This window comes from Tauraco erythrolophus, chromosome 25 (assembly GCF_009769465.1).
Source record: "Tauraco erythrolophus isolate bTauEry1 chromosome 25, bTauEry1.pri, whole genome shotgun sequence".
In the NCBI taxonomy this organism is placed as follows: Eukaryota; Metazoa; Chordata; class Aves; order Musophagiformes; family Musophagidae; genus Tauraco; species Tauraco erythrolophus.
This window is the reverse complement of record NC_141489.1, coordinates 7,255,816-7,543,535: the sequence shown is the minus strand read 5'-3', so window position 1 is coordinate 7,543,535 and position 287,720 is coordinate 7,255,816. Positions and strand designations below refer to the sequence as shown.

Sequence of the window (287,720 nt, the reverse complement as noted above, 5' to 3'; positions counted from 1 at the left end):
GCACCAGCAAACCTATTTCAAAAATCACAGCATAACTCTCAGATACAAGTACAGTTTATTCACTGTTGGGGAAGAAGCAGGAGGAGGGATAACCAAGAAGGAAGTGAATAAGATTCTGCTGCTTTACTGCCTTTCTGTGCCACTGGAAAGATTCTTCAGTTCTGGGCAGATGCATGGGGAGGAACAGGAGCATAGCAAGCAGTGAGAGGGATGGAGAAGTGGAAAGGAGTAGAAGAAGGGGTAGAAAGAGGTTGGGGGAAGTCCCATGTTGAAAATCATGGGGTGCCATCATGGAGATGGAGGATCCCATGTTGCCCTTAAGATCTTTAGAGCTTTATGACCATCCTTCCTTTCCCACAGGGACACACTGGTACACAGGCACATTGACACATGACTCACAAACTCCCCCCTCACCCCTCTGCTTCCATTCTTTGTTGCCTCTGGTATCCATTTGGCAATGTCTGAGGTGTTTCAGAATACAGTGGATGAAAGATTGATTAGTAGGTGACTGAAAATTTTAAATCATGAAGAAGAACTAGAATGACATAGAGCACCATTCACCCATCATGCCAAAGATGAAAGTTTAATTTTTCCTCTAGAACTGTACACATACTCTCTTTTTTTCTCACATGCTTTGGAAAATTGGTGAATAATGGTATGTAATGAATGTAAAGACATGTTGCCCGTAAGCTTTCTTACTTTGCAAAGAATGTAACTGCATCTAAAATTCCTATTACGAATGTTATCTTTCTTATTCCCAAAATGTGATGTGGAAAAAGCAGATATGAGTTTAATTGTATAAATATCCATTTAATTGTATTCACATGCCCAGTGTTATTCCTAGACACAATTTATTTAGTAAGTACAGAGAAAGCTGGAGTGAATCCTCTCCAAAACTACAAACGAGTTTCATCTAAAAGGAAGAGGTTGGATCATTTCAAAAGAGAGCCTATGAGTGAGCTACACTACATTACAAAAGTACCAAGTGCTTTTTTCAAGCATACCTGCATCTGTGAGTCAACAGCTGAACATTTTGAATGATGAGAGACTTTGGCATCAAGAACCAGTTTATCTATGTACAAGGAACTGTGGTTTTTCTGAACATGCACTTTACAAAGCTCCATACAAAAGAATCAAATGGTCAGTCACCCCAAATGCTGAAGGAGACTGCAATACTTAGTGATTTCACTGGGTTTATCCCAAGTCTTTTTCACAGAATCATAGAATCATAAAATGGTTTGGGTTGGAAGGAACTTCATGAGGTTCACATGGGCCCACCTCTCAAGGCTGTCAAGGTCCCTCTGGATGGCATCCCTTCCCTCCAGGGTGTCGACCGCATCACACAGCTTGGTGTCACCAGCAAACTTGCTGAGGGTGCACTCGATCCCACTGTCTATGTCACCGACAAAGATGTTCAACAGCACCACTCCCAATACTGACCCCTGAGGAACACCACTTGTCACCGGTATCCAGTTGGACATCGAGCTATTGACCACAACTCTTTGAGTGTGGCCATCCAGGCAATTCCTTATCCTCTGAGTAGTCCATCCGTCCAATTCATGTCTCTCCTGTTTAGAGACATGGATGTGGTGCAGGACAGCATCAAATACTTTGTACAAGACCAGGTAGAGGCACAGATACCGCACAGCAGAAGGTTAGCAGGAAGAATGAATTGGGCTGCCTACTATCCACTAGTATTTTAGATTCTCGAGATGAGACTAATATCCTCCACTTTAGATGTCTATACAGTAAACAGCTAAGACAGTAGCTGCGAGAACAATGGAGAGAGAGCGATATTAATCACAGGACAGGTGTCAAAGATAAATGAGATTATCTAGCCTCTTTATTATGTCTAATGACAGTACACAGAATTTGTAATTAAGAAGTTACTAGTTTTAAATGCTTACACTTATAACAGAAATAGCCAGTCTCTTTCTTCTGTTCAGGTCTCCAGTAGATCTGTGATATGATATGTTTTAGAACAACAGTAGCCAGAATCTTTGATTTATGCCCATGACATTGTATGATTTGGGGCCTATTCTTTCCCTTTTTTGTATCTTTGAGGACAAGAAGACTCAATCGTTGTCTGAAGTAGCTGAGGAGTTTTGAAGACAATACAAGTGGTTTGAATTCTAAACATCATGCTAAGGGGATGTAAGCTGCAGAGTCTGAAATGATGACCTTGTGCAGGAATGAAGATGTCAGCTATACCTCTCTGGTCAGTCCAGGTTCTGTGATCTGGTGCTGTTTTGCTAACAAGCTCCCATCCTGCCATCAAAATGCATCTACATTTCCCTGGGCTCTAGTTTTCTGCTCCTCCCAACTCAGGAGTGGAAAAGATATATCAAGGAGAGCCTGGGTATTCAGAAGACAGTTCTTGTAGAGTTTTACTTCATTCCAGATAGAGTGTTTCCCTTGCCTTGCCTTGCCTTGCCTTGCCTTCCCTTCTCTTCCATGTGTTTATACTGTAAACATTTAGCACCAGAGATGGCAAACGTTCAGTATTTTTTTTCAGGGAGAAAATATTTTCCATGATGCTTCTAAGCCTGTATGATGGAAGTATCATCATGGTTCCCAGCTTATTTGCAAGGAGTGAGGAATAGTTCTCAGGAAAGGATGGTCAGCCATTGATGAGAAGAATACTGCGTGTTTTTTGAAGTCAATAGCAGTGTACAAAGACGACTCTTGAGACTTGTAGAAAAACGGAATATAAGATTAGAAATAATCTCCAGGGATGAGAATCAGACTCAAAATAAGGCACTTTCTTTTTTCGTATTAATAGTATTGATGCCTCCATGTGGCCTAGCTAAGATAACTTTGACAGAGATTGAGTCAATAAGTCAGTAAGTCTTAATAGCTCTTCCACAAACCAAATCTCACCATCTGTAGATAAGCTGAATATTTCTCCAGACTCCACTGATGAGAAAAAGAGTATGACTTAAAGGAATAAATTAATCCATATTAATATATATTAAAAATAAATTACTTGTTATAAAATTGAATTACTTTAAAAATATATAATCCACAATAAATCATTTGATTTGGCTTTGTAAGAATGTTCAGCATAGTAAAGGATTCACCCCTTTTAATTCAGAAATTCCTATCCAAATTGCAAATCAGATAAAATTAATCAAGATGCCTAATTTCTTACTTGCATGTCTATTCTCAGTTCTGCCTGAAAACTGGTGTTACATACAAGCTTGGAGAACATGCAATTTAATCTTCACAATAGTGGTAAGGGAAACCCAACTACATATTTGGAGAAAAATAGTCAATCAATTAAAGTAAGGCTGAACAATCCTTCAGAAGGACTACAACATCAAATTGAATATGAAGAGTATGAAATTTATTTCTGTAATTGCAAGAGTGGGATTCAGCTTGAGTTTTTACACATAGGTATCTCAACGTAGACTTGAGCTCTGTTCAGTTCAGTTGTCTACTCATTTAATTCCACTTGAACTGCTGTAGGGTAACCAAGGCTTTGTATTGGGTGGGTAGACAAGAATCAAGTCCAGAAAAGACCTGTCATTTTCTTCAGCAATGACCAGAAACCAGCCAGGATACATTAAGAAAGTTCAAGTGATGCTAGTGATTTTGCATCCAGTTCTGGAGTCCCCAACATAAGAAGGACATGGATCAGTTGGAGAGGGTCCAGAGGAGGGCCACGAAGATGATAAGAGGGCTGGAGCACATTTCCTATGAGGGCAGGCTGAAAGAGTTGGGGCTGTTCAGCCTGGAGAAGAGGAGGCTCCGGGGTGACCTTATAGCGGTCTTCCAGTACCTCAAGAGGGCCTACAGGAAAGATGGGGAGAGGCTGTTCAGGAGGGCCAGTTGTGATAGGACAAGGGGTAATGATTTTAAAATAGAGGGAGGTAGATTCAGATTGGATAGTAGGAAAAAATTTTTTACCATGAGAGTTGTAGAACACTGGAACAGGTTGCCCAGAGAGGTGGTGGATGCTCCATCCCTGGAGACGTTCAAGGCCAGGTTGGATGAGGCCCTGAGCAACCTGATCTAGTTGGAGATGTCCCTGTTCCTTGCAGGGGGGTTGGACTAGATGACCTTTGAAGGTCCCTTCCAGCCCTAACCATTCTATGATTCCTTTGTGAGTGCAAATGAGTCAGGTATTTAGTTTAAACTAATTGGTTTCAGTCACTTTATTGTCATTATTGCAAAATAAATAATTGTAAAGAGTCATTCTTCTCCTCCAAAGAGAAGTGTCTAAATTATCTGGTTAACCCATATTTCCATTTTCATTGATTTTGCCTGTCACATATATAAATACATTAGAATCAGAAAGTCAGTTTAAAGGATTTTAAATTAAGATGTATAAATTCTTAACCTGAATTATTTGTCTGAATACAAGATTAAATAATTGATCCATTAATCTATGGATATATTAAGTATATCATGCATGTTGTTATCTTATTTACTGTAACAAGGATTGAAATAGGAGTTTGGGGTTGTGGTGGTGCAGACCCCTCCCTGGGCTGCATTAGGATGTCAGCACCAGCCAACATTGTTCTTGTTTTAATTGCAAGTGCAGTGAGCTGGGACAATCTGGCACTTTCTGATCTCCTCTACTAGAGCAGTGTGTTGAAATAATCCAGTACCTTCTTGTCCTGGGTACAAGTACAGTGAGTTGGGTGGCTTAGGTTCTCCCTAACTGCACCTGGAACTCCTGTTGCCTGCAAAATGCTCCCAAGACCCCTCCTGCCTCGATTGCAGCCCACTCTGAATGTTGCTGAGATTACCTGACAAGAATTATGGCCACAATGAAAAAAGTACTGACCAAAGTCAATCATCTTGTGACCCTATAAATACTGATCCTAAGAGAGGTCTTTAGAGCTCTCCAGAATCACAACAGGCTGTTACCCTGTATCCCTTCCCCCTGTTTTCTCCGTTTCAGGATGCCTCTCAGGGCAAATTTTGCATCAGACCATCCACTAACAGAAGCTGACAAAGGGAAGGTATCATCTGCTAATAAAAGCTCACAAAGGTAAAAGAACTGTCCACTAATAAAAGCTAACAAAGAGAAAATATTGTCTGCTAACAGAAGCCAATGAAGGGAAAGAGTGAGTAATTCATCATATTTTAATTTTGCAACATTTTACAGATCATTAGGTACCAAAATTTATTATAAGTTGCAGAGAAAGAAACCTCTTGATCATAGATTAACCTTTATATCTATGTATGTGTCGTGGGTTAGGCCGATCCGGCAACTAAACCCACGCAGCTCTCCCACCCCAGTAAAATGGAGAGGAGAGAAAAATGTAATAAAAGAGCTGAGGATCGAGACAGGAACAGAGGAGCCCCCACCAACCACGGTCCCGGGCAAAAGAGGCTGTTTTCTTAAAGCAAAACTATTTATTAACAGCTACCTACAAAGAGAAAAGCACACAAAAACGGTTACTTGAGAGGATAACAAGAAAACAAGGCCAGGTCTTAAAATCAACACCACTCCCCTCCTTTGCCTCTTCTTCCCGGCTCTACCTCCTCCCCCCAGCGGCGCAGGGGGCAGGGAATGGGGGGGTGCAGGTCAGTTCATTCCAAGTTGTTACTGCCGCTTCTCTTAAAGGAGAAGGAGTCCTTACACCATTGTCCCTTGCTCCAGTGGATCCCCTACTCACGGCGAAAGCGTGAATCCTGCCCGCTGGGAGGCAAATCCTTACCCCATCGGATTTGCCCAAGTGCGGGCTTTACCAGTCCTGGACTTTTAAGGAGCCGTAGCCACTCGCCCTGGCGTGGGTCATCAACAAACTTTAAATGCGCTCCGGCGTGGGGTGTCATGTCGACCTGAAATGCAGCTCCGCACAGACTGAGATGTGTAAATGCAAAATGTGTAAATGCGCCTCGCCCTGTGCCCGTGATTCACAACAGGCTCAGGCTCAGGCATCTCCTTTAACAAAACCCCTCCCCATCGGCGGGGGCATCCCACGGACTCGAGATGCACCGTACTCAGGCTCTGGCATCTCTTCTTGACGTGGGTCCTCCACGGGCTGCGAGTGGGTCTCTGCTTGCTCCACCGAGGACTGTTTGCAAAGGGGCTGCTGGCAAGGGGGACTCAGCCGTGGCACACGTTGTTCCGTCCCATCTTCACTGACCTCTTATCCGTGTGGCCGTTTCTCTCAGATCTCAGTCCTTTCTGGGTGAACTCGGCCCAGTGGGTGCCCCGGCAGCGGGGTTCTCCCCGAGTTCCCCAAGCGGCTCCACCGCCGCCAGGGCACCGGCACAGAGGGGGTGGGCACCGGCACGGAGCGGGCATCGGCCCGGCCCGGCCCGGCCCGGCCCAGGACGCCGGCCCAGCCGGGAGCCGGGAGCGGGGGCCATGCCCCCCTCCCTTCTCCTTGCTCCCGGGCACAGGCACACCTTTCCGGTTCCTTTGTCCGATGTAAATAGGGCAATTCGCAGAGGCACCGATTGGCTCAAGCCCCGAGGGGGATGGGAGTCTGGTGTGATGGGCAGCTTCTGCCACCCGGACCTCCCCCCCAACTTCAAACCATAACAGTATGTGTGTATGTTTAAAACTTTGTTGAATCTTTAACTAAGTCTCTGTATTAATCATAACAGATGTTTGCTTGTTGACTGATTGTTATTAGAAAATCATACGTTCTAATCTTGTGATTTATCATAACAGTGTTAATGAATCTTAAATTGCAGCTACCTCAAAGTCACATAGGACCCACAACAATGTGTTACAGCACTACCACTGAAATGCCTGTACCTAATTCCTTTAGACATAAACTGTTGACAAAGTCTGGGACTAGGGGATGGATTCAACTGCATCTATACTCGTCTCTGAGAAGGAACTTAGAAAGCAATTATGAATTCATTCTGCAACTCGTGACTCAACAGGAGGTTTTCCTCACCCCTTTATTAGACATAAAACATTGACCAAATGTGGGACTAAGTCTGGATCTAGTTGCACCTAGATTCCAGTCTGACAAGGAGTTTAGAAAGCAGGGAGGTCATTCTGAACCGTGTGACTCAACGGGAGGACCTCCCTCATTTTTTAATCCTGATCTCTGTGCTAATCATTCCAGCCCGATTCTGTCTTGATTTTCTCAAAACTTTGTATAAATAATTTCCCCCGATCTCTTTGTAAATCGTTTTTATCCTAATTCCGATTCAATTTCCCTTTTGTATACTCCTTCTATATAGTGTAGTGGTTTAACATGGCAGAAACCAGAACAGTAATAGAGTGAACCTTTAATGTCCATTGCTTACTCCCACAACAAAGGTGACAGGAGGGAAAAACCTGGCTTGCTCTAACTAGCCCTTTGCCATCTAGTGAATGCACATTCCTTAGTCACCTAAAGCACCCTTCCCTTTCTCATTCGCACAAAAGCCTGGCTACGAATTCTTAAGCGTCCAGTGATTCCTTTCACACCAAAGGTGCCAGGACGAATACATCTAGGCTTGTTCTCACTAGCCATTTGCCATCTAGTAAACGCACCAAGAGAACTGGGGCTCTGGCCTCTGCCCTTTCCTTAGGCACCAAAAGGAAACTTGTCCCTTTCTCATTCCCGCAAAAGCCCAGCTCTGAAATCTTAAACATCCAGTGATTCCTCCCAAAACCAAATATGCCAGAAAGGAAAACCTCGGCTGGTTCTCACTAACCATTTGCCCTCTAGAGAATGCACCAAGAAAACTGGGGCTGTGGCCTCTGCCCTTTCCTTAGTCACTGAAAGCACCCTTCACTTTCACATTCGTTCAAAAGCCCAGATCCTAATTCCTAAACGTCCAGTGATTCCTCCCAAATCAAAGGTGCCAGGAGGGAAAATCTTGGCTTGTTCCCATTAATTATTTGCCCTCTAGTGAATGCACCAAGAGAACTGGGGCTCTGGCCTCTGGACTTTCCTTAGTCACCTAAAGCACCCTTCAAATCCTCATATGCAAAAAAGCCCGCCTCCTATTTCCTAAACTTCCAGTGATTCCTCCCAAACCAAAGGTGTGTATGGATCATCTGGCTCGCAGATCCAAATGGACATAGATATATTCTAGTTGGAGCAGAGGTAGTGTCTGAGTTGACTCAAGCCACTGCAACCACAGCAGCGTCTGGAGAACGGACTGCTCAAGTGCCAAAGGAATGGTTTAGTACCTTACCTATGCCTTCTAACATTCAAAGTGATAATGGCTCACACTTCACAGCAGCCGTTGTCCAGGAATGGGCAAAGGGGGAAGGTATTAACTGGATTTTCCATACTCCTTATTACCCTCATGCAAATGGGATAGTGGAATGGATTAATGGATTAAACAAAAGATTTGCAAAGGTGCATGCATCAAATTGAGACTTGAGATTGTCTGAGGCAGTATATACTGTCAATAACAGATGAGGTGAAAATGGAAATGCAAAAATAAAGGCATTTTGTCCTGCTGGAGATCTCATCTCCAAGGAACCACATAAAAGCAGCAAAGTTGCATTCTGGTCAGCCTGTAATGGTCAAGTTACCTCAAATTGGAATTGTACCACTGATACTGACCAATCCAAAGGGGCCGTATGCACCGGAAGCAAAAGACGGTTCCGATCGTATACATCAGATCAGTAACAGATGGGTTATACCGGTTTTCTAACCAATTAATTGTCGACCGTATACACGTTCGAGCAAAACTCTTCTTAAATTACAGGACTGCTCCAGTAGAAGAAAGACAGGAACAACTGGGAAGACACAGGGTGGAGATGTCAGAGGCGTTCTTCTGGAGTATGAACTGGACCCGGAAGGAACAGATGAGCTACCAGATCTGAACTGTGGACTAGAAGTCTTGTTCTTTTTTTTTATTTTTGTATTTGTTTTAATAGAGATAATTATTTGTAAATATAAATTTTAACAGTAAGTGCTATATCATGGCTGCAATTGTAAGATTTTTTATAGCAATAGCTGTTAGTCCTACAATAACCATAGGCATAAGTAGACAGCCTTGGGCTTTTGAACAACATGTTGATGGTTCTCCGATTGTGAATCATACTGAACCAGACAATGTGACCTATAAGATTACACAAGGTTTTGCTTGCATGCTTAACTTTTGTCCTGTGACTACTTGTCTGCCTTTACCACATACCCCCACTCAGGGGATCCCCATAACAGGTCTCCCTGTGGATATAGGTAAAAATTTGGATTGATTCTGGAATCAGAACAAGTCTATCATTTGGCATGAATTTCAGTGGAAGTGGCCATTTAACAATACATTCAATCGAACTTACATGATATTATTCAAAGAACAAGGAGTGTGTGGATACTTGAAGGCAAACCATGAACAAGAAGAATGCTGTGTTACAATTCCTAATGTGTCACTACCTCTTCAGGAAAACCTCCAGAAGATGAAGAAGATAGCTGAAGTTATGCATGAACTGCAGAAACAAAGGACACTTGGTTGGGAAATATTTTTGGTAGAATAGGATGGGTATTTTCTGGATGGATTACTAACTTGTTGCAAACACTGATTGTTATTATCATTTGTATTATTGTAGTATGCATTGCCATTAGTTGTGTTAAAAGAATTATTGTAAAATCTATCTCTCAGGTAAGGGTTCACCTAGAAACTGAGGAATACCTGGCTCTACTAAAATACACAGATGAAACCTATAGAGGTACATTGGCCAATGATGACACACAAGTGATTGAATTGTGACTCAGGTCATGGGGTGGAATGTATGGATCATCGGGCTCACAGATCCAGATCAAGTTTCTCGGCAATGCCCAGCACACAGGCGACTCAATGTCTAGCACACAGGTGACACAGGGTGGGTTGTAGAAGCAACCCAGCTTTGTATTTCATTGAGGCAGAAATGACCCACGGGGAGCTGTGTAGATAGCTCAGCCCTGAGTTGTCTGATGAGTCAGTGCTGCATTATGCAAAGAACTAAAACTTGATTTGAGCCTTGAAATCCCTCAACAAAGAATATGTCCTGAGTTTCAATCCAACCATTGTCCAGTTGCTTGAGATAAGGTAAAGGGAAGCTGAAAAGTTTCTGCTTCAGCGACAACTTTATGTACTCAGACAACTTTGTGTATTCAGACCATCGATAAGGGGGAAACTCCCTTTCACACCCCCAAAGACCCCCTCAGGCATAGAACCTACACAATCACGTAAATCAGGGGATAAAGCCCTATGATTTGGCTTGGGAATCGGGAGCTGCTTCTTCAACTCTACAGCTGGTCTGTGAGAAGATTCTTCCCCCCTTGATCGGGAAGAAGGCCAAGGTAACTTCCCTGGAATTGAAAGCCCTTACCTGGAGGGGTAAGTGATTATTTAGCAGCTTTAAGTCTGTGCGCTTGTGCATTTTAAGTCTAATGCGTTTGCATGTTGTCTCTTTTGTGTGCTGCAATACTGTATTCCGTGACCCTCTTGTGTGTTGTGATAGCATATTGTAATAGTGTATATCTTGCTTTTAAAATTGTGATACTGCATTCCTCCATTGTACTCATAAAAACCTGCGATAGTGGCGTATTGAATCTGAAAGTGCAGTTCAAGTAAATTGTTCAAATAAACCATTTGCTTGAACCTTGTAGTCGAGTCTCTTTTCGTCACAAGGTGCCAGGAGGGAAAAGCTTGACTGGTTCTCACTAACCATTTGCCCTCTAGTGAATGCATCAAGAGAACTGGGGCTCTGGCCTCTGCACTTTCCTTGGTCACCAAAAGACTCTTCACTTTCTCATTCGCACAGAAGTCCAGCTCTGAATTCCTAAACGTCCAGTGACTCCTCCCAAACCAAAGGTGCGAGGAGGGAAAACCTTGGCTGGTTCTCACTAGCTCTTTGCCCTCTAGTGAATGCACCAAGAGAATTGGGGCTCAGGCCTCTGGACTTCATTAGTCACCTAGAGCACACTCCAGGTCCTCATTCCCGAAAACGCCCAGCTCCGAATTCCTAAACGTCTAGTGATTCCTCCCAAACCAAAGGCGCCAGGAGGGAAAACTTTGGCCGTTTCTCACTAGCCCTTTGCCATCTAGTGAATGGACCAAGAGAACTGGGGCTCTGGATTCTGCACTTTACTTATTATCCTAAAGCGCCCTTCATTTTCTCATTTGCGCAAAAGCCAGGCTCTGAATGCTTAAATGTCCAGTGATTCCTCCCACACCACAGGTGACAAAGGAAAAATATTGGCTAGTTCTCACTAGCCCTTTTCCATCAAGGGAATGCGCCAAGAGAACTGGGGCTCTGGCCTCTGCAATTTCCATGGTCCCCTATAACACCCTTCACTTTCTAATTTGTGCAAAACTCAGGCACCAAATTCTTAAACGTTCAGTGATTCCTCCCAAACCAAAGATGTCAGGAGGGAAAACTTTGTCTAGTTCTCACTAACCATTTGCCCTCTATTGAATGCACCAAGAGAACTGGTGTCTGGCGTCTGCCTTTTTTTTAGTCTCCTAAAGCACCCTTCACTTTCTCATTTGCGCAAAACCCAGGCTCAAAATTCTTAAACATCTCGTGATTCCTCCCACACCAAAGGTGCCTGGAGGGAAAATCTTGGCTGGTTCTCACTAGCCCATTGCCCTCTACTGAATGCACGAACAGAACTGGGGCACTGGCCTCTGCCCTTTCCTTGGTCACCTAAAGCACCTTTAACTTTCTCATTCGCACAAAAGCCCGACTCCAAATACTTTAATGTCCAGTGATTCCTCCCACACCAAAGGTGCCAGCAGGAAAAATATTGGCTGGTTCTCACTAGTCCTTTGCTATCTAGGGAATGCACCAAGAGAATTGGGGCTCTGGCCTCTGCCCTGTCCTTAGTCACTCACTTCCCTCATCCAGATCATTGATAAAGATAAACAAGACTGGTCCTAGAACTGAGCCCCAGGGAACATCACTTGTGACCGTCCACCAACTGGATTTAATTCTATTCACCACAACTCTCTGGGCTCAGCCATCCAGCTAGTTTTTTACCCAGTGAAGGCTATACCTGTCTAAGCCATGAGCTATGAGCTTCTCGAGGAGAATTCTACGGGAGACAGTGTCAAAGGCCTTACTGAAGTCCAGGTACACAACGTCCAAAGCCTTTTCCTCATCCACTAGGCGGGTGATCTGTTCATAGAAGGAGATCAGGTTGGTCAAGTAGGACCTGTCTTTCATGAACCCATGCTGGCAAGGCCTGATCCCCTGATCGTCCTGCACATTTCCTGTGAGTACATCAAAGATGAACCGCTCCGTGATCTTCCCCAGTACCAAGGTCAGGCTGACAGTCCTGTAGTTCCCCGAATCTTCCCTCCAGCCCTTTTTGTAGATAGGTGTCACATTGGCAAGCCTCAAGTTGTCTGGGACCTCTCCTGCTAGAATGGAAAGGGTTTTGTTCTCTCTGCTCTACACAGTCATCCAACACTACCTAGGCAAACTCTACAGTGTCAAACATCTGCAATGGTTCTCAGGTAATAGCCCTGGTACTACGATGCAGAACTTCAAAATAATCACTACAAAATAAGGACCCCTATGCAATGATATTCCCTCTGGAATGCCAAATCTAGGAATTATTTATCTTAACATCATTTTATTACTTCTGTAGTTTTGTTGGTTCAACATGAGAAAGCTTCAGGACATCCTGAAAAGGTATCTACTATTACCAAAAGGTACTTACATCCATTACTTCTAGGTAATTTAGAAAAATCAGTCTGCCAGTATTCCCCGTGGAGATATCCCTGGTTTACCTCTCCAGCTGGAGGGGTTTTTGTATTGTTTGGTTATTTTTACAACAAATTTGACATTGTCTAGCAATTCCTTCTGCGTGCTGCTGCATTCTGGGGCCAATTGCATATCTCAACAGTCAGTATCTTTGAGTTTGATGCAACAATTCCCTTATAATTGGAGCTGTAATGATACATTGTCCATTGGGTGTGACCCACCATTCGTTTTTCTTAGCACAATTCAAAAGTTTTGCTAATTCATTTTCTTTTTATTGTATCTCAGAGCTTTTGCTTCTATTTTTACCTCCAGAATTAGAGCACCAACTATTTTACTAAAAGATACTCTTTTGTTACTTCATCGGCTCTAAGGTTTCCTTTAATCACTTCGGTCTGTTACAGCCACTTCCTTGGGTAAAGAACCTGCTGTGAATAGTTTCATAATTTCCACTCCATGTTTTACAGGAGTTCCTTGTGAGTATAGCAGTCCTCGTTCCTTTCATACGGCTCCTTGAACATGTGTAACTCCAAAGGCACACTTAGAATCAGCGTAGATATTTACCCGTTTTCCAGAGCTCTTGTGAGAGCAATCAATTCTGCTTTCTGTGCAGATTTATTGGAAGAGGGAGTGCCTCCACCTCTTCTCCCAGAGTTACTACTGCATATCCAGATTTTTGTTCTCCCCCAGAAACAAAGCTACTACTGTCCGTATCCTTCAGGGGAACATCTTTCAAATCTGGCAGGTAACAAGGTTGCTAGATTAAAAGCAGAAGATGTTTTTAGTGTTACATCATCTTGTTCAACTAACACAGTGTGATACTGAACTGTTCTACTTGGGGATAGTCATAGAATCATAGAATCATAGAATCATAGAATCGTTAGGGCTGGAAGGGACCTTCAAAGGTCATCTAGTCCAACCCCCCTGCAAGGAACAGGGATATCTCCAACTAGATCAGGTTGCTCAGGGCCTCATCCAACCTGGCCTTGAACGTCTCCAGGGATGGAGCATCCACCACCTCTCTGGGCAACCTGTTCCAGTGTTCTACAACTCTCATGGTAAAAAATTTTTTCCTAATATCCAACCTGAATCTACCTCCCTCTATTTTAAAACCATTACCCCTTGTCCTGTCACAACTGGCCCTCCTGAACAGCCTCTCCCCATCTTTCTTGTAGGCCCCCTCGAGGTACTGGAAGACCGCTATAAGGTCACCCCAGAGCCTCCTCTTCTCCAGGCTGAACAGCCCCAACTCTTTCAGCCTGTCCTCATAGGAAAGGTGCTCCAGCCCTCTTATCATCTTCGTGGCCCTCCTCTGGACCCTCTCCAACTGGTCCATGTCCTTCTTATGTTGGGGACTCCAGAACTGGACGCAATACTCCAGGTGAGGTCTCATGAGGGCAGAGTAGAGTCAATGATGTCCTTTTTATTTCAGTACTGCATGTGGAATGAATACAGTGATCTTCTGTCCCATAGTTAATTTTTGAGTTTTAAAGTTTGGTCAAATTTGGCAGTCTTAAGGCAGGAGTTTTCATTAAAGTCTTTTGATATCATCAGAGCCTTTCCGGCACTCTGGTGTCCACATCAGGGCTTTTCCTGACCCTTTTATGGCCTCTTACAAAGATTTGATCATCAGTCCAAAATCGGTATCCACAGTCTTCACCACCCTGCCATTCCCAAAAATCTCATTAATTCTCTCTTTGACTCGGGAGGGGAGCAGAAGTATGACATGTCACCTCTTTTCATGCAGTTTCCAGCTTTTCTCCTTGGGAAACAGTCTTTTGTATCACCTGTGCCTTTTTGTTAGATACCCAGTACCCTGCAAGTGCCAGAAAATTAGTAAACTGGTAGTTGCTTCTTTACACTGTGGTTCTGTATCTGTTCCCAGAAGTATATCATCCGCATATTGTAAAAGAGTAGTAGCAGAATTCTTACCTTGCCAATGTTCCAGTACTTTAGCCAATACATTACCAAACAAGGTAGGACTATTCTGGAATCCTTGCGATAGCACCATCCAACAAGGCTGTGTTTTTCGCCTGGTGGATGGGCTTTCCCATTCAAAAGCAAACAACTGTTGACTTTCTGTCTCCACAAGTAGGCAAAAGAAAGTGTCCTTTAGCTCTTAACACAATAAAATAGATGTTACTTTCAGAAAGACAATAACATGTACAGATTTGGTTCCACAGGGTGTACAGCAAGTACATTAATCATCAATTTGATGAATGGCTCTTAAATCCTGCACCAACTGGTAATCTTGAGACCAGGGCTTCTTTGCTGGCAGTATTGGAGCACTATATTCAGACTGACATTCTCACAGGAGTTCGTAATTCATAGATTCATAGATTTCTAGGTTGGAAAAGACCTTAGAGATCATCGAGTCCAACCAATTGAAATAATTAATTTCATAGAGTCTTTCTTACTGGTCTGGCATCAGATTTCAGTTCCACTTTCATAGGCCCTGCAGCCTTTGTCTTTCCAGGTGACTTCAGAGCCCAGACTGTAGGAATAACAGCATTCAGAATTTCTTCGGGTACCTCAAGATTCTCAACTTTTTTTCCTGTAACAGATACAGCAGGGCATTCCAAACATTATTTTGTGGGATATGAAATTCAATCAAATTATTAAAAAAAGTTATTTGTGCTCCCAATTTGTTTAATCAAGGTCGACCCAAGAGAGGTATTGGACATTCAGGAATATATAAAACCTTATTGCAAATTTTGCATTCCATTGGTCATAAAAAAAAATTTTACCTCAGGCTTTCCCGTGACCCCAACAACTGGCATAGAGAATTTTACTTAAAGGTCCCTTACAACTAGTCACTGCTGAGTAGGTTTCTCCAGTATCAATCAAGTTGTTAATAACTTCATTCCTCAGCTGTATTAGAACCCGGGGATCTGCTGGAGAGGCTTTTAAATTCACCCCGGTTCCCCTCATTGAGTCATAATTTTTGCCAGGGAAAGCAGCAGATTAAACAGTGATGGATTATCAACTGATCTGATAAATGCGGTGTCAATTCGTTGAATGATACCTACAACACAAACTGAATCTGCTATGATATTCAATGGCTCATTAGCAAACAGTTTAAATGCATGGACTGCTGCTGCTAATTCAACAATTTGAGTTGAGCTACATACTGTAATAACAGAAGAATTCCAATCAGCATCAGACTTATGTTTCCATACGACTGCTGCTTTCCCAGTTTTTCCTGGACTATTAAGAAACAGCTCTTGCACCACTTATAGGAACAGATTGTGATAATGACCGTGGCTGAATTGCAAAATCTTTTAATGTCTGTAGCAACTTATGTCACGGTAAACTATAAGATATGTCATTACTAAAGTCAGCCATCGCAATCTGAAAAGAAAGACTATCACACTGTAAAACAGTAAATTCCTCTTTAGAAAATGGTACATGAATAATTTGAGGGTCACATCCTGTTAATCGTTGACATCTCAGTTGTCCTTATGCTACAAGGCAAACAAGCATGTCTAGCACAGTAGTGACTGCTTTAGAAAACAAATGAAGGAGAAAAAGCCACTCAAGTATTCTAAGGCATATCGAATCCTCAGCATCGCCTGTATTCCGTTGTCCCAGTAATGCATAAGGCTGAAAGGTGTTGTAAATCAGAAACAAACGAACAGGAAGTTTTATATTAATTTGATAAGCAAAAGTAGTGTTAATTTCGTCTGTAGCCAATTAAAGAGCTTGTTTAGCAGGTTCTGTTAGTCTGCATACAGAGGTCAAGTCAGAGTCTCCCTTGAGCAAACTAAATGAGGGAGAACGCTCTTCAGTGGCTATGCCAAGTAAAGGCCTGACCCAATTAATGCTTCCAAAGCAATTTTTGGAGGTCATACAAAGTATTAACATTTGCTACTAATCAAATACTTTGAGGAAAAATCTGTGATTCATAAATCCAGGGAGCCTCCAATTGTACCTTCTCCTTGGAAATCCGTAGGCCTTATTTATGTAAAGTGAGCTTGGTGGTTTCAAATGTCTGCAGCAAAGCTCTTTTGTTTCTGCAGCCAACAAAATATCATCCATATAATTAGACAATATCATGTTCTTGTGTACCTGTCTGATCTGACGGAGAGCATCATCTACCACCAATTGACAAATTGTGGGACTATTCATTGTTCCCTGAGGCACTACAATCCTATGATATCGCTGCATGGATCGTTCATTGTTAAGCACGGGAACTGAAAAGGCAAATTTAGGACAATCATCAGGGTGTAAAAAGAAATAGTAAAAAATCAATCTTTTAAATCAGTCACCATCAAATACCAAGTTTCTGGAATCATACCAGGATTTGGTACAACTGATTGTAATGCACCCATTAGTGACATAGTTGCATTAATAACTCTTAAATCTTTTAATAATCTCCATTTTCCTGATTCTTTTGGGATAACAAATATTGGAGTATTCCATGGGCTAGTGGAGGGGACTATATGTCCTAATTTGAGCTGTTCATTGACCATTTTTGAACTCACTTCAGCTGCTCACTTTTTAATGGCCACTGATCGACTCAGACCGGCTTGTCAGTCAACCAGGCCAGCTTGAGTTGGGGCTGGACAGCAGTGACCTGCGCTAAAAATTTGTGGTTAGCCTCACATTCCACTGATTCAACAACTCCCGACCCCATAATGTACATGGGACATCAAGAACATACAGTTTCAAAATAGCTTGTCTATTCTCTGGGCCTACTACTAACAAGGACTGTGCACTCTGCTGTGGGATCTGTGTTCCACCTACTCTGGTTACAGTTGCCAGGGCTTGTATCAGAGGCCAAGAGGGTGGCCAGTCAGATTTTCTCACTGTAGATACATCAGCCCCTGTGTCAACTAAGCCAGAAAAAGCCTTCCCATTAATGATTACTGTTAAAAGAGGTTGTGCAGCTCTGACACAGCTTTTGACACAGCTTTCTGTGTTCAAAAAATTTTTGGTTAGCCTGTACTACCAAATGCTCCTATACCTCGATCTATGTTACATAATGGAGGTGATGTGGTGCTTCGAGACATCAAAAGCAATTGTGCTATTCTTTCTCCAGTCGGAATAATGCATGGTGGTGAAGGAGTCCATGCCATAATTTTTATTTCTCCTTTATTCTCAGAATCAATTACCCCTGGGAGTACAAACAATCCTGATTTCGTGGTGGATGATCGTCCCAGCATTAGTGCACATAATCCTTGTGGTATAGGACCAAAGACACCAGTAGGAATTAGATGCACTGACGTGTCAGTGATTACTGTTGATTCTGCTGTGGCCAAATCCAGCCCTGCACTCCCTGAGGTGAAGGGCTGGAGGGCACTGACAGTGACGGATTGTTCAACTCGCCTGGACCCTGTGTCCAAATAGGGTTGATTGACCCTGTTGTAAATTTTCAGGGCACCGGGTCACACACCCCTCTTTCCTTTTCCTGAAATAGGATTGCCTTTTTTATCAAACTTAGATTGGCATTGTTTTACCCAGTGATATCCCTCAAAACGATGTGGGCAGAGTTGAGTCGGAACTCACATTTTGCTTTGATTTCTATTTTTAGGACAATCTTTTTTGATATGCCCTTCTTGTCCGCAGGAGAAACATTTAACAGCTGCTTGGGCCATAGCCATCTGTTGTGTTAATGCAGCTGCAAATATTTCTGCCGTATAGTGTTCCGAGCCCACATTCTGACACGCCTTTATTAAATCTGCAATTGTTTCTGCCCAATTTCCAATAGGATCAAGAGCTCACCGGCAGTCTGCATTAGCATTTTCGGTCGCTAACTGGAATAGCAAGACATCTGCAGCAGCCAGATTTTCTACTTGTCTCTGAACTGCCGTTTGCAGATGATCAAGGAAATGTTCATAAGGTTCCTGTGCTCCCTGCCAAATGGAAGTAAAGGAAACCTCCCCTGTCCCAAAAATCAGGGACACGTCTTAATGCTCTCATAGCCAATTAATTTAGTTGTTGGAAGACCACCTGCTGTAACCTGTCTGTGCCTGTCCCGTGGCATAAGGACCTTCCCCCAAAAGCTCGTTCTGACCCATATTAATTCCATTGGTCATATTATCCAGAGCCTGTACAGACACAAGCTCCCTCAATTCAGTTAACTATACGGGATACTGGGTAGCAGATAACACCAATCGTAATAGGGATTTCCGATCAGCAGGGGTTATAGTATATGAATCCCCAATGGTCTGAAATAAATTCATAGTGAATGATGCGTGAAGTCCATAGTCCGTGACAGATTTGTGCACCTCTTCAATGAGATCATATGGCAAATGCTCAAATTGTGGAGGTGCATTAGGCCTGTAGATCCCGGGCATTGCTTGCAGAAGCTCCACATCTCCTTTCTTTAGCGCTTCCGCACAACATTTGTCTAATATTCCCATAGATGTCAGCAGAGACAGACACTGAACCTTCTCCATTATCTGCCAGTCTGACCCATAGGGAGAAGGGGTGAATGGGGGTGCAGTCGGTGTCAGTGGAGGTGCAGTTGGTGTCAGCGGGCATGTTCGTTGTCCCAGTGTTCTGGAAGGGGGTATTCTACGCTGATGCTGCAGAATTTCTGTAACAGCCAGTGCTGCATTGGGTATGACATTCACAGGAGTTAAAGGTGTATCTAAATAAAACTCCTGTTCCGGATTCGCGGACTCTGTTTCAAAAGGATCGTTAAGCAATGGATCATGCCCAGGTGGGGCCCCTTGAGGATTGAGCACCTCATCATGTTCTGTTTCCTCCTGTGATAGTTCAAGAGAGGAATCATCTTGAGATATGACCAATTTATCAGTTGTAGGACATGGCGGGGGGGGGCGCAGCAGTTTGCGAAATGTCCCCTGCTGAGCATAAGGATGTTGCTGTTACATAAACTAGGCTCCATGTCACTACTAGTTTAATTTAATGAGAAATTTAACTGCGAGTCTTTTTTTGTCTGCATTTTGCATCCAACTCTTTGCCATAAGCGGCTATCATAGGATCCCGTAGCAGGGAACCAGGGGCAATTATTCCAGACCCATAAAAGCAGTGCGACTAACTGCAAGATCTAGACTCTGAACCCCTGGTTATTAAGAAGTACCTACAGAGTCTTAGTGTGTAATTTTTGCTATGTTGTAGCAGTCTGCCCCATCATAGCGGCAGACAGATCTCCCCACATCTGCTCACCTTAGTCAACCAGTGACAGCAAATCTCATTGCTAGTCACCATGTACGGTTTGGCAGTCATTCTCCGTCCAGCTGGGGTACGCCACTGGTGTGCCTCCTTCAGTTGTTCTTCTCTCCAAACCCAAATCGGGTGCCATTTGTAGCGTAGTAAGCACATGGACTCTGCAGGATGCTAGGGATCGAATCTAAATTTATTTTTTCTTTACCAAATTTATAGCATACGAAGCCCCTTTCCAGGCTTCTAATCAATGGTAGAATTGTGTATTCCTGTATTTTTGAGTCTTACACAGCAGTCCAAGTATGTACACAGCCCCCTCTTTATGCCAGATATTCTTCTCACGGGATGTGCAAGGCCTTGATGCCGACCTTGCTGCTTGTTTCTTAGTCTCTGGAATATCTTGATATTATTGCAGGGCTCAGAGATGAACAACAGCCTTGAGAACCCTGTCTTTTCACAGAGATCAGAATCCTTTATCCACAGCCATACCTCCTGATTAATAACCCCTGTTATGTTCTTATATTCCGGGCATCCCCATAGTAGCATATAGAACTTCCACTTTCCACAACTCCAGAGCTCCAAATAGAACCCTTCTCCTGTGGGACTCACATTGCGACTTTTGGAGGGGTTCTTACCCTGAAAGTAATGCCTTATAGTATATTAATATACCCAGAGACTGTGCACCCAGACTTACCAGACCAGGGGACTGGAGGATCCCCCCGAAAATCTTTCGGTGTGCACTGGAGACCTCTCGATCTGCAGATCTGTCAAGTCTCATGAGCAGAGTCCCATCTGGGTCACAAAAAATTATCACTGAAAATCCGGACAGAAACTTTCTAACACAGTTTGCAGTGTTAGAAAGCAGCATTGCTTTATTGCAGCGCGGCGGGGGGGGCGGGGCGTGATATCTCCTCCTGGCACACACACATGGCCTCGGGGCAGAAACTTAGTTATACACTTGGACCATGCATATTCACAACGTTTACATTTTCATTGTTATTCTCTTAAACAATTGGTTAATTCTCCCTCGCTTTACATGTAAGTTACATCTCATGGTCAGTTCTCTTCCTCTGCCCCTTTCTTTTGGGTCTGGGGTATGTTTAGGGCAGGTGGTCCATGAGTCAGTGGTCGTGATCTCCCCCGGTCGGAATTACCTTGCCCTCGAGTCACTGCTGCACATGTTCACAGTTCAGAAAGACATGAGAACAAAGTTTATCCGTTCTCTGGGATGTTCCCTCCAAGGGCAGACAGTTCTTGATAAAAAGTCTCCGTTCTAATCACTCCCGGCAGCTTCAAGGATGAACATCTTGTTATGTTCCTTAGGTGTGTGCAAACCACCTACTAAACCCTCATTAAATTCTTACAAAAGTTTTAACCCCTTCATTGTTGTGTAACACAACGAGCTAAAAATTTTTCACCCTTGTGTTGCCTGTCCAGATTCACCTAAGCAACTTCAAACTGAGCAGCCTGATCCACCTGCTGTTTTTTCTGGTGTTCTTCAGTGGCCCAACTCTTGGGTATGCGAGCATCTACGTGACATACCTTCACAACTAGCTTCTCTACTGTCCTGGTTTTAGCTGGGACAGAGTTAGCTCTTCTTTTTAGCAGCTAGAAGAGCTCTGTGTTTTGATTTTACCCAGAGGCTCGCTCTGAGAAGAATGTTGATAGCGCACTGATGTTTATAGTTGGCACTGAGGTCTCAAGGACTTTTCAGCTTGCCATGTTCTTGCCAGTGTGCAGGAGCACAACAGGATAAGGGGGGAGCATAGCCGGGACAAGGGGGACACAACTCTCCTTACGACTTGTACTTGAACTTAAGATTGAGGCCAAACTGGCCAATCAGCATTCCATATCATGCAGCGTCACGCCCAGTATAAAGTGAGGGGCAGCCGGACAGAAGGGCTTTTGCGCTTTGGCTCTTTCGCCACTTCTGCTCTTTTGCGCTTGCTGCGCTTTTGCTCTATTGCCTTTTTCCCTCTCTCTCCCAGCACTCCCACTCTCGGAGTACTCTCTCTCTCTCTCTGCCCCTCTCTATTTCGGGGCCTCACGTTCGTCCAGGATTGCAGCTTCGGGACGAGATGGGCTGTGGATAAGAGGGGGTGGTGATCACCTACACTGTGTATTACTCATCTGTATTAAATTGTTCTTATCTCAACTCATGGGTTTCCCGTTTCTCCTTTAATTCTCTCCCTCATTCCTGGGGGTGGGGGAGGGTGAGTGACCGGCTGTGTGTGGGGTTCGGTTGCTGGAGTGGCCTAACCCACAACATCTACCCAGGCAGCAATCATAGAATCATAGAATGGTTAGAATTGGAAGGGACCTCAAAGATCATATAGTTCCAACCCCCCTGCCATAGGCACAGAAACCCTCCACTACACCAGGTTGCCCAAAGCCTCATCCAACCTGGCCTTGAACACTTCCAGGGATGGGGTACCTACAACTTCTCTGGGCAATCTGTTCCAGTGCCTCATCACCCTCAGAGTCAAAAATTTCTTCCTTATATGTAATGTAAATCTGCCCTCTTTCAGTTTAAAGCCATTGCCCCTTTTCCTATCACTACATGCCCTTGTAAAAAGCCCCTCTCCAGCTTTCCTGTAGGCCGCCTTTAAGTACTGGAAGGCTGCTATAAGATCACTCCGGAGACTTCTCTTCTCCAGGCTGAACAGTCCCAACTCTCTCAGCCTGTCTTCATAGCAGAGGTGTTCCAGCCATTGGATCATCTTCATGGCCCTCCTCTGGACCCACTCCAGCAGCTCCATGTCCTTCTTGTGTTGGGGACTCCAGAGCTGAACTCAGTATTCCAGGTGGGGTCTCACAAGAGCAGAGGGGCAGAATCACATCCCTCGACCTGCTGGCCACGCTCCTTTTGATGCAGCCCAGGATACGGCTGGGCAATATTTTGCCACAATGGGACAGCCCAGATGGGTTTGCCTTTGTGTGGCCAGTCACTCTGCTTCCATTGCTATAGCCAGGCATTTGCCACCATCCATGAGTCAGTATAAAGATAGAGCACTGGCCACTTTTTTCGCTCAGCAATGTCTAAAGCCAGTTGGATGGCTTTCACCTCTGCCAATGGGGTCAATTCACCTTCTCCTTTAGCAGCTTCTGCAACTCTTTCCAGAAGTCTCCACACAGCTGCTTTCCACCTTCGATGTTTTCCTATAATGTGGCAGGACCCATCAGTGAATAGCGTGTGTCAATTTCACTCTCTAATAGCTCATTATACAGTGGGGTCTCTTCAGCACGTGGCATCTCCTCCCCTGGTGGCATTCCAAAATCTTTGCCTTCTGGCCAGTTCGTGATCAATTCCAAAATTCCTGGGCGATTGGGGTTTCCTATTCGGGCCCTTTGTACGGTCAGCTCAGCCCACTTACTCCACGTGGCATTGACATGCTGGAAGGGAGGGATGCCATCCAGAGGGACCTTGACAGGCTGGAGAGGTGGGCCCATGCCAACCTCATGAAGTTCAATCAGGCCAAATGCAAGGTCCTACATCTGGGTCGTGGCAATCCCAGGCACAAGTACAGACTGGGTGGTGAATGGATCGAGAGCAGCCCTGAGGAGAAGGACTTGGGAGTACTGGTGGACAAGAAGCTCAATATGAGCCGGCAATGTGCTCTTGTGGCCCAGAAGGCCAACCGCGTCCTGGGCTGCATCAAGAGGAGCGTGGCCAGCAGGTCGAGGGAGGTGATTCTCCCCCTCTACTCTGCCCTCGTGAGACCTCACCTGGAGTATCGCGTCCAGTTCTGGAGCCCCCAACATAAGAAGGAGATGGACCAGTTGGAGAGGGTCCAGAGGAGGGCCACGAAGATGATAAGAGGGCTGGAGCACATTTCCTATGAGGGCAGGCTGAAAGAGTTGGGGCTGTTCAGCCTGGAGAAGAGGAGGCTCTGGGGTGACCTTATAGCGGTCTTCCAGTACCTCAAGGGGGCCTACAAGAAAGATGGGGAGAGGCTGTTCAGGAGGGCCTGTTGTGATAGGACAAGGGGTAATGGTTTTAAAATAGAGGGAGGTAGATTCAGGTTGGATATTAGCAAAAAAATTTTTTACCATGAGAGTTGTAGAACACTGGAACAGGTTGCCCAGAGAGGTGGTGGATGCTCCATCCCTGGAGACGTTCAAGGCCAGGTTGGACGAGGCCCTGAGCAACCTGATCTAGTTGGAGATGTCCCTGTTCCTTGCAGGGGGGTTGGACTAGATGACCTTTGAAGGTCCCTTCCAGCCCTAACCATTCTATGATTCTATGATTCTAAAAAAAGCACGAAACAATGAACTTCAAAAGGAAATACTACTTCACTCCCTCAAAAGATTTTTTTACAATCTATGCATTTTTAACTGTAAGAAATGTTGCTATTTATCTCTTTCCCACCTGGCTATTGTTTTACTCATGATTGCATTTTTGTTTTGTTTTGCTGACCATGATTCTTAGCATTTTTTTGGCTATAAATATTATATGAATTTTAAATGAATAGTTCCAGGAATTAGATTGGCATTTCCAAAAAAATTCATCCCTCTCTATTAGCTGAATCCACTGCTCACTTTTGAAATTTGTTTGTTAGAACTTCCCATGTTCCCATCACAGGAATTTTGAAAAATAGTTTTATCTTTAAAGAAAAAAATCCATCCCAAGCGAATGTTCCTATCTGTAGTTCTACCTCATCAACTCTGTAATTCCTGAACCAGTCAAACAAGTCAACACCCAGTTGTCCTGTCCATCTGCTAAACCATCTGGTAAGCTAATTACATTTTCTTCTGCAGGTGCATTCATTTTTTCTTAATTTATTTCTATCCATTCCATTTTTTTAACATTTCTTAGTCTAATTGTCTGTGAAAATTTCTATCACCTGTCCATCTCTCCATTGAGCCAGCTCTTTTCAGGCTTCCTGTCCTGAGGAAGCTGGAGTTCAGTGGAATCAGAGTAAAAGATATTACTTTTCTAATTGAGATTTTTTCTTCTTCTCATTAAAAAAGGTCTTGAAATTCTTTTGCGATGGTGATGAATATTCCTCCTGTTTCTGTGTATAGTTAGTACAACAGGTAAAGACAGTGCTAATTAGCTCAGGCAAAGGCTTTGTAAATAACTGTGACACTGCTGTGGGCTGCAGCGACAAGAGAATAGACTGGAATAAGAACTGTCTTACTCCCAGCACATGAATCAAAGTTCGTCTCTGGTCGCTTGTGTCCTGATTCCCACCAGGACATGAGCCAGACTAATTTCCTTTCAAACTGTCTTCATTTCCATTCTTCTTGTAATACAGAACATTTGTAAAACAAATGGCAAATGAGATTTCTGCTGCACGTATTCATTGAAACACATCTGAGAGCTCCCTAATCAGCTACACAATGCCTACAGCTCTGCAGGGAGTGGCAGAAACCCAAACGCAGAGCTCATTATGGCTGCCAGCACTTTAATGAGCCCCTTGAGGAATGTGGTGCTACCTCCCTGTTACTTCTTCACTGTGGCAAAATCTGGCAAACTGCCTTGGAGAAATAACAGGCAGAAGCAGAAAGAAAAGTCACTTGGAGTTTTAATGAAGCCCAGTGTGAGATGCGAGACCAGAAACGTGGCTGGACAATGTGTTCCCACCAGGGCTCATTAGAGCAGAAACTCACAGACTTTGATTACAGGCAGCACAGAAAGCCACCGACTTCTCCTGTACCAAACTTCCCTTACAGTAGTCAAAGAGCAATTCCCAGGACCAGGAAGGTGGTCCTTTCAGACCGTAATCCCCACACTCAGCCTGTGGAAAGGAAATGTCATGGACCCACCACTCCAAACATACTCTTACAAAACACTGGCAGATGCACAGGTCCTGCTCTCCAGGCTTGTTATAATGATCAGCCATAACACTGTGACTGCAACACACACTGCTGACGTTCATGAACCACAAGCCTGCTGACAGACTCCATCCTAACTCACAGCTCCCTCCTTCCACCCCAGTCTGGGTCACCTCTGGATTCAAACACAGGCTTAAATGTTGCACTTCAGCCCCCATCCTCTGTTACATTAGACTTTGAACACCTCCTTCTCTGCTCCATGAGGTCAAACCCATGAGCTTAATGGCTTCTCTTGATGTCCATGTATCCTACTATCTCTTGCCAGAGCTCTGATAATGCTTCAAGTAAGGACCTACAATCGTCTACCTTATGACTAATGTAAAAGCAAATTCCAGCAATGTTCATTGTCTCCTTGTTACAAAGGAGATAAAACAGACTGAACAAATGGCCCCTTGGCACTGCCCCTCTGCTTCCCAAGTTCTGCTCCCTGCCACTCATAGAGTGTGCTCACACACGATCCTCTGACACCATTGCTGAATGAGCATTTGTTCACTCTTTTGGAGTGAAACCTCAAGTCTACCTCTTAACAAAAGCAGAATATGGGCTTGCGAATAGTTTGAGATGCCCTGGAGTACCCCACCTGGCATCCAACTGCCTATTCAGAGTGTATGGCTTTCTTACAGTTTCTACATCATATTTAGTGGCCTGATGAGAGTGTCCAAGTACCCTAGGGCACCTCAAATATTTGGACAAGTAAACTGAGTTCTGTACAGCTCTATCAGGCAACTCAAAGACAGTCAGAATCATAGAATGGTTAGAGTTGGAAGGGACCTTAAAGATCATCTAGTTCCAACACCCCTGCCATGGGCACGGAAACCCTCCACTACACCAGGTTATCCAAAGCCTCATCCAACCTGGCCTTGAACACTTCCAGGGATGGGGCAGACACAACTTCTCTGGGCAACCTGTTCCACTACCTCACCATCCTCTGACTGAAAAATTTCTTCCTTATATCTAATCTAAATCACCCCTCTTTCAGTTTAAATCCATTGCCCCTTGTCCTCTCAGTAGATGCCCTTGTAAAAAGTCCCTTGTCGCAACAGGAAGGCTTCAGGCAGCTCCAAGCAGACCAATGTTCCAATGCAATGGGAAAGCTTCAGGCTCTACTCTAAAGCAAGCCCACACTCCTCCAAAGCTCAGGAGGAAATGCCTCACTCTTAGGAATTAACGCCCCGCCTTAAATAGTCAGAAGTCACATGGTTTACTAGATGGGTCAAGGCTATTGGTCACTTGATCATCCATCTCCCAGAGTGATTGGCTGAATGCTACAGCACCTGTTTCAAGGCAACTTTCCCAGTGTAACAAGCCACAGGTCTTTCTTAGCCAGCCTGCACAGGGAAAGAACTTTCACAGGATGCTGCAGCTGCCAGAAGATTTCTCCACAATTCCCCCTTTTTGTTTAAGATTAATTTAAATCGGGCAGGGAGATTTTCCAGCAATGCCATGGGAGATACATCTAGCAAACCAGTTATACATTCAGTTATTAATTCTAACATTCTGACTCCGACAGAGACTTAAAATTTAGTCTCTGCTCGTAGAAGGAACAGGTTGATGGCCGATGTAATTAGAAGGATCATTCTATTGATGATCTGTGTTCTGGCCATCGTTCGAACGTCGCCTGTTCTGTTTCTGATGTTGCAGGTCAGGGCGGACGCATCTTGCGGGTAGCCATCGTATCCCAGTATCTGTGGAAACGCCAACATACCCACGACCCCAAGCAATAAGCTCATATGGGCCTTCCCACTTCTTAGTGAGTAGGTCCCGTACACAGACTTTCACTCGGGGCAGGTGCATCTCGCCTGAAGACTGCAACGAAAGAAAGTGATTCAAAATAACGGGATTATTTGAATTTAGTGGCACCGTAAGATGGTTAATTGTGTATAATGTTTTTTCTAGACGACCCTGTGGGTTTTCTCCATGCATTCCCCCTTTTTGTTTTTCTAGAACACACTTCAAAGTGTCATGAGTGCGTTCAACAATGGCTTGGCCAGTAGGAGAATGCGGAATACCCAAGTTATGATTTACACCCCATAGGTGTAAAAACTGCCACGTCTTCTGTGAGACGTAGGCTGTGCCATTATTGGTTTTTATACAAAAAGGCACGCCCAAGACCGCGAAGGCAAGTTTCCAATGGGCAATGACATCGCGACCTTTCTCCCCAGTAAGTGCAGACGCCCACATAGCTGAGGAGAAAGTGTCAATAGACACGTGCACATACTTAAACCTGCCAAATTCAGGAACATGCGTTACATCCGTCTGCCAAAGCTGCAGGGCCTTTAGGCCCCTGGGGTTTACCCCCGATGGCAGAGGTGCCGCAAGTCCGTGGCAGTCAGCGCAAGCGCTGACAATGTCCCGAGCCTCAGTGGGCATTAAGTGGAACTGTTTCTGCAGGGTATGTGCACTTTGATGGAAGAAACTATGTGATGCCTTGGCTTGTGCAATTTTGTCAGGCTGAGGCACTACCCAAGCAGGGTTAGCTGGCATGTCAGCCCTGGCATTGCCTTCTGTTATAAAGCCTGGCAAATTGGTGTGACTATGAATATGCAGAATATAATATGGGTGAACTCGAGCTTGAATTGCACACCACAAAGTTTTTAATAGAGAAAACAGAGCCACATTATTCACTTCTTTCAGAAGCGAACAATCTAAGCGTTGGGTTATATCTGCCACATAAGCGGAATCGGTGACCAAATTCAAAGGTACCTGAGAGAACCGCTGAAAAGCCATGGCAATGGCCCTCAGTTCAACCAACTCGGCTGAGCCTGACTCATGGCCTTCCAGCATCTGCCACTCAGATTCCTCCTTCCAGGTAACAATAGCTTTCCCGGTTTTCCCGGACCCATCGGTGAAGACAGTGGGTTCTTGCACTGGCACTCGGCTATTTTTTGACCGCAAGGTAAAGCTTGTCGATCTTGCCAATTGCAACAATTTATGGCTGGGCAGATAATATGCAATTTGTCCTGAGAAATTTTCCAGCATGCTTGGCAGAGGAGCACTGTTAGTAAGGCTCCACTCAAAGTACTCCTGCTGTTCTGGCAGAACAATTGTTGCAGGATCTGCTGCCATCAATTGTAAACACCACTGATGGCATTTGATTATCAGACAAGCAATTAATTCAAATAATGTAGATGCTGTCTTTTTTGGTTGATGTAGCAAAAAGACACATTCCAGAATATGCAAGGGGTCAGACCACTGTTTGTTCCATTGACCAATGATACCTGTAGGATGAGAATCTGGAGTGGTAATAAAAACGGTAATATCAATGGAGGGATCTACTCGGTAAACCTGATGGGCAGAAATGGCCTGTTGAACGTCCTCCAGCACTCGCTGCGCTTCAGGAGTCAGTTTCTGAGGTGAATTCAACTCAGGATCCCCCTTTAAAATATTAAAGAGCAGCTCAAGTTGCGCCATGGTTAACCCTAGATAAGGGCATAACCGATTGATGATGCCCAACAATTTCTGAGCATCATTCAAGGTCTTAATAGAACCCGAGAATTGCACCTCTTGGTGTTGTATAGTCTGGTCCAAAATTTTGACTCCTAAATATTTCCAAGAAGGATGCTGTTGAACTTTCTCCGGAGCCACTTGCAATCCATAAGAATGCAGAGCAGCGAGCAGCCGAGGCTGTATCCTCAGCAGCTCGTCCTGGGTGGATGCTGCCACCAGGATATCATCCATGTAATGGTAGCAGTATGCCTCAGGAAACTGCTCATGGACTCCGGACAAAGCTTGAGCGACATACCATTGACAGATAGTCGGGCTGTTCTTCATGCCCTGAGGTAGGACCTTCCATTGATATCTCTTTCAAGGTTCAGTGTTGTTAACCGCAGGTACAATAAAGGCAAACTTTGGTTTGTCATCGGGATGTAAGGGGATTCTGAAAAAACAGTCCTTCAAATCAATGATCAAGATTTCCCACCCTGCTGGAATCATGGTGGGTGAGGGCATACCAGGCTGCAATGCCCCCATGCTTTCCATAACTGCATTGATTTTTCAGAGATCTTGAAGCAGTCTCCATTTTCCTGATTTCTTCTTAATTACAAAGACAGGAGTATTCCAAGGACTAGTAGAAGGCTCAAGGTGTCCCTGTTGTAATTGTTCCTTAACTAGGTGGTGAAGGGCGACTAATTTTTCTTTTGGTAGGGGCCACTGGGGTTGCCAGATGGGTTTGTTTGCTATCCACCGTAAAGGCAACGTAGGATACTGTGCGCCCTTCAGTACAGTGGCCCCCATCAAAAATTTGTCCCAATTCGTACTCCCCAGGCCGCCAAGACATCCCGCCCCCAGAGGTTAAGCAGAGCTGCAGTGACATAGGGCCGAATTGTAGCTGTTTGACCCTCTGCATTCTTCACCACCATAGGTCGTTCGCTTAAATAGCTCTGTGTGGTTCCTCCCAGTCCTGCAATGGCTGACCCCGCGGGGGCTAAAGGCCACGTAGGAGGCCATGCAGAGAAGGAGATGATTGTCACATCAGCACCCGCGTCAATCAAATCTCGGAGCCGAATCCTGGACGGCTGGGCATTTGGCAATATTAAGGTACAGGTCATCTGTGGCTTTTGGCTAGAGATATCTGCGGTTCAGTAAACCAAGTCCTGTAGAACCAAAGCCACCACCTTCACGACTTCGTCGTTTTGCCTTAGGAACACATGATTTGAAAGGCACAAGTTGAGTGATCCGAGTTTTTTCTGGCATAGTAACGGGAGGGAGTGGGTGTGGAAACCATGCCACAAATTTGTCCTGTGAAGTTGGCGTCAATAATTCCTGGGTGCACAAAGATCCCTTGAATGGTGGCACTAGATCTTCCCACTGACAATGCACTCAGCCCGTGTCCTAGAGGCCCAAATGCATCCAAGGGAACTTTATAGACACAACAGGATTCTAAGACGACTGTTGTTGCGGTGCATACATCCACCCCGGCTGATCCCTGGATGCTGGCTGTAAGATGGCTGAGTAAGCCTGGGTTGGTACCATGCCCTGGGGAAATATTTCTGTCTGAGCGCACATCCCCATTGCGCTCCTGGGGAAGTTTCCCAAATGTGTCAGGGGTCGGCCATTGGCGTGGTACAAGGACTCACAGTATCTTGCAGAATGGCCTGGCTTATCACATCTTAGACAGCAAGCAGGTCTTCTGTTGTCCTTGTTTCTCCTTTTTTGTCTGGTCTGTCTTTGTCTATTGCCCCTCTTAGGTTGTCTTTTTGGTTCCGGATCAGAGTTTTTGAATTGAATAGGCCGCAGAATTGTAGCCAGAGCAGATTTATAGCTTTCGGATTCCAACTTAGAACAAGCTTCAATCATTTCTGTAAGTGTGGGTTCCCCTGGCATAGAATTTATGATTTTTCTACATTCTTCATTGGCATTATCTCTTGCCAGCTGCTTGCATAATAGCTGCCTCAAGGTTTCATCTTCAACCTCTTTTTCGAGGGCTGCAGCAATTTTCTCCACGAAGGATAAAAAGTGTTCTTTCTGCCCCTGATATATCTTCACATATTGTTTTTTCGTAGCAGCCATATCCATGCCTTTTAATACGGCTCCCATGCCGATCTTCTGAGCTTGCTCAAGGACTTGGGGATGCCATGTAGCTTGAAAATCGGGGTCGGCAAAAGCACTGGCTCCCAGTAGAGCATCTGCTGGAGCTCCGTATCTAGGGTCAGTTGGAAGTAACTGCATATTCCCGGCTGCAGCTCTCTCAGCCATTCTTCTCCAATTGGCCTCAAATACAGTATATTGCACTGGTTGAAATAATACCTGACCTAGATGCTTAATATCGAATGGGGAGAGTAGGTCAGTATTCAATATCCTGATAATCTGCATGACCTGAGGAGAGTCTAGTCCATATTGCACTACTTTGGTTTGCAGATCTTGGACTACCTTGCAGGCAATAGTTTCATGTTTATCAATCTAGCCTGAGTTGGGAAGCGCTTTTTGTACAGGAAAGGCTTGGATAATATCCTCTGTTGGTTCATTACTTCCCTGAACAACCTGCTCAGGTCCCTTTTCGGGCAACCCGACTTTTTCTATTAAGTCCCAATCCCCAGCCTCCAGAGCCCACCTCTTGACTTCTTCCCAGAACCGTTTTGGATTTTTTGGACATACAGTCACCTTACATTCAGGAAGCATCCAGGGACGGTTGTGGGCCAGCCATGTTACTGGTTGCTGTCGTCTGACCGTCGCCACGGCTTCCTGCAGTGTGTTCATCAAAACATTGTCAGGCAGGGGTGTGTCCAATGGTTTCTGACAGGGTGCAGATGCTGGGCCAGTGGGCGGTGTGGAGGCGGAGGCTGTGGTCGGTTGTGGAGCAGTCCATGGAGATGCAGTTCGGGTTGTTGAAGCTTGTGGCGGCACCGCTATCTGTGAAGGTGCCGCTGCCAGAGCGGTCAGTGGCATGCTCGGTGCCACTTCCGGGGCCGTTGCTGGGCCGGTTGGCATGGCCAGCCCAGGTTGTCCCAGTACAGATCCAGCAGCAGTAACCTGCCGTAACATCTCCATCAATGCTGTTAGTTGTTGTGACATTCCTTGCAATACCACCATAACCTGGTGTATTACAAAATGCGTTGTTGTGGTTGCTCCATCTGTGCCCATGGTAGATAGCCGAGGGCTATGGGCAACGGCGCAGGACATCAAGTTGCAAAAAACCAGGGTGCCATGGCCGGGAACAGTCCTTGGGGTGCCTGGCCTGGTTGAGGGGTAAATGGCAGAGCAGTAGGAAGGACGGGTTCTGCTGTATTGGCCGAAGCAACCAGCTGTGATGTAGAAGAGGAAGGGGGGGCTGTTGGGGCAAAGGGTGGGGGACATTCCAATGCTTTGTCTTGTCCGGAGGAGTATTCCAGCATCATAAAATCACGTGGAGGAGGATACTTGGTTGGGACATAATCTCGCAAGGAGGGGTAAATCCTCCGTGCAGTCCCCACAACTTTCTCAGTATCTGAGGATGGCAGGGGCACAACTGGTGCACTGCCCCTGCTGTCCAGGGTCAGTCCCCCTTCGGATAACTTATCGTCCCCCTCAGAAACTTCACTTGCAGATTCATCAGAATCTGGCAATTCTTTTTCCTTTCTTTCTACTGTCCATCTCTGCATTACATCATATACAGTCCCCCAAATACATAATAGGCCGGTCAGGTTCTTTCATCCAAGCACTGTTTCATAAATTAACTTATCCCCTAGCTGCTTCTATGCTTCTGAGCTAAAGGGGGTGTTAAGGTCGGCCAGGCATTCATGCTCTGCCACCCAATTTAGCAGCTCACAGAGAGCTTCATTACTTATTTTAGCACCTGCGACTGTCATTGCAGATTTAAGGATGGAAAACATCATGCTCTCTTTTGCAGAGTTTTGTCGGGGAAGTTTCCTGGCTGCTACAATAGAAAGCACCTGTGCCTCATCAGGACAGGTGCTGTGAGTCACGCTGGTCAGCCGGAGACCACGTGACCCATGGGAGGCATAAAGGTGGGGCACTCCCAGGAGGAAGTGGGGCATTTCCCTCCTGGGTACTGGAGCAGTAGGAGCTCCTGGAGAGCGGTGTATTGGAGCTCTCGGTTGAATAGCCTTCTGATTGAGAGAGCAGTGAGTTGAGGCTCTCTGTTGGATAGCCTTCAATTGGGTCCATTGGGATTGAGACCCTTAAGAGTTGAGATAAAGCCTTCTGATATACAAGGGGAATCATCAACGGCCTTTTGGGTTGTGATTCCCACAGACAAGATACCAGCGGTCTGCGACAGAGTTTTGTCCCATCTTTCCAATCTAGAGTTCATCCCTTGGAGCCCCATATACAGACGCATGTACCTTCTGATCTTAGTTGCAGCTGGATCACGTTGGGGTCACCAGTTGTCGCAACGGGAAGGCTTCAGGTGGCTCCAAGCAGACCAATGTTCCAATGCAATGGGAAAGCTTCAGGCTCTACTCTAAAGCAAGCCCACACTCCTCCAAAGCTCAGGAGGAAATGCCTCACTCTTAGGAATTAACGCCCCGCCTTAAATAGTCAGAAGTCACATGGTTTACTAGATGAGTCAAGGCTATTGGTCACTCGACCATCCATCTCCCAGAGCAATTGGATGAATGCTACAGCACCTGTTTCAAGGCAACTTTCTCAGTGTAACGAGCCACAGGTGTTTCTTAGCCAGCCTGCACAGGGAAAGAACTTTCACAGGATGCTGCAGCTGCCAGAAGATTTCTCCACAGTCCCTCTCCAGCTTTCCTGTAGACCCCCTTTAAGTACTGGAAGGCTGCTATAAGATCACCCCGGAGCCTTCTAATCATCAGTTATAATGATTTGCATGAATTCCAGAAGCTAAACAAAGTTCATTCCATCCTGGCTGCTGTAATGGTCACAACTAGAGCCTAAGAATTATCTTTTCAGTCTATAGCACAACAAAGATGATACAGAAGTCTACAGTCCTCTTGGCTCTAGCTTTAGTCCTGGAGACAGAGGAACCTCTCCAGAAGACAGGTCTTCCCACATGTCCTTGAGACATCTCCTGCCACTGTAGTCATCAAGCACTCTTTTCTCTGCTACATGTCTAGATCTGCAGCATTGTTATTATTTTAAGTTGTACCATGGCTGACATTTACTTGTCACATTCCAGGATCCCTCTAGACGCACAAGGTGCAACCAGGGTGTGAATGATGCAAGTTTTCATTCTGTTTCTGAATTCCAAGTTCCAATTGTCCAAAACAGGACAAACTTCATTCGCTCCTGGACTTCAATAAATTCACAGATTCCCTGCGTTGTGATGAGACTCAACTTTTTCGTTCCAGGGACTATAACCGCAGACAATAGGAACAAAACCGCATCATTTGGCTCCCTCTAAAGTTCTCCATCAGCACCACAGAAAGTCTTGCAAATTTGCACACGGCCTTTACACATATCACAACAGTTGAAACAGTTTCCCACATTTTCCTTGTTCATCTTTTCATAACTAATGTGGCAATAGAAGTTCTTCTTGTGCCTTTGACATCCCTTGTGAAGCTGAACTTGAGGTGAGCACTGGCCTCCCTAAAACCTTTCCTACATTCCCTGGCAATGTTTATAAATCTTATTTTGTAGCCTGTGTGCCACCTTTCTACCAATTTCCTGATAGGTCTTCTTGTTTTCCAGACTACCAGGATGAGTTGTTCTTGTGCTGGGGAGGATGTTGTTTCTAAAGACGTGCCAAGTTTCCTGAGCTCCACCAATGCCACCTACCTATTATGTACCAGAATGTATGTGTGGATCAGCTGACTGGAAAGACACTAGAGGTTCATATTTCTCCAGTTTAGATGGTGAGTTCAGATGAGACATTCAGGGATCATAAGTATAGACTTAGATAGCCTACAGTGTCTCAAGCATGCATATAGGGCTTTCAGTTATGGTGCAAGGCCTCCAGAAGTCACTTTCTGGAAAAGTGACTGGGGATCACATAGAGACGATGAACTTGATTTATGCTGGACTTCTGTTTAGGAATGTGAATTGCTTCTCCAACTTAGGTGAGATTGTTTCAGCACCAAGGACGTACTTTCAGTCATCACCATTCTAAATGGCTTAAGCTATATGTTTTTTAAAGTAAATTCTGTGCTAAAGCCTGTTTTCTGGCCCAGAGGCCAACTGACATAGTCTGGCCACATCCATTTTACCAAACTCTCCTGGTAAAATGAATTGCCATGAAAATTGAGATGCCCCACCCAAATTGCCTTCTGGGAGTAGACTTTGGCTCATGCTAAATTCTGACTTGTTCCTAGGAGTTTCCTCGGACTGCTTATCAGTCCCAGGAACATGCCGACAGTTTAGGAGTAGAGACCCATGTTTTCCAGTGCCTGGGAGTGTGGAATTACCACCGCAGCAGCAACTTCTGAGCAGAATTCTTTTTCATCAAGTCCTAGGGCTATCATTGAGACATTTCCTGAAGTATGCCTATTTACAGAAGTGAAAAGCTGGATCTCAAAAATGCAGTGGGAAGACAGGAAAGCAGGAGAAAAAGCAAAGGATTCTGGCAGTACCAGGGAAACGCTTTTGAATCTCATTGGCCTTCAGATGGCAGCAAAGGATTAAAGATAAGGGTTAAAAAAAAAAACAATGGGACGTTGTCTTACGGGGCTGGAGAAGGAAGCAGCTTGGAAATAGGCAGACAACAAAATAAGGATACCTGGTGGGAATAAAAAAAGACATTGATTCACTTATTTGCCTTATCTTTATAAATGAGAGTAAGAGCACCGTATGGTTGTCTCCGTTGTTGTTTTTTTCCAGCACTTCTTCAAGAGTTTCTTGCCTGTGTCCTAGGATTCTGAAGAGTGGCCAGCTCTTGCTTTGACATCATTTGGTGTCCCCTAACTCTACATGTATTTTTCTCCAGGATGGATTAGCTGGTTTCCACTCAGTTTTTTCAAAGTCAATATTCTTTTTCAGATGAAGAAAATTCTGAAAGCAGAACTAAGCAGCTTGTTAGTAGTTAAGCTGCTCAACCATCAGGCTGGGAGCAATGTAAGTATCTGAATAGAGTCAAATGGTGACATTTTAATGCCTATGGCTGTCCCATTTGGCCTACAGTTACCACTTCAGCAGGGCACATTTCCTCTAGATTGTATGTCCTAGCTGCCAGCCCCATGCAGATGTCTTCAATACCCTAAAATATTGTTTAAGACCGATGTTTAGGGAATCAAATGGCACTCTAGGTATGTACATTGTGACTGAGCCAAAGCTCTGTAAAATAGAAAAGCTTTAGTAACAATAAACTAACTAACAGATAACTATGAAAGAAAGAAATGATCATACAAACATTGCTAAACACTGTAGGCTTTGATTGAATGCTGATGATTATGTAAAGGAGAACCTTACGGACAGATGTTCGGGATGAAATCAGCCAACCTTGCAAAAGCAAAGAGATAAGGACATTTGGAAGAAGCATCAAAGCTGTAGTCTGAACTTTAAGCAACTACTAACTACGATACGAAATGAACATTTACAGGTGATGATAAGTTCCAGAAAATCTTATGTTTAGGTAAATTAGTTTTCAGAAATCAGTTGAATATGTATGATTTTAGAACATATATACTCTGTGATTTTGCCTGTTCAGGGGAGCACTTGTGGTGGAGTGATCCCCTGTGCCTCACCTCTGAGAGTGGTGAGGCAGTGGAACAGTGTCGTGGGTTAGGCCGATCCGGCAACTAAACCCACGCAGCTCTCCCAGTCCAGTAAAATGGAGAGGAGAGAAAAATGTAATAAAAGAGCTGAGGATCGAGACAGGAACAGAGGAGCACCCACCAACCACGGTCCCGGGCAAAAGAGGCTGTTTTCTTAATGCAAAACTATTTATTAACAGCTACCTACAAAAGAGAAAAGCACACAAAAACGGTTACTTGAGAGAATAACAAGAAAACAAGGCCAGGTCTTAAAAACAACACCACTCCCCCGCCTTTGCCTCATCTTCCCGGCTCTGCCTCCTCCTCCCAGCGGCGCAGGGGGGCACAGAATGGGGGGGTGCAGGTCAGTTCATTCCATGCTGTTACTGCCGCTTCTCTTAAAGGAAAAGGAGTCCTTACACCATTGTCCCTTGCTCCAGTGGATCCCCTACTCACGGCGAAAGCGTGAATCCTACCCACTGGGGGGCAAATCCTTACCCCATCGGATTTGCCCAGGTGCGGGCTTTACCAGTCCTGGACTTTTAAGGAGCTGTAGCCACTCACTCTGGTGTGGGTCATCAACAGACTTTAAATGCGCTCCGGCGTGGGGCGTCATGTCGACCTTAAATGCGTCTCCGTACAGACTGAGATGCGTAAATGCAAAATGTGTAAATGCGCCTCGCCCTGTGCCCGGGAGTCACAACAGTCTCAGGCTCAGGCATCTCCTTTAACGAAACCCCTCCCCATCGGCGGGGGCATCCCACGGACTCGAGATGCACCGTGCTCAGGCTCTGGCATCTCTTCTCGACGTGGGTCCTCCACGGGCTGCGAGTGGGTCTCTGCTTGCTCCACCAAGGACTGTTTGCAAAGGGGCTGCTGGCAAGGGGGACTCAGCCGCGGCACACGTTGTTCCGTTCCATCTTCACTGACCTCTTATCTGTGTGGCCGTTTCTTAGATTTCAGTCCTTTCTGGGTGAACTCGGCCCGGTGGGCGCCCCAGGAGCGGGGCTCTCCCCGAGTTCCCCAAGCGGCTCCGCCGCCGCCATCCTCGACGGGGCGGGCACCGGCACGGAGTGGGCACCGGCCCGGCCCGGCCAAGGCCGGGAGCCGGGAGCAGGGGCCGTGCCCCCCTCTCCCTTCTCCTTGCTCCTGGGCAAAAGGCACACTTTTCCGGTTCCTTTGTCCGACGTAAATAGGGCAATTCGCAGAGGCACTGATTGGCTCAAGCGCCGAGGGGGATGGGAGTCCGGTGTGATGGGCAGCTTCTGCCACCCGGACCTCCCCCCCACTTCAAACCATAACATACAGGTTGCCCAGAGAAGTTGTGGATGCCCCATCCCTGGCAGTGGCAGTGTTCAAGGCCAGGTTGGATGTGGCTTTGGGCAACCTGGTGTAGTGGAGGGTTTCCCTGCCCATGGCAGGGGGGTTGGAACTACATGATCTTTAAGGTCCCTTCCAACCCAAACCATTCTATGATTCTAATACCTGCTTTCTAAAACTACAAAATGAGTCTTGGAAAGTTCAATTGCATCGACTTCTTCAGGTATCAAGATGGTCCTGATTCCTGATGCAGCATTGTAGGGTTCCTTCCCTCAGTCTTTCTGGAGTTTGTGTATCTCTCAATGTTTTTAAATATCCCTAGTTATAGGATTGGGTAGGAAATATCTGGTCGATTTCCAGATATTCCAACTGCACTGCCATTTTCTGATTTGCTGTCACCATTTTTGGCACTTCCAGTGACCTTGATATGGACAGGGAACATTGAATTATGGAGCTTCTTGTGGCATTTTAGACACAGGGAGCGTCCTGCCTCATCTTCAGCTGTTTCTCTGTATGGATACAATTCTACTTTGAATCCATGCTGTTAACCATGGCAATCTCAAATGGCTCCAGCTGTCTGTGTTTTAGCAAGTGACCTTTACCTGGCCATACTACTGCAGAAGGGTTCAGAGACTGTAGAAACATGCCACCCAGTACCCAAGGGCTAGCCAGACATTGCTCTCTGAAACTGATGCTTTTGTCTGTGTACATAGAGGTTACAGTGTAGACGTCAGCACTGGTGAGGCCACACTTGGCGTACTGCATCCAGTTCTGGGCTCCTCAGTAGAAGAGAGATATAAACATATGAAACAGAGAGAATCCACTGAAGGGCAATGGAGATCATGAAGGACTGGAGCAGCCTTCATTGTCTCTGAGGAAAGGCCAAGAGAGCTGGGTTCATTGGACTTGGAGAAGAGAAGTCTCAGGGGGGATCTTACGAATGTGTATAAATATCTGACGGAAGAGAATGAAAAAGACAGAGTAAGACTCTTGTCAGTGGTGCCCAGTAACAAGACAAGAGGCAACGGACACAACCTAAAACACAGAAGGTTCCCTCTGGTCATCAGGAACACATTCCTCAGCATGAAATTCCCTCGGTATGGCCAGCACAAGGCCTATGTCACATGTCTTTCTCATCTCAGTGTGATCTTCTTGCTCATCTCCACTAGGATCATCGTCTGTCATACCTACTTCCATCCTGACCCCCATCAGTTTTGGAGCTCACTGTGAATGTTCTCTATTCGATGCTATCTCCAGTGATGAATCCAGTTATTTACAGCATGAAAAACAGAGATGCAAGGTGCAGCAAGGAAATTGTTTAGAAACTTTTTCCCCAAAACAAGTGTTCAGCTTTTTGTTATGACTAGGATTTAGTGAAGATTTTCTGCGTAAGAGTAGAAGTCCAATTGCATTTTGTCTTTGAAAACAATTTATAGAAATTTCTCCCACCAGTATGAATTTACACCAGTTAAAAATGATTATTTTTATATTTAGAAGTCAATAGTGGTCCTCTCAGTCAGCACCATTAACAGTAAAATATCTCTCTTTAAATATCATGCTTTTATCCAATCTCTCATTTTCAAACTAGTTCTTAACTAATTAACTAAGGTTAATTTCATATAAAACTTCTACAGCACCACAAGATAACGAGTATTGGAAAAGACCTCCAGGAGTTCTAGTCCAACTGCCTGCTCAAAGTGGGGTCAACTATGAGATCCGGTCACTCAGGATTTTATCCAGTTGGAACTTAAAACTCTCAAAGGATGGAGATTTGCACAGCCTTTCTGGGAAACCTGCTCCAATGATTGAGTCTCCACAAGCTGAAAATATTTCCTTGTAATTTAACCTCTTTTATTTTAACTTGTACTCATTGTCTTTCATTCTCTCACCATGTACCACTGTAAAGAAACTGACTGTATTTTCTTCAGGGCAGCTCTCTGGGTATTGCAAAGAGGCATCTCCTCTCCAGGCTGAACAATCCCAGTTCCTTCAATTTCTTCTCATAGCACATGTGCTCAAGTTCCCTGATCTGCTTGGTGGCACTCTGCTCAGCTCAGTCTAGTTTCTTGATGTCTCTTTACTGACTTTGGGACCCAAAACTGGATGGAGTAGTCTAGAAGTGGTCTAATGAGTGCCAACTAGAAAGGGAAAAAAAATCTCTTCCTTTCATGTACTGACTGTGTCCTGTTAACATAACCCAGAATGCTGTTGACTTTCTTTGCTACCAGTGCATACTACTGATTCATATTCAGCTTGCTGTCTGAAAGATCTCTGGGCACTTTTCTGCAGAGCTTCTCCCAAGACAATCAGTACTCAGTCTGTATTTTTGCCAAGGGTTATTCCTTGTTACATTTTGTGCAGATCCTGTTGTCTCCATTCCTTCTGCCCGCCAAAACTCTACTGAATGGCAGCCTGATCTTCAAGGTTATCAACTGATTTCCTCAGTTTTGTTTCATCTGCAAACTTTACAGAAAAGTATTCTGCAACATCCTCTAAGTCAAGATGTTAGGACTGGTCCTAGTGTAGATTCATGCAGTACTTCACTTGTTAACAGTCTTCAGATAGAGTATAGCCAGATAATTATTATCCTCCAAGCCCAACCATGCAGCCAGACTTTTAGCAAACTGATTGTCTACCCACTCAGATCATAACTTTCTAATGCATATAAGCATGCTTTGAGAGACAATGTTGAAAGCCTTACTAAAGTTGAGGTAAATTACATCCATGTCCCTTGAAGAGATTAAAGAAATTCTGACTCTTATGATGCTTCAAGTCCATTTATTTTTACTTTTCTGTAAACAAATTACAAATCAGAGATTTATGGGCCTTGTTGTCTCTAGCAATGGGTTATTTTATTTCATATTTTTACTCAGGCCTTGTTTTGATGGGGATCAAGGCTGGTAAGTGTTTTTTAGAGGAATAGTGTTTATAGGCATGGCAAGTGACTTTTCAACTGATGAACTTTTTTTTCTCAGCTGGCCTTTTGATGACATATGCACTACTATATTTTGAACTACTTAAGAGAGTCTCACCCTCTGGAAGAACATCTTTCTCCACTGATCGTAGACAGATCTTTAGACAAGCTGTTGAAAAACAACTTAGGTCATCCATACCAGGCTACATTTTATGATATCTAAGATGGTTGCCATCTGAGTAAATGGAGACAGTCATAATATAGACATCTCCACGTCTTCAATTCTCTCCTTGCTTCTTAGGAACTAAGGGAAAGGAACATGGAGTGATGCATCTCACTCTAAACTAGATCTTGATATTTAGTCAGGTGCCCTTGCAGTCTGTTTCTCTCCGCTTAGCATAATGGGAGCAAGCAGATGCTGACATGGACTGTCTATAGTGTAGAAACTTGGACTTATCAGAGGAATTCCACCTCTAAAGTTTCCATTAGGTTATTGCAATGAAAAGTTTGGCAGTCCCCTAAAATACTAGAAAGACAAGAATCAGTTGTTCTATTCCACATCCATCTGACATATATGACATAGAACCTAACGAATGCTGTTAGGGCATCTGAAAGCAAGGTGAGATTCCCCAGAGTAGCCAATATTTAGCACTAGATATTTATGTGTTTGCAGCTGTACCTCACATACATAGCCAACAAACCCGTTGAGGTTGAGGTGACTGTGATAGTTTGATGTGTGGGGGGGTGTTCTGGTGGCAGGGGAGGGGATTTGCTCCCTGTGCCACCAGACCTGAGTCCCATCCCCCCCGGGGGAGGCTGAGCCAAATTGGTGCCTCTGCGAATTGCCCTATTTAAGTTGAGACAAAGGGGCGGGAAAGGGGCTTTTTGCTCAGGAGCGAGGAGAGAGCAGGAGGGCGCTGCCCTCGCTCCCGGCTCCCGGCCGAGCGGCCGCTCGGGCCTGGGCTGGCGCCATGTGCTCAAGATGGCGCCGGGGGAGCCGCATGGGGGACTCGGTAAGCGCCCCACTCCCGGGGTGCCCACCGGGCCGAGCTTCCCCAGAGAGGATTAATATCTAAGAGAAGACGACCACAACGACCGGGTCAGCAAAGATGGAGCAGGAGGAGATGTGCTGGAGCTGAGGCTTCCCTTGCAAATCGGTGTGAGATGGCAGGCGGCCCCCTGCAGCCAGGGTGTACTCGGCGGATCAGCAACCCACTCGTGGCCCGTGGAGGAACCCACGTCGAGAAGGAGATGCCTGAGCCCAGGAGAGGTCGTGGAGCAGGGGATGCGCGACCAGGTACTGTTGATAATGGGGCATGGAATGCACGACGAGGTCGTGGAGGCATCTGGAGACCGTGGGATGACCCACGCCGACGCGAGTGGCAGCAGCTCCCTAAGAGGCCGAGACTGGTAAAGCCCGAACTGGTGCGATCCATGGGGAAGGATTGCAATCCTGCGGGCAGGACTTACTTTGGAAAAGTTTGGGGACTTTTTCTTTCTGAGTAGGGGATCCACCGAAGCAAGGGAAAAATGGTGTAAAGACTCCTCCTCCTTTAAGAAAGGAGCGGCAGTGAACAACATGGATGAACTGACCTGTACTCCCCCATTCCCTGTCTCCCTGCGCCGCTGGGGGGGAAGGCAGAGCCAGGAACGAAAGGAAAATAGGGGGTGGGGAGGTGTTGTTTTAAGATCGGGCCTTGTTTTCTCTTTTCTCCTCTCAAGTAACCGGTTTCGTTCCCTTGTCTCCTGTTAAGTAACTGTTAATAAATTGTTTTGTTTTTATGAAGAAAGCCTGAGTCATGTTTTGCCCAAGACCATGTTTGGTGGGTGCTCCCTTTCCGTTCTTGTCTCGACCCTCAGTCCAAAAAAAACCACGACAGTGACACAAACATACCTCTCCACATCTCAAGGAGCGTAACAGTTTCTTATGTTAATCTTCTTGCCCTGTGTGATTGTCACTGACATCCCCAGGCATCTTAAGTGGCATTAGATGCCTATATTTGTGTAACTTTCTACACAGTGGAGGGCGAAGAGTTTTCAGAGTTGCCCTGGAGTAGAAATCTCTATTTCATCAGGTGCGTCAGTCTATAGAGTGCTTGGATTGGATTGAATTCAGCTCCTTTGGCTAAAGAAAGAAAAAAAAAAAGTTTAATTTGCCAGCACATAGAGAAATAGCTGACGTGGAAAAAATCTTCGTTATAGACACCTACATTCATGCACTTATGTGTTTGTTTGAATTTAAATCTGGGTTCAGGCCTGATCAAATGAATCACAGCCTGTAAGTGATCATTTCTTTCCTCTGACTATAAGGGAAGCTTCACAATCTCACATTATGAATTCTTAAAATAAGCTGAATCACACCCAAACAGACCACAGGGAAGTGAAGAAAGCAAGTGAAAAAGATCTCACTGACATAGTTCCGAGAACATTCTCAATATCATGGAGAACACAGGGACATTGCTCCAGAAACAAACTCGGATAAGATTCAACATTGACCATATATCAGCAAAAGTATCCAGTCTCTTTAAGACATATTTTGGGACAAGGGACCTTTATAGCTATGGAAAGATGAATATCCATGTTTCCTCTTTGAAGTCTTATACAATTGTATGATGCTACACTGAGAAGTGCAGGGCATCACACAACCACTAGAAGTAAACAAGTGATGCTGATCACCTCACCTATTTTCATATGTCTACAGCAAGAGTGTGGGATTCAGTTGCCCAAACACAGGCAACCATGCCATTTGAGATGTACCAGAGTATACATCTACTTAATGTGGTTAGATATGGTACATGACTGTCATGGGTTAGGCTGCTCCGGCAACCAAACCCTACACAGTTGCTCACTCACCCTCCCTCAGCCCCAGGGATGAGAGAGAGAATTAAAGGAGAAATGGGAAACCCGTGGGTTGAGAAGAACAATTTAATACTCATAAGTAATACATAGTGTAGATGCTCACCACCCCCTCTTATCCGAAGCCCGTCTTGTCCCGAAGCTGCAATCCCAGATGAACGCAAGGCCCCGAAATAGTGAGGGGGGGAGAGAGAGAGAGATAGTACTCCAAGAGTGAGAGTACTGGAAGAGAAAAAGGGCAAAAGAGAAAAAGCACAGAAGCGCAAAAGAGCAAAAGCAGCAAAAGGGCAAAAGCACAAAAAGCCCTTCTTTCCGGCTCCCCCACACCTTTATCTTGGGCATGACCCTGCACGCTGTGGAATACCTCATTGGCCAGTCCGGCCCTCAATTCCAAGTTCCACCACAAATCACCAGGGGAATCGTGGCGCCCTTGTCCCGGCTATGCTCCCCGCCTTATCCCGCCGTGCTTCTGCACTCCGGCACACTGAAAAGCCCTTGGAGTCTCACGTCCAACCACAAACATCAACTTGCTATCAGCATTCTTCTCAGAGTGAGCCTCTGAGTAAAACCAAAACACGGAGCTCTTCTAGCTGTTAAATTAAGAGCTGACTCTGTCCCAGCTAAAAACAGGACAGTATCCACCCCTTATTCCATAACATGCATGTCATGCCCAGATCTTCTAAATATACATAGTTACCATTTCCTTAGTCTATGAGTCATCTCCCCAAAATGTTCGCTGGGTTCCGTCAGTCTGCAAGTCTGTCTTCATCCGCCACAGCAGACTCCCAGGTCAGGAGAGACGATGTGAAAACCTGCTCAGTTGGTCTCATGGAAGTTGCTGGGTGTCTGGAACCAGCCCCGGCTCCGCTGAAGCCCACCCCCCACCAACCTGGACGATTCCCAATACAATGTCACCAGTACAATATAACAACCACATGATGGTATGCAATGACAGGGCCACTCAGCAATCAATACCATACAATTCAATTCATCTTATCACTTGTTTTCACCCAACATCAAATCCCCTTGAGGTACACATCGGACTTCTCCATCCTTCTGCATCACTCACCAAGTGCACCCAGGTCCTTGAGCAAAAGCAATCCCACGAGTGGGTTTACCTTTACCCGAGGCAGGAATAATCCAGACTGTCTTCCCCAGCATATTCCTCATGTGCACTACAGGGACTTTATCCCCTTCTACAGTACGTAAAAGGTCTGACTGGGCAGGACCAGCTCGACTGGCAGAACCTCTGGTGTTAACTAGCCAAGTGGCCTTTGATAAATGAGTATCCCAGTTTTTCAAAGTTTCATTGCCGATTGCTTTCAGGGTTGTTTTGAGCAGTGCGTTGTACCACTCAACTTTCCCAGAGGCCGATGCGTGATAGGGGATGTGATACACCCACTCGATGCCATGTTCTTTGGTCCAAGTGTCTATGAGATTATTGTGGAAATGAGTCCCATCGTCTGATTCAATTCTTTCTGAAGTACCATGTCTCCACAGGATATGTTTCTCGAGGCCCAGGATAGTATTCCAGGCAGTGGCATGGGGCACAGCATAGGTTTCCAACCATCCAGTTGTTGCTTCTACCATTGTGAGCACATAACGCTTGCCACTACGAGTTTGTGAGAGTGTGACATAATCAATTTGTCAAGCCTCCCCATACTTATATTTTAACCAACGTCCTCCATACCAAAGAGGTTTTAACTGCTTGGCTTGCTTGATCGCAGCACATGTTTCACATTCATGAATAACCTCTCCAGTAATGTCCATAGTTAAGTCCACCCCTCGATCACGAGCTCATCTGTATGTTGCGTCTCTTCCCTGATAGCCTGAAGCATCATGGGCCCAATGAGCTAAGAATCTTTCACCTTTATGTTGCCAGTCCAGATCCACCTGAGCCACTTTAATCTTAGCGGCCTGATCCACCTGTTGATTGTTTTGATGTTCTTCTGTGGCCCGACTCTTGAGTACATGAGAACCTACATGACATACCTTCACAACCAGTTTTTCTACACGTGCAGAAATATCTTGCCACAACAGGGCAGCCCAGATGGGTTTACTTCTGCGTTGCCAGTCACTCTGCTTCCATTGCCGTAGCCGTCCCCACAGGGCATTTGCCACCATCCATGAGTCAGTATAAACATAGAGCACTGGCCACTTTTCTCACTCAGCAATATCTAAGGCCAATTGGGCGGCTTTCACCTCTGCAAACTGACTCGATTCACCTTCTTCAGCAGCTTTTGCAACTCATCTCATAGGACTCCACACAGTAGCTTTCGACCTTCGATGTTTTCCTACAAGATGACAGGATCTGTCAGTAAACAGAGCGTATTTCTTCTCATTGTCTGGTAGTTGATTATACGGTGGAGCCTCTTCAGCACGTGTCACCCTCTCTTCCTCTGGTGACATTCCAAAGTCTTTACCTTCAGTCCAGTTAGTAATCACTTCCAAAATTCCTGGGCGATTGGGGTTTCCCATCCGAGCTCTTTGTGTGATCAGTGCGATCCACTTGCTCCATGTAGCATCAGTTGCGTGATGTGAAGATAGGACACTCCCTTTGAACATCCAGCCCATCATTGTCAGCCGAGGTGCCAGGAGCAACTGTGCTTCCATACCAATCACTTCAGAAACAGCTTGGACTCCTTTGTAAGCTGCTAATATCTTTTTCAGCTGGAGTATAGTTGGCTTCAGATCCTTTGTACCCCTGACTCCAAAACCCAAGAGGTCGACTTCGTGTCTCCTCTGGTGCTCTTTGCCAGAGACCGCAGGTAGGACCATTCTCCCCGGCTGCAGTGTAGAGCACGTTTTTAACATCTTGTCCTGTCCGGACTGGTCCCAGGGCTACCGCATGGACTATTTCTTGTTTAATTTGTTCAAAGGCTTGTTTTTGCTCTGGGCCCCATTCAAAATTGTTCTTCTTCCGCGTTATTTGATAGAGGGGTTTTACAATCTGGCTGTAGTCAGGAATATGCATTCGCCAGAAACCCACAATGCCTAAGAAAGCTTGTGCTTCCTTTTTGTTGGTTGGTGGGGACATAGCTGTTATTTTATTAATCACATCCATTGGAATTTGACAACGTCCATCTCGCCATTTTACTTCCCAAAACTGGATCACCTGTGCGGGTCCCTTGACCTTACTCTGTTTTGTGGCAAAACCAGCTTTCAGAAGGATTTGGATTATTTTTTCACCTTTCTCAAAAACTTCTGCTGTGTTGCCCCATACAATGATGTCATCAATGTATTGCAAATGTTCTGGGGCATCACCCTGTTCCAGTGTGGTCTGGATCAGTCCATGGCAAATAGTGGGGCTGTGTTTCCACCCCTGGGGCAGTCGATTCCAGGTGTACTGGATGCCCCTCCAAGTGAAAGCAAACTGTGGCCTGCATTCCGGTGCCAAAGGAATTGAGAAAAACGCATTAGCGATATCAATTGTAGCGTACCACCTGGCTGCCTTTGACTCCAGTTCATACTGAAGTTCCAGCATATCTGGCACGGCAGCACTCAATGGTGGTGTAACTTCATTCAAGCCACGATAGTCTACTGTCAGCCTCCACTCACCATTGGACTTACACACAGGCCATATAGGGCTGTTAAAAGGTGAGCGGATCTTTGTGATGACTCCTTGACTCTCCAGATGACGAATCAACTTACGGATAGGAATTAGAGAGTCTCGGTTGGTACGATATTGCCGTCAGTGCACTGTTGTATTAGCAATCGGCACCTTTTGTTCTTCGACCCTCAGTAATCCCACAGCAGAAGGGTCCGTTGAGAGACCAGGCAAAGTAGACAGCTGTCTGCCTTCTTCTGTCTCTATCGCAGCTATGCCAAAAGCCCACCAATACCCTTTTGGGTCCTTGAAATACCCTCTCTTAAGATAATCTATGCCAAGGATGCACGGGGCTTCTGGGCCAGTTACAATAGGGTATTTTTGCCACTGCTGACCAGTTAGGCTCACTTCAGCCTCTAACACAGTCAGTTGTTGAGACCTCCTCTGTCACTCCAGAAATGTAGACGGATTCTGCCCCTCTAAAGTTCGATGGTATCAGGGTGCATTGGGCACCAGTGTCCACTAGAGCCTTATACTTTTGGGGGTCTGATGTGCCAGGCCACTGAATCCACACAGTCCAGTAAACTCGATTGTCCCTTTCCTCCACCTGGCTGGAGGCAGGGCCCCTCTAGTACTTGTTATCATATTCATAATTCATTCCTTGTGTAGAGGAATCAGCAGGATTAGAATCAGGATTGCTAGGAGGATCAGCCCTCCCATTTTGTCTAGCGAACTGCTCACTGTAGACTAGAGGAACAGCTGTCTGGAAGGAATTGGAAAAATTTCTATTTCTTTTGGTTCTTCCTTCCAACTGGCGTACTCTTGCCTCTAAGGCTGAGGTGGGTTTTCCATCCCACCTTCTCATGTCTTCTCCATGATCACACAGGTAGAACCACAGCTCGCCCCGTGATCTCTACTGTCTCTATCGAGGAGGGTAACACCCGGTTCTAACAGCTGAAATTCTGAAAGATTCTGGAAGATGCTGCTGGCGCACTCCGTAGAATCTTCTGCCACATTGGTCGTGTGCACCAGACATCATCTGGATCCTCGTATCTCAGTCTGCCTCTCAGGTCATGATAAATCACCTCTCGCACGGTTAGTTTCCTCAGATACTAAATAGCTCTCTCTCTGTTAGTCCACTTGCCAAAATTACATGGCATCTCTTCTTTGTAGGGATACCTTGCCTTTACAGATGCCAGGAGCCATCTCCAGAGGCTGCAAACTTGTATCTCCTTTCCAATGGCTTTATCAATGCTCATTTATTAACTTTGAGCATCACCTGGCTGATGTCATTGCCAATTATACCAGTGACTTCTCATTTACAAAAGCTTATGTCGATTTTGATAATGCTGAACATCATTGGAATAATTTAACGGGTTTGATTTTGCTGCAAGGTCTCCTGAATATATGTTTAATCATATGTATTTTCAAAGTCAATTGACCACTTAGGGGTGTATACCAATTTATTTCTCGTGTTACTGTGCTTGCTATCTTGACCCCCATGACAAGCACTACAGCTACTCAGATTACAACGGTATCAGTTGCCCCCGTAAGAAAGAGGAGATGTGTACAAAAGTTAGAAGATGGAGGAGACGATGATGAAGGAGAGCCAGGGCCATCACAACAACAAGACAAAGAAGAGCAATCAGAGCCAACACAACAATTGGAGGAAGAGCAACCAAGGAAATGTGTATGAAAGTCAGAACGTAGAGGAGAGGAGGATGATGAAGAGCATCCAGGGCCATCACGACAACGAGAGATGAAGCGACAACGTTCCATTTCACCCCAGAGAAGATCTCAATGGAGGAGAAGTGACAATGTCATAGATGAGACAATATCCACCCAATCTCTAAAAGTGAGTGAGCTGCCAGATATTTGAAAGGATTACAGCCATCTTAGAGGTGAGCCCATTGTCACTTGGTTGCTCAGATGCTGGGACATGGGAGCCAATAGTCTGGAGTTAGATGGTAACGAAGCCAGGCAGCTAGGAGCCCTTGCCATGGATGGAGGCATTGATAAAGCAATTGGAAGACAGACACAAGTTCACAGCCTCTGGAGACGGCTCCTGGCAGCTATAAAGGAAAGGTATCCCTACAAGGACGAGGTGCCATGTAATGTAAGCAAGTGGACCAACATAGAAAAAGCTATTCAGCATCTGAGAGAACTGGCTGTGCGAGAGTTGATTTATCTTGACTCGAGAAGCGGACCAAGATGTGAAGATCCAGATGACGTCCGGTGCACACGACCAATGTGGCAAAAGACTCTACGGAGTGCGCCACCAGCATACTCCACCTCATTGGCAATAATGGACTTCGGAGACGATGATACACCACCACTCGTAGGTAATCTGGTCACCTACCTCCGACGATATGATGATAATACTTCTATACGAGCCTGTGTTGCGGCTGTGGAAAAGCCGTCTGAGGAGGTCTGAGAATTAAGAGAAAAAGTAGACTGCTCACCACCTGAACATTCTAGAATTTCAGCTGTTAGAACCAGGCGTAATGCTCCTCAAGAGAGACGAGAGAGACAGTAGAGATCACGGGGCGAGCTGTGGTTCTACCTGTGTGATCATGGAGAAGACATGAGAAGGTGGGATGGAAAACCCACCTCAGCCTTAGAGGTAAGAGTACGCCAGTTGGAAGGAAGAACCGAAAGAAATAGAAATTTTTTCAATTCCTTCCAGACAGCTGTTCCTCTAGTCTACAGTGAGCAGTTCGCTAGACAAAATGGGAGGGCTGATCCTCCTAGCAATCCTGATTCTAATCCTGCTGATTCCTCTACACAAGGAACGAATTATGAATATGATAAAAAGTACTAGAGGGGCCCTGCCTCCAGCCAGGTGGAGGAAAGGGACAATCGAGTTTACTGGACTGTGTGGATTCAGTGGCCTGGCACATCAGACCTCCAAAAGTATAAGGCTCTAGTGGACACTGGTGCCCAATGCACCCTGATACCATCGAACTTTAGAGGAGCAAGTGGATTGCACTGATCACACAAAGAGCTCGGATGGAAAACCCCAATTTCCCAGGAATTTTGGAAGTGATCACTAACTGGGCTGAAGGTAAAGACTTTGGAATGTCACCAGAGGAGGAGGAGGTGACACGTGCTGAGGAGGCCCCACCATATAATGAACTATCATTATATGAATGCTACAGAACTAGCTGGGATCATCAATAGGGCTTTAAACTAGATGTGAAGGGGGTGGGGGGTATTGTCAGACTTGGAGGAATAACAGCCGAGGACGGCCCTGCAGTGTCTGACGAGAGGAGTGTAGGCAGGTACCTTCGGCCTGCCACCTCAGTGGTAGTAGGGGGTCATATGTGTAGTCAGGGGCAACACGCAAGTTGCCCAGAGGTAAAAGAAAATCCCAAAAATAACGGCTCAGGAAATAAAACTTCCCACCCTAGGGGTGCATTGGGGTCGAGAGCCCAACTTACGTGCTTCTATAAGAACACACGCAGTATGGGCAATAAACAAGAGGAACTGGAAGCTCTCGTTATCCAGGTAAACTATGACATAGTTGCCATCACTGAAACATGGTGGGATGACTCGTATAACTGGAGTGCTACCATGGATTGGTACAAGCTCTTCAGGAGGGATAGGAGAGGTAGGAGAGGTGGCGGGGTTGCCCTTTATGTAAGGGAAGGTCTAGAATGCTTAGAGTTTAATGTTGGGGATGACTTGGTGGAGTGTCTGTGGGTGAAAATCAAAGGGGAGCCTATGAAGGGGGATATTGTAGTGGGAATCTGCTACAGGCCGCCCTATCAGGACAGTGAGACTGATGAACTATTCTTTAAACAACTGGGGGAAGTCTCGCGCTCACCAGCCCGTGTCCTTATGGGTGACTTTAACCTACCTGATGTCTGTTGGAAGTATAACACGGCAGTCAGGAAACAGTCTAGGCAGTTCCTGCAGGGTGTGGAGGACAACTTCCTATCACAACTGGTCAGTGAACCGACTAGAGAAGGTGCTCCCCTAGACCTGCTGTTTGTGAACAGAGAAGGTCTCGTGGGAGATGTGAAGGTTGGAGGACGCCTGGGGCATAGTGACCACGAGATAATAGAATTCTCAATTCCAGGGGAAGTTAGGAGGGGGAACACTAAAACGGCCAAGCTGGACTTTGGGAGAGCTGACTTTGGGCTGTTTAGAAGTCTGGTTAATAAAGTCCAATGGGAGACAGCTCTCAAGGGTAAGGGGGTGCAGGAGGGATGGTTACTACTCAAAAAGGAAATTCTGGAGGCACAGGAGCGAGCTGTCCCTGTGTGCCAGAAATCGAGCCGCCGGGGTAGAAAACCAGCTTGGATGACAAAGGAGATTTGGGAACATCTCAAAAGAAAAAGGGATGTCTATAAGTCTTGGAAGAATGGGCAGGCATCCAGGAATCAATACAGAGGAAGTTAGGGCATGTAGGGAGATAATCAGGGGGGCAAAAGCCCAATTGGAACTTAGACTAGCCAGCTCTGTAAGGGACAACAAAAAGTCTTTCTATAAATACATTAATAACAAAAGGAGGGCTAAAGATCACCTCCAGCCCCTACTGGACTCAGGGGGTACGTTAGTCACTAGGGATGAGGACAAGGCTGAGATCCTTAATGCCTTCTTTGCCTCAGTCTTTAATAATAAGGTCAGTAGTTCCCAGGTGAGCTGGCCTTCGGTGTCTGAGTGCAGGGAGGGAGAGCAAATCGAAGCTCCTGTGATCCAAGAGGAACGGGTCAAGGATCTGCTCCTTCGGCTGGATGCCCACAAGTCTATGGGGCCTGATGGTATCCACCCGAGAGCCCTGAGAGAGCTGGCGGATGTCATTGCCAAACCCCTGTCCGTTACCTTTGGGCAGTCTTGGCTCACTGGGGAAGTTCCGCTGGACTGGAGGCTGGCGGATGTTACCCCCCTTTACAAAAAAGGGTGGAAGGAGGATCCGGGGAACTACAGGCCTGTCAGTCTGACCTCGGTGACGGGCAAAGTCATGGAACAGGTTATCTTGAGTGCTATTAATGAGCACATACAGGTTAACCGGGTGACCAGGCCCAGTCAACATGGGTTTATGAAAGGCAGGTCTTGCCAATCAAACCTGATCACCTTCTATGACAGGGTGACCCGCCTGGCTGACGAGGGAAGGGCTGTGGATGTAGTTTTCCTTGACCTCAGTAAAGCCTTTGATACAGTTTCTCATAGTGTTCTGGTTGAGAAACTGATAACTGCTGGCCTGGATAGGCACACCCTCCTTTGGGTTAAAAACTGGCTGGATGGCCGGGCCCAAAGAGTGGTGGTAAATGGGGCTAAATCCGGCTGGAGGCCGGTCACCAGTGGGGTTCCCCAGGGCTCAGTGCTGGGTCCGGTTCTGTTTAACATCTTTATCAACGACCTGGATGAGGGGATGGAATGTACCCTCAGTAAATTTGCGGACGACACCAAGCTGGGAGGCTGTGTCGATCTGCTCGAGGGTAGGGAGGCCCTTCAGAGGGATTGGAACAGACTGGATCGTTGGGCTGAGGCCAATGGCATGAGCTTTAATAAGGCCAAGTGCAGAGTCCTGCACTTGGGGTATAAAAACCCCAAGCATCGCTATAGGCTCGAGGAAGAGTGGCTGGAGAGCTGCCTGGCGGAGAAGGACCTGGGGGTGTTGGTTGACTACCAGCTTGATATGAGCCAGCAGTGTGTCCAGGTGGCCAAAAAGGCCAATGGGATACTGGCGTGTATCAAGAACAGTGTAACCAGCAGGAATAGGGAAGTGATCCTGCCCCTGTACTCGGCACTGGTGAGGCCGCACCTGGAATATTGTGTCCAGTTTTGGGCCCCTCGCTTTAAGAGAGATATTGAGCTCCTGGAGCGAGTCCAAAGAAGGGCGACTAAACTGGTCAAGGGGCTGGGAAATAAAACTTATGAGGAGCGGCTGAGGGAGTTGGGGCTGTTTAGCCTGGAGAAGAGGAGGCTGAGGGGAGACCTGATTACGGCCTACAAGTACTTGAGAAGGGATGGTGGGGAGGTGGGGGAAGGGCTCTTTACATTAGTGATGGGTGATAGAACAAGAGGAAATGGGTATAAGCTTAGTCAGGGGAGATTCAGGTTGGATGTTAGAAAGTATTTCTTCTCTGAAAGGGTTGTCAGCCACTGGAATAGGCTGCCCAGGGAGGTGGTTGAGTCCCCATCCCTGGATGTGTTTAAGAATAGTGTGGATGATCTACTTAGGGATATGGTTTAATGGGGATTAGGGACGGTTGGACTCGATGATCTCTAAGGTCTTTTCCAACCTAGAAATCTATGAATCTATGAATCTATGAATCAGACAATGAGAAGAAATACGCTCTGTTTACTGATGGATCCTGTCATCTTGTAGGAAAACATCGAAAATGGAAAGCTGCTGTATGGAGTCCTATGCGACGAGTTGCAGAAACTACTGAAGGAGAAGGTGAATCAAGTCAGTTTGCAGAGGTGAAAGCCGCCCAATTGGCTTTAGACATTGCTGAGCGAGAAAAGTGGCCAATGCTCTATTTCTATACCGACTCTTGGATGGTAGCAAATGCCCTGTGGGGATGGCTACGGCAATGGAAGCAGAGTGACTGGCAACGCAGAGGTAAATCCATCTGGGCTGCCCCATTGTGGAAAGATATTGCTGCTCGAGTGGAGATGCTGGCTGTAAAAGTACATCATGTAGATGCTCATGTACCCAAGAGTCGGGCCACAGAAGAACATCAAAACAATCAACAGGTGGATCAGGCCGCTAAGATTAAAGTGGCTCAGGTGGATCTGGACTGGCAACATAAAGGTGAAAAATTTCTAGCTCGTTGGGCCCATGATGCTTCAGGCCATCAAAGAAGAGATGCAACATACAGATGAGCTCGTGATCGAGGGGTGGACTTAACTGTGGGCACTATTGCAGAGGTTATCCATGAATGTGAAACGTGCTGCAATCAAGCAAGCCAAGCAGTCAAAACTTCTTTGGTATGGAGGACGTTGGTTAAAATATAAGTATGGGGAGGCTTGACAAATTGACTATATCACACTTCCACGAACTCATAGTGGCAAGCGTTACGTGCTCACAATGGTGGAAGCAACCACTGGATGGCTGGAAACCTATGCTGTGCCCCATGCCACCACCCGGAACACTATCTTGGGCCTTGAAAAGCAAGTCTTGTGGTGGCATGGCACCCCTGAGAGAATTGAGTTAGACAACGGGACCACTTGGGCCAAAGAGCATGGCATCGAGTGGGTATATCACATCTCCTGTCATGCACCAGCTTCTGGGAAGATCGAACGATACAACGGACTGCTAAAAACCACACTGAAAGCCATGGGCAGTGGAACTTCCAAACATTGGGATGCACATTTAGCAAAAGCCACCTGGTTAGTCAACACTAGAGGGTCTGCCAGTTGAGCTGGTCCTGCCCAATCAGAACTTTTATGTACTGTAGAAGGGGATAAAGTCCCTGTAGTGCACAGGAGGAATATACTCGGGAAGACAGTCTGGGTTATTCCTGCCTCGGGTAAAGGTAAACCCATTTGTGGGATTGCTTTTGCTCATGGACCTGGGTGCACTTGGTGGGTGATGCAGAAGGACGGGGAAATCCGATGAGTACCTCAAGGGGATTTGATGTTGGGTGAAAACAGACAATAAATGAATTGAATTGTGTGATATTAATTGCTGAATAACCCTGTCCCTGCATACCATCATCGCTACGGTTGTCACATTGTACTAATGCCATTATATTAAGAATCATCCAGGTTAATGAAGAATGAACTTCGACAGAACCAGAACTGATTCCAGACACCCAGCAATTTCCTCAAGATCAACATCTTCAACCTGCAGACAGCGGCCGGATACACCAACTACGAGCTCCAGACATCACACGCAACAAAGACTACATGTCATCTGTTCCACCAACTGAGCGAATTCCGCATCATCTTTCCTGCCCTGAGAGACTGTTATAACAGATGAAGACACATTTTGGAGGGATGACCCATGGACTAAGGGAATAGTATGTATATATAAGGTTTGAATATGACATGCGTGGTATGGAATAAGGGGTAGATACTGTCCTGGTTTTAGCTGGGACAGAGTCAGCTCTTCTTTTTAGCAGCTAGAAGAGCTCCGTGTTTTGGTTTTACTTAGAGGCTCGCTCTGAGAAGAATGCTGATAGCAAGCTGATGTTTGTGGTTGGAAGTGAGACTCCAAGGACTTTTCAGTGTGCCCTGTTCTGGCTGGAGTGCAGAGGCATGGCGGGATAAGGGGGGAGCATAGCCAGGACAAGGGGGACATGATTCCCCTTGTGATTTGTGGTGGAATTTAAGATTGAGGGCCAAACTGGCCAATTAGTATTCCGTATCATGCAGCGTCATGCTCAGTATAAAAGTGAGGGGCAGCCGGAAAGAAGGGCTTTTGCTCTTTTGCCACTTTTGCTCCTTTGTGCTTCTGCTCCTTTGTGCTTCTGCGCTATTGCCTTTTTTCCCTCCCCCCGGCCCTTCCCCCCCCCCTCAGTACTCCCACTCTCAGACTACTCTCTCTCTCTCCCCCCCTCTCTGCCCCTGTCTATTTCGGGGCCTCGCGTTCATCTGGGATTGCAGCTTCGGGATGAGACGGGCTTCACATAAGAGGGGGTGGTGAGCACCTACCCTGTGTATTAAATCATCTGTATTAAATTGTTCTTATCTCAACCCATGGGTATCCCATTTATCCTTTAATTCTCTCCCTCATCCCTGGGGCTGGGGGAGGGTGAGAGAGCGACTGTGTAGGGTTTGGTTGCCGGGGCGGCATCTAAAACAATTTACGCATAGAAGGAATTTTTAAAGGAACTTTAAAAAAGAACTTTTTTTACACAGGACTTTTTGGAGAACTAAATACTTCTGGAGCATCATCTGGAAAGCAGGTAGAATATCTTAGAGCACAGCAAATACTACTAGACACGTTTGTGTTGACAACTGATTTCTGGCTCCTCATTTCGTCCAGTGTCAAATTTGTCTGTGCTATATTAACCTAAATTCTATCAAAAAGTCAGGTTTGTCATCAAGGATGGGCCTTGGAAATGCCTGGTTATATCCCTTAACTATAAATGGGTTATAGGATAAGGAGCTTCACCTGACAAATGCAAATTTGTTGTGTTCAAAGGGAGGTGAAATAATTTCCTTCATTAGATTCGATCCTAAGCTCCAGATTTAGGATGTGAATCCGATTTTACATGCCATGACATGTAAGAGACCTAATTTCATAGATTTCATAGATTTCTAGGTAGGAAAAGACCTTAGAGATCATCGAGTCCAACCATCCCTAATCCCCATTAAACCATATTCTCAAGTAGATCATCCACACTATTCTTAAACACATCCAGGGATGGGGACTCAACCACCTCCCTGGGCAGCCTATTCCAGTGGCTGACAACCCTTTCAGAGAAGAAATACTTCCTAACATCCAACCTGAATCTCCCCTGACTAAGCTTATACCCATTTCCTCTTGTTCTATCACCCATCACTAATGTAAAGAGCCCTTCCCCCACCTCCCCACCATCCCTTCTCAAGTATTTGTAGGCTGTAATCAGGTCTCCCCTCAGCCTCTTCTTCTCCAGGCTAAACAGCCCCAACTCCCTCAGCCGCTCCTCATAAGTTTTATTTCCCAGCCCCTTGACCAGTTTAGTCGCCCTTCTCTGGACCCGCTCCAGGAGCTCAATATCTCTCTTAAAGCGAGGGGCCCAAGACTGGACACAATATTCCAGGTGCGGCCTCACCAGTGCCGAGTACAGGGGCAGGATCACTTCCCTGCTCCTGCTGGTCACACTATTCTTGATACACGCCAGTATCCCATTGGCCTTTTTGGCCACCTGGGCACACTGCTGGCTCATATCAAGCCGGTAGTCAACCAACACCCCCAGGTCCTTCTCTGCCAGGCAGCTCTCCAGCCGCTCTTCCCCGAGCCTGTAGCGATGCTTGGGGTTTTTACACCCCAAGTGAAGGACTCTGCACTTGGCCTTATTAAAGCTCATGCCATTGGCCTCAGCCCAACGATCCAGTCTGTTCAAATCCCTCTGAAGGGCCTCCCTACCCTCGAGCAGATCGACACAGCCTCCCAGCTTGGTGTCGTCCGCAAATTTACTGAGGGTACATTCAATCCCCTCATCCAGGTCGTTGATAAAGATGTTAAACAGAACCGGACCCAGCACTGAGCCCTGGGGAACCCCACTGGTGACCGGCCTCCAGCCGGATTTAGCCCCATTTACCACCACTCTTTGGGCCCGGCCATCCAGCCAGTTTTTAACCCAAGGAGGGTGTGCCTATCCAGGCCAGCAGTTATCAGCTTCTCAACCAGAACACTATGAGAAACTGTATCAAAGGCTTTACTGAGGTCAAGGAAAACTACATCCACAGCCCTTCCCTCGTCAACCAGGCGGGTCACCCTGTCATAGAAGGTGATCAGGTTTGATTGGCAAGACCTGCCTTTCATAAACCCATGTTGACTGGGCCTGGTCACCCGGTTAACCTGTATGTGCTCATTAATAGCACTCAAGATAACCTGTTCCATGACTTTGCCCGTCACCGAGGTCAGACTGACAGGCCTGTAGTTCCCCGGATCCTCCTTCCGCCCTTTTTTGTAAAGGGGGGTAACATCCGCCAGCCTCCAGTCCAGCGGAACTTCCCCAGTGAGCCAAGACTGCCCAAAGATAATGGACAGGGGTTTGGCAATGACATCCGCCAGCTCTCTCAGGACTCTCGGGTGGATACCATCAGGCCCCATAGACTTGTGGGCATCCAGCCGAAGGAGCAGATCCTTGACCCGTTCCTCTTGGATCACAGGAGCTTCGATTTGCTCTCCCTCCCTGCACTCAGACACCGAAGGCCAGCTCACCTGGGAACTACTGACCTTATTATTAAAGACTGAGGCAAAGAAGGCATTAAGGATCTCAGCCTTGTCCTCATCCCTAGTGACTAACGTACCCCCTGAGTCCAGTAGGGGCTGGAGGTGATCTTTAGCCCTCCTTTTGTTATTAATGTATTTATAGAAAGACTTTTTGTTGTCCCTTACAGAGCTGGCTAGTCTAAGTTCCAATTGGGCTTTTGCCCCCCTGATTATCTCCCTACATGCCCTAACTTCCTCTGTATTGATTCCTGGATGCCTGCCCATTCTTCCAAGACTTATAGACATCCCTTTTTCTTTTGAGATGTTCCCAAATCTCCTTTGTCATCCAAGCTGGTTTTCTACCCCGGCGGCTCGATTTCTGGCACACAGGGACAGCTCGCTCCTGTGCCTCCAGAATTTCCTTTTTGAGTAGTAACCATCCCTCCTGCACCCCCTTACCCTTGAGAGCTGTCTCCCATTGGACTTTATTAACCAGACTTCTAAACAGCCCAAAGTCAGCTCTCCCAAAGTCCAGCTTGGCCGTTTTAGTGTTCCCCCTCCTAACTTCCCCTGGAATTGAGAATTCTATTATCTCGTGGTCACTATGCCCCAGGCGTCCTCCAACCTTCACATCTCCCACAAGACCTTCTCTGTTCACAAACAGCAGGTCTAGGGGAGCACCTTCTCTAGTCGGTTCACTGACCAGTTGTGATAGGAAGTTGTCCTCCACACCCTGCAGGAACTGCCTAGACTGTTTCCTGACTGCCGTGTTATACTTCCAACAGACATCAGGTAGGTTAAAGTCACCCATAAGGACACGGGCTGGTGAGCGCGAGACTTCCCCCAGTTGTTTAAAGAATAGTTCATCAGTCTCACTGTCCTGATAGGGCGGCCTGTAGCAGATTCCCACTACAATATCCCCCTTCATAGGCTCCCCTTTGATTTTCACCCACAGACACTCCACCAAGTCATCCCCAACATTAAACTCTAAGCATTCTAGACCTTCCCTTACATAAAGGGCAACCCCGCCACCTCTCCTACCTCTCCTATCCCTCCTGAAGAGCTTGTACCCATCCATGGTAGCACTCCAGTTATACGAGTCATCCCACCATGTTTCAGTGATGGCAACTATGTCATAGTTTCCCCGGATAACAAGAGCTTCCAGTTCCTCTTGTTTATTGCCCATACTGTGTGCGTTTGTATAGAAGCACGTAAGTTTGGCTTTCGACCCCACTGCACCCCTAGGGTGGGAAGTTTTATTTCCTGAGCCGTTATTTTTGGGATTCTCTTTTACCTCTGGGCAACTTGTGTGTTGCTCCTGACTACACATATCACCCCCTACAGTCACTGAGGCAGCAGGCCGAAGGCACCTGCCTACACTCCTCTCATCAGACAATGGAGGGCCGTCCTCGGCTGTTAATCCTCTAAGTCTGACAATACCCCCCACCCCCTTCACATCTAGTTTAAAGCCCTGTTGATGATCCCAGCTAGTTCTGTAGCGAGCAGCCTTTTCCCCCGTGGAGACAAACCCACCCTATCCGTAGATAGAAGGTCTGGCATTAAGGTCAGCCCGTGGTTAAAGAAGCCTAGGTTTTGTTCCTCACACTACTTACGTAGCCAATTATTTAAATCCTCGATCTTTGTTTTCCATCCTGTGTCATGTCCCAGAGTCGGTATGATTGAAGAGAATATTACTTGGGCCCCCGATCTCTTCAACATTCTTCCCAAAACCCTGAGATCCTTCTTAATAGTCCGGATGTTTCTTTTCCTAATGTCATCCATACCAACTTGGAAAATAAGAAGAGGGTAGTAATCTGTGGGCCTGACGATAGACGGGAGTTTTTTTATCACATCCCTAATTGTTGCCCCAGGAAGGGAGCAGACCTCCCTATGTAAAGGGTCAGGTCTACAAATCTGTCCCTCCACACCCCTCAAAAGGGAGTCTCCTAAAACAATCACCCGCCTTTTCTTCATAACTGAGGATGTCTTGATGATATGTGTGGTCCTAGGGAAGGATACTAGCGTGTGTGTATCGTCATCCTCCCTGGGGGTCGGTTCCACTTGCAGAGCTTCACATCTGTTGTGTAATGGAACCTGGGAGGTAGTTGCAGGAGCAGAGGGGGCAGGCTTGCCGCGCCAGGCAGGGACCTGCTGCCATTGCTCATTCCCACCTGGATTCCTCTTCCCGGCCAGGTGGGGAGAGGGTGGGGGCTCCTCAGTCTGAGAAGCTGTGGTAGCCTGTTGGGTCTGCGGGAGGGAGCACAGGGTGCTGGTCCATTGGTCAATCTCCCTCTCGCGCTCCCTGATGGCCCTCAGCCTGCTTACCTCCTCTCTGAGCTCTGTCACCAGGCAGAGGAGTTCCTCCACCCTGGCACAGCTCCCACAAGTGAGTTCCCCGGTGGCGACCTGCGCCGATACGCTTGGGGGACAGGTCCTGCAGCTCACCTGGGTGGCAGCGCGCACCCAGCGGGGGTCCGTCTGGGAGGCTGCGTCGGTCGTGGCTGGCCCCGGGCTGGGGGCAGCCTTCACTTTATGCCTAGTGACCACCATGTTAGTCAAGGACTTCCGACCGGGCTCGACGCTCTGCCTGCTTGCTCTGCCTGCTCGCCCTGCCTGCGCGAACTGCCGCGCAAACTGCCGCGCAAACTGCCGCGCAAACTGCCGCGCAAACTGCCGCGCAAACTGCCGCGCAAACTGCCGCGCAAACTGCCGCGCCCCTCACCCTGCCGCGCCCCTCACCCTGCCGCGCCCCTCACCCTGCCGCGCCCCTCACCCTGCCGCGCCCCTCACCCTGCCGCGCCCCTCACCCTGCCGCGCCCCTCACCCTGCCGCGCCCCTCACCCTGCCGCGCCCCGCCCCTGTTCGCAGCGCTCCCCAGGGCCGTTTAAATCTCCCGCGTCAGTTCCCGGGTCCGCCCCCCTGCGTCAGCAGTCACGTCGGCACTGCCGGAACCGGGACACAGGAGATCCTGGCTCCCGCCGGGCCATGCCTGGCTTGTAGCTCACACGACACTCGCTTTTTCCACCTCAATCTACCCCCTGGCCGCAGAACTTACCGTCCGTGCTACCGAGGCGTGCAGAAAAAAAATTATTCCATTTCATGTATTATAATTAATAAGGATCCAGGCAATGTTGTAGATGGTAAACTGTTGTGCAGAGCTCTACAGAATGACAATTTTCCTGTAGAATCCATCTGCACTGATGTGCCATTAAGGCACACACAATAAAGGTGCTGAGCACTTAAGTCCTGTTTACCTTGCAAGTGAGATTCCTCATAAATAAACTCAGTGTGATGGATTTGGACTGTTCCTGTACTCAGAGCACCTGATCATGCAACAAGTACGAGTAACTTATTTATGGAATTAATTAATTTTTTATGTTAAACATGCCACTCATTCCTCATACAGATGTGAAATATGTTCCTTTGATTCGTGTCAATATGGTGGTAAGGAGCGGGGTGTGCCTTATTTAAGAGAAGTGATTATCTTAGTTTAAGATCTCTGTGAAATGCAAAAACATAAACTTGCGAAATTCCTCATGATGCTGCTGACCGCCAGAGTGATACACAGGATGCTCTGGCACTGCAGAACAAAGAGCTCTGGTGACAGTTCATCGTGATGCAAAACGAGATAAAAGGAAATGGTGAAAAGGTAGAAAAGGATGGAGAGCATAGATGCTGGGAAACTCTCTTCAGGTGGTCACCTTCAGCTCCAGGATTTTTCAGCCATTTAAAATATCCTGTGACAATACTGTTAATAGCTGCAGCTGCTTTAATATTGCTACTGACACTGTTGTACATATGGGTTTGGCGTGTATATTTTCAGTGCACAAAGTGTTATATCAATCGGGAAACTTATGCAAGTAAAAGGATTTACTTGATCTAATAAAAAGGGGGGGGGCTGACAGAGGGAATATAGAAATACTAACAAAATCACATAAGAAGGTATATATTAGTTATTGTTTAAATATTAAATACTAACAAGTTAATTGTTTAAACACTCAATACTAACTGCTACACTAACTGCTGTATGAATTATTGCTTGCCTTAATTAAAGTGTGAAGTCTCAGTCCCTGCTGGCTGCCCAGGGAGGAGGTTGGTGAGAGAGATAAGAGAGATGCCAGCAAAGTCGTAACTCAGGACCCACACATCTGTAGGGAGGAAGGGAGACAAAAACTAGCCTATGAGGGCAAGATAAGGACTAACAAGAACTACAACCAGATGTCCACTCAAGGACGGACCAGGCTGGAACCGGTTTGGTTCTGCAAACGCAGCCAAATCGGGAATTTTAGAGAAGAGGTGAAAAGTGCACAGTGAGGAAGACCTACGGCCTTCATCCTGAAGACCCCTGCCCACGTGAGGAAGACCTCCGGCCTTCATCCTGAAGACCCAGGCCCACGACCATCAGGAGGCGTGTCGAGGAGGAGCCTGAGGCGGATCCTGAGGCGGGGACTATAGAAATGATCTCATGGGAAAAAACTGACCTTTTTGGGGGGGCTATGAATATGTTTGTATAAATACAAGAAAAACTGCCACGGCGGGTGTGCGTCTTGGTGGAGCGGAGACTCCCGGCGCACCCAGCGCTGTTTGCTTGCCTTTATTCGCTTAATAAATTGTAAACTTTGATTGGAGTTCTGTTTGGGACTCACTCATTTATCACAATTGGGGGCTCGTCCGGGATGGTCTTAGTTCCTGAAGTCTGACCTGATCTAGGAGGGGCGCCTCACCATTTACTTTTTTTGGTGACTCCTGGTCGGGTTGGGTCGGGACTGACACCATCCTGAACCTGAATAGAAGCAAGCAAAGAATTTTATTTTTATACGAGCTCAGCTCCCTTGCCGGCTTCAGTAGTTTTGTTTTGCCCGTAATTCTCTGCGCGCAGACCCGAGCGACCGTTTGGTATAATCCCAAACGAAGACAGCGGAGCTGTGAGTAACGCCGCGTGTGATTGTGGTGTGCGTATACTGTTTGGTCCGATCCCGAACCGACCGTGCGTACACCGTTCGGTTATATCCCGAACGACAATCCGAATGACGGAGTCGTAAGAAGACGACGGAGGTGTAAGTATTTAAGGCGTTGATCGTTCGGTTGGGTGGGATACGGTTGCCTGTGTGTGTATGTGTGTGTGTAAGAGTGTGACTGAGACGGAACGTAGTTCTGAAGCGAGTGCGGAGGTCTTCTAACCGCGGTTCCAATCTCCCGCGAGGGACTTGGCCGGTGAAGGACCGAAGCGATTCCTATAGGACTCGTGGGTGGGTGATAGATCATTAACCCCCTGCCAGACACTCATACCAGCAACCAAGGGCTGTAGGAATTGTCACACACTCATATCAGCCACCAAGGGCTGTAGGAATTGCCACACATTCATACCAGCAATCAAGGGCTGTAGGAATTGCCACAGTAAAATTCCTAGATGGGTCAAAACAAGTCAAAGACCCAGGATCAGGAAAAAGGGAGCAAATTACCAGATATACCGGTAGAAAGTCCATTAGGACTAATGATCAGAAATTGGGATGAAAGGGGCCCCAGAAAAGAAAAAGATAAATTAAAATTGATTCACTATTGTATGATTACATGGCCAAAAAAACCTTTAAAGCCACATGTTTTCTGGCCCGTTTTTGGATCCTTTGATGATTGGATTTGCGAAGCTTTAAATATATATGTTAATTCAAAAGAACCTTTCAGTCAGGAGGAAAGCGAATATGCAAAATTATGGATCAGGACTCCAGGTCCTTTTTCAGCCCCAATACTTACATTAAAAACGGATAAAAAGTTCGAGGAAAAAAAAAAAGGAGATAAAAGCAAAGAAAAAAAAAGGAGACGATAAATGGGAGCCGCTGGATAATTTACCGCCACCATATCTTAACAATCCGCCTCCTGTGGTGGTTTCCCCCCCGGTGGCCATAATATCCCCATCAGAACTGTCTATACCTCTGCCACCTCCACCGACAGCACCGGAGCTGGAAAAACCCCGGCTGCTTGTACAAGAAGTAAGATTGCCGTACCCAAGGGAGCCTCTTTATATCCTTTACGAGAGGTTCCTCTCGGAGGTCCTCAGGGGGGTATAGGGTTCGTAGCAGTCCCATTAAATACCACAGACATAAGAAATTTTAAGAAAGAAATGGGAACCCTATTGGATAATCCCCTCGAAGTAGCAGAAAAATTGGATCAATTCCTAGGTCCTAATACTTATACCTGGGAAGAAATACAATCCATTTTAGGGATTTTATTTACTGCTGAAGAAAAAGGAATGATTAGACAAGCTGGAATGAGAATTTGGGAAAGACAAAATCAAGCAGGACCCCCGGGAGACCAGAAATGGCCTAATGTGGATCCCCACTGGGATCATCAACAACCCCAGGGGAGACAAAACATGAGGGATCTGAGAACGTTGATCATACAAGGAATAAGGGAAGCGGTTCTCCGAGGGCAAAATATTAATAAAGCATTTAATGAACAACAAGGGAAAGATGGATCTCCAACAGAATGGTTGGAGAGGCTAAGAAAAAAGCCTACAAATGTATTCAGGAATTGATCCCAATACAGTAGCTGGGACCGCATTACTTAGAACGCAACCTGTAGCTAAATCCTGGAAAGATATAAGAAAGAAATTAGAAAAATTAGAAGATTGGCAGGAAAGAGGATTAGAGGAATTACTTAGGGAAGCCCAAAAAGTCTACGTTAGAAGAGATGAAGAAAGACAAGCGGCAAAAGCAAAAATCGTTGTAGCAGTGAGAGAAAGTCAGAGGAATAAAGCCCTGTCTGGGGAAGTAAAAATTAGAAAACATACCCCGGGGGCAGCCGGTTAAAAAAAAAAAAAAAAAAAAAAAAAAAAAAAAAAAAAAAAATCACGGTTCCCATTTGTTACTACTGTAACAAGAAGGGACATGTTCAAAAGACTGCCGTAAGCGAGAACAAGATAAAAAAAAAAAAAAAATGTTTAAGGAAGAATAGGGGTGTCAGGGGCTATATATTCTGGGGACTTCAACATCAACAGAGCCCTTGATAAAATTAACAATAGGTCTCCATAAGGAAGAGGTTCTATTTTAATAGATACAGGGGCCAAAATATAAAGAAAAAGGAATTAGAAGAGTAGAAATAGACCCCGTAAGCGTTTACATAATAAATCTACATCGCCCGATTAGAATCAAGCAATACCCTATACCCATGGAGGGTCGAAAGGGGTTAAAACCCGTAGTTGACGGACTTTTAGAAAAATGAACTTTGGAACTATGTATGTCACCTCATAATAAACCCATCCTCCCCGTAAAGAAACCGGATGGGTCATATAGAATGGTGCAAGACCTGAGAGCTGTAGATCAGCGAACAATCATTAAATTCCCTGTGGTAACAAATTCTTATGCTTTACCGAGTCATACACCCCCCCCCCCCAAAACATACTAGGTATAGCGTAATAAATTTGAAAGATGCCTTTTGGGTCTGTTCTCTGGGTGAAAGATCCAGAAATTATTTTCCCTTGGAGCGGGAGCCCGGCTGCCCGCGGCTGCTCGCGGAGGTGGCGGCGGGGCCCGGCGCGGCGCACGGCCCCCCCGGGCCGGCCTGACGGCGGCCGCGGCCCGGCGGGGATTTTCCTTCCCGGCGCGCCGGCCGCGCTCGGCCCGCCCCGGGGCCCCTATTGCCGCCGGCGGCGTGACCGGGGGGGGGGCGGCTTTGTGGCGGCCGCGCCTCCCCGTGCGCGGGCGGAGCGGGTCCGGGCCCGTTCGGCTCGGCCCGGCCGGCGCCGGGGGCCGCCGAGCCTGAAGCTATTAAAACACATTGGGGGACAAAGGCATTAAGCGATCGTTTCCTTAAACAATTCGGCTGTAGTGGGATTTACGAAATAACAAAGCAAATTGCACAAAACTGCGTAACTTGCAAAAAGATAAATAAGAAAGTGTTTCGGCAAGTGGCTTCGGGAAAAAGAAAAATAGCTTACAGACCTTTCGAGAGAATGCAGATTAATTTCACTGACCTGCCTAAGGCGGGAAGAACAAAATATTTATTAGTACTAGTAGATCATTTAACACGATGGGTAGAAGCTCACCCTGTAGCACGAGCTACAGCACAGATGGTGGTAAAAATTTTGTTAAAACACTTGATACCTCGATATGGGATAATTGAGTACATCGATTCTGATCAAGGCACACACTTCACTTTTGAAATAATAAAACTGTTAGGTCAATCGTTAGGTATTCAATGGGAGTACCACACTCCATGGCATCCACAAAGTTCGGGAAAAGTGGGAAGGATGAACAAAACAATAAAAAACAACAATTGGCTAAATTAATGAGTGAAACTCAAATGCCTTGGACAAAGTGCTTAGCTTTGGCACTTTTAAATATAAGAACAAAACCACAGAGTGAAACTGGATTATCACCATATGAAATGTTATATGGTATGCCTTATTCCCAAGGAATGCCCTTGGGAAATAATGTAATTGAGGATCATAATATCCAAAAATTTATAATCATTATTGGAAAAAGATTAAAAGAGTTAAGAGAAATTGGAACGATAGCTCAAACACCGCCTTTAAAGTTTGCAATTCACACAATAAAACCGGGAGATAATGTTTTGATGAAAACGTGGAAAGAAGAAACCTTATCTTCCCTTTAGGAGGGACCTTTTCTTGTTTTATTAACCACAGAAACAGCTGTAAGAACTGCTGAAAAGGATGGACACGCGTAGTGAGTAAAGAGTCCAGTAAAGAAGTGGAAAATAACATCTGAACTGGGAGGAACTAAGCTAACCATCTGATGAACTTAAAGAGACCTCCACTGGAGAAATATAAGCTAAGTTACTGTGGGAATTTCATAGCGGTAACTCCAATAAAGTTTAGCAGGAGGTAATATTCCTATAAGCCTCTGGAGAGGAGTTGGCACTTGTGCCTGATCATTGTTTAAATGCTGTTGTTTGTTTGTAAGTGTTAAGTGTTCTGCGCGTTTAATATTTACATAATAGTTCAAATTTTTCGGAACATTCACTGTGGAGCTGCCACTCCCTTAATATAAATAGGGAGTAGGACAACAAAACTAAGTATAATATACCAATTAAAAGAGCTAACCTTGTAACCCCTGCAGGTGCTCAGAAAAAGACCACCCCTTCAAGATTAAGGAAGAGGGCAAGACCGGACAGGGAATCAGTGGTGCGGCTTAGAAGGTCTGCCAAGGGCTGCAACCCCTTCGGGCTGTGACCGCCGACCACTATGGCCCTTACCGGACCTCTTCTGAGCCTATATGGGGTGAGTTTCCTGACTCAGGCTGCAGCAAACAATTACAGCCAATGTGTGGTCACTACCAGAAGGGGACGGGTAAACTCCCAAATCTTGGTATATCATACTGTTTATGAATGCAAAGCTCAGAAAATAGGAAGCTGCAAAGAAGAAAACAGAACTGTATGCTATGATCCAAAGGAACTCCCTTATCAATATTGGATGGGAGTAACGACAAATTCGAAAGAAGGCAGACTAATTGGAACAAGTAAGGTAATAACTGATTTGAATACTCCAGTATTGATAACTTTTGACACCTGTGATGCTATTGATGACGACTTGTATAGTAATTGTGGTAACATGGGATGGAGAAAATATTGCAATCAAAGTGAAAAATATATATGTCCCAGACCTAAGACATCCCAACCATCTAATTGTTATATCAACAATTGGGATTATCTTGCCAGGAGCTATTACTATTGTGGGGGCGCAGGTTAAACTTGTGCCTGTTGGAGTACAGCTCCTCCATGGGGATGGCCCCAACAATGTAAGGGGACTTAATTAAAAGCAGAAATTAAAAAAGGAACGGTTGTCTCCAATTGTACAGCCCATTCTTGTAATCCAGTTAACCTAACTATTAGAAATCCAAAACAACGGAAAGACCAGGACATAAGAATTGGACTGTTAATTTATGAACCTGGGGAAGATCTGGGAGCTATTTTTACACATAATAATTAAAGAAAAGACAAGGGAATCAATACAGCACAGATTATTATTCAACGCCTTCTATCATGAAATGAAAAAAGGAGTAAAATATGAAATTCCCACAATAACTAAAAATTTATTTGTAAATCTTGCTGAGAATATTGCTAAATCATTAAATGTAACTAATTGCTATGTTTGTAGAGGAACAAATCAAAGTGAACAATGGCCATGGGAGGCCATGGAAAGCAATATAAGTAGTTCCCAAATATGGAAAAAATAGAAAAGGGAAATAGGAAACAACAATGGGTACTCCACACAAGTATAATTGGAAGGAGTTGCTGGCAAAATCTAAAAGATAACGGAAAACAAGTAGGTAACCTGGAGTGTGAAAGAGGTTACCTATGAAATAAAACTTGAAATAATTGGAGTAAGTGGGGAAACCCACTGGAAATTAATAATCAATTTAAAAATTGGACCAATGGAACCAATATACCAAATGGTTAGCCAGCTCCTGAAGGTCATTATTGGATTTGTGACAAATTAGCTTATGCATTTTTGCTGAAAAATTGGACAGGGTCCTGAGTATTAAAAACCGTAAGACCCAGTTTTTTCCTGTTACCCATAAATCGGGGAGAGTGACTGGGAATTCAAGTGTATACAGAAACCGATGAGTTAAAAAGAAAGCGCTATAAGCGGAATTTGCAAATTGGAAAGATAATGAATAACCACCTGAGAAAATCATTGCCTGTTATGCTCCAACTACACGAGCAGAAAATGGATCTTGGGGTTACAGAACTCCAATATATATGCTGAATAGGATAATAAGATTACAAGCAGTGCTGGAGATAATAGTAAACAAAACTGGGGATGCACTTGGATTAATTGCTAAACAACAAACCAAAATGAGAACGGCTTTGTATCAGAATCGCCTCGCCTTGGACTATTTGTTGGCACAAGAAGGAGGTGTATGCGGAAAATTTAATCTTAGTAATTGTTGTTTGGCAATTGATGATGACGGAAAAGTTATAGATGAACTTGTAAAGGAAATGAAAAAAGTAGCTCACGTCCCAGTTCAAACTTGGAATGGAATCAATCTAGGAGAATTAGGGGGATTTTTTGGAAATTTCGTGAATGGTGATTGGCTAACCAAAATTGGAATAGTTATACTAGGAATATTCGGAGGATTGTTAATAATTCCATGTTTGATACCTTGTGTCATTAGGCTAGTACATTCGGCTATACAGGGAATGCAGATATCTGCAGTACCTGTTAATTCGGAAACACAAAAAGGAAAAACTCATTCCCTGTTAGTAATAAAAACAAAAGAAGCCAAGGGACCGACACCTATTCAGCAAGTGTTGACACGATTGGAAACAAAAACACGAATCAATACCATCAAAAAAGAAAATGAGGGATTGTGAAATATGTTCCTTTGATTCGTGTCAATATGGTGGTAAGGAGCGGGGTGTGCCTTATTTAAGAGAAGTGATTATCTTAGTTTAAGATCTCTGTGAAATGCAAAAACATAAACTTGCGAAATTCCTCATGATGCTGCTGACCGCCAGAGTGATACACAGGATGCTCTGGCACTGCAGAACAAAGAGCTCTGGTGACAGTTCATCGTGATGCAAAACGAGATAAAAGGAAATGGTGAAAAGGTAGAAAAGGATGGAGAGCATAGATGCTGGGAAACTCTCTTCAGGTGGTCACCTTCAGCTCCAGGATTTTTCAGCCATTTAAAATATCCTGTGACAATACTGTTAATAGCTGCAGCTGCTTTAATATTGCTACTGACACTGCTGTACATATGGGTTTGGCGTGTATATTTTCAGTGCACAAAGTGTTATATCAATCGGGAAACTTATGCAAGTAAAAGGATTTACTTGATCTAATAAAAAGGGGGGGGGCTGACAGAGGGAATATAGAAATACTAACAAAATCACATAAGAAGGTATATATTAGTTATTGTTTAAATATTAAATACTAACAAGTTAATTGTTTAAACACTCAATACTAACTGCTACACTAACTGCTGTATGAATTATTGCTTGCCTTAATTAAAGTGTGAAGTCTCAGTCCCTGCTGGCTGCCCAGGGAGGAGGTTGGTGAGAGAGATAAGAGAGATGCCAGCAAAGTCGTAACTCAGGACCCACACATCTGTAGGGAGGAAGGGAGACAAAAACTAGCCTATGAGGGCAAGATAAGGACTAACAAGAACTACAACCAGATGTCCACTCAAGGACGGACCAGGCTGGAACCGGTTTGGTTCTGCAAACGCAGCCAAATCGGGAATTTTAGAGAAGAGGTGAAAAGTGCACAGTGAGGAAGACCTACGGCCTTCATCCTGAAGACCCCTGCCCACGTGAGGAAGACCTCCGGCCTTCATCCTGAAGACCCAGGCCCACGACCATCAGGAGGCGTGTCGAGGAGGAGCCTGAGGCGGATCCTGAGGCGGGGACTATAGAAATGATCTCATGGGAAAAAACTGACCTTTTTGGGGGGGCTATGAATATGTTTGTATAAATACAAGAAAAACTGCCACGGCGGGTGTGCGTCTTGGTGGAGCGGAGACTCCCGGCGCACCCAGCGCTGTTTGCTTGCCTTTATTCGCTTAATAAATTGTAAACTTTGATTGGAGTTCTGTTTGGGACTCACTCATTTATCACACAGATAACCAACGGCAATGATAAACTTGGCTTTGTTTTTCATTCTGTGAGATGATTAATGAACACTCACATCTTATGTTCTCTGATTAGTGCTTCCAGGAGTCTAACGAGCTGTTCCGGTCACTGTATTCAATTCAAGGGTACACAGGCAGGCATCTAGTATGATTTTGATCTTCTAGAGGATGTGAGACATACACAAAGGTATGTCTAAAGCCAGGCAGCCTTTCAGATATGCGGTTGGAAGCCACACAGAATGATGCAAACCATCTGAAAAGGTGCTAAGGAGAGACTCAGTTTCCTAAACACAAATGCCTAGTGACATTAGGTGCTGAGTGGTATCTTACCTGGCCTTCAGCTGTCAATTCATAAGCATGCAGGTTTCCCTTATGTTCTGCGTTATACACGTGACCCTAAAGCATTTAACTTGGACACCCTAGCATATCTGCAAATGCAGTAGTTTTTTATGTTCAGGCAGTTAATTCACACAGTAGCTGATTTTGCTTATGCTTGTGGATTGCTCCTTCAATGTCAGAAAGAGGTCAGCTGAGCCATGTGAACCATGCTTTTCCCCTCATCAATTCAAAGGAGAATCTCAGGGTGACCAGCTTCAGTGCAGGCTATATTGGAGGCACTTGGTCTGCTTAGATGACTCCTAGCCTCCAGGTAAAAAACACTTCAAAAAGACTACCCTAAGAATTATGGGGTTTAAATATCAATCCCAAGCACGTATTGTGGCAAAATGGAAATTTTGACATCTTTAGAAATGTTAGCTTTGAAGAATAAGTAAAGGTCCTGTTACATGCAACGAGTGACTTCCCTACAGAACTTTGTAGAATCTTATAGTCATATTTTTCAATGCATCATGAAATATATGAGAGGAGTTATCCTAGCAATTCATCCTCTTTAAACATCTAAAGAAAATTGCTGCAGATTTCTCTAAATAATGATCTCAGAAAGGGTGAGTCAGCCCATCCTGCAATGAACTTCCAACAAAAGTCAAAGAAATCACTGGTTTGTGTAAATTTCTCTCCACTGATTCTTGGAGACTTCTAGGGCGACAAGCTGCAGCTTAGGCATCTAAACCATAGACATAAAATGGTACAGGAATGTTAAAATCTCAGGCTAAGTGCTGAAAAGCACTTGTAGTTACCGACATGAAAAGGTATGTGTGTCTTTCTGGGGAAAAAGTTCAAGACAGTTCTCTTTCTTCAGCCTTCTTTGCATCCCAAGGTATTAACGAAGAACTGACTCCATGGTTGTGGTTCACCTGATCAAATATTGTTATTGACAAAGTAGGTGCTCTCTCCTGAGTTGTTTGTGTTAATTCAGATGGCTACAATGTTGCACAATGCCACAAACCATGCAACAGCCTAATCTAGTCAATTATGAATTCAACCTAGACAATTGTCTCAGAGGTTGATAATTGTAGTGTCCATGCCTAGATGAGGTGAATTCCAGCCAAGATTTACGTTTCACCTTCCAAGGTATTTTTGTTTGTCTCTCCTTGATGGCAGCAATAAATCTTTTATTTGCTTCCTTACAAAATCACCTTAGAAGCGGATGTTGGGTAGGGCATCTCTGTAGAACTCATGTTTACATTGCCATCAGTGCTGAGTCTAGAAGAGTAAACTTATGAAGTTCACATAACTGGCTGAAAGCAGCTGAGACAACAATTATAAATGAATATAAATAAGAAATGTCTAAAAGTGCATAACCAATTAAGAGGCACTAGCATGTCACTTAATATGTTTTAAAAATATGCAAACTTACAGCTATGCAATAAACTGTGTAGCATTCACATTTGCTGAGACAATTATAGCCATGCTGGCATTGTTACTCCAAAACAAAGATTAAATTGCTCCCTCTGAATTAGATCTCTTCCTCTGATCTACCTTCAGCTGCCTAAAAAAATTACTCTTTAAGTCTAAATTGTTCATCTAAGAATCAGCTGTTCTCAACAACTCAAAGTGAAACAGGCCACTCTTCAGAGGAGTGGGACTGCAATTAGCTGATTTGGAAAATCTCTAGTTAAACATTGAAATCTAAACTAGTCTCTCAGGCAACTGGTGCAGTCTGGAAAAAAAAAAAAAGATTACCTTTTCTAGAGAAAAATGTCTCATCCTTATTTGGGCAGTTAAGGTAGGTGAGATTAGCTAATTTGATAGTGAAAAGTCTAGGATAAGTAACACACACTCTGAGGGCTGAAAATTCCACAAGGAGACTCTTCCTTCAAATATTGTAAGTCATTTTCTTTCATTGTCTACTAAGGGAAGAAAATGGTTAAAACTTTTCAATATTTAGGAAACATTCACATTTTTTGACCACTTTACTCAGAACATCCTTCAGCTCTTTGTTTCTCAGACTGTAGATGAGAGGGTTGAGAAGAAGACTTTATTCAGTGCTCTTAGAGTCCTAGTTTTTGGCAGGACATAAACAGTTATTAAGCTTCTGTAAAAAACTGTAACAACAATGAGGTGGGAAAAGCAGGTGGAAAAAGGCTTTTGCATCCCAGTGCGGAAGACACTCTGAGGACAGTGGCGATGATACACATGCAGGACACCAGGGTTAGTAGGAAAGGAGGCAGTGCACATACTGATGAGAGGAGGAGCACCAGCATTTCAGTCAGGCTGGTATCACAGCAGGAGAGTTTTATCATTGGAGTGAAACCACAAAAGAAATGATCGATAAACTTGGGACCACAGAAGGAATGTTGTGAAATCAGGAAGCAGCTTATGGCCATCACAAGGAAACCATTCATCTAAGACCAAGCTACAAGCTGCAGACAGTATCTGCTGTTCATGGCAGCTCTGCAGTGAAAGGGTTTGCATACTGCTACATACCAATCGTAGGACATTACCGATAAGAGAAAGCTTTCAGTGACTGCCAGGGAACCAAAGAAATAACATTGTGCGATGCAGCTGCCAATAGAAATGCTCTTGTCCCCAGTCAGGAAGCTGGACAACATCCTGGGCAGGATGGTAGAGCTGTAGTAGGTCTCCAAGCAGGACTGCACAGGAAGAAGTACGTGGGTTTGTGGAGGTGTCAATCAGCCACCACCAAAACAAAAATGAGGATATTGCCAATCATAGTCACAACGAAGATCACCAAGAAAAGAAGGAAGAGAAAAGACTGCATTTCTGGGATATTCCCAAATTCCAGGAGCAGAAATGTTGTGATGCCTGTTTTATTTCTACATCCCGATTTGCCATGTATGACGCCGTGAGGAAGCGCATCACAGCCTGGAATCAAGCATCAAGAGCTACTAATACATCATCACTGAGTAACTACAGAAGAAAGATGTTATTGTTACCATTGCATGGTATTGTTCATTTTCTTTTTAAGGAGTTCCTGAACATTCTCCAGATAATTATGAGAGAGATTATTTTATATTTTTAATTTTGTCCTATGCAAATTTTTAACACAATTGTTTGCTTGGGTTTGGAAAGTATCACACAGAACTGCAGCAGGATTTTTTTATGACATAGACTATACCAGACCAATACAACCAGTGGAAAAGTGCAATATTCATTTTCTAAGAACTGGTCAGATTCATGAGTGGTTTTGGATACTGAACTTAATAAAAACCTAAAATATCCGGAAAAATTTTGAGGAAAATATTGAATGGTATGGTTTATCTCACTTGGCAATTTTTTTTGAAATCTGCATGGTCAGAAAGCGATATTCCAGCCAACAGAAACAAATTATGATTTAGAAATCTTCAGTCAAAAGAAGACAGAAAGAGAGGAATTCTTGAGTGGGTGACTATTTCATCACCCAAGATGGCAAATACTATACTTAGGAAATAAAAAAATACACTGAAGAAAATAATGAGGAGAAATTAATTTTTTATTTTAATGCACTGATAGCTATTAAAACTATCAATTTATCTTCTTTCTCTCTGTCGTAGTTTAGGCCAATCCGGCAACCAAACTCCACACAGCCGCTCTCTCACTCCTTCCCCAGTGAAGTGGAGAGGAGAAAAATATAACAAAAGGACTGAGGGTCTGTTACCCAACAATAAAGGGGTTGAAGTTTTTGTGTGAGAGTTTCATGAAAGGTTTAGTCGGCAGTAGGTGTTTTACACATACCTAAAGAAACTAAAAAGATGACCATCCTTGAAGCTGTCAGGAGTGATTAAAATGGAGACTCTTTATCCAGAACTGTCTGCCCTTGGAGGGAACATCCCAGAAACTGCATGAACTTTGTTATCATGTTTTTCTGAACTGTGAACATGCAGTGACTTGGGGGAAAAGGTAATTCTGGCAGGGGGAGATCGCGACAACCAACTCACGGATGACCTGCCCTAATTACACCCCAGACCCAAAAGAAAGGGGCGGAGGAGGAAAACTGAGCATGCGAAGTAATTTACATGTAAAGCAAGAGAAAATTAACCAATTGTTTCAGAATATGCAAATATGTTATGAATTATGCATGATTGTAGTGTATAACTAATTTTCTGTCCAGAAGCCGGTGTGCACGCGAGGAGGAGAAATCCCCCGTGCACCCAGCGCTGCAATAAAGAATACCTGCTTTCTAAAACTTTAAAACAAGTCTTGGAAAGTTCAGTTTCCTTTTCAGGTATCAGGTCAAGACAAAGACAAGAACAGAGGGAGCACCCACCAACCATGGTCCCGGGCAAAACAGACTCAGCTTTCTTAAAGCAAAGCAACTTATTAAGTTACTTAAAAGGACAAAGGGAAACAAAACCAGTTACTTGAGAGGATAAAAAGTAACAAAGCCAGATCTTAAAAACAACACCTTCTCCCCTCCTCCCCCCGCCTTTCCTTTTCTTCCCGGCTCTACCTCCTCCCCCAGCGGTGCAGGGGGACAGGGAATGGGGGAGTGCAGGTCAGTTCATCCCATGTTGTTCCTGCTGCTCCTTTTCTTAAAGGAGGAGGAGTCCTTACACCCTTTTTCCTTGTTCCAGTGGATCCTGTACTCACGAGGAAAAATCCACAGACTTCTCCAGCGTGAGTGCTACCCGCATGATGCAATCCTTCCTCATCGGATTGCTCCAGCATGGGCTTTACCACAGTCTCGGATTCTTAGGGAGTTGTTGCCACTCACTCGGGTGTGCATCGTCACACATACTCTAGATGCATCTCTACCTTGTCATGCGTCCCATGCTGCATTGTTGGAGTGCAGATCTTTGAAGAGACTGCACGAAGAAAACCCTGTGTAAATAAAGACTGGAGCTCTAAAGTTAGGCCTCAAGGGCAGAATGCCCTTGAAGTTAAGGATAAGAAAACTATGCAGTATGATAAGGGAGTAGTGTTTGCTTAGAGCAGAGCTTCGCTAGGCGGGTGTCTGTTTGAAATAGGCTGTTAAATATGACAAGCATGTGTATCATCCAATAATGGTGTAGAAAAGGTGTGGTCTCAGGATTATTGGCAAAAACTGTCTATATAAGCAATAAGAACTGCGCAATAAACGAGACTTCCTGCAGCTAACTCATATTGAGTCGTCTCAGTACTTCTCCAAATCCCTTCTCCGCACTGCATGACCATCCTCAGGCTCAGGCGTTTCTTCTCCAACGTGAGCTTCTCCACGGGCTGCAAGTGGGTCTCTGCTCCACCGAGTCTGTCCTGGCTGCAGGGAGGTCGCCTGCCATCTCGCCACCGGTTGCAGGGGAAACTCAGCTCCGGCACACCTCGTCCTGTTCCATCTTCACTGACCCGGTGTCGGTGTGCCCGTTTCTCTCAGATCTCAGTTCCCTCTGGGTGAACTCAGCCCAGCAGGCACCCCAGGAGCAGGGCTCTCCCCAGGTTCCCCAGGCGGCTCCGCTGCGGCCATCCTCAGCGGGTGGCGCCGGCCCGGCACAGGCAGCCCTGGCCGGGAGCCTGGGAGCGGGGACAGTGCCCTCCTCCTTTCTCTTCACTCCTGGGCAAAGCACCTTTTCCCGCTCCTTTGTCCCAACATAAATAGGGCAATTCACAGAGGTGCCAATTGGCTCAACCCCAAGGGGGATGGGAGTCCGATCTGGTGGCCAGAACCGGGTCTGACCCAGTTCCAAAACCAGGAAAGTCACAGGGAGCAAATCCCCTCTCCTGCCACCAGAACTCCTTTACATCAAACCATCACACTGTCCCTCTCTCCTCTCTCCTTGTTTTCCTGGATTTTCAGGAGTTGGCATTTTCTTGTTCACTTTTTGGTTTGGGCATGCTTTTGTGTGTGCATTTTTTTTTCTGTAAAAGAGCTCTTGCACAAGCTAAACAAACACAAGGCTGAGGAACAAGAAAGTGATCTGCCAGGGACCTGGTGTTACTCGTTAAACTTAATATTGTTGCTCACACAATCAACCTCAGTGTAGACACACATATCTGTATGACTGCCACAGTCAGTGCTCAAAGCAATTGAGATGAACTATACTGTAGGAGGATTTCTCTCTCTCAACCACAGCCTACTGGTTTAGTTCTGGACAATCATATTGAAGTGTCTTTATTTCATTCAGACAGAATATCCAAAAAAGTAACACTTCAAAATGGAATAAAAATTATTCCTGATTCACAAACCATATTTCAATAGAAAAGATCATGGGAAATTTTCCCACTTACCTTGCTGCGGGACAGTTTGCATTTGTAATTCTCACAGGCAGACTGCTGAGGCTATCGGTAGAATTTCTGCCCTCTTATCCCAAAAATACTGTACGAATGGAAAGTAAAAAAATACCTTAGAAAATCTGGTATTTAGTTACGCTATGGTGAATATCTAAAAGACCAACAGCATGCTGTTTTGTTGACCTGTTCATCCTTCCTGCTGTAATTTTCTTCATACGCTTTATGCATCAATGTCCATCCTAATATTTTCATCCTGGATCAACCTCAGAGGACAGAAGAGAGTTATAAAATAATATTTTCTGATTTAACCAAAATTAATATGATTTAGCTCTTAGAAATGTGATTTCAGCCTACTCTAATATGACGCACCCCCACTCGAAGTGCTTTCACTCTGTAGTTGAATCAGGTCTTCCAGTGTAAAAATCTTCTCCAGTAGGCTGTGGCTCTGCTCTGCCTGCCTATGTACTGCTGAAAGAAGAAATTCCATCTGGAACTGATATAAGATGCATCAGTTGTCCCGCTGCTTATTTTTCCTGCTGGAATAGCAAGTGTCCCTTGGCATTACTGCATTTGGGAATTTGCCATTAACAACCCACAATGACTCATATGTTTTGCAGATTTTTCAGACTATGACACAACTAGAAGAGGATGAAAACAAAATTTTCAGTCTGAAATAAGGTCTTTACAAAGTAGTTTTCCTATCTGTGTTTATCATTTATTCTGTTACTTTGTTTCCCATTATCAGTCAAAATTGCAAGAAACTGCTTATTTTTGTATGTCCTGGTTTTAGCTAGGACAGAGTTAGCTCTTCTTTGTAGCAGCTAGAAGAGCTCCATGTTCTGGTTTTACTCAGAGGCTCGCTCTGAGAAGAATGTTGATAGCAAGCTGATGTTTGTGGTTGGCACTGAGGTCTCAAGGACTTTTCAGCTTGTCGTGTTCTTGGCAGTGTGCAGGAGCACAACAGGATAAGGGGGGAGCACGGCCGGGACAAGGGGGTCCACGACTCTCCTTAAGATTTGTAATTGAACTTAAGATTGAGGACCAAACTGGCCAATTAGTATTCCATATCATGCAGCGTCATGCCCAGTATAAAAGTGAGGGTCAGCCAGAAAGAAGGGCTTTTGCCCTTCCGGGACTCTCACTTTCGGACTCTCAGAGCGCTCTCTCTCTCTCGTTCTCTGTCTTGGGGCCTCCCATTCATCCGGGATTGCGGTATCGGGATTTATCTTTTTCGGGATTGCAGCTTCAGGACAAGACAGGCCTCGGTCAAGGGGTGGTGAGCAATCACACTGTACATCACTTGTTTGTATATATTTATCCTTGTCCATATCCATACATATATATATTGGTAGCGGTAGTAGTAAATTGTTCTTATCTCAACCCACAGGTCTCTTTTCTTTTTCTTCTTTGATTCTCTCCCTCATCCCTGGGAGTGGGGGAGTGAGCAACTGTGTAGGGTTCGGTTGCCGGAGCAGCCTAACCCACGACAGATTACTATTTACATTTAAATGATTTAATTTTCCTAAACTGTGTTCTATAGATGTTGTAATGGGTCTGGCCAGGACAGAATTGACTTTCCCCTCAGCAGCCCTCACAGTGCTCTGCTTTGTAGCTAGAATTGTGTTGAGAACACGCCAATGTTTTGGCCACTGCTGAGCAGTGCTCGCACAGCATCAAGGCTGGATCTCCAACACCCTACACCCACCCCCACCAAAGGCCAGTAGGCTGGGGATGGGGAAGAGGCTGGGAGATGACACAGCCAGGACAGCTCTCTCAGTCTGACTGAAGAGATATTCCATGCTATATGACATCAAGCTCAGCAATTAAAGCTAGGAGAAAGGAGGATAAAAGGGGAGCATTCATTATTAAGGCGTTTGTTTTCCGAAGCAACCATTATGTGTACTGAGGCCCTGCTTCCCAGGAAGGGGCTGGATGCTGCCTGCTGATGGAAAGTATAGAATAGCTTTTCTATTGCTTTTTTTCCTTTGCTTCTGCACACAACCTTTCCTTTTTCTTTATTAAACTTCCTTTATCCCAACTCACAAGCTTTACATCTTATTTTCTCCCTCTGTCTTGCTGAGGAGTGATAGAGTGGCTTGGTGTGCACCTGGCAACCAGCCAAGGTCAATCCACCACAGATGTCTATGTTTTGACTGTATATATACATGTATTTTACATGTTGCCAGCTGAATTTTACCTCTTAAAACAGACCGGAACAGACCAGAGCCTTAAAACTCACATTAACCACGTTTAAACCTTAGTTAATTACTGAAACTCCATGCATGCCCTACTTTATGAGCATTTCTGTGCATTTTTATTGAAAGGAGAAAAAAACAAGAATGGTCATGGACAGAATAGAATTACACGAATCTTTTAGAAGGAAACTATGTAGAAAGTGGGATTTCTTAAAGAAAATGAGCCTGCTCCATTTCAGCTGGCTAAATTATGCAGTATAAATGGCTGAGTCCAAGGTCCTCTCCTTTGCTGATAAGACCTGTCTTGCTGGGTGACCACTGACCGTGCCTGATGCTGACCACTGTCCTTGGATGCAGTCCTGACCCTGAGTTGCCTCTCTGCATCCTGGCTTCTTGTTGGTCACATCACTGCCCCCCTCACCCCCCACCCCCACCTTACTGTTGCATTTGGCTCCCAACTCACCTTCCCTCATGGAGCAGCTGGCCTTCGCTGCTCCCTGACAGGACTCTCCATGTTCAAATCTGCTGGACCCATGCAGGCTTCAGAAGCCACTGGTAATGTAGCACCTCAAATGCTTCCATGAATTTGTACCCAGGGCCACAATCCAGAGCTCAGTCCCTCTCCTTTCTGAGCAGTGCTGTCTATCAGGGATCAATTCACAAATAAAAGCATAGGGTGAATGCTGGAGAACTTCAGACCATGGGTAGCTACAATTAAAGCCCTCAGCAGCAGCACATGGCTGCGCTCCAGCCCTGTGGCAACTCCTTGTACCACTATCATCAGTCAGGTTGTACATCTGGCTGCTTCCTATTCTGGATGCAACACACTCTGCTGTCATAGAATCATAGAATCACAGAATGGTTAGGGCTGGAAGGGACCTTCAAAGGTCATCTAGTCCAACCCCCCTCTCTGGACAGAGAATATGTGAGCAGCTGAGCAGACTGCCTTTATGCCACACTAAGATCAAGTATTATTTCTTTGCACTTCAAAAGAGGCCCAGACTTGAGGGGGCTGACATCCTCCAGAAATGCTCAGAAGAGATACTAGAGGTCCAGCACCCCAAAATCCTTCACAGCCACCAAGTGATCTCCATCAAGAGTCAGTGAGAACCTTCAAGTATGCATCCAAACTGGACAGTAGTTTTGGAAAGGTGAAGCCAGGTTAAGGGCTTAGCAGTTTTGTATTTGTGGCACTTTGTGACCAAGCGTGCTGCTTACTCATCACCTGTGGTGAGGAAAGGAAGATCCGAGAGGCAGGAAAGTGTTCTCTAGCTGCTCAGATGCAGCATGTAGTATCTACACCTGCGACTCATCTGCCTACTCATAAGCATTAAGACTATTGGAGACAACATGAGGTGTTCCACCAATTCTTGAAGGTAGTCACAGGCCACATCTACCAGGAGCATGTGAAGGTCAGTTCACACACTTCCTCTAAGAACTTGATTTCCATGGGTGTAATGAGACTGGACACACTGTGGCCGAATTTGAACAAAGGCAGCTAGAACTGTCTGTGCTGATTGAGGCTGCCACTCTGTCAGAAGAGCCCTTGGACTGGTCTTCTCAGAGAATGACACCAATACCGAGAGGCAGATTGAAGGAAGCTGCCCAGGTTTGCTGGAGAAGAAGAGTTCAGTGCTATGCACATTCTCAGTGAGAGATAGCCAGGGTGTGCTCTGGGAGCAACACATCTGAAGTCAAATGCAATTTGGCCCCTTGAGCATCTAGAGACAACCAACAAGGTGGGTTGTCTCAACCAGGGGCTGGCTGCCAGGGAGGCATGAGCATGGGGCCGGCTCGTGCGAGGAAGGTGGAGATGGAGCACCAAATCCAGCAGATGAGAGGAAACACCCATGTCAAAAGTGGATACGTAAGTCTGAGCTTGTCTGCCAGCTCTCCCCATTCCTCACTTGGCCAGGATATCGGTCTTGCTTCTTTGCAAGCCACTGCCTAATTAACAGCCTGGCAATAACCGAGCCCAGCCTCCGAATCCGCAGCCAGTGCGCATGATGTCCCAGTGCACATGAACAGGTGTTTCTGTATCCCTGGGTTTGCTCTGGCTGTACATGGTGGGTTGGGGCTTCCAGCTATGTGTGTAGGCCAGGGGAAATGGCAAGGAGTCTTCACCAAATAGGGGGCTGCCTGGTGTTTTCTGTGGATCTCTCCTCTTACAGGAGACTCTTCTTGTCTACAGGTCTCCAGAAATGTGGCGTCAGAGCTTTGGACTTCTAGGAGAATCCTACAGCCATGACAGTGAGCTGGGGATAGGACAGTTGAGGGACATTTGGTGGATGGTGGATGCTCCCAAAGGGGGACAAAGAAAGGAGGAGAATAGGCAGCCATAGAGGGAAATAGCTAGACTGGACCTTCCCAGAATGAAACAAGGATGGGAATGGTCAAGAGCTCTACAGAAAACGGGTGTGGAACAAAGTATGGGGAAAAAGGGAAGCGGGGGTGGTGGGGGACAGGCACTGTTCTATGTCAGGCTCACACTAGACCCTCAGTAATGTTGGTCGCCTAGTCTTGGTCTCCAGGGTGGGAACATCCACATGCTTGAAGCAGCCCCAACCACCTCCTTGTGTCGTTCATGCGTGCGGATGGACAGGTTGCATCTCTCCCAACAGCAACAGGATCCTTTTTGCTGGGGAAGTGGCTTCGCGTGCCCCTGTACACAGTGCCTCTGTGTAGTGCTGTGGTGGACGTCGCTATCCAGGATTATGTGGCTGACGTGGCCTCCGAACTCATCTACCAGAACAAGCGTCAGATCCCCACAGAAGTCCTCTTTGTCTTCCCGCTGGGCCACCACATGGCCATCTACTCCTTCCAGGCCCGCAGTGAGGATGCCAAGGTCCAGGCCACGCGGCGGGACGAGGTACCAGCATCCAGGGACGAATGGGCGAACCACCACTAGGGCATGGGATGGGCAGCCCATGGCCTGCCTGGTGATCAGCTTTCTGTCCCTCCTCTTCCCACCCAGGCCCAGCAGCTGCCCGAGGCTACAGAGGGCTGGGAGAACCTGCAATAACTTCAGGAACACTTCAAGTGTGCGGGCGAGGCGTTTGCCTGCTTCCTGGGCACTCTGTCCCCTGGCAGGGAGGTGGTCGTGACCTTGCGCTATGTCTAAGAGCTGCCACGGCAGCCAGATGGAGCAGCCCGTTTTGTGCTGCCACCCACACTGCATCCCTACACGGAACTCCATGGTGAGCGACCCCACAAGAACCTGCCCTCCCAGTCACGCACCCCACAGCAGGGTCACAGACTGCCCACGTACTTTATGAACAGACTCGATGCAACTTCCCTCCGCGCTCACAGCGGGACCCACGTTTTCCCCCCATGCAGCCCCTGGACAGATCCACATATTCTTACTCGTGCCCCACATGGAGTTCCACACCTTCCACACCCATTTCCTGTAAACAGACTTGTGGACCCCTCCATATGCCTTATTGAAAACCCCCAATTTTCTCCATGTGTCCCAAATCTGGATGCCAAATCCTGCTCCCCACACCCCTGCAGGGAGAGTCTTTGCCCTCCCAGTGCCACGTTTCTCCCTGCAGCCTGTAATTGTCTCACTAGCAAGCTGCCCTACAGCCTGCTGCTCACCGCCAGCCTGCAGTCACCCCACAGAGTGGCCGATGTCCAGGCCAACTTCACCCTCACCCCTTTGATCTACACTGCCCAGGACCACAACACTGCGCAGAATGTCCTCCCGGGTGCCAGTATCCCGGGGAAAGCTGGGGAGGGATGTCCTCACTGAGAAAAAGGGGATGCACTGCGATCAGTGTCCGTGCTCCTGGTTGAATGTTGGGTCTGGTTCCCACCTCCTGTGTACAATCAGGCATCCCTTCTCCAGGTCTCACTGTCTGGCAGCCCCACCAGTCAGCAAGACTTGGAGCTGCTGGTGTATTTTGGAGTCAGTGCTGTGGTGGAGAAGGGAGACCCTGGGGCCCTTCCAGGTGAGCACAGCTGGGGAGGGCACCTGGGGGCACCTCTGGGTTGCAGGAGGCATTGGGGCATGGGGAGACACTGGAGTTTCTGGGGGGTGAGATATCGTTGGACACTGGGATGGGAACAGCAGGCATTCAGATGGGATAATTTGGGTCCTGGGGTTCCAGGGTGGGATGTTGAGGGACTTTTGACAAGGGCATGTAGTGATAGAACAAGGGGAAATGGCTTTAAATTGAAAAAGGGCAGATTTAGATTAGATATAAGGAAGACATTTTTCACTCAGAGGGTGGTAAGGCACTGGAACAGGTTGCCCAGAGTAGTTGTAGATGCCCCATCCCTGGAAGTGTTCAAGGCCAAGTTGGATGAGACTTTGGGCAACCTGGTGTAGTGGAGGGTTTCCCTGCCTATGGCAGGGGGGTTGGAACCAGATGATCTTTGAGGTCCCTTCCAACCCAAACCTTTCTATGATTCTATGATTCTAATTCTATAACAATCATTGGTATGTGAGACAGAGAGCTTCATTTGTGATGATAAAAGCCTGAAGTTTGTTGAATTAATTCAGGAGCAAAGCGACCGTTGTGGCATGGCAGTGTGCTTCAGGAAGAGTTCTCAGAACAGACAGTTTTGGGTATTCTGTTCCCGCAAGGCTGCTGCACTCACTCTGCTGTCTTATCAGCAGTTGCTACCAAAGCCGTCTTACCCAGAGGAGGAGGCCGTGTAGACTTGCTCACAGATTTTAACCATTGTTACCACCCAAAATGAAAAGAAACACAGGAAAACAAAATATAGATCCTTATGTTCATTGAATCCATAAAGCTGACACACACTGCGACAGCTGATTCATCAGGCCTGTCTGAGAATTTGGGGCTCTTTTCATGACTCTTGACAACATTCTAGTTTTTGTTGCTAGTTAAGATACTCTGTGGTTTTCCGTTCTGGTTTATCAGTTAGGCTGCTTTTCAAAGTTCTGCAGACCCTTTATGCCTTTGAAGTGATCAGTTTTTCCCCTAAAGATTTCCTGGTTTAGCATGCTTCCTGCTTCACAGGCAGGAATAATGCTTCACAAGCATTTTAGGACAAGAAAAAGAAAATATTCATGAAAAAGAAAATATTCATAAAAATCTGTTGTCCAAGAAGTTTACACTGTTTGCTGGAACATGTAATTAGATTGCATGATAGAAATAAGGGTGGGCAGAGACACAATGTGTTGATATAATGTTTTAGTAAGTTACTCCTATCCTAAAGCAGGAAGGGGCAGAAACTGGAATGATTTTTAAAATGTACTTAGCAAGGAAGGATCATCATTTCTACTCCCAAGTCAACTTAACACATATTTTGGTAAGTAGGAATGAAAGAACAGCCCCAACATTTGTACTTTTTGGGGGGGAAGTAAAACTAAATGCATAAGCAATTAATAGATCTAAGATGTGACTCATATACTCTTTTTTTTCCATTTAGAACTGCTTGAAAAACAATCTGTAAGGATGAAAAAGACCAAGGTAACAAAAAACAAGTGATATAAAGTTTACAAAAGGAGAGATTTAAAATATTGTCTGCATACTCTACTTTTAGCATGAAAAAGTTCCTTGGAAAGAGTGAATTCTGACATGAAGCTACGGCCAGGAAAGGCTTATGAAGACTTTGTATACACGAATGGTGACATACATTTGACCTCTGCTTAAACAATAACATTTTTGGGTAACTATTGCCATCGAGCTATTGCAATCTTCTGCTATGGACAACAGGTAGAGAAACACCTATGTGAAAGGATAGTTCATGTTGCCTAGATGCAGATGGGGTTAATCACTTTTTGACAGTACTCTGGGCTTCAAAGTAGTAACCTAGATTAATTTTGATGGACATCCATCTTTTAGAGGACATAAATCAGGGTAATGGCTCCCATCTTTAGAAATGCAACTGGTAGAGGGAACATTACCACTATACATCACTGTCGATCATAAATTCTTCAGTCTTCCATACAGTCTTCAAAGTATAAGAGAGATCACTTTTTCAAGTGAAAAAGTAACTGAGAAATTAAACAGGAAAACTATTAAAAGGATCTCAAACCTCCTGGTTTTGTAAGATTTAGTAAGGATTTCATAGGTTTTAGTAAGGAGACAGGACAGACTGTGGTGATTAGGCACAGGACTCAGACAGACCAGTACTGACTGGCCCCAGTTTACACCCCTAACTGTCCACCCCATTTTGTTCCTCCCCAGTCCTCTTCCCCCAAATATTCATTTGTAAGTTCACCCCCTTGAATGTCCCAGATCCTCAGTTCCTCTTGTCCTCCTTCTCAGCAGTCACAAAGTTACAGGAGGGCCTCTCCAAAGGTGTCTGGAGTTTCTTAATGGCCCACCAATTAGTGATTGAAGACTTTTGGTCTTTGCCATTGTCTCCATTATCCCTTGTCTACCAGGTTTGAGTCCCTCTGTGCTCTTGTATATGCTTCCTCCTTTACTTATTATCAACTTTGCCTTGAAAAGGTCCCTGATCAGATAACCTGATGAAGCAGACCCTCTTCCACATACCTTTACAGTCAGCACCTCCAGACACCCACACACTTCCCTTCTCAGCTGCCATCTTTCAGCAACATCTCCACATCTGTCATCTCCCCAGAGATGCTGTGCAACTTCAGACTGAAGTGGCTGTTTATCTCACCTTTCAGGTGGTCCTCTCAACAGGCCAGGCACTCGTACGGATCCTCTCAGTTGGACCTGGGACAGGGAATTCTTTCTGGTGGCCTTTTCACTTTGAGAGATGCAAATCTTCACCCTGCTGCTGCTGCTTCACCCCTGCTTCACCCTCCACTGACACATAAGGTAAGTAAGAAGGCAGAAGATGCCAACAAATGGGAAGTTGTACGGCGCAGCAGGCGCAGCAGGAAGAAGCAGCAGCTTCCCCAGAACCCCACGATACCCCTGCAGAACCGCTTTGCCACTCTGCAGACCGAAGAAGTAAAACCTAGCACCTCGGGGGAGGCACTGGAGAAAGACGAGGCAGCTCAACCAACAAGGGTGGTAACTAGCGCCACCAAGAAAAAGAGGCGCGTGGTGGTAGTGGGTGACTCCCTCCTAAAAGGTACGGAGGCACCCATCTGCCGACCCGATGCGCTGTCTCGGGAGGTATGCTGTCTCCCGGGTGCTCGTATCAGGGATGTTACCAAGAGATTACCTAGCCTCATACGGCCCACAGACTATTACCCACTACTGGTGTTTCATGTGGGTCCCAGTGATACAGCTGTCAGCAATCTGAAAAACATCAAAAGGGACTTCAGGGCCCTGGGTGCAGCAGTCAAGGACTCTGGGGCACAGATAGTGTTCTCATCAGTGCTTCCAGTCGAGGGGCAGGGACCTGCAAGGGCCAAACGTATCTGGCAGGTTAACTCATGGCTCAGGGACTGGTGCTACAGCCAGGGCTTTGGGTATTTTGACCATGGGGTAAATTTTGAGAAGCCTGGGTTGCTAGGGGCAGATGGCGTGCACCTAAGCGAGAAAGGGAAGAAGGTGCTTGGACAAAGGCTTGCCAGACTTGTGCATAGAGCTTTAAACTAGTATTGCTGGGGGAGGGGGAGCACAGTTCAGCCCACCGCTGTCAGCATGGCGCCAGTGCCAGCACCGAGGGTCCAGAGGCTGAGGAAGGATCACAGGTATGTTCAAATGAACTTATGCTGCCACCCAAGAGAACCCCTGTCACTCCAGCCAGCAAGTCGGCTTTGTCGGAGGCCCAGCTGAAGTGTATGTACACCAACGCACGCAGCATGGGAAATAAACAGGATGAACTAGAGATGCGTGTACATGAGCAGGGCTACGACCTTATTGGCATCACGGAGACGTGGTGGGACGACTCCTATGACTGGAGTGTCAACATGGAGGGGTATAAGCTTTTTAGAAAGGACAGGAAGGGGAGACGAGGAGGGGGTGTTGCTCTCTACGTCAGCAACCGGCTGGAGTGCGTGGAGCTACACCTGGGGTCGGAGGAGGAGCTGACAGAGAGCTTGTGGGTCAAGATTAGAGGACGGGGACGGATAGGGGACGTTACGGTAGGAGTCTGTTACAGGCCACCTGGCCAGGAGGACAGAGCAGATGAGGCGCTTTATAGCCAGATAGGAGCAGCCTCGCGGTCACAAGCCCTGGTCCTCATGGGGGACTTCAACCACCCTGACATCTGTTGGAGAGACAATACGGCAGGGCACGGGCAGTCCAGGAGGTTCCTGGAATGCGTGGATGACAACTTCCTCCTGCAGATGATAGAGGAGCCGACAAGGAGGGGTGCCATGCTTGACCTTGTGCTCACCAACAGGGAGGGACTGGTGGGCGATGTGAAACTTAAGGACAGCCTTGGCTGCAGTGACCATGACACAGTGGAGTTCAAGATCCATGGGGCAGCAAGGAAACCATTCAGCAAGCTCTGTACCCTAGACTTCAAGAAGGCGGACTTCGGCCTCTTGAAGCACCTGATGGGCAAAGTGCCGTGGGAGGTGGCCCTGGAGGGACAAGGGGTCCAGGAAAGTTGGTCCACATTCAAGGAGCACCTTCTCCAAGCTCAGCAGAGGTGCATCCCGACGAAGAACAAGTCGGGCAAAAAGACCAGGAGGCCGGCGTGGATGAGCAAGGAGCTCCTGGACCAACTGAAAATGAAGAGGTTAGCCTACAGAGGGTGGAAGCGGAGACAGATAGCCTGGGAGGAATACAGAGAAGCTGTAAGAGTGACCAGGGATCAAGTGAGGAAGGCTAAAGCCCTGAAGGAATTGAATTTGGCAAGGGATATAAAAAGCAACAAGAAATGCTTCTATAGGTATGTAGGGGACAAAAGGAAGTCCAAAGAGAATGTAGGCCCCCTCCGGAAGGATACTGGTGCTCTGGTTACCCGGGACATAGAGAAGGCTGAGGTATTCAATGAATTTTTTGCCTCAGTCTTCAATGGTAAAGCCTCTTGTCTTACCACCCAAGCTGTGGAAAGAACTAGCAGGGACTGTGAGGATGAACCACCGCCCACTGTACTTGAAGACCAGGTTCGAGAACATCTGAGGAACTTGAGGGTGCACAAGTCCATGGGACCTGATGAGATCCATCCGCGGGTCCTGAAGGAACTGGCGGATGAAGTTGCCAAGCCACTGGCTATTGTATTCGAGAAGTCGTGGCGGTCTGGCGAGGTCCCCGATGACTGGAAGAGAGGGAACATAACCCCCATTTTTAAAAAGGGGAACAAGGAGGACCCGGGCAACTACAGACCGGTCAGCCTCACCTCTGTGCCTGGCAAGGTCATGGAGCAGATTCTCCTGGGAACCATGCTAAGGCACATGGAGAGCAAGGAGGTGGGGGGTGACAGCCAACATGGCTTCACCAAAGGCAGATCGTGCCTGACCAACTTGGTGGCCTTTTATGATGGGGTGACAACATCGGTGGACAAGGGTCGACCAACGGATGTCATCTACCTGGACTTGTGCAAAGCTTTTGACACTGTCCCGCATGACATTCTTCTCTCTAAATTAGAGAGTCATGGGTTTGATGGATGGACCACTGGGTGGATAAGGAATTGGCTCAATGGCCGCACTCAGAGAGTAGTGGTCAACGGCTCAATGTCCAAGTGGAGACCGGTCACAAGTGGCGTCCCTCAGGGGTCCGTGTTGGGCCCGGCCCTCTTCAACATCTTTGTTGGTGACGTGGACAGTGGCATGGAGTGCACCCTCAGCAAGTTCGCCGATGACACCAAGCTGTGTGGTGCCGTCGACACGCTGGAAGGGAGGGATGCCATCCAGAGGGACCTTGACAGGCTGGAGAGGTGGGCCCGTACCAACCTCATGAAGTTTAACCAGGCCAAATGCAAGGTCCTACATCTGGGTCGTGGCAATCCCAGGCATAAATACAGACTGGGTGGTGATTGGATCGAGAGCAGCCCTGAGGAGAAGGACTTTGGAGTACTGGTGGACGAGAAGCTCGATATGAGCCGGCAATGTGCTCTTGCGGCCCAGAAGGCCAACCGCGTCCTGGGCTGCATCAAGAGGAGCGTGGCCAGCAGGTCAAGGGAGGTGATTCTCCCCCTCTACTCTGCCCTCGTGAGACCTCACTTGGAGTACTGCGTCCAGTTCTGGAGTCCCCAACATAAGAAGGACATGGACCAGTTGGAGAGGGTCCAGAGGAGGGCCACGAAGATGATAAGAGGGCTGGAGCACCTTTCCTATGAGGACAGGCTGAAAGAGTTGGGGCTGTTCAGCCTGGAGAAGAGGAGGCTCCGGGGTGACCTTATAGCGGTCTTCCAGTACCTCAAGGGGGCCTACAGGAAAGATGGGGAGAGGCTGTTCAGGAGGGCCAGTTATGATAGGACAAGGGGTAATGGTTTTAAAATAGAGGGAGGTAGGTTCAGGTTGGATATTAGGAAAAAATTTTTTACTATGAGAGTGGTAGAACACTGGAACAGGTTGCCCAGAGAGGTGGTGGATGCTCCATTCCTGGAGACGTTCAAGGCCAGGTTGGACAAGGCCCTGAGCAACCTGATCTAGTTGGAGATATCCCTGTTCCTTGCAGGGGGGTTGGACTAGATGACCTTTGAAGGTCCCTTCCAGCCCTAACCATTCTATGATTCTATGATTCTATGATTCTATGATTCTATGATGATTTATCTGCTCACTCTCCTGGGGAACACAGTCATAATTTCCACCATTGAGTCTGACCACCAGTTTCACACTTCGAAGCACTTCCTCAGCTACTCGCCCTTCTCAGATATTCTGTTCACCTTGGTGATGTTCCCCAAAATCTTTGTCAGCTCTATAATGGAAATAAAGATTTTTTTTAGTAGCTACTTGTGAATCCCCACCTTCTCCATCTTCCTGGACGTCCTTAAGTTGCCTTTATCCAACCTGAATTGATGTTCTTGGTCACTTGCAACCTGTTGCACTATACTGTAACTTTAAATGGTTGACCATGCTCATCCTTAGCATCTCTACTCACACTCAATCCCACCATCATATAAACCAACCTATCCTGTGCCCAAGAAATTCGATATTTCTTCGGCAACATTACTTATTTTTGGCAGACATCAGCTTGTACATGCATCGGTTCCCTTGTGTTGCAACTAAATATATGTATATACACATCAAAGAATTACACATCTGTGTGTATATATATACACATATATAAAAAGTAAGACTCCCATTCCGATGGCTAGACTCACAGTAGCAATGTGTTCAGACAAACAGTTAATGCCTTTTCTAGATTTCAAGCCTTTCTGTGACCAGGGAACACATCTGTGACGGGCAAAACTTGTTCAGAGGCATTGTCAATGTGTGATACTCATCAAGATGCAACATCCCAAGCTGGGTTCTGGGGTTGGCAAGCAGCATAAACGGGTTCAGGATTGTGCTTGATCCATGAGACAAAATTACACAGAAAAGCAGCTGGGTTCAGTAACTCAGGACTTTCCTTCTGAACCTATTACTTTGTACAGGGACAGCCTGATTTACCTCCTCCCCTACCCACTGCCCTGCTTGTGTAACCTCTTTGCACGTTTCACAACCATGAAACCTCCATGCCTCCCTCAGGAAGACTGGGTCTCTTCTAGAGCAGTAAGAATGGGAAGACTGGTGAATTTTTAAATCTACATTATAAGGTGTCTATTAAGCAAGTCCAGTCTTACTGAAAATCCCTTTTATTGCATTCACTAATACTGTCAGCTAAAATCCTCCAAAGAACATCTTTGATCTCACTCTCCTGCGGGTTCAGGAGCTCATATCCTGGAATGTTTTACAAAGCTCTATCTGAAGTAGCAATCATTTAAAGGAAATCCCATTGCAGGTGTTGTGCTGAAGTCTAGAACAGAGACACTTTGCAGATCTACTGATATTTTTACTTTCTCTCTAGGAAAAAAAAAAAAAATAAATGAACGACAGAATAAATAAACAGATAAATGCATAAATCTTTCTGACCACACCCAAGCTTTATCTAGCAAGAGTTAAAGAGGAAAAGAGAATGTTTGGTTTTGTGGTTTTCTTATCCGTACTGATGTGGAGCTGTGAACTGCTCACTATAGAGTGTAACAACAGCATTTTAATGCTTAGTTTGCACTATAAGATAAAATTAGATTAATTTGCAGTTTACTCTATGACCTGAAAGTGTGTTCACTGAGATGCTAACTAATGACTAATGACTGAGCTCATGTTTTCAAGTGCTTGCTACAATCCTGGCCTGCTTCTGTCATCGGAACACCTTCAAGCAATTTTATTTTTTTTTCTTCTTCTTTCACTAGACACGCTCAATGCTTTAGTTCTGTGCAAGAAAAATAGTTTGGAAGAATAACTGGAGAAACTTGTCAGGCTTTACTAGTTCCAGACCATTCAGTTAACACACTTCCCTAAGTTTTCCTAAGCCTGGCAGCTCTAAAGACAAATGATCCCACAGTAGCTAAAACTTTTGTAGTTCTCATAATTAGCATCAGGGAAGAAACAGGTGACATGCTGAAATGATCCACTTTTATTTTGCTTTTGGATTTACATGATTGTGACAGGCCTAAAATAACAAATGTATCTTTATGTAGCCATTTTGAGAAACTAGAAAAGGGAGCTGTCTTTTGGGCAAAGGGTTATTTTTCCAAGTAGAAATAAATCAATAACAAAATACCTGATTTTATTATAAAATAACGTTTTCTTTCTATTCTTAAAATAAAATAGTCTTTTCAATTCAGACCCAAAAATGAAGGTGCAATAAACAATACTTGCAATTAATGGGGTCCACCACAGAGGTCAGGCAAAACAATGAGGCTAGGAAAACCCATCTGGAAAGAGCTGGTTGTAAGAAAGTCAGCATGACCTTCATGCCCAGAATCTTCTTAGACAAGCCCAACCAGGCATGGCCTCAGCTGCAGATGACAATGGTAAAGAACGCACAGGAACTTGAAAGCATGAGGTTTTCTTCCTCTGAGCTCTCGTTTCAGATTCTAAAAGTCGCCACCTTGAAAATCTTCCTAACACTTCCAGAATTGGAAGGTGTTCCAAAACAAGCTTGGAGTTTTTCATTTTCTTGTATGTGTAAAGTTCAAGGGTTTCCCCCCTAGATTAAGTTGAATATATCTCCACCCAAGGTCCCCAAGAGTACAAATACCATCTCAATCTCTAGACAATGCTTTTCCAGCAGGTGGATCTTAATATGCACTGACAGATTTTTACAGACTCTTCATTCATTAGTATTCAAAGTCCGTACTTCACACAGAAGGTACAACTATAACTCAACACAACCATTACAAGGCAAGGGTTCAGGCAGTAAGCAAATACACATGCCTTAAACTATCCCACCACCCATCAGGGTCCCTGACAGAAGGACAACGGTTCTCTTTCTCCTCAACTGAAAGAAAAATTACACTAGCATAGAAACAAATAAACAGAGCTTGTAAACTAATGTTTGCAAATCCACAGCATTGACCACTCTCTAGATCAAATAAAAACTTCCTCCTTCTGTAACCTCACCCACTGTACATTCCTACGGCATGTTCAATTTGCTGCAGCCCATCTTCATACCAATGAGATCTGGTCTTTCTCCTTTCATTCTTGCCCTCCTAAATCACTCTTGTATATCCTGTACGTTGTACATCGGATGCCTAGTTCTCCTTTCGGCACCAGCTGCTACATTTCTAAAGTGTACTGGAGATTCTCATCTTTCACCAGTTTTGTCATGTAGGCAAAAAGTGAGTGAGGGACAACAGATCAGAGAGAGTAACAAAGTTTCTGACATTCACTGCACAAATGCATACTTGGAATATTGATATGCCTTCAGCCTTTAAGGTGGTTCAGGGTGTTCTGTAAGAACTGTGCATGGAGAAATACCTTTTGCAAGGCTTCTTGAACCTGTCTGTTCCTCAGACTGAAGACGAACGGGCTGAGCAGAGGAAATACCACCGTGTTGAGAATTGCTACCCCTTTGCTGATGTCAAGCCCACCCATCTGTACCGGTTTAACATACATGAAAATGCAACTCCCATAAGTGATGGAGACAAGAATAAGGTGAGATGCACAAGTGGAAAAGGCTTTCTGCCTCCCTGAAGCAGATGAAATGTGCAATATAGTGGAAATTATATTGGCATAAGACATGACTGTGATAACGAGAGTGCTCAGGAGAGAAAAAGCAGCTAGTGAGAAGCTAACCCAATTTAGAACAGGTGTTTCCGTGCAGGAAAGTTTTAGCAAAGGTGCACTGTCACAGAAGAAATGATTAATGTTTTGGTTACAAAAGGGTAACTGGAAGATAATAATTGATGGGCCAATTAGAAGTGCAAAACTCAGCCCCCAAGAACCAAGCACTAATGAGCTACAAAGCCCATTGCTCATTGTAGTGGAGTAAGACAAGGGGCAGCAGATGGCTACATACCTGTCAAATGACATTGCTGCCAAGAGAAGAAACTCCGTCGTTCCAAAGGTGAAATACAAAAAACATTGAACAAAGCAACCAATCATAGAAATTGTCTTTTCTCCTGATGCTAGGTTGAACAAAACCTTAGGAATGACAGAGGAAGTGAAACCAATTTCCAAGAGTGAAAAGTTCCAAATAAAGTAATACATGGGCACATGGAGCCCTCGGTCAGTGTTGCTGATGATGACAATCACTAAGTTTCCAATTATAATTGAGATGTAGATGATGAGGAGAACCACAAACATAAAGATCTGCAACTTCCTGCCAGCAGTAAAACCCACAAGGATGAAATTCTTGACCATGGTTTGGTTTTCCATTGCAACATTTACTTCTGTGCCTTGTGCTGTGAATAACTGGGGGGAGAGGAGAGGGAGGATTCAGTGCTATATTTTAAATTGAAATGGATATGAAACATGAATCAGCAGAGAACTGAAAGAGAAATGACTCTAACATGAAGGCAAGCGTTCAATACTTTCGTTTTCTTTCCCATCAGTACTAGCTTTTCATTTTTTCCTGATTTCAAAATACTGAAAATTATACAGCTGCTGTAGTTCATAATAGCACTGTACAGCCAAATTCAATCTTCAAAAAGAAAGCTGAGAGAACTAAAAAAAATATTTCAAAATAAAAAACATGTCACCAAAGTCAGTTTCTACTAATCTCTTCCTATTTCTTTCCAATCTAAGACAAAGTTTAAGGGACAAGAAGAGATTTTCTTTTTGTTCAGGCTTCTAAACTCCGTAATATATTCGAAAATAGAGGTGTTGCAAGAAAATAAAGCCACTTTCCTAGAAGTCTGTTTTCAAAAATTTTCACATTAACAGTAAGATGGTTACCTTTGTAACAAGATGAATGTCGGAGTTTAAGTCTAGGACGTTTCACGCTCCTGAGCCGTTCTAAGGCTGAGCTCTGTCTCTCTTCTCCACACATCTTCTCCAACACCAAATAATGAAGGCTTTTAAGTAACTGACAAAGAACAAGTGGGAAGGAAGATATCTACCCTGGGACAGCACAGAGTCGTGCAAATGTAAACACCACCACTGGATTAGAACATTAAATTCTCTAATTACCGTTCTGCCTAGACTGTGATCACTTTCAATGCATCATGCATGAAGACGAACAGTAGGTCTCTCCCAAAGCATGGTTTCATTCTCTGGTGATGAGAACATAAAAAATTTGAGTTAGCAGACTGGCTCCCATTCTTCAGAAACCAACACATGTGGGACCTTGGTACTTAGTACTGGTTCACAGGTGTTAGCTAGCAAAATTCTGACTAGTTCTAGTAACACCAATCTGAATTTCTTGATAGTAGCTAATTAAGTATGTTATATGCAACATTTTATTATTGCAATATAGCTCCTCATTAATTATTTAAAAGATAAAGAAAAATAGGTGGTTTTGAGTTTGCCCATAGAGAATGAAAACACACAAAAAAAACTATTATAGGGAAAGGAGGGAGGAGAAGCCTTCTTGCAACAAACTTGAAGGATAATCATTACTCACTTTATTACATTGATTGAGTGAACAATAAAAAACGTGGAGCTTGCTCCCCAGATCAATCTTTTGTCAAACTCAGTCACACTGTAAAACTTAAACCTTTTCAGGCAACTGTAACTCTTTCAAATAGCCAAGAACTATTTCCTCCTCTGTCCTGTCCTCTGTAAAATATCTTTACAATCTTCATCATCTGTGTTTTAATTGTTCTTCTCCCTGTTACACCAATTGCAAAGACCGTCATAAAAGGCACAGCCATACAAGGTAATAACTCAGCCCAGTTGGTTTAGACAGGTGCAATAGGCAGCTGCACCATTCTCAGGAGGTGCTGACTGACTGTAGATATTGACTGTAAAGTAGCAAACATATAATTTACATATTTCTGCAAACAAGCCAGATTGCTTTCCTGGGTTACACAGGCAGTTCTGTGGAGGCCGATTAGGCATAAGTGACAATGCAATTTGTTCTTCAGTGTAGCTGACACGCACAGAACTGAAGGCCTCTGGGTTCCTTTGGATACCAAGGAACAGCAACATCGGAGTGGCTGCTGTATTCGTACATGCCTCACCTCCTCCCCTTGGTGCACGTCGACTGTGGAGCTGTGGCATTAGGCCCAGATGTACTTCTGTCACGAGGCCTGCTCTGAAAGAAAGGCTAGGCACTGCTTCCCCAGAAGCTCCAAGTGAGATGGTGGCTACATGATGCTAATTCAAATGACTCGCACGCTGATCTGGCTAGTACTCTGAGCCTGGGTCTATAATGTCAAAGCCACATTGTTTTCAGATGGAATGCAGGCAAGATAAGAACTTTTGTGCAAAGCTTTTTAGGGTGGAAACAACAGTTTCTTCTTGAAAGAATTCATAAAGGAGTTAGGTCCCTATGGTCCGGATCTACAAAAGCATGTAACAAGTCTGCAACCCTCTGATTTCAAATGCCTTCGTTAGTCTGGATCACTAAGCTGTGAGCGTATTGAGATGAAACACAACTGTTTGTACTTCCTTGGATTTTGTCTGCAGTTTGTCTGCTGTCATATATTTAGGCTGTGAACATTTTGTGGCAATCAATTAAAAATGAGTTTGTTCTATCTATATGCAGTGCCAAGCCCAGTGGGATCCAAAGTTATTATTGATTTCCAGTAGCATACTAGTACAGTATACTATTGTTGTAAGAGATTGACAGTTTACCATGAATAATTTACTTTTAAGAGAGCAAACTCCCAGATGTACAAGTGGACAGGTTTTGCATCCAATTGCAGTTACACTGGAGTATGTGTCCAACTGATTTAAACTTTTATTTGTCTACATCTGTATCTCATTGTAGATAAACAGTAACAATAATGAGCTGATGGATTTTTTCCCTGTCTTACAAGAAGCAAACCAAAGCAAATATTGGGGTTCCACAAATACATTTGAAATTTCAAGAGTTCCCCTTATCTGGAATAATATTAAGACCTCTAGAGCTAGCAGGCTTACCTCCAGAGAGCTAGGTGCTCAGTGTTTCCTGAACTCCTGTAAAGAGGTGCAAATCTGTTCCCGCCTAGTTCAAAACAACATCTTAGAGCTGACAGCCATTCCATTCAAGTAAACATTTGGACTTTCCTATTGTTGTTCTCAAACTTTCCTGCAAGAACTTTCCTACTTTGTGTAACTTGGTAAACATTCAGAGAGATGGGAGGAGTGGGGAGATCACTGTCATGTAGTGATTTTTTTTTTTTTTTTCCGGACATTTCGGACATTTTCCGGACATGCAGAAGAGCAAGGTTCATGCCACTATCCATCATATTTCAGAAGTCATGGCAGTCCAGTGAAGTTCCCATCGACTGGAAAAGGGGAAACACAGCCCCCATCTTTAAAAAGGGAAAAAAAGAAGACCCAGGGAACTACAGGTCAGTCAGTCTCACCTCTGTGCCTGGCAAGACCATGGAGCAGATCCTCCTGGCAACTACGCTGAGGCACATGGAAAATAAGGAGGTGATTGATGACAGCCAACATGGCTTCACTAAGGGCAAATTGTGTCTGACAAATTTGGTGGCCTTCTACAAAGGGGTTACAGCCTTGGTGGATAAGGGAAGAGCAACTGACATCATCCTGGACTTGACCGAAGCATTTGACACTGTCCTGCATGACATCTTTGTCACCAAATTGGAGAGACATGGATTTGATGGATGGACCACTCGGTGGATAAGGAATTGGCTGGATGGTCGCACTCAAAGTGTTGTGGTCAATGGTTCAATGTCCAAGTGGAGGCCAGTGACGAGTGGTGTTCCGCAGGGGTCAGTACTGGGACCAGTGCTATTTAACATCTTTGTTGGAGACATGGACAGTGGGATCGAGTGCACCCTCAGCAAGTCTGCAGATGACACCAAGCTTTGTGGTGTTGTGGACACGCTGGAGGGAAGGGATGCCATCCAGAGGGACCTTGACAGGCTGGAGAGGTGGGCATGTGAGAACCTCATGAAGTTCAACAAGGCCAAGTGCAAGGTCCTGCACGTGGGTCGGGGCAATTCCAAGCATAAGTACAGGCTGGGCAGAGAATGGGTTGAGAGCAGCCTTGAGGAAAAGGACTTGGGAGTGCTGGTGGATGAGAAGCTCAACATGAGCCGGCAATGTGCACTGGCAGCCCAGAAAGCCAACTGTATTCTGGGTGGCATTCCAAAGAAGAGTGGCCAGCAGGGAGGGGATTCTGACCCTGTTCTCTTGTGAGACCCCACCTGCAGTACTGCATTCAGCTCTGGAGTCTCCAACACAAAAAGACATGGTACTGTTGGAGCAGGTCCAGAGGAGGCCACAAAGATGATGCAAGGGCTGGAGCACTTCTGCTATGAAGACAGGCTGAGAGAGCTGGGGCTGTTCAGCCTAGAGAAGAGAAGGCTCTGGGGGTACCTTTTAGCAGCCATCAAGTACATAAAGAGAAAGGCCTACAAGAAAGCTGGAGAGGAACTTTTGACAAGGGCATGTAGTGACAGGACAAGGTGTAATGCCTTTAATCGAAAGAGGACAAATCTGGATTAGATTAGATCCAAGGAAGAACTTCTTTGCTCTGAAGGTGGTGAGGCACTGGAACAGGTTGCTCACAGAAGCTGTGGATGCGTCATTCCTGGAAGTGTTCAAGGTCAGGCTGGATGAGGCTTTGAGCAACCTGGTGTAGTGGCAGGTGTCCTTACCTGTGGCAGATGGTTAGGAACTAGATGATCTTGAAGGTCCCTTCCAACCAAAAACATTCTATGATACTACGTTCTAATATTAAAGTTAGCCCTAATCAGAGCAAAGGGTGGGACAAAAGTTGCTTCCAAACTAAGTTATGACAGTTTTTAGATTCCAGGTACAAGCTTCTACTTTATATTAATGGGATAGTGGAAATCATCTTGTCAATAAAATCTATACTGAGAAGGAAAGAGGCATTCTGTGTTAGTAGTGTCCCCTCCCAGATTTCAACTAATGACATCTACCAGGACTAAAAAATACATTTTTCTGTTTCATTATTAAAACCCTCTTGCCAAGCTGATGTCACAAATGTCTGCCAAGCTGATGTTTAACCAGTGCGCTGCGGTTTCTATTTCATACCTCAGGGGTTTACCATAATCCTGGAACCAGACATCCTCTTCTTCCTTCTGTTTTTCATAATCTATGTACTGACAGTCTCTGGGAACGTGACCATCATCTCAGTCACACTGGCTGATCATCAACTCCACAGCCCCATGTATGACTTCCTTTGCAACCTCTCTTTCCTGGATATTATGGTGGCAACAGCCACTGTTCCAAAAACAATGAAAGATTTCATTTCTTTGGAAAAGACTGTGTCTGTGCCCGGATGCATTTCACAATGCTATTTCCTACTTCTTTTTTAGCATTAACAAAGTCATTTTCTTGGCTGTCAGGTCATCTGATCGCTATGTGGCCATCTGCATCCCACTCATACTCCACCATCATGAGCACCCTGATGTTCTTCCAACTAGGGTTGGCTTCTTGGGCAGGGGGCTTCTTCTCTGTCCTCTCTCCCATGATCATTATCTCCTGGCTCCCTTTCTATGGGCCAAAAATTATTGATCACTTTTTTGGTGACATTGAGCTACTGATCAAGCTCTTTTGTGCAGATACCCTTTTCCTAGAGCTGGCAAAGTTTGTATTGTCCGCTGTGGTGCTCCTATGCTCTCTGCTGTTACCAGTTCTCTCATATCTGTGTAATACCATCACTATTCTCCATATCCACTCATCTTCTGGCTGCAAAAAGGCATTCTCCACTTGTGCCTCCCACATCACTGCAGCTTCCCTATTTTATGGCAGTGCTATCTTCATGTACACAGTGCCAGATCAAGAGGTTTCTTTCAGCCTCAAGAAGGCAGTCACCCTGCAGATGGCTGTTTTCACTCACTTGCTTAGTCCTTTCATCTACACTTTGAGGAACTAGCAGGTCAGGGATGCTCTGAGGAACACTGCCTCCCACATCCTAAATGGTACAAAGGCTTCCAGAGTGAGCTGTAAATTGGGTGGACAACAAGGGCATTCTCAAGATCTCCACATTTCTGACTTTCTACATAAACTGCAGCTCATCTCAGACAGGCTCTGTAAGGAAGTTTGCAAGAAGCAGCGTTTCTATGTGTATGATTTTTCTCCCATTTTCCATTCTTATAGGAAATTCCTTCCAGCAAATAAAAAATGTCTAAACTTGGATCTTGTGTGTGTTCCACATTGGAGACTTTGTACATGTCAAAGATGCAGTAAAATATTAGCTCTGTTCAATTAAAACAGAACTGTTTAGTAGTATAAATGGTTCTGCTATTAAAAAATGTATTCACGTAAGAGTTCTAGAAGACTTCTCTTACCTGGAAACATTTAAGTAGCAAAGAATCCACAATTCCCAATCCAGTTTTCAGTAACTCTTCTTTCAGGGAGAAGCTCATTATACCAGCTGATTTCCATGTCCATGGATAAACAATGGTATGTTCTTTTAAAAGACAATAGACACAAAAGACTGAGTATTTGCACATAGAGTGCTAGATGATGTTTGAAGTGGTATAAAAATAGCACAGAACTGAAAATACTGTTCAAATGCAATCCAAGAAGAGAAGGATGGACACAAATATGCAAAAGGTGACCCAACACCACTTTGTCTCCACACTGAGACTTCTAGAAGCAATACTCCTTCCTCCCCCTTTTCAAATGTCAAAAAGAGCAGGCAATAAAGCTGATTTTCATACGCTATACACCATTGCTGGGATGAAGAGATCTCCTTACCAGGGCCTAGCTGGCTACACAGCTCAGCAGTTTAGAAATCAGGTGATTTCCACTGTCTATAAACTGTTCTCAAGACACGTGACAATTATTCTGGGTTATAGAAAGGCTGGCCTTATCTGTTTAAAACTCCCAGAGAGCAGATGAGTGCTCACAAGGAATAGAGAGAAGCAGGAGAAGTGATGACAAGAAAAGATAAATAACTATATATAAAGAAGTATTCAAAAGAGATAGAAACGAGTCATAAAGACACAAAGAATGGCTTTATTCACTCACTATATGGGAGTCATCATAACCTGCAGAATTGAAAGATTCTGTTTCAGTTAAAACTCTGCATATTGTAGGTCCAAATTAAAAAGACATATAGATAGATAGATAGATATAAATGAAATGTCAGTTTTACTGACTGCCTCTAGACTGATCACGTTCCTACTCTGATATAAATTTTATGACAATTAATATACAAAATAAGAAACATAGGGGTTAATATTTTACTTTTGCCTAATGACCACTAAGGAGCGCACCTCAAATATTGCTGCAATAACGAGAGGACTGGAAAGAAATCAGGACAAATAACTGATTGAATTGCTCATTGAGAGCTAGACTGTCTCATACCTGGAGAGCTAAGTGGAAAGCAGACCCATATTGCTTGAGGGAATTCAACAGCAACCAATGCCAGCTATCAAAAATAATACATATTTCTTGAGAACAACAGATACGTGACCATCTGTAGACCACTACACTATGTAAGCACAACAAACAGGGAAGTATGTGCTCTGCTTATCTTGTCTTGGCCAGGGCACTTCCTCCTTATTTTTGGCCTAGAGACTGTACTTCTCCAGATGTTCTTCTGCAGCCCAGATACCATTAACTTTTTCTAGCCATTAACCAATGGTGATAACTAGCAATTACTCAAACTTCCCTGCAAAGACACAGAGCTCCTGAAATACCTGAGTTTCTCTACAGATGTGTTTTTTCTCCTGGATACACTCACCATCACTTTTGTGTCTTATATTAACATAATTACTGTAACATATTTGGCTTCAGGAAAGGCAAAATGCCTTCTGCACCTGCACCTCTCAGCTCACTGCGATCTCCAAATCCTGTGATAGCTGCCTCTTCATGTGTCCTAAACCCATCCACAGCAGAAGAGCACCTCAGCAAAGCAGTCTCTGTTTACAACACTGGTTTTGGTCTCTCATTCAACTATTTCAAGCATTACAAACAGGCTCAGGATACCCAGATGTTGCTGGACGGAACACAGGGAAAATGGCTGCTTAAGGAAGCATTTGACCTTGAGTAGAACCTTATACAGGAAAGTGACGTCTCTTATTCAGAGACAAAAATTTTTTTTATATGTTCAGCCTTAAATTACCACATTAAAGCTTTTTCATCTCCCTTTCTCCCAAGACTCCTCCTTCTTCTCATGAATTGCTCTGAGAAGAAGACTGCCTATTTCTTTATTTCAAGTGCTCCAACACCAACCCCATTGAAGGACTGGAGACATGATAGAAGTGAACAGGAACACCAGCAGGAGGTACCTCCACCATCTGTGTAGTCTGTGCTGCCATCACAAGCACAGACACCAGCCATGTACCTCCTCCTGCCCCATCAGCTACTCATGCTCCATTGACTTCACAAGCACTGACTCAAGTCATGTGTTTTAGTTTAGTTATTGCTTTGGATTATCTTCTTTGGTGTTCTGTAGCATGATCTGCAAATTGTAGTTTTTAAAGAAAGTATTTACTAGCAGTCTGGCTCCTGTTCATCATCTCTGGTTATGACAGGATTGTAACAATAAAATTTGTTGAAAATAAATTTACTGGTGATCCAAATGCATAAAGTCCATAAGTGCTGGTGATCCAAATACAAATAGTTATTGTAACTGAAAACTAGACACAAGTGTTGACACTTATCTTCTGCAGTAAGAAGCTTTATTCAAAGAAAAACAGGATATACTAGAGTGACTAAGCATGACCAAGTCCATTGATTAGGAAATGCAAAGACAATAAACAGGCTTTAAAGCAGGAAGTTGTATATTACCAGTCCAAAGAGATTGGTCTCTTGTTGGGGAAAATATTAATCTACCTTTTAACCTAACTGTACTTAAAGAACCAGATCGGTAGAAAATCATAAAAACCATTAAAACCCCATACAAACCACACACTATGCCCAATTTGTACATATGTTACAGCACAGTGATTACACACTGCTGTGATCATCCCTGAAACTCCTTCCTAGTGGTTGGGTTAGCAGTAGACATTCGACCTCACACTTGCACGGCCCAAGTGCTGTTCCCTGTTTTCTGTTACTCCCAAAACAAAGCTCTTGTCCAAAATTCAGTTTCCTTTCTTAATCTATTAACCAATCCTGCTTGGGGAAAAAACAGAAGTAAAGGATCATCAGGCAATTTGCATGAAACATATAGCGCTGGTTGGCTGCAGCTGTTGGTAGATAGAAAAATATGTTAAGAAGAACCCAATAAAACAAACTGGCCACATGTAGTTAGTTTCTTCATTAGACCCTAGACAAGGAACAAGTAATGAAATTAGTCATTAACAAAACAGAGGTCCTTTGCAGGGTCTCTTGCCAGGGATGAAACTGAGCAAGCTTAACACAGCAGTTTTGATCATGTTGTTTATTTGATCTTTTAATGCTTGAGGTTATGCTCTTTTTCTAAAAGTATGAGGATCTCAACACTTCATGACCTTGCAAGTTTTCTTGAAGAGCTCTGGGAACAGACAAAACAGATTGAACAAGGCCAAGTGTCAGGTCCTGCACTTGGGTCACAACGACCCCATGCAATACTACAGGCTTGGGGAAGAGTGGCTGGAAAGCTGCCTGGCGGAAAAGGACCTGGGGCTGTTAGCTGACAGCCGGCTGAATATGAGCCAGCAGTGTGCCCAGGTGGCCAAGAAGGCCAAGAGCATTCTAGCTTGTATCAGAACTAGTGTGGCCAGCAGGACCAGGGAAGTGACTGTCCCTCTGTACTCAGCACTGGAGAGACTGCACCTTGAACACTGTGTTCAGTTTTGGGCTTCTCACTCCAAGACATTGAGGTGCTGGACCATGCCCAAAGAAGAGCAACAAAGCTGGTGAAGGGTCTAGAGAACACGTCTTATGAGGAGTGGCTGAGGGAACTGGGCTTGTTTAGCCTGGAGAAAAGGAGGCTGAGGGGAGACCTTATCGTTCTCTACAACTATCTGAAAGGAGGTTGTAACGACGTGGGTGTTGGTCTCTTTTCTCAAATAATAAGTGATAGGACAAGAGGAAATGGCCTCAAGTTGCGCCAGGGGAGATTTAGATTGGATATTGGGAAAAACTTTTTCACTGAAAGGGTTGTCAAGATTAGAACAGGCTTCCCAGGGAAGTGATGGAGTCACCATCCCTGGAGATATTTAAAAGACATGTAGATGCAGAGCTTAGGGACATGGTTTAGTGGTGGACTTGGCAGTATTAGGTTTACAGTTGGACTCGATGATCTTAAGGGGCTTTTCCAGCCTAAATTATTCTATGGTTCTGTGCCTCTGCGTTATCTTCAACCCTATTAGTCAGGTGACTGCCTTCAACAAGTATCAGTCCAATGTTTTCTTTAGACCTCCTTTTGCTATTCATGTACTTAAAAAAGCCCTTCTTGTTGTCCAGTACAACATTGGCCAGTTTCAACTCTAATTGACCTTGGCCTTTCATGTCTTCTCCCTGCATATGTGAATTATAGCTCTGTAATCTTCCTGCAAAGCCTGACCTTGCTTCCAGAGACTGTACAATTCTTTTTCCTCTTGAGCTCCATGTAGAGTTTCCTGTTCAGTCATTGCCTGTGGTGGTAACTGGTAAGCTGTCTCCTTGTCCTTATCTCAATCCACGAGCTTTTTCATCTTATTTTCTGCCCCTGTCCTGTTGAGGAGGGGCAGTAAGAGAGCTGCTTGGTGGACATCTGGCAGCCAGACAAGGTTAACCCACCACAGGTGTACATGGTAAGATTTTGGTAAGAAGGGGTCTGCAGATGTGGCCTCTGTGAGAAGAGACAAGGGGCTGCTTCATGCCACACACAGACACTTCCAGCCAGCTCCAACATGGACCCACCACAGGCCAAAGCTGAGCACATGAGTGAAGCTGGTGGCACCTCTGGGAGAACATCTTTAAGAAAGGGCAGAAATTGCCAGCTAGAGAGAGAAGGAGGGAACAAAGAGAGTAAGAAACAACAGAGGGAATTGCAAGATCAGAGAAGGAGGAGGAAATGATTCATGGTGGAGCAGGTATCCACTGCAGCCTGTGGAGAAACCCACGTTGGAGCAGAAGAAAAACGCAAGAGGAAAAGAGCAACAGAGTTAAACTACTATGTATTGACCAAAACCCTCCCTACCCACCCTGTGCTGCTTGGGGCAGTGGTAGAGGAGTCTGAAATGAATTAATAAAATTGCACATGGGAAAGGACGGAGTAAAGGTGTTCACTTAATACTGGACTCTGTTTCTCATAAATTAAAACTATTTTAATTGGCAATAAATTAATTTTCCCCAAATCAAATCTATTTTGCTCCCAGCAGCAGTTGGTAAGCCATTTCTGTTTTTATCTCATCTCACAAGATTTCTTGTTTCTGTTTTTCTCGTTTTCTGCCTCTGCTCTGTCCCACTATGAGGTGGAAGGGGTGAGTGAGCAGCTGGGTAAGAATTTGTTTGTTAGCCAAGGCTAACCCAGCACAGCAAGGGGGAAAAAATACACAGGCAAAGCTGAGTCTAGGTACTGGAGGATTAGAAGATCCCTTCTGTTGGCATATTTTGGTTGCTAACAGAAGAAGGAACTACGTAACATGTAGAAAGCATAAACCATTTGAAATCAGTATCTTTAATTTGCAGTTACACAATGTTGATGTTGCATCTGGGAAACAATTCAGTCACTTGGATGGGCTACTCCAGCATTCATGACTGCCTTAGGGAGCTAGAAAATGCCTTCAATACGCTCTCCTTTAAGGCTTGCTTGACTCGCGTGTTCCTGAGTGAGTAGATGTATGGGTTAAGCATCTGAGTCACCACAGAGAAGAAGAAAGACAGAACTTTGTCAGAGTCCTGCCCACCTCGCTGTGTTGGGCGGATATACCTGTAAATACATGTACTGTAAAATATGATCACCACCATGAGGTGGGCTGAGCAAGTGGAAAATGCCTTCTTCCTCCCTGTGGAAGATGGTATATGCAAGACGGTGATAATAACGCATCCATAAGAAACGGCAGTTACTATTAAGGTACCCAGAATGATGATAATTACTATGATAAGCATTAGTCCTTCGATGAACTCTGTGTCTGCACAGGACAGTTGCAACAACAGGGAAGTATCACAGTAAAAGTGGTTCATGACATTGGGACCACAGAACGGCAACTGGACAATCATAATGGTGGGAGGAAACATCAAGAGAAAACTCACTGCCCAGCAAGCCATAACCAGCTGGAGGCAAAATCTGTTGTTCATAATTGTTGTGTAATGCAAAGGGCAGCAAATGGCAACATACCGATCAACGGACATTGTCGCCACGTGGAAAAATGTGCAGGTACCCAAGTAAAAGAAAAGCAGCATCTGAAGGAAACAACCAGGCAAGGAAATCATCCTCCTCTCTGTCAGAAGGCTGTAGAGAGTCCTGGGGATGAACGTGGAGGTGAAAGTGATTTCCAAAAGGGCAAAATTTCTCAGGAAGTAGTACATTGGGGTTCGAAGGAAATGATCCACAAGAGTGATGCTGATGACAGCAATGTTTCCAAGCAGGATCAAGAAGTAGGCAAACAAAAGAAACAGAAAGAGGATGATCTCCAAATGGCGGCTGTTGGACAGCCCCAAGAGGACAAATTCCACTACTGTTGTGTAGTTCATTGAGGCATCATTGCTAGCAGAAAAAGAAAAAAAAGGTCCATTTTGAGAACAAGTGGAAAACAACAGACCACAAGGCAGTTTGGCTTTGCTAAAATTAAAGGGCAATACCAGCAATGAACCCCCTATGAAAGACTGCAACAGCCACAGTGACCACATATTAAATCTTGTTCTGGTAAATGGAGTCCCAAGGAACATTTCTAACATAGAGCCCTCACCCCAGCTAAAATCATAGATACATACAATGGTTTGGATTGGAAGAGACCTTCAAGATCATCTAGTTCCAACCCCCATGCCATGGTCAGGGACATCTGCCACCAGACCAGGTTGCTCAAAGCCTCATCCAGCCTGGCCTTGAACACTTCCAGGGATGGCACATCCACAACTTCTGTGGGCAAACTGTTCCAGTGCCTCACCACGCTCAGAGGAAAGAAGTTCTTCCTTAGATCTAATCTAATCTAAACGTACCCCCTTTCAGTTTAAAGCCATTGCCCCTTCTCCTACATGCTCTTGCAAAAAGCCCCTCCCCAGCTTTCTTGTAGGCCCCTGGAAGGCTGCTGAAAGGTCTCCCCAGAGGCTTCTCGTCTCCAGGCTGAACAGCCCCAACTCTTTCAGCCTGTCTTCATAGGAGAAGTTCTCCAGCCCTTGGGCCATCTTCATGGCCCTCCTCTGGACCAGCTCCAGCAGCTCCATGTCCTTCTTGTGTTGGGGACTCCAGAGCTGAACACAGTATTCTAGGTGGGGTCTCACAAGAGCAGAGGGGCAGAATCACCTCCCTCAACCTGCTGGCCACTCTGCTTTGGATGCAGCCCAGGATACGGTTGGCTTTCTGGGCTGCCAGCGCACATTGCCAGCTCATGTTGAGCTTCTCATCCACCAGCACTCCCAAGTCCTTTTCCTCAGGGCTGCTCTCCATCCATTCTCCACCCAGCCTGTACTTGTGCTTGAGATTGCCCCAACCCATGTGCAGGACCTTGCACTTGGCCATGTTGAACTTCACGAGATTTGCATAGGCCCAGCTTTCAAGCCTGTCAAGGTCCCTCTGGATGGCATCCATTCCCTCCAGCATGTCAACCACAACACATAGCTTGGTGTTGTCAGCAAACTTGCTGAGAGTGCACTCAATCTCGCTGTCTGTGTCACCGACAAAGATGCGAAACAGCTCCAGCCTCAATACTGACCCCTGAGGAATGCACTCGTCCCTCTCTCCACTTGGACATCAAGCCATTGACCGCAACTCTTTGAGTGTGACCTTCCAGGCAATTCTTTATCCACCAAATAAAGCACCTCTCCTTGTTGGTTCCTCTATCATTTGCAGAAGGAAGTTACCATCAATGCATTCCAGGAACCTCCTGGATTGCTTCTGTCCTGCTGACCAGAGTACATTCGCAGCAGGCGACTGCAGTGAGCCAACAGGTGCCGCTTTTGACTCCTCGCTCACACATACACTCCCTCTTGGGCACTTCCTCTTCCTCCAGACTCGACCCTAGGTTTCCCATAGCAGAGTCTCAGGCATCAAATCTTAAATAAAGATAATTTATTCAGGTGGTACAGCAGAAAAAACCAAAACAAAACAAAACAGCTCAAGCTGGGTGCCTCTGGAGAGGGACCCTGGGCAAAGAAATCCCTGAACAATTATACTCTTACACTCTCTGTACCCACCCGTCACGTGCTCTTCATGTGCCTTTTGGTCCAATGGTGATTTCTGGTCTGGGGTCTTCTAACACTTTATTGGATTCTTCCTCTGTCTCCAGACAGGCCATCAACTGTTCTTACCTTGCTGAGTTGCAGCTTCTGCTGACGGTTGAAGCCTCTTTATCTTCTCATGGGAAACTGAAAAGTCCTAGACTTGGGATAAACACGGCTTAGCAACAACTAAAACATCAGTGTGTTATCAACATTATTCTCATACTAAATCCAAAACACAGCACTGTACCAGCGACTAAGAAGAAAATTAACTCTAACCCAGCTAAAAGCATATCTAGGTGAAAGTTCACAGCTTGTGACCTAAGGCTTCAGCAAATCTAGCTATGCATGCTAAGTAATGCTAAACAAACTACACCAAATTGCACATTATGCTCATTATGCTGTAACCCCTGCATCCTAATGCTAAACAACTAACTCTGAAAGGTTGGATTGATTATATCTCAGACTAAAACAATTCATATTCTTTAACAGAAGTCCCTCAGGAGGACCAGGGCTCATGAACATAAGGCTGCTCCTATCTGTCTGTAGAGGGCCTCATCCACTTGGTCTTCCTGGTCAGCTGGCCTGTAGCAAACCTCCACTACAATGTCCCCTGTCCCTGCCCTCCCTTTAATCCTGACCCATAAACCCGCCGTTGGCTCCTCATCCATCCCCAGGCAGAGCTCCGTGCACTCCAGCTGGTCCTTGACATAGAGGGTGACACCTCTTCCTTGTCTCCCCTGTCTGTCCTCCCTAAAGAGCCTGTATCCTTCCATTCCAACACTCCAGTCATAGGATTCATTTGACCACATCTCTGTGATGCCAATACGATCATAGTTCTGCAGGTGTACACACATCTCTAACTCCTCCTGTTTATTCCCCATGCTACGTGCGTTTGCATAGAGGTGTTTGGCCCCAATGACGCTGACTTACTGCGTGATTCATACAGTTCCCTCTTAGTATAGTTGAGAGAGGTGCACACGCAGAAACTGTTATAGACCCTCGGACAAACGAATCTCTGAACAGTCTGACAGCCCTTCATCAAATATAGCAAAAAGCCAAATGCACACAGTGAGTACTTTGACAAAGTGCCCAAGACCTACCAGTTGAAATGAATTTAAAAGTACTACTGAAAAGGAATGCAATCACACTGTAGATTGACACTGAAGCAGATTAGACTAGTTGATGGATACATTAGTATTGCAAAACAGAAACTTACTGCAGTTAAAAGGAGGTAAAAAGACAGCGAGAGGGCGACTTTAGAGAGAAAAGGCCAGACAGAAGGATAGCCATGCTACAAAGAGAAGGATGGTTGGTTACCACTGAGGGAGGGCACAATGCACGGAGCAGCGGATGGATGCTACACTGAACAAGAGTAAAACGGGGGAAGGTGAAAAAAGTACGGGAAAATTTTCTGTATACTTTCCATTTATCCTCAGCTCTACAGCTCCAGTGGATTAACTCTGATGCTGATGATCATTCTTTCTTCTTCAGAGCACCTGTCTCCAAGTAACCCTTCACCTTACACCATCCTACCGATCTCAGACATGTACATTGTCCAGTGCACTGTGTCTACTATGCTACCGTACTATACTACTGCAACAGTCACCACTGTGGTTGCCACTATCTTGTGCAAGTGAAGTGGAACCTGAAAACCCTGGTTGATGCCCTTCAAACACATTCTTCTCTTGCAGGCTTGCAAGGTCCCATCTCTGGGTTTCAACTGCATTCTCCCTCCTTTTTCTTCCAGACACTAGCCCTCCTTGCCCTAAAAAGAGACATACAGCTCATTTTGCTCTCAGATCTCCAAGGTTTTACCTATTGAGTCTGGATCTTTGAATCTGGTTTTAGACTTCTTTCAGATATTTCTGAATGACTGAAATAAACACTAACACAATGAGTTTCCAGGGAAAGCAAGCACATCTTAGCTCACAGCCCATATCAAACATGCCATCCAATTTTCCTTCTTCAAATGCTCCTTACAAAATGCTCTACAAAAGGGTAGATACAAGCTAGGATGCTACAACCCTCCTTATCGCACCTTTAGTGTCCTTCTTCCAGCAAAACATAGGGGTTTATTAACATCATCTCATGATTTTCTTAAAAAGCCCAAACCAAAACAACTCCCTTCTCACAAAATGTGTAAAATATAGAACATATTTTTTAATACCAAAGACAGATATTATCTGGAAGCTGAGAGTGCTCCCTTTAAACAAGAAACTCTCTCAGTAACAACTGAAAGCTTTTACTTTAGTTTGAAGACTAGAAGTTCAGGTTTTCAAGCTATTGACCCTTTAATCTTTCCCCACTCCAAAAAAAAATCACACTCAAACTCTAAGAAATGGTCCAAATAGTTACCAGTATATGCACAACAATCCAGAATGCTTCAAAAAAAGATTCAGAGTCTGATGTTTCTCCTACATTTAGTTTGACATTTCATTTTTGGCAAATAAATTTCCTCTCTTTTCAGGTCCTTTTTATAACAGTGGTAGCATATTACATTCTTGTACTTCCTTACTGAGTCAAACCTCAGAGACCAATTAGGTATTGAAATCTACCAAACATCTTCTGGGAAAACATTTGTGGAAGTTTGAAGAACAGCAAGAATATAATCAAACCATGAAGAAAACGAGACTGAGAAGGACCTCTGGAGGTTAAATCCCTTGCTAAACCAAGGCTAACTTCAAAGCTGGACAAACAAGATTGACCTTCTCGAGGTAAGTGTGGATATCTCAAGCATGGGGATCCCACAACCTCCCTGGGTACCGCCTTGTGCCTCACCATTTTCGTTGTGAAGAGTTATTTCCTTGTGTCCAGTGGATATTTACTTGTTTAAGCTGTGACCCACACCTCTTGTCCTTTCACTGCACACCTCTGAGATGTCTGGCTCTGACTTGTCTATAAATACCCTTCAGACAGTGGACAGTACAGGTAGGTCACTCTTCTCAACTTTGTCTTCTCCCTCGGCTTCTCTTCATGTGTCATGTGCGCCAGTTCTTGATCAACTTGCTCGTCCTCCATTGGACTCACACCATTCTGACAGCATCTTTTTTTTGTTTTACTGGGCTGAAGGGAGCTATACTGCACATAGTTCTCCAGATGCAGCCTCACAAGTGCCAAGCAACAAGAAATTAGCGTCTATCCTGAACTGCTGGCTGCACTCTTGTGAATGTAGCCCGGTATGCAGTGAACCTTCACCATCACAGAGGCACACTGCTGACGTGTCATCCACCAGGAGCCCACAGGTTTGTCTGCAGAGTTGCCCCACAGCCAGTCAGCTTCCAGCCTACACCTATGGATGGGGTTATCCCATCCCACATACAGGACATCTGAAGGAGCCCAGTCCACCTCATTCAGTACATGAACTAAGTAGTAGGTAGCTCCCGAGCTACTACTATCAGAAGCTAAGTTCGAAGCACCAACATCAGATAGGAACTAGAGTATTAAACCACCCTTTGGCACCATCTGTCTTTCTCTAATCGCTATTAGGAGTAAGGTGACTAACATGGATTCCTAAAGCAGAGATCTAAAGCTAGTGGAGGAAACACACTTCTGTAGGAACGTGTAAGACAAGTCAGTTTCTAAGTCGGTGAGAAGGAGTATCCCAGATGCTTACTTAAACGAGGACTCACTCATCTCAATCAGCCTATTTTGTAGTTGTGGAGAGGAGGAAAGGACAAACAGACACTACTGCAAATCTCAGTTCTGCAAGAATCAAAATTCTACTTTGACTGTTAATGCTTCCCCTCTTCTTGAGGGAAGCAATTCACCGGCTGGGTTGTGTGCTGCTTTTGGCTGGGATAGAGTTAATTTTCTTCATAGTAGCTGGTACAAATCCTATCTTTAGGATTTGTGCTGAAAACAGTGTTGATAATACAGAGATGTTTTTGTTACTGTTGAGCAGTGCTTACACAGTCAAGGCCTTTTCTGCCTCTCGCCCTACCCCACCTCATCAGTGAGTAGGCTGCAGGTGCAAAGAAGCTGGGAGGGGACACAGCTGGGACAGCTGACCCCAACTAACCAATGGGATATTCCACACCATATGACGTCGTGCTCAGCATATAAAGCTGGAGGAAGAAGAAGGAAGAGGGGGACATGCAGAGTGATGGTATTTGACTTCCCAGGTCACTGTTACATGTGAGGGAACCCTGCTTTGCTGGGGATGGCTGAACACCTGCTTGCCAATGAGAAGCAGTGAATGAATTCCTTGTTTTGCTTTGCTTGCATGTGTGAGTTTTGCTTTACTTATTAACCTGTCTTTATCTCAACCTACGAGTTTTCTCACTTTTACTCTTCCGATTCCTCCCACATCCTAACGTGGGGGGAGCGAGTGAGCAGCTGCGTGCTTAGCTGTTGTGCTTAGTTGTCAGCTGCGTTAAAACACAAAAGGTTGAAATCCTTCACCACACACCAAGAAGAAATAAACAAAATGATCATTAACCATTTAGTACACGAGGAAAGAGAGGGGCTCCGAGCCATAGCCATTTGTTTATTCATAACATGTTTTTCTCTACTTTGATGATGTTCCTGGAGGTAGCAATAAATCAACAGCATAGGATGTTTGGTAATGAGAAACTTCTGACATAAGAGCGGGAAGAATCCAAGATGATATTGCAATTTGTCTTTCCAGCAGGTTCAGATATTATTCTGCCACTTGTTAATCCACGGTCTGTACCAGGGCTCATCACACTCAGCTGGTTTGCACAGTCCTGTCTGTCATGGCTCATGTCGTAGGTTAGGTTGAACCGCCCCCCACACACAGCCGGTCACTCCCCCTCCCCCACCCCCAGGAATGAGGGAGAGAATTAAAGAAGAAACAGGAAACCCGTGGGTTGAGATAAGAACAATTTAATACAGATGATTTAATACACAGAGTAGGTTCTCACCACCCCCTCGTATGCGAAGCCCGTCTCGTCCCGAAGCTGCAATCCCGGACGAACGCGAGGCCCCGAAATAGAGAGGGGCAGAGAGAGAGAGAGAGAGAGAGAGAGAGCACTCCGAGAGTGGGAGTGCTGGGAGAGAGAGAAAAAAGAAAGAAAAACAATAGAGCAAAAGCGCAGCAAGCGCAAAAGACCAAAAGCGGCGAAAGAGCCAAAGCACAAAAGCCCGTCTGTCCGGCTGCCCCTCACCTTTATACTGGGCATGACGCTGCATGATATGGAATACTAACTGGCCAGTTTGGCCCTCAGTCTTAAGTTCCACACAAATCACAAGGGGAATCGTGTCCCCCTTGTCCCAGCTATGCTCCCCCCTTATCCCGCCGTGCTTCTGCACTCTGGCACACTGAAAAGTCCTTGGCAGCTTGTTATCAGCGTTCTTCTCAGAGTGAGCCTCTGAGTAAAACCAAAACACGGGGCTCTTCTGGCTGTTAAAAAAAAAAAACCCTCTGTCCCAGCTAAAACTAGGACAGCTCATTATATTCTGTTACTCAACTCTTGAGAACCTCATGAAGTTCAACAAGGCCAAGTACAAGGTCCTGCACATGGGTCGAGGCAATCCCAAGCACAAGTACAAGCTGGGCAGAGAATGGAACAAGAACAGCCCTCAGGAAAAGGACTTGGGAGTGCTGGTGGATGAGAAGCTCAACATGAGCCGGCAATGTGCTCTGGCAGCCCAGAAAGCCAACCGTGTCCTGGGCTGTATCAAAAGCAGTGTGGCCAGCAGGTCGAGGGAGGTGATTCTGCCCCTCTGCTCTGCTCTCATGAGATCCCACCTAGAATACTGTGTTCAGCTCTGGAGTCCCCAGCACAACAAGGACATGGAGCTGCTGGAGCGGGTCCAGAGGAGGCCACGGAGATGATCCAAGGGCTGGAACACCCCTGCTATGAAGACAGGCTGAGAGAGTTGGGGCTGTTCGGCCTGGAAAAGGCTCCAGAGTGATCTTATTGCAGCCTTCCAGTACCTAAAGGGAGCCTACAGGAAAGCTGGAGAGGGACTATGAACTCTGGAAGCACCATGCTATTGTGACAACTGCTCTTACCTCTTGCTTTTGCAGGGCAGGTAACAGCTTGAGACCAAGAGGGAACCTTTCCACCTCACATCCTCTGTGTCTAAAGAATCTGCATACCAGTGTTTCCCCCATATCTCTATTACCAGGGGGTTTATAGACAAATGTCAGCTCAAGCTGTCAATCCAGTCAGTCCTCAGACATATCACAGAATCATACAATGGTTTGGGTTGGAAGGGACCTCAAAGATCATCTAGTTCCAACACCCCTGCCACAGGCAGGGACACCTTCCAATACACCAGGTTGCTCAAAGCCTCATCCAACCTGGCCTTAAATACCTTAAGGGATGGGACATCTACAACTTCTGTGGGCAACTTCTTCCAGTTTGACCACCCTAATTGTAAAAAATTTATTCCTTATACCTAATTGAAATCTCCCCTCTTTCAGTTTAAAGCCATTACACCTTGTCCTGTCAGTACACGCCCTTGTAAAAAGCCCCTCTTCAGCTTTCTTGTAGCCCCTTTAGGTACTGGAAAGCTGCAATAAGATCACCCTGGAGCCTTCTCTTCTCCAGGCTGAACAGCCCCAACTCTCTCAGCCTGTCTTCACAGGAGAGGTTCTCCAGCCCTTGGGCCATCTTCATGGCCCTCCTCTGGACTTGCTCCAACAGTTCCATGTCTTTCTGATGTTGGGGAATCCAGAGCTGAATGCAATATTCCAGGTGGGGTCTCATGAGAGCTGAGTAGAGGGGCAGAATCACCTCCCTCGACCTGCTGGCCACGCTTCTTTTGATACAGCCCAGGACACGGCTGGCTTTCTGGGCTGCCAGTGCACATTGCTGGATCATGTTGAGTTTCTCATCCACCAGCACCCCAAGTCCTTCTCCTCAGGGCTGCTCCCAATCCATTTTCCACCGAGCCTGCATTTGTGCTTGAGATTGCCCCAACCCATTGGCGGGACCTTGCACTTGGCCATGTTGAACTTCATGAGGTTCTCACAGGCCCACCTCTCCAGCCTATCAAGGTCCCTCTGGATGGCATTCCTTCTCTCCAGCGTGTCCACAACACCACACAACTTGGTGTCATCTGCAAACTTGCTGCGGGTGCACTCGATCCCACTGTCCATGTCTCCAGCAAAGATGTGAAACAGCCCCAGCTCCAGCCCCAATGCTGACCGCTGAGGAACAGCACTCGTCACTGGTCTCGACATCGAGCCGTTGACCGCAAGTCTTTGAGTGCAACTATCCAGCCAATTCCTTATCCACCGACTGTCCATTCATCTAATCTGTGTCTCTCCAATTTAGAGACAAGGATGTCATGCGGGAGAGTGTCAAATGCTTTGGACAAGCCAGGTAGATGATGTCAGTTTCTCTTCCCTTATCCACTAACACTGTAGCTCCATTGTAGAAGGCCACTAAATTTGTCAGGCAGGATTTGCCCCTAGTGAAACCATGTTGGCTGTCACAAATCACTTCCTTATTTTCCATGTGCCTTAGCATAGTTTCCAGGACGATCTGCTTCATGATCTTGCCAGGCACAGAGGTGAGACTGGCTGCTCTGCAGTTCCTCAGTTGTCTTCATTTTTCCCTTTCTAAAATGGGGGCTATGTTTCCCCTTTTCCAGTCGGTGGGAACTTCACTGGACTGCCACAACTTTTCAAATATGATGGATAGTGGCTTAGCAGCTTCATGTGCCAGTTCCCTGAGGACCTGCAGATGCATCTCATCAGGCCTCATCAGCTCATGAGGTGTCAGCTGTTTTATTTCTACAATGGCAAAAGGATCAGCACAAGTAAAAAGCTTCAGATGTTTTCAAGTTAGCATGGCTGGAGCGGAAGAGATGGATTTTGGATAGCATTGGTTTAGGAAAAAACTAAGAACTCTCACTCATCAGTCCAAAAAGAAATACCATGCAACAAATAATCCTTGAGCATTCATTCCAGGTCTTTAGGTGGAGTAATGGCCATTGCTTTCTTCTCAAAGGCTTTGTGAACAACAGAATCAGTTGTGTGGTGGTTGTGTTTTTTCAGCTATTAAATTGGTTGACTCAGTCATGATGAATCCAAAGTGTATTAGATACTAAATCTCAAGTGTGCAGGATAAATACTGGTTCTAGGCAGAAAAGAAAAATGCAGGACAAAGGCAAAGAGCAAGAAGAGGCTTAAGGGGTCCAAAAGGAAGTGGTGCTACAGAAAAATGGGAAGAGAATCTCAGTGGGAGTTGCAAGCGTACTAGAAGTGTAGAAAATGAGAGTACCTTACTACAGGGTCCTTGTAGGGTGTTTTTAAAATCATAATTTGTAGAATCATTAGATTATCACAAAACACACAGTAGTATCATTTGGAAGAAACCTCTGAAGATCTCTGGTTCAACTTCTACTCAAAGTAGGCCCAAACTGGAGCAGCTGTTCAAGTTCAGTTCTGAAAATCTACAAGATACTCAAGAATTTTTCAGGGTCCCTGTTTCGCTGTTTAACTACATTGTGAAAAATCTTTTCTGAATATCTAACTGAAATTTCTCATGTCGTGTCCATTGGTTCTCATCCTATGTCTGCGCACCTGCAAGAAGAATCTAGCTCTGCCTTTTATATACACTCCCACAGTAAGATCCCACCTGAGCCTTCTCTTCTTGAGATAGAACAAACCCAGTTGTCTCAGCATCATATGCTTTGTGCTCCAGCCCCCACCTCTCCTGGACTTGCTCCAGGAGACCAAAGTCTACCATGTTCTGGGGAGTCCCAAACTAGACCCTGTATTGCAGAAGGGGTTTTGCAAGTGCTGAACAGAGAGGAAGAGTCATCTTCCTTGATCTGCTACCTATGCTGTTTTTCCATCCAATCAGCCCCAAGGCTGTTTTGTTCCATAAGATTATAGTACATCAGGATCAGGACTTTGCTCGAAACTTCATTGAACTTGGTGGCGTTTCTTTCGTTACATTTCTTGGCCTGTCGAGATCAGTCTCAATAGTAGCCTTGCCCTCCAGTATATCGACTGCTCCTTCCAACTTGGTATTGTCCACAAACTGAGAGTGAACTCCATCCCGTCATCCAGGCTGCTAAAAAAAACAGTATTGATCCCCAAATGATTCCACTAATAACCGTCTGCCTGTTGGACTTTGCATTATTGATCATCACCTTTTGAACTTGGAGGTCCACCACGTTATAACTCACCTCTCCATTCCATAGCTCACCTGTATTTCATGTGCAGCCTAGCTCTGGGGTAGCAATTGTTATCTCCCATCAAAAGCTTGTTCTTCGACGCCATGGAGAGAACATCAAGTGCAGGCATTCACTGATGAAAGGAGATGACTTGCAGCCTGTCTTTCTTTGCACATGAGCATGGCAAGTTCCCACAGGTCCCAGCAATCCCGAGCACCACCAAAATTGTTAGGAGTGCCCCAAGACTGCAGCCACCATCTTCACCCAGGACATGGCATCACAGAGCTGTCTGGGTTTGATAAGGTGAAGAGAAAACACTACAGTTTCTGATGCTTCTCTGTAGATGTGAATACGCAGAGGACTTTCACAGAGCAGTTGCTGCTATCTAGGGGAAGAAGCAAGGGACATGGCTGTGGAACCCATCCCCACACAGGCCTTTGCTCCTGTGCTGGACCAGAGAAGGGACACAGGCAAACGATTATTCCCAGAGATGTCACAAAAATGGGCAACTGACCAAGGCAAAAAGGTCCTAGGCCCTTTACGGGCACTGCAGAGAAACCTTGGGGGAAGATGCATGTTCAGGTCCAAATTTCCTCCATGACCAGTTAGACTTTAACAAATCAGGAAACCAGAGGCTGTAGAAGATGGTAAGTAACCCCCCAGACGGCGTCCTAGCAAAATCATGCTGCTAATCCCATCTCCCAGCCACAGAAACTGAACTCAGAAATGGAAAAGGTCTCTCGTACAGGATGAGGCTCCTTCAGGAGGCATTGCCAGCATGATCAGAGGATGGAGCACCCGCAAACATCCCAGCTCAGTTCTGCCACTTACAAACATGGACCTCAAAGGGGAAACAGTCTGCGTAAGTTGAAAAGAAGGGAACGTGTGCACACTTCCCCTGCCCAGCCCCAAGAGGGGTGCGTTCCCTATCACGTAACCACGTGTTCCTTGGGGGTATTTCTATCCCTATCTCAAGGACGGATAAGGAGAAGACATTCATGAGGAGCAAGCACACGAGTTAGAAGGGATGTCTCCAAAGATTCAGGCTACAGGATCGATGCCATGACGTAGTTCCAGTGACACACAGATGTCACTTCCGTCAGAGGGCAGGGGACAGAAAAACGCCCCACCTGCATTGCAGAGCCCGTCAGGACTATCAGCTGCCGCACGGAGAGCATCCCTGGGTTGGGAGTGACAGGAAGGCTGGAATGGTTTAAACAGAAGGAAGATGTGGATCCAAAAGCTCTGCTTCTGGTCTCCTCAAAAGTTTGTGTTGTGTTTTTTTTCCCCAAAAGCCTAAAGCAGCAGAGCCACTCTGCACACGTTTGAGACTCGCCACCACGGGAACTTTTAGCCAAACGCAAGGAATAAACTGGTTTGCCCCTGCTCAGCCCTGAGAAAGCAGCCACGGCAGCCGGGCTCCCACCGCCTCCCGCTGGGATCGGGACAGCCCCTCGGTAAAGCGGCCGGCGAACACGCGGGGCGAGCGCTGCCCCCGGCAGCCGGACCCGCCGCTGCGGCCGCGGCCGCTCCAGACCCGCGGGGGCGGCGCGCGCGGAGCAGCTGCTGACGGCCCCGCGCGCGCGGGGAGCCGCTCCGGGATCTGCCCAGCAACAGCCGCCGCGTGGCTCCCATTGGCTGTCGGGACGCCTCGGGGGCGGGCACTCAGGAACGCCTTCCGCACCGGCGCGCGCGCCCGCTCCTCCCTCTCCGCGACACGTCAGCGCATGCGTGCAGCGGCCGGCGGCGCCGCCAGCTCCGCCCTGTGGCGGGCGAGACAATTGCGCCTGCGCAGCAGCCACCGGCCCGGCGGCGCGTTGCGCGTGCGCCTGCGCTGACTGCGGCGCCCCGGAAGCGCTTGCGCCGCTTCCGGCCACCTCACCGGGCGGCGGGGCCATGTCGGGCGCGGCGGGCAGCGGCGCGGCGGCCGCGGGCTCGGTGTGCGCGGTGGCGCGGCGGTTCCTGGCGGAGTACGGCAGCGGCACGCCGAGCCGCCTGCGGGCGCTGGACGCCTACCTGCTCTACGTGCTGCTCAGCGGCGCGCTGCAGTTCGGCTACTGCCTCGGCGTCGGCACCTTCCCCTTCAACTCCTTCCTCAGCGGCTTCATCTCCGCCGTCGGCAGCTTCATCCTCGGCGGTCAGTGCCGCGCCGCGCCCGCCCCGGCCGCGCGGTTCGCCCCGGAACCCCCTGCGCAGCCCGAGCCTCGCCGGGGCCCGCGGAGCCCCCGCACGGCCGCGGCCTGCAGCCTCCGGAGAGCCGCCCGAGGAACGCCCGCGTTCGCTGCGCAGTCGGAGCGTTCCCTCGGCGGCCGCAGGCGTTGCCAAAGCCCACGGAAGCCGCCCCCGTTAGCTCTTAAACCGGCCCGGCAGCCAGGCAGTGCTCATGCCAACCTCCAGCACCCCCCGCTCCCCCCGTAACACCGGGTCCTGCTCCCGGAACCCCCCGGGCCCCTGCCCAGCCCGCGCTGCAGCAGGATCCGCACTGTGGCTGTGAAGCTGTGGGTGTGCTGTCCCTGCGCAGCGCAGCCTGGCTCCGTACCAGCCCCAGGGTATCCCGGAGTCATAGAACGGTCAGGGTTGGAAGGGACCTCAAAGATCATCCAGTTCCAACCCCACCCTCCACTACACCAGGTTGCCCAAAGCCCCGTCCAGCCTGGCCTTGAACACTTCCAGGGAACACTTCCATCTACAACTTCTCTGGGCAACCTGTTCCAGTGCCTCGCCACCCTCTGAGTGAAAAATTTCTTCCTTATATCCATCTAAATCTACCCTCCTTCAGTTTAAAGCCATTGCTGGTATCCTTGCTTCTCCCTGATAGTCAAGGAACCCTGCCTTTATCATCTTGTACTGGTGTCCTCTGTTCACAGCCATCCCATGGTGAAACCCAGACTCTAGCAGTGACTGCTTTAGGGTGTTGCTCTCCCATAATACCCCCAAAACTGCTTTGTTCCTGTGCAGCCTCCCCCAACACACCTAGCGGGGGACACAGAAATATCCTCACTTCTGTCCAAGTCCTATCTTATTGTGAGCCTCTTCCCCTCAGGATTCACTTGGCCACCCTGACAGTGTAGTGCCGTGGGAGAGCTGATTGCATGAAAGCCCTGTGCAGATCACCTGCCTCTGTCTTGCTTGCCTTGTAACAAAGATGGCGTTACCTTTTTTTGTGGTGCCCTGGTGGAACCGTGGCCAGGGCTGGCGTGAGCTGTCCCAGGAAGACTGTGCTTCCTGCCGTGACTTCCTTTTGTGATCTTTAATCTCTCATTCTTTCTCTGCCTTGCAGTTTGCCTCCGGATCCAGATCAACCCCCAAAACAAAGGCGAGTTCCAAGGCATTTCGCCGGAGCGGGCTTTTGCAGATTTCCTCTTTGCCAACACCATTCTCCATCTTGTGGTCATCAATTTTGTTGGCTGAGCTCTAGAAGAGCCTGTGAGGTACTGATCCGTGGGATCACGAGGGGCAACCACAGCTCACATGACTTCAGTGCCTTTGTAGAGTTGGGAGGGAACTAGAAAGACAATGAATCCCGGAGTCGTAGCTCCCAGCTGTGTCTTGGCCAAGTACAGTTAAGCCGTTGTCCTCTAGGTTGATACAGGATTAGGATTTACAGCTTTCTGGTTTCGTGCATGTATTTTTTTGCTTTGATCATTAAAAAGGCAGTTTAACTCGGAGTGTTACGGAAACCTCCCCAAGTTTCTCTCTCATAAGAGAAATACCCTATTCTTCTTTACAAGAGGGGCTTTGGGAGCTGGAACTCCCGGGCTTTGTGTGTGAGGGTTGACCTATTTGGAGGCCATGGGATGGCTGATGTCCAAGTCTGGAGTTTCTCAGCAGGTGAGAGGAGGGAGTCTGGGACAGGGAGTTTGGTGCTGGAAAGTGGAGGCCATGTTCTGTTGTTACTGTTGCAAGGGGCCACAAGATCTCGTGGGGTATTTCCTCTCCCATTGGAGAAACATCGCTCATGTCGCCTTTCTCTCTTTCCAGATCTTGAATTGCTCTTGAGCTCTGATGGCAAAGCCTGGCATTGGGAAGAGCTGTTCCCCAGCAGACTCTTACCTACTTCCTTGGTGGAGGAAGGGGATGTAGGGCTCAAGACTTTCCGACAGACTGTCCTATGGAGGAATCTACTGTCTTTTGGAGGGGTCTGCTGCCTCGTTACAGTTACTGTAATCCTTTCCATCAATAAAACTCTATAATACTGCAGTCTTTCCCCTGTTGGTGACAAATACAGAGGTTCTTTGGACACCCGAGTTCCCTCTCAGGCATGACTCCCTGCTTTTACTCCCCCTCCCTCCCCTTCTACCCAGCAGGCTTTTTTTTCTATGCCCCAGTTTCACAGGGAAGCAGGAAACAAGTTGTCATGGAGACTCAATTGTCATGCACCCTTTTCATCTCCCTGTTTCCTGCCCCTTTATCTTATGGAAAGTATATTGCCAATGTGCCATCAGGCTTCAAAGCTCTGGAAAATTTAGGTTAGGCTGTGGTTAGCGGTCATGAATGGAAGGAAGAGGAGGGTGTCCTCCAGCGCATCGCCAGGTGTACCCATCTTCCCACAGGCCCTGCCGTATCTCGCGAAGGCATGTGGGGCAGGGCTGGGTGTCCCATCTGGACTTAAAGGCTCACTAAGGCCTGGCAGCGATCCGGCCACCCTCCCACAGTGTTCGCTTTTCCGTAGTCTGATGTGCTGATAAACCGAAGGGTGTGGGAAAGGGCTGCCAGGCTGTGTCAGTGCCTCAGACAGAGCTGCACTTGAGCTGTTCTGGGTCCATGGAGAAGGTCACCCCTCAGACAACCTCACTGAAAATCCTTTCTCTTCTAAAGCTTTGTGAAATGCTTAAACTCAATGAGTTTGGCCCCTGGCCATTGCCTCTTCAAGTCCAAGCTAGCTCCTGCATTGAGGCCAAATGCTTCTTTGTCCTGACGGAAAATTAGGGCCCTGTGATACCAGATGATGGGCACCAGACGAGATATTAACCCCAGCTAGCCCCTCCACAGCTTTGGCTGTGGAATCTACCTGGGTTACCTTCAGGCACGAGGCTCCATCCTTGTGCTGATGATCCTGCTTCACGCTGGTCTAGTTTGTTCTGCAGCTGGAACACTGGGTAGATAAAATGTGTGTTGAGGCCATGTGAGAAAGAAATGCTTGTCTGCTGGCACTCAGGAGATAAAACATGGGGTCTGATAGCTTCAGCCTCAGCATTGGATTGTGGCTCCTGTTTATGACCTTTTCCCTTTCAACATTTCCAGCTGCGCTGCAGCTATTAAACCCATAAAAGTGTGAAACCTGGGGCTTCTCAGCCTCTTGCCTAACAAGCTCTGAAGAGTGAGGTGTGAGGGAGCAGAGTCCTTACTGTCTCAGAGGATGCTGTCTGGGTCTGTGGCAGGAACAGGATTCGTGCCAGCCCTGACCCCACCACCCGCCTCCAGGCCCAGGCATTAAACTGGGTTTGTTTGCAGTGGAACCAGCTTTGCACTGATGGGGAGCCGGCAGGGGACGCGACAGCGTGCGGAGATTGCGAAGGAGCCCCCGAGCCCTTCTCTCCCGTAAGAAGGGCCCTCTCGGAGCCCGGCCTGCGGCAGCAGAGCCAGCACGTTCTCAGGAGGAGAAACAGCTCCGGGTGCCCCCGGTGCCCCGCGGCTGCTGCTGTTGGCACGCTGCGAGTGCCTCCCCGTGGGCCTGGGACGGTCTCCCCGCGCTTTGGCTTTAGCGAGCGCTGCGGGCTGGGACCCTCCCGTGGCCACTTCTGAGAACTGCGGCAGCCTCTGGGCGAGGGGAAACCGTGGGGTTTCCGTGGGGTTTCTTCTTTTCCCGAGTTTTTACCAGCTTGCAATGCCTTAGTTGCCGTAAACTCAGCACGAGGATTCAGGTCCTATCAGAGTTACTCCCGCATCTGAATAAGCTTCAACAAGTCTGTAGATGTCTTCAAGCTCTGCTCCTTATAAAGACCATGCTCAGGTCCCTGTTCACACTGTAGAAGAGGTCAAGAGAGAGGCTGTTTCGTGTACAGGGCCATGTTTAATGAGAGATGACAAATGTCAGACAGGGTGTTTTCTCCAACAAAACCCTAGAAAATATGCAAATTCATCTCCTAGCCATAGGTAGGTATTAGGGGGCAGGAGGAGGCATAGGGGAGAGGGTGCTAGAGATGGACCATGGCAATATCTCCTTCCCTGCCAAGGTGGGAGCACTCTCTGCCCTGCCCCATCTTCCTTCCTTCTCTTTTGGGTCGGGAAAAGTGAAAGGCTTTTTCTGCCTGGATTCACTGCCTGTATAACAGTGTGCAGAGGCCTATCAGCAAATTCAAAGATCTTACACACTTCTAAGATCTCTCCCTGCCACCCATCACACTTTATAATGTATCTTCTCCCCTCCTTTCCCCTGCCTGCGCTATACATAGCTCAATCTTTCCTGCTATACCCAAAACAACTCCCCAGACCCAAGGGCAGGCTGCGGTGAGGGGGCAGGAAGGGAGGATGCCTTAACCTCATTCGACTTTGGCCTGTGGTCTAACGTCTGCTGTTCTTTTCCACACACTTTTCACCCTCCCTGCCACGTGCCACACCAGCCCTGCTTCCCCCACCCCCTGTTTTGCACTCCACTTTCCAGAGGAAGCGGTTTCTGCGGTAGGGCATAGGGGAGCATCAAAAGGTGACCCAGATCTCAATTGTGGCGTCATGGAACTGGTGGTGCATCCTCTTCCTGCCCCACCTGGGCCATGAGACCACTTCCACGTCCTGTCCTGCTGTGTTATTTCCTGCCTTTGCTTTACACTGTGTTTTTTCTCCCTCAAAATAAACAAGAAAGCACAAAGTGGTGATATGGGGGGCACATTGTTGTGATGGGAGATTGGAAGCCCAATATCTGAAAGTATCTTTGAACTAGACCTACAAATTCAGTGCTTTGGAGATCACATGCTAAGAGTCACTTTAGTCAAACCATTTTGCTTTATCTGTGCACTTATCCCCTCACTCAGCAAATCTCATCACTGGGGTCATTTAAGGTGGAACAGAAAAGACTGAGATGTGGAAGCAGAGGCACCGCACTGTCCTTCTTGACTATGCAGCTAAGAGCGTGTTTGAAGTGCAATACAAAAAATTTAAGATGTGTATTAATTTTTTAAAAGTGATGCTAAAGGTAAATGAGCATGGAAACTTTTCTTCCAAATCCCTGAAGGTTTCTGGAATGAGGTTAATCAGTTGGAAATCTGTGAAATGCAATGACTGGTCTCACTTTGTGATTCAAATACGATGTAGGCAGCTTCAGCTGTTTCCCTGTGAAGTGGCAGACCTCATCATGAGCGAAATGCACGCTTCCAGAGCTGTCTGGAATCTAGCGCTTAAAGATCCGTGGGCTCCTACAGCTAGAGAGAAATTAGAGTGACTGTTGTGTCAAGGGAGAGATGAGAATGAGTGCCTGAGCATCTGTACTATAAAGTAGTCAGGGTAATAGACCTGGAAAGTTTGAAGTTGTTCCTTAGTAGGAGGGATCAGCAGGTCTCTGTTACCCTGTGTCAGGGCACCTGGTAAATGGTCAGGCGGCGGCACCATGGCAGGAGACCGGGGGAATTTGTTGTGTGGCTGCTCAGCACTGTGGACTCGGACCCTGTGGCAGGGATGCTGGCATGGGCTTCTCACACAGACCCTCTTCCACAAGAATCACCAGGGCTTTTGGCTAAAAGCATTTGATGCATGAGGCTTTCCAAGACCAGGGTTCCTTGCAATGGCTGTGAATCCAGCAGGGTGAGAAACATCCCATGAGAGGGAATGACCCCACCAGTCTGGCAAGGCTTTCCCTGCCACTTCGTTTGGGCACAGGTGTGAGGTACAGGCAGGTTCAAGTTCTGCAGGGAGGGTGTGATTCCTTCAGAGCACCCTTCTCCTTTCTGCTTCCAGAGAAATCTTTGGTGCTTCAGAAGAAAATGGAGAAACTGATGTCGCAAAAGGAGAAAATTTCCAGTCTTGCCAGTGACAGACTGAACCTGGAGACACAGGCCTGTCGCTTGGTGTCATTAATGCAAAACAGGCATCTTGTTCTCCAGTGATGCTTGGGAGTGGGGGACGTTTAGGGGCAGGACAGTGCAGTCTGCTACATTCTATGTAGCAGTAGACATCACCTTCAAGAACCTGGACCATTTCCTAGTCCTCTCACTGTGGGCAAGCCAAATTTCACCTCTGTTTTCATATAGCAGAGTCTACTCTTGGAGGAGATGTGATCTCCTCCATTTCCCTCCCTCCGAGGCAGCCACACTGTCCTCACCCAGACAAGCAAGGATGTCCTGGAAAGGGAGTTTGTAGCTCATCCCACCGCTTCTGTGGTGGATCCAGCCAGTTATTGCAAACAGCACCTGATGGCCAAGTCAGCCTGAAGAGGAGAGTCCAGAGACCCCTTCCCCCCCTCGCCCCAAAGGCCAAACTCATTCCTAAAGCTCATCTGAAGGGTAAAACAAGTTCCTCAAACTACACATACAAAAGACAAACAAGTTTCTTATTTTTTATAGGAATTGTTTAATAGTGGCCAAAGGCCTAAAGAACTGCCAAGACATCAGGGTGGTTGCCAATACAGTTCAAGAATTAGCAGCGTTCAAATTTCACATGCATCACTGTTTCCAAGGAGTGCACACATGGACAGTTAATATTTCAGTATAGTTTTATGCAAAGATTATTAAAAATAAAATTGGGAAAACTAATGTTGTTAGAACTAAAGAAAAAGAGCAAAAGTAGTTTGTATTTTTACTAAATGCAAAGCCAAATCTCAAGCTGGTTTCAATTCAGAAAATGTTAAGGCCAGATAGACTTTAAAAACATAGTAAAAATAATTATTGTCTTCTGTGATAAAGAAGTGAGAATTTCACTGAAATTAGAACTGGAAGACCTAGCGGCCTATCTTTTAGGGAAAAGAAGAAATACCTTGCTCTGATCTAGCAAAAGATGGCAGGACATGGTGCTTAGCACCGTGACTAAGACTCCCTTTGATTTTCAGTGTTTCATTTGCAACTGAAATGGTGTCTGTAGGGGTGCACTCTAAGACGTGTGTACCTGAAAGCTACCAAAATATGAAAAATTCACATTCAAGTGATATTTAGCTTGCAGTTTTCAGCAACACTGTCCCAAGCAGAAGTTGTGTGTCAATTTAAGGCAAGTAATAGTGATGTTGGGCAATTTATAGCTATAGCAAACTATACTTCATGCAAAAATAGCATTGTCATACCAAACGAATCGGGCATATGGAGGAGCAGAATGCTGAGAATTTTAAGCTTATTTTTTCAGTAGCTTTGTAACAATGCAAATAAAGCAATTTAGACTATAATGGCTGACATGATATATACACACAGCAAGTGGTATCCCTTGCAGCAGGAATGCCTGTGTTCCCTCTTGCACACAATGCTCTCGTAAAGATTGCTCAGCAGATTTTTCTGGTACTTCAGGACTGCACCATCTGATCACTTTCATTCCTGTAACAAAAACAAAGGTATGTTAAGCATTATTTGGGATAGAGTTGCAGCTACAGAACTGTAGACCTGAAGCATCTAAGCAGTAGAAAGAGGAGAAAGAGACACTGGGCCAAAACGACCACTGGGTCTGTGGTCTTAAAGTCAGTAAGCACCAAACTTTCCCAGCTGGAGACAGGTCAGGGGATGAATCTAATGGAGGAATGCAGACAAGGGAAGGGATGGATGCAGAAAAAGAAGGGAGAGATGTGTAGAAAGAAGAAAAAAGTGAAATTTGCATGTGGATAAGGAAAGTAAATAGACTTGAGGGATGGGACAAAACCATGACATAGCCAAAGGAATGGAGGGACTTTATTGTTTCTACAAACAAAAGGTGCATGGACAGACCGCATAAAGAGTTATTACAAAGAGAAGGAACATTCATAGCTAATGAACTGACACAGACATCTTTTGTCAGAGGCCTTACCACCCTCCATGCATACTCACTTTTTTTTCCATATAAGCATCGTCATCAGCACATTAAAAATTATTCCTTTCATTAAAATTATTTTCAGGCCCAGCTGTGATAAAGACAGCATGTTCAGATTTTCATCTGTAAAAGTAACAGAGGATGAAAGTCACAAGAGCACTGAGACATCCTCACTTCCAGACAGACTTAAAAGCACTTCTTAATGAAGCTGTTTCCCTTCGTGTGCTTGAGTCAGCTAGCAGGAGAGCTAACAAGAGAGTGAGCAGGACTGCCTCATCGGGAGACTTTCATTTTTTCCAGTCGGTGTTCCAAGGGCCAGGTTTTCATTCAATAACCACTGAATTATCCAACATGTAAGTGTGCCAGCCATCTAGCTGTTTTAAACACAGTGTATTTCGAACTCTGGATGCTGGTGGCATCGCTCCTTCCTCTCCCTACATTTTTTTAAGATGGGCAGGGGAAAAACAAGTTAAATTTTCTTCAAAGAACACAAAATCTATTTGGATTTTCTATTCATCTTTTAAATGACAAAGCCATTTTCATTTGAAAATACATTGATCTCTATCAGAGAAGCAGGGACCTGTCAAGAAAAAGTCATTTTATGTTTATCTTTGAAAACCTCTCTCTGAAATGACTGATAAAATCAGCCAAGTTTACCGGTGAGTATTCTGAAGTGATGTTTTGGAAACATTCGGCTAACTGGTTTCTTTTCAGCAAGGCTGCATGTTTGCAGAAGTACAGCTATGCTGCAAGCAGAGCAAGCACGGAGGCAGGCTCAGCTCCTTTGAACCATCAGGAGCAGCAGTTGCTTGGGCTCCCGCACTGGCTAGTATACTCCACAGCCATGAGCTGAAGCAAAGCTTGCTCAGATGCACCACACCTTTAGTGCAACCCTGCTTCTGAGCACACGCTGCAGAACCTGCTTATCTTCTGGTTCATTAAGTGTTTGTGCGCCCAAAAATACAAACAACTCTTCTGAAGTCTGAAGTGCAGACAGACATGCAGTAAGGCTGACTCATACCAGTGCCTTCAATCGTTATGTGGTGAGGAGTAGTTGTTTGGCTAGTCCTAGCAAGATCATGTAGGCACTGGCTACACTGGTCACATAAAATTACCAGCTCAGATCTGGAAGGATACATTAACCCAATGACTTCCAGCCTTGATGTTTAAAGTCTGTGGGATTCTTTTGGAAATGTCTGATCTGAGCTTTTTGCTCCAACAGGAATTTTGCAAACAGGCAACCGTAGCAAAACCTTGGGAAGCCAAGCTTTACTGCTGTGTACATACCTGTCCTGAAGTGCAGAGACACCCCTGTAACACAGACAGTGCTGGCACCTGCAGATAGTAACAATAAATCTAATTAATAAGAGAAATGTACTTCTTCAGAAGTTCATAATGATATCTCTACTTAGAAGGGCCGGATTAGATGTTCTGGCCAGTAAAGCCTCCCGTAAACACTCATTTCTGCTGTTTTCAGGGCAAGCGTAAAACATGATCTAATTAAACTTTAGTGTCCCATCAGACAAAGGAATTTCAAGCTTTATATCCCTTCCAGTGTGATTTTAAGATCTCTCTGCTGTGACCTCAGTCTACTGACCCTTAACCTTGCTTCCACCAAGGAGGAAGGCAGAAGAAAACGGAGGCAATGAGGCAACATTCCTCTGGAATGTAGGAGCATAATTTGGCATTGCTTGCAGGGTTGGGAGTTGTGAACAAGTCCTGCTCATACTAATAGCACAGATATCAGAGTACCTCTAGCCCTGTACACACATCCAACAACGCCATTACCACTTTCAGGATCCTGGCCCTCCAGCTCTCCAAAGCCCCCGTGATTTGCACCACACTGCATTTCATCTTTCTTGGCCCAGTATGTTGACAGGTAGCTCGCTTCCTCTTTGTTCTCGGATGTTGTCACCTCCACAACAGCATTTGTCTGCATATTATCCGAGTTAAGAGTAAGATTTTCAGGGGAGTAATCTGTGATAAGGCACATTTCCAAATTCTCATCATCTTTAGAGATCAGCCTGTAGGCTGAAGGAGATGGAGTGACATCTGAAAATGGAGAAGTGAAGAGACATTAGATGGGAGTATACATTCATAGTTCCTTCAGTCTTAGCATACAGACACTTAGGTGTAAAGGTTTTTCCATGATTTCACTGGGAAGTTACCTGATCATAGGAATCTTGTGCTAGGACTCCTTTAGAGAACCAGGGCATCCAGAGCAGACGATGCAGGAGCTACATAAGACTTATGTTGACTTATGTTGTGTGGGAGATGCAGAGAGTGGTCAGGCAGGCTCTCTAGAGCATCTCAAATGATACTCATGTGGGCATCCACACCTTAGATGTCCATATCTAACCTAGTCATTCCTCCCTGAAACAACTCATTCAACTCTACTCTGGAGCCTGGGCTTCCTTCTGGATCTTGGGCTGGGTGCATTCAGGAATGTGTATGAAAGGTGGAGAGAGCACTTTCTTCTTTCTTTACTGCTACAATATGTCATGGGTCTGGAGAGAACTGAGAAGCCCAGGGGCACTCTGCCTTTTCTGCAGAAATTTGCGTAGCCAAATCCACCACTGACATTCACAATCCCACTTCCTCCTCCTGTTCTGAGGGACAGTGGATAAACTACCAAGTCTTAAGGGTGTCCACATTTACCACCAGTTTAGCTAATTGTGTTCCTATAGGAAAAAGCCAGGAATGCCATTGCAAAGTAGGAACACATAGTTGCTTCTAGGGAAAGAAAGATGAAACAAACAAACATTTCATTATATTCCACCACTTGACAGTGCAGTGCAAGATTTTTTAATACATTTTCCCCTACAGAAGAAGGGTTTGGGGAACTGAAGGCTGCAGATATAAGACACCTGGGGTTTATTTCTATTGTCTGGCTTGAAATTCTGCTAACTAGTCAGTTAGACTAGGATTTTCCACACATATCAAAACACTACCTGTGGTTAAACTCTTTTTTGCATGTTTAGCTTTGTGAACTTGTACTCTTAAGCATACATTTCATCTTGTCCAACTCTTGAAGTCTGATTCTTTGAGAAGGTACTTTCCTAAATCTTTGTTCATGCGTAATAGTAAAATGTTATGGGCATTGCAGTAACATGATGAACAGATGAAATATCATTAAAGACATACTGTAGCCAAGATGCAGATGTGGGGCTCTCAACAACCCTCTGGCTGCATTTTACATTGGACTTCACAATGATAACTGGAGCTTCAATTCACATTTATAAACTGTCAAATTGTTATCATGTAGGATTGAGAGTTTAGATTAATATTTACTTTGTCCCTGTTCACACATCACATTGATAAACATTGTAAAAAATACTGAAGACAGGTTACCTCCCAGGTGAAGAAGTTTAAATTTGTTCCCATGGGGGAAGTTTGGACTAAATCTTGACTTTTAGAAAGTGTCTCAAAATCTTATGCTAGTGCAGACCCTAGTTCTATCACTGAGATAAATGCTTTTTCATCTGTTCAGTTGCCAGTTGTCAGCACCTTAGAGAAACAGGTGTACTTCTATATTGGTGTGATCTCAGAAAAAAAACTAATCCACAAAGCCTAATGATTAATTCTCTGGTCCTTCTCCTGAAGTGCAGTTTGTCTATCCCAGCTTTGCCCTGGCTTTGAAAAACCTGATGAGATGGACTCTTTCCCAACTATGTAGAATATGGTCTGATATATGTTCTGACTCCCTCAGCACCACTCCCCACCTCCCGTACTCCCGGTTATTGTTTTGGAAATAGATTTCAGTGATCATTTGTTGGGGAGAGTAAGACAGGAGCAGATAAAAAGCTTGTTGGTAGATCCCTGTATGAAATACAGATGAACCAGGGTATATCATTGTCATGGAGTACATGGATATGAAAGAGAAGAGGAGGAATTGATTGAGCTGTTCTGCTTCTCTCTCATAATGAGTACTGTGCTTTATGAAGACCTACACATCCATCTCCAAATTAACGTGTTTTTCTCCCTTTCAATCTGTCCTTTTATCATAAACAGATAAAAAACCAAGGTCTGTTTTTTGCAGACAGCTTCAGCAGCACTTGTTTTGCAAAATACTCATTTCTCATTCTTGCTCAGAGTGGCTACTGGTTCTGGTACTAGGGTATTTTTCTCTAGTTCAAACTTCCTTTGCATATTTGCATACTGTTATGAAAGTTTGCAGATAGTCTGGTAAATATCAGCTTTTATAACCACAGCACTGTGACTGATGTTTCCTGTTATTCTGTCTTAACAAGTTGGTGGATGTGTTGGAGATGCTGTATTGATATTTATGACCTGTATTTGCAAGAAAGATTGAGAATTAAATTGTGTTAGCCTGAGCTGTCGACCCTGCCTAATTTCATCTTTCCTGAAGGATGATGAAAGATCCAGGTGGAAGAACAGGAGCTGCTGGAATGTTATTCCTGACCAGTCTGCAGAGAAAGCCGACTCCAGAGGCTGATTTCAGGGAGAGAGCCTGTTCCAACATCAGACTGAGACCTACGCCTTTTTTTTCCAAACAAGCTGCAGTGGAAATCCTAAACTAGTTTAACACACAGCTTGTATTGTAGAGAGATTTATCTCATTCTCCATTGCCTTCAAAAGAAACCCTCTGAATCTCTGATCAGTCTGGAATTGGTGTGGTAGAGGTCTCTGATCCTCCTCTGAAAGGCTGGAGCACCTTTCCTATGAGGACAGGCTGAAAGAGTTGGGGCTGTTCAGCCTGGACAAGAGGAGGCTCCGGGGTGACCTTTTAGTGGTCTTGCAGTACCTCAAGGGGGCCTACAAGAAAGATGGGGAGAGGCTGTTCAGGAGGGCCTGTTGTGATAGGACAAGGGGTAATGGTTTTAAAATAGAGGGAGGTAGATTCAGATTGGATATTAGGAAAAAATTTTTTAGCATGAGAGTTGTAGAACACTGGAACAGGTTGCCCAGAGAGGTGGTGGATGCTCCATCCCTGGAGACGTTCAAGGCCAGGTTGGACGAGGCCCTGAGCAACCTGATCTAGTTGGAGATATCCCTGTTCCTTGCAGGGGGGTTGGACTAGATGACCTTTGAAGGTCCCTTCCAGCCCTAACCATTCTATGATTCTTACCATTCCTCAGCCCGAGTCATATATTCCACAGCTAGAGTCAACCTGGAGCTATTGCCCAGGAGTAGCTAGAGAGCAAATATATACCCTCTCACACACTCATACAGGCTAATCTTGACCCCAGAGGAGCAACTCCAGTGACTTAACAAAAGCACTTAAGTGATGTTCGCTGGCTGTCCTCCAAAGGAGGTTCCAAAAAGTCTACCAGAGATCCTTTGTGAAACTCCCCAGCCCTGCATGAATGACAGGATCTCTACAGCAAGACTAGATGTCCACATTTTGTACCTGAACCCTTGTCTAGACTTCCAGTGCTCGTGCCTGGAGGCCCTCAGATAAAAAAAGCCAGGTCCTAATCCAGAATCAACCAAGTCATCCCAAGTACAAAGACTCTGTGCAGAGATTCAGTATTTGCAAATCTGAATATGCTGCTTCACGTATAGGGATCAGGCATAATTCTGGTCTCCATCCCAAAAATGTGTTTGTCCTTGTCTGTGTAATTACACTGGGGAAATTCAAACTACCAAAACCATCCAAGATCTTTCTCACAAACCTTTAAATGGGAAGATTCGTAGCTGAACCAAAACTAAAGCTGAATTAATAGAGGAAGATACCCGGTATGTGAGAAATCAACTGTCCAATGGACTAAATAGTTTTCTAGTACCAAAACAGGATAAATCCTGGACTTATAGCATGTGTTCACATTAAGGAAAAGTTGACATGAAGTTTTCTTTGATTTCATATTGGGAAGCAATATCCTATTTGTGTTCATGCATCACCTAAACTGCAGGAGAGATTCACTATGATCTCCTCTGCTATTCCTTTCAACGATGTTAAGGAAAGATTTTTGGGGATCAGAAGAAGCAGTTCTCATCTAATCCCCTCTTTAAAGCTCACAGATGAATGAGATGGCTTAACCCATCTGTGTAACAATTGTGTAGAAATAAAAAGACTTAAGTGGCTTCTCATGAACCTCCTGAGAACCTCTGTCATTTTCACAAAATACTTTTGCATGCTTTTTCTTCCAAAATCAGAGTTGGATTTTAATTGTCAGAACAAGTTTTCAATTTTGTATGCCAGAGATTTAGTTTCTAGAAAAAAATTCATAGTATCGTAGAATGGTTTGTGTTGGAAGGGACCTTTAAAGATCATCTAGTCCAACTCTCAATTCAAATAATTTCAACTCAAAAAAAAAAAGAAGCTTTCTGAATTAGATATTAACTATTCACATAGTGCCAGCCAAAAAAGCCCACATTTGTTTAATAAGTAAAAAAAACCCCAACCAATAAAAAAACATTCAAAAGAATCAACTTAAAATTCTTTTCTCAAAGTCTAAAAGTAGGCGGAAGACCATTTTTACATTGATATCAAAAAGTCAGAAGAACTTTTGATGTTATACTTGTGGAATTGCCTCAGATGTAGATGTCTCTTTCACACCAAAACTATATCCTTTCCTGATCAGTCTATTTAATGGGTACATTTAATTAGATAACTTGTTTGGGATCATAGCCTTGTACCATTTCCAGAAATTACTCTTCCAGCTCCAGTATCCTGCGTACCACAGTTTGAATAATTGCAAATACTGTCGTCTGAGTCACCTGGGAAATTTCTTCACAACGCAGTGTGAAACTAAGACTCAAACATGAACCCAGAGGTATGGCTGATGGTTTTTTCCCCCAGACTGAGGCAGAACACTATTACAGTCTGAGAGGACTCTGAAGTTAATGTTAATGATATGCCAACAACACTAGTCCAAGACATGGATCATGTTGTCTCATTTCCCCCTATTCCCAGTCTCCTTGCTCCATCTTCTCAAGCACTCTGTTGAGAAATAATCCTGGGTTTGTTTTCTTTCAGCGTTCACTCCTCCCTCCACTCTTCATCAAGTTTGTCTTCATTCTCCATAGAGATAGACCTATTCAGAAACGCTAACCAGTGGACACTGCTTCCACCTTCATACCTTCATAGCCTGTCCTTCTCCAAATCTTGCTCACCTGGGTTGACTTTAAATCTAGTCTTCCAAGCACAAATTTATTGCAACTTTCAGTTTCCCACTCAACGAGAAGCCTTTGCATTAAATTCCTGCCTGCCAGCTGCATATTCCAATGGCTCCTCATCCAAAATATGTGGGAAAACTATCTACCAGAGAATGACACAAAAATATTTGAAATTTCATTCCATCTTTCAGGTTTCTAAAGCATTTTAGAATGTAACTGAGGAAAGGAGAAGATTTATCATGCATCACAAGTTTGATTCTCCTTTCAAATACAATTTTTCTAGTTCCTGACTGCAACATCAGTTTTTACAAATATGGAAGGGGACTTTACTTTTGGATTTTAAACTCAAAAATTCATTTAGGCTAAGAGTTAGAAAATCCAATCTCTAAGCCATTAGTCAGAACAACCTTCATATACTATTTTAAAGATGCAAAAATCAACTCTGAAAACTTCAATAGCCAGAAACTCCATGAAAGTGCTAAACTTTTTATATAGCATTCAGCCATGTGTGAATGGCTTGCAGCACTCTATGTGTGACTGCGCCGTGCTGTGACTATTAAACCTGTGTGGACACTACCATCTTCTCTAGCTGTTCTTTCCTGCAGTGAGTCCCTGCCGTGGCCAAGCACTCCTTGGATGCCAAGGCAGCATCTCTATTTCAACTGGTTTTTGTTTTTATCTTGAAAAGCCAAAAAGAGATTGGAACATGCTCCCATGAAAGTCCCTCGTCCATCTACCCAAAGAACAAAATTTGCCAATCCTGGTGTTAATATGGAACAGAAAGCTCAAACTTACTTGGGGTAACAAGAAGTTGGGTCCCAGTTCCAAATGTGAGTTTCACATATCCCTGATTGGCACACTGGTGTCAACCTCTACAAATACATAGACAGGTTTTCCCAATGTGTACTGACAACTTACTGGCAGCCCAGAAAGCCAACCGTATCCTGGGCTGCATCAAAAGAAGTGTGGCCAGCAGGTCGAGGGAAGTGATTCTGCCCCTCTACTCAGCTCTCGTGAGACCCCACCTAGAATACTATGTTCAGCTCTGGAGTCCCCAACATAAGAAGGACATGGAGCTACTGGAGCGGGTCCAGAGGAGGCCACAAAGATGATGCGAGGGCTGGAGCACCTCTGCTATGAAGACAGGTTGAGAGAGTTGGGGCTGTTCAGCCTGGAGAAGAGAAGGCTCCAGGGTGATCTTATAGCAGCCTTCCAGTACTTAAAGGGGGCCTACAGGAAAGCTGGAGAGGGACTTTTTACAAGGGCATGTAGTGATAGGACAAGTGGCAATGGATTCAAACTGAAAGAGGGCAGATTTAGATTAGATATGAGGAATAAATTTTTCACTCAGAGGGTGGTGAGGCACTGGAACAGGTTGCCCAGAGAAGTTGTGGCTGCCCCATCCCTGGAAGTGTTGAAGGCCAGGTTGGATGAGGCTTTGGGCAACCTGGTGTAGTGGAGGATTTCTCTGCCTATGGCAGGGGTGTTGGAACTAGATGATCTTTAAGGTCCCTTCCAACCCTAACCATTCTATGATTCTATGATTGTATGATTCTATGATTCTATGAACTAGATCAACAGACATTCCACAGCAGGGATCAACTTAAGGGAGCAATGATGAAACACATTGGTTTAAGTCACCATAAAAGTACCAAAGAAATCTACTAGGAAATTATCAGGATCAGAAACAGGGCAATCAAATTAAAAAATGTTCATTCATTCGCTGGTTACAATTGTATATTACACCTTTCGAGACAATCCTATCACAACAGGCCCTACTAAAAAAGTCTGTCCCCATCTTTCTTTTAGGGCCCTTTTAAGTATTGAAAGGCCACTTTAAGGTCTCCCCAGAGCCTTCTGAGGAAGGTCTTCTCCAGGCTGAACAACCCCAACTCTCTCAGCCTTTCCTCATAGGAGAAGTGTTCCATTGCTTTGATCATTTTTGCGGCCCTCATCTGGACCTGCTCCAACAGGTCCATGTTTTTCCTGTGCTGAGGGCTCCAGAGCTGGACACAGTACTGCAGGTGAGGTCTCACCAGAGCAGAGTAGAGGGGGAGAATCACTTCCCTTGACCTGCTGGCCATGCTTCTTTTAATGCAGCCCTGGATATGGTTGGCTTTCTGGGCTGTGAGTGTGCATTCTGGCTCATGTCCAGCAATATAAATATTATAGCTATTCTTGTATTTCAATGCATTTTCATCTGATTTATATCATCCATGACTTTGCTTGAGTCCAATGAAAGTGGCATGGATTTACCCTTGGAAGAGAACGAATGCACATGATTTACTTGACAGAAGAGCTAAAACAGGCTTGGTCTTAGCTTATCACAGGAATGCAATTGATGGCAGAGCACTGAAACCACATGCCTGCCTGCAGCTGCCTCAAGGAAGACCGCTTAGACAGCTGTCATGGAATAAATTCCACTGGTTAAGGTGAGACTGCAGGCTACTATGCCTTTGACAGCTGCCATTTCCCAGATCTTTGTGTGTGTCCACAACAATCTTGCAAAGTAGGCAAAAAATCAGGATAAATGTACCTGAGAAAACCAGAAGTCTCGTCCCGGATCCAAATGTTATTTTGTAACTACTTCCATAGTCACACAATAGCATAGACCTCTACAATATCCAGAGTAGTGTTGAAAAGAACCTTCAATAATTGCATACTCCACCAAAAGAATTCTTATTTATCTCTATTAGATAGATCCATCTATCTAGGGCTTTTCTTCCAACTGACTTTCTTTCATGTGGTGTTCTGCATCTTCCAAACTTGCAAACACCTGTTCCTTGAATATTCCCCTCCATCACCTGCATCACAAGTTCTATTCTTCATCTAATTCCTCATTTATTTAGTCCTCCATTCAGATTCTTCTCTCAAAAATTAGCTTATTTATTGTTACTTCACAGCTCGGGTAGTCATCGATCATGTAGTACAAATTCCATCATCCCATTCTCTTGGATTTGCCATCTGAGTCAGTCAAGAGTGATTCCAGAGCAAATTTGCCATTTAGCTTTCAAGTAGAAAGCACACTTTTTGGTATGCAATTTCTTTGTGGCAGGGAGACCATTGCTTATTCTGCAATTAAACGCTATGGTTTCAGTATGCGTTCAAGAAGCTCTTAGGTTCTACAATGTGACCAAAGCAAGATCTGGAGCAGTTGCATGTGGACATGACCATAACAGCAAATTTGGGGACTTGTAAATGAAGTCAGCCAGATCCTTGATTTATAACTCCTTTAGATTGCTGATAGCTCCATATAAACTTGAGATTCTTATTTTTCTCAGATGTTTTTGAACGGGGTCGGGAAGGTCAGTTGAAATCTGAGGAATTTCCCCAGAGGTTTTCAGAATGAATAGTATCTTTAATTGCTGTGGTTTTTAACTTTCAGAATAAAATTATTTTGAAATTATCATAACAACCACTACCATTTTAAGAAAAATTACTTTTCAAGAGTAAACCAAAAGCATTTAGATATTAAATGATCCTTAAAGTATTCATAAGAAATTCGGAAAAATTGATATATTTACAAAAAAACTATTGGTATCTCAGGATCTGCCTTACTTTCTTTCCCTTTTCCAAAGACTTACAGACAAGACAAGAGGTGTCGGGTTTTAGAGGGATTTTTTTTCAGATACTTGTGACAGCAACTGTCAAAGAACAATCTTTTTCATGCTTTTTTTTTTCTGAAAAAATTATTTGTGGTCAGGGTTGCCTTCAAAAGTCATTCAGGAGTGAACTTTGTTTCTTAACCTCTTTCACCTCTGTCTGGTTATCTATTCCACTCCTAGTTTTAAGACCTGTCACACTGTGTAGAATAGTTTCAGAGCTTCACTTCTACTGTGCTCCAAGCTTCACATGGATGTTGAGGGCCAAGGTAATTTCACAGTACTCGACACTAGTTGGCTGTGATTACAAACTTGGTATCATCCTCAAAGATAAGCTTGCTTCCTGAGCTTCCAGTATTTATATAATACTTCACAATATGACAGAAACCCACCTCCTATCTTTACAGCTTTATTGAGGATCTCCAAAGCAAAGACCCAATATGTGCTTATATTTTGCATCTGCATACAAATAGAAGTTGTATTATCTTCAAGTATTAGCATCCACATACTAGAAAAGTCCTTTTTACAGCTTTATGAGACTAGTCTTGCCACTCTGCATTTTGCTGGCCCATGCTGGCTTTCATCATTTCCCTTGACTTCTCCTCTACATGAGAATTTTTGATTTGAGAGCTTGGTTGACTTTCCAAGAATAATCCTCTTGCATATGTAAAACTTCTGCTATGACTAGTTCATCATCAGAAATAGAGAAAGGAAAATATATACGCAGCCATGGAAATCACTTGCTCTCATACCAGTTGAAAGTTTATAGTCCTGTCCCTAATATATTTTGGAAGAAATAGGCAAAATAACTTGCAAAGCGAAAGAAGTACTTCCAAGAGGAATCACATCTGAGAGTTCAGACATACCTGGAGAAACGGTGAGTTTGGTTCCAGCTCCAAATATAAGTTTAGCATAACTCACAGTATTACACTGTGACACTATGCTTTGCAAAATGGTACACTGGTATGCACATGTGCTGGATTAAGATTTGAGAACTGTGCTTCCCACTGCAACACAAGCCCCACTGGGATGCTTTGTCATAGGACAGCCTCCCATGGGGCAACTGGGACATTTGGGAGCAGGCATGTGTCACTTTGTCCATCTCAGGCAAATTGAGAGCAATAAGGGCCTTTTTGGACCAAAATTGTCACAATCACCATTGGACCTACAGGTACAAATCCCATTTGTGAGGATTGCTGCTTCTGCCCTGAGCCAGAGCCTAACTGGGCATGTTGCCTTAGAGCAAAGTTCACCACTAGAGATGGTTACACATAAATGACCAAACACCCAGATACACTGCTGCTCTCAACCACCTCAAGAAAGGTCTCAAAGAAAACAGAAAGCATAGGAGCAGTGTTGGACTTACGTGGCCTAACAGTGAGTCTTGTTCCAGAGCCAAAGACAGGTTTATACACACCAGCTCCTGAGGTCACACAGTGTTTGATGTCGCAACAAAAACCTTCCCAACCACTTGGTCAAGCTGGGCACCAGAAGCTCAACCGGACAGTGGTGAAAGTCACTCCTAGTCAGCTACATTCTGAAGTGAAGAACTCCCCTTGATCTGCCTGTGGGATCAAGAGCATCACTGCATCCCTGTTTTGAGGGACTGCTGCCTCTGCTCTGTGACACAGAAATGGGAATTTAATGCAAATTCACGACCTCTCCATTGTCTCCCTTAAATGAAAGAGTGCCTATGTTCTCCTTCCCCTGTGAAAGGTGACCCAGATGAAGAAGTAAATCTACAAGGCACAGCAGTGGACACTCGAGGACACAGGACAAATGACACTCAAGAAAGCTGCACACTGACTGGGTTGGACAGACAGTCTGGTCCCCAAGCTGAAGGTCACCTTGCTGTAGCTGGAGTCATAATCACACAGCATTTCCTTCCATAAGAAATGGTCCAGCAAGCCACATCACATGCAGCACCTCTCCCCAACATTTTGCCCAGCCATGTCTAAGCTTCAAGGGTCAGTGGAAGAGTATCTGTGTTTCCCACTGCAACACAAACCCCACTGGGATGCAATGGCATAGGACAGCCTCCCCATGGGGCACTTGGGACATTTAGGAGCAGATCTGGGACATTTAGGAGCAGATGTGTGACCACTTTGTCCATCCCAGGCAAACCGAGAGCAAGTAGGGTCATTTTGGATGAACATGGCATGATCACCATTGGACCTACGTGTACAAACCCCATTTGTGAGGACTGCTGCTTCAGCCTTGACCCAAAGTCTGTCTTGGAGGAAAGCGGGCAACGTGTAAGCCCACAGCAGAAGAGCCACAATCCCAAGAAGAGAGATGCTGGAAAGCTCGCTGCCCGAAGGGCTGGGAACAAGCCTGCACCGATCAGATAAATGTAAGTGCTGAGAGAGTTGGCAGGGGAGGACTGGGAGAACAAAGCACAAGAAATACCACCAGTGGGGCAGCAGTTGTACTCACTGGGCTTCACAGGCAGGTGTGTCCCTGTCCCCAGTGTCAGTTTGAAGTTCCATGAATTCCCACAGTTTTTCACTCTCTGGCGAAAACCATCAACTCTCATGCCAGTTACTCTACTACTAATCTCCGGGAGATCAGCTCCTTCCCATCAACACCAGGCATTTGAAGTCAGGAATAACTGTAGCCTGGGTAAAAAATCTCTTGGAAATCTCATCCACAGGATGACAAATGGGATTCTGTTGCAAACAGGAGTATTATTAGTTTGGCCTTTCTTCGGTAGAGCAAAGGACAGCCACCCAGGGCTGTGCTAGACAGAGCCGTCAGCAGCGCATCCCAATTATCACAGGTACAGATGGCCATGGTGCAAAGTATCTGTCCCTGAGCAAGAGGTTTCATGACCTCAGTCTGCTTATTTGAAAGGCCGAGAGCAGGAGCTGGCAGGAGTAAGCAGAAGCAATAAATTCATTATCTTGTTGAATCAAGGTCTCGGCTGCTGCCAGAGGAAGCAGAGCAAAATCCCCACGTGTTGAACCAGTCTCCCTCCACTTCAGTTACACTACCTCATGACCACAAAACTGTTCCACCAAGTAGAGGAGTGGGAAAAGGCTTTAAAACTTACTGGGATTTATCCTTAGCTGAGTTCCACCTCCAAAGATGACTTGGTTGCCATAATTTGTCACACAGTGTTTGCCTTCACAACAAAAACCCTGTAAGTCATGTCTGCCCTGCACTATCTTGTTCCTTCCAAAGCAGTGGGTGACTTCCTCGGCACTTCTTTTACAGGAGCTGCAGCTGGTCACCCCTTTCAGCTCTGACAGAGATGATCGCTGACTGCATGCTTGTCCCATCTAGAGAAAAATTGTGGCATTATTTTCACAGCTCCTCTCTTAGCCCTAAAAACTCAGGCCTAAAAGACCTCTGTTCCTTCCCTGGACCCTCCTGCACACCCTGCATGCCTTCAAAAAGTCTTTATTAGTTCCAGCTGCTATATCTCACACACATGCACACACACACACACAAATTCCATGCCCCTGCAGACCATTTTCCAACACAGCTGTTAGTTCATTTTCAAAGTAAGGGACATGACTCTCCTATCCTTACTCCATCACACTGGGTTTCCACCTACCAGGTTTCACCATCAGTTGTGTCCCGCTCCCAAAGGCAACTTTCCAGGTAGATGCTGAAATCACACAATGACACATCCTCTAACAAAAACTGCACACAACTTTTACTCCAGAAAACCGTATAAGATTTCCTATAGAGATGCAGGGGGAAAACAGATTTTACCCTTGTCACATGCCTCTGACTCCAAGTAGGGATGTCTTTCCTCTGAACTCTCCAGGTAGAAACAACTGTGAAATGCACGAAGTGGGAAGCCCAACCATGTGCCCAGGTGGACAGATGAGAAGAGTCGCCCCCACTGATAGGGATTTTCAGAGTATTTTACCTTTCACAAAGGTGAGTTTTGCATTAATCTATCCATAGTTCACCCAGCAGCCTACGGCTTGAGGGCTTTATAACAACCAGAAACAGCAGTAGGGAGCTGTGAAGAGACAGCATGACCTCAGGAGTGGTGGAACTGGTGGCTTCCCAGTGACTGTCTGGGAATACACAAAGTACTCTTTTGGGGAACACTGAAATTCACTTGCCTTTCCTCAACAGCCCCCAGTTCCCCCTGAGGACTGAAGCTGAACAGATGCTCCTCTTGCAACTGGATTCTCCCTATCAGGGAACGCTGAGTGACCATGACGACCCAGCCGCCTCGAGACCTTCTTATGAGGAGGCAATGACCTCTCAGCAGAGGGAGTTAAAGAGTCCTTGCCCCAAGTGCTGCCCATTCTCTCTTCCCACACGGAGCTGCCACCAGATCTTTCTGATTTCTGATTTCAGCCAAGATTTCAGTGAACAAGCCAGTCAACACAGGGCTACTTACTGAGTTTCATGGAAAGTCTGCTTCCATGCCCAAAGGTGAGCTTGCTGAGATCTATCCCTGCAAATTGACACAGCCACGGCCAGCTTGACAACAACCCCACAGCTAGCAGAAAGGAACCACTGTCACCTGCAGAAGAGGCTGACATTTGTCCTTCCTGGCACAGCATGGAAAAAACAGTGAAAGGCAAGGGAAATCACTAATTCCTGAGCTACAACAGCATCCTTCCCCACACGCCAGGCTAACACACAGCTGCTCCTCCTCTGACAGTGCCCCTGCCCACAAGGGCTGCAGTGCTGGTGTTGAGCCCTTTCAGGGGTGGCCAGCACTGCTCAGGACACATTTGCTGAGACAGATGCATTTCTCTCAATCTCACAGCACTTACGTGCCTTCATGAAGAGCTTTCTCCCCTTCCCAAAGACAAACCTTCTGCCCTGCCTCGCCTCCTCCCACAGCAGCTCGCAGGTTTTCCATCCCCAGAGAGAGGACAGAGGGTTGCGTGTGCTCACAGGAAGGCTTCCCAAAATTTACACCCTGATATTTTTCCTTGGATATTTCTGCATTGCCCTGCAGGGATAAAAAGTAGCTTTGACTGTACTCACAAGGCTTCACACTTAGCTTTGTCCCAGCTCCAAAGGTGTGCTTGTTCCCATCAACACTCACAGCAACAAAAGCCATTACACAAACACTCTCATCTCCCCATAGCAAGGAAGCCGTTAATGTGGCTGACAAGAACTTTCCCATCAAGGCACAGGGGACACGTTTCAAAAAATCACACAGATGTCAAATTGACATTTACTCTGTCCTACCACAATTTCATTAAAGAGTGCACTGAAGGCATTCTCAGAGCCTGTGATGGGAGACATTTCAGATGTGCAAAGGTAAAAGAAAAGGATGAATGTAAAAACAGCGCTATTGCAAGAGAACAATATGGAAGACCAAAGGCAAGCAAAACATTCACTGGCTTGGATGGACAGTCTGGTCCCTGAGCCAAAGGTCACCTTGCTGTAGTTGGAGCAATAATCACACAACATTTCCATCCATAGCAAAAGGTCCAGCAAGCCACATCAGAAGCAGTAGCTCTCCCCAGGCCTTTACTCAGCCATGGCAAGTCTAGGAACATCTGCACCTCTGACTTCTTTTTTTGGTCTTAAGCTGGCTAAAAGTGGGAATGCAGCAACAGGAGACAGCATAAAGTGGAGAAGCAGGAGAAGAAAACTTACTTGTCAGAACAAGTAGCTTCGTCCCTGGCCCAAATTGGATGTTTGCTGCGCTGTTGTACACACAATGCTACATGCCCTGACAAGAACCCAAGGCTCAGCCTGACTTTCACCTGCTCCGGTCTCATTTTGAGGAGAGAGACAAGCCTCTTGGACAAGAGATGCCATTTGCCTTGGGAACTGCAACACCAACAGGAGGGAAAGATAAAAACGGAGAGATGACTTTCTCAGGCTGCTTGGAGAATGCCAGTCATTCACCGGCACTGGGACTTTTCAGGACAGAGTGTCGAAATGGCTTGGCCTTGCTTTGTTATGCAAAAGGAAAAGGCACACTCTTGCCATTAGTTGTCTAATTTAGTCTGACCAGTCTGTGTCGCTTCTCTGTTCTCTTTCCCTGCAATGTCCATCCTCCTTTGCTGGCTGCCCTTCATCTTGTATTAATTAATCATTGCTGAGTTCCACTCTGAGGTGGGTGCCACTGCCATTCAGGAGCTTGTATCGTACAACCTGAGATGCCCTAGACAGCAGAATAAACTGAACAGATTGTGAGAAAGGCTGAAAAGAATAATGCAGAAACATCAAAAAGCAGAAACTGAATTCAGACCATGCATTTACAGAAATTTATGTCTGAGTTCGTTAACAAAAAGAACAACAACGACAACAAAACAGAAAGACCCCCACCAAAAAAAAAAAAAAAAAAAACCACCAAAACTGAACGGCAAAGAGAAACCAGTTGGAGCCAAACTGGGCTAATTTAGCCAAAAGTGTCCAAATGCATCCTCCCAATTTGCACAACTAGCTTGTTTTGCATGATTAAGAACAGGCTTAGCATGCTGGAAGCTCTGTACAGCAAGTCATATGCAACTGGGAAAATACTTCACACAAAAGCTGACAATGTTGTAAGCATGAAACTACTCACAGTGGGAAAATCAGTTGCATGAACCTGCAGAAGTTATCAGTTTTTCATATGTTCTCTCGCAAGAAAGCTCCTTGAGATATCTCTCTCTCTCTTTGATAGAAACAAATACCTTTTTCCATGTTCAAAGGCATGGGAATAACAGTCACGCAGGCATCAGAGATGGGAAGAACCTACTCCATAGTTTGCAGGAAACACTTTATGATCCCTGCCCCAAGGCCTTGCTGTGCTGGGATGGCAAAAAGCAATGGGAATAACATGAACCCAGTCTAGGCTCAGAGCAACTCATGAAGTCCACCTTCCTATCAGTCCAGATTTTCATCTACAGGTGGATATTTTTCCAGTGCAAGAACTATTACAATGTTCAAATCTGTACAATGCATTTCAACTAACCAATTCCTTTTCTTGCCAGGATAAGGCCACTTACTTGGGGGGATGGTGGCTTTAGTCCCTGAGCCAAAGGTGAATTTGAGGTTTATGTCACAACAGCAGAGCACTTTACAGAAGCCCAGAGGGTTCACTCCCAGCTGGCAACACGTCCACCAGTCGGGCTGTACTGAAGCCTTCTCACCTACACCCTGGGCAAGCAGGATGCTCACTCTACAGTGGAAACCTGCTGCATTTCTGCAGAGTGGATCAATGCTGAGCAATTTCACTTCTTGGCTTTTTTGAGGGTCCTTCTGCTTCTGGCTATCTGCTCACCCACATTAGGTTCCTTCTTTCTCTCTCCACACGTTATCCAGGCTGATAGCAAGTATAATGATCCACAACTTTGTTCTCTGTGGTTATGCTCAGAAATACGATCTACATACCTAGAGCTGTTTGACGTTACTATCAGGAAATATTTGCACCGAGCACGATCTGAGCCTTTCCCGAGCTACCTTAAAGTCTCGAGATAAGCAACAGAACTGAACCCTTTTTTCGTACACCCCACGGCTTTCCACAGCCATACACAGGAGCTAGGCACAAGTTGGTCAATCTGTCCATCTGTCCTAGACCACATCTCTATTCCTGTCAGCTGCCCAACTATTAGTATGCTGGAGCACTATGTCCTTAGCACGTTTCTCGAATTAGCGGAAGTCCAGCACCAGGAAACACTTCTAGGCACTTAAAAAAGTGCCTATGTTCTCCTGCTCATCTGTAATGTGACCCGGACACAACAAGAATGTCTGCAGCACACTAAAGTTGACACTCGAGGACTTTTGCCTAAGGACACACAGGAAAGCTGCACACTTACTGGGTTGGACAGACAGTTTGGTCCCCAAGCCAAAGGTCAGCTTGTAACCAGATCCAAAATCACACAGCATTTCCTTCCATAACAAAAAGCTTAGCAAGCCGTTTCAGAAGTGGCACCTCTCCCCAAGCTTTCGCCCAGCCATGCCAATTTAGAGGGGCAGCAGAATGGTGACACAAGGAGGATCCCAGGACAGGCATGAAGTTTGACAGTCTGCCTGTGTGCAATGTGACCAGGGCTGGGACTAGACCTAAGGCACCTCCCAAACCTCTTGCTCCTCCTTCTGCTGTCCCAATAGTGCTTCTAGACTGTCCCTTGGGTTACTGTTATAGTGGGAAAACTCTGCCAACCTGAAAGAAAAACAGTGTGATGGTGCGTGTTCCATGGAGCTGAGAGAGCTTTGAGGAAAGGGAGGGTTTGGATAACATAGCACAAGAAATACCACCAGTGGGGCAGCAGTTATACTCACCGGGCTTCACAACCAAGCGTGTCCCAGTCCCTAGTGTCAGTCTGAAGTTCCCTGAATTCTCACAGTCCTTCACACCTTAACAAAAACCATCAACTCTCGTGCCAGTTACTAATCTCCAGGTGTTCGGTTCCTTCCCATCAGCACCAGGCATTTGAAGTCAAGAATAACTGTAGCCTGGATAAGAAAACTCTTGGAAATCTCATCTACAGGAAGGGTGACAAATGGGATTCTGTTACAAACAGGAGTATTAGTTTGGCCTTTCTTCAGTAGAGCAAAGGACAGCCACCCAGGGCTGTGCTAGACAGAGCCGTCAGCAGCGCATCCCAATTATCACAGGTACAGATGGCCATGGTGCAAAGTATCTGTCCCTGAGCAAGAGGTTTCATGACCTCAGTCTGCTTATTTGAAAGGCCGAGAGCAGGAGCTGGCAGGAGTAAGCAGAAGCAATAAATTCATTATCTTGTTGAATCAAGGTCTCGGCTGCTGCCAGAGGAAGCAGAGCAAAATCCCCACATGTTGAACCCGTCTCCCTCCACTTTAGTTATGCTGGTTCGTGATGACAGATTTCAGATCACAACTCCCCTTCCAGCCCTAGCTCAGCCTTAAAAACAAAGCTCTCCTCCTGGACCCTCCTGCACACGGTACACACCTTTAAAATGTCTTTCTCAGTTCTGTCTGCTGTATCTCCCCCTACACACACACATACAAACTCCATGCCTGTGCAAACCAGGCTCCAACACAGCCTGTCAGGATTTATCAGAGTAGTGCACGTGACTTTCCTATTCTCACTCCTTCGGGCTGGATTTATACCTGCCAGGATGCACTGTCAGTTGTGTCCCGCTTCCAAAGGCAACTTTCTGAGCAAATGCTGAAGTCGCACAATGACACATCCACGTACAAAAATCACACACAACTCTACCATGCACATCTCTATTCCTGAGCACTGGCTGACTATCAGCAGCCTGGAGAACTGTATTCACTAAAGTCTGAAACTCCAGTTTGAGGAGGACTAATCTGTGTTGTGCTAAGCACAACATCATCTTTCAGCAGTGATCACTCACTTGTGTGGGGATTTCATGCAAGTTCACCATCTTAGAGACTCCTTTGATGGCTTGCACTGTCTACATTAAACGAAACTGTGCAAAAGGATCCTTAGTATTGAAGCTGCTTAAGATCCTCATTAGAAGAAAAATGAGTCTATTGATTTTAGACCTGACACAATAGGTCCCGCAAAGACTTTTGCAGATGTAATCCCTGCCCCAAAGCCTTGTTGTGCTGGAATGGCAAAAGAGGAGGGGAAAAACAATATGAACATGGACTAGAGTTCTGATGAACTCCAACTTTCCATCTGTCCAGATTTCCATCTACAGGAGGGGTTTTTCCCAGTTTCCACTGCACACCAGATGGGCAGACAATCCAACAAGTCTAACAGTAGTTTAAATCAGTACTATGCATTTAAACTGGACAATTCCTCTTATTACAAAGCTGTGGTGCTAAAAGCCTCTCTGCTGTTCAAGTCTATATCCGCAATAAATGAGGCAAATACATATAAAAGTTTCTTACTTGGTTTCACAAGAAGTTTTGTCCCTTCTCCAAACAAGACTTTATATGCAGTGCTCACACAGTGAGAAACAAGCCAACAAAAACCATCCTTGAAGCCATCACTTACACATACACTTTCTTCATGGAAAAGTGGGACTATGGGAATTTAAATGCCTAATCCAGCTTCTACTCCTCCATGAGATGCTCTGCAGTCTGGGATTTTCAAAGCAAAATAAGAGATGCAAGACTGTTTCAAGCCTATCTAAAAGCCATTACATCACAGTACTGCTCTCATGTAATAATGACCTGAAGTCATCGAAGGCTTAAAAGAAAAAAAAGGTAAATCAACTTGCTTTTAAAGCAAAGAAACTATGTTCGGTTTGCTCTAGGTTTGTCCAATCATTTGCATACATAAAGTTACCAGAAAGTTTTCCAACACACACATAAACTACTCTTAAGATTTCATCTCTTTTTGATGTGCTTAGCTAACATTATTTTTTATTTGAATCTCCAAATCTAAACTCCTGGTCCTTGATTCTTTCACTTTGCTACTGTGTATCATGTAAAACAAATTCTTTTATGCTCATTTTTTCAGTACAGTTAAAACATTCTATCAAATCAGTTATTGTTTTCATAAAGATTGATATATGGGCCTGCCTCCGTCTTAGTCCGTCCTATCCTTCCCCACCCCATGTTTAAACAGTTTATCTGTTCTGTGTCTGTGTATTTATGCTGATCACCCACAAAATTCAGTAATAATTTTGCAACTTTCTTTGGACTTGTTTTTGAACAAACATTTTCATTTTTCCCAATTGAATAGGTTACATAGCAATGTGGATGTGATTCAGAATAAAATGAAATTGAAGCTACTTCAGTCACTGCCAAAGTATAGCATTTCCTGGCCATTCCAGACTTATGTAGGGTCAAATTTAAGGTTTGTGTCTACTTACTAGATCAATTTTCAGTTTATCTCCACTTCCAAAGAATAGCTCAGCATAAGAATTTTGTATGTCACAGAGTAACAGGCCACGTTACCAAGATGTCTTACATGTGAATATCCTGAGAGATCTTACTTACACAAAATAAATAGGCAAAATAAAATATTTAAGGACAGGGGGATTGTTGGCTTTTACAAGTAGATTAGGATGGTGGAAAGTCATGCCAGATTTTTAAATCTTTTTTTTTTTTCTACTTGCCCCTACTCAAGTGAAAACTGACCCTTGAATTTTCTCCAGGTTGATCAGTAGTGGATCTCTCGAAAACAGAAACTAAAACCACACTGGTAAGAAAGCTTGAAAATGATGTTGATCCACAACTAATTTTTACAGAACTGTTGGGTTTACTAGAATGTTTGGATATATGAAGACCATAGGCTAAGCTTAAAGACAGAACACACTGTCATACGTTTTATATATCATGAGAAAGAGCGTTTTATATACCAAGCAGAAAATATCTGCATCCCTACCCTTGAATTTGGTAGCCTGTTTTGTCCTTCAGGCTCATTCATGACTCCCTTCCCCATAAGACAGCATTATGTACTTACGGGGTAGCACTGACAGCCTTGTTCCTGTCCCAAAGAGAACTCTTCCTCCAGCATCAGTGCAACAAACTCTATCAAAATCTCACTGAGCACAGATGCAGTCGTTCCCTCCATGACTCCTGAGATTCATCCACAGAGAGCAAAGAAATCCCTGATCATTGGAACTCTGGATAAAGGTGTTTTGCCCCTGGGAAGCTCCTACTTGCACCCTGAGACCTAAGCATGCTGCATCATCTACCTTCAGCTCTGTCCTACACCAGTAGCTTTTCACTGCTAAAAAAATAAGGGAGAGAAACGAAGCAATTCCAAATTCCAGTGCAATTGGTTACCTATGGGCGACAACTGAAAGTGCAGTTCCCTTTACAAAGGTGAACTCCTCTGTACCATACAAACTCTGACATTTAATTACAAAAATATCCCTGTCAGCCCTGCAATGGCCTTGTAAAAAAAGCTATTGCAAAGCTCTCTGATGCAACAGGCTCAAAGACAGTGCTGCTACCCAGAGCACGGGAAACTCTATTCCTGAAACTGTGTTTCAGATACCATTGCTCATCCAAGTAGGACTTTTTGTGCATGTTCACCATTTCAGAAACTCTCCTGATGGTCACATCACCTGCATTAAATGAAACAATGACTGTGTTGTCCTTCCCATCTGTTATGTGATTCAGATTCAACAAATATGTCTACAGTGAGCTCCAGTGGACACTCAAGGATTTTTGACAAAGACAACATAAAAAAGCTTCACACTCACTGGGTTGGACAGACAGTCTGGTCCCTGAGCCAAAGGTCATCTTGCCGTAGCTGGAGCCATAATCACACAGCATTTCCTTCCTTACCAAAAAGTCCAGCAAGCCATTTCAGAAGCAGCACCTCTCCCCACAATTTTGCCCAGCCATGTCTAGGTTTGGAGGAGCAGCAGAAAGGTGGCTGTGTTTCCCACTGCAACACAGACCCCACTGGGATCCAGTGGAGTAGGAAAGTCTCCCCCTGGGGCAACTGGGACATTTGGGAGCAGGAATGTGGCCATTTTGTCCATCTCAGGCAAACTAGGAGCAAAAAGGGTTATTTTGGACCAAGTGGGCACGTTCCCTTAGAGGGCACATTCCATCACTAGACATGGCCACACATAAATGACCAAACACCCACACTGATGCTCTCAACCATCCCAAGAAAGGTCTCAAAGGAAACAGAAAGCAGTGTTGGACTTACGTGGCCTAACAGTGAGTCTTGTTCCAGAGCCAAAGATGGGTTTATACAAACCACCTCCCGAGGTCACACAGTGTTTAATCTCTCAACAAAAACCTTCCCAACCACTTGGTCAGTCTGGGCATCAGCAGCTCAACTAGGCAGTGTCGAAAGTCACTTCTAGTCAGCTACATCCTGAAGCGAAGACCCCTCCAAAATCTGCCTGTGGGATCAAGAGCACAGCTGGACCTCGTGGTACAAACTCCATTTTGAGGGACTGCTGCCTCTGCTCTGTGCTGCCTTAGTGGGAGTTCCATGCAAGTTCACCACATCAGAGACTCTTCTTCATCGTCTTCCTTGAATGAAAGAGTGTCTATGTTTTCCTTCCCCTACGAAAGGTGACCCAGATAAAGAAGAACATCTACAAGGCACCCCAGTGGACACTCAAGGACTTTGGACAAAAGACAGACAAGAAAGCTGCACACTCAGTGGGTTGGGTGGATAGTCTGGTCCCTGAGCCAAAAGTCACCTTGCCGTAGCTGGAGCCATAATCATACAGCATTTCCTTTTTTACCAAAATGTCCAGCAAGCCACATCAGAAGCAACAGCTCTCCCCAAGCCTTTGCCCAGCCATGGCAACACTAGAAAAAAACAAATCCTCACTGTCTTTCACCTGCACCAGTGAGGATGCAGAAGTAAGAGACAGGATAAAGAACTTTCCCATCTCAGGCATAGGGGACACGTTTCCATAAAATCACGCAGATCTCAAGTTGAGATCTACTCTGTCCTACCACAATTTCATTAAAGAGTGCTTTGAAGGCATTCTCAGAGTCTGTGACAGGAAACAAGACATTTCAGATGTGCAAAGGTAAAACAAAAAGAAAGCTCTATTGCAAGAGAACAATATGGAAGACCATTGGTAAGCAGTATGCTCACTGGCTTGGATGGACAGTCTGGTCCCTGAGCCAAAGGTCACCTTGCCATAGTTGAAGCCATAATTCTAAAACATTTTCTTCCATAACAAAAAGTCCAGCAAGCCACATCAGAAGCAGCATCTCTCCCCGGGCCTTTGCTCAGCCATGGCAAGTCTAGGAACATCTGCACCTCTGACTTCTTTTTTTGGTCTTAAGCTGGCTAAATTGGGAATGCAGCAACAAGAGAAATCATAAATGGAGAAGCAGGAGAAGAAAACTTACTTGGCAGAACATGTAGTTTAGTCCCTGGCCCAAACTGAATTTTTCTTACGTTGTTGGTCACACAATGCTACATGCCCTAACAAGAACCCAAGGCTCAGCCTGGTCTCTCACCTACTCGGATCTCTTTTTGTGAGAAGTGAGATTAGCTCCTCAGACAGGAATTTGCCCTGGGAACTGCAACACTGACAGGAGGGAAAGGTAAAAACGGAGAGATGACTTTCTCAGGCTGCTTGGAGAATGCCAGATTAAAAACTGGCTTAGAATGTTGGAAGCTTTGTAAACCAATTCATATGTAACAGGAAAAATGCATTCACACAAAAATGAAGATTAGGGTACAGTACAGTGAAACTTTGCTCTCTGGTTACTGTCAAGCCCAGAGTCCTTCCTTAAAGTCAATCCATAAAAGACCCCTATCCCTAAACAGCTTCTAAATTAAATGGCAAATGACATCATACCTAATTCATTAGTTAATGAGCAAACAAAATCCAAGCACCAGTGACATCTCCCTCCCATTCTTCCTACAAAACCTGGACAATAATTCAGTTTGCTCTCCGTCTCAAAGGGAAAAAGGGATTTAATTTTTGAGAAAGCAAAGATAATACGTAAGCCACAGATCACATAACATCTGAGCCAAAGGTCAGCCCATTGTAGCTGGATTCATAATCACAAAACATTTCCATCCATAACAAAAAGTCCAGCAAGCCACATCAGAAGTAACACCTCTCTACAAGCCTTTGCCCAGCCATGGCAAGGCTAGGTAAAAACAAATCCTCCATGTCTTTCACCTGCACCAGTGAGGATGCAGCAGCAGGAGACAGCATAAAGTGGAGAAGCAGGAGAAGAAAACTTACTTGTCAGAACAAGTAGCTTCGTCCCTGGCCCAAATTGGATGTTTGCTGCGCTGTTGTACACACAATGCTACATGCCCTGACAAGAACCCAAGGCTCAGCCTGACTTTCACCTGCTCCGGTCTCATTTTGAGGAGAGAGACAAGCCTCTTGGACAAGAGATGCCATTTGCCTTGGGAACTGCAACACCAACAGGAGGGAAAGATAAAAACGGAGAGATGACTTTCTCAGGCTGCTTGGAGAATGCCAGTCATTCACCGGCACTGGGACTTTTCAGGACAGAGTGTCGAAATGGCTTGGCCTTGCTTTGTTATGCAAAAGGAAAAGGCACACTCTTGCCATTAGTTGTCTAATTTAGTCTGACCAGTCTGTGTCGCTTCTCTGTTCTCTTTCCCTGCAATGTCCATCCTCCTTTGCTGGCTGCCCTTCATCTTGTATTAATTAATCATTGCTGAGTTCCACTCTGAGGTGGGTGCCACTGCCATTCAGGAGCTTGTATCGTACAACCTGAGATGCCCTAGACAGCAGAATAAACTGAACAGATTGTGAGAAAGGCTGAAAAGAATAATGCAGAAACATCAAAAAGCAGAAACTGAATTCAGACCATGCATTTACAGAAATTTATGTCTGAGTTCGTTAACAAAAAGAACAACAACGACAACAAAACAGAAAGACCCCCACCAAAAAAAAAAAAAAAAAACCCACCAAAACTGAACGGCAAAGAGAAACCAGTTGGAGCCAAACTGGGCTAATTTAGCCAAAAGTGTCCAAATGCATCCTCCCAATTTGCACAACTAGCTTGTTTTGCATGATTAAGAACAGGCTTAGCATGCTGGAAGCTCTGTACAGCAAGTCATATGCAACTGGGAAAATACTTCACACAAAAGCTGACAATGTTGTAAGCATGAAACTACTCACAGTGGGAAAATCAGTTGCATGAACCTGCAGAAGTTATCAGTTTTTCATATGTTCTCTCACAGGAAAGCCCCACAGCTTGTGAAATTTACATCACTGCTCTGTGGACCATCTCTCTTGTTCTACACTATCCAGCAGATACTATAGTCACCAAGAGATCACTGGTACTACTCTTTGGCAACAGCCTGCTTCTGAACTGCATTCAGTTACTCTCTTAGCAAACAATTCTCTTGGTTTGGAGTGGATTGGATTTTCCCATTGAACAACTCAGTGTCCCAAATCTCAGAAATCTTACTTGGTTTTACCACGAGCCTGGTTCCACGTCCCAATGTAAGTAGGTAGGTATTCCGAGGCACTGTGCTGTTTGCTATAGCAAAAACCTTCCTGCACCTCTATTCACCCGAATAACATTCCTCAAGGAAAACCCTCTGTTTCCCACACAAAGCTTGCATTGCATTACGTCTGACCTCCATGTCCATCGCTTATTCTTCTTCCTCCTCGCACTACATTCTCATTAATACCACAAGGAAGAGCAAAGCACAGGCTTTACCACAAGGCAATTCTCTTTCCATCTCCATCCTTGACAAATCCAAACCCACACCACTCACTGTTACACCGTTACATTTTTTTCACATCCCTGTTCTTATATTTCACTCACTCGCTTTCACTTTTGACTGCCTTTCCCCAGGACAGATGCCATTCTAGTGCACGTTGGTCAAATACAAAGTCTAATACTTCCTTCCAGGGAATACCAAAACCATGCCAGATTGCTCCAGAAAGCCACTACACTGTTACTTTTGAGTACAGTGTCATCTATGTTGAGACTACCTTGACTCAGACAAGAGGCAGCTCACCTGGGACAACGAGAAGTTTGGTTCTGCTTCCCAAAGTGAACTTTCCCCATCCTGCAGAACTGTGTGACAGGTCATTACAAAATGTGCCTCTTCCTTCAGCCACCTTGGTGGGTGTTGGGGCCTTGGATACGTTCAATCATGGATCTGCCTCTGAGAGAAGCTATAAATACCCATGCAGATTTCCACAGACCTCCTCTAGCCTATGACAAATACCTTTTTCCATGTTCAAAGGCATGGGAATAACTAGATTTGATTACAGTCACGCAGGCATCAGAGATGGGAAGAACCTACTCCATAATTAGCAGAGAACACTTTATGATCCCTGCCCCAAAGCCTTGTTGTGCTAAGATGGCAAAAAGGGATGGGAATAACAACATGAACCCAATCTAGGCTCAGAGCAACTGATGAAGTCCACCTTCCTATCAGTCCAGATTTCCATTGACAGGTGGATATTTTTCCAGAGCAAGAACCATTACAGTGTTTAAATCCGTACAATGCATTTCAACTAACCAATTCCTTTTCTTGCCAGGTTACAGCACAGCCTTAGAACAACATTTTCAATGAGTTTACAACACACAGGCGTTAACCTACTTACCTGGGGAGACAGTGACTTTAGTCCCTGAGCCAAAGATGAATTTGAGGTTTGTGTCACAACAGCAGAGCACTTTACAGAAACCTAGCAGGTTTCTGTGCTTGCCCACATTAGGTTCCTTCTTTCAATCTCCACACATTATGTAGTCTGAAAGCAAGTATAATAATTTTCCACAGCTTTTCTCTCATTTAGTACACTCAGAATGATGATCTACATACCTAGAGCTATTTGACGTGACTGTCAGGAAATATTTGCACCAAGTATGATCTGAGCCTTGCCCGAGCTACCTGAAACTCCTAAGGTAAGGAACAGAACTGAACCCCTTTTATGTATCCCCCACGGCCTTCTACAGGCATATGGGTACTATGCACTAGTAGGTCAATCTGTCCCTCTCTCCTAAACAATGCCTCTAGCCCTGCTCTCTGCCAGACTATTGGCATCCTGGAGCACCATGTCCATAGCACCTTTCTCTATATACCAGAAGCCCTCCATCTGGAAGCTGCATCTAATCATGAGAGCATTTTCCAGCTGTGATCACTCACATGAGTCAGAATTTCATATAAGTTCACTGCATCAGAGATTCCTCTGAAATCTTGTTGTCTACATCAAATGAAAGAGTGTTTCTTTTCCTGTGTTCTCTTTCTCCTGTGAAAGATGACTCAGACAAAGAAGTATGTCTAATACGGAGCTACGGTAGACACTCAAGGACTCTGGACAAAGGACACACAGGAAAGCTGCACACTCACTGGGTTGGACAGACAGTCTGGTCCCTGAGCCAAAGGTCACCTTGCGGAAGCTGGAGTCATAATCACACAGCATTTCCTTCCTTACCAAAAAGTCCAGCAAGCCATTTCAGAAGCAGCACCTCTCCCCACAGTTTTGCCCAGCCATGTCTAGGTTTGGAGGAGCAGCAGAAAGGTGACTGTGCTTCCCACTGCAACACAGACCCCACTGGGATCCAGTGGAGTAGGAAAGTCTCCCCCTGGGGCAACTGGGACATTTGGGAGCAGGAATGTGGCCATTTTGTCCATCTCAGGCAAACTAGGAGCAAAAAGGCTTGTTTTTCACGAAGCGGGCACATTCCCCTAGAGCAAAGTCCATCACTAGACATGGACACACATAAATGACCAAACACCCAGATACACTGATGTTCTCAACCACTCCAAGAAAGGCCTCAAAGAAAACAGAAAGCATAGGAGCAGTGTTGGACTTACGTGGCCTAACAGTGAGTCTTGTTCCAGAGCCAAAGACAAGTTTAAACAAACCAGCTCCTGAGGTCACACAGTGTTTGATGTCTCAACAAAATCTTCCCAACCACTTGGTCAGTCTGGGCATCAGCAGCTCAACTAGGCAGTGTCGAAAGTCACTTCTAGTCAGCTACATCCTGAAGTGAAGACCTCTCCACAATCTGGGGATTTTTTCCAGTGCAAGAACTATTACAGTGTTTAAATCCATACAATGCATTTCGACTGACCAATTCCTTTTCTTGCCACGTTACAGCACAGCACAACATTTTCGATGAGTTTACAACATGCAGGCAGTAACCTACTTACTTGGCAAGATTATCTAGGCTGAAAGCAAGTAGCATAATCCACAGCTTTTCTCTCTCTGGGTATGCTCAGAAAGCTGATCTAACTACCTAGAGCTAATTGGCGTAACTAGCAGCCAACATTTACATCGAGCACTATCTGAGCCTTCTCCAAGCTACCTGAAAGTCTTAGGGTAAGGAACCCCCTTTATGTATTCCCCACAGCTTTCCACAGCCATACACAGGAGCTAGGCACAAGGTGGTCAGCCTGCCCATCTCTCCTAAACCACACCTCTCCAATACCTGCTCACTGCTGGATTGTCAATATTCTGGAGCACCATGTCCATAGCATGTTTCTCAAAATAGCAGAAATCCTCTACCTGGAAATATTTCTAAGCACAAAAGCACCTTGAAATAGCACCTATCTTCTTCCCCTTGGGAATGTTACACAGACTCAAGCAGTTTGTCTACAGGGCGCTATGGTGGACACTCTAGGATTTTTGACAAAGGACACACGGAAAAGCTGCACACTCACTGGACTGGACGGACAGTTTGGTCCCTGAGCCAAAGGTCAGCTTGTTGTAGCCAGAGTTATAATCACACAGCATTTCCTTCCATATCAAAAAGCCCAGCAAGCAACTTCAAAAGTAGAAACTCTCCTGACTTTTTTGCCCAGCCATGCCTGTGCTTTGAGGGGCAACAGAAGAGTGATACGAGGCAGGAGGACTCCAGGGCAGGAGTGGAGCTTGTCAGTCTCCCTGCATGGCATATGGCCAAGACAGGGGCCAGAACAAAGAGACATCCAAAGAACCTCCTCCTTCTTTTTCTCTGTCCCCACAGTACCTTCCAGTTGTTCCCTGGGTTGCTGTTAGAGCGGGAAAACTCTGCCAAGGTGAGAGAAAATCAGTCTGATGGTGCATGTTCCCTGGTTCTGACAGAGCTTTAAAAGCATCAGGCAGTCATACCTTGGTCAGCAAGCATCACTGGGTGTCAAGAGAAGACTTGTCCCACTCCCAAAAGTGCCTTTGTAATAAGCACCATTGCTCCCACACTGCTTCCCACTGCAACACAAACCCCACCAGGACGCAGTGATGTAGAAGAGCCAAAGGACCACTGGAACAACTTCAGCGTGGTTGCAACCAGGTTGCCAAAGCTGTCTGGAGCATCACTGCTCTGACACTCACATCCATCTACACGCAGGTTGAAGAGAGGAACAGGAACAGACATGTAAAGAAGCTTTGACGTTGTAACATACTGCACAGGACACAAGACAATGAGACATGCTGAAGAACCAGGTCCTGAGACACCTGGAGAAATGCAGGTTTGAGTTCTCAAAATTATTCCCCTCAAAACAATTAAAAGCAACACAAAAGTGAAGCAATTTCAGTTTCCAGGACAAATTGCTGCTCACCTGGTATCACTGAAAGCACTGTTCCCTTTCCAAAAGTGACTTTGCCTGCAACGTTCACACTCTGGCACATTGCATTACAAAAATGTCTCCATCAGCCCTGCACATGATCTCCAACGCAAAGTGCCTGCATTCAGGCCACAGCAAAGCTCCCTGACACAATGGGCTCGAGCCCAGTGTTTTTGCCTGGGACAAGGGAAAATCTATTCCCCAGCTCACTTGCACTTTTCAGAAAACTGTTTCCCTCTATCTCCCTTAATTTTTAGGACCCATGGGTGACAGTCCCACCCAAGGTAACACTTGCCCAGAATGAAGGAGAGCATGAGTCTGAAAGGCCCACTTATGTGCAGGGAACCCATGGGAATTCATCAGGTTTGGGTGTCTGTGGATTTCAAAGGCTGCTGTGACACGACAGATCAGGACCACCTCAATGTCATACAAGCAACTGTTTAAAGACAAGTGTAAGTGGAGCATTTGCAAGGGGTATCTGGAAGAAGCCAAGGAACGCATCCTTTTCACTGTTCAGTTCCCAAGCTTTTCACTGCTAAACAATAAAGAATAAGAGAAAAATGAAGCAAATTACAATTTCCAATGCAATTAGTTACTTATGGACTACATTGAAAGCATGGTTTCCTTTTCTAAAGTCACTTTCTTTCCACAGTACAAATCCTGATACATTTAGTTAGAAAAAATGTCCCCGTCAGCCCTGCAAATGACCATCTACAAAAAGTTATTACAAAGCTCTCTGATGCAAAAGGCTCAGAGACAGTGCTGCTACCCAGAGCATGAGGAAAACTGTTCCCGAAACTGTGTTTCAGGTAAAGTTGCTTGTCCAAGTGGGAGTTTTTGTACATGTCCACTGTATCAGAGACTCCCCTGATGGCTTATTTTCTCTGCATAAAAGAAATAGTGCCTATGTTCTCCTTCCCATCCGTAACATGACCCAGATACAGCAAGTATGTCTACAGGGCACTACATGGACACTCAAAGACTTTTGACAGAGGACACACAGGAAAGCAGCACACTCACTGAGTTGGATGGACAGTTTGGTCCCTGAGCCGAAGGTCAGCTTGCCATAGTTGGAGCCATAATCACACAGCATTTCCTTCCATAACGAAAAGTCCAGCAAGCCACATCAGAAACAGTGCCTCTCATCAAACGTTTGCCCAGCCATGGCACAGCTAGAAAAAACAAATCCTCCATGTTTTTCACCTGCACCTCTGACTCCACTTTTTGGTCTTAAGCTGCCTAAAAGTGGGAATGCAGCAACAGGAGGAAAGATAAGGTAGAGAAGCAGGAGAAAAAAACTTACTTGGCACAACACGTAGCTTTGTCCCTGGCCCAAACTGGATTTTTCCTGCATTATTGGTCACACAATGCTACATGCCCTAACAAGAACTCAAGGCTCAGCCTGCTGCAGTCTCCTTTTGAGGAAAGGAACGAGACCCTTTGAGAGGAGACAGCATTTGCCTGGGGAACTGCAACACTGACAGGAGGGAAAGATAAAAACGGAGAGGTGACTTTCTCAGGCTACTTAGAGAGTGCCAGTGATTCACTGGCAGTGGGACTTTTCAGGACAGAGTGCCAAAAAGGAAAACAGGAAACATTTACACCAAACATGATCTGAGCCTTGCCCAAGTTACCTAAGGTGAGGAACAGAGTTGAACCCCTTTTATGTATCCCCCACGGCCTTCTACAGCCATACGGGTACTATGCACAAGTAGGTCAATCTGTCCCTCTCTCCTAAACAATGCCTCTAGCCCTGCTCTCTGCCAGACTATTGGCATCCTGGAGCACCATGTCCATAGCACCTTTCTCTATATACCAGAAGCCCTCCACCTGGAAGCTGCATCTAATCATGAGAGCATTTTCCAGTTGTGATCACTCACATGAGTCAGAATTTCATATAAGTTCACTGCATCAGAGATTCCTCTGAAATCTTGTTGTCTACATCAAATGAAAGAGTGCCTGTGTTCTCTTTCTCCTGTGAAAGATGACTCAGACAAAGAAGTATGTCTAATACGGAGCTATGGTAGACACTCAAGGACTCTGGACAAAGGACACACAGGAAAGCTGCACACTCACTGGGTTGAACAGACAGTCTGGTCCCTGAGCCAAAGGTCACCTTGCGGAAGCTGGAGCCATAATCACACAGCATTTCCTTCCTTACCAAAAAGTCCAGCAAGCCATTTCAGAAGCAGCACCTCTCCCCACAGTTTTGCCCAGCCATGTCTAGGTTTGGAGGAGCAGCAGAAAGGTGACTGTGCTTCCCACTGCAACACAGACCCCACTGGGATCCAGTGGAGTAGGAAAGTCTCCGCCTGGGGCAACTGGGACATTTGGGAGCAATCATGTGGCCACTTTGTCCATCTCAGGCAAACTAGGAGCAAAAAGGGTTATTTTGCACCAAGCAGGCACATTCCCTTAGAGCAAAGTTCACCACTAGACATGGTCACACATAAATGACCAAACACCCAGATACACTGATGCTCTCAACCACCCCAAGAAAGGTCTCAAAGCAAACAGAAAGCAGTGTTGGACTTACGTGGCCTAACAGTGAGTCTTGTTCCAGAGCCGAAGACAGGTTTATAGGAACCAGCTCCCAAGGTCACACAGTGTTTTATGTCTCAACAAAAACCTTCCCAACCACTTAGTCGATCTGGGCACTAGATGCTCAACTGGACAGTGGTGAAAGTCACTCCTAGTCAGCTACATCCTGAAGTGAAGACCCCACCAAGATCTGCCTGTGGGATCAAGAGCATCACTGCACCCTGATTTTGAGGGACTGCGGCCTCTGCTCTGGGTCACACAAGTGGGAATTCCATGCAAGTTCACCACGTCAGAGACTCTTCTTCATCATCTGCCTTGAATGAAAGAGTGCCTATGTTCTCCTTCCCCTATGAAAGGTGACCCAGATAAAGAAGAACATCTACAGGCACTCCAGTGCACATTCAAGAACTTTTGACAAAGGACACACAGGAAAGCTGCACACTCACTGGGTTGGACAGGCAGTCTGGACCCTGAGCCAAAAGTCACCTTGCGGAAGCTGGGGTCAATATCACACAGCATTTCCTTCCTTACCAAAAAGTCCAGCAAGCCATTTCAGAAGCAGCACCTCTCCCCACAGTTTTGCCCAGCCATGTCTAGGTTTGGAGGTGCAGCAGAAAGGTGACTGTGCTTCCCACTGCAACACAGACCCCACTGGGATCCAGTGGAGTAGGAAAGTCTCTCCATGGGGCAACTGGGACATTTGGGAGCAGGCATGTGGCCACTTTGTCCATCTCAGGCAAACTAGGAGCAAAAAGGCTTATTTTGGACCAAGTGGGCACGTTCCCTTAGAGGGCACATTCCATCACTAGACATGGTCACACATAAATGACCAGATACACTGATGTTCTCAACCACTCCAAGAAAGGCCTCAAAGAAAACAGAAAGCATAGGAGCAGTGTTGGACTTACGTGGTCTAACAGCGAGTCTTGTTCCAGAGCCAAAGACAAGTTTATACACACCACCTCCCGAGGTCACACAGTGTTTCCTCTCTCAACAAAAATCTTCCCAACCACTTGGCAATACTGGGCATCAGTAGCTCGACTGGACAATGTTGGAAGTCGCTTCTAGTCAGCTACATCCTGAAGTGAAAACCCTCTGCGATCTGCCTGTGGTATCAAGAGCACCGTTGGACCTATGGATGTAAACCCTGTTTGGGAGGAATGTTGATTCTGCCCTGAGAAAAAATCAGTCCTTGAGGAGAGCAGGCAGCATGCAACCCCACAGCTGAAGAATCACAAGCACGGGAAGAGAGATGCTGTAAATCTCACTGGGCAGTGGGTATCTTTGCCTCACATGAAAGGAGACTAGAAGCAGGTAGCAGCAGTTGCTAGGCAAAACCTGAAGTCATGTCCCTTTGCCAAATGTGACCTTGCCGTAGTTCATACAGTGGTTTTCACCTCAACAAGAACGCAAACTCATCAATACCCTTAGAGAGTAAGGCAAACTGTGCTCGCATGGCCGTGGCATGAAATGTCTGTCGCTGAGCAAATGGGTCCAGGATCCCACACCGCTTATCTGAAAGGAAGGTGGTAGATTACAGACAGAATTGAATTATTGAGGGCATGCTTTAGCAGACCTTTCTTCAACTCATACAGTAATCACTAGTATGATGGGGGTTTTTTTGTATCTTTTTTTTATACAATATTGAGCATAAACTAGTTCTAAATTTCCTTGGTTTTACCCTAAGCTGCACTCCACTTCCAAAGGTGAATTTGTTTCCATAGCTATTCACACATTATGTGTCTTCAAAACAAACCCCCTTTTTTTTCTCCTCCAGTTGCTTATTAGTTCCTGCTTGCCATTTCTTTTATCTTAGTCTACCCAAGTAAATTCCTTGGCAACTTTAACTTAGATTTCCTTTAAAGATTTTCCTAGTTGATGGTCTCTTTCAGTTTTGACAAAGATGACCACTGACTGCAAGTTTTGTCCTGCATTCATGCGAATAAATGCTACAAGGATTAACAGCAAAATTTCTCTTTCATCCATTAAATCAACATTAAAAGCAAAGATCTCCCCTGGACCTTCTTGCACATAGTGCAAATCTTCAAAATACCTTTCTTGATTGCCCAAACAACACCCTGCTTGTTCAGATCTCTTCCAAGACAGTCCAGCTTTTTTTGTCAAGGAGTGAAAATCTGGATGGAAACCTGTCTGTAACCAGAAGTAGGAGCAGCAGAGCAAAAGGTAAGACAGTTTTCCCAGCAGAGACAAGAACTGCAGCTTCTGAGAATTAATGAGGACAAGGTTTTGGACAATGGAAATAAAAGGACATTTTAATGGCTATTTCACAGAAAGGCTTTCCTATCCTTTCTCCTTCAGGTTTTCTACCTACCTGGTTTCACCATCAGCAGTGTTCCACTTCCAAAGGTGACTTTCCAATTGAATAATGAATTCACAGAATGACATATCCACTAACAAAAACCACACACAACTTTTGGTCCAGACAAGTATATGCATTTTTCAGAAAAGATCAAGGAGGAAAACACATGTCACCGTTGTCACATACCTTTGACTCCAAATTAGGATGTCTTTGTATTAGCATGCCTCTGATCGTTCCATAGAAATTCAGATAGAAACAATTCTGAAACATGTGAAGTAGAAAATCAAGCCCATTACCCTGTTAGCATGATGCAGTTGAAGCTCCTTGGACAGTTTTTAAATAGAACAATTTTGCCATAGTTAGGAGGACAGGGAATCTCAGCCTTGAGAGAAACAGATGAGAAACAACTATTTGTTTTAAGATGTACCTGATTCTATAATGAGCTTTGTGCCTCTCCCAAAGGTGAGTTTCCAGGAAGACTCACTTTTCCCACAGTAATAAGCTTCTATACAAGAACTGTGGAGGAGAGAAGCCTCAGCCTTTAAAAGCCAGAACACACTGTTAGACATATCGAAGTGGGATGAAATTTCCACCATTTTTTAAACAACTAACATAGCTGTTTCTAAAACTTCTCGTGGTCCAAAGAAGGAGTTTAGACAGATCAGCCAGCTAGTCAATCTCAGGAGCTAAGCAAGGGACCAGATCCATAAAAGAAAGAAGCCCAAAAAAAAAAAAACAACAAAACCAAAAAAAACAGAAGTAAACTCCCAGAGAAATCCAATGTAAGGTCCTAATTTTTCTTATTTATTCAGTTGTCAATGAACCCAGTAAAGGATCCAATCCTAAGTCCCAGAGGCCAATTTTGCCTAATCTTTTGAGCAAACAAAGGTTATTCATGAAGACAAATCTCAAATATATTCCCCTACAGAGTTCGTCCTGACTAACATGGTTTGCACAACACAAAGATCATTCACTGATTTTAGCAGAACAATAGCAATTCCTGACCTCTTCGCTCACATGAACTGTGACAGAGAAGTTAAAAGCAAATTGTTTAGAATGTGCTCTTCTTCCCCATGCTCTCTTCCCTTAGTGTTTTAAAGCAGCTCTTCCCTCTGTGTTTCAAGGAAGATCTAACAAAAGACCTTAAGTACTCTGTCTTTTCTAACCGTATTGGTGAACAGATACCTACTGAGCTTTACCAGCAGCCTGGTTCCTCTTCCGAAGTTGAGTCTGGCTGCATTTCCTGAATACGCACTGTCAAAAGCTTCCTTACAAAAAACCCCATGCTCTTCTGCACATTTCAGGTTCCATGGCAAGAGACTCTAGTCGTCGAAATAAAACTATATGACCAAAATGCCTGTTAGATATCCCCACAAAATGAAGGCTGGGTTGTTTTTTCTCTATCTTCTAGCAGGTTTCATGTCTATACTTTTAACAGGTTAAGAAAGATGAAGTACCCTGAACATGGGATGCTTTGGCATAGCCAGGAATAAACTAAGACCCTCTCTTTAGAAATCATACAGTTAACATTTATTTTCAAAACTATGCCTTGGTAAAGAGAGAGTAACATTACCAGAAGCACTTCACTCCCCAGTCCTCAGCACTTTTGCAGAAGAAGACGTAACTGAGCAGTCAAAATGTCTTGACTAGGACACCTGGTCCAGTATTTCACAGAAGCAGAACTTCTGCGGGTTCTTCTATCTCTGTTAATGCGTATTAAATATTTTTTTTTTAATAGGGCAGAGATGACTTTTTTCCATCTTGTCCTCTTGAGGGCCTTGAGGCCCTGAGCAACCTGATCTAGTTGGAGATATCCCTGTTCCTTGCAGGGGGGTTGGACTAGATGACCTTTGAAGGTCCCTTCCAGCCCTAACGATTCTATGATTCTATGATTCTCTCTCTGTTTCTTGCTCATGTAATTCCACACATGGGTAGCTCTTGAGGTACTCTTCAAAAGGGGTAAATGTGAAAAACACAAGGAAAGGACACTTTAGACCAAGTGCGGGTCCTGCACTTGGGCCACAACAACCCCCTGCAGCGTTCCAGGCTTGGGGCAGTGTGGCTGGAAAGCTGCACGGCAGGGAAGGACCTGGGGGTGCTGATTGACAGCCGATTGAACATGAGCCAGCAGTGTGCCCAAGCAGCCAAGAAAGCCAACGGAATCCTGGCATGGATCAGAAACAGTGTGGCCAGCAGGAGCAGGGAAGTGATTGTCCCCCTGTACTCAGCACTGGTGAGGCCACACCTTGGGTACTGTGTCCAGTTTCGGGCCCCTCACTTCAAGAAGGACGCTGAGGTGCTGGAGCGGGTTCAGAGAAGAGCAACGAAACTAGTGAAGGGTTTAGAGAACTTGTCCTGTGAGGAGCGGCTGAGGGAGCTGGGACTGTTTAGTCTGGAGAAGAGGAGGCTCAGGAGGGACCTTATCGCTCTCTACAATTACCTGGAAGGAAGTTGTAGGGTGATGAGGGTTGGTCTCTTCTCCCACGTTATGAATGACAGGACAAGAGGGAATGGCCTCAAGTTATGCCTGGGGAAATTTAGGTTGGATATCAGGAAGAATTTCTTTCCAGAGAGGGTTGTGAAGTATTGGAACAAGCTGCCCAGGGAGGTGGTAGAGTCCCCATCCCTGGAGGTGTTTCAAAACTGTGTGGATTTGGTGTTGAGCAACATGGTTTAGGGACCCTGACAGTGCAGAGTGAATGGTTGGACACGATGATCTTGAAGGTCTCTTCCAACCAGATGATTCTATGATTCTGTGAAAATCCATTCTTTCATACTGTCTGAAATGGCTCTTTCTGCCAAGGAATACTGTGCAGCTCGAGCAGCTTGAGAAATGAGACAATTCTGTAGTTTGGGAAAATATTTGTTAGAGCTCTCTGGCACTCCATGCTGATTTACACTGTTTTTGTTTTGCTGAGAATCTAATCCTTGCTTCCTTTGTGTGAGTAGAAACTTAGAAACTTTCCACTGTAATTACTGTAAGAAGGACTCCCCTCATAACAACTACTCTCCATATGCTATTGCTATCAGACCTTACAAAAAAAAACACCAACAGATTTTTCTTGCTGCTTTCTTTGCACTAGATGTTCCAGCCACACTATCATTTCAGCCCCCTAAGCAGTAGATATGGAAGGAGATTCTCTTCCCAGGATTATGCACTACCAATTCCAAGCATTACGTACTCCAACACTTCTCAAGATACTTTTGTGAAGATCATGCACTTACATGGTTCAATGCTGAGCCTTGTTCCTTTGCCAAACTGCAACTTGTTATAACTGGTTCCTGAATTCACACATCGTTTAATTCCTTTGCAAAAACCTTTCCTGCTCTGCAATTGTACACAAAATAGGGGAACACCTGCTCTGTGATGATTTCTGGACAGGAATGAACCAAGATGATCCTATCCAGACTTACTCAACCTAGCAAAGAAAATCTAGGCATATATTGGAAATCTCATTAAAACGTTTCCATTCTGTAAGCCACATGGACAGGAAAATGCTTGCACCCTAACTACAAGCCTTCACTCTTCGTTCCTCACTAAGAGTTCAGATCTTATATGCAGACTAAAACTTATGGGAGAGAGAGAAAAAGAACTTGCCCTTGCAGTCAAATAATTAACTGTGCTCCTAATGGATTTCTGTGATGGATGTGCACATTTCAGCTATTCATTGCATACACTATGTGTCCCCACATATATTTAAGTGGATGACTTGATTATGTAAGGTTTTTAGAATTGCAAAACTGTCATGAACACAAGCCCACCTAATCCTCCTTTTCTCACCCTATCAGGGCATAAATCACTCACTGTGTTTTGAATAGGATCAGGATAAAGTCAAGTATGTAGCTAAATTCATCTACACATTGTGATGCCCACTTACTAAGAAAACCTTGTGTTTCCTCCTGTGATTTTTCATTACCAGCATCCCACCTCCCTGTATTTTCTGCCCTTTAGAAAAGAAAATACCTGTCACAGAGTTCAGCAGAACCACAATTTCTCACCTTCTAAGGCAAAATCTGACAGAAATACCATCCTGATCACAAATTAAGAACCAGGACTTACTAAGAGTATTTAGCCTGACTCCTACATCATATAAGCAGGAAAACCAAGTGAAAGATTCCTGCAGTATTTCAGATTGTCACAACTTAAAAAGAATGAGTATGTGAGGGTTGATATTAGGGACCAATAACTTGAGCTGGGTACATTTCCAAAATAGCTTTGGAAAACTTCAGATATTTTTTGCTTTAATTCAGAGCAAGTGAAACTGGCCCTTCAAACTGTATTTTCATGTCCTTCAGCAAATTTCATCCCCTTACCATACTAAATCTAGGCTCCCTGGCCTTTGACAAGTTTACAGAAGAATATCTTAGGAATTTTTATTTCTTATGTGAAAATATATACTCATTAGAATAAACTGCTTAATACCACCAAGTATTTGAATTATGATTTACACTCTGCTTTCAATTTCTCTCCCCCTGACTTTTTCTTTATCTTCAAAGCCAGATAGATTCCATATCTTGAAAAGTTTGAAGAGAAACAGGTAAAAAAGCTGAGTGTTGTTAACTAGACTACACTTACTTGATGTCACATCTAACCATGTCCACTGTCCAAATATCTGCTTTATTCTTCCTGCAGTTGCACTGTCTGAGAGTCTTCTACAAAAATCAACTCTGAAGTTTGAACTTGAGAATTTCCTGGCTAAAAGCACCCTGGTGAGTGCCAGGACAGGACTACAAAGAAAAAGTTGTGCCTTTCATAGTACATAATGGGAAAAAAAACAAAACAAAACAAAACGGAAAAAAAAAAAAAAAACACCACAAAAAACAGTCATATGCAGATACACATTTTATAGAAAATACTGTCTGGACTATTTTTCTTTCTTTTCTCCTCAGATGTTTTCTTTAAACTACCTCATTGAAATTGCAAGGGCAGAACAGAACTTAACAGAAACTTGAATGTCTTTTGTAGTTCTGTCTGATTTATACTGCTGCACACTTCTAGGGTGAATGTGAATTCATCATTCAGTCTGAATCTCTGGAAGAAGACATCTATGACCAAAGCACAATAACATCTCTGCATTCAGCTCTGCTGAGGACATGGGAGTCGCACTGAATGGACTCTCACTGGATCTGTGATTTGCTGAAACACTGTCATCTGAGAGTACTATTTTAACTGGAAGACTTACTTGGAAGCACGGACAGGTGAGTTCCTCCACCAAAAGTGAACTTTTCATAACCACCATTCACACTGTGACAAGACACTTTACATAAACCATAACTGGAAGAATTTAACGGATTCCAAATCACTATTGAATGATAGAGTTAAATATTTCCTTTCCAAAATCTTTAGAAGCCGGTGTGAATCAAAATGTCTCGCTGTACTGATGACTGCATCCATAGAAATCTATTTTTCTTGGTTAAAATTTTGCTAAACCAAATCTTATCACAAATGGCATCAATTAATACTTTACTGTCCACATCAGTATGTTTTGGGTCTGTAAAGACAAGCGAGTTTTACATTTCACTGCTTTTTCTATTTAAGGTATTTCAGATGAAGCATGGATATGAAAAGAGGACAGTATTTAGCATTGCAACATTTCCCTGCAACCATTCTTGTGCCAACATATTAAATTTAAAAGAATAAAAGATTTATCTGAATCATTCCACATCATTGCCCTTGTAACACAGTACATTTGGGAAAGCCATGGGGGTGGCATAAGAAAAATCAATATTGAAAGGTTTTTCAGTCTTATGGATACTCACCAGAAAAAAAAAAAAGACAAGATTTCCTAAACTTTCAAACAAATTAAATGCTTAATAAAAAGGAATGTGGAATTGTAATTAGTAGAATTGGGTTGATATGAGAAGCTGAACCTTAGAAACAAGTTGTTAGTGTTTATACATGAAATTCTTCATTTCTCACTTACTTGGTATTACAACAATTCTTGTTCCTTGTCCAAATGTTAATTTCCCAGTTTCCTGTATTCACACAGGCAACAAGTGCTTTACAAAAACCATCCAGAGAAATATACTTGCCTTCTTAACTCCTCCTTTCCTAGCAGAGAAGTTAACTAAACTCAATTCGGAGTATTAAATTATGATATCCACAGTTTATTACTGAATGAGACTTGTGGCTTAACTAAAGACATTACCCTCAATCCGTTACATCTAATTGTATGTGTCCCTTTCTTTTCTTTCCACTTTAAATTGGAAAGTGATTTATTTCTCCAAGGAGTAATTATCACTCCATCTTACCTATACATCTACTTTCAACCATAAAAACATTTACAAGGTGATTCTTCGCTAGGAGAAAATAACTCTTTTTACCATCAGTTTGTTTCCATTCCTGAAGGTGAATTACCAGTTGCAGGGAGAAGCAGAGCAATGATATATGCAGTAGCGAAATATTTATTGAATTTAGTTTCTACTGGTACCAGTTTGCTGGCAAACTCATTATCAGCTCTGGCTTAAAATCCAGAGGTAGTTGCTCCCTGCGAACACGGCCAAAACATGCTGCAGCAAACTGCTTCTACTTCTGTTTAAGGATTATGTCATATCCAAGCACACAGGCAGGAATAGTCTCATCCGAAGTACAGAGCTACTGTAGGTGAGAAGAGACCTGTTTTTTGTCTGACTTTTGGAAGTCATCTGGAAATAAATGAAAGATGGTACTTCTAGAAAACACTGAGTTTTTACCTGCTCCTATCAAAGATCTGATTGTCTGCCTTGGGACAAAACCCCATGCATACTGATATTTTCTGAACACTGAAAATGCTGGCTGCCTAAGCACTCGGAGAAAAAATTTCTGGAAGCTAAAGACACTAAAAAAATTTCATCAGTAGATTTCAGTGATCAAGGTCCCCAGGGAAGGACATCCATAAATTCTTGACAACCTTTGATATTCCAGTGCTTTTAAAACCTATGTTATATGTAAATTAAAAGGCAAATTTCTTAGAATATTGAAATGTAAATACTCACGTATCATTCTCCATTTCCATTCTGGAAACTTCGAATAAAACAATGACCCAGATCATCAGTTAAACTCTGAATGCAATCCTCAGAAACACAGGCTTTTGCTTTCTAAAGCCTTTCACATTTCTTTCAAGCTTACATGACTTTACTTTTAGGTGCATGCCTCTTCCATGTTTATGCTCGTGATTGCTACATCCAAAGCTACACCACAGCAGAGCTTTACAAAATCCTGGCAATGGGAAATTTTGACCTGGCAAAAAATGAGCAGCTTACCTGAATGCATTGTTAGATGTGTTCCATGCATGAAAATGAACTTGTCAGTCATTATGCCCACAGCAACTCAGCCCTTTACAAAAACATGACTTTCATCCTCTCCTGAAATTCAAGATATTTTCATTGCACGTTATGAATTTTAACTATTCCTCATCACATAGAAGCATTGATATTCTTTATTTTAAAGCATCTTGATAATTACAGACAGGGATTAAATTTTCGAAGTCATGACAAATCCATTAAAATGAACAGCACCTCAAAAACCAGCCATACCTTTGTCTGCTAAGGAAAGGTAACTGACATAATTGTGATGAAATAAATAATCTTGTAGTAACTCTTCTAAAATAACTGAATATGTGCAGATTTTCTTTAGAGCAAAAAGAACATTTATTTTAAAACTCTCACTTTTCTCACGAATGCAATCTTTCTTTCTGTGTCACGCTCCAGAGAAAATAAAAATATTTTGAATGGATATTCAGGATCAGCTGAAAAAAAATCTGGGCATCTCTTCCAGAGCAGTTTAGTCAATCAGTTCTGCTCCAGTCAAGAAGTCCCAAAGACATTCTCTTGCAGCAAATGAAAGAAAAAAAAAATTAGAACCACCAGCTAATCAGACTTTTTCTTGGATAGCAAGCACAGCATGGATTATGTTTTCACTCAGAGTTATAGTAGTCGAATAGAAGTCGTTCCTGTGCAGCAGTAAGTTCCCTTCCAACTCCTAGCATCACAGTGTACCACCACTTCACAAAAAAAAATCCCTTCTTACCATATCCAGATCAATTTCTATCTGTAAGTCAGCCATAGCACAATTTGCATTTGGGATTTTTCTTTGAGTGCCATTCCCGGGTTCCAGAAGTGCTGTACAACACAGTGAGGAAGGAGGAAAGGAGGGAGGGAGGGAGGGAGGGAGGGAGGGAGGGAGGGAGGGAGGGAGGGAGGGAGGGAGGGAGGGAGGGAGGGAGGGAAGGGAGGGATGTATTACTATTGCTCAAATTCTAAGTTTAGTGGTGGGAAACCTTTGTGTCTGCCCATGGAAAAGTGATTTACACACAAAATCATTGGCTTTTGAAGCTGCTCTATATGTGCAATCCCTACTAATCTCTACTTTGACTGAAGTCAAAGATTTTCAACTAAAAACTGTGGAGAGGAAAAGTTATCTGGTTCATTATAGAATGAAAAGCAGCAGATCAAATCACTCAACAGTTTTAAACATCTCACCCAGAGTTCCAAATACACAAACGTGTTCAACAAATGGAGACTTTCCCACTGATGCTACTATAAAATGTATACATGAGATAGAATTGAAAGCAAGAACAGATCAATTCTGTCTGTTTAAGTCATTCCACCCTCCTCTGAGTCCCTGCAGCATTTGAGTACATAGGTTTTAAGGAATTTAATTTCTCCTGTTTCACACATAGCAGACTCCAAAGAATAAGTCGTTTTACCAGAGTCCTATAGCAAGTGACCATCTCTAAGGCCAGTCCTTTAATATCCACCCTCCCCTTGATCAACTGTACCACTAAACCCAATTACATCTGTTCAAGAGCACGCCCCTCAGTATAGTCATTATCGTGACTGCAGTACACCTAACGAAAAGATGGATTCCAATGTATGGCACCCTGAATTCCCAGTTCAATGAAATTAAAGAAGTATTATCTACACAGGCTTGTGGCATACAGAATTCCCAGCCGAGAGCAGACTTACCTGTTTCTAGAAACACCAGGTACATAGGCAGAACTTGGTGGAACTGACGTGGCTTGGTCCTTCAACAGTGAGAAACCCCTCCAGAGAAAACCTTGCAGTTCAAAGGAGCAGAGAGCCTCACCAGAAGAACACAGCTCGCACCAGACTCTTCGGTGCTTGTATACGTCCATCTTCTTGTCAGCCTCCTCATTGCCCGAAGCCAGGAAGTTTATGTTGCATTCCTTGCTGTTTCAGACTTCCTCCCTGTTTAGCAAGACATCCATATCTCTGGAAGACCCTAGCCTGCTTTAGACATAACAGGCACAAACACATCTCTGAGACCCAGCAAAACATCTTTCCTCCAGCCTAGCACATTCTGACCACTGGGTTTCTTGAATAACGTACAGTTTAAAGCTCCCTTAGAAATACTAATGAATGTCAAAGCAGTGCTGCATTTCCCACATTCCACTCTATTTCTTCTGTTACAAATCACTTACAACTCTACAACTGTTTTGGCTTGTATCTTCGAACAAAGCTTTGAATCTCAGTTCAGCTGACTTCTTTCACTTGTGCCTTTCTGGCACTGGACTTTCTAAAGTCTCTGTATCACATAGCAAGAGTTTTCATCTGCATCTACTGGCAAGGCAAGAATGCAAACAAGAACCAAAGAAGTTTAATTTGTGGTGTGTGCAGAGACAACACATTGTGTGGTTTGGGAGTCCGTCGGTTTTTGGTTTGTTTTTTTTTTTTCATTTGACCTATTTACTGGATTTCATCAAACCGAAAATGTTGCGAGCTCAATAAACACTTTGACCAGCAGGTAGCGGGAGAGATCAAGTAAAGAAATTCTGTTTACAACACTGTATCTAATTTTAGCAAGAACTTTTTAGTATTTTGGGGAAACAGATCAGGCAGGTCAGATTATGCCCAATAGAATTCAGAAATAATGTTATTATATTTTATTTTTTATACTCTATAAGACAACAGAAGAATTCATCTGTACAAAAAACTATTTAATATTTATCATTCTTATGCAGTTTGGTATTGTTTAAGGTAGTAACAAGAAAACAATCAGTTTATCTTCTTAAAAATATCTATAAATGTTATATGACCAGAAAGTGAAATAAAGCCTGGTTTACCATCCCAATTATAAGGTTTAAATTGAAAGGAATATAGTGATCAAAAAAAGATTAAAAGGGCATGAGGGATTTTTTCACTTCATTTCATGTATTTTAATTACTTTTACCAAGTTAAAACTCCTAGAAATTTTAGGGTTCGCTTTGAGTATCCTTTTAAGTGTATATATGCTCTTCATTCCAAATGCAATCCTTGCACAAAAGAATACAAGCACATGCAATAACAATCACAGAGATAGCTCTTACACCCAGCTGGAGTTGACAGTAGTAAGAAATAAGCATCATTAGCCACATTATGTCCAGACTCATTTTAAAAGCAACTTAAAGCAAATTTCCTTACTCTCCTTTGGCAAGAAAGTACTAAATAAACCCTAAATCAGGTTCATGTGCTGTGCACATAAGCAGCTTAAAGACTTGAGGGTGAGGAATAGGAACTATTCCTGCCTTAGAAGACAGTGGGGCATCACATGAAAAAAAGTAAGGAACAAGATTTTCTACAAGGGTAAGACTGAGACTTTGATAAGTGTACATTCACGAGGCTTGAGGCTGAGCTGGAAAGGGGTTCAGATAGCTGTTCCTTTTCTTTCTTTCTTTTTCTTTACGTATGATTGGAGTAAGAATTTGTGTTGTAACAGTTTGCCAGAGGATACAAAATCCTGTGCATCATTTGAGGCTGATGTAAGCACTCATCTCTGGCAGTCCACATACAGAGATGTTGATGCTGTCCCTGAACTTCTCCCTTTCTGTGATGTTCTTATTGGCTCTGAGAAAACCAAGACACTAAAGGAACAAGGCTGGGAGTCCTGCTTTGTGCTGCCAGAGCCTTTCTTACTATGAAGCTTTTCCATCCTTAGCACCTTGTGGGAGGCTGAGCACTGAAACCTTAGAGATATTTAATCTTGCTTGTGGTGTTCCCATACATCTCTGCAGAAGCAAGAAATGTATAGGCTGGAAGCATGAACACTCTTCTCCCCATGTATAAATAAAAGTATGAGGAAAAAATGCAAAATACTCTCCCTGCTATTCAGTTTTCCTTGTTCTTCACGATGTTTTTCCATATAACCTTTTGGAAAGGTGTTTATTCACTTAGGGTGCTTTTAGTGTTCTCTGCCACAGGAGAGAGCTGTCACCATTCTGACTTGCTCGGCAAGAAGAGGCACACAGGTGCTAGAGACCATGCTCTATCTGTGAGGCCCCAGGCGAAATAAGATTAAAATTGATGTGCTGGAGGTGAACATTTGCTGAAAGTACTTAAAAGGTTTGATTTAGCTTCACATTGTGGGTGACGTGTCTTTTTATAATAAGAAGCTGCAAAACATACAGTGCTATCATCTGCTGGCAGCAAAAGGGCTGGGAAGCTGTTTGTAGGTGGAATCTTTTGGCAGTCAAATCTCAAAGTTCCTGGTTGCTACAGCAGTTTCACCCTCTGTAAAATCAGAGGAGTCTGCAAAAAGGCATGGCATGCAACACCTTATTTTTATCAGGCAGAGACCTGCTTTCTGTCAGTGATGAGTGAAGCTCCCATGTCTGAATGATTGCAGGTATCACTAGTCAGTAGAAATGCAGACGTTGCTTAGGCTCAGGGAACTTCTCTGCATTCCCGTCTTGCCTATAGCACCAGTTAAAGATAAGTGGCTGCTTAGAAGCATTTGCAAGTTCAAGGAGAAGCTATGAAAATGACAAGCAGCAGATCCCCAATAGAAAGGTGAAGATGTAGCTTTTGCCAGAGAACACCAATGAGGTTCAGCAGCAGTCAGAAAAGAATTGCCAACTTAAACTGGGATGAGACATTGTTAGCAATGCGGATTTAATGCTTCATGCAGTTCAGAAATATCTGAAGCCTCTCTGACCTAGGGTGTGAGCTAAGGACTATCAGCGGGTAAAACAATGGCTAAGCATACCTTACGTGTCTTACTAAGTTAAAATAACAAAACAACACAAAAAAATAGGTTAGAGAAAAATAGTCATAAACTTATATCAAGCAGAAACCATTGTGGTGAATGGAGTTAAATCCAGCTGGTGACCGGTCACAAGTGGTGTTCCCCAGGGCTCAATTCTGGGGCCAGTCTTGTTTATCAATGATCTGGACGAGGGAATTGAGTGCTCCCTAAGCAAGTTTGCAGATGACACCAAGCTGCGCAGGAGTGTTGGTGTGCTTGAGGGTTGGAAGGCTCTACAGAGGGATCTGGACAGGCTGGATAATTGGACCAAGGCCAATTGTCTCAGGTTCAACAAGGCCAAGTGCCGCGTCCTACACTTTGGTCACAACAACCCCACGCAACGCTACAGGCTTGGGGGAACACAGCTGGAAAGCTGCCCAGCAGAAAAAGACCTGGGGGTGCCGGTTGACAGCCGTCTGAATATGAGCCAGCAGTGTGCCCAGGTGGCCAAGAAGGACAACAGCATCCTGGCCTGTCTCAGCAACAGTGTCACCAGCAGGACTAGGGAAGTGATCGTGCCCTGTACTCAGCACTGGTGAGGCTGCACCTCAAGTACTGTGTTCAGTTTTGGGCACTTCACTACAAGAAGGACATTGAGGTGCTGGAGCATATCCAGAGAAGGGCAACAAAGCTCTTGAAGGGTCTGGAGCACAAGTCTTATGAGGAGCAGCTGAGGGAACTGGAGTTGTTTAGCCTCGAGAAAAGGAGGCTCAGGGGAGACCTTATTGCTCTCTACAACTACTTGAAAGGAAGTTGCAGTGAGGTCAGTGTTGGTCTCTTCTCCCTGGTAGCTAGCGATAGGATGAGAGGAAACGGCCTCAAGTTACACTGGGGAGGTTTAGATTAGATATTAGGAAAAATTTATTTACTGAAAGAGTAGTCAAACATTGGAAGAGGTTGCCCAGGGAAGTGGTGGAGTCACCATGCCTGGAAGCATTCAAAAAACATGTAGATGTAGCACTTCAGGACGTGGTTTAGTGGCCATGGTTGTATTAAGCTGATGGTTGGACTTGATGATCTTAGAGGTCCTTTTAAACCTTAATGATTCTATGATTTGATAAAACACAATTCCAAAATTTCCTAATGTTGACAATTTGACTGTGTTAGTGCTCCTGACCTCTCTATCTACAACTATAGGGTAAGATAAGCTGCTTTTTTTCCCTTACTGAATTGCACTGTTGATGTGCAATTTATTTCTCTTATCCAAATAAGATAAGGATGCAACCAGGAAATCATAATGACAGAAAATAGGACAGAGGGGCTACAGGCTCTTTCCTAACTCAAACTGCAATAATCAGACCTGGACAGCTCCTGGCAGGGAAAATGGTTCAAATCCCGCACAATCTGTCTAGAAGTTTAAGAGCTGGAAAGGGGTTGTGTGTGTGCACATGTATTTGCTTCTTCCAGCCGTTTTTTTTGGTCTAATATAGTATTGTCTTTCCCATTAGCCTCCCTTCTCTAGACATCAGCTGTCTAGGTGCCAAAATTCTTCACTGGGTATAGATAACTCTTCTCTCCCAAAGGGTGTATTTATGCAGTCTGTTCCCATTTCCACTCTTATTCCCTGTTAGTCTAAGCCAGGATAGGTTGCTTCTTGACACAAGAAGTTAATCCTTTCCTTCCAGAAGAAGGCCAGACACAGCCAACCAAATAGTTTTCTCCAGATAAAGTGAGAAAAATGGACTGCATCCACTTTGGCTACAGTATGAGGATGCTTGGTCTGTCTTCATTATCCATCCTTGGCATCATGTCTCAGAAACATCATTGTAGCCAGCTGTGATTCAGCCCTCTTATTTCACATACTCTGACCTGAAATAAAGTCTTAGGGGACGCACAGGTCTGGCCACCACGATAGCCCACTCCAGTGAGGACTAATTGTGCTCACTGTGGGTGAGTGATAGACTATGGTAAGAGACTGACAGATGGGCATTCCCTCCGTCTCATGATCCACAGTGCTGAAGACATAGAATCATCTTCTCAAAGACATCAGTTTCTCTTTTTCTGAATGAGACTTAGATAAGAGGCTTGAGTGACTGACATTTTAGGGGTTAGTGAGGGTATAGATATTCCCACAGTGACTGGTTTCCCAGTGGTGCACAGGGAGGTCTGAAAAACCTGACCATGGAGGTATCACTCAGGTCATGAATCTCTTTGTGATGAAAATGAGGGATCTGGTGTCCTATGCCAATGTGGATGGGTGCTTGAAGCAGTAGAGACTGATATCTTTATCTGGCTGATAAATTTCTGTATGAGTCAATGCTGTCCCTCAGTAGTCACACATTTGGAGATTCCTCTTTTTGCTTGTGTATTGTTGCATGATTTTGATTCTGCCAAAGCTCTCAGGCACAAGCAAGGACTACTCAGGAAAACATCATTCTTTGATTTACAGAGACACAGAAACGGTACTCCCACTCTGAGTCTTGCCTGAGAGATTGGGAAAAGGTGTGGAGTGTAAGATAAAAAGGTTCAGGGCAATATCAGAAAATTAGGATAAAAATACAAGTGAACAGCTCCCTTGATTTACATTATGGTAGTAGAGTGCACTAAATAACCATTTCATTGGTTTTGGATTTGCCATGCAAATCTCACTTATCTTCTGCATAGGGTGAGGGTCTTCTAGGTGTCTGCAGGGTTTGAGGGACTAACCTGAAAAAGCTTAACCAAACAGACCTTACTACGCACTCTGTAGAGACTGTGTTGAAGCAGTAACTCAGTCAGTATGTGAAAAATCTTATTTCCCCTTCAGGATGTGGTTAACTTGTTTTTCAAAACAAGGAGGAGTTAATCTTGCATGGTGTAAGTTAGTCATAAATGTTGACCACAGCATCCTGCCTGTTGCTTGCGAGAGAAAGAGGAGTTGGGGCATGTGTGTGTTGGCTTCTTTTTGACTAATAACCAAGTTGCCATGGAAACTATCACTCCATCAAACCACCATACATTATTTCCTGTTGGCTGCTTCCTAGTAGCAATGAGTGGAAAAAACCCAGCATATTTTCTTCTCTTCTGATACATGTGTTTTCCTTCCTCATGTTCATATCAAGCTATTTCTTAACTTCAAATTTCTCTCTAGACATGAGTCTCTTCTTGCTATGATGCAAAATATCTTGCTGGAGTCTTTTCAAAGTGATCTGAAAGACTAGACTTCATTCAAATCCCCTAAGCCTAGAATTCACAGCCCTACTGAAGCTTTTTAATGTGCCAAAGAGAATGTCCACTTCCTTGTACTACGTCTAGAAACAACAAATTCAGCCTACAGGAAATCTAATTTGTCAAAGCTGTATTTCTAATCTCACTGGTCATTAGGACAGTTGGATTTCATCCTGAATTCAGACAAAAAAGCACAAAACAAACCACAGCATTTTGGATTAGTGAAACTTTACTTTGGTTGCTACTACAGTAACCTAAAAGGCATGTGCCATACACTTTGCAGAAGAAATACAGGTTTAATAAAGAAATGCTTCTATGGTTGAACATTATCTGGTTGAATTGATTCACTTCAGATCCAACATAGGTCTTCTCATCTACACTAGAAAATTATTGTTATTAAAACTATCTAAAAAACATTAAAGCTATAAAAAGCATCTATGCAACATGCAACATGCCTGTAAAAGATGTTTTAAAAAGGTCATGTTTCTATAGCGAGGATTGCATTTTTCAAAACTATTGAAGCAGGTTGGATGCTTCTATGCAAAGCCTAGAACAGTGGGGAGATCAATTTCTACTTAGCAGGGTGAGGAGGAAAAATACATCCTCCTCACTTCACAGAGAAAAAGAAATAGCAAAATCAGTTACAGCTCTTAAAACTAAATAAACTGGCTAGGCAGGATTCAACAGTATAAAATGTCCTAAGGCGAAGGTGCTGTGTTGTGTTCTGGGTAGTTGCTGTCAGCAGATTTGACACTGGCCGTTCGATCCGTTGTGCTGCTGGTGCACGGTCCCACCTGCTGTTCTTGATTGCTGTCGCCTTGCTTCCCCACTGCCTGGAAGAGCAAAGTGTGTTTTAAACTACATTTAATGCACTTGAACCTACATCTCACTGTTTGATAGCTGTTAGATCGAGAGAGGTAGACTCAAAAAACTTAGGCTGAACTATCTTTTGTGTCTCGCAGTGTACCTAAATTTACAAATCCTCCCCCCTTCTTTCTTTCCTCCCACTACTTCACTTGCTTGTGTTTTAGGAGCCTTGCTTGTGACTCCTTATTTGCCTTGATTTTCCTCCAGGGCTTGTGCTCTGCCACTTGAAATAGTCGATGAGATATCTCTTAGGCACTTCTGGTAATATCTGAGTTGTTCTGGCAAAGCAAGTTTGCTGCAAAGAAGATTTGAGGACTGGCCACCAAGAACTGAGTTTTGGATACAGAAAGGGGCTGTTTTCTTTGTGTTCTAGGAGGAAGGGTGTGTATGAGGCTTAGTTGTTTTTTTGGGTTGTTTTTGGGGTTTGGTGTGGTTTTTTGTTTTGTTTTATTTTGTTTTGTTTTGTTTTGTTTTTTCCCCCTGGAAACCTACAAGAGTTATTTAAAGGAAAAAGGAGCAGATGAATAGGTATCATTGCATGTGGGGTTAGAGAAGTACACAAAGGCAGACAGTCTTTCCTGGCACGTGCTTCTAGTATTTCTACAGATCAAGCTGTATGCTTCCTTACCTCAGAAGAGAAACAACTTGATACTCATGAGTGTATTGAAGGCGATGCTTTTTGCAAGCAGGACTCTCAAACCCAACACAGCCACAGAGAGCATGTTTGCTTTCTCCACTTTGGTATCTGCTTAGTGATAGAGAAAAGATGAGAGAGATCATGGTCTAGATTGGGATATTGTGATATTGGCAGAAAGTGGAAAAAAACACAGGTAATAGTTTCAGGGAAAGAAACAGCAGCGAAGGAAAAGATGATAGAGAAACACGGCAACATCAGAGGAGGAAGACGTCTGTCTAGATTGGATTTTGCTTCCTGTTGCTTGACTGTTACTAAACTAGCTAACCCGAAAAAGCAGGTGGTGTTTGATGACTATGTTGGATTCTGATTCCTCTGCTTCTGAGAAAATACATTTCCAGGCATTTATCTCCAACATAGTAATGTAACTTTACAATCTGTACAGGTAACTAACCTTGTGCAGAGGTGTCGGTGGTGTTGCAAACCTTCCCCGTTACTGGTTCTTCAGCCTTCTCTTCTGTAGCATGACAAAGAAAAGGCATTATAAACTATATACAAGTTTTAAAAAGGATTAAACAAAATGTTCGTGTGACCCTTACGATAGGAACATGTGAGCAGTACGGTCTGAGGGTCAGATGACCAGTCACTAATTCTAACATTAATTTGAGGAGAAAATTTCTCCATGCAATTGCAGGAAACAGAAGAATTACTGAGTTGTTTTGATTTTACTTTTTAAATGAGCTTCATGCTGACAAAAACAATCCCCTAAATATAAAAAGTGGTGTAGGAAAAGAAACCGCACATTTTAATTTTTTGTTGTTTTCAGAAAGGCTATTTCAGGCTTTGTTCTAGGAGGTTTGGTGCTATGTGGGGAAGTATTTAGTCATTAGTAAATGTACATTTTAAAGAAAATATTGTGTCTTTATTTCCCCGCCCCCCCCCCCCAAAAAAAAGTAACTCCAAGTTGTTCAACAGCTAGATCCATTTATTCTAGATGCTTTTAAATATCTTAAAGCTCTGAAGATGAAGTACCAGACGAATATCTTTTATATACCACATGAATATCTTTAAGCTGAAGTACTAGCCATCTTTCCCATTTCTGGTTATCCAGAGCAATGCTTACTAGTGGGAGAAATAGCAAGCACTGGAAGAGGCTGCCTTCAGAAATAAGTTGCAGCTGTAGCACAAAATCATACCTGGCAATGTTGTGTTGGCTGCAATAGCTCTGCCGTCGAATTTGGCCTTGCAGGTCACCTCTGCGTCTTTTGTCACACTGACCACCTTAATAGCATTGTACAACCCATCTGATGTCAAAATGGGTGTACTCTGTTCATATATGACTTCATCAGAGGACACCTCCAAGCTGAAGTCCTTTGTATAGAATTTCCTTGCCAAACAAGCTGCTTTCCCAATGCTGCCATCTTCTTCCAGTTTCTGTGATTTCATCGCCATGACCTCTGGGATAGAACTGGGTTGATTGTCTGTAAAAAAAAAGCATTGTTCGGGCATGATTTGATTTTATTGCAGGTTTACCTGAGAGCTAACTCACCTGAAGTTCATATATATTCCAGTTGTGACTAATTGCTAGCATTATCAATTACTAACTCCTTTTTTTTTTTTGTCATTATTTCTTGTGCTGCTTCCAAACAATCAGATCAAAGACAGAAAGGATGTATGACAGTATTTTTTTTATAGGAGCTTCAATTCCACAGGATTCTAAGCTTCTTTTTTTCCAAAGCTCCTGTTTATATGTGAGTTATTTATTTTATAAGGAAGAGATCTGCAAATTAGAAGGGAACTTTTTTGAATCCCACTCCAAGAGTCAAATTATTGTGCTTTCTCAACAATTTAATTCCTAAGAATAACACTTCTATAAAGGACTGTCTTGCATATTTATGAGATATGAGGGAATAACTGTTTTTCCTTTACTCTCCCTCCCTTCCCCTAAGTCGTCTTTTGATGTGGTTAAAAGGTCTAATCATAGCAAGAGTGGTAGGGCAAAGAGAAGTCAGTTTGGTGCTTTGCTATTGTGCAAGGTTACTCCAACGAATAACATTGCTTGCAGAAATTCAGTACTGCCTCTGGAGTGGGGGACAAAGTTGATCTTTTCAATAACAAATGCTCAGATACAAGAAGGATTTTTGTCTCTAAGATGGGAAAGTAAGACAGAAGCCATCACAAGTGTGTGAATTGTGTATCTCCACTTCTCCAGGAGTTTCTGATAAGGTCAAGAACTTTTGATTGTAAAGGAGATTTTCTCCACTAGATATTGCACATGGTGTAAGACATTCCAACCCAGTCTGGAGCCAATGGAAAGACAATAGAGATGGTACTTGATTCAACAAAAATTCTTTTGCCTATCCCAAAAAGTAAGACCTTTCTCATCCATGTGCTGTGCCATACTGTTAGTCCCACAGCTCCAAGGGCAGGTTTTGTATAATAAACTGATTTGAGTGGAAGAACACCCTGAGACCTATGAACTTGATGTCCATGGACGAATCTTAACCATTTTCCTTAGATTAGTGTAATAACCTTCAGTGGTAGTCCTTTAGTGTTAAGATACCAACAAACATCAAGGCATGAAAAACATGCTCTATAACTGGAGTTTTGAAAAAACCTAAAAGATGCTGATGAGTTTTTGCAGGATTTGAGATCCTTGCTCTCTCATGCATCTTTCAGCAGAGTTACTCTGAAACTTTTAGATGTATTTTTTCAGTTTTGAAAGAATTTTAGAGTTAAATTCCCAATTCCAAGCAACATACATGAATGACAAAGGCATGACAACTGAAAAAGCCTGAATTTCAACTATAAGGTAGACACTTATTGCTTAAACTTGAAGGGGATGTATTTTAAGGAAACAGTTGGTCTCAAAATTTAGTAGCCAACAAATCATTATGATACCATGATTTTTTAAAAAATAAAATATCTTTGCCCTCAGTCACAGGTGGAGAAACTAGGATGACTCTACACCAATGTTAGGATAAGGTTAGCAACAGGAATTATAATAAAGATACAAAACTGAAGGGAATCATCTACCATACTTCCTTGCCAAAAAGGGCTTATCATATGAAAGGCTATCAGACATATCAAAACAGATTTACATGTCCAATTTGACAGGAGCATCCTGATGGGTATCTTTGCTAGAGAGGTGCATTAGGCTTTGAATCTTGCATGGCATATGTGTTGCAGTGTGGTCCAGAGACCCCTCAAGTTTAGCATTTTTTTCATCAAAGGATATATTTTAAGGTTTGATCAAGCGGCTCTGATTTTACTCTCTTGCCCACCACCCATACCCCAATAATGAGGAACTGAGGTGAAAGCCAAGAAGTTACTCTGCCATAACTTCATGGGTTGGCTCTACTAACAAACCAGGCACAAGTCCATGCTTGTCAACACTTACAGCAAACAGATACCAAACAGGAATCAAACATTCATTGACTTCATTGGACCTATTAAGTTTAACTCAAACTCTGAACAATTTAGTAAAGTTAAGCTAGTACAGAAATGTTGCATATGATTTCATTTAATGGTTTTGCACATCATCCTTCTCTCCTCTCAGTGCTCTTTCTAACCCCAACAGATTATAAAGTCTTAGGAACTTAAATGTCAACCTCCGCAGAAACTTTATTTCCCTTTAGACTGTCCAAGCTTGACTTTAAAACCTAACAATTACTATGAGAAGCTTATTAAGATGCCTGAATAAGTGGGTAGATGTTAGTTCTCAAAGAAACTAAGCATGATAGCAGGCAGGACTTGCCCTTGTGGAACCCAAATTCCTTGGCAACTCCTGAGAAGTGGGATTAGCATGGAATTTATACTTAAATTGCTTTATTGCATGCAAAAATATGATACATAGAAAGCCTAAGGTCTGATTAGTGACTTTAAAGCACGAGAGAGTGGCTGCCTGAATTTTAGGAGGAAGAAAAGAAAAAAAGTGAAAATCCAAAATATAACAACTCCGAAAAGGTTAATGCATAAAGAAAACTTACTTGGCTCCACAGTCAGTTGAGTCCCCTTCCCGAAAACAAGAGCAGCAGTAACACACAGTTAAACATGTAAATCAAAAAAGGCTCATTTTGTTATTCCTCCTGCACACACTTCCTTTCCAGGTGCTGTAACATGGTTTTGTCAGAGCCTGTTAGTCTTGTGCATTTTTCATTATCTGAGAAGATCTTTAAACACTTTTCATGTTTTCTGATCTCCAGTGTTTCCAAACAGCCAGTATACTAGCAAGCTGCTTCTCTAGCACAACTCATTGTGTAAGATTTTACACTGCAATTGTAGTTAATGAAGCAGAATTATTTCTTTATTGGACCGCAGAATCCCCAACTAAGTTCCACTATTGTGCTTTACCTGAAAATAGAGCCATGAATTCCTACCACTGCTTGGTTTTGGGAAGAATTTGTGTATTATATTCTGCAGTGGCATTTTATTAGCACAAAAAGTTGTACTTCTTTTCCCCTTTAATCTTACAAAGTCATGGGAAGAGCTGGATATTCCATAATGTTATGAGTCTGAGTATTCTTGACGAAAGTTTTATCTAGGATAAACAAAAATGAAACAAAATGAAACCCTTATCTGTCCTTAACTGAGCCTTCAAGAGAATACACCTTGAATATCCTATAGTGACTACTGTTTTTCTATGTCATTTCGGTTTTGAGGATTCTCAAAAAATTCAGGTCATAAAGTATGTCTGTTCTTAGCATCTGAAAATGCTTATTATTATCTCCCAAAGAAATCAAAATTTAACAACAAAAGGGTCAGGATGCTCAGATTCTGGAAATTTTGGCTTCAACTTACTAAGTTTTTCAACAGACACTGAATGACTTCTATACTTAAGGTCTGTTGTCTTTTACTGTCAAACATAATCCTAGTCTTTGTGCAGCTTTGAAAATGTCATCCTATCCTTGGCTAGAAGAAGAGAAAGCACAGAACAGCATGAAAACTTCACTCAACTGAAGTTTCATGTAATTTTTCATCAGGATGCCAGAAAAAATAGACAGGCAGGAAAAAAAGAGAAGAATGATTTAAAGTATTTCAGGGTAGAGGAGAAGAAAAGGCTAATAACTATATTTTTTTGTGTGAAATTAATTGTTCTCTAATCCAAGTTGTGGAAAACTCAGTGAAGATCTTTTAGAAATTTGAGTAATGTGCTGTAAAAGTTTCCTTAAACCAAGAATACCTTGCGGCAGTCAATGAGCCACATGCTACCTTCAGCTGATGAGAAACAAATCTTTTCTTGCCAGCAGAAGAATCAACACACTAAAGTTTTTTTTTCAAAAAGAAAACTCTTTATGTGAGAAACAAGAGTAACATATCACCATTTCTGCAAATGTCAGAAATGACCATACATGGCTCAATCTTCCATCTGGCAGCTCTTAGTGTTTTGTTGGCTGTTTTTGCTTGCTGAATTCTACTATTCTCTATGGGATATTTTACCTCTTTTTTTTTTTTTTTTTGAACAATATAATCTTCAAATCAATGTAGACTTATGTTAAAATAATGAAATCTGGAGGCTTCTTCTGGTCCTACATTTATAACTGAGGATTTGCTGGTTGGAAAGAACAGATCTTTCTTCAGAATGGTAACTTTGTATTCCTTTGTCCCTTTGGAATTAGACATTTATTCCCACGCAAGATACTCTACAGACCTGGACAGATATTAGACAACACCTAAGGGAGCCTCATGCCCTTCTGGAGTGAGAGCAGGATGTTTTAAGTATGTAAAATTACATAGGACATTTTTTGAGCAATTTAAAGACATGCAGACCTCTGAGTGCACCAAAACAAGTCTTAAGGTCTGCACCTGGATAACAAAGATCAACCTAACAAACGCCCCTGCTGCCCCAACATTCACATTCCCACAGAAAAGCTTAGGGTGACATTCACCTTTTTTGTACGTCGTGAAATCCCAAATAAAGATAGGAAGAACTAAGGCTTGTTGTAATCCCTACTCACTACATCTGCGTTTTCAAAGCCCAGGCAACTTAGTAGCCAATTTTCATTCATTCTAAGTGGTCTTGGTATGAGGCAGTTGTGAAAATTAAGCCCAATGATATTTAACTTTCTTCCTCGTCTATCTCCATGCCAGTGGAGACATCACTGATTACACTACGAGTGTGGTGCCAGCATCAAAAACTAACTTCTCATACCAGAGATCTAAAGATCTGTCTCAAAACTTCTCTCCACTGTCAGCTCTCCATTGAGCTGTGCGTTCCTGCTTAAAATGAGGCAGGGACAATCCACTGGAGGATAGGATATGTCACAGCAAATTTGGACCAGAGTGCTATCCAGACCGGGAATAAATTTTAACATGTTAAATGTAAGTAGTGCACACCAGGTGTTTGGGTATCGTGGAGTAATGGTGATATACAGAAGTAACCCAGTTGTTCCTGTAAAGCCTTCCTAAGCAGATATAAGCTGAGGATCCAGCTTGAAACCCTGGCCAGACAGAATGCACTCTAGGGATTATTGCAGCAGAAAATTTTTACAGTGAACTTAAAACATTATATTCCTTTGTCCTCCCCCACCTTAAATTTAACATAATTTTTAGAAATAAAATAGTGGCACTTACTTGGTTCAACTGTGAGAGTGGTCCCACTTCCAAATATAAGCTTATCTCACACTGCTAACACTTACTACAATAAATAACTTTTTTCTCATGGTATTCAAAAGTGTTGTAAAAACAGGAGATGAAAAGCCAGATATTTGTGCTAATTATCCATGTGTGAAACCCCATGAGGGTATTCAGAGCCACATTTTCTTCCAAAACTGGAAAGGCAAAAACAATAATTAGGAGTTAAATAATTTCAGTCAGCCATCTCCTTTCTTCCCCAAAATATATTGCCTTTTCTCCTTCTTTGGGTTTTTGTACAGGGCCCTATGTTGTTTATATCATTGTGGTAGTCCAGTCCCCGAACCACAGTGATATATTTAATTACAAAAACTGTCTCTTCCTCCTTTTTCACTACACAGGATTTTGGATTATGCAGGCAGTCACGTGACTTCTTGAGTGGTTTCTGACCCAACCTACCACAACAAGAAATATGTCTTTCAAAGAAGAGTCTAAAATAATACCAAAAAGATTGAATTATAAGTGAAAACTTGGGGATTACACAACACCTTTGAAAAGTCTCACGGAGTTAAGATGGATAGAAAGTAGGGGAAAAAAACAATACTTTCAGTGCTATCTCAAAGCATTGATGAAAATTCTCCTGGGCTGCAGGAAGCTGTCTACTTTTACACCTTGAATTTGATTTCAGTGCTCAGGAGCACGAGGAATGTGCCTCATGTGAGCTCTTAGAATTGATGCCCGGGGGTCATTTGGTGCCTTAGAAAGTCTTTATGCTGTTTCAAATAAGATGAGAAAATAGATAAAACAATTGTTCTTTGTTAGGCAGAGACACTGATCACATAGAAGTGGCTATCAAAGAGCCAAGGAGTTGTTGCAGATTGATCAAATCCTTCATGATGATCAATTTCGGCATCATTAGCACTATCTGGACCTTAATAGCAAGAGATGGACTCAGTCCCTGAGACTCTGCAGCTTCAGGAGCCCACTCCTCCCTTTTCTAACAAAGGAGAGGCAGGTTGAGCCTGTGCTCATCAGGATGGGAAATGGAGGTTCCCATGAAGACAAAGGCTGTGAGTTTGTGACTTCCAGCACCAAAAGGAAGGTTCTTGATTCACCTGAAGATTTGCAACTACAGAATAGATTCTGTTGAGAATGAGTTACTGGGAGCTCTGCCAAATGAGGTGGCTGAACCCACTGACCATCAGCCAGGCAGGAGCACCAGAAAAAGTGATAAATGTTAGTAATAGAAGGCTCCCTGCTGCCAGGAACAGAAGCCCCATCTGACAGTTGGACCTGTCACCTAGGGAAGTTTAATCCTTGCCACGGACTTGGACTGGGGACATTGTTAAAAGACTTGTAAGAGTTCTTACAAAAGTTCTTACAAAAGACTTGCAAAAGTTCTTGCAAAAGTTCTTACACCTACAGACTATCACTCCCTGCTGCTCTTCCATGTGGATATTAATGACACTGCCAGGGAAGTCCTGGGAAGTAGCAAGCAGACTCTGGGGGTGATGGTCAAGGACATGTGGGTCCAGGTGGGTTTCTCTCTGATCCTGCTGGTGAAGGGGAAGGTCGTCAGAAGGAGGAGTGGACGGAGCCTGCTGATTAACAGTTGGTTGCACAACTGGCATTGGCAAAAGGGACTTGGTTTCTATGACCATGGGGCCCTATTTGAGGATTGAGACTGTTTGAAAGAGATGGGATCCACTTGACTAAATGAAACAAAAACATCTTTGCCAGCAGGCCAGTCAAACTGATAAGAAGGTCTTTAGACTAGGAAGAACTGAGGAGGAAGAGAATGACCAATAATCAAGTGAGAAAGTGGTGGGAAGTGTTGGTACAGAACATAGGAGGAGACATTTGAAGAGAACAGACTTCATAATAATAAAAAAAAAGGGCTGAGAGGGGTGCACTTCAAGTGTGTGTACAAGAATAAGGACATATCTATGGGGAAAAAGAAAGCCCTCATGCAGTTTCTGGGAAATTAGCATGTCTGGGTGCCTCTTTAAAGTGCCTGTGCACAAACACGTGCAGCATGGGGAACAACCAAGAGAAATGAGAGCTCTGCTAGTAGTTGCAGGGCTGTGATCTTATTGACAACATAGAAATGTGGTGGGATGGCTCACGGGACCCAAGAACTGAAATACATGGTGAAGTGCAGCTTAGAGAACATTGCCGGCATTCCTCTCTTTCTCTCCACTATGGCCCAGTTTTAGCTCCACAGCCTGGTTGCAGACCTGTGGGATCATGGAGATATGGTGGGGTAGCTTGCAGAAGTATCATAGTGGATGAAGCTAGGCTAATCAGGAAAGATAGTCTGGGAAGGCGAGGAGAGGGGATTGCCCTATGAGGGAGTAGCTGGGATGCATGGAGCTCTGCTTTGGGATGGACAATGAGCCAGCTGATAGCATATGGGTCAGGATTAGAGGGCAGATCAGCATGGGTGACACTGTGGTTGGTGACTACTACAGATCATCTGATTAGGAAGAAGAAGTAGACAAGGTCTTCTTCAGACAACTAGAAGAAATCTCAAGTTTACTGGCCGTGGTCTTCATGGGGGACTTCAACCAAGTCAAACATTTATTGGTAGGATGTTTGACAGCACAACAGGGCACAAGCAACCAAGCAATTTTCTGGAGTGTACTGATAAAAACTTCCTGACACAAGTGACTGATGAGATGGACCTCCTACTTGCAAATGAGGAAGAATTGGCAGTGGCTATGAAAGTGAGGGGCAGCCTTGGCTGCAGTGATCATGCAGTGTTCGAGCTCAGGATGCAGAGAACAGAGAGCAATGCAAAAAGCAGCACCAGAGCCCTGGACATCAGGAGAGAAGAATCTGGGCTCTTCAGGGATCTGCTTGGAAGATCCTAGGGTTTACAGTCCTGGACAGAGAAGGGGTCTAGGAGATCTGTGTGATTGTCAGAGATTAGCTCCTTCAAGCTCAAGAAGAGTTAATCTTAACAAAGCAGTTAGTAGAGCAAGGGTGTCAGAAGGCCAAAATGATGAACAAGGGTCTCCCGAATGGTACAAATGGAGATCAGTGACAAGTGGCGTTCCTCAGGGGTCAGTATATGGACCAGTGCTGTTTAACATCTTTGCTTGCAACATGGACAGTGAGATAGAGTGCACCCTCATCAAGTTGGCTGATGACACCAAGCTGTCTGGTGTGATGGACACGCTGGAGGGAAGAGATGCCATCCAGAGGGACCTTGACAGGCTGGAGAGGTGGGCAAGGTTCTGCACATGGGTCAGAGAAATCCCAAGCACAAGTACAGGCTGGGAGAAGAATGGATTGAGAGCAGCCCTGAGGAAAAGGACTTCGGGTTCTTGGTTGATGAGAAGCTCAACATGAGCCGGCAATGTGCACTTGCAGCCCAGAAAGCCAACCGTATCCTGGGCTGCATAAAAAGGAGCGTGGCCAGCAGGTCCAGGATGGTGATTCTGTTCCTCTGCTCTGCTCTAGTGAGACCCCTCCTGCAGTACTGCTTTCAGCTGTGGGGCCCCCAACAAAAGAAGGACATGAAGCTGTTGGAGTGAGTCCACAGGAGGGCCATGAAGATGATCCAAGGGCTGGAGTACTTCTCCTATGAAGACAAGCTGAGAGAGTTGGGGTTTTTCAGCCTGGAGAAGAGAAGGCCCCGGGGAGACCTTCTAGCAGCCTTCCAGTACCTAAAGGGGGCCTACAGGAAAGCTGGAGAGGGACTTTTGACAAGGGCATGTAGTGATAGGACAAGAGGCAATGGCTTTAAACTGAAAGAGGGGAAGTTTAGATGAGATCTAAGGAAGAAATTCTTCCTTCTAATGGTGAGGCACTGGAACAGGTTGTCCAGGGGAGTTGTGGCTGCCCCATCCCTGGACGTGCTCAAGGCCAGGTTGGATGAGGCTTTAAGCAACCTGATGTAGTGGAGGGTGTCCCTGCCCATGGCAGGGGGGTTGGAACTGGATGATCTTTGAGGTCCCTTCCAACCCAAACCATTCTATGATTCTATGATTCTATTAATAAAGTCATAAATGATAAATACAAAGAACTATATGTGATTCAAGATCCTTGTTCTGATGTCTAGCAGCTGGGAGATTACTAATGGGAAATATCCTTTCTAGTCTCCTGTTTCTATTCATGCATCTGCTTCTGGCCACTGTTGAATATGAAATTTAAAGGATCTTTGTTCTTATCAAAAAACTATGAACAAATCTTACCTCTTCTGTGCTCCGAGGCAAGAGAACATAATGCTAAGCTTAAACAGAAACATCTAAATATAGTAGGTTAATCCTCACTTGCTCAACTTGAGCTGACAATCAGATGTCTAAAATGACATGCAAGATCCAAGATTTGACGTTGAATCTTGGGTAAACTGGTTTTGCATAGAATGGTCTTTCTGCTGTCTGAGTCACTCTGGGAATCAAATTTGGGTATGTGCATACAGTTGTCTGAGAAAAAAAAGAGACTACGTAAGGCACCATGTTTACACTTTCAAGAGAAGTCAGTGAGTGAGACAGTTTGTGTGCAGTGGTTCAGCCTTTTTCAATCACTGTGGTACGTAGTTGACACAGTGGTAGACAGTTCTACAAAAACATTTACTTTTTTCAGTGCCAGGTGATGTCTCCTCTTTCAAGTCCTTTGAACAGATGGATTTTGTTTTCCTCTTCCTCAACACATCTGAACAATTTAACACTGTTCCAGAGAGGTTGCTAGACACTGAAAAGACATTATCAGAATTGTGAGATTTTTTGGTAGTTAGGGTAGTATTAATTTCTTACTGAAATGTTGTCCATATTAATCAAAAGGAATACTGTTTCTTTTGAGTTGTTAGAGCTGTTCTCACTTAAAGGATCCAGTTACTGGTTTGTCTTTTAACAAACATCAAGAGAGTCAGGGTGAAACATTTTAAAGAATATCTGGGGATCAGCTGCCCCAGTCTTACTCATTTTCAATTTAGTTTCATTCTATGTTTCCCAACTCTTTCTGGACCTTCAGGTATTTATGTTCTCAAAGCCTATTTGTGTGCCAAATAAAAAATCAGTTCATGTTTATTAATTGTTCGAAAGTTATTTTGGTCTAGCTGATGGTGGTTTAATGGACTCTATTTGCCTTTATGTGCTAAAGGCAGCCCTGGAGGGACGAGGGGCCCAGGAAAGTTGGTCCACATTCAAGGAGCACCTCCTCCAAGCTCAGCAGAGGTGCATCCCGATGAAGAACAAGTCAGGCAAAAAGACCAGGAAGCCCGCGTGGATGAGCAAGGAGCTCCTGGACCAACTGAAAATGAAGAGGATAGCCTATAGAGGGTGGAAGCGGAGACAGATAGCCTGGGAGGAATACAGAGAAGCTGTACGAGTGACTAGGGATCAGGTGAGGAAGGCTAAAGCCCTGAAGGAACTGAATTTGGCAAGGGATATAAAAAGCAATAAGAAATGCTTCTATAGGTATGTAGGGGACAAAAGGAAGTCCAAGGAGAATGTAGGCCCCCTCTGGAAGGATACTGGTGCTCTGGTTACCCGGGACATAGAGAAGGCTGAGGTACTCAATGACTTTTTTGCCTCAGTCTTCACTGATAAAGCCTCTTGTCTTACCACCCAAGCTGTGGAAAGAGCTAGCAGGGACTGTGAGGATGAACCACCGCCCACTGTACTTGAAGAGCAGGTTCGGGAACATCTGAGGAACTTGAAGGTGCACAAGTCCATGGGACCTGATGAGATCCATCTGCGGGTCCTGAAGGAACTGGCGGATGAAGTTGCCAAGCCACTGGCCATTGTATTTGAGGAGTCGTGGCGGTCTGGTGAGGTCCCCGATGACTGGAAGAGAGGGAACATAACCCCCATTTTTAAAAAGGGGAACAAGGAGGACCCGGGCAACTACAGGCCGGTCAGCCTCACCTCTGTGCCTGGCAAGGTCATGGAGCAGATTCTCCTGGGAACCATGCTAAGGCACATGGAGAGCAAGGAGGTGGTGGGTGACAGCCAACATGGCTTCATCAAAGGCAGATCGTGCCTGACCAACTTGGTGGCCTTTTATGATGGAGTGACAGCATCGGTGGACAAGGGTCGACCAATGGATAACATCTACCTGGACTTGTGCAAAGCTTTTGACACTGTCCCGCACGACATTCTTCTCTCTAAACTAGAGAGGCATGGGTTTGATGGATGGACCACTCGGTGGATAAGGAATTGGCTCAATGGCCGCACTCAGAGAGTAGTGGTCAACGGCTCGACGTCCAAGTGGAGATCGGTCATGAGTGGCGTCCCTCAGGGGTCCGTGTTGGGCCCGGCCCTCTTCAACATCTTTGTCGGTGATGTGGACAGTGGCATGGAGTGCACCCTCAGTAAGTTCGCTGATGACACCAAGCTGTGTGGTGTCGTCGACACGCTGGAAGGGAGGGATGCCATCCAGAGGGACCTCGACAGACTGGAGAGGTGGGCCCGTGCCAACCTCATGAAGTTCAACCAGGCCAAGTGCAAGGTCCTACATCCCGGTCGTGGCAATCCCAGGCACAAATACAGACTGGGCGGAGAATGGATCGAGAGCAGCCCTGAGGAGAAGGACTTGGGAGTACTGGTGGACGAGAAGCTCAATATGAGCCGGCAATGTGCTCTTGCGGCCCAGAAGGCCAATCGCGTCCTGGGCTGCATCAAGAGGAGCGTGGCCAGCAGGTCGAGAGAGGTGATTCTCCCCCTCTACTCTGCCCTCGTGAGACCTCACCTGGAGTACTGCATCCAGTTCTGGAGCCCCCAACAGAAGAAGGACATGGACCAGCTGGAGAGGGTCCAGAGGAGGGCCACGAAGATGATAAGAGGGCTGGAGCACCTTTCCTATGAGGACAGGCTGAAAGAGTTGGGGCTGTTCAGCCTGGAGAAGAGGAGGCTCCGGGGTGACCTTATAGCGGTCTTCCAGTACCTCAAGGGGGCCTACAAGAAAGATGGGGAGAGGCTGTTCAGGAGGGCCTGTTGTGATAGGACAAGGGGTAATGGTTTTAAAATAGAGGGAGGTAGATTCAGATTGGATATTAGGAAAAAATTTTTTACCATGAGAGTGGTAGAACACTGGAACAGGTTGCCCAGAGAGGTGGTGGATGCTCCATCCCTGGAGACATTCAAGGCCAGGTTGGACGAGGCCCTGAGCAACCTGATCTAGTTGGAGATATCCCTGTTCCTTGCAGGGGGGTTGGACTAGATGACCTTTGAAGGTCCCTTCCAGCCCTAACCATTCTATGATTCTATGATTCTATGATTCTATGATTCTATGATTTACTCAGGTATTTGATTTTTAATATTTCTTGTTTGAGTGACATTTAAAACATTAAGGGTCTTTGGAGTTTTTTCCTGACTATATGCACCCTTTTTTTCTCAGTTTCTTCAATCTTGTGAACTTGATTATTTGATCACTGAGTTGGCTATGCTTTGGACTTTTGATTTATTTATATATGCCTTTAGCTGAGCTTGACAGTGGGAAACATCTAGTTATGGTTGATTAAAGTTGGCATTTAGTTTTATTTTTATCTTACTTTAATGATTTTGATTAAGGTTACCTAGAATTGTGGAACTGTTTCTGAATCCTCAAATCCAGTTCTAAGACACAAAAAAGAACTAGCATTATTTCATCCTGGTCACAAATCTGCATGGTTCCACGCTGTATTACTCAATATATTTATTTGCATGATTGTTGTTGCCAAGTACAAAGGTGTATTTCTCATTTTTAATCACTGTTTTTAATACCAGTACTGCTATATTTTCCATCATTAACATGGGCATGTTCATCTGCTTTTCCCTTTTTAGTGTCGATTTGTTTTCTCCTCCTATTGCCTCACTCCTCCAGGACAATTGTTGAGTTGGCTGATGTGATACTTTCAATCTCTTGAACTGTCGAGAGGACAATGAGGACGAGCTCAAAATACCTCCTGTGACAAACCTGGGTACTTACAGGTGCCTTTCCCACACCCTTCGCTTGCTGCCAAATCTTCCCAGAGCAGTGACACCGCACCCTGCTTGTCACCGAGATCTCAGATGCAGTTAAACAGCCTTTTTCCATTTGAGTGGCCACAGAAACACACCTGTCTTCACAGCCTCCCAAAAGCCACGTTTGAATTTGTTCAACTTAAAAGCTGAGTTCTGCCTTTGTTTTTTCTTTCTCTGTCCTGGTGCACCCTCTCCAAAAAATTGCAGGAGGCGCTCCAATACTGTCAGTGATGTGTTAGAAGAATGTTTTAGACTATATGTGTTCCACGAAGTGATGCTGAAGACCTCTCCCTGCGTTCTGCTTCAGAGGAAATGAGAAAAGAAGTCATCCCTCTTTCCTCTAGAAAAGTGTCCTAAGCAGATGAAGATACTTTTTGGAGGAGAACTAGCAGGTGGTCTGTGCATGCATGGCTGGTCGAATTCCTTCACCCCTTGCTGAAAGGTCTGCCCTGTTTTTTTCCCAAAGAAACAATCCTGGCCCTTCCAGTGTAATTCTTCTTGATGTCCCAAAACCCTCCATTTATATTTTAACACAATTTCCTTTTGTGGGGGAATGTCTCACTCTGAGTCTAGCTCCCAACACTTTCACTTGATTTCATCCCACATTTATAAGAGGCTGTGTCCATGGCTTTTATTAGCAAGAAAAGCTGGTTCTGGGGTACATCTGTCAAGAAGATGACTTTTCTTTTAAAGGATGCAGTGGGCATTATGTTCTTCTGTAGACAGAACCATCCCATTCAACCTTTCTTCCAAAACGGAAATATTACTGGTCATGAATTCCCTGGAGACACTATAGGCGATCTTAGGAAACTAGATATTTAACACCAAACAGTAAGTCACAACTTTCACTACGGAGAGGACAGCTAAAAGCAGTCATTTAAAAAGAGATCTATAATATCTGCTGGGGAAGTTCCCGAGCCACTAACACCTACAAGAAAGGAGGGTGGTAACAGAAGAGATAAAGTAGCATTTGCTTTGTATTTATAGGTTTTGCAAGACATCTGGCATTGGCCTGACAGGTAGTCTACTATGTTGAACGGCTTTTAGATTAATCCACTGCAGCAATTGTTCCATAGGGCCTTCTGTGGTAATCGGGGCAAAGTTTGGGGATAACTGACCTCACACGTACCTGTAGCTTTTGTACAGGAAGCCTAGGGCAATGTGTGCATGCACACATGCGTATGCATACGTTTGCATATGGAGACATATGCAAATACACTTCCATGAAAATCTTCACTTCCAAATAAAGAAATGAACGGTCAGTTCTCAGAATAAGAACATGTGTGTTTATTCACATGGAGCCAAAGCTAGGAGAGTGGAGAATAAATTTTTCATCGAATCCTGGGAAAAATTATCTCAGCAGCACAGTTCCTGGTGCAGCGTCACTGTCTTCTCAGATACATTTAATTGACTATTGTTATATGCTGCTGCAACATTACTCTGAAACTCTCTGAACAATATGAAGTATCTACATAGAACTGAGTTCTGCATTTCCATATTAAAAAAAATAATTAATTAATTGGACCACTCGGTGGATAAGGAATTGGCTGGATGGTCGCACTCAAAGAGTTGTGGTCAATGGTTCAATGTCCAAGTGGAGGCCTGTGACGAGTGGTGTTCCTCAGGGGTCAGTATTGGGGCCAGTACTATTTAACATCTTTGTCAGTGACATGGACAGTGGGGTCAAGTGCACCCTCAGCAAGTTTGCAGATGACACCAAGCTGTGTGGTGTTGTGGACACGCTGGAGGGAAGGGATGCCATCCAGAGGGACCATGACAGGCTGGAGAGGTGGGCCTATGAGAACCTCATGAAGTTCAACAAGGCCAAGTGCAAGGTCCTGCACGTGGGTCGGGGCAATCCCATGCACAAGTACAGGCTGAGCAGAGAATGGATTGAGAGCAGCCCTGAGGAAAAGGACTTGGGAGTGCTGGTGGATGAGAAGCTCAACATGAGCTGGCAATGTGCACTGGCAGCGCAGAAAGCAAATTGTATCCTGGGCTGGATGACGATACACACATGCTAGTATCCTTCCCAAGGACCACACATATCATTAAGACATCCTCAGTTAAGAAGAAAAGGTGGGTGATTGTTTTAGGAGACTCCCTTTTGAGGGGTGTGGAGGCCCAGATTTGTAGACCTGACCCTTTACATAGGGAGGTCTGCTCCCTTCCTGGGGCAACAATTAGGGATGTGATAAAAAACTCCCGTCTAGAGTCAGGCCCACGGGTTACTATCCCCTTCTCATTTTCCAAGTTGGTATGGATGACTTTAGGAAAAGAAACATCCGGACTATTAAGAGGGATCTCAGGGTTTTGGGAAGAATGTTGAAGGGATCGGGGGCCCAAGTAATATTCTCTTCTATCATACCAACTTCGGGACATGACATGGGATGGAAAACAAAGATTGAGGATTTAAATAATTGGCTACATAAGTGGTGTGAGGAACACAACCAAGGGTTCTTTAACCACGGGCTGACCTTAATGCCAGACCTTCTATCCAGGGATGGGGCGGGATTGTCTCCATGGGGGAAAAGGCTTCTTGCTGCAGAACTAGCTGGGATTGTCAATAGGGCTTTAAACTAGATGTGAAGGGGATGGGGGGCATTGCCAGACTTGGAGGAATAACAGCCGAGGACGGCCCTCCAGTGTCTGACGAGCGGAGTGTAGGCAGGTACCTTCAGCCTGCCGCCTCAGTGATAGTAGGGGGTGATTTGTGTAGTCAGGGGCAACACACAAGTTGCCCAGAGGTAAAAGAAAATCCCAAAAATAACGGCTCAGGAAATAAAGCTTCCCCCCCTAGGGGTGCGGTGGGGTCGAGAGCCCAACTTAAGTGCTTCTATACGAACGCACGCAGTATGGGCAATATACAAGAGGAACTGGAAGACCTTGTTATCCGGGGAAACTATGACATAGTCGCCATCACTGAAACATGGTGGGATGACTCGTGTAATTGGAGCGCTACCATGGATGGCTACAAGCTCTTCAGGAGGGATAGGAGAGGTAGGAGAGGTGGCGGGGTTGCCCTTTATGTAAGGGAAGGTCTAAACTGCTTAGAGATAAATGTTGGGGACGACTTGGTGGAGTGTCTGTGGGTGAAAATCAAAGGGGAGCCTATGAAGGCGGATATTGTAGTGGGCATCTGCTACAGGCCACCCTATCAGGACGGCGAGGCTGATGAACTATTCTTTAAACAACTGAGCGAAGTCTCGCGCTCACCAGCCCGTGTCCTTATGGGTGACTTTAACCTACCTGATGTCTGTTGGAAGTATAACATGGCAGTCAGGAAACAGTCTAGGCGATTCCTGCAGAGAGTGGAGGACAACTTCCTATCACAACTGGTCAGTGAACCGACTAGAGAAGGTGCTCCCCTAGACCTGCTGTTTGTGAACAGAGAAGGTCTTGTGGGAGATGTGAAGGTTGGAGGACACCTGGGGCATAGTGACCATGAGATAATAGAATTCTCAATTCTAGGGGAAGTTAGGAGAGGGAGCACTAAAACGGCCAAGCTGGACTTTGGCAGAGCTGACTTTGGGCTGTTTAGAAATCTGGTTAATAAAGTCCAATGGGAGACAGCTCTCAAGGGAAAGGGGGTGCAGGAGGGATGATTACTACTCAAAAAGGAAATTCTGGAGGCACAGGAGCGAGCTGTCCCTGTGTGCCGGAAATCGAGCCGCCGGGGTAGAAAACCAGCTTGGATGACAAAGGAGATTTGGGAACATCTCAGAAGAAAAAGGGAAGTTTATAAGTCTTGGAAAAATGGGCAGGCGTCCAGGAATCAATACAGGGAGGAAGTTAGGGCATGTAGGGAGATAATCAGGGGGGCAAAAGCCCAACTGGAACTTAGACTAGCCTGCTCCGTAAAGGACAACAAAAAGTCCTTCTAAATACATTAATAACAAAAGGAGGGCTAAAGATCACCTCCAGCCCCTACTGGACACAGGGGGTACGTTAGTCACTAGGGATGAGGACAAGGCTGAGGTCCTTAATGCCTTCTTTGCCTCAGTCTTTAATAATAAGGTCAGCAGTTCCCAGGTGAGCTGGCCTTCGGTGTCTGAGTGCAGGGAGAGAGAGCAAATCGAAGCTCCTGTGATCCAAGAGGAACGGGTCAAGGATCTGCTCCTTCGGCTGGATGCCCACAAGTCTATGGGGCCTGATGGTATCCACCCGAGAGCCCTGAGAGAGCTGGCGGATGTCATTGCCAAACCCCTGTCCATTATCTTTGGGCAGTCTTGGCTCACTGGGGAAGTTCCGCTGGACTGGAGGCTGGCGGATGTTACCCCCCTTTACAAAAAAGGGCGGAAGGAGGATCCGGGGAACTACAGACCTGTCAGTCTGACCTCAGTGACAGGCAAAGTCATGGAACAGGTTATCTTGAGTGCTATTAATGAGCACATACAGGTTAACCGGGTGATCAGGCCCAGTCAACATGGGTTTATGAAAGGCAGGTCTTGCCAATCAAACCTGATCACCTTCTATGACAGGGTGACCCGCCTGGTTGACGTGGGAAGGGCTGTGGATGCAGATTTCCTTGACCTCAGTAAAGCCTTTGATACAGTCTCTTATAGTGTTCTAGTTGAGAAACTGATAACTGCTGGCCTGGATAGGCACACCCTCCTTTGGGTTAAAAACTGGCTGGATGGCCGGGCCCAAAGAGTGGTGGTAAATGGGGCTAAATCCGGCTGGAGGCCGGTCACCAGTGGGGTTCCCCAGGGCTAAGTGCTGGGTCCAGTTCTGTTTAACATCTTTATCAATGACCTGGATGAGGGGATGGAATGTACCCTCAGTAAGTTTGCGGACGACACCAAGCTGGGAGGCTGTGTCGATCTGCTCGAGGGTAGGGAGGCCCTTCAGAGGGATTTGAACAGGCTGGATCGTTGGGCTGAGGCCAATGGCATGAGCTTTAATAAGGCCAAGTGCAGAGTCCTTCACTTGGGGTATAAAAACCCCAAGCATTGCTACAGGCTCGGGGAAGAGTGGCTGGAGAGCTGCCTGGTGGAGAAGGACCTGGGGGTGTTGGTTGACTACCAGCTTGATATGAGCCAGCAGTGTGCCCAGGTGGCCAAAGAGGCCAATGGGATACTGGCATGTATCAAGAATAGTGTGACCAGCAGGAACAGGGAAGTGATCCTGCCCCTGTACTCGGCACTGGTGAGGCCACACCTGGAATATTGTGCCCAGTTTTGGGCCCCTCGCTTTAAGAGAGATATTGAGCTCCTGGAGCGGGTCCAGAGAAGGGCGACTAAACTGGTCAAGGGGCTGGAAAATAAAACTTATGAGGAGCGGCTGAGGGAGTTGGGGCTGTTTAGCCTGGAGAAGAGGAGGCTGAGGAGAGACCTGATTACAGCCTACAAATGCTTGAGAAGGGATGGTGGGGAGCTGGGGGAAGGGCTCTTTACATTAGTGATGGGTGATAGGACAAGAGGAAATGGGTATAAGCTCAGTCAGGGGAGATTCAGGTTGGATGTTAGGATGTATTTCTTCTCTGAAAGGGTTGTCAGCCACTGGAATAGGCTGCCCAGGGAGGTGGTTGAGTCCCCATCCCTGGATGTGTTTAAGAATAGGGTGGATGATCTACTTAGGGATATGGTTTAATGGGGATTAGGGACGGTTGGACTCGATGATCTCTAAGGTCTTTTCCAACCTAGAAATCTATGAATCTATGAAAAGAAGCGTGGCCAGCAGGTTGAGGGAGGTGATTCTGCTCTTGTGAGATCCCACCTCAAGTATTGCGTTCAGCTCTGGGGACCCCAACACAAGAAGGACATGAAGCTGCTGGAGTGGGTCCAGAGGAGGGTCAGAAAAATGATCTGAGGGCTGGAGCACCTTTGCTATGAAGACAGGCTGAGAGAGTTGGGGCTGTTCAGCCTGGATAAGAGAAGGCTCTGGGGTGATCTTATTGCACCCTTCCAGTATGTGAAGGGGCCTGCAAGAAAGCTGGAGAGGGACTTTTTACAAAGGCGTGTAGTGATAGGACAAGGGGCAATGTATTTAAAATGAAAAAGGGCAGATTTTGATTGGATATAAGGAAGAAATTTTTCACTCAGAGGGTGGTGAGGCATTGGATCAGGTTGCCCAGAAAAGTTGTAGGTGCCCCATCCCTGGAAGTGTTCAAGGCCAGGTTGGATGAGGCTTTGAACAACGTGGTGTAGTGGAGGGTGTCCCTGCCTGTGGCAGTGCCGTTTGAACTAGATGATCTTTGAGGTCCCTTCCAACCCACATCATTCTACGACTCCATGATTCATCAAAGGTCAGAGCATCGTTCATGGGGGCATTGCAATGTCAATAGACTACTGGGAGGATTAAATAATTCGCTTGGAACACAGCTGAAAATACGGGCAGAGGAATAGAGCTGATAAAAGCACGTTTCCCCTCCCTCATTTACCCTGTCAGACAAGGAATCTTTTCTGATTTTTCTATTCGAAGCAGGAAGGTTTTGTACCAGAGGGTACAAAATCAAATCCCTTTGTCTTTGCCAAGATGGGATGGTGAGGAACCCACTCTCCAGTCCCAGAAACTGCTCTCAATGAATACACAAGAGAGACAAGGACCTCCCTCAGGCAGGAGGGGTTTGGCCTTATGCTGCCATCCTCAACCTGGTCGTTGCGAGATGGGTTGCAGTGCCCTGTGAGCAGAATGCCAGTCCAAGTGCAAAGCATGAGGCCTCAAGATGAGGCAGAGGAGGCAGAGCATTAGGCCCTGCAGAGGAGGCAGGCTGGACAGAGGTGTCTAACGCACAGGTAGAAGAGGAGGAAGCTGTTCCCACTGTGCTCTGCAGGGGTGGGAGGAGAGGGAGAGGTGAGCGGCAGGTCAGGCTGCAAGAGGTCAGCACAGCTCCACAGAGCTGTGCAGAGCACAAGGGCATTCTCAGTTCTGGGAGGCATCACCCCTTCCTTTCACTTACCTACGATGGGCAACAAGCCCACGCACGTGGCAGCCCACATGGCCAAGCCCGCTCTGTCTCGCCTCTCTCCAGCTTCTCTCTGCCTGCAGAACAGCTCTGCCCACATCTTGCCAGTCTGTGCCTCTGTCACTGCAGTCAGTCCTTGTCCCTCCTAGTCACCCCCTCGGCCAATGACAGCAGTGAAGGCGAGAGGCAGGGGCTGGAGGAGCAGAAGCAGCTGAAGCTGTTGGTGTCACACACTCCGGGTGTCTCTCACCCTGCAGGGAGCAATAACAGAGTGCTCGCTTGGCAGGAAAACCTTTGGTGGGCAAAGGGTGACGTGTTGCTCCAGAGCCATCCCCGACCTTCCTCTGAGGAAGGACTGTAGGGTGCTGCTGGGACTTTGGAGCTGGCCCTGGGGGTGGCAGGTTGTCCTTCCAGGGGCCTCCTGTGCCTTGGTGCTGCTGAGCTGCTGCTACTGGAGCCCAGCTCTGCTTGGACAGGGAAATGTGCTCCCAACTCTGCTCCCTCCACTATGACACAGCACTCTACTGCTCCACACATTCCCTCATGCTGACACTTCTCACCCTGCTTCTTCCTTGGCAATGGCCTGCAGACCCTCCCCCCAAGCAGCAAAGGACTTTAAGATCTCTGGGCAGTAGAGATCTGGGTTGTCCTCAGTGCAGAAGGCCTGGGGCAGAACTGCAGCCTCAAGTCCTCAGCTCGTCCCCCAAAACTCCTGTGCACAGGACTCAGCACGGACCAGGCTGTTGGGGCTGCTCAGCAGAGCTCCGACACTCCCTTCTCCGTGCTCATCCTACTCACCAGGAACCCGGAGCTCCTCCTACAACCACAGGATGGGACACCTACTGAGTCCTGACACAGTGTCACTGTCACGATGCGTACCTGCGTTTGGGGAGCACTGCCCGCTCTATGCTGCCCCTCTACAGACTCAATCCTTTCCCTCCCCTCTCTTTTCATGGCTGCTCCAACAGTCTCTTTGGGAGGGAACCCAGGACAAAGGTGGGAAAGGAAATCAGTTGAAATTGGTAGAGGAATCCATTGAAACTGGAGGCTTGAAACCAGGAAAAGAAGCAGGGGGTGCAGGGCCTGCGGGACCTGTCATGAAGACAGAGCCAAGCTCTTCTCAGCGGCATCCAATGATAGGACAAGGGGAAATGGATATAAGCTGGAACATAGAAGGTTCCACTTAAACATGAGGAAGAACTTCTTACCAGTAAGGGTAACAGAACACTGGAACAGGCTGCCCAGAGAGGTTGTCGAGTCTCCTTCTCTGGAGATGTTCAAAACCCACCTGGACGCGTTCTTGTGTGATCTGATCTAGGTGGTTCTGCTCCGGCAAGGGGATTAGACTAGACGATCCTTTGAGGTCCCTTCCAATTCCTAACATTCTGTGATTCTGTGATTCTGTGACCTAAGATGCACTGCAACACTTGCAGCTGTCCCAGCATGGAAAGACCTAAAAAGTTCCCTACGGCCCCAAGCGCATGGAGGGCTGCAGTGTTGTTCTGGTGCAGGACACCCTCCGTGTTTTCCTTGGTGGGATTCCTCGCAGAAATCCATGCTGGCTCTCAGTGTACACACATGAGCGTATCTGCACATAGAGCCAGCACTAACAACACAACGAAGAGACTATTCATCGTGTCAAGGGGAAAAGATGCTCTGCAGCCCAGCTCCTGCTGTTGCACCACTCTGGGGCTCCCTGAACAACATGAAATTTCAAAACTCAATTCAACTCTTCTTTTCCATGTTCAAATTTTAGTTCCTTAATGCTCACTGTGGTTTTTCTTAAAAAATCCTCTTTCCCTGACACTTTCTGCCTGTGGGAGACACTGAGAAGGAAGGAAGAGGGTTAACAGCCTAGTTACAGGAGTTTTTTGTGTGCTTGTGAGAGACTGCTGCTGCTTCTGCAGTACCTCTGCAACTGTTTCTAGGAAAAGCCAGCCCAGACTAGTCTTGAGAAGCCTTCTGGCAGCCAACCACAAAAGATATGGCTGGATTTAACCCCCCTCCTTCCAGTTCTGCCCTGGCCCTGCCTGTGTTTCAAACACTGGGCCCTTTTCCAGCTCTCTGCTGCTGCAGAAATAGGTGGCCGTGTCTGCAGCTGATGGCGAGAGCACTTCCAGGGAGAGCTGGTTCCTGGAGGGGTCTGCAGAGCTGGTGACTCTGGTCTGGAAGGATGAAGCAATGTGCTGGAGTCCCGTGAAAGGATACTGCAAGGCCAAATGCTGCAGGTCTCTGCCAGGAGTCTGACGAATCCAGTCCCAAGCATAGCTGCTATCAGCGATGGATACACCAGAGATGTGGCAGGTAAGTGTGAGAGACTCTGAGACCTTTCCCACCGTGGGCCCTGAGGCCTCTGTCTGCACCTGAGAAAGGGCACCTGCAACCCCAGAGACAAGGATGAACCAGGAATGTAAAGTCAACAATTGCTTCAACTACTGCACCACTTCCCTGGGCTTCTGCTTGTGATCTCTGGGATCCAGCCGTTGCAAACACACATGCTCACAAGCTCTTGATGCTGTTAGAGGCTCAGATCTGGGCCAGAAGCACAGAATTCTCCATTCTCACAACGTGCCTCCCAAGTGACCCTCTGTACTTCCCATGTTTCATCTGCTCACTCCTCAGGGAGCAAAACTCATGGCTGGACCAAGTTAACCCTGAGAGGGTTTTCATGACAGATGGGAAGATGGCAAGCAGAAGGGGTAGAGCAGTAGCGGACAGAATGAAATAAAATATCCCTGTAAGAATCAAACTTTTGAAAACTATAAGCTGTAACTACACATCTCTCTGGGAATGAACCTGAACAACTGTGGAAATAGCCTCCTTTCCAGCTCTGATGCCAGAGGAGGGACCTTGGGAGGTTTGTGTTAATGCTCCACTGGATTTCCTGTCTCCGTGTGAACTGCACAGAAGTAGCGGGCAGAGTCCCGGGGGTGCAGGGCACGCAGGGACAGAGATGACTCGGACCGGGAATTGTCCCGGGATGCTGTGGCTCGACCCTCCACTGCTGACCCGTACTTCTTTGCAGAATTCCAGCCTCCGCCGATGTAGGACACCCACTGCAGACTGCCTCCGGGTGCCTGACGGTACCACAGGACGTCGTAATTCCCGAAGTCGAAGCCAGATCCCCGGCAGGAGAGGAGCACGGAGTCCCCGGGCGCTCGCAGCCCTCCGCCGTCCTCCGCCAGCCTCAGCTGCGCCCACAGCCCTGCGGACGGAGAGCGCGGGCAGCCGGGCAGGGCGCGCCCACGGCCCCGGCACGTTCCCCCGCCGCCCCGGCGCCCCCCGCCCCGGCACAGCGACAGCCGCCACCCCGCTGTGTCCCGGCCGAGCCCCGCGCCCGGCACAGTGCCCGCCTGCCCTCCTCGGGGCTCAGCCGCGCCCGCTGCCGACACTGCGGCCGGCGCCCCGACAGCCTTCCTCCGCCTCCGCCTCTGCCTCTGCCCCGGGAGCGGGGGAGCAGCCGCAGCCCCGGGGCCCCGGCACGGGCAGGGCCGCCCGCGGGCAGCCCCGGCCCCGGGCCCAGCCCCGGCCTCGCTGCCCTCCCCGCCCGGCTCTCACCTGCCGGCCCCGCGGCCAAGGACAAGGCCAGGAGCCACGGCCCCAGCCCGGGCGCCATCGTGCCCCGCCGCGCCGGGGCCGGCCGGGGCACAAGGGCCCGGCGGGAGCCGCAGACGAGCCGAGCGGAGCCGCGCCCGGGCCCGCTCCTGCCCGCCCCGCCGGATCGGGCCCTCCGGGGCGGCCACGACGCCTCTGCCCGCCCCCAACACGCCCGCCCGGCCCGGCCCGGCCCGGCCCGGCCCCCCGCTGCCGCGGCCCCTTCGGGCAGGAGAAGGGGCGGTGCGGGGAGGGACGCGGGGCAGGGGCGGCGGCAGAGGAGGAGCGCGGCGCCCCGGCAGATGAAGGCTCCCGGCCCTCGGCTCCCAGCTCGGCTCCGCCGCTCTCCCGCCTTGTCTCCCCGCCCATCCCCGCGCAAGGGGGTCGGCGCCTCGGCCGGGCGCAGCCGGGGCCGGCCCCAGTGCCAGGGACGGGCCGTCGGCGCGCACCGTCCCCTCGCAGGACCCTCCCCGTGCCCCGCACCCCCAGCCCGCCCCGGCCTCGCTCCCTTCCCCTGCCCGCGGGGACCGACACGCACCCAGGGCTCTGCTGCCATCCACAGGACCTCGACAGGAACCTCCTGCACTTCAACAAGGGCGAGAGCAAAGTCCTGCACCTGGGGAGGAACAGCCCCACGCACCAGGGCAGGCTGGGGGCTCCTCAGGTCCAAATCACCTTCTTAAACAAGGACCCATCGTTCTAGTGGACAACAACTGGACCATGAGCCAGCAATGTGCTCTAGCTGCCAAGGAAGACTAATGATATGCTGAGATGCATTAGACAAAGTATTGCCAGCAGGTCGAGGGGGTCATCCTTGCCATCTACTCAGCACTGCTGAGGTCACACGTGGACTTCTGGCTCCACTTCTTCACTCTCCAGTGCAAGAGAGACTTGGGCATACAGGAGAGAGGCCAGTGAAGGCCAAGAAAGTGTTAACAGACTGGAGCACCTCTTACACAGGAAAGGCTGACAGAGCTGGGACTGTTCACCCTGGAGTAGAGAAGACTCAGTGGAGATCTCATCAATATATAGAAACAGATGAAGAGAAGGTGCAGTGAAGACAGGGCCAAGCCCTTTCCAGTGGTGCTCAGTCGCAGGTAATGTGCAGCCTAATATGACACTTTTTCACTGTCAGGGTGACTGAGCACAGGCACAGATTTCACAAAGAGGTTGTTGTGTCTCCACACTTGCAGATACTCAAAAGCCATCCTGAGATGGTCTGAGGTAACTGGCTTTAGGTGGCCCTGCTTGAGGTTGGGGCTTGGTCCATATGACCTCCTGAGGTGCCCTTGCACTTCAGCCTTTCTGTGATTCTGTGAAAAGCTCACAGGCACATCCACGTCCTTGCAGGCGATATGTGCCAGAACAAAAAGAAAAACTGAAACTTGGGCTTTGCTACTCCCCTGATGATTTCTAGAGACAGCTTTACAGGAGCGTTAAGGAAAACGCACTTTCCTCTTTTGACTACAAGTTTCAAAGCTGAAACTCAGAAGTGAAATATGCAAGTGATTCAAAAGGAATATGGTGGGTAAAACAATAGCACCCAGAGCTAGGACTCGAGAGAGCTGTTCAGCATGGTTATGTTTGCTGCATTTCGGGTGCTGAGTCCTCTGTTAGACCTCACGGTTCTTTTGCAAAGTTGCAGACACACGTACATGCACATCTGATGAGGTTGTACAATGCCGTACACAACGCGGAGCCTGGCTTTGGAAGGATGAGGAATAACGTGCATGCCCATTGGGCTGGATGACTGGCTGCTTCCTGGAGCCTGAGAGGCCTACTGGCCACAGCTGGTTGTTGGAGTTGGAATTCCTGCTCAGAGTAGGGGGGAGGAAATTCCATTGGGAAATGAATGATAGTGGCTCTACCCTCCTCCCTCACAGCCACCCAAAGTCCACTGCCTGAAACACAAAGACATTTATCTTCCCAAGTTACCATTTTGTGTGATGAATGCCTGCTTTCCTGGAACAGGCTAAACATCTGCCTGCCGATGGGAGGTGGGGAATGAATTGCTTTTTTTTGCAATGTTATCATCATAAATGGTCTCAGCCCTTGAACAACTCTTCCTTCACCACCTTTTACTGCAACCATATCACGTGTCCCTTTCATGCACCTGCTGTTGTGTGACACCAACATCTAGTGAGCAGCAGCCAGAAAGACACGCTGAGAAGTCTGTATTCTCTAGCAGTTGTTTTTGTTTCCCTCTGCTGCAGAGCTGCTCCAGGGTGAGTCTAGCAGCACAGTAATACACTGCTTCATCCCCTTGCTTTGCTGCCTGGATCTGCAGCGTGAATCTGTTCTGGGAGCTCTCCACTGATCCCTTAAAGTGACCCCGGAAACCTTCTCCATACTCATCACCCTCCCCATAAATCCAGTCCAGAGTGCCACGCGGTCCCTGCCGGTACCAGAACATGTAGTAGCTGCTCATCCTGTCTCCACTCATGCTGCACTGGAAGGTGACTCCATCTCCCTCTTGCACAGCCTCTTCCCTGATGCGTTGCTCCAAGGCCACCTGGCCAGTGACCGCTGCGGTGAGGAAGAACAAGCCATTTTCATTCCAAAAATCAGCAAAGGTCAGGGTGATGCTAGTGGTGGCATTGTGATGGCAGTGGACTAGTGGGAGGACTAAATTGTTCTCTTTGAACCCAGCTGACAAACGTGGGAAGAAGAATAGAGCTGGTACCAGGAATCAGGGCTCACAACGTGAGACACCACGTTTCCCTCTCTCCCACTTTCAGATCGTTCTGTGATTTTCCCATTCAAAGCAGGAAGGTTTTGACCCATGGGAGACAAATCCCTTTGTCTTTGCCAAGACGGGATGGTGAAGAACCCACTCTCCAGTCCCAGAAACTGCTCTCAATGAATACACGAGAGAGACAAGGACCTCCCTCAGGCAGGAGAGGTTTGGCCCTATGCTGCCATCCTCAACCTGGTCGTTGCGAGATGGGTTGCAGTGCCCTGTGAGCAGAATGCCAGTCCAAGTGCAAAGTCTTAGGCCCCAAGATGAGGCAGAGGAGGCAGAGAATTAGGCCCTGCAGAGGAGGCAGGCTGGACAGAGGTGTCTAACGCACAGGTAGAAGAGGAGGAAGCTGTTCCCACTGTGCTCTGCAGGGGTGGGAGGAGAGGGAGAGGTGAGCGGCAGGTCAGGCTGCAAGAGGTCAGCACAGCTCCACAGAGCTGTGCAGAGCACAAGGGCATTCTCAGTTCTGGGAGGCATCACCCCTTCCTTTCACTTACCTACGATGGGCAACAAGCCCACGCACGTGGCAGCCCACATGGCCAAGCCCGCTCTGTCTCGCCTCTCTCCAGCTTCTCTCTGCCTGCAGAACAGCTCTGCCCACATCTTGCCAGTCTGTGCCTCTGTCACTGCAGTCAGTCCTTGTCCCTCCTAGTCACCCCCTCGGCCAATGACAGCAGTGAAGGCGAGAGGCGGGGGCTGGAGGAGCAGAAGCAGCTGAAGCTGTTGGTGTCACACACTCCGGGTGTCTCTCACCCTGCAGGGAGCAATAACAGAGTGCTCGCTTGGCAGGAAAACCTTTGGTGGGCAAAGAGTGACGTGTTGCTCCAGAGCCATCCCCGACCTTCCTCTGAGGAAGGACTGTAGGGTGCTGCTGGGACTTTGGAGCTGGCCCTGGGGGTGGCAGGTTGTCCTCCCAGGGGCATCCTGTGCCTTGGTGCTGCTGAGGACAGGGCACTCCTTGGCAAATATGCTCCCCACTCTGCTCCTTTCACTCTGGCCCAGCACCCTCCTCCTCCACTACCTCTCCTGTGCTGACACATCTCTGCTGCCTGCTCCTTTCAAAGTCCTCCCAGACCACCCAGGCATTAAAGGCAGCAAAGGGCAGGTGATGTCTTGGGTGTCTGTGGCGCTGAAGATCTAGAGTAGATGTGCAGGTTCAAGCCTCCCAGCTCGACCCCAAATCTCATGTGCACAGGAGTCAGAACGGATCTGGATAAAAGACGCTCTGCAGTCCAGCTCCTGCTGCTGCACTACTCTGGGGCTCCCTGAACAACATGAGGTTTCAAAACTCAGTTCAAGTCTTCCTTTCCATGTTCAAATTCTAGTTCCTTAATGTTTGCTGTGCTTCTTCTTAAAAATACCTCTTTCCCTGTTGCTTTCTGCCAGTGTGAGACATTGAGAAGGAAGAAACAGGATTAACATGATTTTTTGTGTGCTTGTGAGAGACTCTGCTGCTGCTTCTGCAGTACCTCTGCAACTGTTTCTAGGAAAAGCTCACACACAATAGTCTTGAGAAGCCTTCTGGCAGCCAACCACAAAAGACATGGCTGGATTTAACCCCCCTCCTTCCAGTTCTGCCCTGGCCCTGCCTGTGTTTCAAACACTGGGCCCTTTTCCAGCTCTCTGCTGCTGCAGAAATAGGTGGCCGTGTCTGCAGCTGATGGCGAGAGCACTTCCAGGGAGAGCTGGTTGCTGGAGGGGTCTGCAGAGCTGGTGACTCTGGTCTGGAAGAATGACGCAATGTGCTGGAGTCCTGTGAAAGGATACTGCAACGCTATATGCTGTAGGTCTCTGCCAGGAGTCTGACAGATCCAGTCCCAAGTGTAGCTGCTATCAGCAATGGATACACCAGAGATGTGGCAGGTAAGCATGAGAATCTCTGAGACATTCCCTACCGTGGGCCCTGAGGCCTCTGTCTGCACCTGAGAAAGGGCACCTGCAACCCCAGGGACAAGGATGAACCAGGCAGCGATAGCTCAAGGTGTCCCTCTGAATGTCACAAAACACTTTTTCAGTATTGGGTGAGCAAGTATTGGCGCAGGTTGCCCAGGAAGCTTGTGGAGTCTCCATGCTTGGAAATATTCAAAAGATGTTTGCACATAGCCCTGGGCAACTGGTTCTAGGTGACCCTGCTAGAGTACAGGGGTTGGGACACATGACTTCTGAGGGTCCCTTCCAACCTCAGTCATTAAGTGATTCTGATGTCGAAATCCTATGTGTTAGAAATTAACTCTACCAGACCTAGGTAAATTGTGGAAGCAGGATCTTAGAACAATATGTCATTGCATATATCTGTCTGAAGCAGAAGTTTAACGTGATGAAGTACCACCTGCTCAAAAGAGAACAACACAAGTAGGAAACTGAGCATTTGTTCTAATTTGCACTCTGGACAAAGAAATCTTACCCAACCATTTAACAGAATCACCATGCATATGTATTAGAAAGATGAATATTGTTCTGTTTTGTGTAGAAATAACCATTGATTTGGAGTGTGCTGTCTTGGGACAGGCCCCCATATGTACCTACATATGTGATAAAAGGAAATACCTCCACTCTGCGTGTGTATTGTCGTATTGCACATCAGATAAACAAACCCCAGGTTTGGGGACAACAGTTTTTGATGACCCAGATGGGACTGTGCTGACAGCCTTGCCCGGATCGTATTGCCATACCTGACGGGGGAGAGAGAACTAAGTGGATTCCAGCATGCACCAATCTGTTGATCGGGACCTCCATCAGCTCCTCTCCTGTAGGCCGATGGTAAGCGACACAATGGTGCAATGCTATTGGAAAAGGGTTTCCTAATAAATAAGCGAAGAGAAGAAAAATCTTTTGGAAAGTAGCACATTGTCATGGTTTAGGCCAATCCAGCAAATAAACTCCACATGACTGCTCCCTCACTCCTTCTCCAGTGAAATGGAGAGGAAAAATATACAATAAAAGGACTGAGGGTCGAGACAAGAACAGAGGGAGCACCCACCAACCATGGTCCTGGGAAAAACAGACTTGACTTTCTTAAAGCAGAACAATTTATTAACAGTTGCTTAAAAAGGACAAAGGGAAACAAAATTGGTTACTTGAGAGGATAAAGAGAAAACAAGGCCAGATCTTAAAAACAACACCTCCCCACCCCCCTTTCCTTTTTATCCTGGCTCTACCTCCCCCTCAGTGGTGCAGGGGGACGGAATGGGGGGGTGCAGGTCAGTTCATCCATGTTGTTACTGCCGCTCCTTTCTCAAAGGAGGAGGAGTCATTACACCATTTTCCCTTGCTCCAGTGTATCCCCTACTCACGAGGAAAATCCACAAACTTCTCCAACATGAGTCCCACCCGCAGGATGCAATCCTTCCCCATCGGATTGCCCCAGTGTGGGCTTTACCGCAGTCTCAGATTCTTAGGGAGTTGTTGCCACTCGGTCCAGCGTGGGCCGTCCCGCGGACTCTAGATGCCTCTCTACCTTGTCGTACTCATGCTTCACAACCGTCCTCAAGCCCAGGCATCTCTTTCCCAACGTGGGCTTCTCCACGGGCTGCCACCATCTTGAGCGGGTGGCGCCGGCCCAACACGGGCAGCCACCTGTCCGGGGGCCAGGGAGCCGGGGCAGTGCCCTCCTCCCCTCTCTCCTCCTGGGCAAAGGCACACCTTTCTGGTTCCTTTGTCCCAGCTTAAATAGGGCAATTCGCAGAGGCGCCAATTGGCTCAAACCCCGAGGGGGATCGGTGTCCAATCTGGTGGCCAGGTCCTGCCACCAGAACCCCGCCCCACATGAAGCCATCACACACATTTACTACCCTGATCTGTTCTGTTCGTATTCAGGGAAGATACACGGCAGTAGCAAAAGTGAAATGTTTCCATACCGGTAACAGAGGAAGATGTTCCTCAGTCTGATCTGTTCTGTTCTGTGGCAGATTGTGTGTGAAACGCGCGCTTGATACTTCTGGTAACGAAACGCACAGTGCTACTTCCCAAGAGACTCCCCTTGCTCTCCCTTAGGATGCCTCCTGAAAAACTGGTGTCAGTTTGGAGGGGATCCCCTGAATAAGGATAAATTGAAGCAATATTGTCATCAGCGGTGGCCACAGTATCAATGGGAGGATAGTCTGCAGATGAATCTGTTAAGTATACTACTATGTTGCAATTGATGTTATTTTGCCAAAGGGTTGAAAACTGGGATGAAGTGCCTTGTGTAGATTTGTGCTTTGCTCTGGGAAATAATTGTGAATTTAAGAAAACGTGGACTTGTGACTTCTAAGTATCAAAATGGTATTTATTAAGAAGAAAAATACTGATTCTTGTCGTATGAACTGCAAAACAGAAGGGAATGGTGCAGAAGAAATTCCTGTGTATGTGCATGTTCTTGTTTTGTTAAATTGGAAACAAGCAGTAAGCTCATATCGGGACAACATGATAAGATGTATAGCACTGTTAAAACTGTAATGCTGACCCATAATCCCAGTTGGGGTGACATTCAAGCCCTTTTAAAAGATTTATTTAGTACAGAGGAAAGGAAAACAATTGTAGGGAAAACAAACAAACAAACAAACAAACAAATCCAAGAACTAGAAGCAATGCCTAACATGAATACTTACCTGCCAAAAAGGGAATCTCAGCTGAGACATTAATACTGCTGGAGGGCTACAAAAAATAAGACAGTACCAAAAATTTATCCTATATGAAATTCAGCATGAAATTCAGAAACCATAGAATTGGGCTAAATTGTTTAAAATACAACTGGGAGATAAAGAACCCCCCATCAGCCTTTTATGAAAAGTTACATGAAGCAGCTCAAAAGTAAACTAATTTGGACTCTGAGGACGAAAATAATTCTAGGCTTCTAAGTGTGTTGTTCATTGGTCGAGCAATACCTGACATTAAAAAGAAATTACAGAAAGTGAAGGGTGCTGATCATTATGACAATATACCAACTGTTATAGATTACCTAGAAAGTTAAAATAATCAGGATAAAGTAGAGGGGGGGGAAAAAAGCCAAACACAAAAGAAATTAAAATTACAAACCTCCTTGTTGGCCGCCTTGTCAGAAGGACGAGGAGGAGGCAGAGGGAGAAGGAGAGGAGGTTTTAAAGGAGATTTTAGAGTCAAATATAGAGGAAGAGGAGGGAATGATGGAAATATTGGAGAAAATAATTGTGATATTCCTTTAAGAGCAAATCAGTGTGATTGTTGTAAACAGGATGGGTATTGAAAAAATGTGTCCACAAAAAGAAAAAGAAAAAGAAAAAAAAAATGAAAAAGAAAGAAAAAGAAAGGAAAGGGAAAAAAAAAAGGAAAAAATAAAAAATTACAACAGAGGCAACCACCAAAGTCCTGGCAGCAACAGGATTAGACTGACGGGGACAAGATGAATCTGTTAAAGTTTCCCCAGCTGATCCTCTAGTTCTAGTCAAGCTAGGGAATGAAAAAATAGATTTTGTGACTTTTTTTAATAGATAGTGGAGAAACTCATTCAATCCTTACTGACTGTAAAGGTCCTTTAAGTAAAATTAAGACTGGTGTAATTGGTGCCACTGGGAGAACTCTAAAATGATTTTTGCAACCAATGGAGTGTACTATTGGAAATACTAAGGTAACTCATTCATTTCTCTATATGCCAGAATGCCCCTTGCCATTGATGGGATGAAATTTGTTATGTCACAAATAACTGAAAATTTTGTTACAGTTACATATTCCCCCATAAAATACCTGGAAAGCACAGATGGGTTCGCTGATTCAAGGTGAGAAAGATGAAGATACAGAAGTACTGAATGGAATGATACCCCTGGTGTGGGCACCAGGGAAACCAGAATGAGCAAATAAAAACAAATAACGATATTCCAATCAAAATTGAGCTGAAATTTGGAGCCAGTAAGAAAAAAAAACCCAACACCCTATCAAACTAGAAGCACAAAAGGGACTGGAAGCAATCATCTTTTTTTTTTTTTTTTTTTTTAAATATGGACTATTACGGGAGTGGTGACTCTCATTTTGCCAGTAGAAAAAGCCTAACTCTCAAGAATATATGTTGGTGCAGGACTTGCAGGAAATCAACATTCGGACAGTCGATGTCCTCTCTGTGGTGCCAAATTCGTATATGTTACTTTCTTCCACCCCTGAAAATAATATGTATTTTACAGTTTTAGATTTAAAAGATGCTTTCTTTTGCATTCCAATGGATGAACAAAGTCAGCTCGTCTTGACTTTTGAATGAGGAAGCCTGACCACTGACAAAAGGATCAACGTTGTTGGACTGTACTACCACAAGGGTTCAAAAATAGCCCAATGCTATTTGGGAATGTATTGGCAAAAGAACTGGAACAACGGCAATGTAGATACACGTATAACCTTGTTGCGGTATGTTGATGATTTACTAATTGGCTCAAGTCACTACAGTGAAGGTCGAAAAGCTACAGTATAGCTCATTATGAGCTTTTTAGGACTTTTCAAACTTTTTAGGACTTGCAGGATATTGTGTCTCCAAGAAAAGGACCAAATCATGAAAGATAAGAGTCCAATATTTGGGATTTGAAATCATGCAGGAACAGAGGAAAGCGAGTGTGGAACGAAAAGAGGCAATTGGCAGAATTGTTGTACCCACATCAGAAAACCCCACACACTTGAGAGGGTATGGCTGCGTGGTGCCCGTTGTGAATCCCTAATTTTAAACTAATGTCGTTCAGGCATGCCCAAGTATCTCTCACTGTGGCCCCTGCAGGGTGCAGTAATAGAGTGCACTGTCCTCAGCTCCAGTCCAGTCATGACCAGGGTCTCACATCTCCTGTCAACCTGGCAGGAAAATGGGAGACAGTTTTGGACAGGAAAACGTGGCTGTGTGGCTGTAGGAGCCTCCCTGACCCTTGCTCTGCAGCAGGTACTGCAGGGCTCCACCTGCACGCTGCCCATACCGGGCTATGTAAATATAGGAGGCGTTGGAGCTGTAAGTGCATCGTAAGGTCCCGGTATTCCCTGCCCACCACCACACTGCAGAGCTTGTTGCTTGGATCTCATGCTCCTGTAATGCTCTTGAAACACAAGCAGGGCTGTTCCATCACTGCTTTTCTCTGGCGCAAGGAAATTGCCCACAAAAAGGTCAATTGAAGCAAGCAATGCTGTTGTCAAGAAACGGTGTTGCCAAAGCCCAAATGCAAAGGCTGCAGAAGTAGCGGGCAGAGTTCTGGGGGTGCAGGGCAAGAGCAGCTTGACGGGCATCTGGCCACCACCCAAGGCAGCTAACTTTATCCTGGTCGGCACTGGGAGGAATGCTGCCAGCAGGTCAAGGGAAGTGATGCTTTCAGTCTACTCAACACCGGTGAGACTATACCTTGAGTACTGTGTTCAGCTCTGGGCTCCTCAGTACAAGAGAGACATGAACATACTTGGGAGAGCCTGGCAAAGACCTATGAACATGACGAAGGGACTGGAGCATCTCTCCTATTAAAAAAGGCTCTGAGAGCTGAGACTGTTTACCCTGGAGAAATGAAAGATGGTGGGTGGGTCTCATAAATGTACAGAAACACCAGCAGACGCAGCCAGGCTCTTCCCAGTGGTGCCTGGTGACAGGACAAGGGGAAAGGGCACAAACAAAATCACAGGAGGTTCCCTCTGTACATGAAGAAACACTTCTTCAGTGTGAGAGTGGGTGAGCACTGGCACAGATCGCCCAGGCACCCTGTACAGTCACCATCCTCAGAGATATTCCAAAGCTATCTGGTCATGACCCCAGGGAATGGAGACTGTAGAGAGCCAGGCTGGAGCAGGTTGATTCTGGAGGACTACAGCCCTTGTGGAGGAACCAGAGTGGACTGCAGAGTGCAGAAGGGAAGAAGGAGGAGTAGAGATGTAGTAGCGACTAAGTGTTTTGCACTGACCCCACATCCCGTTCCCCATTCCCCCTATGCCTTTTGGGCAGAGGAGGTAAGGAAGCCAGGAATGAAGGATTGAAATTGAGCCTGGGAAAAAAAGGGGCAAAGTGTTTGAAGGATTTTGCTGTTGTTTGGTGGTTTTGTTTGTAACTCACAATCATACCCGAAATTAATTGACAATAAAATAGAATTCTCACAGGGAGCAGCAAGGTCAGGAACACCTGTGGTGCACGGTGATGGCACCTGACTGCCTGGGAACATCCCTGAGACACAGCCGCCCTTCGCCCCTGGCAACATTCACCTTCCCCACATCTAACGCACCCTCGGCTGGGCCCCAGCAGGTTTGTGTCAAAGCTCAGCTGGATTTCCCGTCTCTGTGTCAACAGCGCAGAAGTAGCGGGCAGAGTCCCGGGGGTGCAGGGCACGCAGGGACAGAGACGACTCGGACCGGGAATTGTCCCGAGACACCGTGGCTCGACCCTCCACTGCTGACCCGTACTTCTTTGTAGTACCAGAAGGTTTGCTGATGTAAGATACCCATTCGAGTGTGCCACCGGGTGCCTGACGGTACCACAGGACGGCATAATTCCCGAAGTCGAAGCCGGATCCCCGGCAGGAGAGGAGCACGGAGTCCCCGGGCGCTCGCAGCCCTCCGCCGTCCTCCGCCAGCCTCAGCTGCGCCCACAGCCCTGCGGACGGAGAGCGCGGGCAGCCGGGCAGGGCGCGCCCACGGCCCCGGCACGTTCCCCCGCCGCCCCGGCGCCCCCCGCCCCGGCACAGCGACAGCCGCCACCCCGCTGTGTCCCGGCCGAGCCCCGCGCCCGGCACAGTGCCCGCCTGCCCTCCTCGGGGCTCAGCCGCGCCCGCTGCCGACACTGCGGCCGGCGCCCCGACAGCCTTCCTCCGCCTCCGCCTCTGCCTCTGCCCCGGGAGCGGGGGAGCAGCCGCAGCCCCGGGGCCCCGGCACGGGCAGGGCCGCCCGCGGGCAGCCCCGGCCCCGGGCCCAGCCCCGGCCTCGCTGCCCTCCCCGCCCGGCTCTCACCTGCCGGCCCCGCGGCCAAGGACAAGGCCAGGAGCCACGGCCCCAGCCCGGGCGCCATCGTGCCCCGCCGCGCCGGGGCCGGCCGGGGCACAAGGGCCCGGCGGGAGCCGCAGACGAGCCGAGCGGAGCCGCGCCCGGGCCCGCTCCTGCCCGCCCCGCCGGATCGGGCCCTCCGGGGCGGCCACGACGCCTCTGCCCGCCCCCAACACGCCCGCCCGGCCCGGCTCGGCCCGGCCCCCCGCTGCCGCGGCCCCTTCGGACAGGAGAAGGGGCGGTGCGGGGAGGGACGCGGGGCAGGGGCGGCGGCAGAGGAGGAGCGCGGCGCCCCGGCAGATGAAGGCTCCCGGCCCTCGGCTCCCAGCTCGGCTCCGCCGCTCTCCCGCCTTGTCTCCCCGCCCATCCCCGCGCAAGGGGGTCGGCGCCTCGGCCGGGCGCAGCCGGGGCCGGCCCCAGTGCCAGGGACGGGCCGTCGGCGCGCACCGTCCCCTCGCAGGACCCTCCCCGTGCCCCGCACCCCCAGCCCGCCCCGGCCTCGCTCCCTTCCCCTGCCCGCGGGGACCAAGACATAACGGTGCTGAAATGACCTTCTACAGTGCTGTCGTTTTGCCCCACACTCCTCCTTTGCACAACGCTGTGTTCCCCCTTTCCCGCTTCCACACCAGCCCTGAAAGCCGGGGACCATCCTTCCCACGTCTTGCAAGATATTCTTGCCCTTGTTTCCTGCTGAGCTGTACGACTGTTCTGGGGTGATCAGTGACATCGGGTTATGTCCGCTGTGCTTTCCGCGTTGAGGAAACAGCAGAGGTGGGCAGTGGGAGTTGCTGGTAGGGAAGTGCTGGGGCCGCAGGCCCCATCTTGGGGCTCCAGGAACTGAGTCTCCTTGTCACCCTTCCCAGGTTGGGAAATAATCCCACAGACATGGGAGTCGACATAGCCAGAACAGCTCTGTCTTAGCTACCTCTGCCTTTCCCCACATTCGCCCTGCAGATACATTTGTCCCCCCTGCCTTCTCCACCTCCACCCCATGCTGTGCTCCAGTCAGAGCCCTGTTACTCCCTTGGCACTGCTCTAGCCTGTGCCAGTCTGGAACCCAAAAGCTGAGAGGTGGTAAAGGGAAAAGTAGTTGGAATTGCCAGGACACCCTTAAGGTGTCTTTTCCTTAGGTGTCTGAAAGACACACAAGAAGGTGTCTTTCAGATCCAATGTGGTGATGCCCGGTATACTGCAGTTCTGGTTGTCCTAGTGGGAAAATCTCTTGTGGGAGTCAGGACCTATGTGGCTGCAAGAGGATCTCTGGTGTGTTCTACGGGGAGAAGAGGCCAAGGTGAGTCCTGCCTAGGCTCTGGGCTGCCCAAACCAAATTGCTTTTGGGTCCCTAGTGCTACCACAAAGTAAATATAACCCTGGGGAAACCCCATCATCATCATCATCATCATCATCATCATCATCATCATCATCATCATCGTCTTCATTTCCATCTTCATCTTCGTCTTTGTCCTCTTCATCATCTTATTCACCTTTATCTTTGTCTATCATCATTATTTGGTGACCTCAGGGCAGTGTTAAGGGGTTCCTTTTATTAATCTGCAGAGCTTCTTGCCTCATGGGCTGCAATGCTGTTAGTCACTTAGGTATTTCTTACTTTTACTACACTTTCTTTAGCTTTCCTCTTCATCGGTATTTTCCAAAGAAGTTGACTTTGTGCTGACTGGGTCGTGAGAGGGTCTCATCATTTAACAATATGCAGCATGGAGAAGGATACCCTGCCTGGTGCTGAGGCATTAGGGTCAAAGCTGCTTTCCAGCTCCTTGGCTGCTCTGCAAAGAGGAGCAAGATGAGAGTCTGTGGTCCATCGGGCAGCTGTATGAAGGGCTAGGGCTGGCCAGGAACAAAGCAGAGACATTGATCCCTGGCTCTGCCCAGAGCTGGGTCAAGACCTCACTGTGTTCTGCTGTGTCAGGCCTCAGAAGAACCAAGAGTGGTTAAGGATTGATGATGAAGCTGGAGATTATGTCCAAGGATGTTGATCATTTCCTTGAGGAGTGTTGGTTTCCATGTGAAGAAGTGAGGAAAGCTGGGTGTCTCGGCTCATCTGCAAACAGTCCTATGGTCCTGCATTTCTAAGTCCCTGGTCTGGACACCTCTGCATAGATGGGGTATTTGAGAAAAGTAGGGAGGAGTTGGTATGGGAGATGGTGGAAAAGTTGATATAAGAAGGGGAGGATCATTCAGGGATGAAAGCACTGCCAAGGTTGGAAGATGAAGAGCCTCACCCTTTCTGTGCTGTTCTTGGCGATGCAGATTTTGCACGAGCGGAAACGGGGCTTTGCTTAATGTGCTGTTTCAGAGCACAGTAAATTTCAGTGTCCTGGAAAGACACAGTTGCTATTTCTAAGGGGGCAGTTTTGTTTTCATAGATGACCACAGAGAATTTGCCCTTACGGAACTTGTCATTCCCTGAAGCAATAAACACTTGCAGGAGAAATTTCAAGGTTTCCCCCCGGGAGCTGGTGGTACCAGAAGACATTCAAAATGCTGTCACTGTCCTCGGTGGTGTACTGGCAGGGCAGAACCACTCGCTGCCCAATGGTGGCTGACACCTCGGTGAAGAATCGTTTCTGGAGGTCACCTCCAACAGGACCTGCAACACAGGCAGAAATGTGTCTGTGGAGCAGCTTGCTTCCCTCTGGCTTGCTCTGTGCTTAACGCTGTGTTTGCCCTAAACCCTTCTGTCTTTCCGAAGAAAATGAAAGTTTTTCTGTCTCCATCAGCCCTCTGCATTTCACCCTGACCTCACCATCTATGAATCTATGAATCTTATAGCACCGACCTCTGCTCAGCCTGCTAAAAACTCTGGGAGACAATAGGAAGTGCATGAATACACCCATCTGACTGGATTAGCAGGACACGTGCTGGCACAGCCATGGTGAAGATCATTCTTCCCGGCTCCAGAATCCCTGTCCCTCAGGAGATTCTTGGCATACTACAGAACAAGGCACTGTTGGCAGCACAACGAAATGGCTGCATACTGCAGAGTGTGCCAGAGGGTGTATGCCATAGTCACACCCCTGCGGTGGGGAGGGCAAGAATGAGGCTCATTCACTGTTTGCCTTTGCTCGTCTTTGCAGCTGAGAGTGGACAGTCTCAGTGGCTTCCTGCACTTGTCCTTGGGTTTCTCTCTCCCTTTTAAGATCTTCTCTGCAAGGGAAGATCTCTCCCTTACTGTGAGGTGTATCTGCTTCTGTGTGCTTTTTGTTGGTGGGAGGGCTTTTGAAAGCTCAAGAGCTCCTCATAATGCTGAGGGCTCTGGGAAAGGCAGGTGCAGTGTTCTTTTCAAAAGGTTTTAGGTTTCTCCTAGTTTGCCTCTGTTATTTCAGAAGCAGCTGTTTGGTATTTCTGTATGCATGAGGACTCAGAGACACAGGGAGGAAGGCGGTAAGGGGGAAAGAAAGGTATTTTAATGGGTGAACATATAAATTCCTACAACAGGGAGATGGAGTCCTGATTTTGATAGGTTAGCTGAGAGCTGGCTGAGGCAGGGCAGACTGGTGGAGTGGAGGAGCGGAGGGATCTGCAGCCTCATCCCTGGTGCAACTCTACACCTGCTTAAGGCATAAGGGCAGGTCTTGGGGGTCCCCAGCTGCTGCTGGCCCAGGAGAAAGGAAAGGCAAGGGACAGAGACTGGCACAGAGACAAGGGCAGGAGGCAAAATCCTGGTGTTTGGAGCTGGTGAGTGGAGAAGTGCCAAGGAGCAGCCCTGGCACTGGGAACAACTGCTCCTGGGCAGCACCTTTCTCTCTCTCCAGCCTCCTGGCAAATCCACAGCCTTTGCTGTGTTTCTCATTTTGGTGGGAACTTTGCATACAATGGAGAGAGAAGCCTTCACTGCTGTGCATCTAATCCTGCAGTAGTACACTCTGTCAGCCAAGGCTGCAAGGTGAGGTTGGCCCTGTACATCACAGACTCTCAGCTGAAATCTGCCCAGGTGGCCACCAGGACCTAAACATGCTAGTGGTGTTGTCTGGGTACCTGGGGAGACTGCACAGAGAGGAGAGGTGTACTGGCAGCCTGGTGGAAGACATCATATTTGAGAAGTCAGTGATCTTGGGCAAGACGTATCTGCTCTATCGAGCCTTGCACTAAAGGCTTGAGAAGCCCATAAATTAGCATGAGTAGCTACTGCAAGGGAATCTGCTGGAGTGCCCTATGCCAGCCTGTGCTGCGTGCTGGTGAGTGTTGTGGCAGAAATAGCCTTCCAGCTTGTAAGGAGTAGATTTTTATATATTTTTTTTGTTACACAAAATAAAAGATAACACAGCATGGGAGCGAACCAGAAGCTCTTTCTGGATGTGATCTGTGCAGCATATTGTGGGAAAATCCAGCTGATTCTGTATAACACTGCATGAATCCAGGGTTGTCAACATCTAAAGGGATGTAAGGTTTACTTGCTATCTGTATTTCTCTTTTTATTCTATCTTACTAAACCAGACATTTTATTACACCATTTGTTGTCAGACTTTTCTTTCTGAGCTCTGGAAAGGAGCCCGCACCACGTCTCTTCCTATGCCTCCCTCCTTGGTGTAGAACAGGAGGAGGCAAAACAGGCCAGCAGAATTTTCCTGGGAGCGATATTAGGTGGGATAGGGTCACGCCCAGAAGATGAGCCACTTCTTGACAACAGAGGCACAAAAAGATCCAAAGGCATGACCCAGACTGACATAATTTACTTGACTTCTCCAGCATATGAGTGGAGTTCTCTGCCCACACTGATGTGTTTAGCACTGGAAATGCTCGGGCCTCTCATCCTCTCACACAAAAGATGCCTTCACTGGGGAATGTGCCTGACATAAAGCAGGAAAGGAAAAGGCAGCAATTCAGGAAGCCAAAACACAGCCCATGGCGTTAGCTGGGATGTTTTGCATTCAAGAGGAGCTTGTCAGAAAATCATCACCTCTCCAAGGGATGCCTCTGGCAGCCTGGGGCAGTAGACGTCCATGACAAATGCCAGCCCAGCTCCTCACTCTCTCATCCACTTCTCGTGCCTCCTTCTCCTTGGGAATCAGGTGAGTCTGAAGCCCCTTCTCCTTCTCTGCTTTCTCTAAAAGGAGCTCTCACTTCAATGGACCTCTCAGCTGACACTGGCTTTGTACTGTGCCAGGTCTTGGGGCTGCTTGTCATGGGATAGGGAAGTGGGGAAAAAGTTAGGCATGGAGGGAAGCTGGGACTGTACTGAGGTGGTTTTTTGACTCAGGAATTCAGCAGCAGCTGCATAGGAGCTGGTGGCTCTTTTTGGGCCCTGGCAGGATGAGGTCAAGAGGCCCACTTACATCTCTGCACATCCTCCACCTCCTGGCCCTGCATGTTCTTTGACTCTCTCCTGGTGTGGTGACAGGCTACTCCTCATGCATCTCCATGTTTTGCTTCCTCCCTGCCCTCTCTCCCAGGTGCACCTCCAGACCCAAGACATGTCCTGCTACAACCAGTGCCTGCCATGCCGGCTGTGTGGCCCCACCCCACTGGCCAACAGCTGCAATGAGCCCTGTGTCAGGCAGTGCCAGAACTCCACCGTTGTCATCCAGCCCTCTCCTGTGGTGGTGACCCTGCCTGGCCCCATCCTCAGCTCCTTCCTACAGAACACCGCTGTGGGCTCCTCCACCTCTGCTGCTGTTGGCAGCATCCTCAGCTGTGATGAAGTGCCCATCACTTCTGCCTGCTATGACCTCTCCTGCATTGCCAGCCGCTACTGTGGCAGCAGATGCCGACCCTGCTAAAGATGCTGGCAACAGCTTTGAACAAGGACCCTCAGGAACTCAGAACATGGTACTGGACAGAGGATCAAATTCACGCCAGTATTTAAGAGATGCTGATCATCTCTGGCTTGTCCTGCAAGGTCAGACTGGACGTGACCAGCATGGGCTTTCTGACAACATGGCCAATGTCGACCTTTCCTATACCCCACTCATCCTTGTTCTTACTACTCTTTGTTTTCTGTGCTCCCCTCCAAGCCTACTGTGAGGACCCAGAAACAATCCTGGAGTGACCTGCTTAGCCTGTCTGCTTTTTTGGGGCAGCTTGATAGGAAAAAGGAAAGAGATTCCTGGCTGCTCTTGTTCATCCCCGCACTGGGGACCTCCACTTGGAGTGACCTCATTTCCCTCTTTAGACTCATTAAAGATTTGCTGCAACCCTGCCTATGTCCGTTAGGTGATCTTTCCATCTGCATACTGACTGCTGATGAAGAAAGTCATTGCTTTAGAGGAGAATTAAGTGGGGGCACAGAGGGCCTCTTCATCACTCCTAGAGGCATTGGAGTTTGAGACACACTGCAGTGAGTCCTCTTTCAGGCACTGCCTCTTGAAGCTGAGGAAGACAACCCTAGTTACTCCACAGACAATGGCCATCAGTCCTTGCCTTGCTGCTTCTCTGCTCAGAAATATCTCCTTGGCCATGGAGCACATCATGTGAACAGATCTTCTGCAAATGCTGTCCTCCAAAGAGGAACTGTGGGCATGTAGGAGGCCGCAAGGCCAGGTCAAGGAGCAGTCCCACAGGCTTTTGGGAAGGAGTGCTCTTCTTGCTTCAAGTGGAGCTGTGCTGGGAAAGGAGTCTCAGAAGATAATGTTGCCAAAGTATGACAGGAACTGGGAACGGGTAAAGAGCTTTGGGAATGGCCCACAGTCCCTACTCTACCTGTCCCTGTCGTCCATCAGCTGATCTGGGAGCTATGGTCAGCACACCTGGGCATGGACAACAGGGACAGCTTCCCTGTGCAGCCCTATCACCCCTCAGCACAGCATCCAGCAATGCCCACCTGTTTCCAACATGTGTAGGGCTGAGGTGTTTACAAGTTAGCGTTGGTGTCAGCTACAGCAGGCCACACACTGGAGGCCCCTGTCCCTGGGAACCCAACACCCCATTGGCTGAAGGTAGGCCCAGAACAGTGACCATGGGACAAACATGTAACACTGCTCTGGTGCTGCCTTGTCTTCCTCAAGCACAGCTTTCCTGAGACTCAGGAACTCTGTGGTCCTATAAGTGCCACAACCCAACTCTGATCTGGAAAGGTGCTTTTTGAGAGGAGATACTCCCAGCTCTGTGGAGACGTGGCAGTGAGAGTGGGATTTGATTCTGCAAGCAGCAGGATCCACGAGCTGTCCCTGAATGGCACAGAGCACACACCAGCCCAACCATAAGGCACACTGTGGGGTGCCTTCCCCCAGGCACCAAGCTCCTTCAGCATTCCTTCAGCCCAGTGGCTGAAGTGGCTCTTGTGCCCCGTGCAGAGCTGCTGCTTCCTGCACACAGGCCGGGGTCTTCCCACATCTGCAGACCTTGAAACTCTGTGGTGTTGGGTTTTGCCCTCACACAGACCCCACACACTGCCAGCACCACAGGACCAGAGCGGAGGACAGAGATATTCCTGCACAGGGTAAGGACTGGGGACACCCCTCCCCAGGCTGGGTCAGGTGGTAACACAGGGACAAGGAGCATCAGGACCAAGCCCACCTTGACCCAATGCAACCATGGGGCTCAGCTCTGGCTTGGCCCCTGGCCCAGGGTCTCCATGAGAGCTCAGGCCTTGCGCAGGCTGCCATAGCTCTGCCCGATATATGCCTGTGACTGGCCCTGGCTACTGTTTTCTTCCTGGCCTGGCCAGGTCCCTAGGTAGTCCGTGGCAGTCACTGGAGGAAGTCTTCATGCAGGTCTCTCTTGAGTCTGGTCTTGACCTGGGCCCCAGCCCCAGCTCTGATCCTGGTACTGAGACCTTCTATGCATAAGAAATCTGTTGCCTAGAGTACAGAAATAATCAATAGATGTTTCTGGAGTAGAATTATCTGCTGTTTAAGATAGAAGTCTAAGATGGACCACCTTTCTTGTTTTTTCTCAGCAGACTCCTACACCAGGGAAACATTTTTAAGTGCTTACTTGAGCAACTGGCTCCCTAGGGATCGTGTTTTCCCAAGACCAGGGAGTGCCTTGGTGATCACTCATCTTCATAGCTAGCCTGGAGAGCATTGGCTAGCAATTTTCTTGTGAGATAAAATGCAGTTTTTTGGACTTGTGTGGTCACCCTTCAATCAGTGCTTTCTTTCCTGAAAGTATCATGGCCTTTTTAAATCACAGTGCTTCAGATGTTGTTTTCCAGAAGATGAAGGTGATCCAAGTGCTGGAGCACCTCTCCTATGGAGACAGACTGAGAGAGTTGGGGAATCTATGAACCGTAGATTCATAGAATGGTTTGGGTTAGAAGGGACCTTAAAGATCATCTAGTTCAAACTTCCCTACCACAGGCAGGGACACCTTCCACTAGATCAGATTGCTTAAAGCCTCATCCAGCCTGGCCTTGAACACTTCCAGGGATGGGGTATCCAACACTTCTCTGGGCAACCTGTTCCGTAGTTTCACCAACTTCATTGTAAAAAGTCTTCTTTGTATCTAATCAAAATCTCTGCTCTTTCAGTTTAAAGCCATTGTCTCTTGTCCTATCACTACATGCCCTTGTAAAAAGGCCTGGTCCAGCTTTCTCATATGTCCCCTTTAAGTACTGGAAGGCTGCAATAAGATCACCCCAGAGCCTTCTCTTCTCCAGGCTGAACAACCCCAACTCTCTCACCCTGTCTTGATAGCAGAGGTTCTCCAGCCCTCAGATCATTTTTGTGGCCCTCCTCTGAATCCACTCCAACAGCTCCGTGTCCTTCTTGTGTTGAGGATCCCAGAGCTGAATGCAGTACTCCAGGTGGGGCGTTTTGAGAACAGAGTAGAGGGGCAGAATCACCTCTCTCGACCTGCTAGCCATGCTTCTTTAGATGTAGCCCAGGAGAGCCAGAATGTGACTCTTATCTGTCTATAGAGGGCCTCATCCACCCGGTCTTCCTGATCTGGTGGCCTGTAGCAGACTCCCACTACAATGTCAGCTGTCCCTGCCCTCCCTTTAACCCTGACACATAAGCTCTCAGTTTGCTCCTCGTCCATCCCCAGGCAGAGCTCCATGCACTCCAGCTGGTCTTTGTCACCCCTGCCTGTCCTTCCTAAAGAGCCTATATCCTTCCATTCCAACACTCCCACCATGTCTCCGTGATGCCAATAAGGTCAGAAGCCTACAGGCGTGCACACTTCTTTAACTCATATAATATAGAATCATAGAATGGTTAGGGCTGGAAGGGACCTTCAAAGGTCATCTAGTCCAACCCCCCTGCAAGGAACAGGGATATCTCCAACTCGATCAGGTTGCTCAGGGCCTCGTCCAACCTGGCCTTGAACGTCTCCAGGGATGGAGCATCCACCACCTCTCTGGGCAACCTGTTCCAGTGTTCTACAACTCTCATGGTAAAAAATTTTTTCCTAATATCCAACCTGAATCTACCTCCCTCTATTTTAAAACCATTACCCCTTGTCCTATCACAACTGGCCCTCCTGAACAGCCTCTCCCCATCTTTCTTGTAGGCCCCCTTGAGGTACTGGAAGAAGGTACTCCTCCTGTTTATTCCCCAAGCTATGTGCGTTTGCATAGAGGCATTTAATTTGGGCCCCAGATGAATCTGACTTCCTGGCTGGAGTGGCTGGAATTCCTCTCTGCTGCTTTTCAGGTGCTTCCAGCATATCTTCATCAAGCTTGATATTATCCCCCTCCCTCTTTCTAATCTAGTTTAAAGCCCTGTCAATGAGCCCCACTAGCTGTTGTGCTAAGACCGTTGTTCCCCTTTGAGAAAGGCAAATCCCATCCGGTGCCAGCAAGCCTAGTGCCACGTGGCCTATCCCTTCATCAAAAAAACCCAAAATTGTGGCAATGACACCAGCCACAGAGCCATGTATTAGTGGACTGGACACACCTGTTTCTTTCAGTGTCACTGCTCGCAACTGGAAGGATAGACGAAAAATAATCTGTGCCCCAGACTGACTTACCAGCTGTCCCATGGCCCTGAAGTCTCTCTTGATCCTCCTCGGACTTTGTGTTGCAGCTTCATCACCACCCGCATGGAAGAGCAGTAATGGGTAATAGTCCAAGGGCCATATCAGGCTGGGAAGTTTCCTATTAATGTTCTTAACCCGGGCCCCAGGGAGGCAGCAGACTTCCTGAAGAGGAGGGTCTGCCCGGCATATTGGTCCTTCTGTTCCTCTCAAATGGGAGTAGTCTGTAACTGTTACCCATCTTTTCTTCTTCATAGAGGTGGTCGTGATACAGGGGGTAGTACTTTCTGACCCTAGCAACACCTCCAGTGCAGATGGACCATCAGCCACATGATCCCTTGATGAGCCTTCCACCTCCAGAGCTTCATACTCATTGTGCAGAGACACTTGGGGGAGGTGAGGTGGCGATGGAGGTGGTTCACCTGTTGCACAGACTCGCTTCCACTCACTCCTTTCCTTTAAGCTACTGCCTTCAGCCTGGTGGGGGGAGGATACAGAATCCTCTTCATCTTGGATTTTTTTTGATGGCTCTTCCTGTTTCTGTCTCAGGTTGGGCAGAGCATGACACCACCAGTATCTCTGTTTCTCAGACTCCCTGATGGTCCTTAACCTTTCTACTTCCTTGTGCAGCTCTGTGATCATGCTGAGCAGATTGTCCACCTGGTCACACCTCACACAGCTGTTCTCACCACTGCTGTCTCTGACCAGTGAAGGCTCTGGCACTCCCTGCAGCCTGAGACCTGGACGGCTGCGTGTTTTTGTGGGATCTCTGTCTGCACTGCCACATCCCTCCTGCTGAGTGCAGAGTACTTGGCCTTCCGCCAGGTGGTCACCATAGCTGAGCTCCTCTGAGAGGGTGACCGTCACCAACTAAACTCCCCTCTCGAGCTGGCAGTGTGACCGCACCTTTTGCACACTCGCTACCTCGCAAAGGGCCATGCAAAGAGCTGCGTCACGCCCTGACTGACACACCATGACCTGTTTTCCCACTCTGTTCACAGCGCTCCTGTTCGCTGCGCTCCCTGGGCTGATTTTCGTAGGGGTTGGGTGGCCGCCGTTGCTCTGGCAAGTGCCAGGCCACATCAATGTCTCCTGCGAGAGCTGCCAGCTCCTGGGGTGTCTTTTCACTCCCCTGGTGTTTCCTTGCTTCAGGAAAAGCCCCTGTGTGCCACGATCTGCTGCTCTGCAGCAGGTCGGACCGGCTCCAGAGCAGCTCCCTTTGATAACAGTTATGGCCTTTCTTCAAGCGCAGCCACCTGCTCCAGCGTGGGGTCCTCCATGGGCTGTAGGTGGGTCTCTGCTCCACTGTTAATCTCTACAAGCTGCAGGGGGACAGCCTGCCATCTCACCATGGGCTGCAGGGGAATCTCAGCTCCAGCACACCTCCTCCCGCTCCTTCTTCACTGACCCTGGTGTCAGTGTCTGCAGAGCTGTTTCTCTCACATCTCACTCCTCTCTCTGCTGCGGCCACACTTGGACCAACCAGCTTGATGAACCCTGGCAGCTTTGGAGGGACAAGTTCCACCCAGCAGGTGCTCTGATAGAGGGAAGCTTCAGATGCTGGAGCAGAGGAAGAGTGTGACGAGTCCTCCCCGTGAAGAGGAAGAAGCAGCAGAAACAACATGGGACAAACTGACCACAAACTCCATTCTCTGTCCCCCTGCACTGCTGAGGAGGAGGAGATAGAGCTAGGAAGGAGGGACGAGTAGGGGGAAGGTGTTTTTAAGATCTGGCTTTGTCTCTCATTATCCTTTCTGATGTGATTGGTAATGAATTAAATCAGTTGAGTTTTTTTTCCCAAGTCAAGTAGGTTTTGCCCCTGACCATAAACGGTGAGCAATCTCTCCCTGTCCTTGTCTTGACCCACAAACCTTTTGTTACATTTTCTCCTCTCCATCCTACCAGGAGGACTGCGTGGTGCTTAGTTGCCAGCTGGGCTGAACTATAACTTCACCTCTGCCTGGTGGTCTCCTGTTGGGGTCTTGAATAGACCTGTTGTGATAGTTTGATGTGTGTGGGGGTGTTCTGGTGGCAGGGGAGGGGATTTGCTCCCTGTGCCACCAGATCTGAGTCCCATCCCCCCCGGGGGGTTGAGCCAAATCAGCGCCTCTGCGAATGGCCCTATTTAAGCTGAGACAAAGGGACGGGAAAAGGGCTTTTGCTCAGGAGCGAGGAGAGAGCAGGAGGGCGCTGCCCTCGCTCCCGGCTCCCGGCTCCTGGCCGGGCGGCTGCCCGGGCCCGGGCCGGCGCCATGTGCTCAAGATGGCACCGGGGGAGCCGCATGGGGGACTCGGGAAGCGCCTTGCCCGGGGTGCCCGCCGGGCCGAGCTCCCCCAGAGAGGATTAAGATCTAAGAGAAAACAACCACAACAACCGGGTCAGTCAAGATGGAGCAGGAGGAGGTGCACTGGAGCTGAGGTTTCCCTTGCAATCGGTGTGAAGATGGCAGGCGGCCCCCTGCAGCCAGGGTGTGCTCGGCGGAGCAGAGACCCACTCGTGGCCCGTGGAGAAACCCACGTCGGGGAAGAGATGCCTGAGCCCAGGAGAGGTCGTGGAGCAGGGGATGCACGACGAGGTGCTGTTAATAATGGGCATGGGATGCACGGCGGGGTCGTGGAGGCATCTGGAGTCCGTGGGACCACCCACGCCGACGCGAGTGGCAGCAGCTCCCTAAGAGGCCGAGACTGGTAAAGCCCGAACTGGTACGATCCATGGGGAAGGATGGCAATCCTGCGGGCAGGACTTACGGTGGAAAAGTTTGGGGACTTTCTTTTTTCCTCGTGAGTAGGGGATCCACCAAAGCAAGGGAAAAATGGTGTAAAGGCTCCTCCTCCTTTAAGAAAGGAGCGGTAGTTAACAACATGGATGAACTGACCTGCACTCCCCATTCCCTGTCCCCCTGCGCCGCCGGGGGGGAGGTTGAGCCAGGAACGAAAGGAAATGGGGGGTGGGGAGGTGTTGCTTTAAGATCTGGCCTTGTTTTTCTCTTTCTCCTCTCAAGCAACCAGTTTCGTTCCCTTATGTCTCCTGTTAAGTAACTGTTAATAAATTGTTTTGTTTTAAGAAGAAAGCCTGAGTCATGTTTTGCCCGGGACCATGGTTGGTGGGTGCTCCCTCTCGGTTCTTGTCTCGACCCTCAGTTGAAAAACCACGACACCTGTACAGCCTGGTCTCACTGCAGAAGAAATGAGGCAGGACTGGGAGAAGCCCACAATGTAGACATGAGGAGGGCTCCAAGGATGGGTAGAGGGAACTAGGGAGAGCAGGTCATCTAGATCTCAGCACATAGCCACGCAGAAACCGGAAGGTCCACAAGGTGGTTTTGAGTATTTTCAAAAATTGATGTAATATAATTCCTGGAAGAAGCATTTTATTTTTGCTTTCCATCTTACTTTGGATTCTGACCTCCAGGGACACATCCTGGAGCAGATAATCTAAGACATGGGCCTGTAGGAAACCCTGAGGGAGCTTTGTGCAGCAGGGAAATCCAGAAAGCAAAGAGCAGCAGCAAAGAAGCATTGCACAAGTGATCCCAGCCTCCTGTATTGGACATGATAACCACATAGTCCACAGTGAAAACAAGGGAACCTGAGACTCTTTCACCACCTTCTCCTTCCTATCAAGCCACTGACACTGGCACCTCCTGGAAGAGGATCTTTCCCTGCAGATCTCCAAATGTACAAGGGAAACAGCAGTGCCAGGCAAGAGCCGATGGCCCCTTCCCCAAGCTCAGCCTTGCACAGACACGTGCCCTCCCTCCCCTGGCTTGTTGCACAGCCAAGGAAGCTCCCTGCACCAGGGTGTCTTGCACAGCACAGAGGTACGTGGCACTGTCAGAGACCTCGACTTCCTCCAGCTGCAGGAGGCTGTATTTCCCCGTGGTGTTCAGCACCGTGGTGAGACGGTCACTGCGCTTGGAGCCAGCTGATGCCTGATATGAGACGAGCTGGGGAGCTTGTCCTTTCCTCTGCTGGTACCAGAGCAAGCTCCAAAAGTTGGTGATCTGATATATGCAGGTTGTTTGGAAGGTGTCTCTGTGCTTCACTGTGACTTGTCCTTCTTGCTGGGTGACAGTTGTCTGACCCATGGTGCCTGGAAGAAAGTGAAGGTCAACAGCTCTGCAGGGAAAGGCTCTGGGAAGCAAAACCAGAGTGGACACAAAACCCTGGTGGAGATGGCTCCCCACTCTGCAGGAAAATCCCGAGGCCTAGGGACAGTCAGGTAGGGAGTGATTTTGGGCAGGAGTTTGGAGCTCTCAGCCCAGTGTGGATCCTGAGCAGAGCTGTGCTGTGTCCCTCCTCCTCCTCCCTGCTCCTACCGACTGGAAGACCAGGGAACAGCCTGTCGTGCCTGACCTTCACGTGCCGGGACCAGCACCCTACCAGCAGGTTGAGAGGCCTGGGGACCTACAGAAGGAAGATTCATCCTGCTTCCCCATCCCTATCATCTCTGAGGGCTCCTAGCTCCCTGAGTACATGCAAAACTGAACTTGGAAATAGGGAGTCCTGGCTGTGTTGACAACCAGCAGGAAACTGGAGGCCATGGCAGGTAGGCACCAGCCAGATGGGCACAGCTTGGGGCACCCTGTTAATGTCAGTGTGATGAGAACTTTAAAGTCACAGCATTGAGAGGCTCTGCTAATTTGTGGTGGAAAGTGAGAAACGTGGGACTGCAGAGATCCTATGGTGACAGCAGGTGGATCAGAAGAGAGATGCAGAGAGATGGATCAAAGGAGAGAGAAAAGACAGAGAAGGATTTGGAAGTATCTCTTCCCCTCCCCTTCCCCTTCCCTTTCCTTCCCTCTCAAAAGTAAGAGCTCCTTGAAAGAATGAGTGCAAAGCCACAAATATGAGTCAACATTTCCCAGCATTTTCCTGCTTTTCAAGGTTATTTCCCCATATGGCCCTGATAAGGCTGGCAAGGGTTTCCTGGGGGGAGAAACATGCATTGAGGAAAAGCCAGGACTCACCCTGCAGTTGCCCCAGGAACACCATGAGGACGAGAGATGTGAGGTGCATGATGAGACCAACTGTGCTGTTTGCTGAGTGAGAGAGTCAGAAAACCACCTCCAGCCCCGAGATAACAGAGCTGCCGGAAATGACTCTGTTGGGGGAGCAAAGGAAGAAGCGAGGCTGAGAAATGATCTGTCCTTCCTGTGCCTGAAATGCTCCTTCTGGGTTTCTCCCTCCGCCGGCACCAACACCTGTGGCTCCCTCAGCCATCGGCATTCTGAACATTTCCACAGTGGGGGGCCCCGGGGGTCTGGGGTCCCCAGTCATGGGAAGTGGCTGTTCCCAGTCAGCTCACAGTGGAGTCTTCACCTCCCCAGCTAGAATCACATGCTCTTCTCCACACCCATTGCTGGGCCATTTGGGAGGGCAGGAACTTTGTCTCCACTGAGTTTTCACAGCTTCCCCTGATGTCCTCAGCTCTCTGAGGACACTGCTATTTCTTCTGGGAACAGAAGTCTCTTCTGTTTCTGTCACTTCTTTCCCTTTCCTTCTTCACCTGCCTAGGAACAACACCTCTCCTCCAAGTCCACCCGAATAGGAGACAAACATTGCTGTGCAGCAGCCAAGGGGCTCTGACTGTATCCTCTTCTGGTGGGATGACCCATCGTGTGAGAGAGGAACCTGGTTCCTGGGAGGCTTCTGGATGCCACAAACCCAGAGGTGGCAAGGAAAACTTGTTCCATAGGGAAAGGCATGAGGGGTCAGCAGGGAATAAGGTGAGTGATCTGTACATCACCCTCACACACACCCAGGGAACACATGGGACACCTGTTGGAGTGCTGCACTGTGTGAGGTGGGGAGGGGGTAGCCCTGCACCTCAGAGCTGAAAGAGCATGTGAAGGGGTGGGGGGGTTGGCAAGTGGAGACTCCTACTCCTATTCCCTTTCCAGACTGAATCCAGAGCGATCCCATGCAGTAGTCACAGCAGAGATAAGAAATTGTTAATTTTGGTGGAGTCTAACATGGCATTTGCTCTAAAAAACCTCCACAATGAGGCAAATAACGATACAGATAATTATAATGAGAATATTCTCATGGAGGTGCTGCACCTCCTCATGTTGTAAAAGGAGGTTCCTTGTCACGAACTGAAGGTATCTTGTCGCACAGGTCGTGACCAAGAGTCATTGCGATCACCTCGTATCTCACTCAGAAGGTCTTTATCTCACTCTGAAGGTCTTTTCCAGAGAGCCTCTAATCGCTGTTCACAAAGCACCCATACCTCTCCAGTATCCAGGAGGAAAATACCCCAAGAGGGAGTCCCCCACCTTTAACCAGCCATGGGTCACGTGGCTTCCAGCTTCCCAGTGTAATTCACAGCACCTGTTTCAACGAGCCACAGGTGTCTTCTATCCAAGCCACACAGCAGCCAGAAGACTTCTCCGACAATTCCCCCTTTCTTTTTTTGAAAAAAAAAAAAGCCTAATAGCCTTAGGGGTTCCATTATTCCGATTCCAGATTCAGTTGCCACCCGTCGAACACCCTTGAAACAGAACCATGGGGAAGTCTTATTTCTCATTGTACCATGACAGCGGTGGATATATCCATTGGTCTGGTGGCAACAGATACATCCACCCCGGCCGTTCTGGATGCTTTTCCTTATGATTTATTACCGGGTTGGCCTGCGGCTGCCACAATGTTCCCGCAAAGGTTTTTTCCGGACTGTAGGACGCACGTCTCTTTGTTCTGCCTTTTCTATTTCCCCGATTTGACCGGCCGTTTTCTATTTCCCTGATTTGACCAAAACCTTTGACCTGCAGTTTTTAGCGAGATGACCTATTTTCCCACAAGTATAACATCTCTGTTTCTTAATACGCGAGGTAGCTAGGGCAGTGGCCAGTGTGGTCATCTCATGTTCTACGGACCCAACTTTAGTGCACATGATAACCATTTCTTCTAGAGAGGGGTCCCCCGGCAATGTTTCAATAATTCTCCGGCAATCGGGGTTGGGGTTACCCTTTGCCAGCTGTTTTGTTAACAAGGCCCGTAGTCTGCTGTCAAATATTTGTTTTTCTATTGCCCCTTGCAACCTTTCCACAAAGTGTAGAAAAGGTTCCTTGACCCCCTGTTTAATCGTAGAGTACCTCGCTTTGGGCTCCGCCATTTCTGTCATGCACGTCAACGCCTGCATCCCTATTTGCTTAACTTGTTCAAGAATCTGGGGATGCCACTGTGCCTGAATTGCTAGGTTATTAAATACGTGACTTGTTCCCATCAGTACATAATGATCGGCCTCTTTGTTTAGGGATGACGCTCTCCGGAAGAGGGACAAGAGAGGATCATCTCATAAACTCAGGATGTTTCTGCCTACAAGGTGCTCAACGTGAGACTCGAAGGTTGAGATAACGGATTTGACTGGAATGTGTTGAAACAAATTTGCTGTAATTGTTCATCATGTTTTCTTGGATATCACTGGCCAGAATGTTGTTTTATGTGCTCTCACAGTTGTTTCCAGAGTTCTATAATTTAGCACCCTATATACCGTATATGCTGTTTGTCGAAATTTTTGCACCATTTACTGTCTCTGGGTGTTGGACTGGGATGAAAGGCATTTTTTCCCTATTTAAGAGTATTGCTGTGCTGTACTGTGTGGTGCTGATAAAATCGTGGGTATTGGGATCAGTTCTGTACTTGTATTCAGTGGTGCAGAGGAGGGTGGTGATGTGGACCTCATTTATTAATTTTAAGCGCCACCTGGCTGGTATCGTTGCCAATTACACTGGTAGCTTCTGTCCTTTGGAGAGCCAATTCATAAGGGGGATGTCTCCTTTCATTTTCCCCTCCCCCTCCAGACCATTTACAAAAGTCTATGTGGATTTTGAGAATGCTGAGTACCATTGGAAGAGTCTAAACAGTATAAATCTGTTGCAAGGTCTCCTGAATGTATGTCTAATTATGTACATATTTAGGTTAATTGCCCATTTAGAAATGTGTACCGATTCATTATTCATGTTATTGTGCTTGCTATCTCAACCCCCGTGACAAGCACTGTGGCTACTCAAACCCTGGCTTCTGGTACTCGGTGCAAAAGCAAATGCTGTGCTTTAGCCACTAGAGTCATCAATGTACTGCAGGTGTTCTGGAGGTTCTCTCCATTCCAGTGCAGTCTGGATCAGCCCATGGCAAATAGTAGGGCTGTGTTTCCACCCCTGGGGCAGTTGATTCATGGTACACTGGACGCCCCTCCACATGAAAGCAAACTGTGGCCTGCGTTCTGGTGCCAAAGGAATTGAGAAAAATGCATTAGCAATGTCAATTGTGGCGTACCACTTGTCTGCCTTTGATTCCAGCTTGTACTGAAGTTCCAGCATATCCGTCATGGCAGCACTCAATGGTGGCGTAACTTCATTCAGGCCACGATAGCCTACTGTCAGTCACCACTCTCCATTGGGCTTACACAGTGGCCATATGGGGCTGCTAAAAGGTCAGTGGGCCTTGGTGATCACTCCTTGGGTCTCCAGTTGACAGATCAACTTCTGGATAGGAATCACAGAGTCTTGGTTGGTACGATATTGCCGTCGGTGCACTGTTGTAGTAGGAATCAGCACCTGTTGTTCTTCGACTCTCAGCAATCTCACAACAGAAGGGTCATTTGAGAGACCAGGCAAAGTAGACAACAGCTTGACTTCCTCTGTCTCCAATGCAACAATGCCAAAAGCCCACCAATACACTTTTTGGGTCCTTGAAATACTCTCTCTTAGGATAATCCATGCCAAGGATGCATGGAGCTTCTGAGCCAGTCACAATGGGGTGTTTTTGCCACTGCTTCCCAGTTAGGGTCACTTTGTCCTCCAACACAGTCAGCTCTTGGGACCCCCCTGTCACTCCAGAAATGTTCTGCTCCTCTAAAGTTCGATGGCAGGGTGCATTGGGCACCAGTGTCCACTAAAGTCTTATATTTCTGGAGGTCTGATGTGCCAGGCCAGCGAATCCACACAGTCCAGTAAACTCGATTGTCCCTTTTCTCCACCTGGCTGGAGGCAGGGCCCCTCTAACACCTGTTATCATGTCCATAATTCACTCCTTGTGCAGGAAGATCAACAGGATTAGGATCAAGGGAAGACTGGTCAGTCGCTGAAGTGAGCTGCTCAGGACCTGGCCCGACCTGCTGCAGAGTGGCAGATCTCGGTGCACAGGGGCTTTTCCTGGAAAAGCTGGAAAACACCAGGGGAGCGAAGAGATCCCTCAGGAGCCAGCAGCTCTCACAGGAGATGCTGACCTGGCCTGGTCACTGCCAGAGCAATGGCGGCCACCCCCATTCCTACAAAATACTGGCCTGGAGAGCACAAGTGACCCAGTGTGCGGTGAAAAAGGCGGGCAAAGAGGGCGTGGCGCGGCAATCATGGCGTGTCGCCGCAATTTGTGAGGTAGCGAGTGTGCAAAAGGTGCGGTCACACTGCCAGCTCGAGAGGGGAGTTTAGTTGGTGACGGTCACCCTCTCAGAGGAGCTCAGCTATGGTGACCACCTGGCGGAAGGCCAAGTACTCTGCACTCAGCAGGAGGGATGTGGCAGTGCAGACAGAGATCCCACAGAAAGACGCAGCTGTCCAAGTCTCAGGCTGCAGGGAGTGCCAGGGCCTTCACTGGTCAAAGACAGCAGTGGTGAGAACAGCTGTGTGAGGTGTGACCAGGTGGACAATCTGCTCAGCATGATCACAGAGCTGCACAAGGAAGTAGAAAGGTTAAGGACCATCAGGGAGTCTGAGAAACAGAGATACTGGTGGTGTCATGCTCTGCCCAACCTGAGACAGAAACAGGAAGAGCCATCAAAAAAAATCCAAGATGAAGAGGATTCTGTATCCTCCCCCCACCAGGCTGAAGGCAGTAGCTTAAAGGAAAGGAGTGAGTGGAAGCGAGTCTGTGCTCAGGGCAATAGGTGAACCCCCTCCTTCGCCACCTCACCTCCCCAGGTGTCTCTGCACAATGAGTATGAAGCTCTGGAGGTGGAAGGCTCATCAAGGGATCATGTGGCTGATGGTCCATCTGCACTGGAGGTGTTGCCAGGGTCAGAAAGTACTACCCCCTGTATCACGACCACCTCTATGAAGAAGAAAAGATGGGTAACAGTTACAGACTACTCCCATTTGAGGGGAACAGAAGGACCAATATGCCGAGCAGACCCTCCTCTTCAGGAAGTCTGCTGCATCCCTGGGGCCTGGGTTAAGAACATTAATAGGAAACTTCCCAGCCTGATATGGCCCTTAGACTATTACCCATTACTGCTCTTCCATGTGGGTGGTGATGAAGCTGCAACACAAAGTCCAAGGAGGATCAAGAGAGACTTCAGGGCCCTGGGACAGCTGGTAAGGCAGTCTGGGGCACAGGTTGTCTTTTCTTCCAGTTGCGAGCAGTGACACTGAAAGAAACAGATGTGTCCAGTTGTACAGATCATCTGGCTCATAAATCCAAATCAAGTTTCTTGGCAATGCCCAGCACACAGGGGGGTTGTAGAAGCAACTCAGCTTTGTATTGCATTGAGGCAGAAATGACCCACAGGGAACTGTGTAGATAGCTCAGCCCTGAGTTGTCTGATGAGTCAGTGCTGCATTATACAAAGAACCAAAACTTGATTTGAGCCTGGAAATCCCTCAACAAAGAATGTGCCCTGAGTCTCAATTCAACCCTTGTCGAGTTGCCTGAGATAAGGTACTCAGGCACGATTCGATAAGGGGAGAGTCCCTGTCACACCCTTAAAGACCCTTGAGGACCCTCAAAGACACCTCCACCCCCTCAGGTTCAATCGATAAGGGGAAACTCCCTCTCACACCCTTAAAGACCCCCCCCAGGCATGGTACCTACACAGTCACGTACATCAGGGGACAAAAGCCGTACGATTTGGGTTGGAAATCAGGAGCTGCTTCTCCAACTACACAGCTGGTCTGTCCCCCCTTGATCGGAATGCCGGCCAAGGTAACTTCCCTGGAACTGAGAGCCCTTAACTGAGGGGGTAAGGGATTTCTTTTTTTAGTCTCTTTTCAGCATGCTTTGAGTCTAGCGTGCTTGTGTGTTGTCTCGCTCTTGTGTGTGTAATAGTGCATTCTGTGACTCTGCTGTGCTGTAATAGTACATTCCGTGACTCTCTTGTGTGCTGTGATAGTGTATTGTAATAGTGTATATTTTGGCTTTAAATTGCAATAGTGCATTCCTCCATTGTATCTATAAGAACCTGTAATAGTGGTGTATTGAATCTGCAAGCACAGTTCAAGTAAGTTTGCTATCTTGGACCTTACAGTTAAACCTGTAAGTGCAGTCCAAATAAATCATTTGCTTGGACCTTGTAGTTGAATGAATCTGCAAGTGCAGTTCAAGTAAATTGTTATCTTGGACCTTACAATTAAGCCTGTAAGTGCAGTGCAAGTAGTTGTTATCTTGGACCTTGCAGTTAAACCTGTAAGTGCAGTCCAGGCAGATCGTTTGCTTGAACCTTGTAGTCGAGTCTCTTTTCGTCACACCAGTCCATTAATACATGGCTCTGTAGCTGGTGTCATCATGACAATTTTGGCTTTTTTGATGAAGGGATGGGCCACAAGGCATCAGGTTTGCTGGCACCGGATGGGATTTGCCTTTCTCAAAGGGGAACAACAGTCTTAGCACAACAGCTAGCGGGGCTCATTGACAGGGCTTTAAACTAGATTCAGAGGGGGAGGGGGATAATATCAAGCTTGATGAAGATATTCAGAAAGCACCTGAAAAGCAGCAGAGAGGAATTCCAGCCACTCCAGCCAGGAAGTCAGATTCATCTGGGGCCCACATTAAATGCCTCTATGCAAACGCACGCAGCATGGGGAATAAGCAAGAGAAATTAGAAGTGTGTGCACACCTGCAGGAATATGATCATATTGGCATCATAGAGACATGGTGGGATGAATCCTATGAATGGAGTGTCCGAACGGAAGGAAAGATACAGGCTCTTTAGGAAGGACAGGCAGGAGAGATGAGGAAGAGGTGTTGCTCTCTATGTCAAAGACCAGCTGGAGTGCATGGAGCTGCACCTGGGGATGGATGAGGAGCCAAATGAGAGCTTATGGGTCAGGATTAAAGGGAGGGCAGGGACAGGGGACATAGTAGTAGGGATCTGCTACAGGCCACCTGACCAGGAAGACTGAGCAGATGAGGCCCTCTACAGACAGATAGGAGCAGCCTCATGTTAACAAGCCCTGGTCCTCATGGGGACTTCGACCACCCTGATATCTGTTGGAGGGACAACACAGCAGGGCATAGGCAACCCAAGGAGGTTCCTGGACAGCATTGATGATAACTTCCTTCTCCAAGTGGTAGAGGAACCAACGAGGAGAGGTGCTTTGCTGGACCTTGTTCTCACCAACAAAGAGGGGCTAGTGGGGAACGTGATGCTCAAGGGCAGCCTTGGTTGAAGTGACCATGAAATGGAGGAGTTCAAGATTCTTAGGGAAGCAAGGAGGGTGCACAACAAGCTCACTACCCTAGGTTTCAGGAGAGCAGATTTCGGCCCCTGCAGGGATCTCCTTGGTAGAGTACAATGGGATGAAGCCGTGGAGGGAAGAGGGGCCCAAGAAAGCTGGTTAATATTCAAGGATCACCTCCTCTAAGCTCAGGAGCAGTTCATCCCAACAAAGAAGTCAGGCAGGAACACTAGGAGGCCTGCATGGATGAACAAGGAGCTCCTGGACCAACTCAAACACAAAAAGGAAGCCTACGGAAGGTGGAAGCAAGGACAAATAGCCTGAGAAGAATACAGAGCGATTGTCCGAGCAACCAGAGATCAGGTTAGGAAAGCCAAAGCCCTGATAGAGTTAAATCTGGCCAGGGACATCAAGGGCAACAAGAAAGGCTTCTATAGATATGTCAGTGATAAAAAGAGAACTAGGGAAAATGTGGTCCCTCTCTGGAAGGAAATGAGAGAGGTGGTTACCCAGGATATGAAGAAGTCTGAGGTAGTCAATGACTTTTTTGCCTCAGTCTTCTCTGCCATGAGCTCCAGCTGCGCAACCCAAGTCACTGAAGGCAAAGGCAGGGACTGGGAGAATGAAGAACCACCCACTGTAGAAGAAGATCAGGTTCGAGACCATCTAAAGAACCTGACAGTGCACAAGTCCATGGGACCTGATGAGGTGCATCCGTGGGTCCTGAGGGAACTGGCAGATGAAGTTGCTAAGCCACTATCCATCATATTTCAGAAGTCGTGGCAGTCTGGTGAAGATCCCACAGACTGGAAAACAGGAAACATAGCCCCCATTTTTAGAAAGGGAATGAAAGAAGACCCAGGGAACTACAGGCCAGTCAGTCTCACCTCTGTGCCCGGCAAGACCATGGAGCAAATCCTCCTGGTGAGTATGCTAAGGCACATGGAAAATAAGGGAGAGATTGGTGACAGCCAATACGGTTTCACTAAGGGCAAATCCTGCCTGACAAATTTGCTAACCTTCTATGATGAACTTATGCTGCCACCCAAGAGAACCCCTGTCACTCCAGCCAGCGAGTCGGCTTTGTTGGGAGCCCAGCTAAAGTGTATGTACACCAACGCACGCAGTATGGGAAATAAACAGGATGAACTAGAGATGCGTGTACATGAGCAGGGCTACGACCCTATTGGCATCACGGAGACGTGGTGGGACGACTCCTATGACTGGAGTGTCAACATGGAGGGGTATAAGCTTTTTAGAAAGGACAGGAAGGGGAGACGAGGAGGGGGTGTTGCTCTCTACGTCAGCAACCGGCTGGAGTGCGTGGAGCTTCACCTGGAGTCGGAGGAGGAGCTGACAGAGAGCTTATGGGTTAAGATTAGAGGACGGGGACGGATAGGGGATGTTACGGTAGGAGTCTGTTACAGGCCACCTGGCCAGGAGGACAGAGCAGATGAGGCACTTTATAGCCAGATAGGAGCAGCCTCGCGGTCACAAGCCCTGGTCCTCATGGGGGACTTCAACCACCCTGACATCTATTGGAGAGACAATACGGCAGGGCACGGGCAGTCCAGGAGGTTCCTGGAATGCGTGGACGACAACTTCCTCCTGCAGATGATAGAGGAGCCGACAAGGAGGGGTGCCATGCTTGACCTTGTGCTCACCAACAGGGAGGGACTGGTGGGCGATGTGAAACTTAAGGATAGCCTTGGCTGCAGTGACCACGACACAGTGGAGTTCAAGATCCATGGGGCAGCAAGGAAACCATTCAGCAAGCTCTGTACCCTAGACTTCAAGAAGGCGGACTTCGGCCTCTTGAAGCACCTGATGGGCAAAGTGCCGTGGGAGGTGGCCCTGGAGGGACAAGGGGCCCAGGAAAGTTGGTCCACATTCAAGGAGCACCTTCTCCAAGCTCAGCAGAGGTGCATCCCGACGAAGAACAAGTCGGGCAAAAAGACCAGGAGGCCGGCGTGGATGAGCAAGGAGCTCCTGGACCAACTGAAAATGAAGAGGCTAGCCTACAGAGGGTGGAAGCGGAGACAGATAGCCTGGGAGGAATACAGAGAAGCTGTAAGAGTGACCAGGGATCAAGTGAGGAAGGCTAAAGCCCTGAAGGAATTGAATTTGGCAAGGGATATAAAAAGCAACAAGAAATGCTTCTATAGGTATGTAGGGGACAAAAGGAAGTCCGAAGAGAATGTAGGCCCCCTCCGGAAGGATACTGGTGCTCTGGTTACCCGCGACATAGAGAAGGCTGAGGTACTCAATGAATATTTTGCCTCAGTCTTCACTGATAAAGCCTCTTGTCTTACCACCCAAGCTGTGGAAAGAACTAGCAGGGACTGTGAGGATGAACCACCGCCCACTGTACTTGAAGACCAGGTTCGGGAACATCTGAGGAACTTGAAGGTGCACAAGTCCATGGGACCTGATGAGATCCATCTGCGGGTCCTGAAGGAACTGGCGGATGAAGTTGCCAAGCCACTGGCTATTGTATTCGAGAAGTCGTGGCGGTCTGGCGAGGTCCCCGATGACTGGAAGAGAGGGAACATAACCCCCATTTTTAAAAAGGGGAACAAGGACGACCCGGGCAACTACAGACCGGTCAGCCTCACCTCTGTGCCTGGCAAGGTCATGGAGCAGATTCTCCTGGGAACCATGCTAAGGCACATGGAGAGCAAGGAGGTGGTGGGTGACAGCCAACATGGCTTCACCAAAGGCAGATCGTGCCTGACCAACTTGGTGGCCTTTTACGATGGGGTGACAGCATCGGTGGACAAGGGTCGACCAATGGATGTCATCTACCTGGACTTGTGCAAAGCTTTTGACACTGTCCCGCACGACATTCTTCTCTCTAAACTAGAGAGGCATGGGTTTGATGGATGGACCACTCGGTGGATAAGGAATTGGCTCAATGGCCGCACTCAGAGAGTAGTGGTCAACGGCTCAATGTCCAAGTGGAGACCGGTCACAAGTGGCGTCCCTCAGGGGTCCGTGTTGGGCCCGGCCCTCTTCAACATCTTTGTCGGTGACGTGGACAGTGGCATGGAGTGCACCCTCAGCAAGTTCGCCGATGACACCAAGCTGTGTGGTGCCGTCGACACGCTGGAAGGGAGGGATGCCATCCAGAGGGACCTCGACAGGCTGGAGAGGTGGGCCCGTACCAACCTCATGAAGTTTAACCAGGCCAAATGCAAGGTCCTACATCTGGGTCGTGGCAATCCCAGGCATAAATACAGACTGGGTGGTGATTGGATCGAGAGCAGCCCTGAGGAGAAGGACTTGGGAGTACTGGTGGACGAGAAGCTCAATATGAGCCGGCAATGTGCTCTTGTGGCCCAGAAGGCCAACCGCGTCCTGGGCTGCATCAAGAGGAGCGTGGCCAGCAGGTCGAGGGAGGTGATTCTCCCCCTCTACTCTGCCCTCGTGAGACCTCACTTGGAGTACTGCGTCCAGTTCTGGAGTCCCCAACATAAGAAGGACATGGACCAGTTGGAGAGGGTCCAGAGGAGGGCCACGAAGATGATAAGAGGGCTGGAGCACCTTTCCTATGAGGACAGGCTGAAAGAGTTGGGGCTGTTCAGCCTGGAGAAGAGGAGGCTCCGGGGTGACCTTATAGCGGTCTTCCAGTACCTCAAGGGGGCCTACAGGAAAGATGGGGAGAGGCTGTTCAGGAGGGCCAGTTATGATAGGACAAGGGGTAATGGTTTTAAAATAGAGGGAGGTAGGTTCAGGTTGGATATTAGGAAAAAATTTTTTACTATGAGAGTGGTAGAACACTGGAACAGGTTGCCCAGAGAGGTGGTGGATGCTCCATCCCTGGAGACGTTCAAGGCCAGGTTGGACAAGGCCCTGAGCAACCTGATCTAGTTGGAGATATCCCTGTTCCTTGCAGGGGGGTTGGACTAGATGACCTTTGAAGGTCCCTTCCAGCCCTAACCATTCTATGATTCTATGATTCTATGATATTACAGCCTTGGTAGATAAGGGAAGAGCACTGACATCATCTACCTGGACTTGTCCAAAGCATTTGACACTGTCTCACATGACTTCCTTGTCTCTAAACTGGAGAGACATGGATTTGATGGATGGACCACTCAGCGGATAAGGAATTGGCTGGATGGTTGCACTCAAAAAGTTGCAGTCAATGGCTCAATATCCATCCATAAACCATGACAACAGAGCAGAGCAATGTACCTGCTCAGGTTTCTCTTGGCTATCCTAGTGGGGAAGATCAGAAGCCCCAGAGGAGACCCTGTATATTCCTTGTGAGCAGTGGCCAGTCTCTGTGTCAAAGGATCGCCTGATCTGTATGAGACAGAGTGAACTGAGGATTGACACTGCCTACTTCTCTCTGCTGATGATTGATGGAGCAAACATGAGTAGCTCACCTGGAGACACCTGCTCTGGAGGCATAGGAGATCAATTTCCCTCTACACACTTGTTGGGAGAGCAAGCTGTCAATACCTACTAGGTGGCTGGAGAGGAAATTATGTCAATTGTGTACAGCTTGAAGTGAGTCAGAATGGTGAGAATTGCTCATCCATGCGTCACTGCATCCAGAGCTCCACCAATAAATCAGCCTCTTTCCAATGTTCTCCCTCAGCCATGGAGACGATGGCTTCATCTGGAGCCTGGTGCGTTAAGAGATGTTGTTTGGATCATTTCTGTTGCCAAAGCTGATGAATGAAGCCTGCCCAAGACACATAGCATAGACTTCCAATGTCTTTCATATTTAAGGAGAGCCACATTAAGGGGGATTTCTCTGCTCTTTATTCACGTGGGATTACTGGTATGTAAATTCCTAAGGAAAAGGAAATGAGAGAAAACGATCCTTCAGAGGGTGGTTCAGCTCTGTCTGTCTTAGATACCCACCTGAGGATGTGATTGATTCTCCCCTAGAGAACTAATCAAGATTCCTCCCTTGTCTGCAGGGAGGGCATAGATGAAACTCCTTGGTTCAGCTGGCCTCTCAGAGGAGCTACTTGGAGAGGTTCCAGCTCAGAGAGTTTTGTGTTCAATCACTGAGGCATGGATACTTCTACCCAAGGTGAGATGCCCAACCTATCCATCTGAGTTGCTCTTTAGACTCCTGCCATAGTCCTCAGAGTGTCGTGGTTTTTGGACTGAGGGTCGAGACAAGAACTGAGAGGGAGCACCCACCAACCATGGTCCCGGGCAAAACATGACTCAGGCTTTCTTCGTAAAACAAAACAATTTATTAACAGTTACTTAACAGGAGACATAAGGGAACGAAACCGGTTACTTGAGAGGAGAAAAGAGAAAACAAGGCCAGATCTTAAAGCAACACCTCCCCACCCCGTTTCCTTTCGTTCCTGGCTCAACCTCCCCCCCGGCGGCGCAGGGGGACAGGGAATGGGGAGTGCAGGTCAGTTCATCCATGTTGTTAACTGCCGCTCCTTTCTTAAAGGAGGAGGAGTCTTTACACCATTTTTCCCTTGCTTCGGTGGATCCCCTACTCATGAAGAAAAAAAAAGTCCCCAAACCTTTCCAACGTGAGTCCTGCAAGCAGGATTGCAATCCTTCCCCATGGATTGTACCAATTCGGGCTTTACCAGTCTCAGCCTCTTAGGGAGCTGCTGCCACTCGCATCAGCGTGGGTCATCCCATGGATTCCAGATGCCTCCACGACCTCGTCGTGCATTCCATGCCCCATTATTAACAGTACCTGGTCGTGCATCCCCTGCTCCACGACCTCTCCTGGGCTCAGGCATCTTTTCCCCGATGTGGGTTTCTCCACGGGCCACGAGTGGGTCTCTGCTCCGCCGAGTACACCTTGGCTGCAGGGGGGCCGCCTGCCATCTTCACACCGATTGCAAGGGAAACCTCAGCTCCAGCACACCTCCTCCTGCTCCATCTTGACTGACCCGGTCGTTGTGGTTGTTTTCTCTTAGATATTAATCCTCTCTAGGGGAACTCGGCCCGGCGGGCACCCCGGGAGCGGGGTGCTTCCCGAGTCCCCCATGCGGCTCCCCAGCGCCATCTTGAGCACATGGCGCCGGCCCGGGCCCAAGCAGCCGCCCGGCCGGGAGCCGGGAGCAAGGGCAGCGCCCTCCTGCTCTCTCCTCGCTCCTGAGCAAAAAGCCCCTTCCCGCCCCTTTGTCCCAACTTAAATAGGGCAATTCGCAGAGGCGCCAATTTGGCTCAACCCCCCCCCTGGGGGGGATGGGACTCAGATCTGGTGGCACAGGGAGCAAATCCCCTCCCCTGCCACCAGAACACCCCCCCCATCAAACTATCACACAGAGGCAGCTGTACACTTACAGAGGGCTCTTAGCCATGTATAGGAGACAAGATGAGCTATGACTCTTACCAAGTAAGAGCCTTTTCTCTGTTCAAAAAAGGGAGGTAGCCTGAGGAGCTGAGAGAAGAGTATTTCATCCTACATCTTTCCACTTGGTCAGCAGACGTCCTTCCTCTGAATCTGAGATGGAAAAATTGCAAAGAGATGAGCCTTACCCCTAGCAGCTATGCTGAGAAGCATAGCTTCGTCAGGGGAGAAAATGGAGGTATTTGCAAAGAGATTGTGCTGAGACTTGGAAGAAACCAAATATACAAGATCATGAGTCCTTGAGTAATGACTGTGATGCTGCCCTGTGCTGCTACCATCTCAGTCGGAAGCCCCTGTGGTTGACTGAAGAAGAGAGAAAATATTTTCCAGTGCTGTGCTGTCATGACAGTTTTCCATTCCCTCAGTCTCGTTTGCTGAGATTGTAACTCAGAATTTTCTGCCCTGAAGCGTGCAGGTATGTTATTCCCTTCCTCTGCAGATGCTTGTGTCATGGGTTAGGCTGAACCCCCACACACAGCCGGTCACTCCCCAGGAATGACCGGAACGAGGGAGAGAATTAAAGGATAAACAGGAAACCCGTGGGTTGAGATAAGAACAATTTAATACAGATGATTTAATACAGTGTAGGTGCTCACCACCCCCTCGTATGCGAAGCCCGTCTCGTCCCAAAGCTGCAATCCCGGACGAACGCGAGGCCCCGAAATAGAGAGGGGCAGAGAGAGAGAGAGAGAGAGAGAGAGAGAGAGAGAGAGAGAGAGAGAGAGAGAGTACTCCGAGAGTGGGAGTGCTGGGAGAGAGAAAAAAAGAAAGAAAAACAATAGAGCAAAAGCGCAGCAAGCGCAAAAGAGCAAAAGCAGCAAAAGAGCCAAAGCGCAAAAGCTCTTCTGTCCGGCTGCCCCTCACTTTTATACTGGGCATGACGCTGCATGATATGGAATGCTGATTGGCCAGTTTGGCCTCAATCTTAAGTTCCACCACAAATCACAAGGGGAATCATGTCCCCCTTGTCCCGGCTATGCTCCCCCCTTATCCCGCCGTGCTTCTGCACTCCGGCACACTGAAAAGTCCTTGGAGTCTCAAACATCAGCTTGCTATCAGCATTCTTCTCAGAGCGAGCCTCTGAGTAAAACCAAAACATGGAGCTCTTCTAGCTGTTAAATAGAAGAGCTAACTGTCCCAGCTAAAACTAGGACAGCCTGTCATGTAGCTGGAGACTCTCAGCTGCCATCCACACTTTCGTAAATGGGATTTTCAACTTGCGAACTGGTATGGCTCTACCATGTTCCTATAAGTCAAGACATCAGGTGAAAACTCTCTGGATCAGAACAAACTTATGATTACCTTCATGCAGTTGTAACTTCTTCATTGAACTCCTTCATTTACATGCTAAGGAACAAAGAAATGAAGCAAGCTTTGGGGTGGGCTTTCCGAAGAAATAAGGTGGCCTTTCAAAGGACCTCAGTGGAGCAAATAGATTCATCCCCTCCTGATACCTGAAAAGGAAACTGAACTTTCCAAGACTTGTTTTAAAGTTTTAGAAAGCAGGTATTCTTTATTGCAGCACTGGGTGCACGGGGGATTTCTCCTCCTCGCGTGCACACCGGCTTCTGGACAGAAAATTAGTTATACACTACAATCATGCATAATTCATAACATATTTACATATTCTTAAACAATTGGTTAATTTTCTCTCACTTTTCATGTAAATTACTTCGCATGCTCAGTTTTCCTCCTCTGCCCCTTTCTTTTGGGTCTGGGGTGTAATTAGAGTAGGTGGTCCGTGAGTCGGTGGTCATGATCTCCCCCTGCCAGAATTACCTTTTCCCCCAAGTCACTGCATGTTCACAGTTTAGAAAAACATGATAACAAAGTTTATGCAGTTTCTGCAGTTTCTGGGATGTTCCCTCCAAGGGCAGACAGTTCTTGATAAAGAGTCTCTGTTTTAATCACTTCTGGCAGCTTCAAGGTTGGACGTCTTGTTAGTTTCTTTAGGTATGTGTAAATCACCTACTGCCGACTGAACCCTTCATGAAATTGTTACACAAAACTTTAACCCCTTTATTGTTGGGTAACACTCCCTCTGATGACTTCTGACCTGTAGAAGTTCCTCACCAAAGTGTCAGTGCATCTTATCGTTCCAGGTAGAGAGGAGGCACCAGTTCCCTAGTGAGCTCATCTCACCCAACCTACAGCCATCTTAAAGTGTGCTAAGCCTTGATTTTAGAGATACAACCTCCCTCTCTTCACTCCTGGGTCGACTCAGAATGCTTCCAAGTGCTCAAAAGAACAGAGTTTGGAAAGAGTCACAAACTCCATCCAGAAACAATTCTCCGACAGAACAATGGAGGAGTGGTCCCTCCACAGGTTTGTATTCCAGTTTGCTAAGTGTTCCATTTTATCAGGGATTTGTCTCAATTCCCTAAAGAATTCCCAGCAACTGGCTCATTACTTTAGGAAATGGGAACTGAGGCTGGAGAAAGAACTTGATCCTGGATCTGTCTTCAGGCAGCCATTGCTGATTGTCATTCCTTGCTTTTGGGAGAGAATTGTGTCTGTTGGGCATTGAAGCCCTCTGCAACCCTGGAGAGCAACCAAAAACAGGACCTGAAATATCCAGGGGACTCTAGACACAGTGGAGTGCAGGACATTGAAGGCTGCCAACAATTCCCCATCAATGTTGCCGAGAGTTTTTTGTCACCGAAAATCTGGACAGAAACTCTCTAACACAATTTGCAGTGTTAGAAAGTGGCATTGCTTTTTTGTTGTACAGAGTGCATGGGGGGATATCTCCACCTGGCATGCACACTCGGCCCCTGAATATGAACTTAGTTAACATATTGTTAACATATTTAGACATTCATTGTTATTCTCTCTCTCTTTACATGCAAATTACTTCACATGCCCAGTTTCCTACATCTATTGTTCTCTTTGATTAGGTGATATCATTTGGGTAGGTGGACAATGAGTTCACCTGTACAGTTCCAGGTTGTACTTTCTTGTTTGCTGACCACACTTGGTATTTACCACTCAGATAAAATTTTGTATCAAACAAATCACAGTGTTTAGTACAAACATCGTTGCCAGGTAGCCTTCTATTCACTTTTCTGTTCTAGGTAAATCATTAACTTGTTCTAAAGGATGTGGCTTTACAGATGTTGCAAGAGAAAGCACAAACTTCAAGTTTCTATTGTGTCAGCAATCAGCAATCATCAATTAGGGTACTGGTTTTAGACAACACTCTGAGATAAATAAAGGCATGCAAAACCTCCAACAGGGTTGGCAGAGAAGACCTATATCACTTTGGAGAGTCAGGCCACACTAGAACAGCAGTAGGACAACAACCAAGTACCCTAGGCTTTCTCAGCTGAAGCAGATGATGCCTCATGAGCAAAAGACCACTTCATAGGGTGGGATCCAGCTGGAAGGTCAGCACCCTCCAGCTGAGTTTCCACATGCAGTCCTGGGGTGGGATTACCTAAAAACAGGTCCCCAGAACCATTCCTGTTGCCCATGGCAGAAAACAAGACCACTGAAATATGATGACCAGCTGTTGGACAGAGAAACCAGCATGGACTCAGGGACATAGGGGTGCCTCCCAGCCAAGCACTGGTGGTTTCCCTGAGAAGAAGACACAGGAAAAAGACTGGGACCACTATCTGGCAGTAGATAAATGCAGGAAAGTGTTTGAACAGAGAATTTTTTTCAGTTTCTAGCTGATGTTTTTTTTCACTTGCTGACGCGCAGATGCAGGGAAAAGAAGGGCTCTTCCCTCCTTGGGCTACTATGGCCACATAGCAAAACCATAAGAACAGTTGTGCCTCCTACCAGAAACCTTGTTCTGCAGCTGTGGCCATCACTGGAGGCACAGGGAAACGGACCAAGAAGACAAGCTGACAGGTTACTAGCCTTGAGCACTCACTCCAGTGTACCAGCTATTTTAAGCAGAGGGCATTTACAAGCCTGGTTTGGCTTGTTTATGGTGTAGCCTCCAGTGGGTCTGCCCCAAGTCAGGTGTCTTGGACTCTTTTCATCATCAAAGTCCCTGGGTCTAGAGGCAGCTGTAACAGTCACGCTGGCATGTGCTTCACAGCAGCACAGGCTGGGCAGGCAGAGGCCCAGCCTCACCACAGCGCCCAGGTGTTGCTGCTGGGCAGGCTGAGCTCAGGGCTACATGCAAGCAGTGGCAGGGAGGGAACTGCTCCTCAGTGCAGCCCCCATGTTTCTGAGCAGTGCTGCAAGCTGTGGGCACAAGTGCGGGCTCAGTGCACAGAAATAGGCAGCGCTGTCCTGGAGCTCAGCATCCCGCACATGCAGCACCACCTGGGAGTCCTCTGCAGACAGCACGGAGGAGAACCTCCCTGAATCTTTGTGGGATCTGGACATGCTCACCCAGAGAAGCATCTGAGGGGATTGATTTGGGAGCTGCTGGTACCAGGAGATGTGAGGACTGGAATCTGTGGTGGAGAAATTGCAGTGCAGAGTTGCACTGTGTCCCACCTGGATGGTCATTTCTGCTGGGAACTGGAGCACAGAGTCCTTCTGGGCATGACCTGTAAAGCCAGAAAAAGCTTTCAGCTTTGCTTGGCTGTCTACCTGTCCATCTATTACTTCATCAACTTGCTCACTGTCCCCACATTCTCTCTTACTTTTCTCAGCCTCTGAAAGGCTGAATTACTTGTCCCTGCACACTTCTTTCTGCAGGATGATGTCACTCCTCACCTGCCAGATCATCCTTCTTTTCAGCCATGCTCACTGGAATTTCCTTCCACAAATTCTCTCCATATCTGCCTCTGAGCTATGTTAATGGCTGATCTCTCCTTCAGCAGCAGAAGACATGAGCTGTTCCTCTTCCGTCTCTGACCCACCTCTGATATCTTCTTGCTGTAAAAATTCCTCCATATGACACATCACATCTTCTGCTCTTACCCTCTCCTTGTATGGCATTTTAGGTTTTCTTGCACCGAGTTAGCCGTCTATGTTTGTCCTACAAGATTTATGACCATCCCTACAGCGACTGGCAGCATTGTATCCAATGCATCTAGGAGAGAAGCTCTTACCTGCCTCATCGCTCCATTTCCTAACATCTTTCCCTCTTTAGGCTTCATCTCTATTAGCAGCACACTCAGGAACGCTCAGAACCTGCATATTTAAGGTGAGGTTTTGTTCCTCCTTTGATGCCCATTACTCCCGACATCTCCCAGATTATTTGACATACCCATCTGCAGCCCCTGCTCTCCCAGGTCCCCCAGGGAGTCAGGACTCACAGCTCCTCCCTTCCACCAGCAGCTGCACAAACCCTTGCTTCATTCTCCCCAGCCTGAAAGTCATGTCTCACCAAAGTCTGCCAGTACCACCAGGGCTGCCAGCAAAATCAGGACCCTGTCACACTCTCTGTTCACAGGGTGCCCAGGGACCTGCCAGCATGAAGGATCTGATGATTGCAACTTCACCTCTTCTGCCTCTGTCAGATCAGAGAGGCCCAGAGGGTGGAGCCAATCTCTCTCCCTGCTGCTCCACACAGGCCTCTTTGGGTCTTTCCCCCAACCTCTACCACAAGGCTCTCTAGAGAGATACTGAACTCACGCTTTAAGTACTGTCCATCAGAGGGACAGTACTTTGCCCTTGCAAACTTCTCCTGACATCAACCACCTAGCCAGCTGCACAGGCCTGCACCCAGCTCTGCAGGAGATGGAGAAGGCAGCCCTGCACCCACCCATGTCCACCCTGGCTCTGTCTAGATGGAGATAGGACCAGGAACACACTGAAGTGCCTGGACCCAGGTGTTGCACACTCTCTCCCTTTGCCTCCAGCCATAGAGGAGGCACCTGAAGAGAAGCATCTCTGTAAAGAGCATCTGCTGCAGAAAGCAGACGAACAGGGACAGGCACACTCCCTCCTTCTGGCAGAGGGAAGACATGGCAACACATCTCTCCGTTGTGCAGGCAGTCCCTCTGTGTCCCTTCACCTGCTCACATTACCCACAATCTCCAGCTGCTTGTCCCACCCTGGGCCCCAGAACCCCCATGTCCAGGCAAGCAAAAGGGCTACTTGCTTTGAATGTCTTCTGCTGTCTGCTGCCTGGAGCAGGGCTCCTCACACACTTGGCAGGGACTGCAGGAAGGCGGTTATTAGCATAGCAGCTCCCATGAACAACCTGGCTTCCAGCGGGCCTTCTGTGTCCTGTTGTTCAGTCAAGGCCATGACAGCAGGACAATGGGCTGCCTTCTGCTCTCCAATGACTGAAAACCTTCCAGGAGTTCCCTTGTAATACAACTGGTGCTGCCACAATAGTCCCCAGCTGAGGCAGGAAAGGTGGCTGAGCCTTTCCTCTGTGCCTCACAACCCTGTGAACATGGACTGTCACAGCTGTGTCAGCTCCTACAGCCACCCAGGCCTCCCTGGGCACTGGGCTTTGCTCAACATTCCATGCCAATAGGTCTCCTTCCACTTCTCAGCCACCTAAGACCTTCAGCCCCAGAGGGAAACGCGGCAGATCTCTTTGTGGCTCACCTTGAGCTCTGAACCTGAGGCTCAAATGAGTCTTTCAGCAAGTGCCCAGCGAAAGTGTCTCTCCAATAGTCCCTTCAACACCAGTGTCTCTCAATCTGAAGTTAAGGGGAATCCTGTGCAGTTAAGCTCTATGTCCCAAACACCAGCCAATGTGTGTCTGTGACAGGTGTCTGTGACCATCAGTATCTCCTTCTCCTGTTGGTGCCAAGGTAGAACTGCTGGCTCTACAGGATGCCTTTCCAAGGGCAGCAGAAACGCCTTGGAATTGGACTGGAGAGCTGGAGAATTCAGTTTGCAATAGTGTTTCTGAGCCTATTTACAAAGTTACCAGCAAGAAACAACTTCTGGTTGTGGTTTCCAAGCCACGGCTTCTGCCAGCACTGACTCAGTTGGGTCTTTCTGTTCAAGCAGTGCCCGGCTGCGCTAGTGGGTGAAAGAGATCCCCAGCCCCTGCCCGGTGAGCAGCGGCAATGCCCGGTCCGTGCGGCAGGACCGAGCCTGGAGCCGCCGAGGGGGGAACTCCCGGGGCTGCGGGGCCCCGTCGGTGCCGGTGCCGACGGCAGAAGCGGGGCCGGGGCCGGGCGGGGCCGGGCGGGGCGAGGCGGCCCCGGCGGGCGGAGCGGCAGCGCCCCCTGGCGGGCCCGGCCGGGGCTGCCCCCCCGCCCCCGACACAGCCGCCCGGCCCCGCCCGCCGCGGTTCGTGCCCGGCCGCAGCCCCGGCTCCTCTCCCCGTGTCTCCCAGCGCGCAGTAATACACCGCCGCGTCCCCGCGCCGGGGCCGGGCGAGCCACAGGGCGCTGGACCGGCGGTCTGGCAACACCGACAGCCGCCCCGGCGGCTCCGGCACCTCCTTGGACCCTTTACTGCTGCTCACGAGGAATGTCAGGCCTCGGCCCGGGAGCTGCCGGTATCAGTGGATGAAGTCGGTTGACTGTATGTTGGGGTGTGAGCAGTTGATGCTGATGCCGGTGCCCTCGGTGGTCTCTGCCGACGGCTCCTGCTGCACCTGGGCTCTGCCCACAGCCACCGCAGAGAACAAAAACAAGAAAAATTAATCTCAAAACCTTCTTTCTGCCCAGCCCTGCCTGCTCTTTCCCAAACAAATGCCGCAAAAGCAGTAAGGAACAAGTAGAGATGATGAGGAGAAGAGATTCCAAAGGATCGCAACATATGAGGTGCTTGTTACAAGTTGGTGGAGACATGAATTAATGAATGATAGGTGGAAAGGTGGAGTCATGGAAGAAAAAAATAGACAAAGAAAAGAAAGTGAGTAGTAAGGGTGAAGGAATGAATGTACGAGTTATACGGAAAGACACAGAGGGAAGGAAAGAACCAAGGAGGATTGGACAGAGACTAGAGCGAGGAGCTTGAAGATGCAATGTGGGATGGTAGCAGAGGGACGGATAGAGGGCATGATGGTTGGAGGCAAAGATCTGTGAAGAAGCCACAGGGGACGGCAGCCTCGAAGGGTCTGCGGGCGCCGCCCCATGGCCCAGCCCCGGCCCCACGCAGCCCCCGGCCCCCCCGCCAGCCCCGCGCACCCAGCAGCACCGCGGCCAGCCCCGCCAGCCCCGCGCCCCGGCACCGCCGCATCCCGCCGCTCCGCCGCCCGCGCCTCGCTGCCCCCCGCCAGCCCCGGCTCTCTGCTCCGGCACCGCCGCCTCCTCTCCGCCGCCTCCTCTCCTCTCCGCCGCCGCCAGCTCCGCCCCGGGGCTGAGCCCTGCGCCGGCGCCGCTCGGGGCTCGCCCGGGCTCCCGCTGCTCAGCGGCTCTGCACGGGCACCACTTGCTCGCCCGGCAAATGCCCTCGGCCCGGCCCGCAGCAAGAAGCAGCCTGCACAGCGCCAGCTGCACACGGGACAGCTGCAGGGCCTTGGCCCAGGACATGGAGCCGCTTCCCAGAGCCGGCTCCGAGCTCGGGGGCTGCCAACAGCAGCCGCTCCTTTCCTGCCCACGGGAGGGAGGAGGCTGAGAGCCGCCCTTCAGCTGCCCCTCTGCGCTCCCAGCACCGGGCCGGGAAGTTGGCTTGAGGCCAAGGCAGCGGGAGGACACGTGTCCGTGGGCGAGCAGGGCTCAGGGAGGGCAGGGCAAGGTGGCAGTTACACAGTCAGAATGGAGGTGAGAAGGGACCTCTAGAGGACATTTAGGTTGATCCACCACACTGATCCTGCAATTGACCAGTCATGGCCTGTCAACTCCCCAGCAAGCACAAGCTCACAGCAGGGCCTGCATACCTGGTGGGAGTTACACAGTCAGAATGGAGGTGAGAAGGGACCTCCAGAGGTCATCTAGATCCATCCACCACTCAGAACAGATGTCGCCATTGCACCAGACTTGTCAAGACCACTCTCAGTCCAGCCTTGAACACCTCCAAGCATGGAGATTGCACAACATCCCTGGAAAACCTGTTCCAGTTCTTATTTCTTTTAGCCTATTGCTTAGTCAGATTTCTACATGTCCCAGTTCCTTGTCCATTTTGTTTACTTCTATTGCTGAGAAATTACAGTGTCTTAATATAAAGTGCTCCATCTTCTCTGCCACTTCTGATTAGGTAATTGCGGAAAGCAGGAAGTGGCATTGGAGTTCCTTCTGTATGTCAATATCCATCTTCAACTGGTAGCCCAAACTGGATGCAGTGGTCCAGATGTAGTCTTCAATGCGACAGAGAGTCAGGGACACATTCCTGCTGCTGCTGGCAACACTTTGGCTCTCATAGCTCAGGATGTTCTTGGCCTTCCATGCTGCAAGGACACACTGCTCTCTCTTACGTTCAGCTAATTGTTTCTTAAAAAACCCACATCCTTTTCTGTGAATCTGCTTCAAAGACAGCAATTCCCCAACATTTCTGACTGCATAGTCTGGTTTCCACACCAGATGCAAAAACTTGCTCTTTTTGACCTTCATGAGGTTCCAGTTTGATCATTTCTTCATGATCACAATTCTTTGTGCCTGAAAGTCCAGTCAATTTTCCCCCACACCTTATCAGCCTCTTAATGAACCCATTCATCATCAGGAACTAAAGGAGAGGGTGTCAAAGGTCCTTTTAAACTCCAAGTACACACAACCCCTGCCCTTTCCCTCTCCACAGTGCCTGTTACCTCATGAGAAAGCAATGAGGTTGGCCATCAGCTACACTAGAGCCTCAGCTCAGAAGCAGCTCCATAGAGACAGGAATCAGTTCCACCTGAACTCTTCCAAAAGATCTCCCTGGCACTGATCTCACCAAGGTCCCTGAAGGGAATAAGGGAAGTCCTCAACTGCACTGTGTCCAAGTTGGACCTTAGCTCAGGTAGACAAATATTCAGGAGGGCAGATGGGCTCAGGAACTTTACACACTGTGCACAGTCCTTGTTGTCCTTCCCAGGAGCAGTCACTGGGCACTCAGACTGAGATTGCAGTGCAGGACATGAAGCTCCTGAGGGCTGAAGACCAAAGCTGTCATCAGTTCTTTGGCTTTCCCAGTGCAAGACACAGGGTGTGTCCTTCCACTCACAGCACAGTGATCTCAGGCTCCACGTTCCTTTCATTCAGTACCTGTTTTCTCATGGCAGAGAGAAACGCGGAGAAGGTCTTCTCAGAGAGAGTCTGGGATGTGGCTGGGGGGGCTTTTGGTTTGTGCACTACGAGAGACCTTCCCTGCTCTTTTTAGAGACCCAGCAGGCTGAGACAATGAAGACTGTCTCTCTTGGCACTGCCTCCATCTCCCCATTCAGTGGTGTCCTTGGTTCCTTTGTGACAGGGAAATCAGGCTGGTCCTCATGAAACCCTTGTGCTCTGCTTCCTCCCTGCTTCTCTCCCAGGTGCACTTGCAGCCCAGGGACATGTCCTGCTACAACCAGTGCCTGCCATGCCAGCCCTGTGGCCCAACCACACTGGCCAATAGCTGCAATGAGCCCTGTGTCAGGCAGTGCCAGAACTCCACCGCTGTCATGGAGCCGTCTCCTGTAGTGGTGACCCTGCCCGGCCCCATCCTCAGCTCCTTCCCACAGAACACCATTGTGGGCTCCTCCACCTCTGCTGCTGTTGGCAGCATCCTCAGCTGTGATGGAGTGCCCATCGCCTCTGGCTGCTGTGACCTCTCTGGCATTTCCAGACTCTACAGTGGCAGAAGGTATCTTCTCTGATGAAGAGGCTCCAAAAGACCCAAGGAGACATCTTGAGGAACTCAGAAGATGGTGCTTGGCAGAGGATGAATTTTGTGGTGTTTATTTTCAGCATAGCTGTCTAACATTGCCTTTCTTTTGCATTTCCTTGTTTGATTCACTTCCCCTTTGTAACAAGGTCACACCAAGGCCATCCTGGTGGGGATCATCTGTCTCCTCTCCCTCTATGGGACAGCCAGATGGACATCATGCAGGAACTTCTCCATGGCCAAGGACCGCAGACTCTTTCCTGCTCCCAAGGATCCATGTGCTGCTGTCCTCCACTTGGAGTTACTTTTGTTTCCCTCTTTTGACTCATTAAAGTTGTGCTGCATTCAAACCTGGCCTCCATGTTGACTTTCTCCCTATTGACGCTCCTCAGCTCTCAAAACAGAAGTGTGTTTGTCTGGGCTGGAAAGGGCTGAGGGTAGAAGAAGAACTTTCTCCATTCACAGAAGAATGAGAGGTTGGGACACCCTACAGTAGTTCCATTTTTTGGGCAAGATCTCTGGAGCTGAGGAAGACATCCCTGTTTTCTCTGCTGCAAGTTATTGTCAGGGTCTGCCTTGTTGTGTCTCCAGAAATGTCGAGAAAGGCAGGAGGGCCTGAGGGGTCAGCAGCTCCCGAGGAAGCGTATGGTCAGAGCTTTGCTGGGATGGTGAGTGTTAGGTGTGGGGATTCAGAAGCTGATTTGCTTTGCAGAATGGCAGGAGTGGTCATGCAGAGAACAGCCTTTGGAATGGCCCACAGTTGTTACTCCACCTTCTTCTTCCCTCCAACAACCAGTCTAGGGCCATGGCCAGCAGGCATCAGCAGCAAAAAGTCACCCATGCTGCTCAGTGCGTTGATCAGTTGGTCTGATACAGAAATTGTAGGAGAACATGACGATCAGCAAGGGCAAGGGTACCGAGTGCACCTCCTGAGAGAGTTGCAAGTGGGTGCACAGCTCTTAACTGCTTCATTGGTCCCCCCAGAGAATTTGTGCTCAAGAATTGGCTGCCATTCTTGGAGGGAGAGGATTTTTTTATGTGTAAATCTTATCCCTTCTCATTGGTGGAAATGTCTCACAGCAACCACTGGAGTTTTTTATTCTATTTCCTGCCATGAAAATGCCAATGTCTTGGCAGAAGTGAACAGGTGGAAGAATGGAAAACCCCGCATCACTCTCCTCCACCTGTGAATTATGTCTAATGAATTTTATCTCAGAACATCTGAAAGCCAACTGTTTATAAAGGCATTTCACTTCCACATCTGAAATCTTTTGTCTGTAGTTGTGCTATTGATCTGTAGCAGCACAGCTGCACTTCCTCAGCCTGCTGCAGTAAACCTGATAATAAGCAGAAGGTCCTTCTTAATCATAGAATCACAGAATGGTTTGGGGTGGAAGGGGCCTTCAAGATCATCTAGTTTCAACCCTCTGCCATGGGGAGAGATATCCTCCACTATACCAGATTGCTCAACGCCTCATCCAACATGGCCACGAACACTTCAAGGGATGGGGCATCCACAGCTTCTCCAGGCAACCTCTTCCAGTGCCTCACCACACTCAGAGGGAAGAATTTCTTCCTTAGATCTAGTCTAAATCTGCCCTCTTTCAGTTTAAAGCCATTGCTCCTTGTCCTATCACTATATTTACTTGCATAAAGGCTCTTTCCAGCTTTATTTTAGATCCCCTTTTAGGTACTGGAATGCTGCTAGATGGTCCCCTCAGACCCTTCTCTTCTCCAGCCTGAACATCCCCACTCTCAGCCGCTCATTGTAGGAGGCATGCACCTAGACTATGGATCATCTTTGGGGCCCTCCTCTGAACCTGCTCCAACAGGTCCGTGTCCTTCTTATGTTGAGGACCCCAGAGCTGAACACATAACTGCAGGTGGGGTCTCACAGGAGTAGAGTAGAAGGCGATGATCACATCACAACCTGAAGGACACACTTTGGATGCAGCCCAAGATACAATTGGCTTTCAGGGCTGTCAGCGCACTTTGCTGGCTCATGTTGAGCTTCTCATCAATCAGCACCACCAAGTCCTTCTCAGGGCTGCTCTCAATTTATTCTCTGCCCAGCCTGTACTTGTGCTTGGCTTTGCCCTGATCCTTCAGCAGGACCTTGCACTTGGCCTTGTTGAACTTGATGAGGTTCTCACAGGCCCATCTCTTAAGCCTGTCAAAGTCCCACTGGATGGCATCCCTTCCTTCCAGTGTGTCCACCATACCACACAACTTGGTGTCATCTGCAAACTTGCTGAGGGTGCACTCGATTCCACTATCCATGTCGCTGACAAAGATGTTAAACAGCATCAGCCCCGGTACTGACCCCTGAGGAACACAACTCTTTGAGTGCGACCATCCAGCCAATTCCTTATCCACTGAGTGGTCCATCTGTCAAATACATGTCTCTCCAGTTTAGAGACAAGGATGTTGTGTGGGACAGTCAAATGCTTTGGACAAGTCCAGGTAGACGATGTCAGTTGCTCTTCCCTTATCCACCAGTGCTGTAAACCCATCACAGAAGGCCACCAAATTTGTCAGGCATGATTTGCCCTTTGTGAAACCATATTGGCTGTCCCCAGTCACACCCTTATTTTCCATGTGCCTTAGCATACTCACCAGGAGAATCTGCTCCATGATCTTGCCAGACAGAGGTGAGACTGACTGGCCTGTAGTTCCCTGGGTCTTTTTTATTCCTTTTTAAAGGTGGGAGCTATGTTTCCCCTTTTCCAGTCAGTGGGAACTTCACCAGATTGCCATGACTTCTCAAATACGATGGATAGTGGCTTAGCAACTTAATCCGCCAGTTCCCTCAGGACACGCAGCTGCGCCTCATCAGGTCTCTTCTCTACTTCTCAAGCCCAAGAACATGGACTTTGAACAGTTGAGGGAGCTCCTAGAGCCACGAAGGCTTCCCTGGGGACCAGCTGGACAAAGAACTCTCCCATCGGTGGGCAGCTTTCAGCTTCAGCAAACTTCAGACCTTTGACCCATTTAGGTAACACGGCAATTCTCTTTCTGACCACCTCTGAGACATGACTTTGGCAACCCTTGAACCCCAAATGTGTCTGTGCAAGGCGTGTCCAAATTTTTTATCACATATCTTGGGGACTTCACCTGCATATGAAATTGTTCTGCATTTGGTGTGGAGGGAAATCCTCACTAACAGCCTCATGGTATGGAACCTATGGATAAAGTCTGAAGGTTTCAGTCACCTCTACATCATTGTTTCATGTCTGTGGTGAACTCAAACTGCTGACTCTGCGGAATGGCTTCCGAGTACCAGAAGAGATGCCCTGGGAGGAAACTATGGAGAAGCTTGGAAGAAGCCCGATGTCGATTTCGATGCTTGAAGCCAATGCCAATGTTGATGTTGATGACAATGTCCGGTGGCAGGGGGGCCGGGCTGAGTGGAGCAAGGTGGTCCCGGCGAGCAGAGCAGCAGCGCTCCCCTGTGGGCGTGGCTGGGATTGTCATGGAATCATAGAATCAAATAATGATCGAATCATAAAACTGTTTGGATTGGAAGAACTTTGAAAGACCATCTAGTCCAACCCCCCGTCATAGGCAAGGACATCTTTCACTAGATCAAGTGTCCCAAAGCCCCATCCAGCCTGACCTTGAACACTTCCAATGATGGGGCATCCACAACTTGTCTATGCAATCTGTTCTAGGGTCTCACCACTCTTACAAAGAATTCGTTATATCCAACATATCTATCATATCCAAATCCATCCTCTGTCAGTTTAAAACTGTTACCCCTGTTCTGTCCGTACTGGGAACAATATTATTTAACATCTTCATTACTATTGTAGAGAATGGGATTGAGTGCACCCTCAGCACATTTGCAGATGGCACCAAGCCATCAAGAGTGCTGCAGTTGGCACTTTTGAGGGAAGAGGCAGCATCCAGAGGGACCTTAAGAGGCTGGAGGAGTGGGCCCCTATGAACCTCATGAAGTTCAATAGCGCCAAGCGCAAGGTCCTGCACCTGGGTTGGGGTAATCCCCAGTATCAACACAAATTGGGGGATGAATTGATTGAGAGCAGCCCTGTGGAGAAGGACTTGGGGATATTGGTGACTGAAAAATTTCACATGAACAGGAAATATGTACTTGCAGCCAAGAAATCCAATTGTGTCCTGGGCTGCATCAAAAGAAGGGTGTCCAGCAGGTCAAGGGAGGTGATTCTCCCCTTCTACTCTGCCCTGCTGAGACCCCACCTGGAGTACTGCATCCGGTTCTGGGTTCCTCAATAAAGAAAGAGCAGGCCCTCGAGGGGAGGGCCACAGAAATGATCCGAGGACAGGAACACCTCTCCCATGAAGAAAGTCTGAGAGAGTTGGGATTGTTCAGCCAGAGAGGCTAAAGAGAAGGCTCCAAGAAGGCCTCATTGCGGTCTTTCACGATATAAAGAGGGCTTAAAAGAAAGATGGAGAAAGATTTTTTTACCAGGATCTGTAGTGACAGGACAAGCAATAATGGTCCATCAGAGCAGCACCTGCTGAGCTCACCAGCCAACGATGGAAAATCCTGACACAAGTGTGCTTTTTACACACCTGGTACACGTCTATTATGGCTGCCCAGTGGCTAACAATGGCAGCAGCTGATTTAGCCTAAGCAATGCTGCAGCTGCTTTCTGAGAAGATTTGTGACAAACCCATCTGGCTGGCACCTTGCTTCCTGATTCTGGACTTGCAGAGCACAGCCAGGAGCTGGACTTCTTCCTAGGGAGACATGTCACAGTTGGGGGAACATGAGTCAGAGCCTTCTAGGTCAGGTGAGGACCCTTAGAAAATGTCAGCCTTTCTAGGAGGCTTTCTGGCCCAAGGTTTGTCCTCCTGGTACTTCTGCAGCACTGGCCACAGCCTTCTGCCACCAATCGTGTGTCTCTGGAGACTGCTCCAGTGCTAAAAGCAGATGAGGAGATGGACAGCTCAGCAGTGCAGCTCCATGAGCTCTAATGAGCCAGGTCAGGGCTTGGCTCAGGCAGTTTGAAATCTCCTCCTGATGCCACCCGCTAATTAATATTAGTTTGGCTTTTAGAAGAGAGGGCATTTACCTCAAAGCAACATCAGCAGACCAGCTTCCTCTCTGGTGTCCCAGCCTCAGCATTCGCAGCTGCAGGGCATCTGGCTCAGCCCAGACACACAACCCTTTGCTGCTGTGTGAGCAGGTCAGGGCAGCATCTCTCTCTGCATTGAGGCTGGAACTGGTCCCAGACCTCCTCAACTGCCCTATGATGATCACCAGAGATGGGCTGGATCTTGTCAGACTTTGGGCTTATTTTGACTTGCAAAGCGGGAACCCCCGGAGCTGCAGCAATAGGGGTGGTCTCTAATTTTGATTTTGTCTCTTATATAGAGACTTTGCATGTGAATGGGCTGAATGTTCCAACAAGACCCTGTGGCTTGGACCCCAATACATCTTCTCTTTCCTGTCACTACCTCTGTCCAACCCACACAAGTCCCAAAGCCCACCACTGTCATTAAATCCACCAGAGATGGCTGGTGCCTGAGTTACCTTCTCAGCACTGGGCTTTCAAGGACTTGCCTAAAGTTGTCAGGGGCACAGAGACAGAGAGCTGGCCAGTGGAGTCCTGGTCCTCAGAGTGTGTGGGGAGAGGCTGTGCTTCCTCCTCCTCTTCTGCATCTGTCTTTGCTGGTGGGCGTTTGTTCCTCTGTGCTTGCACTTGTGTGTTCATTTGCAAATGCACTTGTGAGTGTCAGTGTGTGTGTGAACAAGCGTGTTTCTGTGTGCAGCTGTGCCTGTGTTTGTGTACATGCTCACTTTGGCAGGTGGGCAAGTATGCGTGTACGATACCAGTGTGTGTGTGTGCAGATGTGCACGTATGTGTCTGTGTACACAAGCATGTCTATACACCTGCGTGCAAGCATGAGTGTTGTCGTGGTTTAGCCCGGCCAATAGCTAAGCTACCACATCGCCGCTCGCTCACTCCTCCCCCAGCAGTGTGGTGGGGAGGAGAAAATCAGGAGGAGGAAATGGCAAAAGTGGTGGGCTGGGATAAGGGCAATTTAATCATAGAATCATAGAATCGTCTGGTTGGAAGAGACCTTCAAGATCATCAAGTCCAACTATTCACTCTGCACTGGCAGGGTCCCTAAACCATGTTGCTCAACACCAAATCCACACGGTTTTTAAACACCTCCAGGGATGGGGACTCTACCACCTCCCTGGGCAGCCTGTTCCAATACTTCACAACCCTCTCTGGAAAGAAATTTTTCCTGATATCTAACCTAAATTTCCCCTGGTGTAACTTGAGGCCATTCCCTCTTGTCCTGTCATTCATAACGTGGGAGAAGAGACCGACACCCATCTCCCTACAACTTCCTTCCAGGTAATTGTAGAGAGCGATAAGGTCCCCCATGAGCCTCCTCTTCTCCAGACTAAACAGTCCCAGCTCCCTCAGCCGCTCCTCACAGGACAAGTTCTCTAAACCCTTCACTAGTTTCGTTGCTCTTCTCTGAATCTGCTCCAGCACCTCAGCGTCCTTCTTGAAGTGAGGGGCCCAAAACTGGACACAGTACTCCAGGTGTGGCCTCACCAGTGCTGAGTACAGGGGGACAATCACTTCCCTGCTCCTGCTGGCCACACTGTTTCTGATCCATGCCAGGATTCCGTTGGCTTTCTTGGCTGCTTGGGCACACTCCTGGCTCATGTTCAATCGGCTGTCGACCAGCACCCCCAGGTCCTTCTCTGCTGTGCATCTTTCCAGCCACACTTTCCCAAGCCTGTAACGCTGCAGGGGGTTGTCGTGGCCCAAGCGCAGGACTCGGCACTTGGTCTTGTTGAATTTCATACAGTTGGCCTCAGCCCATCGATCCAGTCTGTCCAGGTCCCTCTGTAGAGCCTCCCAACCCTCAGGCAGATCAACACTACCTCCCAATTTAGTGTCATCTGCAAACTTGCTGAGAGTGCACTCGATCCCTCATCCAGATCATTGATACAGATGTTAAAGAGAACAGGCCCCAACACTGAGCCCTTTGGAACACCACTGGTGACCGGCCACCAGCTGCATTTAATTCCATTCACCACCACTCTCTGGGCCCGGCCGTCCAGCCAGTTTTTGATCCATCAAAGCGTGCTTCCATCCAAGCCATAGGCAGCCACCTTCTGCAGAAGAATGTTATGGGAAACAGTGTCAAAGGCATTGCTAAAATCAAGGTAAACAACATCCACAGTTCTTCCCTCGTCCACTAAACGGGTCATTTTATCATAGAAGGAGATCAGGTTGGTCAAACAAGACCTGCCCTTCATAAATCCATGTTGACTGGGCCTCATCATCTGACTGTCCTGTACATGACGCATGAGAACACTAAGGATGATCTGTTCCATGAGTTTACCTGGCACTGAGGTCAGACTGACAGGCCTGTAGTTCCCTGGGTCTTCCCTCTTACCTTTCTTGTAGATTGGCGTCACGTTTGCCAACCTCCAGTCAGCTGGTACCTCCCCTGTTAGCCAGGATAGTTGGTAAATGATGGAAAGTGGCTTGGTGAGCACTTTCGCCAGCTCCCTCAGAACTCTTGGGTGGATGTCATCCGGCCCCATGGACTTCTGCACATTTAAGTTGCACATTTAAGTAGCACATAGAATCATAGAATCATAGAATCATAGAATGGTTAGGGCTGGAAGGGACCTTCAAAGGTCAGCTAGTCCAACCCCCCTGCAAGGAACAGGGATATCTCCAACTAGATCAGGTTGCTCAGGGCCTCGTCCAACCTGGCCTTGAACATCTCCAGGGATGGAGCATCCACCACCTCTCTGGGCAACCTGTTCCAGTGTTCTACAACTCTCATGCTAAAAAATTTTTTCCTAATATCCAATCTGAATCTACCTCCCTCTATTTTAAAACCATTACCCCTTGTCCTATCACAACTGGCCCTCCTGAATAGCCTCTCCCCATCTTTCCTGTAGGCCCCCTTGAGGTACTGGAAGACCGCTATAAGGTCACCCTGGAGCCTCCTCTTCTCCAGGCTGAACAGCCCCAACTCTTTCAGCCTGTCCTCATAGGAAAGGTGCTCCAGCCCTCTTATCATCTTCGTGGCCCTCCTCTGGACCCTCTCCAACTGGTCCATGTCCTTCTTATGTTGGGGGCTCCAGAACTGGACGCAGTACTCCAGGTGAGGTCTCACAAGGGCAGAGTAGAGGGGAAGAATCACCTCTCTCGACCTGCTGGCCACGCTCCTCTTGATGCAGCCCAGGACGCGGTTGGCCTTCTGGGCCGCAAGAGCACATTGCCGGCTCATATTGAGCTTCTCGTCCACCAGCACTCCCAAGTCCTTCTCCTCAGGGCTGCTCTCGATCCATTCTCCGCCCAGTCTGTATTTGTGCCTGGGATTGCCACGACCCAGATGTAGGACCTTGCACTTGGCCTGGTTGAACTTCATGAGGTTGGCACGGGCCCACCTCTCCAGTCTGTCGAGGTCCCTCTGGATGGCATCCCTCCCTTCCAGCGTGTCGACGACACCACACAGCTTGGTGTCATCAGCGAACTTGCTGAGGGTGCACTCCATGCCACTGTCCACGTCACCGACAAAGATGTTGAAGAGGGCCGGGCCCAACACGGACCCCTGAGGGATGCCACTCGTGACCGGTCTCCACTTGGACATCGAGCCGTTGACCACTACTCTCTGAGTGCGGCCATTGAGCCAATTCCTTATCCACCGAGTGGTCCATCCATCAAACCCATGCCTCTCTAGTTTAGAGAGAAGAATGTCGTGCGGGACAGTGTCAAAAGCTTTGCACAAGTCCAGGTAGATGATATCCATTGGTCGACCCTTGTCCACCAGTGCTGTCACCCCATCATAAAAGGCCACCAAGTTGGTCAGGCACGATCTGCCTTTCGTGAAGCCATGTTGGCTGTCACCCACCACCTCCTTGCTCTCCATGTGCCTTAGCATGGTTCCCAGGAGAATCTGCTCCATGACCTTGCCAGGCACAGAGGTGAGGCTGACCAGCCTGTAGTTGCCCGGGTCGTCCTTGTTCCCTTTTTTAAAAATGGGGGTTATGTTCCCTCTCTTCCAGTCATCGGGGACCTCGCCAGACCGCCACGACTTCTCAAATACAATAGCCAGTGGCTTGGCAACTTCATCCGCCAGTTCCTTCAGGACCCGTGGATGGATCTCATCAGGTCCCATGGACTTGTGCACCTTCAAGTTCCTCAGATGTTCCCGAACCTGGTCTTCAAGTACAGTGGGCGGTGGTTCATCCTCACAGTCCCTGCTAGTTCTTTCCACAGCTTGGGCGGTAAGACAAGAGGCTTTATCAGTGAAGACTGAGGCAAAAAAGTCATTGAGTACCTCAGCCTTCTCTATGTCGCGGGTAACCAGAGCACCAGTATCCTTCCGGAGGGGGCCTACATTCTCCTTGGACTTCCTTTTGTCCCCTACATACCTATAGAAGCTTTTCTTATTGCTTTTTATATCCCTTGCCAAATTCAATTCCTTCAGGGCTTTAGCCTTCCTCACTTGATCCCTGGTCACTCTTACAGCTTCTCTGTATTCCTCCCAGGCTATCTGTCTCCGCTTCCACCCTCTGTAGGCTATCCTCTTCATTTTCAGTTGGTCCAGGAGCTCCTTGCTTATCCACGCGGGCTTCCTGGTCTTTTTGCCCGACTTGTTCTTCATCGGGATGCACCTCTGCTGAGCTTGGAGGAGGTGCTCCTTGAATGTGGACCAACTTTCCTAGGCCCCTCGTCCCTCCAGGGCCGCCTCCCATGGCACTTTGCCCATCAGGTCCTTGAAGAGACCGAAGTCCGCCTTCCTGAAGTCTAGGGCACAGAGCTTGCTGTATAGTTTCCTTGCTGCCCCATGGATCTTGAACTCCACCGTGTCGAGGTCACTGCAGCCAAGGCTATCCTTAAGTGTCACATCGCCCACCAGTCCCTCCCTGTTGGTGAGCACAAGGTCGAGCATGGCACCCCTCCTTGTCGGCTCCTCTATCACCTGCAGGAGGAAGTTGTCGTCCACGCATTCCAGGAACCTCCTGGACTGCCTGTGCCCTGCCGTATTGTCTCTCCAACAGATGTCAGGGTGGTTGAAGCCCCCCATGAGGACCAGGGCTTGTGACCGCGAGGCTGCTCCTATCTGGCTATAAAGCGCCTCATCTGCTCTGTCCTCCTGGCCAGGTGGCCTGTAACAGACCCCTACTGTAACATCGCCTATCCGTCCCCGTCCTCTAATCTTGACCCATAAGCTCTCTGTCAACTCCTCCTCCAACCCCAGGCGAAGCTCCACGCACTCCAGCCGGTTGCTGACGTAGAGAGCGACACATTTAAGCTGTGCAGCAGTTCACTTACTGTTTCCTCTTGAAAGAAACCTTGATAAAGCTCACCATCTCCACCATTTGGTTCTAGAGCCATATCACCCACGTGCAGGACCTTGCACTTGACCTTGTTGAACTTCATGAGGTTCTCACAGGCCCATCTCTCCAGCCTGTCAAGGTCCCTCTGGATGGCATCCCTTCCCTCCAGAGTGTCCACAACACCACACAACTTGGTGTCATCTGCAAACTTGCTGAGGGTGCACTCAATCCTACTGTCCATGTCTCCAACAAAGATGTTAAATAGCACTGGTCCCAGTACCAACCCCTGAGGAACACCACTCGTCATAGGCCTCCACATGGACATTGAACCGTTGACCACAACTCTTTGAGTGCGACCATCCAGCCAATTCCTTATCCACCGAGTGGTCCTTCCATCAAAACCATGTCGTTCCAGTTTAGAGACCAGGATGTTGTGCGGGACAGTATCAATGCTTTGGATAAGTCCAGGTAGACGATGTCAGTTGCTCTTCCCCTATCCATCAATGCTGCAGCCTCATCGTAGAAGGCCACCAAGTTAGTCAGACAGGATTTGCCCTTAGTGAAGCCATGTTGGCTGTCACAAATCACCTCCTTATTTTCTATGTGCCTTAGCATAGTCGCCAGGAGGATCTGCTCCATGATCTTGCCGGGCACAGAGGTGAGACTGACTGGCCTGTAGTTCCCTGGGTCTTCTTTTTTCCCCTTTTTAAAGGTGGGAGCTATGTTTCCCCTTTTCCAGACATTGGGAACTTCACCAGATTGCCACGACCTCTGAAATATGATGGATAGTGGCTTAGCAACTTCATCCGCCATTTCCCTCAGGACCCGCGGATGCACCTCATCCGGTCCCATGGACTTGTGCACCTTCAGGTTCTTTAGATGGTCTCGAACCTGGTCTTCTCCTACAGTGGGCGGTTCTTCATTCTCCCAGTCCCTGCCTTTGCCTTCCGTGACTTGGGCCATGCCGCTAGAGCTCTTGCCAGTGAAGACTGAGGCAAAGAAGTCGTTGAGAACCTCAGCCTTCTCCATATCCTGGGTGGCCAGGTCCCCCGTTTCCTTCCGGAGAGGGCCTACATTTTCCCTAGATCTCTTTTTATCACTGACATATCTATAGAAGCCTTTCTTGTTGCCCTTGATGTCCCTGGCCAGATTTAACTCTATCAGAGCTTTGGCTTTCCTAACCTGATCTCTGGTTACTCGGACAATCTCTCTGTATTCTTCCCAGACTACCTGTCCTTGCTTCCACCCCCTATAGGCTTTCTTTTTGTGCCCAAGTTGGTCCAGGAGCTCCTTATTCATCCATGCGGGCCTCCTGGTGTTCCTACCTGACTGTCTCTTTGTTGGGATGCACCGCTCCTGAGCTTGGAGGAGGTGATCCTTGAATATTAACCAGCTTTCTTGGGCTCCTCTTCCCTCCAGGGCCTCATCCCATTGTACTCTAGCGAGGAGATCCTTGAAGAGGCCAAAGTCTGCTTTCCTGAAATCCAGGGTAGTGAGCCTGCTATGCATCCTCCTTGCTTCTCTAAGTATCTTGAATTCTACCATTTCATGATCGCTGCAGCCAAGGCTGTCCTTGAGCATCACGTTCCCCACCAGCCCTTCACTGTTAGTGAGAACAAGGTCCAGCGTAGCACCTCTCTTCTTTGGTTCCTCTACCACTTGGAGAAGGAAGTTATCATCCATGCATTCCAGGAACCTCCTGGATTGCCTGTGCCTTGCTGTGTTGTCCTTCCAACAGATATCAGGGTGGTTGAAGTCCCCCATGAGGACCAGGGCTCGTGAACGTGAGGCAGCTCCTATCTGTCTGTAGAGGACCTCATCCCCCCAGTCTTCCTGGTCAGGTGGTCTGTAGCAGACCCCTACTACTACGTCCCCTGTCCCTGCTCTGCCTTTAATCCTAACCCATAAGCTCTCAGTTGGGACCTCCTTCACCCCCAGGTGTAGCTCCATGCACTCTAGCTGGTCCTTGACATAGAGGGCAACTCCTCCTCCTGTTCTTCCCTGCCTGTCCTTCTTAAAGAGCCTGTACCCTTCTATTCTGACACTCCAGTCATAGGAGTCATCCCACCACGTCTCCGTGATGCCAATAAGATCATATCCCAACAGGTGCGCACACATTTCTACCTCCTCTTGCTTATTCCCCATGCTGCGCGCATTGACATAAAGGCATTTAAGTTGGGCCTCAGATGAATCTGACTTCTTGGCTGGAGCGGCTGGAATTCCCTTCTTCTGTTCTTCAGGTACTTCCAGCATATCTTTATCATTCTTGATATTCCCCCCCTCCCCCTTCAAATCTAGTTTAAAGCCCTGTCAATGAGCCCTGCTAGCTTTTGAGCTAAGACCCTGGTTTCCCTCTGAGAAAGGCAAGTCCCATCCGGTGCATGGGACATGATACATGATAACACTAAGGATGATCTGCTCCATGAGTTTACCTGGCACTGAGGTCAGACTGGCAGGTCTGTAGTTCCCTGGGTCTTCCCTCTTACCTTTCTTGTAGATTGGCGTCACGTTTGCCAACCTTCAGTCAGCTGGTACCTCCCCTGGTAGCCAGGATAGTTGGTAAATAATGGAAAGTGGCTTGGTAAGCACTTCCATCAGCTCTCTCAGAACTCTTGGGTGGATCTCATCTGGCTCCATAGACTTCTGCACATTTAAGCTGTGCAGCAGTTCACTTACCGTTTCTTCTGGGAGGCTGTGTCGATCTGCTCGAGGGTAGGGAGGCCCTTCAGAGGGATTTGAACAGACTGGATCGTTGGGCTGAGGCCAGTGGCATGAGTTTTAATAAGGCCAAGTGCAGAGTCCTTCACTTGGGGTATAAAAACCCCAAGCATCGCTACAGGCTCGGGGAAGAGTGGCTGGAGAGCTGCCTGGTGGAGAAGGACCTGGGGGTGTTGGTTGACTACCGGCTTGATATGAGCCAGCAGTGTGCCCAGGTGGCCAAAAAGGCCAATGGGATACTGGCGTGTATCAAGAATAGTGTGACCAGCAGGAACAGGGAAGTGATCCTGCCCCTGTACTCGGCACTGGTGAGGCCACACCTGGAATATTGTGTCCAGTTTTGGGCCCCTCGCTTTAAGAGAGATATTGAGCTCCTGGAGCGGGTCCAGAGAAGGGCGACTAAACTGGTCAAGGGGCTGGAAAATAAAACTTATGGGGAGCGGCTGAGGGAGTTGGGGCTGTTTAGCCTGGAGAAGAGGAGGCTGAGGGGAGACCTGATTACAGCCTACAAATACTTGAGAAGGGATGGTGGGGAGGTGGGGGAAGGGCTCTTTACATTAGTGATGGGTGATAGAACAAGAGGAAATGGGTATAAGCTTAGTCAGGGGAGGTTCAGGTTGGATGTTAGGATGTATTTCTTCTCTGAAAGGGTTGTCAGCCACTGGAATAGGCTGCCCAGGGAGGTGGTTGAGTCCCCATCCCTGGATGTGTTTAAGAATAGGGTGGATGATCTACTTAGGGATATGGTTTACTGGGGGATTAGGGACGGTTGGACTGGATGATATCTAAGGTCTTTTCCAACCTAGAAATCTATGAATCTATGAATCTCTTGAAAGAAACCTTGATTAAGCTCTCCATCTCCATCGTTTGGTTCTAGAGTCATATCACCCAGTGAGTTAGTCTGAGCATTAAAGACTGAAGCAAAGAAGGCATTGAGTACCTCAGCCTTTCTTCATCCCCAGTCACTATGTCTCCCATTGCATTTAGCCAGGGGTGGAGATTCTCCCTAACCCTCCTTTTGCTGTTAAGGTATTTGTAGAAACCTTTCTTATTGTCACTTATGTTGGCTGCCAGATTAAGCTCCAGCTGGGCTTTTGCCTTTCTCATTTTCTCCCTGCATTGTCTCACAGAATCCTTGTAGTTTTCGTGAGTGACTAGCCCCTTCTTCCATAGGTCATAGTCTTTCTTTTTCTTCTTGAGCTCTAGCCAGAGCTCTCTGTTCAGCCAGGCTGGTCTTCTGCCCTTCCGGCTTGTCTTGCGGTTCACTGGGATAGCCTGCTCCTGGGCTCTGAATATTTCCCTCTTGAGAATTGTCCAGGCTTCCTGGACCCCTTTGCCTGTCAGGACCAAATCCCAAAGGATCCTTCCAACCAGTCTCCTAAGAAGGTTGAAGTCTGCCCTCCGGAAGTCCAAGGCAGCAGTTCTGTATTATTTCATGGTCACTATGTCCAAGACAGTCTCCAACCTTGACACTGTCAATGAGTCCTTCTCTGTTGCTAAACAGCAGGTCCAGCAGGGAGCCTTCCCTGGTTGGTTCCCTCACCAGCTGCGGAGAAGGGATTTGGAGAAGTACTGAGACGACTCAATATGAGTTAGCTGCAGGAAGTCTCGTTTATTGCGCAGTTCTTATTGCTTATATAGACAGTTTTTGCCAATAATCCTGAGACCACACCTTTTCTACACCATTATTGGATGATACATATGCTTGTCATATTTAACAGCTTATTTCAAACAGACACCCGCCTAGCGAAGCTCTGCTCTAAGCAAACACTACTCCCTTATCATACTGCATAGTTTTCTTATCCTTAACTTCAAGGGCATTCTGCCCTTGAGGCCTAACTTTAGAGCTCCAGTCTTTATTTACACAGGGTTTTCTTCGTGCAGTCTCTTCTGCACTCCAACAACCAGCTGTATTAGAAAGTTGTCTTCCAGACACTCTAGGAACCTCCTGGACTATTTCCTCACTGCTGTATTCAAATCTCAGCAAATATCTGGTAGATTGAAGTCATCCACAAGAACTAGTGGCTGTGATCGTGAGACTTCCCCTAATTGTTTGTAGAATATTTCACCTACATCTTCTTCCTGGGTGGGTGGTCTATAGCAGACTCCCACTGTGATGCCAGCCCTACTGGCCTTCCCCCTTATTTTGATCCACAAGCATTCTACCCTTTCATCACCATTGCTGATCTCCAGATATTCAAAACCCTCCTAACATACAGCGCCACTCCCCCTCCTCTCCTGCCTGGCCTATCTCTCTTGAAGAGCTTCAACAGGACAACACAAGAAAAATGAGAAGGGATAATAACTACCATAACGCTAGTACAAGAACAATACAAAACGAGTGCTACAACTGCTCACCACGCGGACCTTGGAACTTAGCCTGCAGTCAACCTGTGAAACGAATGCCCCTGACCTGGCTGGCTCCCCCAGTATATGCTCTGAGCATGACCTCACATGGTATCGAATAGACTCCTGGCCAGGCTGGGTCAGCTGCCTGTTCTGTGTCCCATCTCAGCTTCCCGCAAAACACTCTGTCCCAGCCAAACCCAGGACAAGTGTGCAAGTGCATGTAAGCACATGCGAACACCTACATGACGACAAGCCTGGGGAGTGAATGTGTGTGTGGGCACACGGGTTAGTGTGTGACTCGGTGCGCATACACTTGTTTTCTCATATTTGCTCAAATGGGACTAAATGTTTGTTTTTCTACAGGCACATGTGTGTGCTCTCACTTCTACATGTCTACAAACGTGCTTTTGTGTACGTGCATGCTTGTGACTGCACACACCCGCGTGCCCACAGGTGTGGACTTGTGCACGCACCCTTTGAGTGTGTGGATGTCAGCGTGTTTTCTCATGTGTGTCTGTGTGTATGTGGTTGTCCTTCCATTTGCTGGTGATGGTGATGGCAATGGGTGAGAACAAGAGTCCAACTGCAACCTGGAGTGAAATTTTGGTCTGATTCAGGCATCCCACAAGGGCAAGTTACAGTGAATTTCCAGATTTTCCCATGACTGCTGCACCATCCCTGCTGAAAGTTATCTGGGAAACAGCCCCTCTGCTTGCAGTCATGATGCTAGGAAGCAGGAGTGCTGACACTTGGGAAGATGACCCTCACATTCCTCCAGCCCAGGAGGCAGGAGCAAAAGGAGAGGGGGGAAAAGGCTAAAACCCCTCTGCCAGCAGAGGAGGAGAAAGTAAAAGCCTGCCTGGAGACTCCCTAGCAAGAGGAAGTCTGCACAGTTACATCCCTAGCCTGGGACAGCTGTGTGGCCATGTCATCTGGATACAGTAGGCATATGAGTCAGAAAACTTGGGGACTGGATGGATTATCCACTGTCTTCCCGGGGATGGGAAAGAACAGGATGAGAGCCTCCCTCCAGGTACTTCTTCACAGCCCAAAGCCAGTTCCCGTGACCTTTGTGGAGGTGAAGGGAGAGTGGGGAGAAATAAACTCATGAGTATGAAGGCACCAGGAAGAGAAGAGGTAAAACAGGAGGCTCAGGTCTAACCTGCAAACAGAGAAGGAAATTATCTCTACTGTAGTAGGTCCCATTTCCCACCAGGAGGCTCCAAATGTGATGACCATGGACATGGAAAGCCTGGCTGGAAAAGAAAGAAGATCATGGACAAGAAGAAGCTAGATGTCACCCAGCGGAGCAATTTCTCAGAGGAATATCTCCCAAGAAAGACAGTGACTCATAGAATCATAGAATGGTTAGGGTTGGAAGGGACCTCAAAGATCATCTAGTTCCGACCCCCTTGCCACAGGTGGGGACAACTTCCACTACACCAGGTTGCTCAAAGCCACATCCAACCTGGCCTTGAATACTTCCAGGGATGAAGCATCCACAACTCCTGTGGGCAACCTCTTCCAGTATTTCACTACCCTCAGTGTAAAAATTTCTTCCTTATATCTAATCTAAATCTCTCCTCTTTCAGTTTAAAGCCATTACCCCTTGTCCTATCACTATGTGGTCTTGTGAAAAGTCCCTCTCCAGCTTTCTTGTAGCCCCTTTTGGTACTGGAAGACTGCTAGATGATCTCCCTGGAGCCTTCTCTTCTCCAGGCTGAACAACCCCAACTCTCTCAGTCTGTCTTCACAGAAGAGGTTCTCCAGCACTCGGATCTTCATGGTCTCCTCTGCACTCCCTCCAGCAGCTCTCTCTTTGGGATTGAGTCTTCTCAACTAATTCTAGATGCCTAGAGGTCTAGACTTGTGTGTGTGTATGTGTGCGTGCGCGTGCGTGCGTGCGTGTTGTTTAAGCCAGCTGTCTAGTTTATCTTGAGCAGCAATTGAATTAAAACAGGTGCTTGTGAGTCGTGGTTTGCCTGATCTGTGTGAGACAACATCTCCCTCCCACCCTGGAGGCTGCAAGACCATGTTAATATCCAGCACCAAATACTTGACACTTCCCGTCTCTTGGGACAGGGCTATTCCAGATGTCTCCTGCGTGTCAGCAACTGGCTACACAAACCAGCACTGAGTTCCTGACAACGTTCACGTGTCACAGCTGCAGGCAGGAGGCAAACACGCCGTGCGACAGCTGCTTTAGAGAATTGCGCTGCTGTTCTTTAATTGGCCTGGCTGAAGAGAGAGCATTATCCGTCTGCAACAATTCCATGAAATCCCTCAGAGATCAAACTCCCTGTGACACACAGAGGGAAAACAGAAAATTGTCTCCTTGGTGCGGCCAGTTGGAGCTTCAGTGTGTTGATGAGGTGGGTGAGGGATGTCTTTGTGCTAACGATGCTGGGGACTCTCTGATGCATGCTCTCGCTATATGGAGCTGACCTGCAGAGACTTTGCACTGTGTGTGAGCACACAAACCCCCTTTCTGCAACTGCAGTGGTGACTGTGAGGGGGAAAGCAAATCGGGAGCACAAGCTGTCAATACCTACTAGGTGGATGGAGAAGAAACAACGTCAGGCAGTTGTGAACAGCTCCAAGTGAGTCGGCAAGGTGAGAGCTGTTCATCCTCACTTCTCCTGACATCATTGCCTCCACAGCTCCCCCAACAAATCGACCTCTTTCCAATGTTCTCCCTCAGCCAAGAGGACTATGGCTTCGTCTGGAGGATGGTGCATGAAGAGATGTCATTTGGATCATTTCTGCTGGCTGAGCTGGTGAGTGAAGCCTGCCCAGGACATAGAGCCTTGCATGTTTAAGGAGAGCCACGATAAGGTGCATTTCTCTGCTTTTTAGCCACAGGAGATTTCCGGCATGTAAATTCCTAAGGAGGAAAAAAGGAGGGAAAGGGATCTTTCAGATGATGGTCCAGCTCTGTCTGTCTTAGACTCCCACCTGAGCATGAGATCAGTTCAGAAATGAGATGAGATTCAGGAATCCTCCCCTGTCTGCAGGGAGAACATGGATTAGACCCTGTGTTTCATCTGGCTTCTCAGAGGAGCTGCCTTGAGGGGATTCAACTCAGAGGATTTTCCCTTTGATTCATGAGGCAGGGATACCTCTGCCCAAGTTGAGATGTGCGACTTCTCCATCTGAGCGTCTCACTACACTCCTGCCTTAGTCCTCAGAGACAACCTGGCAATTCTAGAGGGCTTTTAGCCATGTCTATAAGGTGAGATGATTCATGTCTCACTAGTGTCTTTTCTCTGTCTACTGAGAAAGAAGGAAGGTGAGCTGAGGAGCTGAGATAGGAGTATTTGATTGTAGGTCTTTCCACTTGGTCAGCAGAAATCCTTCCCCTGGCTCTGATATGGCAAAATTACATCCCCTGTTGCGGATGGACTGTTTAAACACAGTTATCATTTAGCAGCAATTTAAGATTTATTAATGGGATGAGGTAAATCAAAGGTTGAAGTTTAGCAACACTTAATGAATAACATGAAAAACCAATTTAAAGATTAACAGCATGATTCAATAGGATATGTTATAATTAAAACAGTGACTTAATTACAGATTTGAAAAACTCAAGATTCACAATATCTTACTACAAGGTATTCCAAATCAAAATATATATGGGGATATACCTAAAAAACATAAAGCGTGCAGATAGATTGAAATATTTGGATGTGGTGAAGCAGACACCTACGCTTGTGAAGGTAAATGTGTATATTCAAACACATAGACAAGTAGTGAGGTGGATGGAAGAGGCTGGCCTACAGGTAAAATTTCCATCTTGAGTATAGAGTAAATACTCACCACGCGCATCGGCATTCCTCAACAGGTGATAATTGAGACTCAGTGTACTTCACCTCTGCCTTCTGTCAGCTTTGTCAGCAGACAGTCGGCAGAGCTGGTACCTGAGAGGCAACCCAGCCCATGGGAGATGGTCACAGCCCGCTGCGATCCAGGAGAGCTCAAAGAGTCTCGCTTGGAATGGCTGTTTATAGGGTCCAAGATAATTAACTTTCGTCAGGTACATTTCCATTTTGGCCCAACTTGGATGGTGAAATATTCTGGTATTTTCCACCAGTTGCGCAGGCCCCGAACTTGCTGATTCTGGGCTTTCTGGCATCACCCTTTCTGGGCTGCAATGCGGTACAGACGTACCATGTCAAGTGACAGGGCAAGCAGGGGCCTGGTATGTTAAGGGGGTGCCTTCGCTTTCTGGTCCACTGCCTTTCGCAACCCACACCCAACTCATCCTAGGTTGGTGTGTGGTCCAGAAAAAGCGAGGGGAATTGAACCGAGCACTGAACATCCCAGGGGACGGGAGAGGTTTACACCACCACATGTCCCTAGTAGTTATGCTGAGAAGCAGAAATTAGTTGAAGAAATGGAGGTATTTGCAAAAACTCTCTGTGTTGAGACTTGGAAGAAAGCAAATAGACCAGACCAGGAGTCTTTCAGTAATGACTGCCACACTAGCCTGCTGCCCTGTGCCGCTGCCATCTCAGTCAGAAGCCATTGTGATAAACTGACCTAGAGGAGGTGAGAAAATCTCTTCCAGTGCCACGTTATCATGACAGTTTTCCAATCCCTCAGTCTCATTTGCTGAAATCACAACTCAGCCTTTCCTGCCCTGCAGAGTGCAGGTATGTTATTCCCTTCCTCACTGTAACAGCCTTTCAGATACCTGGGGGCCCTCAACCTGCTCTCCATAGTTTCCTAAATGGGGTTTTCATCTCATGGAAGCAATTGCACTCACAATTTTTAAAGGAGATGCCTGAGCTTGATCCAATAAAGAATTCTCCATGTTCATTTGATGGTGTAGGCCTGACCTTCAGGCTCAGATCCACTTGATCAAATGTGTTTCTGCAGCAAAGGATTTCCTTGACAGTTTCAACTAAGGGAAGATGCCGTTTTCCCATGCTCTGCACCAACTACTTTTTCAGGAATGATGGCTTTGTTTCACGACTAGTAGCATCTGAAGGACCAGCGCAGACATACAAACTATTACAGAAACATTCCTGTCTTTGCAGATGGACCTCAGCACTTGGAAGGACATGGCAAATGAGACGAGTGTGGAAGAATTCATCCTTCTTGGCTTCCCAGGCACGTGGCATTTCCAGATCTGCCTTGCGGTGGTCTTTGCACTGACATACTCCCTGACAGTAACAGGCAATGCATCCATCATCGCCCTCGTGTGGATGAACAGCAACCTCCATACCCCAATGTACTTCTTCCTGTGTAATCTCTCCTTTCTGGAGATCTGGTACACTACCGGCGTTGCTCCCAAAGCCATAGGAGTCATGCTGGGGACTAGCCAGACCATCTCCTTCAGTGTCTGCATCCTCCAGTTGTTCTTCCTTCTCTCCCTAGGCTCCACAGAGTGTTTTCTCCTGTCTGTAATGGCCTATGACCGCTACTTAGCCATATGCTATCCCCTGAGATACAACTCCCTCATGAACAATGTCCTCTCTGCTCGGCTGGCACTTGGCTGCTGGCTGGGAGGCTTTTTGGCCATCTCACTGCTGGCCTTTCTGACATCCAGGCTGACGTTCTGTGGGTCACATGTCATCAATCATTTCCTCTGTGATATAGATGCCTGCCTTGCCCTCTCCTGCAGTGACACGTGGCACGTGGAGTTGGCAACCTTCCTAGTCTCCATAATTGTTGTGATGGCCTCCTGTGTGGTCACTCTCATCTCCTACGTATACATCATCTCTTCCATCCTGAGAATCCAGTCAGCCCATGGACGCAAAAAGGCCTTTTCCACTTGCTCTGCCCATCTCAGTGTTGTCACAATCTGGTACGGCTCCACCATGTTCCTGTATGTCAAGCTATCGGCCCAGAACTCCCTGCATCTGAACAAACTCGTGAATACCTTTAACACATTTGTAACTCCTTTGTTGAACCCCTTCATTTACACACTCAGGAACAAAGAAGTGAAGCAAGCTCTGGGGCAGGTTTTGCAGAAAAAGTGAAGTGGCCTTTCATAGGGCCTCAGTGGGAGCAAAGAGATTCATTCCCTCCCTCCCACAACTTCTGACCTACAGACATGGCTCATCAAAGTGTAAGTGCACCTGGTCATCACAGATAGTGAGAAGGTACCAGTTCCCCAGTGAGCTCATCTCACTCATCTTACAGCCACCTTAGAGATCCCACCTCCCTCTCTTCGCTCCTGGGTTGACTCAGAATGTCTCATAGTGCTCAAAAGACCAGAGCTTGGAAAGGGTCACAAACCACATCCAGAAACAGTTCCCTGACAGAACACTAGAGGAGTGGTCCCCGCACAGGATTGTATTCCACTTTGCTAAGTGCTCCATTTTGTCACGAATTTGTTTGAATCCCCTAAAGAGTTCCCAGCAGCTGGCTCATTGCTGGAAATAGGCATGTCTTTCTCTGTTCAGTCTGACATTTTCTGAATGCATCTATGCCCCATTCCTGGGGCTGTTTCATTGAATCATGCTATGTATGTTCCAAAATAAATTTTGGCAATGTCTGGTATCTCTACCTAGAGCCATTATTCCTAGCATAAGACAGACAACAAAATTTACATTCCTCTTGCTTCCCTCTCTTGAGTATCTGAATGTATTTTTTAATATTTAATTAAAAATATGCAAATTGCTATGCTTCAGTCTAGCTGTGCCAGGGCATTTCCACATCTAAAACCCCAAATCAGTCTTTAACACACCCGAGGACCCGGGCAACTACAGACCGGTCAGCCTCACCTCTGTGCCTGGCAAGGTCATGGAGCAGATTCTCCTGGGAACCATGCTAAGGCACATGGAGAGCAAGGAGGTGGTGGGTGACAGCCAACATGGCTTCACCAAAGGCAGATCGTGCCTGACCAACTTGGTGGCCTTTTACGATGGGGTGACAGCATCGGTGGACAAGGGTCGACCAATGGATGTCATCGACCTGGACTTGTGCAAAGCTTTTGACACTGTCCCGCACGACATTCTTCTCTCTAAATTAGAGAGGCATGGGTTTGATGGATGGACCACTCGGTGGATAAGGAATTGGCTCAATGGCCGCACTCAGAGAGTAGTGGTCAACGGCTCGATGTCCAAGTGGAGACCGGTCACAAGTGGCGTCCCTCAGGGGTCCGTGTTGGGCCCGGCCCTCTTCAACATCTTTGTCGGTGACGTGGACAGTGGCATGGAGTGCACCCTCAGCAAGTTCGCCGATGACACCAAGCTGTGTGGTGCGTCGACACGCTGGAAGGGAGGGATGCCATCCAGAGAGACCTTGACAGGCTGGAGAGGTGGGCCCGTACCAACCTCATGAAGTTTAACCAGGCCAAATGCAAGGTCCTACATCTGGGTCGTGGCAATCCCAGGCATAAATACAGACTGGGTGGTGATTGGATCGAGAGCAGCCCTGAGGAGAAGGACTTGGGAGTACTGGTGGACGAGAAGCTCGATATGAGCCGGCAATGTGCTCTTGCGGCCCAGGCGGCCAACCGCGTCCTGGGCTGCATCAAGAGGAGCGTGGCCAGCAGGTCGAGGGAGGTGATTCTCCCCCTCTACTCTGCCCTCGTGAGACCTCACTTGGAGTACTGCGTCCAGTTCTGGAGTCCCCAACATAAGAAGGACATGGACCAGTTGGAGAGGGTCCAGAGGAGGGCCACGAAGATGATAAGAGGGCTGGAGCACCTTTCCTATGAGGACAGGCTGAAAGAGTTGGGGCTGTTCAGCCTGGAGAAGAGGAGGCTCCGGGGTGACCTTATAGCTGTCTTCCAGTACCTCAAGGGGGCCTACAGGAAAGATGGGGAGAGGCTGTTCAGGAGGGCCAGTTGTGATAGGACAAGGGGTAATGGTTTTAAAATAGAGGGAGGTAGGTTCAGGTTGGATATTAGGAAAAAATTTTTTACTATGAGAGTGGTAGAACACTGGAACAGGTTGCCCAGAGAGGTGGTGGATGCTCCATCCCTGGAGACGTTCAAGGCCAGGTTGGACAAGGCCCTGAGCAACCTGATCTAGTTGGAGATATCCCTGTTCCTTGCAGGGGGGTTGGACTAGATGACCTTTGAAGGTCCCTTCCAGCCCTAACCATTCTATGATTCTATGATTCTATGATTATTCCACCCATTTGGGCGTTGTTGTGGAAACACTTTAATGTGATTGGCAAACTCCCCAAACTGCAGAGCTGTGAAATGCTGGCTGGGTAGCAAGTCTGTCTTTCCATGTCTTGGAAGAACATTAGCACTTCCAAAGGGCATTTGCTTTTCCCCTTCTGATTTTCATTCCAAAACAGATGAATCATGTTCTCAAAGCTCTTCTTTCTGCACACTGACAGTGAAGGGAGTCCATGTGACCACTTCCTAAGGAGGAGGTATCAACAGGGCAGATGCACTTTTGTGAACATTGTTGGATTGATTCACCAGAGTATAGGGCTCTCCAGGTGAGATGATTGAGTCCAGAATGAAGGTCTGCTCCTCCCCTCTGGAAGCAGTGGTGCTTCTGGAGGCAATTGATCAACCTCTCGTGTCCACCTGTCTTGGGCATTTGGCACTGGTGCAGTCAGGCCCAGGCACCAGTGCCCAAGGACAGGCTGATGCCCATCCTTGTCAGTTGTGCTCTCTTTCTCAGTGATGTTTGTGAAAATCCCTGGGACAGCCCACTGAGGCTGCAGAAAGAGCCTGAGCCTGGATCTGTCTTCAGGCAGCCATCACTGCTTTTCAGTTCTGCTTAGGAATGATGTTAGTTTTGGGGGATAACTGTCTGTGGCATGTTGAAGCCCTCTGCAGCCCTGAAGGGCAACCAAAAGCAGGACCTGAAATGTCCAAGGGACTCTAGACACAGCAGAGTGCAGAATATTGAGGGTTAGGGTTTTCAATCAACGCTGCCTAGAGCCCTCTGAGATAAACAGGGGCATGCAAAGCCTCTCTTACACAACAATAAAGGGGTTAAAGATTTTGTGTAAGAGTTTCATGAAAGGTTTAGTTGTCAGTAGGTGATTTACACATAACTAAAGAAACTAACATGATGACCATCCTTGAAGCTGTGAGGAGTGATTAAAACAGAAACTCTTTATCAAGAACTGCCTGCCCTTGGAGGGAACACCCCAGAAACTGCATAAACTTTGTTATCATGTTTTTCTGAACTGTGACTTGGGGGAAAAGGTAAGTCCAGCACAGGGAGATGGCGACCACCGACTCACGGACCACCTACCCTGAATACACCCCAGACCCAAAAGAAAGGGGTGGAGGAAGAGAACTGAGTGTGCAAAGTAATTTACGTGTAAAGCGAGAGAAAATTAACCAATTGTTTAAGAATATGTAAATATGTTCTGAATTATGCATGACAAGAGTGTGTAACTAATTTTTTGTCCAGAAGTTGGGTGTGCATGCTAGGTGGAGAAATCCTCCATGCACTCAGCACTGCAATAAAGAATACCTGCTTTCTAAAACTCCAAAATGAGTCTTGGAAAGTTCAATTTCCTTTTCAGGTATCACCTCCAGCAGGGATGGCAGAGCAGACTCACATCACTAGGTAGAGGCATGCCCATACTGGAACAGCAGTAGGAAAACAACCAAGTACCCTGGGCTTTCTCAGGTGAAATGGATGATGCTTCATGAGCAGCAGATTCCACTTCATAGGGTGGGATCCAGCTGGAAGGTCAGCACCCTCCAGCTGAGCTTCCACATGCAGTGCTGGGGTGGGATTGCCTGAGAACAGGTCCCCAGAAACATTCCTGTTGCCCATGGCAGAAAACAAGACCACTGAGATGTGATGACCAGCTGTTAGAGAAACCATCACGGACTCAGGGACACAGGGGTACCTCCTAGCTGAACACTGGTGATTTCCCTGAGAAGAAGAAGAGATACAAAAGACCAGGACCAGTCTCCGGCAGTGGAGAAGCGCAGAAAGGGTTTGAACAGAGAATATTGTTGAGTTTCTAGCTGGTGAGACTTTTTCACTTGCTGACGCGCAGATGCAGGGCAAAGAAGGGCTCTTCCCTCCTTGGGCTACTATGGCCGCATAGCAAAACCATAAGAACAGTTGTGCCTCCTACCAGAAACCTTGTTCTGCAGCTGTGGCCATCACTGGAGGCACAGGGAAAGGGACCAAGAAGACAAGCTGACAGGTTACTTGCCCTGAGCACTTACTCCAGTGTACCAGCTATTTTAAGCAGAGGGCATTTACAAGCCTGGTTTGGCTTATTGATGGTGTAGCCTCCAGTGGGTCTGCCCACTGATCTCTCCTTCAGCAGCAGAAGACATGAGCTGTTCCTCTTCCATCTCTGACCCACCTCTGATATCTTCTTGCTGTAAAAATTCCTCCATATGACACATCACATCTTCTGCTCTTACCCTCTCCTTGTATGGCATTTTAGGTTTTCTTGCACCGAGTTAGCCGTCTATGTTTGTCCTACAAGATTTATGACCATCCCTACAGCGACTGGCAGCATTGTATCCAATGCATCTAGGAGAGAAGCTCTTACCTGCCTCATCGCTCCATTTCCTAACATCTTTCCCTCTTTAGGCTTCATCTCTATTAGCAGCACACTCAGGAACGCTCAGAACCTGCATATTTAAGGTGAGGTTTTGTTCCTCCTTTGATGCCCATTACTCCCGACATCTCCCAGATTATTTGACATACCCATCTGCAGCCCCTGCTCTCCCAGGTCCCCCAGGGAGTCAGGACTCACAGCTCCTCCCTTCCACCAGCAGCTGCACAAACCCTTGCTTCATTCTCCCCAGCCTGAAAGTCATGTCTCACCAAAGTCTGCCAGTACCACCAGGGCTGCCAGCAAAATCAGGACCCTGTCACACTCTCTGTTCACAGGGTGCCCAGGGACCTGCCAGCATGAAGGATCTGATGATTGCAACTTCACCTCTTCTGCCTCTGTCAGATCAGAGAGGCCCAGAGGGTGGAGCCAATCTCTCTCCCTGCTGCTCCACACAGGCCTCTTTGGGTCTTTCCCCCAACCTCTACCACAAGGCTCTCTAGAGAGATACTGAACTCACGCTTTAAGTACTGTCCATCAGAGGGACAGTACTTTGCCCTTGCAAACTTCTCCTGACATCAACCACCTAGCCAGCTGCACAGGCCTGCACCCAGCTCTGCAGGAGATGGAGAAGGCAGCCCTGCACCCACCCATGTCCACCCTGGCTCTGTCTAGATGGAGATAGGACCAGGAACACACTGAAGTGCCTGGACCCAGGTGTTGCACACTCTCTCCCTTTGCCTCCAGCCATAGAGGAGGCACCTGAAGAGAAGCATCTCTGTAAAGAGCATCTGCTGCAGAAAGCAGACGAACAGGGACAGGCACACTCCCTCCTTCTGGCAGAGGGAAGACATGGCAACACATCTCTCCGTTGTGCAGGCAGTCCCTCTGTGTCCCTTCACCTGCTCACATTACCCACAATCTCCAGCTGCTTGTCCCACCCTGGGCCCCAGAACCCCCATGTCCAGGCAAGCAAAAGGGCTACTTGCTTTGAATGTCTTCTGCTGTCTGCTGCCTGGAGCAGGGCTCCTCACACACTTGGCAGGGACTGCAGGAAGGAGGTTATTAGCATAGCAGCTCCCATGAACAACCCGGCTCCCAGCGGGCCTTCTGTGTCCTGTTGTTCAGTCAAGGCCATGACAGCAGGACAATGGGCTGCCTTCTGCTCTCCAATGACCGAAAACCTTCCAGGAGTTCCCTTGTAATACAACTGGAGCTGCCACAACAGTCCCCAGCTGAGGCAGGGAAGGTGGCTGAGCCTTTCCTCTGTGCCTCACAACCCTGTGAACATGGACTGTCACAGCTGTGTCAGCTCCTACAGCCACCCAGGCCTCCCTGGGCACTGGGCTTTGCTCAACGTTCCATGCCAATAGGTCTCCTTCCACTTCTCAGCACCTAAGACCTTCAGCCCCGGAGGGAAACTCGGCAGATCTCTTTGTGGCTCACCTTGAGCTCTGAACTTGAGGCTCAAATGAGTCTTTCAGCAAGTGCCCAGCGAAAGTGTCTCTCCAATAGTCCCTTCAACACCAGTGTCTCTCAATCTGAAGTTAAGGGGAGTCCTGTGCAACAAGCTCTATGTCCCGAACACCAGCCACTGTGTGTCTGTGACAGGTGTCTGTGACCATCAGTGTCTCCTTCTCCTGGTGGTGCCAAGGTAGAACTGCTGGCTCTACAGGATGTCTTTCCAAGGGCACCAGAAACATCTTGGAATTGGACTGGAGAGCTGGAGAATTCAGTTTGCAATAGTGTTTCTGAGCCTATTTACAAAGTTACCAGCACGAAAAAACTTCTGGTTGTGGTTTCCGGAGCCGCCGAGGGGGGAACTCCCGGGGCTGCGGGGCCCCGTCGGTGCCGGTGCCGACGGCAGAAGCGGGGCCGGGGCCGGCCGGGGCCGGGCGGGGCGAGGCGGCCCCGGCGGGCGGAGCGGCAGCGCCCCCTGGCGGGCCCGGCCGGGGCTGCCCCCCCGCCCCCGACACAGCCGCCCGGCCCCGCCCGCCGCGGTTCGTGCCCGGCCGCAGCCCCGGCTCCTCTCCCCGTGTCTCCCAGCGCGCAGTAATACACCGCCGCGTCCCCGCGCCGGGGCCGGGCGAGCCACAGGGCGCTGGACCGGCGGTCTGGCAACACCGACAGCCGCCCCGGCGGCTCCGGCACCTCCTTGGACCCTTTGTGACCGAGCGCGAGGAATGCGGGGCCTCGGCCCGGGAGCTGCCGGTACCAGTGGATGAAGTCGGTTGACTGTATGTTGGGGTGTGAGCAGTTGATGCTGATGCCGGTGCCCTCGGTGGTCTCTGCCGACGGCTCCTGCTGCACCTGGGCTCTGACCACCGCCACTGCAGGGAACAAAAACAAGAAAAAATAATCTCAAAACCTTCTTTCTGCCCAGCCCTGCCTGCTCTTTCCCCAACAAATGCCGCAAAAGCAGTAAGGAACAAGTAGAGATGATGAGGAGAAGAGTTTCCAGAGGATCGCAACATATGAGGTGCTCGTTACAAGTTGGTGGAGAGATGAATTAATGAATGATAGGTGGAAAGGTGGAGTCATGGAAGAAAAAAATAGACAAAGAAAAGAATGTGAGTAGTAAGGGTGAAGGAATGAATGTACGAGTTATACGGAAAGACACAGAGGGAAGGAAACAACCAAGGAGGATTGGACAGAGACTAGAGCGAGGAGCTTGAAGATGCAATGTGGGATGGTAGCAGAGGGACGGATAGAGGGCATGATGGTTGGAGGCAAAGATCTGTGAAGAAGCCACAGGGGACGGCAGCCTCGAGGGGTCTGCGGGCGCCGTCCCATGGCCCAGCCCCGGCCCCACGCAGCCCCCGGCCCCCCCGCCAGCCCCGCGCACCCAGCAGCACCGCGGCCAGCCCCGCCAGCCCCGCGCCCCGGCACCGCCGCATCCCGCCGCTCCGCCGCCCGCGCCTCGCTGCCCCCCGCCAGCCCCGGCTCTCTGCTCCGGCACCGCCGCCTCCTCTCCGCCGCCTCCTCTCCTCTCCGCCGCCGCCAGCTCCGCCCCGGGGCTGAGCCCTGCGCCGGCGCCGCTCGGGGCTCGCCCGGGCTCCCGCTGCTCAGCGGCTCTGCACGGGCACCACTTGCTCGCCCGGCAAATGCCCTCGGCCCGGCCCGCAGCAAGAAGCAGCCTGCACAGCGCCAGCTGCACACGGGACAGCTGCAGGGCCTTGGCCCAGGACATGGAGCCGCTTCCCAGAGCCGGCTCCGAGCTCGGGGGCTGCCAACAGCAGCCGCTCCTTTCCTGCCCACGGGAGGGAGGAGGCTGAGAGCCGCCCTTCAGCTGCCCCTCTGCGCTCCCAGCACCGGGCCGGGAAGTTGGCTTGAGGCCAAGGCAGCGGGAGGACACGTGTCCGTGGGCGAGCAGGGCTCAGGGAGGGCAGGGCAAGGTGGCAGTTACACAGTCAGAATGGAGGTGAGAAGGGACCTCTAGAGGACATTTAGGTTGATCCACCACACTGATCCTGCAATTGACCAGTCATGGCCTGTCAACTCCCCAGCAAGCACAAGCTCACAGCAGGGCCTGCATACCTGGTGGGAGTTACACAGTCAGAATGGAGGTGAGAAGGGACCTCCAGAGGTCATCTAGATCCATCCACCACTCAGAACAGATGTCGCCATTGCACCAGACTTGTCAAGACCACTCTCAGTCCAGCCTTGAACACCTCCAAGCATGGAGATTGCACAACATCCCTGGGAAACCTGTTCCAGTTCTTATTTCTTTTAGCCTATTGCTTAGTCAGATTTCTACATGTCCCAGTTCCTTGTCCATTTTGTTTACTTCTATTGCTGAGAAATTACAGTGTCTTAATATAAAGTGCTCCATCTTCTCTGCCACTTCTGATTAGGTAATTGCGGAAAGCAGGAAGTGGCATTGGAGTTCCTTCTGTATGTCAATATCCATCTTCAACTGGTAGCCCAAACTGGATGCAGTGGTCCAGATGTAGTCTTCAATGCGACAGAGAGTCAGGGACACATTCCTGCTGCTGCTGGCAACACTTTGGCTCTCATAGCTCAGGATGTTCTTGGCCTTCCATGCTGCAAGGACACACTGCTCTCTCTTACGTTCAGCTAATTGTTTCTTAAAAAACCCACATCCTTTTCTGTGAATCTGCTTCAAAGACAGCAATTCCCCAACATTTCTGACTGCATAGTCTGGTTTCCACACCAGATGCAAAAACTTGCTCTTTTTGACCTTCATGAGGTTCCAGTTTGATCATTTCTTCATGATCACAATTCTTTGTGCCTGAAAGTCCAGTCAATTTTCCCCCACACCTTATCAGCCTCTTAATGAACCCATTCATCATCAGGAACTAAAGGAGAGGGTGTCAAAGGTCCTTTTAAACTCCAAGTACACACAACCCCTGCCCTTTCCCTCTCCACAGTGCCCGTTACCTCATGAGAAAGCAATGAGGTTGGCCATCAACTACACTAGAGCCTCAGCTCAGAAGCAGCTCCATAGAGACAGGAATCAGTTCCACCTGAACTCTTCCAAAAGATCTCCCTGGCACTGATCTCACCAAGGTCCCTAAAGGGAATAAGGGAAGTCCTCAACTGCACTGTGTCCAAGTTGGACCTTAGCTCAGGTAGACAAATATTCAGGAGGGCAGATGGGCTCAGGAACTTTACACACTGTGCACAGTCCTTGTTGTCCTTCCCAGGAGCAGTCACTGGGCACTCAGACTGAGATTGCAGTGCAGGACATGAAGGTCCTGAGGGCTGAAGACCAAAGCTGTCATCAGTTCTTTGGCTTTCCCAGTGCAAGACACAGGGTGTGTCCTTCCGCTCACAGCACAGCGATCTCAGGCTCCACGTTCCTTTCATTCAGTACCTGTTTTCTCATGGCAGAGAGAAACGCTGAGAAGGTCTTCTCAGAGAGAGTCTGGGATGTGGCTGGGGGGATTTTGGTTTGTGCACTATGAGAGACCTTCCCTGCTCTTTTTAGAGACCCGGCAGGCTGAGACAATGAAGACTGTCTCTCTTGGCACTGCCTCCATCTCCCCATTCAGTGGTGTCCTTGATTCCTTTGTGACAGGGAAATCAGGCTGGTCCTCATGAAACCCTTGTGCTCTGCTTCCTCCCTGCTTCTCTCCCAGGTGCACTTGCAGCCCAGGGACATGTCCTGCTACAACCAGTGCCTGCCATGCCAGCCCTGCGGCCCAACCCCACTGGCCAATAGCTGCAATGAGCCCTGTGTCAGGCAGTGCCAGAACTCCACCGCTGTCATGGAGCCGTCTCCTGTAGTGGTGACCCTGCCCGGCCCCATCCTCAGCTCCTTCCCACAGAACACTGTTGTGGGCTCCTCCACCTCTGCTGCTGTTGGCAGCATCCTCAGCTGTGATGGAGTGCCCATCCCCTCTGGCTGCTGTGACCTCTCTGGCATTTCCAGACGCTACAGTGGCAGAAGGTATCTCCTCTGATGAAGAGGCTCCAAAAGACCCAAGGAGACATCTTGAGGAACTCAGAAGATGGTGCTTGGCAGAGGATGAATTTTGTGGTGTTTATTTTCAGCATAGCTGTCTAACATTGCCTTTCTTTTGCATTTCCTTGTTTGATTCACTTCCCCTTTGTAACAAGGTCACACCAAGGCCATCCTGGTGGGGATCATCTGTCTCCTCTCCCTCTATGGGACAGCCAGATGGACATCATGCAGGAACTTCTCCATGGCCAAGGACCGCAGACTCTTTCCTGCTCCCAAGGATCCATGTGCTGCTGTCCTCCACTTGGAGTTACTTTTGTTTCCCTCTTTTGACTCATTAAAGTTGTGCTGCATTCAAACCTGGCCTCCATGTTGTCTTTCTCCCTATTGACACTCCTCAGCTCTCAAAACAGAAGCGTGTTTGTCTGGGCTGGAAAGGGCTGAGGGTAGAAGAAGAACTTTCTCCATTCACAGAAGAATGAGAGGTTGGGACACCCTACAGTGGTTCCTTTTTTGGGCAAGATCTCTGGAGCTGAGGAAGACATCCCTGTTTTCTCTGCTGCAAGTTATTGTCAGGGTCTGCCTTGTTGTGTCTCCAGAAATGTCGAGAAAGGCAGGAGGGCCTGAGGGGTCAGCAGCTCCCGAGGAAGCGTATGGTCAGAGCTTTGCTGGGATGGTGAGTGTTAGGTGTGGGGATTCAGAAGCTGATTTGCTTTGCAGAATGGCAGGAGTGGTCGTGCAGAGAACAGCCTTTGGAATGGCCCACAGTTGTTACTCCACCTTCTTCTTCCCTCCAACAACCAGTCTAGGGCCATGGCCAGCAGGCATCAGCAGCAAAAAGTCACCCGTGCTGCTCAGTGTGTTGATCAGTTGGTCTGATACAGAAATTGTAGGAGAACATGACGATCAGCAAGGGCAAGGGTGCCGAGTGCACCTCCTGAGAGAGTTGTAAGTGGGTGCACAGCTCTTAACTGCTTCATTGGTCCCCCCCGAGAATTTGTGCTCAAGAATTGGCTGCCATTCTTGGAGGGAGAGGATTTTTTTATGTGTAAATCTCATCCCTTCTCATTGGTAGAAATGTCTCACAGCAACCACTGGAGTTTTTTATTCTATTTCCTGCCATGAAAATGCCAATGTCTTGGCAGAAGTGAACAGGTGGAAGAATGGAAAACCCCGCATCACTCTCCTCCACCTGTGAATTATGTCTAATGAATTTTATCTCAGAACATCTGAAAGCCAACTGTTTATAAAGGCATTTCACTTCCACATCTGAAATCTTTTGTCTGTAGTTGTGCTATTGATCTGTAGCAGCACAGCTGCACTTCCTCAGCCTGCTGCAGTAAACCTGATAATAAGCAGAAGGTCCTTCTTAATCATAGAATCACAGAATGGTTTGGGGTGGAAGGGGCCTTCAAGATCATCTAGTTTCAACCCTCTGCCATGGGGAGAGATA

General features: G+C 46.9%; 7 protein-coding genes, 3 pseudogenes and 1 gene segment (V, D, J or C); 5 read left to right on the top strand and 6 right to left on the bottom strand.

Moving 5' to 3' along the window:
• Nucleotides 1–73,058: 73,058 nt before the first annotated feature.
• On the bottom strand, nt 73,059–75,706 carry LOC147527049 (olfactory receptor 6B1-like; annotated as a pseudogene).
• A 17,410-nt stretch (nt 75,707–93,116) lies between these two features.
• LOC147527047 (olfactory receptor 6E1-like) lies at nt 93,117–100,185 on the bottom strand. 2 transcript variants are annotated; one of them, XM_086626630.1, is made up of 4 exons: nt 100,109–100,185; nt 94,863–94,945; nt 94,629–94,758; nt 93,117–94,145 (listed from the first exon to the last, which is right to left on the bottom strand). In XM_086626630.1, the coding sequence occupies exon 4, from the start codon at nt 94,107–94,109 to the stop codon at nt 93,156–93,158; it is 954 nt and encodes a 317-aa protein (XP_086482756.1). In that variant the 5' UTR covers nt 94,110–94,145; nt 94,629–94,758; nt 94,863–94,945; nt 100,109–100,185; the 3' UTR covers nt 93,117–93,155. The 2 variants fall into 2 exon arrangements, with proteins under 2 accessions (XP_086482756.1, XP_086482757.1); XM_086626631.1 differs by lacking the exons at nt 94,863–94,945; nt 100,109–100,185 and having other exon boundaries at nt 94,629–94,818.
• On the top strand, nt 97,031–99,693 carry LOC147527048 (olfactory receptor 6J1-like; annotated as a pseudogene).
• A 5,249-nt stretch (nt 100,186–105,434) lies between the features above and the next one.
• LOC147527046 (olfactory receptor 6E1-like) lies at nt 105,435–106,376 on the bottom strand. Its single transcript, XM_086626350.1, has one exon. It carries the CDS (start codon nt 106,374–106,376, stop codon nt 105,435–105,437), a length of 942 nt encoding a protein of 313 aa, XP_086482476.1.
• A 12,681-nt stretch (nt 106,377–119,057) lies between these two features.
• LOC104383105 (dolichyl-diphosphooligosaccharide--protein glycosyltransferase subunit DAD1) lies at nt 119,058–121,168 on the top strand. Its single transcript, XM_086626674.1, has 3 exons — nt 119,058–119,298; nt 120,442–120,592; nt 121,143–121,168. Exons 1-2 carry the CDS (start codon nt 119,058–119,060, stop codon nt 120,570–120,572), a joined length of 372 nt encoding a protein of 123 aa, XP_086482800.1. The 3' UTR covers nt 120,573–120,592; nt 121,143–121,168.
• A 4,390-nt stretch (nt 121,169–125,558) lies between these two features.
• LOC147527043 (T cell receptor alpha chain MC.7.G5-like) lies at nt 125,559–283,739 on the bottom strand. The gene is made up of 7 exons (XM_086626593.1): nt 283,688–283,739; nt 282,881–283,172; nt 141,318–141,373; nt 128,865–129,128; nt 128,364–128,411; nt 127,094–127,199; nt 125,559–126,610 (listed from the first exon to the last, which is right to left on the bottom strand). The coding sequence occupies exons 1-7, from the start codon at nt 283,737–283,739 to the stop codon at nt 126,580–126,582; spliced, it is 849 nt and encodes a 282-aa protein (XP_086482719.1). The 3' UTR covers nt 125,559–126,579.
• LOC147527044 (T-cell receptor alpha chain V region 2B4-like) lies at nt 148,876–249,427 on the bottom strand. The segment is given in 4 exon segments: nt 148,876–148,880; nt 149,794–149,852; nt 248,620–248,762; nt 249,371–249,427. Coding segments are annotated over 4 exon segments (264 nt in total).
• Nucleotides 177,809–204,132, bottom strand: LOC147527045 (Ig heavy chain Mem5-like). Its single transcript, XM_086626591.1, has 7 exons — nt 204,075–204,132; nt 203,398–203,721; nt 183,077–183,133; nt 180,284–180,568; nt 179,542–179,604; nt 179,082–179,198; nt 177,809–178,419 (listed from the first exon to the last, which is right to left on the bottom strand). Exons 1-6 carry the CDS (start codon nt 204,130–204,132, stop codon nt 179,083–179,085), a joined length of 903 nt encoding a protein of 300 aa, XP_086482717.1. The 3' UTR covers nt 177,809–178,419; nt 179,082.
• On the top strand, nt 254,692–254,994 carry LOC104371437 (feather keratin Cos1-1/Cos1-3/Cos2-1). The gene has a single exon (XM_009990446.2). The coding sequence runs from the start codon at nt 254,692–254,694 to the stop codon at nt 254,992–254,994; it is 303 nt and encodes a 100-aa protein (XP_009988748.2).
• On the top strand, nt 273,075–276,371 carry LOC104369890 (olfactory receptor 6F1). The gene is made up of 2 exons (XM_009986415.2): nt 273,075–273,164; nt 275,427–276,371. The coding sequence occupies exons 1-2, from the start codon at nt 273,075–273,077 to the stop codon at nt 276,369–276,371; spliced, it is 1,035 nt and encodes a 344-aa protein (XP_009984717.2).
• A 2,226-nt stretch (nt 283,740–285,965) lies between the features above and the next one.
• On the top strand, nt 285,966–286,268 carry LOC147527042 (feather keratin Cos1-1/Cos1-3/Cos2-1 pseudogene; annotated as a pseudogene).
• Nucleotides 286,269–287,720: the final 1,452 nt, after the last annotated feature.

Excerpts from the sequence above, each read along its gene's own strand:
- LOC147527047 (XM_086626630.1), bottom strand. The coding sequence starts at position 94,109 with ATGGAAAACCAAACCATGGTCAAGAATTTCATCCTTGTGGGTTTTACT.
- LOC147527046 (XM_086626350.1), bottom strand. The coding sequence starts at position 106,376 with ATGAACTACACAACAGTAGTGGAATTTGTCCTCTTGGGGCTGTCCAAC.
- LOC104383105 (XM_086626674.1), top strand. The coding sequence starts at position 119,058 with ATGTCGGGCGCGGCGGGCAGCGGCGCGGCGGCCGCGGGCTCGGTGTGC. Across the intron at positions 119,299-120,441 it reads CGGCAGCTTCATCCTCGGCG|TTTGCCTCCGGATCCAGATC; the intron begins GTCAGTGCCGCG and ends TCTGCCTTGCAG.
- LOC147527045 (XM_086626591.1), bottom strand. The coding sequence starts at position 204,132 with ATGGCGCCCGGGCTGGGGCCGTGGCTCCTGGCCTTGTCCTTGGCCGCG. Across the intron at positions 203,722-204,074 it reads CTTGGCCGCGGGGCCGGCAG|GGCTGTGGGCGCAGCTGAGG; the intron begins GTGAGAGCCGGG and ends CTCCGTCCGCAG. Across the intron at positions 179,199-179,541 it reads CACCGACACCTCTGCACAAG|ATACCAAAGTGGAGAAAGCA; the intron begins GTTAGTTACCTG and ends ATCACTAAGCAG.
- LOC104371437 (XM_009990446.2), top strand. The coding sequence starts at position 254,692 with ATGTCCTGCTACAACCAGTGCCTGCCATGCCAGCCCTGTGGCCCAACC.
- LOC104369890 (XM_009986415.2), top strand. The coding sequence starts at position 273,075 with ATGTTCTCCCTCAGCCAAGAGGACTATGGCTTCGTCTGGAGGATGGTG. Across the intron at positions 273,165-275,426 it reads CATTTCTGCTGGCTGAGCTG|ATGGACCTCAGCACTTGGAA; the intron begins GTGAGTGAAGCC and ends CTGTCTTTGCAG.
- LOC147527043 (XM_086626593.1), bottom strand. The coding sequence starts at position 283,739 with ATGCGGCGGTGCCGGGGCGCGGGGCTGGCGGGGCTGGCCGCGGTGCTG. Across the intron at positions 283,173-283,687 it reads GCTGGCCGCGGTGCTGCTGG|TGGCGGTGGTCAGAGCCCAG; the intron begins GTGCGCGGGGCT and ends TGTTCCCTGCAG. Across the intron at positions 129,129-141,317 it reads ACAACTGATGGTGAAACCTG|ATGTCACTCCATCTCCTTCA; the intron begins GTAGGTGGAAAC and ends CTCCATTTTCAG.